At 40.4% G+C, this 288,358-nt stretch overlaps 3 protein-coding genes across 10 annotated transcripts; 2 read left to right on the top strand and 1 right to left on the bottom strand.

The window, feature by feature from the left end:
• The first annotated feature begins 59,551 nt into the window (after nucleotides 1–59,551).
• On the top strand, nucleotides 59,552–97,524 carry VSTM4 (V-set and transmembrane domain containing 4). 3 transcript variants are annotated; one of them, XR_009819185.1, is made up of 9 exons: nucleotides 59,552–59,703; nucleotides 64,111–64,509; nucleotides 71,447–71,515; nucleotides 73,039–73,146; nucleotides 76,774–76,807; nucleotides 80,633–80,745; nucleotides 81,565–81,626; nucleotides 85,760–85,833; nucleotides 95,002–95,081. XR_009819185.1 is itself a non-coding variant. In XM_062001297.1 (8 exons), the coding sequence occupies exons 1-8, from the start codon at nucleotides 59,649–59,651 to the stop codon at nucleotides 95,125–95,127; spliced, it is 966 nt and encodes a 321-aa protein (XP_061857281.1). In that variant the 5' UTR covers nucleotides 59,552–59,648; the 3' UTR covers nucleotides 95,128–97,524. The 3 variants fall into 3 exon arrangements, 2 of the variants coding, with proteins under 2 accessions (XP_061857281.1, XP_061857282.1); XM_062001297.1 differs by lacking the exon at nucleotides 85,760–85,833 and having other exon boundaries at nucleotides 95,002–97,524; XM_062001298.1 differs by lacking the exon at nucleotides 95,002–95,081 and having other exon boundaries at nucleotides 85,703–85,776.
• A 12,399-nt stretch (nucleotides 97,525–109,923) lies between these two features.
• Nucleotides 109,924–256,960, bottom strand: WDFY4 (WDFY family member 4). 6 transcript variants are annotated; one of them, XM_062001401.1, is made up of 62 exons: nucleotides 256,863–256,960; nucleotides 251,263–251,536; nucleotides 245,067–245,181; nucleotides 244,320–244,423; nucleotides 242,951–243,097; nucleotides 242,435–242,624; nucleotides 241,442–241,631; nucleotides 239,243–239,403; nucleotides 238,430–238,882; nucleotides 236,751–236,855; nucleotides 235,418–235,608; nucleotides 232,250–232,860; nucleotides 227,926–228,019; nucleotides 221,551–221,765; nucleotides 220,626–220,738; nucleotides 219,452–219,659; nucleotides 219,119–219,195; nucleotides 218,202–218,420; nucleotides 217,085–217,269; nucleotides 212,935–213,166; nucleotides 210,765–210,916; nucleotides 210,205–210,316; nucleotides 209,936–210,126; nucleotides 208,434–208,586; nucleotides 207,927–208,000; nucleotides 206,964–207,125; nucleotides 203,789–203,880; nucleotides 202,690–202,789; nucleotides 201,686–201,891; nucleotides 200,893–201,062; nucleotides 200,270–200,395; nucleotides 199,636–199,797; nucleotides 199,332–199,529; nucleotides 197,802–197,919; nucleotides 197,072–197,229; nucleotides 195,855–196,093; nucleotides 193,343–193,452; nucleotides 192,185–192,376; nucleotides 190,747–190,886; nucleotides 176,602–176,679; nucleotides 175,498–175,686; nucleotides 174,645–174,696; nucleotides 173,186–173,337; nucleotides 161,681–161,829; nucleotides 160,569–160,689; nucleotides 158,147–158,232; nucleotides 156,656–156,718; nucleotides 141,457–141,499; nucleotides 140,535–140,654; nucleotides 140,058–140,175; nucleotides 139,262–139,371; nucleotides 133,833–133,986; nucleotides 129,746–129,837; nucleotides 124,625–124,837; nucleotides 123,935–124,082; nucleotides 123,296–123,453; nucleotides 122,463–122,621; nucleotides 117,367–117,546; nucleotides 114,421–114,603; nucleotides 113,723–113,810; nucleotides 111,461–111,572; nucleotides 109,924–110,397 (listed from the first exon to the last, which is right to left on the bottom strand). In XM_062001401.1, the coding sequence occupies exons 2-62, from the start codon at nucleotides 251,521–251,523 to the stop codon at nucleotides 110,331–110,333; spliced, it is 9,561 nt and encodes a 3,186-aa protein (XP_061857385.1). In that variant the 5' UTR covers nucleotides 251,524–251,536; nucleotides 256,863–256,960; the 3' UTR covers nucleotides 109,924–110,330. The 6 variants fall into 6 exon arrangements, 5 of the variants coding, with proteins under 5 accessions (XP_061857385.1, XP_061857386.1, XP_061857387.1 ...); XM_062001402.1 differs by having other exon boundaries at nucleotides 197,826–197,919; XM_062001403.1 differs by having other exon boundaries at nucleotides 242,951–243,013.
• Nucleotides 152,113–152,877, top strand: LRRC18 (leucine rich repeat containing 18). Its single transcript, XM_010201688.1, has one exon. It carries the CDS (start codon nucleotides 152,113–152,115, stop codon nucleotides 152,875–152,877), a length of 765 nt encoding a protein of 254 aa, XP_010199990.1.
• Nucleotides 256,961–288,358: the final 31,398 nt, after the last annotated feature.

The raw sequence follows: 288,358 nt of genomic DNA, 5'->3' as shown, positions 1-288,358 counted from the left end.
GAAAACTTGGGGTAGTCGTCTCCCTCTTGCTACCATGTTCCTTTATTGATGGTGCCCTTCTCAACTGGGCCATGACTCAGCAATAAGCTGTATTTCTAAATGAGGGAAAGGATCCTCCATCACACCACACGTACCTGTGGGTGGAGGCTGCATAACCCTGTTAAACTGTAATTTTGATACTGCTTTCAGTTCACGTGAGGTTTACCTCAATTTTGTGCAGATGATCAAAGAGATAGAATCCTTGCCTTCACTGTCTCCTCTCCCCACTTCTGCTCTCAAAATTTCTGAAGTGATAACATGCTCTTGCATGTGAAGTGATAATATGCTCTTGCTTTTTCCCACTTCCCACTTTCCCACCTGCTTTTTTCCTGCTTCCCAGCAGGAGCACTTTGGACAAATGTATTTCAACTTGTTGACAATGTGTTTTTATAGTTATATTCCAGTGCAACAAATACATGGCAAACTCTTGTGAACATGAAGGAAAGCAGCACAAGAGTGTTACCAAAACCAGCTCACTAACATAAATCTTCAAGAAAATTCTGCTACGGAGAAACGTTCTGGAAAAAAAATGCATATGTTGAAGTCTTTCCCCTGTGAGTTCACAAAAGATAAGAAAATAGTACATAGAATCATAGAATGGTAGGGTTGGAAGGGACCTTTAGAGATCATCCAGTCTAAAACCCCTGCAGAAGCAGGTCCACCTAGATCAGGTCGCATAGAAATGTGTCCAGGTGGGTCTTGAAGACCTCCAGAGAAGCAGACTCCACATCCTTCCTGGGCAGCCTGTGCCAGGGCTCCGTCACCCTCACAGTGAAATAGCTTTTTCTTCTGTTTAAATGGAACTTTTTGTATTCTAGCTTCATCCCACTACCCCTTGTCCTGTCACTACATACAATAGAAAAAAGGGATGCCCCAACCTCCTGACATTCATTATTTATACACTTATAAATACTAATGAGATCCCCCCACAGTCTCTTCCAGACTAAACAGCCCCAGTTCCTGCAGTCTTTCCTCATAAGGAAGATGTTCCAGTCCCCTGATCATCTTGGTGGCCCTGTGCTGGACTCTCTCCAGCACTTCCCTGTCCCTCTTGAGCTGGGGAGCCCAGAACTGGACACAGGACTCCTCACCAGGGCAGAGTAGAGGGGGAGTAGAACCTCCCTTGACCTGCTGGCCACACTCTTCTTGATGCATCTCAGGATGCCATTGGCCACCTGTGCCACGGGGGCACATTGCTGGCTCATGGTTAGTTTATTGTCAACTACGACTCCCAGATCTCTCTCTGCAGAGCTGCTCTGCAGCAGGTCAATTCCAGCCTGTACTGGTGCATGGGGTTGTTCCTCTTCCAGATGCAGGACTCTGCACTTGTCCTTGTTGAACCTCATGAGGTTCCTCTCTGCCCAACTCTCAAGCCGGTCAAGATCCTGCTGAATGGCAGCACAGCCTTCTGGGGAATCAGCCAGTCCTCCCAGTTTGGTGTCATCAGCAAACTTGCTGAGGGTACACTCTGTCCCCTCATCAAGGTCACTGATGAAGATGTTGAACAAGACTGGCCCCAAAACATGAATCCCATCAGTCAAGATATTCATCCACTAAAGGACTCTATCTAGATAGGTAGACAGAAAAAAATCTTTAAACCAGGTAGATGGAGGTGGAGAGTTGAATTTTTACAATCTTACAGAGCTGGAGAGAGCCCTGGGACCACTGAATGAAGTCACGAAGTCAGTACCCCATGTACATCCTGGATGATTCTCCCAACACCAACAGCAGCCAGATTAGCCCTTGTTAATGCAACTTCTTTCCTTCACTTACTGAATTGCTTTGGTTTTCAAGCAAGTCTATGGTACTGTAAATGCTTAATTTAGGTATAGCAGCATGTATTTAGCTCTTCTATGGCTTGACATCTTCAAAAGGCAGAGCACACTGTGAGTACATGCCTCTTTGAGAAGGCGTAAGTTGGGGCTGTGTGACGAAAGACTGTCTACATTAGGCTTCCAGAGCAGGGTCTCTAAGTGAGGCTCTTCTAGCTCTCCACTGCCTGGACCATGGGGCTGACACTCTGCAATCAAGTCACTCATTGCTCTCTTGAACTTAGACCCTGCAGGCAGTGTTAAAGGAAGCAATCAGAATTTACCTCACACTCCAAAGTCTGATTTTTCAAAACAACGTGAGCACTTAGGAGAGTAGGTCCCAATGAAGACGACTGTTTGCAAGTGCCACTAAATCTCTTTGGCACTTTCAGAGATGTATCTTGACCTCTGCATGTGCAGTATGACTGGAAAACCCTTTCATGCATCTGCTGACAGCCTATCTACAGAGCACAGCTCCTCAGGCTCCTAGAGAATATTCATTTCTAAACAAGACAAAGCCAAAACTGAACAGATCTAGTGTTAGTAATAAACAAGGTGTGAGAAAAAGGTTGGGCAAGAAACCCTAGAGTTTCCTTGCTACCAACTTTCACATGATTTCTAGATCTCATTTCTCAGGTGCTGGCAACACTCCACTCCCTCAGCATAGGAGAGTACAGTCTTCTCTAGCATCCTTCAACACGAAGATCCTCAGATTATCTACAACACAATTTCACTCTCTGCAAATCATGAGTCCAGTAGCTGAAACACATCAGAAGGTGACAAAAAAACCTCTCTGCTAGGTCTTCCCTGCCATGGATTTCAGAGGGAAACGTGAGATATGCTTGTTTTTCCATTGTGGTGGAAGATAGCTTTGAGATGTGCAATCTTCACACTTATGCTGGGAAAGGAAGGGCATGCCCTTCTCCTGAGAGAAAAAAAAAGATAAAAAAAGCAGTTTTGTTGAGGGCTAACAGATTAGATCTTTCTGCTGTAATACCACAGAGTTCAAGTGAGATTGCGTATGTGCTCAGAGGAGCGAACAAATCTTTGTAAATGCTGATAGACTGTAAATAAACAAATGAAGTATTAATCATCACTGCCATCAGTCTCTGGGAGAAATCTATCTTTGTATTATTTGGATGAGGCTTTGTCATTAGTTCAACCTTGCAATTTTTAGAAATTATTAGAGTTTTATAGCAGATCTGAAACTCTATGCCAATGAGACTGTGATTTTAATGCATATTAATGGGACAAATGGGGGAGGGGAAAGGAAGTTGGTGTGATTCCCTTATAGAGTAGAATGCTAAATAAGAAGATTCCAGCTGTGCAACAGGAAAGTTAAAATGGTTTGTTTGGATCATTAATATTGCAGTGAAAACTAATTAAACCTAGAGCTACAAGGAGGAGCTCATTAGAGATTTGAATAGAGGCAGCACAGCACTCAACAGCCTCCAGTTTTAGCAGCTTCTTTTATCACACCAAGTGGGATAGCAAGAGTTCACTGAAGAGAGGATAATCTGAAGAGCCAAAGGGATATGGATGCCCAATCCAGGCAATGCAACTGCAATCGATATCTGAGTGCTACAAGCCTTCTTTGGAAGACACTGTGTAAGCTTCGTAGCTCTGCAGAATGAGCCAAGCTCTTTTACTGGCAGAGCTCGGACTAACATAACTGTGCTCTCTCCTGTCGCTTTCAATGCTGGCCTGCCTTCCTGCAATGTTATGACTTTGTCCCCTTATCTGACCTGTCATTTGATACTTACTAAAGAGCCCCAAAGCTGCTTTACAAAATATAACTACATGTGTATCATTGGTCCTTCGATGCCTGCCCAAGACCATGGCACTTCACAGTCTGTAGCTTTACCATGATATTCAGTTTTGCATTTCCTTTATTTTTTACCATGCCATGTCATGTCATGCCAGTCTTGCTATAGTCAGAGGTGTTTCTGCCTCCTCTCTGTGAACATCAGCGTTCTCCTAACAACCATTTAACTCTTCTCACCTCTCACACTGCCTTTCCCTCCCCCGTGGCCTCCCTATATTCCAACCCCCACAAATGTCTGCTCACAGCTCCACACAGAATCTCAGTGGTACAGGACTATACCAACCTCTTCCATAGACATTTGTCTCAGGCACGAATAATGATCAGATTGGACCTCACTAAGTCTCACATCCTTGCAATCTCAAGTAAATAATGCAGCCCCAACTAAGCTGATGTTTATCCATGCTAAGTGCTGGTAATAGTGCTTGCATTTCACCCCAATAAAGGCTGCAGGGATGAAGGAATGATCTCTTAATTGCAGTCATAAAGGACTTTTTCAGGAGAGGGTCCTCACAGATGAAAGACACTTTGTAATTTTAGTAATGTTGCCTAAATGTTGCTGCATTGGGATCTTGCTGGTGACCTGGGAAACTGAAAAAACCTCTAGTCGTGAGGGAAAAAAAAGATACTAAATCAGTGATACAGTAAAATCTACACATGTAACTCAGATAAGAACTTTCCTTGGTGGGTTAGATAACAAAATGCCAAAGAAACGTGATAGGAAATGAACCCTTGCCTCCATGTCAGACCATTTGAACAAGGGAACCACTGAAAATTCCCCCATTTACAAGTCAGAAATTTCCCTCCACTATAGGATGTGCTGACTCGAGTTTTTATTGATCTTCCCTATCTTTGGGTATCAGGAAAATATTTTTTGAACAAAACCTTCTGTTTTCTTGCTGTTAGGAGATACTACAGCTGAAAGTGTTGGAAGGAAATGAAAAAAAGCTTAGAAAAGAAGAAAATAATACCGAAAAGGATTAACAATACAGAAAATGATAATAAAGAAAATAATGACACAGAAAAGGAGGAGAGATAACACTGAAGATCCCAAGAAATGAGAAGAGAGTCAGCAAGGCATCAGCTCCAGCCCAGCTTGCATTTCCAGGCAGGTGTTTTCAAGGCATGGGCTTCCCTCGGTAGCCAAGGAGAAGAAAAACAGAAAAATGCTGTAAGAATAAAAAGAAACCATTACAGATCCAAGATTTATTTTCAAATATGATATCTGGATATCAGTCTACCCACTCTGTTCCAGTGAAGACCCTCAGAAATGCCTCTGCTACAGCATTTCATGGTGGGAGGCACAGAGGCTGTTGGACAATGAAGAGTACTGCATACCCTGCAGAGTCAGACCTGTTGGACACCCCCAGTCAGTGCCAGCAGCCACAGGGTGCAAGAACTTCTGCATAGGCACTGAAGAGATGACAGATGCTTCCTGTCTGTTTAGCACTGTGTAACAAATCAAGCTGAAATGCTTTACAGAAAGGCTATTAGGCAGAACCCAGAGCTCTGTGCTGTAGGCAGAGGCTGGAGGAATGGCATCTCTCCCCCTGGCATCACAGTGGTGGATGGTGGCATTTAAGGAGACTTACTACTAAAGAGGAATTATTTTGATTTTTTGTGGCCAACATATGCATATGCAGATGAAATGTCTCCCTCACCCCTCACCCTGCAAACTCTTGCTTTGCTGAACACATGAAGAGACTTGGTATCTATAGGTAGGCTTAGGCTACAGCAAGCCCACAGAGAGAATAAGAGCCTTAGTGAGGCAACTTGAAAACAGAAGTCCCAACCTCAAATTACATGCATGGATCTAGTCTGGTCCAGATTTATACAAAACCAACAAAATTCACACCAAGAGACCTGAGGTAACATTATCTGTACTGTTTGCACCTTTTCCCTAGGGGACAAATAAGTGAGTTGGTGTTGATGACACTTCTTAATAGACCGGAATCTTGAGAATCATAGAATTCTAGAATAATTTTGGTTGGACAAGACTTTTAAGATCATCAAGTCCAACCATTAACCTAACACTGCGAAGTCCACCACTAAACCTCAGCACCTCATCTATGTGTCTTTTGAATATCTCTAGGGATGATGACTCCACCACCTCTCTGGGCAGCCCCTTCCACCTTCTCAGTGAAAAAGTTCTTCCTGATGTCCAATTTAAACCTTCCCTAGTGCAACTTGAACCTATTTCCTTGTGTCCTATCATTCATTATTGGAGAGAAAGGACTGACTCCCGCCTTACTATAACTTCATTTTCAGGTAGTTGTAGAGAGTGATCATGTTTCCCCTCAGCCTCTCCAGTTTAAACAATCTCAGTTCCCTCAGCCGCTCCTCAGAAGACTTGTGCTCTGGACCCTTCACCAGCTTCATTTTGTGTGTCTGGACACGCTCCAGCACCTCAGTGTCCTTCTTATAGTGAGGAGCCCAGACATGGACACAGTATTTGAGGTGCAGCCTCACCAGTGCTGAGTACAGGGGGACAATCACTTCCCCAGTCCTGCTGGTCACACTATTTCTGATACAGGCCAGGATGCCATTGGTCTTCTTGGCCACCTGGGCACCCTGCTGGCTCATATTCAGCTGCTGTCGATTAACACCCCCAGGTCCTTTTCTGCTGGACAGCTTTCTAGCCACTCTGCCCTAATCTTGTAGCGTTGCATGGGGTTGTTGTGGCCCAAGTGCAGGACCCAGCACTTGGCCTTGTTGAACCTCATGCAGTTGGCCTCAGCCCATTACTCCAGCCTGGCCAAGTCCCTCTGAAGAGCCTTCCTGCCTTCAAACAGATCTACACACCCACCCAGCTTGGTGTCATCAGCAAACTTGCTGAGGGTGCACTTGATCCCCTCATCCAGATCATTGATAAAGACATTAAACAGAACAGGCTCCAGCACTGAACCCTGGGAAACACCACTGATGGCCAGCTGCCAACTGGATTTAACTCCATTCACCACCACTCTCTGTGCCGGGCCATCCAGTCAATTTTCCACCCATGTCAGAGTAGGTCCATTCACGCCATGGGCAGCCAGTTTCTCCAGGAGGATGCTGTGGGAAACTGTGTCAAAGGCCTTACTAAAGTCCAGGCAGACCACATCCACAGCCTTTCCCTCATCCACTAAGTGGGTCATGTGATTGTAGAAGCAGATCAGATTGGTCAAACAGGACCTACCCTTCATAAAGCCATGTTGACTGGGCCTGAACTCTTGACTGTCCTGCATGTGTCTCACAATGGAACTCAGGATAATCTGCTCCATAACCTTCCCTAGCACTGAGGTCGGGATGACAGACCTGTAGTTCCTAGGATCCTCTTTCTGGCCTTTCTTGTAGATGGGTGTCGTATTTGTCAACCTCCAGTCCACTGAGATCTCCCAAGTGAGCCAGGTCTGCTGGTAGATGATGGAGAGTCACTTGGTGAGCACTTCTGCCAGCTCCCTCAGCACCCTCAGGTGGATCCCATCTGCCCATCCCTCAGCTTTTCCTCATCTTTTGTCACTATGCCTCCCCCTGTGTCTATTAAAAGATGAAGACTCTCCTTAGGTCTCATTTTGTTACTTATAAATTCATAGAAATTTTTCCTGTTGTCTTGTACAGCAGTGGCCCGTTTAAGTTCTAATTCTACCTTGGCTCTTCTAATTTTCACACCGCCTAACCTCTCAAAATCCTTGTCCTCCTGAGCTGCCTGATTCTTCTTCCAAAGACCATAAATTCCACTTTCTATTTTCTCCTCTCTGTTGCTCTCCCTCAACCAAAGCCCTCAACAGCAGAGTTTTGGAATGGCAAATATCTGACCAGGCCTGAGTGACTTCAGTAACCTCACATTCCCTTTTCTGATGCAGCTTGCATAGTATGAATTCACATAGTTCAAAGTCAGCACTTGAATACTTCACATGCTGGTTCTGCTCCTTTTGTCCCAGACATCAACACCTTTAAGCAACACTGTATTGCCCCTGACACGGTCTGTCTTATATACTTTTGATTGACAAACAAGGACAGTGACAAACAAGGGGGAAGGAAATCAAGAAACGTGTTATGGCCAAGGGCCTGATTTCCACAGACCAATGAAGACCAGACAACACATTAACTTCATATAAGGTGTGATCAATGGCCACCTCACATTTGCTGCCCACCCTTTAAGGATATCTTCAAATGAATATAATTCACAAGGTACTCTGTATGAGGGGAAGCAGGGGAGTGGGAAGCTCAAGAGATGGACAAGGCAGGGGATTGTCATCTACCCGAGTGTGCTGCTTCAAGGATGTAATGGGAAAGGCAGTCTTGTTTCAGATCCCTCCCATAAGATTAATTTCTGTTGTGATGCAGGCAGATGTTAGTAACCTAGTCAAAGTTCAATACTTTGACCGTCATTTGACCACTGATAGTAATTATTTTACTAGCAAAGTGACTATGCACTGAAATGCTGCTTCTGCTAATTGCCCATTTTCTCCATAGGAAAGACCTCAGGCCTGATCCATCAGAAAGACAGCATTCATTAGAGAACCTAACCTAGTTTAAGTATCTTACACCATAATATAGGTGCCTAAATTCCTGTTGAAGGATGTTTATATACCTAAATCTACATATAAGGGCTTAAAGAAAGCAGGGAGGTAACCTGAAACATACTCAAGTCTCTCAGATTTGGATTTTGGTGCCCTTCTTTCTCATTGGTCCATAAATATCTCCCCAGTCACTCTGCTTAGCATACCAGACCAAGGCAGGCACAGCCTCACCATGCAGGGACTGAGGTTTTTGAGAAGCATCTGTGAAGGGCTGAAAAATTTTAGGTTTCCATAGCATCATTCACAAGAGCAAAATGTCTGTATTCACAGGCAGATAATGTATTTGGGAGAATCTGCATGGAAATGATTGATTAAAGGTTGTTTTATTTTAACTTGGTGTAAAAAAAGATTGTCTAATGGCTTTCAGTGCTTTTCAGTCTTGGTTAAATTTAGAAGGAGAAAAATAACATAATTCTAATCCCAAAATAGGACAATTGGCTTGTTTATGCCTATTATGTTCTATTAAAGATGCAATATCTACTTTATCTCCAGAAAAGTCCCAGCTATTTTATGCCTAGTGTAAGGGCAAATGTTAGTTAGCACTAAAATGGGATGAAGTTAAGTCTAATGTCATGCCACCACCATTGCTCATACTATAAACAAAGTGACAATTACTTTGAAGCAAGTGGCTTAGCTATATGTACATTTAAAAACTGCTTCCAACAACAGGATTTCAAGAGTAATATAAACATATTCATAGATTTGAAGAGTAATATAAACATGCTGTAGGAGCCCATTTATCCACTATTCACTAATTACTGTTGCCCTTGACTAGCATTCTGAAATCAAATGATTCCCTTATTATTAAAACAATTCAACAAACAAACACACACCAAAAAAGCCCCAAACCAAGCTGAACATTTCTACTTAGAGACGTACCAGGCTTTCTTGTGGAAGTTTCATATCTGACATTTCATGTCCCCTCTTTTGATGGCTGAATTGACTCAGTAAAAAAACCTACACATCCCTGGACACAACAATTTTTTTCTGTGCCAGTGCAATGGATCATTCTGTCCTCTGGTTACAGCACATCATGAGAATGCAATTCAGTGGGTGCCCCAGCCAATAGAGGATAACAGGGATGTGAACTACCATATTTGCTGTGACCACTTACACTTATTCACATCTTAATGAAGTTTGAGATTTGAGATGAGGTAGGCAAATAATGGACACTTTTCTTCCCGTTAAACTAGAGAGAAGAAAAAGAGTTATGCTTTCTGGGAAGTACCTAAGTACTAACTAAAAGGAACTGCAGTCAGCACAATTTCTATGAGAGAAAACAACAATATTTCATTGAAAGACACATTCTCTCCCAAAATCCTCTATCTTCAGAGACAGATGCCATGCCTTTGACACTATTATTCTTGAAATACTAACAAACTGCTTAAATCACCACACAGTGAAGAGCTGCTTCCCACACATTCAACACCTAGCACAACAAGTAACTTTTTTGCTACCTGCAGAGTCTGGCAAATGTAGATTCTCCTGGACCAATGGGAGAAGAAGCCAGAGAAGAACTCCTGGTGTCTTGCCCTTCCTCTGTGAAACAATGAGACTGTTCATTCAAATGCCTCCCCACTGCACTTGTTGCATGGAAAGAAGTGGTCTCTGCGGCTGTATTAACAAAAACGGTTAAACCAAAAATTAGGTTTCTCAGATCTCCCGCCACCTCCAAAACTGCTTCCTGTCCTAAGCATGACTCAGGAGATGAATTTCACTTTCCTGACACCAGCATAATTAAAACAGGACAACACAAATTTACAGACAAGAGTGAAATACCAGATCACCTTCACTACACCAACTGAAAGAACAATTCTGTCAGCTCTGTCATCTTCTCATCCCTGCCACATCCCTTGATTCTTCCCTTCAAGCCTAATTGATTCATTAAAAGTAAGTGTTATTACACATGGGCAATTTATTTTTGCCATCTTCTTACTGTTCATCCTTAAAAAAAAGATACTTAGTACCTCTAAAAACTCTTGATATACCAAATACCTTAAGACACTGTAAAATTACAAGGGAAACACATCAACAAAAGGCAGAGTTAAAAAACAGGAACTGTAACTACATTAGGTGTCCTGACTTGCCCATTTCACATCCTGCTTTAAATTTGGTAACTACTAATACATAAATAAAATAACACATAATTACACAATAAATAAATACATAAACGTTTCAGCAAAACAACTATACAAACATGGCTATGGTGCCATTACATACATATTTGAATTCCTCATTTCCTTCCTGGGCACCCTTATGTTTACTATTAGCATAGCTATTTATGTTCATATTCTTACAAACACTGGCTAAAGATGGTGCTCTGAGTTAGATCTAGAATAGATGAATCTGAGTTAGATGTAGAATATAGAGATCGATTTTCAGTAGTCCAGAGCTTCTCTCACAGAGCAGAAAATGGTGCTGCTCTGTACCATGATAGCAGCAGCAGAAGTAGGGATTTAAGGTAAGCAGGATACAACCTGAGAGTGGCTGGGAGGCAGATCCTGAACCTCTGTGAATTGCAAGACTCTAAACATCATGTACAAAAAACAAAGCCAAATTTTCCTTTCCATTAGAATCACATTCTGGCTGAAGATTGCTCAGGGAAACCTTATGCCTTTGTAGTTACTTTAAAATTTCTGGTGGTTTAACTTCATCCATGGTACAACTATAGCTTCAGATTTTCAGAAGACACGCTAGTGTCTGTTTGTTTGTGGGTTTTTTTCAAATAACGATCATGATTTTGAATGTATTTACCCCATTTTACTGATATAAATTACTCACAGTGGCTTCACTTTAACAAAGTTCAACATGCTTACACAGAGTACAGATAGATAGGATATGCAAGATTATTGGATGGGAATCAGACATTATCCTTTCTTTCTCTGGCTCTGAATTTTCCTGCTGTATTTTTCTCTAATACCACACATGCCACCTTCAAAGAGTAAACACCCAGTCATTTTCAGAGGCTGCTTAGGAACTTTCTAAGTTATCATCACACACTTCAAAGGTATTTTAAGACACAGCTGAGTGTATCAGAATGTGCAACAACAAGAAAGCTGGGCTGCCTGGGATGCTTTGTTCATGTCGTATGAAAACCTACATAGTAAAAAATCCAACAGTGCTGGCTCAGTAAGGGAACTTTATCAACACAGAGCCCCCCAGCGACTAAGAAGCTTGATAATTAGAGGAGCAGACAATATCATCTAGTGAGTACTGGAGCCTTCATTTAGAGTCATCCAGTCCTAAACTCATTGCTCAGAAAGCCAATTATCTCCCTAAGGACATTTTGATTCAGCTTGGTGGGAGCCTGCCACAGCCTCCCAGCTCCTCTAGCAACTTTCCAAAAGCTACTGTATCTCCACTGTGACTTACAGTGCTTCAGAGAATACATGGTATGCAGAGGAATCTCCTCCTCCAGTAGCTCGCTCAGATTTGAGCAATGAGACAAATGCAAAACAGAGAGGTTTTCCTACAAGACGCTGAATACACTGAAATTCACATGGTCTGTGAAGAAGGTCCCTTCTCTTCCCAAGCAGGCTCTTAACTCCAGTCTGGAGCTGATCTGTACAGAAAGGAACTGTTAGGTATGGCCAGCCAAGGAAAGCAAGCAGAGACCTCCTTCCCCAGCCAAACCTACCTTTCTGATGGAGTTAGACCAAGTGGTGAAACACACCTGCTGATGCACATTGAGCAGCTTTGCTGGGATGAGTACAAGTTTGTTTTGTATTTGGCTCAGAGGGTAGGGAATAAATAAGGCCTGTTAGTTTCATTGGATTATGGAAATAAAGAGATATGTTGAACAACTGCTTCCTTCACTCTGCCTCATTCGTTATCCATTTCAGATGAGGTGAGGATTTGTTCCTGAAGTCAGGTGGAGATGGGACAGAGAGGACTGTGTACTGTAGGAGTGAGTAACCAATGTCCATACTAGCATGGAAATGTGAATTAATTGAATTAATATATCTTATATCTGAAACTGTACATGGTTGCACAGGACAGAACTTCCAAAAAGCTTGTCTTAGTGTAATGCAGTTGTTTTAATGTTATTTTGGTAGTTACTTAGGTGTATATTTGTGTTTTGGCTGCAAACAAATAAATAAACATCCAGATTTGGCCTTTGTAATAGCATCTGTTCAGGCATTATCCACAGAGTTAAGCTATTGAATTTTACATATTGAATTAGATTTTTTTGGCTCAACACAAGAAATCCATCTATGCAATAAAGGACATGCAGTCAAAAAAACCAATGGGTTATCCACGTGGCACTATACATACTCTTTAGACTACCAAGACAAAATATTGCAGGATACTTCCAAGAAGCAGTGCAGGTGAGAGGGAACCATAAGTTCTCTATGGCATATTTCTCTATGGCAACAAGACTTATATGATGACCCACCTGGACATGTTCCTATGCGACCTCATCTAGGTGAACCTGCTTCTGCAGGGGAGTTGGACTAGATGATCTCTAAAGGTCCCTTCCATCCCCTACCATTCTGTGATTCTATGATCACAAAGTCTATGTGTGCATTCCTCAATCCTCCCAAAGTTATCGGACTTCCATGGAAAAAAACAAGTCAAATGGTATAAAATTGCTGTTTAAAGGTGACTTGGTTCTATTGAAAAAAAAAATTACTCAAGCTACAAAACAAAACAGAGCCTCTGTCTGTATTGACTATTATCTGCAACCTTGCTTTTGGAGGAACACAGGCCTAATTCTCAGTCTTTTCAGTTCTTTTGACTTGTTAAACTTTGCTCCATGTGTTCCCACACCCATCCTTCCCAGTGACTCATGGACTACGGTGTCTAAGACAGAATCCTGACCTCTTTCCTGTTTCCTTAGCTAACTGAAACACTTCCCAGTCATCTCAAGCATGACCACATAATCCTGCTCTAGACTCTCTCAGCTAACTGACAGGCCAGCTGGTTATTTTGTGAGAAGCCTGGAAGAGTCTTTATTATTAATCTTTTTAACCTAAATAAACTATTTTGTACTAGACAATTTGTCTCCAACTTTTATAAACATTTTATACAACAGATTACAAGTTGAACTATGGCTGTCTAAGACAAGACAAGTAAGATTACAAGTTTTTGTAAAATCATTCTTCTGAGCTGTGGTTTACAAATACATCTGAGGCTGTGGACTATGTTTCAGAGTCAGTGAAGGTTATCCTGAGAATGTACCTATAGGCTTGAATGTACTAGCTGGAGATTGATATATCTATATATCCTAGAAAATTTTTAGCTGAAATCAGAAAGGAATTTAAATCCTCTGGACCAAAGCGGAGGAAGATGGGAAAAAATGCTCATTGCTGATGCTTTCTCTATGCTACCATTTTCTAGAAATGAAGAGATACAAGGAAAATACTAGAGAGTTGCTGCAGTGGCCATGTATCACAAAGTCGAGACAGGAAAGAAATGTTTCCAGTGGCTTATAACATGTCTAGCTCTAAGCAGCTTTCTGTCCTCTCGCGAAACGTGCACACAGAGGAACACTGAAAAAAACACACCACCCTGACCGTAAGATCACCTCACTGAAAGCCCTGCTACACTGCCTGGAGGTGCCAAAGCTCTCCAGCTGAAGAGTATCAGCACAGGCAAACACACTGGAGAAAAGGAACCATGAATTCTCCCATTGTCTGTAATCAAGTCTGAGCTATAAACTGTGTCATCAGGAAATGGTATCACTAGTTTCTCTAGGATCCCAGAGCATGCCTATGACACAGTGGCAAGAATCTGAAACTTGTCCTAGAATGAATTTGACTGTTTTCATGCAAATATCAGATATGTACCTTTCAAGCATGCAGATTAGCCATGTTTTCTACAGAGATTTATTTTTCAAGCTGAATTTATGTCTGCTTACCTGTGTTTTACATCAGCACATAGTATACTTGTTGTTATGTGTTAATCCAAAAGATATACTACTTCCCAAAGTGATATGCAGGCACTTTCCTTCATCATGGAAGAAATTGTCTTCTTTTGCAATATTTCTTTTCCCTACTGCAGCACAACACAGAATCAGTCTGGCTTAGAAATACAACAAATCCTCTTTACTGGGAAAGAAGGAATAATATCACATAAAAGCAGACCATCTGAATTAATAATCTACACTCAGTCTAGAAGAAATTAAGTTCAGCAAAAGTTGCAACTTCCATGAGGGACACCACATAGCTTTACAAATCTAAGAACAGAAAGATCTGGGGCAGGACATCTGCAAATGCACAGACTGCTCAGCCGAACCATGGATTACTTTGGCATTTTCTTGATGTTGCACAAAGGAGACTTGATTACACATCCTTTTGCCTCCTTGCACTTCTCTGAATCAGCAAGAGAACTGAGCTATAGTGTCCCTTGAGCAAAACCAAGAAAATATCTTTAAAAAATGCACCAGCATCTCTGTAACATAACATAATCCTGAAGGAAATAGACATTGAGGGGGGAATAAAAAGAGCAAGATGGCAGTGTTGAACAGTTTGCCACAGTGTTCCTTAATGTTAAAAGAGGGAGGCATTAAATAACTGCTACAAGCGTGTTTCCTTTTGTTAACACACCCAACATCTGTGATTATGCTGCTTGCTGAGACGTGGAATCCTTCCCAGTTGTCCCAGCAGCTCAAGGTCTTGACAGAGGAGGAGATGGAGAAAATAGCAAAGGAAGAGCAGCTGTGAGTTTACAAACATAGCTTCCATTTGTTCTGGATGCCCATAGCAAAGGCACTTTGATTTTTGTCAGTGACCAGCCCAAATAAGTTTTCTTCAGTTTGTTCCATGACGAGACATGACGCATTAATGGAAGGCAGTATGTCCATGCACAGCAGACTACCCTGAGGCTGCCTAATCTCCATTGATATTCATTAAGTCAAGAGCACAACATTTCCAATATTTTTGCAAGAATCTTTTCCAATCAGACTTCAAGACTTTCTTGGCCACACTTTTAAAGCATATATTTGAGCCTGAGGCTGGAATTATATAATGATGAGCTCTCATCAGGAGCTGTTAATGAAGAAAAGTAAATGAATCCTTGGATCTGACCAAAGAATCATTTCATTCCATGTCTGTCTTCAGTGGCAAATACAGAGGATGGGACTGGTTACAAATACAATGATTACAAAGGTCAGTCAGTAACAGAACATCCTGGAGATTTCCTTTTGACTTCTCACTTTGGGACTGACATGCATCCCATTACATTGCAGTTTTCTCTTTCTTTTCCAGATAGATTGGATTGCCATAATTGAAAAAGCTTTTGGTTTGCTTGATTGATTGCATTGTCCTGATGAAATTCTTCATTTAATAACATTTGTTGTCTCTCTACTTGCTCATTTCTGTTAGATTGTGTTAGATTCATGCTATCTATAGCCCTGTTATGGTTCTTTGTATTGTTAATATGTTGAAAGTAATCTGAATTTCCTCTGCTCTACCTAACTTCCCACTTTGTAAGACGTCACTAGTCCTGTTTCAAGCAACTAAATCAAATGACGGTAACTGCTACTGAGTAAAGGCTTTGGAGAATGGGCTTCTAAATGCCCAAATCCCTTTTTTTCAGTTAAGCACAATAAATCAGACCATCTCCACAAACACAAAACATGTTAAACCAAAAAGTAAATATGAGCCTGCATATCTAGTCCCTCAGAATCTTTTAAGAGGATCTCCTTTCTGAACCTACCACAACTCTCTTGGCACCCCACACAATCACTAGCTGCTGCACCAGTCCTGTTTGTTAAGTGCAGTTTGACTCCATCTTTTGCACATGGAACAAATTCCACAGAGGGTTCCATTTTGCAGGAAGGACAGATTTCTTTTGAAGCTCAGATGGAAGAGAAGAAATAGCTTTTTAGTGTGCCTCTAATTACAGCCACCATGACAGTTCATATGTGTAGCAATAAAAATAACCATAAACCTACCTTATCATTAAAGTAAAGCAAACAACTCCTCTCTGTATCATCATACACAGGTACTGGAGTTGCTAATAAACCAGGAAGAGCACTGAGGCACCGGAGGAGTATCTTTCCTATCTCCACAGTTCCTTAAACAACTTTAGAGTCATATTTTTATTAAGTATATGCAAGGCAGATGATCTTAAACCTCAAAAAGAGTCTGTATAATAATTGTATGCTCCTCTAATGCTCTCCAAAGACCTATTCAGAGTCCATTCTGAAAGACAATAATATATCAAGAACTTCTGCAAACTTCCTCCTAATGAACACATGCCAATTTGAGACCAAGAATTCTGGCCTCAGAGGAAAAAATAACCACTGCTCTTAGTCTCTGGGTGCTTTGCTACTTTATTTCAGAGTGATTCAAAATCTAATTAAATTTCTAAACTCTAATGAAATTACAGAAGAAAAATCATTTTGGATTATATTATATACAATTACTCACAGCTGAAAATTACAGTTAGCCTCTTTCACCAGGATAGGGTCTCATGAGAAATCCTTGTTATTCATATAACATAGAAATCTGACACTACTCCCACTATTTACAGGTCGAAGGTAAAAGCAGAATTAATTAAACATATATATCCTGCCCAGTGGCCGGATGATGGTGAGTGGATAATAGAGGGAAGGTTGATAATGATGACTATACTTGAAAATGTAGTTGCTAGTTTAGTCAAGAATCAGAATAAACCTACAACAAAGCAGGGTTTTATTAAGCCTGGCTTATTCTGATCAGCACTCTTCCTCACTGGAGGTATACTGTGAATGAGAATAGTGAAGCACACATCATCATCAGTGCACAGTCAGCTGACTGAGCTATCTGAAACATTTTGTGGAGAAGTAGCAACAGAATCAACCAAGGAGCTTTAGGGAGTTCATATAAATACTCAGATATTTAGTTGCATCTCTGAAATATGAGGGGTTTCTGAGACCACTGACTTGGGGCAAAAAACGATAACAACAAAAAAAAAAAGAGAGATAGGAAGAAAAAAAAGGAAAAATAAAAGAAAGTTGACATTCATGTTATTCTTTTCATAAGAGGTTCTCAGGAACCTTGGAACATGGGAATATTTACAGATTAAACACATCAAGTATTAAAACATTGGTGATTTCTTACAGGGATTCTGTTCTTTTTTGTCCAGCTAGTGCAGAGATTTTTGTTTGGTTGTTTTGGTGTTTCCAACTGTGATCCAGAAGCAGGAACAGTGTATCAATAACACACACAAGCCTGTGTGCACACCAATACTCAAAATAGCTCAAAGTATTAACAAATACTTTCTATCACATCTACCACACTCATTCAGTTCTACCTATACTTCATACAGGAATTAAGGCCACCTCAGGGGGCACATAGGTCATCTTTATTTATGTGTAGTGCCTCAAGAGTCTTATTTATTGGCTAACATCATGTTAGCCACAAACACCTGGAAGTCTTAAACATGATTTCTCACTCAGCTTGTCAGAACAACTAGACGTATATTAACATCCTGATCATTTGCAGTCATTTTTCCATCCATATCACCAGCATTCCTTATGGACTGCAATGGTCCCATTGAAAAAAGGCTTCTGGAAGGAGAGCTTTACAACTGTAACTTATTCAGCATGACATGTTTCATTCAGCCTTAAGATGTGAGATTCTGCTGAGAGCATATTGCTCAGACATTCCGTCACCAACAGGAGGAAAAAGGAAAACAACATGAAAAGGTTTATCTTAAAGTTTCGTACTTATGTTGTGTTTCAGATTATTTTGATTGCATTTACATGAGATGAAGACTTCAGACATTAAAAGATTAGTCTAAAGTAAAAAGGTACATCAAGAGGCAAGAGGTAAAAGCAATACAGAGACCCTCCAGAGACCTCTGCTGAAAGAAAATGAGGCCCACGTTCTTGTACCCTCTACCTCTGGAGGACGGATCTAAAATGAGTTGGGAGGAATTAGCAAAAAACATTAACATTTACTTGCATATTTTCCTGTTATTCAGTTTTGGAACAAGTTAACCTGTCTGAAAAGATGAATTTTCCTAAAGAACAGATTTTTTTTAAGCTATGGTTCAAAAAAATAATCCTGACTCTTTTCAGAAGCATCATTTGTCAGTAAGTTCCTGATTTTTAGCTTTCAGTCGTAATGATTGTCTCCCACTCTGCTCCTGAAAAATTTCATGATAAAAGGGAAAAGTTCAGCCATGATGGCCTTCAAGTTGAGTTCAAAAAACAGCTGACAACATTGAGAGACTGTCTCAGAAGGCTGTTATCCTCTTCAGACAGAAAATCAACTTACATCTCCATGGATTTTTAAGACCTCAGCAGAGACCAGTTCACTGTGGTAAGATTTTTACATTTTAAAAAGTACATATTAGCATTTAAAGGTCCTTTAGAGAGCAAAATAACTGAACTAGGCTGACACTTTCTCCATAGAATATTTTCAAGCAAGAAGTTTATTTATATGTTGAACTTAAACCCAAAAAAGGGAACTTCTGTTTGCAAATGTAACTACTCAGGATGTGACTGTAGTTTCCGAATGCAGTCATGTGATCTTTAGCTTTTTTTTTTTTTAAAAAAAAAGGACAAGAGCTAAATTCAGAAAATTTGAGTGAAACTACTCTGTTGTCTAAGCTTCACAATGACGTTACTAACAAGCTGGATTTCAGTCCTAAAGGCATTTCTTCTTTTCTTACGTAAGTGGTGTGTTCTATTTCTTTTCAATCCTTTTTTAGAGGCTTTTTCTTCCCCTTGAGCTCAGTGGGTTTATTTATTCCCCAATCTAATTGCATGTATGTTGCTTAAAACTTTGTTTAGAGCTCTTTTCTAGAGTTTTTTAGAGCATTTGTTGAGACAGTGCGGTATTTTGCTAAGATAACATTTCTTAAACTGAGTGCTAAGGGTTCAGCTGTGTGCAATCCAGAAGACAACATGAAGTTAAATACCTGCATCTTTGCATAGCTGCTGAGCATCTTGTTTGGCACTATATGCAAAATGTTGCTTCAGTAGAGTATAAGGAAAAAGTTGATCTTTGTGCATGCTGTCTGCAAGCCACTTTTGGTCTCTGCAAGTCTCACTTACGGGACTTTGATGTTCTTGACTCAGGCTGCTTCTAATGCTTCCTGCAAGCCCAAAGTAGGGCTTTCTCATTCTCACAACTTGCCTCTTGCTTCACAGTTACTCACCTCAACTTTGTGCAGGAAAAATGTGGGGCTTATCGATAGGATGTATCATTACAGGGGTCACATTGGGACTAATGTGAACTAAGGAGGATGGGTCTGGTAGCAGTTAAAAGACAGAAGTTTGCTCGAGCTCCCAGACATGAGGACAGGCACCCTCTGGTGGCAAAAGTCACCTCCCACACTACCCTACTTCATGTAGAAATTCATAGACATCATTATCTATCCTTGAGGAACCCCATTAGGTCAGTTTGCCCCAACAGAGGCACGCAGACCAGCTGCTCCAGCTTGCATCCACTGGATATCTGCAAGTAAAGTTCTATCCTCTTATAGTCCTTAGTGTACAAGTAGGAATTTGTTGCACTCACTGTCTTTTTTTTTGGCTCTTCAAACCCTCCGCACCTTTCTGTAGACATCTCCAAGAGTCCAGATGAATGGAGACTGTTCACTGCACAGGACGTGGATAACCATCCATTCCTGCAGAGGTGAAGTCAGCAACGACTGCTCTCTAGTTACTGTCTAGTTATTGCTTAACAAGCAACTGGCACAAGTCCCATTAATATAGTAGCAATTGCTTGGGGCAAAGAGATGCAAACTCAGGAGAAGCAAGACATTTTCTACAGTAAAAGGCACTTTACAGTAGATACAAGAGAAATGCATTAACATGCTTTCAAGTGTCACACGGATAGGTGCAGGCAATAGCAAACCCATAGGCCTTGGATGGAAGGGGTGCCTAGCAAGGACTAGAGTCCAAAAAATTCCTATCTTCTTGCAAGAATGACTCCTGTCCTTATCTACTGCTACAAAGAGTATTGCCTCTAATTTGAGGACTGCGGAAGGACCCATTTGCCTGGACCCATGTGTCTATCTTATGAAATTTACATGTAGATGGTAATTCTGCTACACTGAATACCAGTCAAAATACCTTTCATTTTTTAATGTCAACTTTCAGGAGCATTTTCCAGCAGGATCACTGTCTGTAACCTCTTTGTTGTCAGGGACATTCCTTACTTGACTGGAGTTGCTCAGACTCCCACTGTGAACTACCCCTTCTTCCCACCCTACCTTTGAGTTTCCCTGATACTTGCTTCTTTTCCCATTTGCTGCCCCAAAGATGGATGGTACCGATCTGATAGCAACTGCAACACCACAGAACCACAATCTGCCACAATGAGGAGAAACCTGAGATAGGGGAGGAAGGGAGAAGAAAGTTTCATGGAAGCAGGAGGCAACAGAAGCAAAGGGACTAAGGCAAGTGCTATGCAGTGAGAAAAACAAGGCATGTGTTACTGTTTATCAGTTCACAATGTCTCACAAACTGGGAAAAGTGAGCTATTCCCTCTCCCTGATCTTATGCCCAAATTGCATGCTGCAGCACTTTCCTCACTGCACTGACCTATGGGTCGGGCACCTCCTGAGCACAGTTTGTTCATGGAGAGCACTCGCAGACCAGGACACCCCTCAGTGTGACTCAGAAGTTGCTTTCAGTTTAGCCCAGCCTGACATGCAGGAGGTCTGAGGATGACTAAGCCCAACCAGGGTTTCACCAAGATCACAGACCAGGGGCTCCCAGCCTGTTGTTATTTATTTGTGAATCCATAACCTGCTCAGCAGATGTACCTTGAGGGATGTAAGCGTACTGGCAGAGAGTTGCAGTGGACAGTCAGAAGCAAAAGCTTCCTTACCAGCACACCTGGCTCCTGAGTGAGCCCAGCTCCTTAGGCAGGCTGCTGCAGCAGAATCACACTTTCTGTCCTCTTAGCTCTAACATAAGACCTGTTTCATTTGCAGCCTCATCTCCAGACTCACTGCCAACAACACATGCACAAAAACTTTCCCTCACCAGTTGTAGACACAGCTCTTACTGGCCTCCTGGTGCTGCTAGGGCCCAGGGGGAACACTCCTCTGTCCAGTTGCATGCTGTGCCTGAGCCAGGTAAGGAGGCACTACCAGTTGCATTGAGATCCTTTGAAAAATGATCCACAAGTCCCTCAAGTATAGACATCAAGGCTTTTCCACCCAGAAGCAAATATCCTCCAAGCCCAGAGGGTTTGTTCAAGGGAGTTAGTCTAAACTCAGCATACAGAGACAAGAGGTCAGAAAACCAGCTCTAGGACTGAAGTGCTGCAGAGTTTGAGGCATCATTTCTAACCCCTCTATAATGCAAGGTATGTTTACACCCACAAAAGGTCTAACAGCAACACCTATGTATTTAACTTAGCCAGTCCACTTCATTCCATCTAAGAAGAAACTGAAACAAACAGAAGCTGGCTATCTAACACAGTCCTCAAAAGCAAACAGTACTTGAGCAGCATACAGTAAATGATATTAAACCTTAATTAAAACCATAATGAAAGTATGTATTGAAAGTGTTCTTTCTAGTCCTGTGGGTTTTCAGAGGTTTCCCTCCCTTTTTAAAAAGAAACTAATAATTTAATCTCAATATATTAAATTGACCTACATAAAATATTCCGTGTAAAATATTATTTCTGCCATAAACCACATAATCTGTCACTGGTTTAATTCCATTAGAAAGCATACATTAAGATCTATGTATTATGATCATTAGGATAATAAAAGTAATACAATATCACTTTTATTATGTTTGAATTTAAAACATTCTTCATATGAGCACAAAGAATAATCAAGGGGATGGAAGAAAGGGCTTTTTAAAATTTATAATGAAATAAATTCACAGGCAAGAGCAGAGGCTGGTTTTTAATCTGGACATTCTGGAGGTGTGCTTTCCACACCTTGTATAGACTTCTCTCTTCTAGTGATCACACCTGCAGTCAGATTCCCCACCCCTCCCAACTCCTGTCTCTGAGTATCATGGGGGTTTTGGAGAGAAAAGCTTTCTGCTTATACCAAAAAAGTTTCTAGACATTTTAATTATGAAGAAAAGTTTGGCAAAAAAAGGACTTTATTATAGTTCCCAAAAAACATTTGCTTTAAAACTAGATTTTTTTTTGTGTTCATCTACAGACTCTCAAAGTTTCATTCATAATTTGTGAAATTTTGAGATTGGAAATGTTATTAAGACCAGGAAATAAGACCAAATCTGTTGCGAGCCACCCAGTGTATCAGATTTTTCTGACAAAAAAGTGGAAGCCTCAAAGCCTGTGCTCAGCTCAAGAGAGCATTTCAGCAGTCCGAAAAACAGGCACAAGATGTATTTCTGTAAAGGTACCACAATGGCTGGTTTTGGAGTGAAAGTACTACGTTTCGAGTTTAAAACCAATCATATTTCTAGTATTCATCTTACTGGACAAGAAATAAAAGCATAGCCTTCAAAATCTCAAGGAGATAGTTATTTCTCCACAAGAAGTAGTCAAGAGGAAGGAGAGGTGAGATAGGACTTACAGCGTTGAATGCCTTAGCGGTAGGAAAACTGGATGCATTTAAGTCCTTAAATCCAGCTTGAGTTTCAGTCAGACAGTACTCCCTCACAATTCCCCTCTACAGTGGTGAATGGCTCTGAAAAGACAATACTGGGCATGAAACATCTATCTTCCCACCTTGTCCCATCTGTACTGTTATCCAGGCGGTGCATTGACAGAGAGCAGCAGATGTAGGAGGGGACTTCATGTTCTACCTGAGACATGTACAGGAGACAGAAATTTCATAGTAAGTTGTTTTAAAATACAAGACTTGTGTCTTCCTTTACAGCTTTCTCATGGTCCAGGAACCTTATGTAGCTACACATCAGATATGTCATTTAGAGCTACTTGAAAAAACTGATGGAAATATGGCTGCATACCTATCACTGAAACAAACCATCTAAGTGTACATTTTGGCAATATCCTGACTTTCTTTTTTTAAACATGATGAATCTGTTTCCTTCAGAAAGTATGTGGAAATGAATTGATTTTTTCCAAGCCACTCCATTCTGACAGCCTGCACACTCTGAACATCAGGCAGCACAGCTCAGCATCTTAATGGAGAAGGAAAAGGCCAGGAGGATGTCCTTTTGATGAACAGGAAATTTGACATGGGAGTCTCTGAAAAGGTTGCTTCCAGCTCGTAACACGTTCTTGCAGGAAGAAAAGACTTCCTCTCTTTGCCAGTAATAAATCACATTTGAAGACTGGAACTACAGACAGGATTGAGACTCATGTTTTCTGGAGAGGTGTGCTGCGGTGTGCCACATCCTCTCTTGTTAGTATACCCTATTAGCTTTACTGCATCTGCAATCTTTTTCTTGATTTATAGCAACTTTTCTTGCATGCAGCTCTCAGGTTTGCAAAGGGGAAACTCTGGATTGAAAACAATGCTAAGACAACATAACATTTTAAAATTTTATTTTCTATTCTGTCCAAAAACTGGCATATGGTGGCCACATTCCTAGGATGTCCGCATTAACTTGGCTGATAACACTTCACTAGTCCAGGAAGCCTCAAATCCTTTCTTAAGCCTTACCAGGATCAATCATCCCTTTGAATATAGAGCATTCTCATTGCTGTACTAACAGGCTAAAATATTTCCATTTCAGATTTTTGGAGAGCAAAGGCATATGCTTCTGGAAACTCAGAGGAGGAAGTAGGTGAGTTCATGGTGAGATTTTTTGCTTCCAAACAGAAAGTTAAGGACAATGTAAATAGAACAAAAATTAATATGCTTAGAAGACTTCATGTATTTTTATATGTAGAAGATAATAATTTGATTGCATGTTTATACTTTGCCTAGCACAGAAGAGTCTTTCTGAGTGAGCATAGGGAGGACAAAGCCTGGTATAGGGATCCTGAACACAGGCACCCTCCTATCTGACAGAGGAAGATCCACCGTGATGTACACTTAGTGATGCAAAGTCACAATATAGTTCATAGTTTACACTTAAAATTTCTCCTGCTTCCTCCTGGCAAAGACTTACAGAGGCATAACAGTTGGGCAAGGCAAGAGGCTGGGGACTGGGAGGTGGAGATAAAGCTCTGTATGTGCAGCTATGGAAAGCAGGAATGAGAGCTTGGCAAGCATACAGAGTGCCAAAGAAATGGAGATGAGGAATTTCACTTTGAGGCAAAAAGTAGAGCTCTAGCTCTAAAACTCAGTTGAGACCTGCATGCACCAAAAGCTAGATGTTCATTATCATAAAATGACACTGAACACCTTAGCCAAAGGTTCATCTGGTTTCATGACGTGCAAAGGCTTGAAAGAGTAGAGTCTTCTGAACTACCTAGTCTGGCTCAGTATTATCAGGCCCTTCTAAAGAATAAATATTAACTTTTCTTTTTTAGGAGTGCATTTAAACTTTGGAAACTTTGTGTCACATCTGAAACAGAAAGACTGTATTTATTACTCAATGTTGTGTACTCACTGACTTGTTTTGAATTGTTGCAGATTTGACATATGTTATTATAGGAGTTACTCTAGGAGCATTTCTAGCTGTCGGCTTTGTAGCAATAATAATCTGCATGATCAAAACCCAAATGATTGACAATGTCTTTGAAGGTAAGAAAGAATATTCCTGATTTCTTATCCAGACACATAGACAACATTATATTCTGATACTACAGATCTGAGCTTCAGCGTTAGGGATCATGCATGTACTATGGCTCTGGTTTCCCTTTGAAGAACTACTTTAAAAATATCTGAAGTACTACAACTGCAGATTCACATTTGAGTATAACCAACTCTGCTCTTTAGACTTACAAGAGAAATAGAATTCATTTCAGCATATGATGGCCTGGGTACCTTTTGGAGTGATTAATTTTTAACACAAATTTCTGTCTATTCAACATAAGTTAAAGAGACTGTTGGATTTATGAGATAGACAAGAGGCTTGCACATACTTTCTAACCAAAACTTCTATTTATTTCACTGATTCCAGATCTTTCCTTCAAATGCAGTCTGACTGAGAAATCCAGTTTCCATCAGAGTACACAGAAAAACTCCCTATATCTTTTCCATTGTGACTGATTTTCAAGCTATCACAGGAAAGCACGTTTTTAATCTGAAACAGGCAAAAAAGTCTTTGATTTAACATCATAATTGCTGGTAGCAACAGCTCCTGTTGAATTTGGACCATCAGTTTACAACCCATGGTTTCGGATTCAAATCCAAAGTTAAACTGAATACTGTGACACAGACCTATTGCCACTCTGCTTCTGGTTTGCTAACTAACCACATTTTCTTGTTCTCTTTTTAGAGTCAGATGGCAAAATGGATAGAAGGTAAGAATCATTGCCCCCTGTGTTTTCTGAGGAGTGTGATACACAAACTGTAATGTCATTCTCTCTCTCTTTATGCATGATACTTCCTGACAACTGAGACTTAAATGACAACAGATAACACCCAAGTGGTCCTCTAGAGCATCACAAAACACAGTGTATCTAGCGGATCTGTATGGAAAAAGGAAATTCCTTGTAATAGGATTTTCATGTTTCAGAACTAGGAAAGAAATCCCATCCAATTGAGATTTTTTTTAAAAAATAAAATCCTCCAAATGCTTTTCTTTGATAGTTTTTGGGTTTTTTTAGTTCATACTATGTATTATAATATCAAAAGACATTTTTTAATGGGATGAAAGCCCAAGGCCTTGTTTCAAAAGTGCTAAAGTTGGATGTTTTCTGACATTGCTAGAATTTTCCCACATTTTTTCTAGTACGAAGTTTTTACTGTATTGTCACATATTCATAAAACCTGTTTAGGCAATGGCCACTCCTCATGACCTCCAAGGACAGGGTATAGGCTGGAGAGGGGACTCTGGGCTGTAAGTTGCCTGGTGGGCCTTTGTGACATTTAAGTGTGACTAAAAAAGCCCAAACATTAATTAATCAGCATTCTCATGAACTGAAGGCAACAGCTGTACTCAATGATGTAAGAAATGTATTTTGGCCTCTCTCATAGAGCTGGATAGAAGGGTGTCCCTATCACAGTCATTCCTAATAAAGAGAGCACGGTATATGTAAACACTCAATTGAAGATCAAAGCAAGTGCAGCAAGTACTTCAATGTTTTGCCTGTCCAAGAGAGAAGTACCCCAGCTGTGAAGCATCTGTTGTTTTCCCTGAGAGACACTTCCTCAGTCTAACACAGCTAAACTGTCACAAAATGTTTCCTTTCTAGTGACACACCATTCTCTTACAAGACACTGACAATTTGTGTGTATTAACTGAAAATAGATTAGGACTTTATTTTGGCCAGAAGAACAAACATAGAATATCTAATAAACTTTCTGGTGTATTAAAGGTAGTAGAGAACAATGAATGGGAAGAATATGAAAAAGAACTAATTCAAAACACAAAATCCACAAATGAGAATCAAGTGAAAAGGGAATAAAAGGAGGAGAGTGACAAAGACAAGAAGAGACACAGAAGGCAGTAGATTTACTGCCTGGATGAAATGCAGATGGTATGACCTGTGAACTGCTTCACATTAGACTTTTCTATCCTCTCTTTCTGTTTACTATGTGTGATATTTTCTTTCAGAGATAGTTTGAACAGATATGACACCATCCTCTGATATTTTTAGGGGAAGTGACAGACTTAGTCATGGCAGCAAAACTTAGCATCTTTAATGTTGGCCTTATGTTGACCCCTTTGATGATTCCCCATCCCAGTCTACCAGACTTTGCTAAAAGGTACAGTGAATTTTCCAGTTTCATGCCAAAATTCTGCTCTTAAGGCTGGAAACATCCCTGGCAGGATTAGTGAAATGCAGATATCCTCAGGATAGCATCATTTTTTAGCAGGGAAGTATGGATGTTTTATTTTACAAACAAAGGCATACTTTTCTACATCTCAGGTAGGTGATGCAGAACTACCTTAGCTGGTTTTGCACCATCATTCTGCAATCCAAGCAATCTACTCATAGGAAATATAAAGGAAATACAGCATATGGGATTCAATGTACTCTTCAATCTGTCTTCCTAACCTTCTTCACAGTAGGGTCTTTCCAGATGGTAGTGCTCTTGTTGACATGTTCAACTGGCCTATACTTAATGGGAATATCTTGGACCTTTATAGCATAAGAGCTAACTAACTATGCATAAGCCTTCCATAGGGCTCTCACCCATGTTGGCATCTCTTCAGTGTAGGACCAAACTTGGCCCAAAGAATGGGTTATTTGCCAGGTTTCACATTACAGCATTCTTCATCTAATTGGTTGAGGTTGTATATATCTGAAAGGAGATGTAGACATTCTTAACAACAGTAACCATAAAAGCCCCAAACAAGTCCAAAGCTCCACAAACAAAAAGCCACTACAATCCCCCTCCCAGTTTATTTCCTGAAAAGAACATTGAAATGTTACTTATGCTGAATACTTCTACTGTAAATTCTACAGCATTATAAATACTGAGAAAACTCCTCAAGAAAATCCAAGGTGTATGTTCATTTTCATCTAATTTAGTTTTCCTCATAGGTATTAGAGAGAGTTTCCCATTTAGTCAGGTCACCAGAGACACATGTGATAATTAAGTCTAAATTGATTTTAGCTACTTGCTTCAGTTCCCTGGGGATTCTAATTCATGGCATTTTCAGGACATGGCACTAGGCCAGTGCCTAGTCCTGGAAAACTTTTTGATAGAGCAAAGTTCACTATCTGAAATTATCTGGTTTTAGGTTTACTCCAGCCAACTTCCAATTTACACCATGTACCAGTTAACGTCTTTGACACAGACACTCTTTCATACTAGAACCCTGAGGAGCTAGTAGTGAGCGTAACCAACACATTGCAGGAACCAACACATTGCAATAACAGGTTTCCACTAAAATAAGGAAGCATTCTGATGTGTGTACCTTTCCCAAATACTTAAAACAGTGGTGTTCCTACACACACATTACATACGTGTCATATGACACTCACAGCTCATTGTGAAATAATTAACAGCATTTACCACTTTATTTAGTCAGGTATATAACATTGAAATTTAAACAGTCAATTCATAATCGGATGCCCTTAAACTCAATGGGATATTTACTAACACTTGAGAAGAGAAAGAGGCTTGAGGCAAGATCCTGTCAGCTAACAAAACACTAATTTACATGTCAACTGACAATTATTTAATGTCCTCTTTTTTAATTAATAGCTCGTGTCAGTTTCAAATGCCATCTTGGTGTAAGCTTATAATGCCTAAAAATTTCATGCAAGTTTAATGTATTAATAAAAATGTCTGGGCACGTTTAATGCTAGCAATATTTTGAGTTAACTACAGTGCATGGAAGCCAGATTTATTTTGACAAAAAGAGACAAAGAAAGAGGCATACAGAGACAAGAAGGATGGAGGGACAAAGAATGTTTACTCAAAAGGATAAGATACATATTTTAAACCTGCTGAATAGAATCTGTTCCTTGAACACATCCGAGGCAACAGCACACACCAAAACTCCCCATGGCTCTACAGACTCCCATGTAAATTGACAAGAGGTCATGTTTTAAATGCAACACATAAGTCATTCTGATGTTTGATGGAGAAGAGGAGGTCTGGGAGCTGCACTGCCCAAGTGCCAAGTGTATCAGTGGTGCTCTTCTGCTACTCAAAGCAGTATCAATATGTTCTCTTTTATTTTCCCACTTCTTCTAAGGGACTAAATTCTCTTTCCGTTGCTAGACTATGCTGAAGAATCCCAAGCTACTCTTGAGAATCAAATAATTCTTTAGGTGAATGGAGGAGGGCTTGGAATGTTGTTGCACTTTGAATGTCTCCAGTATCCTCATTGACAAACTCTATAAGCACTGCCATGGATTAGGTAGGAGGTGAGGTGAAATCATCCACTTGGAAAATATAAACATCAGAGATAGGTGGCATGACATAGACTAGGTTTGGGCAATCATATGCAAGTTTGAATGCTGAGCTGCAGTTTCTTCCAACTATCAGAACTGTCTCAGCCTAAACATGTTAGCCAAGAACATTTTCCCTGTCATTTTGTCATATTCAGATCTGTGGCCAGTTGTACTGATAGGCAAAGATAGTGAACAGCATCTGATCTAACAATTTCATGTCCTTCAAACAGGTTTAAAGTCAGACAGAAAGAAAAAGGTCCTATTTTGGAAAGGAGAATGTTCTTTCCTGTTACCAAACAGGAAACCAAACAAGTAGGCAAGAGTCATATCACTGATACTATCAGCTGTGAATGAGAGACACAACCTGTGTTAACACCAGAGTCTGAGCTCACAAATAAACTTAACTGGAGACTTAGTTGTGATGCGAGAGTACTTGAGAATGCCACAAGTGGGAACTATTTGGAAAATGGGCCCAAAAACTGCAAACCCATAAGTAAATACACATTGAAAGAAGGGAGACTTTTGCTTTGTCTGAATATTTCACTGGAAGAGCAGTGCACAAGAAAAAAGAATCTAGATCTAGAGCTCAGCTTGTACAGGATGCTGGGCATTGAAATGCATTGCAACAAATCAGATATTGCATCAGCTTTTCACATATAACACTATACATTCAGTCTGCAGCCAGGGAGTGATACTGTCTCAGTTACTCTACAACCCATTGGAAATATAACTGCTTAAGAAGCAAGCACATACTACTGCTCTACCATAGCCAAGTTCAATGGCAAAAGTACTTGAAATAATATGATGCCAAAAATACATTTGCAGAGGAATTAGCTTTATCTAGTTCCTAATGAGAGTAACCAAGATGTCTTCTCCACAGATTTTTATAAAAAGAGAACAGGAAACAGTGACTGATATTGGTTGTTTTAGGCCATGCTGCAGCAACTTTTCTGAATTTTAATTACTTTTTAGTGAAGTAATTCATTTCTGTGGAAATACATGGATTTGGAGACAGATATCTTCTTTGCACTGACTCAACTTTAAGAGGACATTTTTCCCAGCAGTGAGGCATCTAAATTTTTAGCCTGGAGATACCTAGAATGAAGCTAGTTCATTCTCCACATTTCTTTCAAGCTGAGCTTCCTGCTGAGACCCCCATTAAAGGGATTTATTTGGACACCTTTGCAGAGGGAGGTGAAATCAAAGACTCATTACACGAAACGTGATTGTCTGTCTTCTTCACTGTGAGTGTGACAGAGCACTGGAATAGGCTTCCCAGATGGGTTGTTGAGTCTCCTTCTCTGGTGACATTCAAAATCCATCTGGACAAGTTCCTGTGTGACCTTCTCTAGGTGATCCTGCTCTGGCAGGGGGGTTGAACTAGATGGTCTCTTGAGGTCCCTGCCAACCCTTAAGATTCTGTGATCATATGCCCCAAGGATATGGGCACTATAGCATCCCATCTTTTACCTGCAAAATAACAGTCTCTACCTTCTAAATTTCCTATTGCTCAAACATGTTCCCTTAGTTCTGTCCAGTTGTCTTTTACCTTTTGATTCACCTTTTCCAATATATGTTATGCAAATAAGAAATATGGGCATAGGAAAAGAATTTGTTATGCAAATCTGCTTGGGATCATTACTCTAGCTGATGAAAATAGCAAAGCTCTGTTGCCTTCTAGTCCATCCATTCTCCCATCTCCATCCTGGCTACCTTTCACAGTGCCCACTGGGTGTTCTTCACCCCTCACCTGTAGCCTGCAGGTGTCTGTTGCTTCCCACGTGGAGGACTAGGCATGGTGATGTTTATACAACAGAATGTATGCCCCAACTTCCCCCATTCCTTGCAGACCACTGCTCTTGGACAAACTGGCTGCATCTGTCATTTTTCTATGCTGAGTGCACTCTTCAGCCTTGAGTCTTCATCTTCCACAGTTCCATTCCTGTATGCCCTAAGGGTCTTCTGGACTTGTGGAGGAGACAAAATTGAGTTTCAGTGTTGTTGTTCCTCCTTACAGGAGTTGTGACCAGTTAAAAGTAGCCTTCTCATGCATGGTTGCAAAGCATCTCGCAACCACAGAGGTGAAGCATCAAAGGGAAAAAAAAATAGCCACATCCTACACGTGCCCCTCTTCTCTCTAAATCCCCAGCAATCCAGATAACTTCCTGGATTTCTTCAGTACTCTTCAACTTCCTTAGAGCCTCTTAGTTGCCTGCATCTCTCTTGGTTCTCCTAAAACAACCTTTTTAAACTTTTTTCCTCTCGGGAAAATTCCATTTGAGCTGTGATGGTCAATATCACCTTCTTGGATCTGGAGAAAATCAGTCATGTAGAATCTTCGACACCTCTGGGTTCAAAGGCTTGAATTTCTTCTCTCATATCTCTCTGATATTACCTAAGCTGTTCTTCCACTTGCCAGTCTTTTTTTTTTTTGTCTTTTTTTTTGCCAAGCAGCCCTTTCATTCTTCCAACTAATATGTTCTATAAACAACTCTATTATCAAGTCAACACAAAGTTTTCATAATTTTTTTGAGAGAGGTAGCAAAGACACTTAGCCTTCTACGTGATCTAAATAAGTCTACTTTGGCAGCAGAGTCTCCCTTCACAGTGCCACCATAGTCAATTTTCAGTTGTGAACAATTATTGGGAGAATGGGAGTGGAAGACAATTGGGAAGGCTGTAGTCCTCTTAGGCAGAAATGCATTTGCACTTCACTAAGGAGCAGACATCACCTGTACAAGTACTCTGCTGATGTACCAGAGAAGGCCTGATTCCTTTTTCAACACTGTAGGGATTAGTCGGTGGCTGGTAGACTGAAGGCTGTATTCATTACCTTAGGTTTTCCTCAGTATGCATTCTGGGAATTGAGTTTTATGAAAAAATATTTAAAAGCTGCACAAATGCCATAATAATGAATGCTATTGGAAATATACATAAGTATGAACAGAGACAGTCTAAACAACTCCAAGTGTAGTTGTATAAATATTCAAAAATTAAGAAAATGATCTTAGTAGCTCTCAACTGCTTGCATAAATATATTTGCAGAAACAAAATGTAAATATCCATTCTGTGTTGAGCCAATGATCACTAATGGCTAGAGCAATAAACTGCATTTTCTATCTGGTTCTGTCACTGTCCTGTCTGGCTAAACTTGTTCTTCTGAACAACTTTGGACAAGTTACTTTGAGTCAGGTTACTCTTTCCATAAAATGAAATTGATCACACACTTCAAAACCAAGGACACTAAGCTTTGCACTGTGCTCGGGGCACCAGGTTTTAAAAAGACAGCAGTATGACACTCTGTAGTCACTTTCAGGCTTCCAGTCCCTCTTAGTACCATTCCTAAACAGAGGGAATACTTTGTATCAGACATATAGGCACATAGAGAGATTTTTACACATACATATGTACATATGTATAGCCCAGACTGTTAGGTTGACATTAATTCATTAAACCTGTTTCCAGGATACAGCAAACTTCACTGATACCAGCTACCAGCCTGACAAGCAGAGCCATCCTTCTGGCTGTTTTTTGCTGTTCCTTGGCCACCCTCCACATTCTCTGAGAGAGCATCTAGCCCAGGATGCCTGTGCTCCCTTCAGATCTGGGGGCTGCATTTGCAGTTGACCTTTTCGCAGCTGCCAAAAAGGGAGGAATCCCTACTGCTTCCTACCCCTCTGCATAACTGTTTGAGGCTAGTCTTGAATAGCTCTAAATATTTTGATTGTAAGAGTTGGTCTGAACCCTGCTGAGTCAGAAGAATGCTTTCCTGTTAACATTCAGACACCTGTTGAAGGCAATTCCTTCCACAGCTATCGTGGTCTCTGCTGGCAAACTTGCTGGTGCTACTGATTCCAGCAATAAATGAGCAACTCTGCCTTTCCCTGGAGCTGCTGCAAGGCTGGATTACTACATCAGAAATGTTTCTAGAAGAGTACCCTCTTCACTCCTGTCAACAGACACCCAGGATAACTCAGATACTAGATGCCACCGTGCAGAGAGCCTCCTGCTCCCAGGCAGTGCCTGTGTTATCCAGACTGAGTAGCTTTATATTGACTAGGGCTTGCAGAGAGGTAACAGCATAGGATTAGCTAGGAATGAAATCTGCTATCAGAGCTAAAGGACAGCTTAAAAACAAAACAAGTCCTCCTGACACAAGAGACTCAGAGTGCCACAGATCTGAGCCAGAAAAGAGCATTATAAAATCAAAGCTCCTGCATATTCCATCTCACAAAATTTCCTATATCCCATTGAATTTCTGGACAACTTCACATTAAATACATGAAAAAGGAATCCCTAACTTCAGATGGACTCCTAGGATCCATTTTTCAGTACCTTATCAGAAAATAAGGTTATTTATAGATCCTTTTTAAAAAATCACGTATATAGTCCATCAGATCATTTTATTTCCATTTCCAGAATGCTCCAAGAGTTCTGCCTTGAAGAACTCTTATGTATCAGCAAACTTAAGTTTGTTTTTCTTCTAGTCATTACATATAACCACCGACCTTCATATTCCATGTACAGTTTACAGCCTGGTATCAGAGGGCAAATAGCAAGGTGAAAGAAATGTGCAAGTGTCATGGAAAGTGATGCTGACTTCTGCCTTGTAGGCTGCAAATACTTGATGATCCATGGAGTATTCTTATGAGTTCACGGAAGTTTATATAAAACTTTCCATATGGATTTAAATCCGGCTTAAAGAGGCTTCACAGAGATCTACAGCTTTAATGGAAAATTTGTATGGACTTGTAAATGAAAAAAGACAGAAAATGACTGGCTGAAAAGTAACTAGGTTATTTTTTTGTGCATTAAAAACAATGCCTGGCCCACTCTCAAATCTAATTTACTACATAGATATTGAAATGCTTGTGCTGGCACAAGAGAGGTGGAGAGAGAGCTAGGAGTTGGACACAAGTGCTGAAGTATACTTAGATGGAAACATTGTTTTTAAAGTGTTTGTGAGGTGGTTCCTCTGAGTGAGCCTCCATTACTCCCTAGAAGAGAGCAAAGCGTGGGACCAGTGGAGTGTCTCATCTCCACAGAAAGTCCTACTCCACTTCCCCCTCATTCCCAGCACAGTCCCATATCCTAGTCGGACAGTCACACTTCTCTGCTTCCTCAGGGAACTGGCCATGCCAAAAATCTGTGCAGTATGACATAAAAATGATTTTTCAGAGAGATCGGCCTATTCAAGGACATGTGGCATAAGGAAAATAGTAAAATATTACAGCTGATGCGCTAGAGAAGGCTGGACCATCCTTTCCTGCAGGAAGTGGCATTATGGAAAATGGAAAGGCCCCTTGAGAGCATCAGCAAGAAAGCTACTCTCTTTAAGTGACCTACCAATTCTGCTGGGCTACGTGGGGAACTGAGTTACTTAGGATTAGGCCACAGACAAGCAGTTAGGAACAGCACTGAAAGACAAAGCCTTTCCCAGCAGTTCCCTGCCACCTTCTTGCCCTCCAATACAGGTAGGGACAGTGATCAAGTAAGTGAGCATCCCTAAACTGAACCTATTGCTGATTCACCCTGCCATTAGCTCAGATAATTTTGCACTGGCCTTGTTCTACATGAATGTCTTGTCATAGCCAGAAGAAGAGGGAAGAATCATGGGGGGTTGCTGATGGCTACAGTTCCAGATAGGCAGAAACTTGTGTAACTTAGTTCACATGCTTCAATCTATGTTACTTTGTGTGAAGAAATTTTGGCAAGTTCATGAGTACAACCCGTATCAGCTTTTGAAGCTGTGTTTCAAAACGCTTCTCCTTTCTGGGAAAGAGCTGCCACAAACTGTTTGGAATGAGCTGAAAAGTATTGTGACATCCTGAGTAACATCAGAGCTCTGTCACTACAAGAAATTTCTTGTGTCTACAAAGTGCCAGATCTGTGCAGAAAAAGAAGGGCTGAGGTTACCAAGCCCCTGGTATCTCCAGCACAGTTACCAGGCTGTAGGCAAGCAGACTGGCAGGCAGGTGCTGTCTAAGTGCTGGTGAGTTTCCCTCCTTGCACTTCAGCAAACAGTTTCTCTGGATGCAGAGCTGGCCAAAGGAGACAGTATGGGAACTTAGCTGTGAAAGCACTGAAGGACAGTGCAGGCACTGAGAGCATAGCAGGGATAGCTATGCTGTCTCAACCAAGTCCCAAAATGGAGAAAGAAATAAGGGAGGAATTGGAGCAGAGTAGAAGAAAATCCTCTGATTCCAGCCTATATATGCCTCACCATATGGTCTCTTATGGACTGCATGCCCAATTCAAACTAGAAAGATAAGAATCAGGTCTTAACTCTTTTTTACAGGCACTAATGGTTAATGCAATCAATTTAACATAAAAAGAATATTTCAGCACAGCTGTCTAAAGGTTCTCTCAGAGAAGGAGAAAAGACTGGTGCAAATTACAAGAAGCATGTCCCTGCCCACCAAATCTTCTGTGAGTAATTTTTCTTTAGGAAAGTCACCAGAAAATGCTTAAGTAGTATTGAAGGAGAGGAACTATGATGAATGCCATTTCCCAGTGGAGTCATGAGATATAATATAAACAAGTTGAGGGCTGCAATGCAAGGAAAGATCTTATTTCCAACCACTGACGCTAGATGGAGTAAAACAGAATAAAAGATTAAGAGCCAGGAAAAAAAGAGAAAGGAAGAAAAATTTCTGCACTTCCCCGATTCTTAAGGTGTTGCTTCTTTGAATGCTCATATTGGATTACTGCTTTGAAATTAATATCTTACTATTCTTTGCAGGTCAAACATGGGATCCAGCCAAAACAGGTATGCTGTGGGGGAAGGATGAGCATGGTGGAGCAGGGAAGTGGAGTTACAGTACTATGCAGGCAGCCAGAAGTTGTAAAGGTCACAACAATACAGCCTTGGGGCTACTCTGAGTTCCAACTGACAGCCCTAATCTGACAGACACTTTGCATAACTTTAGACAAGTAATTTATCAGCCTTGTCCTCCATCTGCCCAGTTGTATACCTGGAATACCCTATACATGAAGCCCAGGCATGCTGCAAGGCCTGTCTGCCCTAAGCTGCTGCAATGTATCTGCCCTGACTTTAGCAGGTACTCCTGTTGTAGGCTCTTGGGAAGATGCAGCCACAATAAGGATCCAGAAGCTGCTTAGACATTCTCCACTCATGTGACCATACATGGCAATACAGGGAAGCAGTCCAAATGACAACAATCTAGAGTCTGCAACACAAGGAGCAGCTCTCATAGTAGGATGCTGGCCTGAAACACATTGCTTGCTGCTAGTGGATTCCTGCCTAGCAGTGAAGAGGGCATCTGGAAGTCACAACAGTCAGAATCATACATTTGTTCTATTAATTCACCTAGGAAAATAAACACCTCTACAGATACGAAGAAACGTCTAGGAAAATAGAAGTGGGAGGAACTTTATGCATGTCATTCCTGCAGCCCCATTAGTAATTTCCTAGAATTTCTGTAATTTTTATCTAGGTATCCCCCAGTTCAGCTTTTACAATGATGCCATGGATCATCCCAGGTAAAAGCCCAGGTTATTGTTAACCTGTGATATTTCTTTCTTTTCAGAGATAACACCAATGAAGTAGGAAGACAAAGTGCAAATGATCAATAATCCTTTTGCAATTGACCTGGTCTGAGGATCAATAGAAGTCTCTTGTGCACAGGCAGGGTTCTTGCCAACACCAATTCCTTTCTTTGTTCTTTAATTGAAAGATCAATGGACTGATTGATTGATTATAGTAAGAGTTTATAGTGCACGCTAACTTCCACATACGAAAAGCTGGCAATCCCCAACAGCACGTATATGAAGGAAATATGTGAAGAAAATAAAACAGATGAGCTGTGCTCATTAATAGGTCATGATTAGACTGTGATAAGTATATGATTGAGTTCTAAATCCAATTAAATACAGGGTAATCCAAAAAGAGGAAATACATTTCAGCAGCAGAATTCATGGTCACACCCATATTTCAAGTTAGGTAAATAATGAATGAAGTAACTTTAAAAATCATTAATTTGAGTTTCAAATGGAACCAGGCTTCCCAAGTTTTTCAGGAAATATATGTTTTGTGTTAGTATGAAAACATTTCATTCACACTGAAGTAATTTTTCTTCTTTTAATATTAGGACTGACATCTTTTGTCAGTGGTAAAACTAACTTCAGCCGTTTAAAATGCATTATGGTAATTTAAAATGAAAAATTCTGTTTTGAAATAAAGTTTTTCATGTTTTATTTTCAGAACATTGGAATGAAAAGAGTTTTGTATACTCTAAAAATTAGGTTTTTGACATCTGAAATAAAACATTTCATGTCAACATTCTTTAAATAAGCTAATCTGTCATTTCCAAACTTCACTCATCCCAATATTTTTAGTATAAAATGATGGGCTAACTTCAATCAGAATTTGAGAATAATTTCAGTTTCCCAGACCATTTAGTCTTGTTCTAGCCTTATATATTTTGTTGAATTTGATGTCATCACTATTTCTCTGCCTGGCTCCAATTACAAGCTCCTTAGAGTGGCAGTGACAACAATAAAAAATAGAGCTTTGTCTCAGAACATTTAGAATAGTTTAAATAACTTCAGATGGCTTAAACAAAAGTTATTTTGTAAATGTATCTCAGCTTTTACCAAAGCTGTGAGCTCTTGGCTTTGGACTCAGTTGAGAAAATAATGCTATAGGTGCTGTTCTGATTGTTTAAATCCACTTCTTTCAAGAATGCTTTATTATAACAGGCAATCATCTTGTCCTCACAAGGTGCAAAAAACGCAGGAAGACTTTTGTATTTCAAGACAGGCTTTCCTTTCAGCTTATGAAGACAGGGCAGCAAATATCAGCCATGGGAGCTCTAGGAGCACTTGGCTAGCAGTAATGCCATGCTGGACATCCTCTGCCATTCATACAGCTCCTCTTAGGAAACCCAGCAGGACTCAAAGGCTTAAGAACCTCAGGTAGATGTCATGCACAACATTAAGTAATGTCACAATATTGCACAGTCATGCTTGTAATATCTTAGCATTACAGGATGACTCTAAGTAGGATGCTACATTACTTTACTGCAGCCTACAAATAACTACGAGCCAGAACTAAAGATCACAAACTGTAAACAGAATACATCTCCCTAAACTTTCAGGTCAGACAATGGCTCTCATCTAACATGCATTCCTAAAGTTAACTTTCAAACCAATGTCTGCTCTTAAGCTTAAGTGGCTCTTAAGCCAGTGTCTGTTTTTCTTATTATTAGGAAATATCACTTGAAAAAAATCATGGAAGCTAGAACCTACCATCCAGTAATTTTCAGACTGTGAAAAATTGCAATTAACCTCCACACATTAAAGACATAGCTGATGTGCTGAGTCAGGGGCTTAATGTCAACACATTGTCAGAGCATAAGAGCAGACATATAAGAATTTTGTTTCTATGAAGAATAAGTTACTATACTACTTGTAACTGTGTCTGAAAGGATTTAAATAGGTGAAAATTGTCTTAACAAAGGACAGAATCTTCCAAATGTGCAAAGGAAACTGGATGGTATTTTTTCTACACATTTTAACAACAAAATGTAAGGTTTATTTTCAGAGAAAATTGATATATTGGAATAATTTCCCTGGATTCCTAGGTGTTTGTTACCCAGTTCAGCAACACTGCAGTTCACTAGCAGCATTTGTGAATAGATAAGCTAAAGCAGTAATGTGATACTTGTAAGTAATTGTGTGTGTACATGTGTAAGTGAATAAACTGTCTTGTAAGGTGTCTGTTAATTGATTTGTTTCCTTTAGTACCATTTTAATTAAGACTTGGAACAGAAGAGAGCATGTGGTCAGGGAGGGAAGCTATTACCTTCTCTTATTTGTGTGAACAAATGTTTCTGTTGCATCATTTCAGTACACTATGGGAAATAAAGTCGAAAATAAACAAAAAAATGGTAAGGATCAAGCAGTAGGGGAGAAAGGGCTGGAGAATTAAAATTAGTAATCTTGATCTGGCAAATGCACTGGGCTGGTGAATACACTCAGTTTCTGAAACCTTTTGGTTCATGTCTTGCCTCCCTGGGTATGGGCAAAAAGTGGGCAGTCCTGAGAGACAGCTGGGGACAGGGAACCTCCAGAGCTGCTGCTTCTGCTGTAATTGAAAGGTCTGGGCACACTTAAATTGCCACCACTGCATGTGGCTGCTCTGGCAGCAGCAACCAGGGCTCCATCAAGCCTAACCCTCTTGCCCCACAACTGTAGCAGCCAGCACAGTTCTCCACAGACAATTCAGGCTGCCACAACCATTTTGCCACCCCAAGGAGCTGCTGGTTTTTCCCACAGTCAGCTTTGCCAGCACCGCTTGCAGCATCAGGAGCTCCTGAATTTGGTCCAAAGTGCACTGCACTGCCTGGAAATAATCAGTGAAGAAAAACAAGATGAAAGGGAAGCATTTTGGAGACACTCAGTCAAAAGACAAAAGGCACCGTTAGTTCCACTAGTTCTTGGTCAAGGATGTAGCCCAGGCAGCCCACAAGCAGCACAAGAGGCATCTGCGCTCGCATAATTGCCTATGCAGCACAGGCTACACCTGCCTGTGCTGAGCACTCTGAACTCTCCCTGAGATCACTGGCATTTCCCTGAATAGATAACAGTGGGAAGAATTTCAGAGTTAGGGTTTAGACACTTGCCCTAGTGATGTCATGTTAGACTTGCAGTCTTCTCGTGGCAGATGCACAGCAACATAATGATGCTTGTGAATAGAGTTATTCAGAAGAGGAGTCAGTTGTAGACACAAGAAGTGAGCTAAGAGCATACACAACATACATTTCTAAAGAGATAATGATACAGCGTTGGCTCTAGTTACAATGCATGTGCCACAGCAACAGTGGGATCATTCAGGTCAATTCCTCCTGTCAGCTGCATCAGTGTGAATTGGGACTAACTGGAGGAGCCCCACAGCCTGGTGCAGCACACACTCACACAGTATTAAATCAGGCAAAAGTCCACTGGATGCAGTAGAACCACATGGGTAGAAAAACAGTGTCTGTGGGAACAATCCTGTAAACCAGAACTCACTGACACAACTCTGCTCTTAGTAGTGTGCAGGAGAGTCTGATCCAGTTCCTCTCAGGCAAAAAGGAGGGCAAATTTTGTAATAGTCAAAACAATTGCAGCCTGGATCTTTCTTGGCCTCTCATGCTTGTAAATGAAAAATCAGATCATTTTAATCTGGTATTATTTTTCCTGTTTCTTATAACTATACTTAATCAAATGCAAAACACAGAGACTGTTTAAAATACTTTGACTCAGCAATCAAAAAAAAGGAAAATGTAAGCAAGGTACCTACTTAGCAAATCTGATAAAGAATGCTTAACAGATGTTTATACTCACTTCAAAAGAGAAAATAAATGGAGTGTGAGATAAAGAAAGGACAATGAAGTATGACACTATATGTTGGCATAGACCAGTTCTGAAATACAGAGTGCCTGTAAATGCAGAAGAAAAAAAGAGCAGCTATGAAGGCTTCAGACCTATGAAAATCCCACTAGTTAAATACAGGGAATATTAGAACAGCCAACCTGGGCCTCACTAAAGCCCATCTTCTCCTATAGTCTCTTTGCCACAGTGGCTAATAGCAAACATCTGCATGAAGTCTAAATACACTGCAAGTGTGTGCCAATGCTTTCCTAGAAGAGCATGCTGCCCTACAGCAAACTTCAGCTTAGTGTCACTAAGCCAAAAGTGGTCCTGTTGCATTTAATATATTCTGATGTACCTTCCTTCCAGAGTCAGAAGCAGTTGATTACATAGAAACTATGTATTCATACATACCCCCCAATCCCCCCTCATCCCCTCCAAAGGTTCTCCCTCAACTATATCAGTGAATTTGCATGACCACTACTAACACAGCATGAGAGCAATTCACATACACTTAAGAAGGTATGTCCAGGCTTTACAGAGAGGGGAAATGAGAGATGGAGCAGTCCAAGAGCCATGCCAAAGGCCAGTGCAGGACCAGCAGAGCGGAGAATACAAATAATGCTTTCCAAGTTCAACGTGGGTGACCTAATTACTAGACCATCATTCTTCTTTACTACTGCTTCCAAGAAAAATGCTGATTTTGGAATGGTTAGGTGTTAAGAATTTCCCCTTACTGAATATTTTATAGTCTCAATTCTCATATTTGAGACTTTAAGCCCTAAAAGAAACCTGTGCTTTAACTCATAACTGCATCAAATGGGAGACTCGGCAAAGCCAGTGACATTGCACTGGAGTTGAAAACTATGTGCACTAATAACAAGCCCAAATGCTTCACAGGCAAACTGTCACAGTTCATGGATTCTGTCTTCTGCATTCAGTTGAAAAAATGTGTTTCCTCCTGTCATCCACACAGTGCTGGCAGGAGGCTTGTGATGTTTCATTTGCGTCCCTCATACACTGCTGATGGCAATCTATCCTGATACAGATAACACACAAGGCCTTTCCTTCACAGATCAGATTCTACTCAGTGCTAACAGAAATCTTTTTGAGTCAATAGACAATTAAAATAATTAGCTTTAATAATATTTTTCAACTACTCCACAGTACTGATGGAGGGCTCACAGGGCTGGGACCAGATGCAAACATATTCTGTTGTAATTAAAACTGGCTGAAATGCTCCAATGAATATAAAACACTGACTATTCATCCATTTTGGGAACAATTCCTGTATGTTTTAAGTTGCTTGATATTATTAGAAGGCCACCAAGGAAGAAACAGAAACCTGTTGTGACTGCACAAGGGCTCCTGCAGGGAGTTCTTCAAATAAGCTGTCACCTTGAAATGCATAAAATCCCAAAATAACTACTTAGAAGTAAAGGCTGATATGTCTTTGCAGGATGAGCAGTTCTAACAGAATCTAGCAAAGCAACAGTGAAAGCTGGGCAGGCTGGTTGGTGAATCTGCCCCTCATACTCTGGATATCTCTGACAGCTCTAGGACCTTGCTATTCCAAACCAGACCCCCGTTTGGGAGGCTGTTGACATTTTTGACCTGAGGGAAGGCCCTTGGCCTCAGGTCTCGAAGGCTACAGGTACCTGGCTGTTTCATTTGTGACTGTTTCTGATGGAGGCTTTTTCTCCTTCCTGCCAAAGGGATGCAGTACCCCAAGTAGCACTGTAGAGGCTCTGAGGTACCTCAGGGGATCCTGGTGTGAGAAGCTGATGGAATTAATTTGGTAAGAGGCTGAGGACAGTGGTAGATTCACAGGGATTTGGCTTGGGGTCCCATTGAAATTGCTTTTCAGATAGGCAAAGTGGTGATGTAAAGGAGAATTAGATATAAGAGAGAACTAACTGATGATGTGAAGGAAGAAAAAGTAATTGCATGGGAAAAGGCAGGATATGTGAAAATAGAATCTCTGCAAATCACTGCTTTAGCAAAGTCAGGAACAACAGAACGGAGTGCTGCTGATAGTCATTTAACTTGAGGTTTTGTGCTATGAAACACTCACTTGTGACAGCAGGTCTTCATGTGGCTGTGCAATGCTCACTTTAATTTAAAATGTACCTTGCTCTAGAGGCCGTCGAGAACAGTTAGAAGCTCTGTTATCTGCTACATCAGAAAGGATCAGAAATCAGGAGATCGATAATACTAATTAAAAAAATCCCCAAACCTCTAAACCGTCACGATTATTTTGAACATACTTATGGATGTTACGAACACAAGCTCAGCAAACAACCTCCTGGCTACCAGAGAGGAGGCTCCTTTCACGTGACACACATCAGGTCCAAGAAGTTCCTGGCTTGCAAAGGGCAAAAGCTTAGCCCTGTATCCCCTCTCAAAATTGCTCCAAGATGTAGTGCAGCAAAAGTCCACTGTGTCTTGCTGGGAGCCACTAGAGACTGGCAGAGGTCACTTAGAAGAGTAGAGTAAATGAAAAGTGTGCATTGGCATTTAAATGTAAATCATATAGTAAAATAGAAATTATATAATAAATGTAAAAAATATCACAAAATATAAAGGCGTAATCATACTAATCATACTAATGCCAAATGCCAATAGCAATGAGTTTGCTCCTGTTTCCTTTCCCCCTACTATATTGAGACCACTCTTACGCTTACCCAACAAGATCACTTAGTCCTGCATCCCCTGAGTACTCTCATCCAGATGACAGTGCAGTACATTAAGAAACAATTTACACCTAATTCACAGCATTTTCCAAATAATGTTAATGCCACAACTCAAATCTAGTTCCTCTTTATTAGCACATATAAGGGGATGCAAACAGAAAATTATTCTCAAGCCCACATGATATAACATTGACAAAATCAATACACTTTTCATTCAGTTCTACCAACTGTTAGACTTTTCAAAGAGGATTAAAGCAGGTACTATCATACACAGAGTTCAAACATTAAGATCAGATTGTGACACCTATACCAATCAAATACTCATGAGAGGAAGCACATAAAACCCTAATTTGTCACCTTAACATCATCTTGTGTCTAGATGTAGCAGCCTGCAGCTTGGTGCACCAGCACATGTCCCAGCCTTGGCTCTCCTCTGCTCATTGCAGGAGCTTGAAGCTTGAGCTACAGTTCAGCAACATGGACTGAAATTGAGCAGTCTTGGTACATATGCTGAATCCTTTTCCTAAAAGAGTGCAGACTTCTGCAGTTTAGTCCCTTAAGTATACCACATAGAAGGGCTTAGACACACTATGCATTTAGAATTGAGCACAGCTACATTTGATTTTAATTTCTCCATTGAGTTTTATGGGAACAAGATGAAGCTGTGACTGCACCGTCTGTGTTAGCTATACATGCTTAGAGCATGTCAGGGAAAGGAGCAAAGGGTGGTTGTGACTGCTGTGTGGCTTGTCTGCAGCAGGAGAAAGGAAACCACATAAGGGTCAGGGTGAATCCTGAAGGGCTACCAAGCCTCAAACCAAATAACAGCTGCTAGCTCTCTGCTCCCAAACCTTCCTACTAACTTATTTATTATCTCCTCCTGCATAATTTGTCATAATCTCTGACTCATCAGGCCAATTAATCATGCTTCAGAAAAAATGAGATTTCTCACAAGGAGATTATCTGTCTCTGACAAACAAGGGATAATTCAATTAGCTTCCTTTTCTAAACATTTATTAACTGGTTTTGGTAAATTAGTCCTTTTTGTAATTTAGCTATAATTTAAGAAGATTTAATATGTCATTAGGCACACTGAATCCTGTGTTGATATAACATTACGGCTGAGATTTTAATTGCCCTAGAGTCAGGTATTGTATACATAAATGGCTTGATTTCCACAAGGAAGCAGCTGATAGGAGATACACAGGACTCTTCTTAAAATCCCTTCTTCCATGAGTTAAGCACATCCTTAAGGACTCTGGAGAACAGGAGGCTTTCTCTGACTTGGGTAAGAATTCAATGAGAAAGAGAAATATTTCTATATTTACTTGGAGAATTTTGACATACTACAGAAATGTATAGTACACATGGATTTAACTCTCCTATTTTCCATACTGCAATTTTCTGGGAAAATCCTAGTATCTAAGAGTAGTACCTGCCTGTGACGTGTCAGATAAGAATTTGTTCTCAGTTTCATTCTGGATTGTGCCTATTAATCTTGTTGGACACTGCCAATTGATACTAATACAACAACATTAAAGCCATTGGTGCAGCCTCATACTGAGAATAAAAATCAGCCTCTTTCATGCTGAGGCGAAATCAAGAGAAAATCAAAGCAGCTAAGTTGTGTGGATGTTAAAAGGCATAGAAGATTATCAGACCCAGTTATAAAGCAATGTTAATTACTTTGCCATAGCAAGGTCATGTAGATTGCCTAAACTGAAAGTGTAAAGTCAGATTAAGCAGACTAATCCCTACAAACTGCTGGCTGCAGCTTGACTGTGACGTGGATTCAAAGCATTGTAACTGGTCACTGGAACAACCGAACTCAAGGGATTTCCTTGTACATCTTTAGTAAGCTGCCTATGACAGATCCTTTCAGAGTTCATGTTTGACAGCATGGATCCACCATAAAGTGCTATGATTTGGGGAATCATTTTGTTCAGAGGATTTTGGAGCTCAGGTCCAGGCGGCCTCCTCCCCATCAACATTTGAATAGATGGCCAGTTTCTATCAGAACGAGCTAGAAGAGCAGAAGTCTCCAACACAGTTACATCCCAGTACGTTTCATAAAGACAAGCAACTAGAGAAAGACCTTATTAGTCTTCCCTGCAGTATGGATCCTACTACCTAAGAAGACACAAAACCTCATTTGAAGCTTTTCCCAAGGCTAGATTTCTCTTTACAGATCACCTGACACCTAATAACACCCATAGCCTGATTTAGCTAGTATCACCCAAGCACATAACACAAATCTGTTGGGAAGCAACCTTCGTTAGTTCTGCTGCTCACAAGGTATATCCGCTTACACTTGAAATACAAATCTCCCAGCAGAAGTGGTAGGAAAATGGCCACAGTTTAAGATAAGTCACTTCAGCCCCTCAGAGCGGCACAGCCAATACATGCCAACTCTGTGGTAAACCACATTTAAGAAAACAGAATGGTTTTTATCAGAGGATCTGCTTTTCTGACTCTCAGTTGAATTACTGGTACCCGTTTACAGCTGAACTAACCAACAAAAGCCTCAAAGCAGCAAGATCTGATGGAAAGACTGATTTTCAAGACTTGTCTTTAAGACACTCATCACTAGCATGACAAGGGAGCTTATACCTCTGGCAAAAAGCCAGATGTTGTAACCACTCTGACATCACACCTTCATTTAGGGAAAGTAAAAACTGTCCTTCATTTTATTTTATGGTTAAGATACTCCAGGACTCATTAGATGCCATACTGCTCACTATTTTAAAGCCATATATTCATATTTGAAATAAATAGTATAAAACTGAGGCTTTTGCATCAGCTATTTCAAGTGGTAAGAAGAGGCATGATTCTGCACTCAGCTAAACACCAACAAGGACTGGGAGCAACTTAATGGAACTACTTCAGGAAAGAATAGTGCAGACAGGAGAAAAGAACAGCCCATTTTTTAATTTAAAATATTCCTCTATTTAAGTACATTGCCAAATTCAATAATTATTAACATTAAGGGATTTATTAGGCAAGGATTGCTCTGGAGAAAGCCCAGCTGACCTTAATGGGAGTTTTGCCCAAGTAAACTTCCCATTGGAGTATGCAGCACTATTTGTATACTCACATTCATGAGCACAGGCAGAGCCAGACCCATAGCTGAAAACTATTTCGTTAGCTCTCAAAGGTGCCATTAGCAATGTAGGTGAAGCTTAAAAAACTATTGAGACAGATTCCCTCTGTCTCTTTTTGGTCTGTACTGTGTCCATTATCACTCTGCAAGCAGCTGGGAGGAATTCATAGCCCTGGTCTGCAGGGTACATTAAGCTCTTTTAATTTTCCTCCTCCTCAATGTCATCTTGGGGGATAGAAAAGAGGGGTAGGAAGGTAAATGTCTTGGGGAAAAACGGGAGTTCACAGCATGTCTGAGGCTATGCCTTTAAAAAGTCCTGGAAAAAAAGAAGGAAACGTTCAGTTCAATGGATGTTTGTGCAGAGCAATGCTGACACATTCAGGTATCACATTTACAGTGTGTCAGACTCCCAGACTTGGTGTTTTCTCAGGACAAAGTATAGTATCAGGGGAGACTCAGACTATTCTGTAGGAAAGAATAATGGAGTGAGTAAGCTCTCTACTAGTAAAAAAAACCTTAGAGAAAACCTGAACAGTTTCTACATCTACAAACAACGAACACTATCAGAAAGATACTGGGCACAAGGTAAATGTATTTCTGAGAAAAGCTGGATCTCAAATGCTTGAGGTTTTAATAGTTTTCAACTGAGACAGCTAAGAGCCTCACAATGGAAATGGATTGCAGAATCTTAAGGAGGACTGCAATCCATGCAAAAATTGAACAAGATTTGTTAATGCAAAGGGAATGGAAAGTAGAAAAGGAGTTTGTAACAAATCTAAGACTTGAACAATGATTTTTCTGGAGTGGGGAGAAGGGAGCTGGGGAGGATAGGAGTTGAACTGCCAGCTTGCTGATAAGGGAACAGTTCTTCATTGGTGTTAAGACACATGCACAGAGGGGAGTCAGAGATAGGCTCATGAAAGACCCAGAAATAAACTCTGGCAAAACATCTGGAATCTGCCAAGCAAAGAAAGTCATCCAGACTCAACTGAAGCTTACAGAGTGCAGGCTGCCCTGATACTGTGGACACAACAGCATACAAAGAACATCATAAGTAAAGAAATCAAGACAGAACCCAACCGTGGAGATCAGAGACCAAAACAACAGCATGTGACTCAGTACAGAAGTCAAAACCATGCCCGAAGTTTAAAACTATGCAAAAGCCATTATTCTGGCAAGTTCAACAGCGGTGACATCAACGCTGCTACTTCTCAGGAAGTGTGGACAGCATGGCTACAAAACATTATTTGCCTGCCAGCTGTGGGCTGCTTACTAATTTTGTCTCCAATGTACAAGTCCATGTAATGCCAGGAACAGTAATATTAGCACTATACTGAGGATAAAATAGGTCAAAGTCAAAGCTCATTAAAGCAAGATAAGAATTACATGAATGAAGGGTTAATAAAATGGAAATGTCTGTTCTGGTTGCTGTAGGAGGCAAACCAGACAATTCATGGAAAGCCAGAAAGTCCCTGACAATAAATGCTGATATAAGCAAAATCAAAGGATGATTCAGGGTATTATCATTTCTAAATTTTCATTTTAAATGTGCCTTTGCACATGTTATTCATCTACAGAATATGCAGCCTTTAAAAACTGAAATATCATTGCTAGCAAAAACTACAGATGTTAGTAATTAGTGGCCCATTACATCTCATTGTAAAACAGATGTGTGGATTATTTTAATTATAATGACTAATATGACATGTGTCTTTGACATAGAAGTTTTCTGTGAGTCAGTGCTTTAAGTATGGTTTTGATTTTATTTACTTTCCTCAGTTCAGTGTCAGAGAAGGAAAGTATATTTGTTACATGCTATCTGATCAAAAGAAGCAGAGAAAGTCTCTGTGTATTATAGGAAACCTGTGTTTTGATGGTATGCATTTGCAATTGGTAAGTGAAATGTTAAAATCTCCAGCTTCACTTAAATTTCTTCTTCTTAATGATAATATTTCCTTATCCTTAGGCTATACCAGAAAAAATTATGGAACATCTCTAAGCCTGCATTGTGTGCTATTACTTTTAAAAGATAGTATCCAGCTTCCCTTTTTCCCTTAGAATCTTTTCTTTCTTTAATGTCCAAATACACTCCTTTTGTAAAATTACTTGCATATGCCATGATTTGCATTATGTTCATTCAACACTGTGACCATTTACTGTATGTCTAGCTTTTCACAGAATCACAGAATCTTAAGGGTTGGAAGGGACCTCAAGAGATCATCTAGTCCAACCCCGCTGCCAGAGCAGGACCACTTAGAGAAAGTCACACGGGAACTCGTCCAGGTGGGTTTTGAATGTCTCCAGAAGAGACTCCACAACCCAACCGAGCAGTCTGTTCCAGTGCTCCCTCACCTTCACAGTGAAGTTTTTCCTTATGTTTTTTTGGAACCTCTTATATTTCAGTTTGTACCCATTGTCCCTTGTCCTATCATTGGACATCACTGAGAGGAGCCTGGCTCCATCCTCCTTTACATATTTATCAGCATTAATGAGGTCACCCCTCAGTCTCCTCTTCTCCAAGCTTAAGAGCCCCAGCTCCCTCAGTCCTTCATCATACAGGAGATGCTCCACTTAATCATCTTTGTGGCTTGCACTGAACTCTCTCCAGCAGCTCCCTGTCCTTCTTGAACTGAGGGGCCTAGCACTGGACATAAGATTCCAGATGTGGTCTCACACGGGCAGAGTAGAGGGGCAGGAGAACCTCTCTCAACCTACTGCCCACAGCCCTTCTAATACACCCCAGGATGCCTTTGGCCTTCTTGGCCATGAGGGCACATTGCTGGCTCACGGTCATCCTGATGTCAACCAAGACCCCCAGGTCCCTTTCCCTTATACTATTCTGTAAGAATTCATTCCCCAACCTGTACTGGTAAGTGGGTTGATTCTTTCCCACATGCAACACTCTACACTTGCCCTTGTTGAATTTCATTACATTTCTCCCTCCAGCCTGTCCAGGTCTCATTGAATGGCAGTACAGCCTTCTGGTGTGTCAGCCACTCCCCCCAGTTTAGTATCATCAGCAAACTTGCTGACAGTGCCCTCTGATCCCTCATCAAGGTTATTAATGAAGACATTGAACACTACTGGTCCCTGAGGGACTCCACTAGATACAGGCCTCCAACTAGGCCCTGCCCCATTGGTCACAACTCTCTGCCTTCTTCCCTTCAACCAGTTAACAATCCACCTCACTCCCTGATCATCCAGCCCATACTGTCTCAGTTTTGCTGTGAGGATGCTGTGGGAGATGGTGTCAAATGCTTTACTGAAATCAAGATAAACCACATCCACTGCACTACCACCATCTATTGTCCTAGTAACATCTTCATAAAAGGCCATTAGGTTGGTCAAACATAACTTCCCCTTGGTAAAATCGTGTTGAATGCTCCTAATGACCCTCTTGTCCTTTAAATGCCTGTAGACAGCACCCAGGATAAGTTGTTCCATCACCTTTCCAGCGATAGGCGTGAAGATGACGGGTCTGTAGTTACCTGGGTACTCTTTCTTGCCCTTTTTGAAGACTGGAGTGACATTTGCTTCAGTAACATTGTTACTGCCTTTGCACTGACAGAGAGAATTCTGTATTAAAAAAGTAATAAATCAGACTTCAAGTGCAGAATCATCAGCAGATAGTCACTAAGGTTCTTATATACTTTATTTTCTATTCAGGTGGATTTAGATATTTTCACCTACCTATTCTATTTAATTTTAGAGGTTACCTAGGTTCAGATACAGATTTCCCTAAAAGATTGACCATTGGGAGTCCCAGGGAAGACACTGGGTCCTCTTGCTTTCCATTTGTGTCTCTCCACAGCCACTCAGGCACATACAGACCTTTGAGTCCCTCCATTAACCTGGTGAGGCCAACCTCAAATGTGAGACACAGTTTATACCCAATAACTTTCCCAAATGGGAGGCCTTTGCTCAATGTCTGATGTGGACAACACACGTTTTGATAAAATGCTGCTATAAGGAACAGCATTGTTTGTCTATATATAATCCCATAGACCCATAACATGCAACTGATAGCTATTGACTATGCCTGTGGAGTGATTCTTCCCGTGTCCAAGGAAGGATTGTTTTGGAGAACCTGAAGTGCTTCACCTAAAAGTGATGTACTGATCTTTGTACTACAAGTCTCAACCTCTGGCACTCTTCTTCCCCTTTTTCCATTTTCCACTGCCAGATAAAAAGTGGATGAAGTACTGTCACTGACCATCTTCTCAAGGATGTAGTAAATCACCATGGTGGCAAATTAGTAAATGACACTCTTATTTCCCAGCTAATGCTTAACAAATCCAAAAGATCCAAAAGTCCGCAACCTGCTGCAGCTACTGAGTCTCAGCAGAGACATAAAGCCATGGCTACTGGTCTATTGCAAACTTTGCTGTCAATTTCCCCAAAGTTTCTAATATATGACCATTTTAAAATTGCAAATTTTAATGTTCACATTGCTGTACTGCCTCTGCCATTACACTCAGCCACTGCTTACTGGCACTCTCCATCATCAATCCCCATCATAACCCTCCACTCCTGTTATTAATGATTTTTGACAAAGTTTAATCATCAGAGGAGAAATGTTCTATGCATAAGCTTTCCACTAGGAGATGTGGGTTTTATTTTTGTTTTCAAACTCAGCAAATGTTAGTAATCTGTTTGAAAAAAAACCCACCAAACCAAAATATATCAGGGAGCTTTGCCAATATCTGACTTAAAGTCAACACGACAATTTTTTACTACCTTCATAGGTGAGAAAAATCATTTGTCATGCTTCCAGGTGACAATCCTGAGTTCAAAGCTGTCTTGCTCAAGTCATAGAGAATAATTCATAGAGATTTTCAATCATTTTGAAGGCTCAGAGGAAAAACCCTTTTTGTATTCACACAGAGGAATTTGATGGATGCTCACTTGTAATTCTGCCCATGTCCCTGCTGCCCTGCACAGACTATTGTTCCACGTAGCCATGGAGCCAGCAAATCAGGCCAGACACAGTCAAAAGGGATCTGGCTGCTACTTCACCACATCAAAATCACTGATTTTCATGGGTCAGGACCTCCTCTCTTCCATTAAACAGTGCAAATAATTTTGTGCCTTTCTAAGGCCTGCTCTTGAAGCAGCTGTCTTCTCTTGGCTCTAGGAGATAAAGGAGGAACTTTGTTGCCTTGTCATGAAAGGAGAAGAACATAGGAAAAAAAAAAATTCCTTTTTTTTTAAGAAGTAGTGCAAATTGGAGAGTTTCTATAAGGTAACTTTTCAGATAGAAGAAATACAAGCTGATTTTGTGATATGGCAACCCTACATCTTATCCATGTGGTCACAACACTGCTAAGAAAAATGTCTATGTTTGGCTAAAGGATGCATCCAAGCATACGGTATGTTTGGCATGCAAGGTATGGCTTCTCATATTTTCTGCAAAGAATCATTTAACAAATGGCACCTGAACTTCTGTACTTTAAAAAAGAACAGATAAAGCATTTCTCTTGCTATTTATTTTTACCTTTAAAGGCAAGAAGATGAAGAACACAGAATATTCAGAACCTCACAGCTACATGAAGGAGAAACCTTTAGCTTGCTACAGTATCAGTCTATTTTTCACTTAAAAGAAGATATTATATGACCTTATCTACAACAGTAAAGAGAATCTACACTAAAATATTTAGTATTTGAAGGACATGAAAGTCAAATACTTTGTCTATTCAAAGCTATGCTAAAAATTCTTCAGAGAGATAATCTTAGAAACACGAGTGAGGTAAGTTTTTAAGCAATTCATGGACCTGCTGAATATTTGGATGGCTGTTACTTCATTATTTCACTGCTCAGCAGGAAACGTAACCACTTGCTTTGTCCGTAACTCCTTCTGAAGCTCTGAGGTGAAAGTTTGACCAATACTCAACCCTACATAGCATACAAAGCTTGATTGGAGCTTGCTGTCTTACCAATTAAGCCGTCTCTGGTAAAGATTTTTAGTAAAAGAATTCCTTAAGAAATATTCAACTTCTGGTTTTAAGTTTAAAGAATCTGTTCTAAAGTTAGTGTCTGCCAAAGTGTAGTGACACCGTTCCTCACAACAGAGCAGAAGGCAAGCACATCTTCCAGGGACATTCCTGAGGTTAGGGAAGGATTCCCTGCTTTGCTGACAACAAACTCTGTGCTGTGGTTATGTGTGAGGGTACTTTGTTTCCAGTCTGGAATATTTTAAAAGATGCAAACCACAGAGGGGTAGGATTTATTATCTCAACTTAAGAAAAGCAAAAATATAAGAAAATCTTGGGGAGATATGGTAGAAAATGGCAATAAGAAGGCAAGATGCTATATATGTCCAAGAAGGACAAAGTAGGTCAGAGACAAAATGTTGTTATTCCTTGGGATGTGAAGAGATTAAAACTCTTTTCTGTGGCATGTTCAAGGACTTAGTATTTCTACTAGAGGAGACAACATACAGAAAGCATAAAACAGTATCAAAGAAAATAAGGCTGGAAATGGTCTTCAGATCTCATTTATCCAAACATCCTTCTAAAAAGTTGACCAGGTATATTTAGGACATTTATGACAAATATTTCACAGAATCACAGAATGGTAGGGGTTCGAAGGGACCTCTAAAGATCATCTAGTCCAACTCTCTGCTAAAGCAGGACCACCTTGATCAGGTTGCACAGGAACACATCCAGGAGGGTTCTGAAAACCTCCAGAGGAGATTCCACAGCCTTCCTGGGCAGTCTGTGCCAGGACTCCCTCATCTGATCAGAAAATAAGTTTTTCCTTAAGTGGAACATTTTGTGTCCTAGCTTTTGTCCATTATGCCTTGTCCTATCACTGGACATTACAGAAAAAAAAGTGTCACTCCATCCTCCTGACATACACCTATTAAATACTTGAAAATATTGATGAGTTATCCCCTCAATCTCCTCTTTTGCAGACTGAACAGCCTCAGTTCATGCAGCCTTTCCTCATAAGAAAAACACTTCAGTACCCTGATCATCCTGGTGGCCTTGTGCTGAACTCTCTCCAGAAGTTCCTTGCATATTTGTCTAATCTATATTTAAAAACTTCTCATAATAAGGGCCCCTCACCTCCCCATCCCAGTCCTTAACTAACCTCATGGTTAGAAGGCATTTTCTAAAATCTAATATTTCTTTCTACAATTTAGACTAACAGTTTCTTATTCTACTGTCAGTTGGCATGGATAATTGTATATTCATTCTTTTTGCAAAAGTCTTAAAATACCTGGAGATTTATTACGTTTCCTCATAACTTTTCAGCGTTTCCTCACAGGTCATGTTTTCTAGAGCTGGGATCTTCCTTTCTGGGCTGTCCTCTGTGGTCTCTTTAGTTGGTGTATATTTTTTTTCAAGACTGCAGTTGCTTTCCAGCTGTGAACTTCAGCTCTTTCCAAATGTATGTTATCAATTTTAAAAGTTCATATAGTAATTTAGATAACTTGTTAGATAACACAAATAGTACCAGCTTTGCAGTCAACTTTCCAAACAGGTTTCCTGGAGAAGGTAGGTTCTACATGTGTCATAGCTCTGCAGGTAAGGATAACTAATGCATTGGAGTAAAGCATGTTGTTAGGAGTAGTACCTGAGCAGTTTTGGTTCATATTTCATCCATATCTACACCTTAGTTCACTTTCATCCAAATCCTGCATTCCACAACCATCCTTTTCTCTGCTTGGACACTACTACTGTCTTTCTCCTCAAACTATGTGGCTGGGTAAGGGTAGATATGAAATATTAGGTGCAGGCAAGGGGTTTATTTGTTGTAATATTTCTGGCCTGAGCAGACACCGGTAGGTCCAAGGAATTCATGTGGAAACCTTTAAGATACATCCAGGCTGAATTTGCTAATTTGGAAAATTTGTTGAAAAAATATTTGAAACTATAACCAGACAAATGCTAAACAAGTACACTATATCTTCTGATATTAGTTCATTGCTTTTGTAGTGTAGCTTCATAAGCCATGTAGCACCAAGAACAGTGGCTCTTTGAGTGTCTCTGTGCAGGTCTAGTGATCATTTCATAAGCAGTTTCACCTCAGAAAGTTCTCCCTCTGTAATCACCAAGCTCCAGTCTCATCAGGGCCACATCCAGTAGTGTGGGAGCCATGGAGCCACCCTGACCAAGGAGGAGGAATAGGCTGGCAAACATCTGTCTCCTCATCCCAGAACAAAATGATGAAAGATCCCCTTGTGTGGTTGGGGCTGATCAGTGAAGGTCTGAGATGCAATGTCTTGCTGAGACAGTGAGTACTGCAAACTATACGAAGCCGAAAAAGCCTTCTGAGTCTTGTGTGTTTGTCATGCCCATACTGCACTTCTTGAAGTATTTGCTATCATTCACTGATATCACTTCTTAGACTGAAGATCCAGAGACAAGTATGGGCACAAATATGTTGCCAGCAGAGGCTGTTTAGAAAGCACAGGCCAAATTGCATGATACAGGAGACTTCACAGGTAAACTATGTCCCTGCAGTCTTCAGGACAGCCTTGCACTTCCCCAAATCAATCTGCAACACTAATTTGGGGAGATTGACAAGTCAAAAACAGGGGATAGCATGATGCATTCTCAGTACAGCTCTTGCTGGCCGTGTGATTCTGGAGTCAATGCCCTCTCTGAGGTGGGTAGAGGTTGATCAGCAGGTTCAAAATGGGTAGCCCAGAGCAATGTATTGTCAGTAACTGGGACAGGTGCCTAATGAGAATGTACAGCCAGAACACACTAATGCACTGAAAAGGCTTTGAAATTCATCTTAGTATGACATTTGCTCACCTACTGCCAGCAATAAGGACAGCTAAAAGCAACATTTTAATAACTTTGGAGAACAAAATTGAAACTGCAATGGACATTTTAGTGGTCCACAAAAGACATTACTATGTACTACTATGTATGGCTGAGACTGTGCCCTCGTTCATGACAATGCACAATAAGAATCAGGTTTTGACTCTTGTACATACCTAAGGATGCAGAAAGTACGTGACAAAGGCTCTAAACACTCTTGCAAAACATCCACAAATCTCATTTGGAAAATAGGAATGATCAAACTTGAAGCAAGAGCTAAGAAAAACATAATAAAATCCCTTTGCTTTTATGCAGTCCCAAATATAATCATGAAAGTACTAACAAAAGCAAGTTTCCTGAACTAAAAAAAAGGTTCTCATTTCAAGAAAGAGAACACAGAAAAATACATCACAGTAAGGATTCCATCTATCCCAGAAAGTACAGTTGCACCACACAAAGTATCAGATCCCACCCAGGTATCACGGTACCATGCATAACAGTGAAAGAAAAAGGAAAAGAGAAAGGAGGAAGGATGCATTACAGGGGGAAAGGAAAACAGCAACATCACCCTACCTAGCAACTTGCCAATCAATCAGAAATAAATGGCAACAAATGAATTATCATCAAAGCCCCAAACACAGTGTAAACATTGCATGACATGCAGAGATCGAAAAAGAATGCTGCTTACATTTTGGAAGCTCTTACGTAGTGTCTTTCCCACTGATGTGGAGACAGATCCACAAAACTGTTTCCCATGCATCGGTCCACAAAATAGCCATGGCAAAATACCAGGGTAGAGTTTTTAATCCTAAACTGTATTGTTCAGAATCTCTGGACTGCTACAGTTCAAAGTTAATTTGGCCCATTAAAGAGATGGGAAAGTTTGATACCAATCCAAACTCCCTCTATCCTTGGCAACACTGAATTGGTTTGGATTTTACTCATCTCTAATCATTGAGCATTCATTTGTAATTAGGATTCCTTGGGCCATGGGAGCTACCAGCTCCTGGATTCTGAAGATGACTTGGCCATAATTCATGTCTCTATGATAAGGTTCAGACAGGCCAGTAGTACCTTTCTATGCTGCCTAGATGAGGGAGTACGTGCTGCTGATCAGCCCAGGTAAAGAGAAGTTCAGAGAGACAGTTTGTTGCTGCAGGTGGGTGGCAAACATACATCACTCTGAACAAACATAACTCTCCTAGACAACATATCAGGCAATCAGTCCATCTACACACAGTGAGAGTTGCAGCCTCCCACAGATATTTTCTGCAGCTCTGTGGGAGTTGCAGGGGATGCTACGGTATCCCTCTGCCACACTGCAATATTACTGTAAGGGCAAGCCACAGCTCTGTTCATAGGAATCCTGAAGGAGTTTTTGCAGACAGGTTTGCAGGTGCTAGTAAGACCTTTCAATAGAAGAAGGCAGGTTAAGAATAGCAGCCAGGGAGGGAGGACTGAACAGTGAAAGCCAAGAGGCTGTGGTTACCTATCCTACTAGACGTGACTTTGCAGAAAGGCAAAGGGGGTTTGCACAGCTGGTCTCACCCAGAGTGACTGAGGCTGTTGATTCCAACAACACTGCCTCCAGAGAGACAGGAGCTCCAAGCTCTGCACGAACTGGCAGCCTGAGCTATGTCAGCTGCACCAGAGTGCTGAGTAGGTAGTTTCCTTGTCAGAGCAGATCCGTTTCGGCAGGAAACAAGACCACATAGGTACTGCCTAAGCCAAGAAAGCTGTGTCCTGAGGGTCAGAGGCTCCACTGACGTGCATCAGCACACTGCCAGAGAAGCTAAGGGAGGTGGCTCACAGAGCTGTATGCCTGGCCTGGGAATGGAACAGAAATAGGGAATTGTGCTGTATGTTCATTCGGCCTCTGGATTTTTGGTGCATGTGTAAACTGTGTTGGGATCAGTTAAGAGTCATCAACCAGCTCAAATAAACATTTTGCAAAAACAGAAACATCTCAGCGGCTACAAAGGGGTTCAAGTGATGAAAGACTTTAACAGTGAAATAATGTAAGCCACATAATTGCAGTTTTTCATGGAGGTTGCCTCAGTTTCATTAGCAAACCCTTCCAATTCAGGCACAAAGGAAAAGGAAAGGAAAAGGAAGGTTAAAGATCACCTAGCTGCAGCCCAGAAGTTGGAGCCACCATCCAACAGGTTAGGACCGAATCTGAGAAGATGGGAAGTCAGCAGTCTATGTTTTTCCATAGCTCACTAGCCTGGCTAATGCTGTCTGGCCTATGAGATTGACAAAACTTTTATTTATTGAGGTATGTTAGGTGCTAGGTTGCCTAACTAATGATGCTGGTGGTACACCTTAGTGGCAAGAGAGAGACTGCTGCCCAGAAGCTTATGAGTCTTGTTCCTAGCTGTGCAAAGAAAGTCCTCACTTAGTAAAATACCTAAAAGGGCAACATCACTTGAGCTTATTTATGCAATGACAAATATAAAAGACTTTCAGCCTAAAACACTTTTAAAAGTACCTTCTGAAAATAAAAAGATATATCCCTTTAATAATAAGGTAACACTTTTCATGATCTTGTGTTAATGAGGAACTTTCAGTGCGGGGGGGAAAATTAACTAACTAATTCTACACAAAGGAGAACACACAGCACATGGGAACTGTCAAAGGTACAAAGATCACAATTTACAAAGTGGAAAGAATAAGTTTTTAGTAAACTGGCAGGTATGTGAGCTTGGAGAAGCCCAGATGTGCCTCTGATTCTTCTTCTATCTGTCTTGTATCACAGGCAAATACATCACATGAAGTCTTCTCACCAACTGACTATCTCTGTGCCAAATCTCATTATGGTTCTTGAGGTTCAAAGGAACTGTTAGTGCCATCCATAACTGGGATGACTGACAAACAAAGTCAAGCATCAATACAGATTCTGGTAGTGTGACCTTTGACCCTTTGACACTGTAAGGCCCAGGCACTCACGTGAGACCTTAGGCAGTTATCAATACTTTACATCAGTATGGTGTGCACACCATTAAAAGATCAGTAGACTGAAGAAATTAAGGAAAGACAGGGAGTGAGGCATGACCGAGCCTAACAGAATTATATGAGAAGGTTTAATATGTCCATCCAGCCTAATACCTTTTCTCCAACAATGGCAAGTAGTAAATGCTTTGGAATGGAATATGCAAAATCAGTCATCCCTGGTTTCCTCCACAATCAGCACACCAGGGACTTTCTGAGATGGAGCTTCCATCAGGATCAAGTTAAATAATTACTGGTATATTTCTTTATGAAATTGTCTGTTTTCTTTTTTGAATTGGTTTATCTCTTTTGCTATGTTAAAAGAGCAGACTCGAATCTACAAATCTTAATTAGCCCCCAGGCAGTACAACCTTCAACAACTCAGTTTCCTCAGGTCTGCTGGTTGTTCTGCCTATAATCCAGACCTGTAATTCTCTTGGCAGGAGCGTTTGCTGTTTGGCCAGAAAAGTCTGTCCCTGTGACACAATATTAAAGGCAGTGTTCGGTCTCATAAGGATCAGATGAAGCACATACTAAATTTTCTGTGACACTTAAAAGCAGACATGTATTATCTTGCCTAAGTGATTACTAGGGGAGGGGTGGAGTAGCTAAATCAGTACTAATTGCCTGTGTAAGGGAGCAGGAATGTAAAAGTGTTTGTATCATCCACACTTCACGCGTGAATATTAAAATCAGGCATAACCCATCATACCTGCTGACAGAAGGGTTAAGCCCACATATCTGGATATTTATGGGCTTTCAAATGATAAACACTTTCAAATGAGCAAAGGGACAGGAACAGACTGCCAGGTGCCACTTTCCCTTGTCCTTTCTGCCCTAGAAGTTACTATACTATACTATCTGTTTGTCAAAACAAGCAGTGTAACCTTGGGGTGATGCACCTTATGCTGCTTTACCAATTAATTTAGGACTTTTTTAGAGAGTGAATGTCAGTGGTTAGTAGTTGTGCTGCCACAACAGAGGGCAAAATCCTCCCAGCATCAAAGCCCTGAGTGTAATGCCCTAGCATAGGTGTGCAAACAGCCTAGAGCATCCATCCCTTTGCCTCTTTAAGGGCCACTCCTGCCAGACCTCCTTGTACCCTGGCTGCCACCAACACAGGCCATCAAAAGGGAGACAGTCATCAACTGGAACTGCATGGAAACGAGTCTTGTTGCATTTAAGGAGTGGGATAAGGAGAATGGGCAATGAGAGCCTGCAAAATTTCAAACATGTCCAGGGAAGCCAAGAGGATGCATATGACAGCCTTCCCATCCCCCTACTCCACAGGTGGCTGTGCTCAGACAGGGGAGCTTCCAGCTTCCCACTTGCCATCCACAGATGGTCCTTTGGGCAGGATCACAGACATTGCAGACGCAGCAGCCTTATCTAGCACTAGAGCCACCCCACAGGCCTCAGCTCGGTGGGGAAAAACAGAGAAAGAAGGCGAGAAAAAGAGGAGGAGAGCTGAATAGGGGGCAGGACGGTGGGAAGCGCAGAGAAGTAGGGAGGGAAGGAAGAAAGCGGAAAAAAAAGGAGGAGAAAGGGGAGGAGAAGAAAGGCAAGGGGCGAAGCGAGGACCGAGCGAGGAGGAGGCGAGAGGCCGGGGAGGAGACGAGGGTGGCAGCTCGTCAGAGAGCGAAGGGACGGGACTCGGCGCCCCGCGGGCCATGCACCTCCTGGCCACGGCGCTGGCCGCGCTACTGGCCACCGCCCCGGCCCCAGGTAAGCGGCGCGGCGGGCGCGCAGCGGCCCCAGGGGCGGGACCGGCTGCGGCAGCCCCCGCGGGCGGGCTGGGACAGGGGCAGCGGCAGCCCCCGCGGGCGGGCTGGGACAGGGGCAGCGGCAGCCCTCGCGGGCGGGCTGGGACAGGGGCAGCGGCAGCCCCCGCGGGCGGGCTGGGACAGGGGCGGGCTGGGACAGGGGCAGCGGCAGCCCCCGCGGCCGCCTGCAGGAGCCCAGGCTCCACCTCGGGCTGCCGCTGCCCCTTCGCACCGCGGAGCAGGGTCGGCGGCGCCCATGGCTCGGGCCCCGGGCTTAGCGAGAGGCGGGGACCGCCGCCCCTCGCCCCCCGGTGCCGCCGGGCCCTTCCCCGCCGCCCCCCGCACCCCTCTCTGCTGCCGCCTCTCCGGGCTCCCGGCAGCAGCGTTTCTGCACCGCCATCTGATCCACAACTGCCTTGAAAGAAAGCCCTTCCCACGCAGAAGTTTATGACAATGCGTCCGCCGCCACCGTCTCTGCCAGGCGGGACGGCGTGGAGCTGCACCGTGTAACTGCAGGCAGAGCTCCGGGAAAGGGGGATCGGGCATTGGTGTTTGTACAGGTGTCTCCATCCCACAGGCATTCGGTGGAAACGGAACCTCTTTCATTGAAGACCTTTGTACTCTAAATCAAAGGTGCATTGGCCAGCGTCGTGTCCTAAAGCTGCAAAATGGGCACAGTCAACGGATTTGAACTTCATGGTGCAGGGAGGACTAGAGAGGTGGGGAAGCCCTGCTCCTTCTAATTATAGAGTTGAATTTGAATGTTCAACCCAAAAGGGCAGGAGATGGTGGAGGCAGGGATTTGGTTCAAGTCCATTTCTAGTCAATGCAAAAGCTCTTTGAGAAGGAGTGCCTGGCTTGTGAAACTTGCAGACAGATCTGTTCAAGTAAAAACAGCTGGTTGCTTTTGGTGCTCTTGCTAGCCAGCTCCTAATTATTTTCATTTAAAGAAAGCGCCCTGCTTCTTTCTAGCTCATCTGCTATTCTTACTTTATAATTGTAGAGAAGTCAAAATAAAGCAGGCTTTGACAGTAACATTGTTTCTCAGAACAAACTACAACACATAAAAGCCATCCCATATGCTTCTGGTCATGCAAGTTTGAGACCAGAAGGTAGCTACTCTGGTGTAGTCTCTCTAGCCCCTTAGCTAACAGCTAATACTTGGAACTGAACTGGTGTAAGCAGAAATTTTAGTTTAGGATTCTTCAAAGCAGAGTTCAGTCAGCAGTAACCTTCCTTGACTCCTAACAGGCCAGTGAGACATGCAGGTGGAGGGTACCAAAGAAACAAAGAGCTAAAACATAGGGATGTGGGCAACTAAGTGATCTGGTTGGAAATAGCAGAGAGGCATTTAATGATTAAGCACACTGCAGGAGAATCCTCAAGTCTTTGACTCGCTCTCCTCACTTTTTCTATAAAGCAGAAAGCAAGACTAAGACTCTTGTGGTGAGCTCCACCTGGGCTGCTACAAGAGCTGCACCTCAGCAGGAGAAGAAAAACAGTGATTCCTCACTTGAAGCATCAATCTGAAGTCTAGAAGTTCAGTGCTCTGTTGACATACAAGTTGTGGAGGAATCTCCTGCCTTGGCAAGAAGCCCATTACAAGGGTAAACCTGATGTTGGGGTGAATCCAGTGCCTGCTAAAGACAGGAGGAACATTTCCACTGGTGACTGGGAACCCTGAATGAGGTTTTTTACTTTTCACTTAAGAGGTAAATGACCTCTTTCCTCCAAAATCCACCACTGTTCCTACTGCAATGGCAGTGGGAGGATAACATTAAATGGACACTTTTGTTTGTTTGTTTTATATAAAGCATTACCCGACTCTGTTCAATGTAAGATCAGGTGATAGAAAAAGCATCACGAAATTTCCAAAACTCTTATATAATCATACAGATAGGAGCCATGAAAGTAAGACAGGTTCCCACTGATCAGACAACACAAAGGTTACAAAATTTGATATTTCCTTACAAAAATGCATGTCCCCAGAGGAAAAGTATGAGCCTTGGCTATAAAATAGCAATGTTTATATGGGTGTAAACAGACAGAAAGAGATCAGAGACTCCACATACAATGCTTCTTTATCTTCTTGCAGAGGCTTCCATCATCACCATATCTGAGTTCTCTGTATTTTCTCTTGGGTACTTTTTGGCACTGTGTTCCACCTAGTTTTGAATAAAGCAATGATTCTTTTGCCTTTTCTTTTGTGACTCTATTCCACAATTAATCCTAGCCAGCTTCAAACAGGAAGTTCACATGTCAGGAAAATGACATAATTGTTTTTCTTTGGAGTTTTCATGGTGTTCATAATTTCAGTAGAAAAATGTAGAGGTTTTCATTTACCAAACCACATTTTTATAAATGATTTATTAAACATTTATAGCCTAAGTAATTATTAGAATCACCAAAAGTGCTGAAATTCTTAAACTTTATTTACTGAGAAGCACAACCTTCAAAATTTAACCTTTGATGGCAGAGGCAGCCATCTTATCTTCACATCAGCCTGTAGAGCACCAAGGTCAGCTAACTCCAGCAAATAATAAAGTTTAATTCCTGGAAAGCTTTTGGTGTTATTCAGCCTTAATTTTAAAATTTAACATCTTGTTCTAGTTGTGTGCTTTCTACGATCCAAAATAATCTCTTGCTTTGGCACTTACATGAATTACACACACAAACATCATGCACAGAAAATTATATCAACAATCAAGGCTGTGCTTAGCTGTTGTTTCTTAAAGAAAATTTTTAAACCTACTTTTGTTATACAACTTATTTTCTTCTTCACAAAGAAAATATAATGTTTACTTGGGGAAAAAAGACATAATTCAACAGAGCTTTCTGTTGAAATGGCCCAAAATAATTATTATACTATTAATTTTCAGCTGCAATATAACTTCTTTAATTTAGTGTATTTACTTGAAGAAGGTGATAAAATTCACCATCTATCTCATGGCTTCACTGGGACTGTAAAAACAGTGTCTTTTGCCTCCATTACTCCTTCAGAAATAGAATGGAAATACTTTACTTGCTAATTTTGAAGATAAATACATGTTTGTGTTTCAGAAGCTGATGTCAGACAAGAGTCTGCCAAATGCTCATTCTCTTTGTTAAAATGTTCCTAGCTGATGTGCTGGAAAAGTGTCCAGAAGTGAAAAAATCATTCTCCCAGAGTTGCAATTCTCATTAGTATTTGAGTACAGTATATTCACATAACAGGAAGCTCAACATTCAGATTTTAGATAACATTTCATGCCTTGCAGAATGCATTGTAAGCAGTGCTTGCTCACTGTTGATATACAGTTCCTTCTCTAGTGGATGCTGTCAGACCAGTAGGTTACACATTACAAGTCATTTAGGGAACATATTACCACGATATACCATTGGTTAAAAATAGATCAGTCTCTGGCACGACTAAGAATAGTCTTAATGTAGGAAAACAAGAAGGAAACAAAATGAATGTTGATTCCCATGCCTCAGAAAATCAATTCAGCATAAATCAGGTCAGGAAAGAAAAATCTTCCTCTAATGAGCTGCTATGGACTTCTTTCAGTCTTCATCTATACTGTAGTTAGACAGTAGTTAGAACTAAAGCAGAGACAAACAGCTGGTCATGATAAAGAACAGAAAAACAATAGTCAGAAATGAATAGAACAATGGAATAATCATTTGTCCCAATATAATCTCATGTCAAATTTTGTCATGCAAATTATATCAGATTAAAATAAATTCGTAGTCAGAAGAACTAACCAGACAGATTTAATCCAGGCTTGAGATGACCATTTGATTATGACAAAGAGAATATTACTTAAAGCAGAAGACATGGGGAACTTTAAAGTGAGGAGCTGGTTATGGGTATGTAGAGAGCTCAGCAGTCTTTCACTGATCATGCGGAATGGTATCATGTAGGTTTGGTATCATGTAAGGTTGACGTCTAAAAGAAGTAGAAAGAAGTATGCATGTTGAAATTATCTGTCTGTGTCAAGTTGTCATAAGACTGGGTTTGCTTAAAGGAAAAGCTGAGGAGCAAGTTACAAAAGTGGAGCAGAACTTAGTGAAGCAAAGTCACATACTTGGAGACTTGTGAGAATTTCTTTGATACACTAGAAACTGAATCACAAATGACAAAGAAGGATAAATGCCCAAGGATGTTATTTAATTATAAACTGACACATAATCATGTGTGAAAATACCATGAAAAAGAGCAACATAATTCTGGGATGTACCAGGCAGTGTGTATCCCTGTCAAATCATGGGAGTACCATGACTATTGCACAGGATATCGGAGAGCTTCTTTCTACTTACATGCTGGGAAAGGTTATGGTGCTGTTGTGTCCGTATGGAGAATTCTTATGATCTTTTCTTTCTTTTGCAGATGTTTGCAAGGCTTTAAATGTGACAGTCGCTCCAGGACCAACAGTGCAATACTTTCAGGGTGATAATGCTACCCTTTACTGCCACATTTCTCAAAAGAGAAAGACAGACAATTTGCTGGCTGTACGGTGGGTCTTCGCTGCATCACCTACCCAGGAGTATCTGATGATCAAAATGACAAAGTTTGGGTCTGTCCAGTATTATGGAAATTATACTCATCATTACCATAAGCAAAGACTTCATCTTCTTAAAGAGAAAAATGGAACTATGTACAAATTTCTTATTCTAAGCCTCCAGCAAACAGATCAAGGACATTATATATGCAAAGTCCAGGAAATTGGCAAACATAGGAATAAGTGGACAGCATGGTCAAATGGCACAGCAGCTACTGAAATAAGAGGTGGGGAACTACTAATTTCAATTTTAGCATCTTTCTAGTTCCATGATCTCTTTTTCCTTTTCTTGCAAGTTCAAAAATAAGACGTTTGAAGTTATTTTAGATGTTATTTGTGGATATGAGAAGAAAACCTAATATTCAACTTCTCTACTTATACGTTACAAGTGTAACATTGTTAGGCCCATAATAAAATGTAGGCAAGTGAGAAGACTGAAGGTTTGTAGAAGATAGCCTATTTATTTTGTCTTTCACCAGAATGTTAGCAATTAAAACTCCTTTACATTCAGCTACAGGTCTACAACTTTGCTAGTGGGAATAAACAAATGCCATTATTATTTAAGTACAAAGAGACAGAAACAGGGAGAACTTATTTGCTGAAGAATATCCAATGGGTCAGCCAGAAATAGAAGCATTATATTTTAGATCTATGTTTTCTCTCAGTGTTTTCATTGCTTTTAGTTCTAGTCTAGCAGCAGTTGGTAAGTATCATTTCTAGCATCACTTCTGTGCTTTTGTTTATGTCACTTGTAGCCAGGAAGCAGAGCTAGAAAAACAGTGACCATCCTGCTGGTAGTGAACTTCAGATAAAGAAATAACCAGCAACAAGTGAGGGTTTTGAATGAAGTTGGAAATGAGCCTTCTCTCTGGGATGAGTCAGCTCAAGTGTACCACCACCATGCTCACACTTTCAGAGACGGGTGAAACTGGATTTAGAGAACCTACTCCTTTGAAGAGGTGGTTGAGCTGAGCAGTTGTGCCATTAGCATCAGCTGACAAAACAACGTGTGGCTTGATAAACAGAAAAGTTGATTTCCCACAGAGCCAACTCTAAAGATAATGTGAAAAATCAAGGGTGACTGTTTGGTCTGTGAGTCTGGAAATTCAAGAGGCTCAGACAGCAATCACAGATAAAACTTGCTGGAGGAAACTGTACTTTATCAAGTTTCTGCCATTCTTGTTCGTGCTGAATTTATGCTTAGACCTCAAAGGTTTTTCCTGTAGCTGGGAAACCCTAATCACACTTATCTACCTTATCTCAGAATCACAGAATCTTAAGGGCTGGAAGGGACCTTGGAAGATCGTCCAGTCCAATACCCCTGCCAGAGCACGACCACCTAGAGTAGGTGACACAGGAACTTGTCCAGCTGGGTTTTGAATGTCTTCAGAGAAGTAGACTCCACAACCCATCTAGGCAGTCCGTTCCAGTCACTCTCACAGTGAAGAAGTTTTTCCTTATGTTTTTTTTGAACCTCTTATGTTCCAGCCCCTTTACCCTGTGTCATTGTACATCACTGAGAACAGCCTGGCTCCATCCTCCTGACACCCACCCTTTACATATTTGTAAACACTAATGAGGTCACCCCTCTGCCTCCTCCAAGCTGAAGAGCCCCAGCTCCCTCAACCTTTCATCATAAGGGAGATGCTCCACTTCCTTAATCATCTTTGTGGCCCTGCTCTGAACTCTCTCCAGCAGCTTCCTGTCCTGAAACAGAACTGGATACAATATTCCAGATGTGGTGTCATTAGGGCTGAGTAGAGGGGGAGGTGAACCTCTCTTGACCTACTGCTCACAGCCATTCTAATACATCCCAGGACGCCTTTGCCTTTCTTGGCCACAAGGGCCATTGCTTATGTTTTGGTGAATCCTGTCCCTCCTTTGAAATCAATTTTGGTGTGAGGGGATGCCACTTGTTACAGACCTTTTTAAATGGATTTGAACATGTTTATGTAGTCTTAAACTAGAGCACATTCCCTCAATGCCGGCTTCATTGGTGTCATTCAGGTTTCTATATTACTTTTAGATTTTAAATACATCAGAGAGAGAAATATGACAGTAAAAAAATAATCTTTAACTATATGATCTCACAGGTATCACAAGCTTTCACTTTGATCTACCAGTAGTTTGAGAAAAAAGATTGGAAAAATGCAGTATAACAAGAGATAAGAGCAGTTTCATATTGTCCAGTAATGTTTAAATCCTTGAGAAATTAACATGGCATTAGCATAATGGAATTAGCTGATTATTACTAGCAATGATGAAAGACACGATCCAAAGCTGAAGTTCTGTTTGGATTAATAGCTAAGACCATGGATCAATTTTAAACAAGCAAGAAAATCCTAGTCTAGACTCTTTGGTCTTATTGAGCATGCAAATTTCATAATTAATGTGAGGTTTCCTCTGCTTCCTGGTTGTAAAGAGTCAGAAATATAAATAATGACAGAGCAGAACCCAAGCCAACACAGGAACCCTCACCTATCTCCAATATAGAATTGCTCACCCCTCCAAAACTCAGACCCCAGCTTTGTACGCTAATCACATTTCTTGTGCACAGAAAAGCACAGAACCTGCACTTAAAGGAAAACTTTGGATTTCATTAGACCCCTACATACAAATCACGAGAGCAATCAGTACCATGGGTCAGAAATATAATCCTGAAGTCAAATGTCATCTGTAACCCATAACCTGGTATCCTAAAGAAATCAAAGCCTACGTGATCACACCATCAACTAGTCTGCATGATTTTAGTAACAGTCTTAAAGGTCATAGAATTGTTTTGGTTGGAAAAGACCTTTGAGTCCAACTGTTAACCCAGAACTGCCACTTCCACCACTAAACCATGCCCCTAAGTGCCACCATCTGTGTGTCTTGTGAATGTGTCAGCAGCTGAAAGAGTGTTTTCTCATTCAGTGAATGACTGAATTTCTTAAATGCCCATAGTGAAACGTGGATTTGTCAGGAGTGCTTGGAAGGGGAATGACATGTTCCAGCTAAATGGCAGCAGAAAAAAAGCACTATGAAATATTGTTAGACCTACTGTCATACCACTTGACATAAAAACTCACTCTGCATCTTTCATAGCTGCTCAAGCTAACCATAACACAGAAACCTCTCATTGCTCTTCCTAGCTAAAGCGTGGACTTCAGATCAACTTCGTTATTGCAAAGAAGGAAAACTGTAACTCTTCTATTCAGCTCTTAAGTACTATTTTTTGCCTTGATTTTTAGTGTGATTTATGAATGTATAATCAGGATTGGGAACTGAGACTCGTGACTTCATCTTTCTCACGCTGTCTGTATTGCTTCTCTCTGCATCAAATGTAACCCAAAGCAGAGCAGGAAACCAGAGACAAGGGAGGAAGGCAGGCCCACCTGTAGACTAAACATACCCACAGTACGCCCTGTGGGGATTTGATGTAGACATCATCATTGCCCCAGCCCACCAAAAAACTATTTATTTCAATTCTATATCCAGATTAAAGATACTAAAAGACATCTGAAAAGTGGCATATCTTTAAATGCCATAGAATTTGTTTTACTTGTAAAAGCCTCTTTTCTGGAAACAAAGTACTGCCTTAGCTAGCATTCAATTAATGCACTGTGAGTGTACAGGACATGCTACAAATGAGAGGGAAGGCAACTTACTTCAGAGTGGTGATAACGTCTCCAGTTTCCCCAAAGGTATTTTGAAATTGTGCATTTCAAGAATATTTTTTCCAAATACATTTTGTAATTTATATTATGAACACTTACACTTTTTATTGCAAAGGGATTTACTTATGTTACAGTTAAATCCAGAATGCAACAAAAGGAGTAATACAGATTGCATGGAACAGTTGGATACTTAAATTGTACTGCTTGTGCTTTATCAAATATGGTAACAATGTTCCAACACAATACAGTTGCTGTCTTGTCTAACATTTGTTCCAGTTAATATGTCTGCAGTTATGCCCAAAGTACTGGGCACTTTTCATATATCACACATCAACTGATTACAGAAGTGGCCTTTAGGTCCCTTTTTCTGTTCATACAGGAAAAGGACGTCACTGTGTAAGACAAATTTCCAGAGGGAATGGAAAAGGATCATTCTACTACATCAAAATCTGACTTGCCCTTGAGGCAGAAAAATACCCGGAGCAGTTCAGTACATAGCCTTGGTCAGCCACCAAGCATAGAACTATTCAAAGCAAAAGACTGTAGCAGATTATGGCTGGGTCTGTAGTGTCTACTACTTTTACTTTTTATTCAGATTTTGTGATTTCCTAGCAAGTTTGCAGGTATGAATTTGTGTAATCAATTAAGAAGTTGCAAATGCATTTTTATGTAACACATAAATTTATACAGATACACTTATCTGAGTTGTGGAAAAACAACAAAGTTCCAAGCTATAGTTCCTTGATGTGTAATGATGTGAGTTAAAAATTTAGCTCATATCTGGCTTCTTCTTTAGGGACAGGTTACATTTCTTCAGAAAAGGAGCCTCATCTGATGAAGATGATGGACTCGTGTCAACTACAGCAACTTTGTAGTCTTTTCAGAAGGTGCAGCGAAAATGTGACCTATTACAGTTTGCCTCTTTAGGTGTAGTGAACAGAAGACATCAAATATGATTTATAAAAGGGCTACTGTTAATCTTGGTAATCAAACCAAAAGAAATCCATGTCCTTATGTTGCCAAGAAGCATCTGCTACTGCAGACATGCAATGTTTTCCCTCTAAGCTAAGGTGAACCTTTTCCCCTTTCCCTTATCTTGTCAAAGGTACGTGTTCTTTTCCTGGGCTTGTATGATCAATGTCAGCCAAAAACCAAGTTAGCTATCTTCATTGTAGTACAGAATACACCAGAAAACAGTTTATTTGAGGAAAAAAACCCATCAGAATGATGGTTCTCAGAACAATATGTAGCCCCTCTAAGCCATCACTTACATCTGGGTAAACCCTGAAGCCTGCTATGCGAGGTACTACACAACTATTAAGAAGAGCAATGCATGTTACACATGGTTACCTGTTGTATGTTACAAATGGACTGAATGTAGGAGGACAAATGTAGAGAATTAGGCAGTCCAACTGTAATACTGTTGGCATGGACAACACAAACAAGTAGAGATGATTGTAACAATCTGTTTTGTTGGGAAGTTTGTGTCAGAGTTTCCCATAGAATAGAATGAGTTCTATTAAGTATTAGTGGCATGTGGTGTTTTCTAACAGTAAAAATGACACAGGAATGCAAGATTTTTTTTTTCCCCTCAAAAATGAACAAAAGCCCTTTTTTGTTTTTCAGAGGAGATATTCTAAAATACTTGCCAAAATCTATCTGTGATGTTTTCTTGTGACAAATGAGTAGATTTGTTAAAATACTCAGGATAACCTTCCCATCACAAATAAACGGAAGATTGAATTAGTTCTGAAAGCAGGTCTGTGTCCATTGAGTTAGCCCCACACCTCACAACCCTACAGGATACTCCTTAATGAATTTGCTTTCCAGTAAGATACTTGTTCTTTAATAATTTGCCATATTAATCTCTCTTGGAGGTTCAGATGTCATTAGCAATCTGGAGGACATCATGAGCTTCCTGTACCTTTGTACCTTTTCTGCTAGCAGAAAGAAAAGAATGGATTAACATAAATGACATAATCTAATCTTACGTTATCCAAAAAATCATCATGCATAAACAGTCTGGCTGAGGAGAACAGAGGGTTTTGAATAGCAATCCATCAGTCAGAGCATTTGATTTCTAGTGCTAAGTTGTACAGCTGTTATGATACTGACATTCATACATTTCCCCAGAGCTCTATAGTCTGCTCCTCCTTCTGAAACAGGACTATACCATGCAAACTCTGCAGCTATCTTTCCTCTTGAGTTGGAACATAGTCATTCAGTCAGCCCCTTTTCTAGGCTATAAAGGTGAGCTGGTACAGCCTGTGGTCGTGCAGTCTTTCTTCAAAGGAAAAAAGTCCCACCCATAAGCAAGGAAATTATGCTATCTGAGAACTTAAGCTGCTACAGCACTCAGCAGTCAATGGCCATTGGTACAGCAGTGTCAGAGAAGTTCACATTAGTTAAGAAGTTCAGCCTAATCTGTTCCCACATCCAAGCCAAGATACTGAGGGTAAGCAAATGCATTCTGCTTTCCAGCTTAGACATGCAATTTCTGATGTGTTTGGACATGCTTCAGAAAGTCCATGAATGCCTGGATGGTTTGTTTTTTTTTCATATAGGCAGGTATCATATCCATATATCTTCAAAAGGCAGAGCATAGGAGAAAACTTTTGAGGGAAGTAAGAGGGAAAATAACTCACAAGCTCAATGTGTTATTTGGGTGCTGTTGTAGGAACTGATAGTTCAGTCTGCCAAGGGACGTCTACAAGATTTTTAGAAGGAATGCAAGTTAGACAAAAACAGGGGCCTACAGAGTCAGTGCTTAATCTAAGGCAACACTATCGTGTTGGCAGAGCTAACTTCAGTGCCAAGCATTGCAAGAACGACGTTCTTGTTTTTTAAAAACAAGATGTGTCTAATGTGGCTGTCTCCAAGTCAGTTCTCAGGACACCTTCAGAGCTGTGTCCATCAGTAAAGCGACTGCTCTTCCAGTTTAATAAATTGGGAAAATAAATTCTCATCTCTTAAGCAAAAGTTGTTCACCTTCCCTCTCAGAAGTAGCCTGTTTTGGGACAGAAATGCAGCCCTAAAGGTGTAAGTCCTGGGTAACTGAGAACACAGAGTTGGAGAAAAACCAGCTACATACAGCATTAACAGCAGCTTTTTTTTTTCCTGGGACACTCAGACCACCACAAAGCCATTACAGACCTTACAAGCACATGGCCACCCTTTTCTAAGGCCTAGGTTCTTCACCTCATTTAACTTTCAATTGAAGTGCCACACGTGCTGCACATTGCATCTTACCAGAATAAGATGACAATAGGGATGCATTCTCAAGCCATATAGCACTTCTGGAGGATACCAATCCAGATAAGATTTGCTGTAAGACATTTTTGTAATACTGTTTTATAACTGAAGTGTTTCATTGAAAGGTAATTATCTTGTGAGATGAAGCAAGATCTTGGTGCACTGAAGTCTAAGGCAGAACTATACTTCAGGAGGTCTCAACTTTTTATGCTATACATTTTCACTTCTTATCATTTCATCTTTGTTTTTTTTTCAGTGATTTCATCAAAATCTTCTGATGATCCCACTTTTAAGAAAACCCATGAAACTTGGAAGTTTTTTGAAGGTAAAGATACATCTAACTGCTACTGGTTCTATACAAGATGTTTATTTAGTCCAGTGCTACAGAACAACTAAAGTGCCCTAATCTGGATGAATTTTTGTAGTTCGTGTGCAAACTCAGGCCTTCCCTGAGAAACCATCCCCCAGAGTACAAGGTGTGCTGGGGAAAAGAGAATGGAAAGCTCCAGCTTGAATTTCTCATCTGTTTGTTATGGTCAATGGGAAAATAACCTATGCTTGGCTCATCACACAATGCAAATGCAGCCCCTTATCCAGGAAGGTGCTGAGCATGTCTGAAGAGGCACCAAGCACTCTGCACTCCCACTAGCCTTAGAAACTGCTCACTGAACATGCTCTGCACTGCAAGAGCAACTTAAAGCTCCCTTGATTTTCAAGGTAATCAGTTTTTTATCTGTAGGTTAGTGGGCAGCTCTTTGAGGAGACTGGAATCCAGAATGTACAGGCAGTTGGGATTCCCTCCTCCCACCCCAATGCAAAGTGCCAGTGAAGAACCAGCATAGCATTTGCAGCTGCTGCTGCCTGCCAGGCAGGAAGGCTGCTTGCAGGATGGCCTTGATTCTGTGGAGAGCCTTGCTGTTTAAACCACAGCTTACAAACTATATTGTTGTACTGTGTAAGGGGAATGAAGCAGAGAACTGCAGGTCAGGGGTCTAGGTCCAGCAACGCTATTTTCTACAAGAATACTTGACCTCTGAGGCTTAATTTCCTCTCTGTGAAGCAGGAAAGAAGCCAAAATATCCACCTAAAGATACTTCTGGATATTAATGGGTAGAGCATCCTTAAAGTACTCTAAATAGAGTTGTAGTAAAAGGAGAAATAAGTCATTAAAGATTTCTTTTCCTTCAGAAAAAAATATTCTGTCTTGATCTGCAATGGTACAACTCATGTCAGCTCCACTGTTATGGCACCTGAATGAGAGTCATAAAGGGAGACTTAGGCTGGAGAATGGAAAAAAACTCAAACAAACAAAAAATCCATCATGAATATTGAAAGCCAGCACTGTCACCAGAAGAAGCAGTCACAGACTTTCTTCCTTCTTCCTCAACCACTCAGCACTCTCCCCACTGGCACTTTTCTTTTTTGTGTTGATTTTTCTTTTTTTTTTTCCCTGTTTTGATTTGGAGGCTTTTTAGGAGAGAGATTGTTTCAAAGAAAAATAAAAGTACAGCTGTTTAAACTGGAAAATAAACCAACTGAAGTTATTTTGGTTTTTGGTTGCTGCAAAAAGAAAAGAAGAAAATGAAAAACCACAAACTAACCCTTTCCTCCCTCCTGAATGTAAGTCTTCTTAGGTGTAGTTACACCTGTTTGCACTTATGGAGACCTGAACCAAATTTTAAACCGAGCAAGATACTATATGAATATTTCAAGAGGGTTGAATTACTCTGAACTGTTAACCTAAAAATTTTGGCCTGGGATCTTTTTAGATCTTATCACTTTTTTCTATCCTGTAAGCACAAAGCGTTACAGCTGCAACACTGACCATCATCTGTGCTTGGCTTTCAGATCTGTATATGTATGCAGTGTTCGTGTGTTCAATAGGAATCATCAGCGTCCTCCTTTTTACACTTGTCATTCTCTGTAAGTCACTTCTGAAAAAGAGGAGATCTACAGGTGAGTGGAATGTCATTCCTGCTGCCTGCAAAGCCCTTACCAAAGAGGGGGAGGTGAGAAGGAGACCTCAGGAAAAGCAGGAAAGAGAAATATCTCCTTGCCTTGATTTTAATAAAAACAAACAAGCAAAAATATTGGTAGAAAAAAGCTTTTCTGCCAACAAAACTAGAACTGAGGCATTTTGCTCCCTTTGAATAGCTATTTCCCTTCAAGTTTGCTTTGGTGTTTTCAAAATCTTTCAGCTTTGCTTAAACATAAATTGAAAGAAGTTCCTACAACCTCCAAAGGTGACCAAGTACTGTAACATTAAATTGCATTCCAAAGAAACTTAGCTAACATTTCACTAGTGACATTTCTGCAGACATTTAGAGGAATTTCAATGCAGTCTTATTCTGTTCTGTTTTCTTTTCCCTTCCTGACTAGCTATCAATATTCTTGTGAGAATGGTGGTTGTAATCTGCACTCTCTCATTTGTAGCACTCTTTGAAATTAACATATCATTTTATCCTTCAGATCTGCCTTTTCATAATAATCTTTCAAGATCAAGTATTACTGTTTTGTTCTTCTCTTCCTCAGAAAGATTTTCTCAAAGTGGTTATACTACATGAAAGCAACCCTTTTGTAATCCAAAATGCTATTTCAGGTCTGTGGAGTAGCCAGTGCAGGCTCTGCCTTCGTTTGGGTTTCAGAATGGTTTGTTTGGAGACACTGTACAACCTGTGAGGATGAGATGCTAGCATGCTTAGTGGCCACCATGTTAGGAAAGAGTGTAAGGACTAAGTATGAAGGTTTCAAAAAAGTTTGGTTAGTGATTTGTCCTGTTGATGACAGGAGAGAATTGTGACTTTTGCCTCTTCAGCACTATGCACACAGCATGAATGAATGACTCAGATACACAAGGGAGAAGACATGTAAACCAAAAATAGACCTATACAAAAGTCCTTGCCTGACCACAAGCACATTTCAGGCCGTGTCTCTGTCTTCCCGGTAGTGCTCTCAGTGGATTGACTCTGATTCTAGCTGAACCCAACAGCTCTGCTTGCTAAGAGGAAGGAGCAAGACTGTTATTCTTCCTGCCTTGTTAAGCAATCACAAAGGTTTTGTGCCAAGGGAGTACCCATACTTAAGTGTATGGGTCATGGCGAGTCATCCTGAAGCCACAAGCACTACACACGCTGATGTATCCTGTTTTTTCTTGAGCAGACATGGGGCTAGATTTTGCTTCTGTTTTTGTTGATTTACACTGGTGTAAGCATAGAAGAAGTTTGGAGAAAAGGTCTCTGTAAGTTGAACCAACACTCATTAAATATTGAGATAGTGTAGAATATGATATAGAATAAGTGTATATAACATAGAAAAAAATAATTTCTTCTGAGTTGCTAAATCCCTTCTTCACTGCTCGAGTATCTGAATAATTGCAGGCTTCACCAAATTTTTATTTAGATTTTGAGCATTATCCAGTAAACACTCACAGCATTAAACTTATGAATTCAATGGAAATATAACAGAATAAAGCTTGGCAGACAGGCAATCAGTATAGAAGAATAAGATTCCCAAGCAAGTCTTCAAGCTAGGACTGCCTGCTTGGAGTATTTTCCCAGAATCACATCAATTGACTTAGCATCCAGTCAAGCGCCAGGGCATTAAAATTTCTGAAGCAGTAGTGGAAGAAGTATCAGTGACAGACACAGTCTCCATCAGCCCTATATAACTTTTTCTTCCCACAGCCTCTGGGCCATGGCAGCGAGCTCAGCTCAGAACCTCAGCCCCAGGGAGCAGTAGTTCCCTGGGAGAAGCTGTTTCCACTCAGCCATAAGGGCATGGAGAGAAAAACAGCCCCCCTCTTTCCTCAAACCTCTTCAGCTCCCTCCAGAGTTACCTTCTAGGGGTTAGGATCTCATCCTGTGAGCCAACAGCAGTGCTCTCTCATTCGGACTGTTAATAATGATGCATCACTCTTCAAAAAGCATTATCTTACCTCCTCTCCATCCTCAACACTTCCTGTCTCCATCCTGGGCTGGAGTAGGCAGATGCTAGTACTCATGTGAAAAGAGCCTGCAGTGAAATCATGAAGTCTATCCTTCCTTAAAAAAAAAGAGAGGGACAGCAAATCAATCTCCCTCTGAATCACTCCAAGCCTCCAGGCAGGTTACATGCACGGGCTTTGCCCATTTTCAGTGAATTGGTTGCTACACTGTCTTCCTCAGATGTGGCGTCATCTGATTCTGCTCTTCCACTTGAAAACAGGTCAAGGGCCCAAGACAAACACAACTATCTTCTTACCTCATCTTGCTGTGCAAATTGCCATCAGAACTTCTCCCTGAATCTCTCTAGTTACCCCACTCCTGTCACAGAGCCACCACCAACTACCCCTTCTCTCCCACCACTCCAGCTTTCTCCCCCAGCTCCTCAGCCCTAGCACCACAAGGAGAATGACATGACATGCCATACCCCACCCCACTGCCACATACAGGGAGTGGAGGCAGACACTCAAGTAAGCATAGGGAGAACTCTGCCCAGTTCTCTACAAAAACAGCCCAGCCTGAGACAAAGAATAGCTCAAATCTGCAAGCTGGGATTTGCAGTAGATGAAGCTGGAGATGATCCCACTGTCTGTGAAACCTGAACAGATCTTGGCTCACCTCTGACACGAGGAGGATAATACTGAATCCAGATCCTCACCAAAGGAGCTCCCTTGGTTTGGTTGGATGGCACTGCAGCTGAGGCTGGCACAGGGCACCTATAGAATGCAGTGGGAAGCAGCACTGGTTGCAGCTGGCAGCTCCTCTGGTTCTGGTAGAAGCCTATGCCTGTTTGTTACAGGAGAACATGAAAGGAGAGGGATGTCTGTGTTGTATTTAACTTCATGTCATGGCCAAAGGATGTATCTTCTTCTCCTTCTGGGAAGTAAGTTGGCATTAGCTTGACCAGAGGAGACAGAGCCTCTCTTCCTGCCTGTATGTCCCCACACCCAGCATGTGGCACAGCTTAGGCAGAGCACAGAAGCCACCAAGCCACAAAAGAGCATCCCAATAACCCTGGCTCCTAAAAGGCTGCAGAGTGAGGAGCTGGCCTTGTTTTGGACTACTGGTTCAAAGGAATATGAAGTAGAAGGATTTAAACAGCTCACATAAACAGCTGTCAGAGGCAGGATAGTGGCTAAACTGGACCTCTGATCCAATCCCAGGAGGCAATTGTTTTATGCTTGAGGCTACAATCTAGCTTACATTAGAAACAGCAGTGGCTCCTGTGGGTGAATGGTTTATTTCAGGCTTTTGGAAATAAATAGAGGCACCACAAGGGAAATAAAAGTCTTCAAAGTAAAATTACTGGCCTGCTGTGCTATTCCTTAGCAAGCTGTCTTTTGGCTGGGCTGACCACTGTAATGTGTGTATCCCAGCACTTCCACAGCAGATTTTTAGTGTTGTTTAATACATTCCCCTCTCTCAAGCCTAGCTATGTCTTTGAGTCAGACTACATTTTAGTGCACAATGTAATGTATAGTGACGATTAGCTCTTCCAGTGTAACAGTCTGGCAACTCTACAATCTCAGCAGTGCCCATTTGTAACTCATAAATTGTGTAGGTGTGAAGCCACATTTTCTTTCTTTTATTTTTTCTTTAACAGTGAAGCATTACCTGGTGAAATGCCCCCAGAACAGGTAGGAGATTACACTTCTCTTTGCTATAACCCAAGGCACAAGTTCTGTTTTTGTTTTGCTATGTATGCTTAAGAAGATGAGTAATGTGTTACAAAATGCCTACAGGAGGACAAAGAAGCCTGTGTTCACAAATCATGATCTGCTCTGCATAAGAGAGATATACTCATGCTAGCTAGCTGTAGGTCCTGTAGGTGCTTCAATGACAAGCCTCTTCCTGAAGCTCTGAAGTACTTTCTAGAAAAGTCTACTTTCATCCCATGTGGCTTTCATCCCAAGTTTCCCAGATGGTAATGACTTAAACCATCCATGTATGTGGAATGAACCACAATGTTTCCCACACTCAGGAATAGGGAATGGGTCTCGAAAGCAGATTTTCAAGGCCCACGGTCCATTCCTAGCTGAAGAATCCAATTGATAGGAAAAATTCTACTTCTGCTGCGGTCATTAGTTACTGTCCCTTTAAATACCACTGACTGCCAAAAGGTTTGGATTGTGTGGTGCTATAAAACTGATTTCTGTTGCATGATTTTCCTGAGATATAAATTTTTCTGTGACTGCAGTAAAAAAGAAAGATGTCAGAAGTATTTTACAAACAAACAAGATTAAAGAGAGGTGCCTTGTAACAACTTAAAACAGCTGCTTCTCAGATTTCAGTGACATAAAACATGTGGTTTTAGCCTTGTAGTTTAATTCTAGTATCACTTGGCATCACAGATACTATTTCTCATGCTATCTTTTTAGATACTGTGATAAATACTTTTTAGATACTATGAGTATCTTTTAAAGATACTACAAGATTCAATGCCAAGTGTAGCATACCCTAGATCCTCAAATAGTGTCATTTTTAGTTCATTCTCCTAGGATTATCCCTACATTCAATTTAACCAACACTTGGATGTACGTGAAATCAGAACAAAGCAACAGAGAGTTCAGGAGAGGCCAGTACAAACTGAAATGTTCATGTTATTCATGGACAGATTTTTGTTCTGTGACCCTGACCAGCCATTGCACCACACTAGGAGATAGCTCAGCAATTTTCATTTTTCCACGGATGTTTTCTGTCTCTGCTTCTTTGTTAGCTGCTGGGACAAAGTTGGGATTACAAAAACAAAACAAAAAAAGAAGGGGGAGGGAGAGGAAGTCAAAGCAGTAGAGAGCACAAGAAGATGAGGAAAATGAGACCTGACTGAAAACATGACTGAAAAAATGGAGCATGTCAGTCAGATAAAAAGATTAATATTACAGAATCTACCTCTCTGGGAGCAGACAATGTGGTGATGCTACTACTGTAAACACTAAACTCAAGAGACTGAATATCAGAGGAGAATCAAGCCAACATGATTTCTTCACTGTAGAATGGAATCTCTAGGAGCAAATGAAATGCATGACTCTGTATGGATGAAAATACATTTTTGTGTGTTTCCATGTGACGAGATATGCTAAAGAAAGCTCCAATCTAACAAATGTATGTCTAAAGTACACTGACTTCAGGGCTTTAAAATTAAATAGCTATGAAAGTGTTACCAGTATAATAATTTTTGTTATGTGTCACACTTCATACCACTTATTTTCTATCCTTCCTTCCATTCTTTTGAATTAATTTCTCTTCACCTGTGCATTCCTTGTCTTGGAACTTAATTTGATTAGACCCAAACCCCAGTGTCTAATTATCCATCAGGACAAACTGATGAACTAATTTGCATGAGATTCCTGCCAGTCAAAATGACTACGTTGTGTAAAATCCAGCCTTGATTAGAGAGTCTCAGCTCCAGCTCCCTCAGTGATATTTCAAATCTCAGAGCAGAATCCAGTTTCAAAATTACATGAACAGTCCAGTGTCTTAGAAATGTCTGTACTCCCACCACAGTAATACCTAAGCGTCTTAAAATATTTCACGTCCTGACATTGTAATGGTGTATTTAATTGGAATGTAAAGCACAAAGGGTTAAGTGATTTACTCCAGGTTTCACAAAATGGCCTTGGTAGAAAAGAAAATTAAATCCAGATTTCCTGAGTTGAACAAAGCAAATGTTTAGGTTTTGGTTTGCTACTTGACCAATAACAAATTAAGGAAAAAATGGAGTTAACCAAAACCCATTTCTTTCCCACATTTTAAAAATAAATACCTAAATAAAAAGTACAGTTATTTTGGGTTTTCCAAACCACCTAATTCCATATTCTGGTGTTTTCTTTAAATATTCTCCTTCTTATTATCTTCCTCGTTACTAGAATGTTTTGTCAGTTTTCAGATGAAAAAATCCCCTGGGGGTGTAGCTATAAAAGAGGATATTTTTTTAAAATTTATTTTTTAAAAAAATTATTTTATCCTGTATTGTCCAGGCCTTCAGTGACTACTCTTCTGGAAACAAATAATTTGAGGTGAAAAAAGTGTTCGCCTTAGAAAGCTGTCTGTCTCATCACCTTGGTTCCATAGTTCCAACAATCTAATGTCATAGCAGCAAATTCTGCCAGACAGAACCAGAACCAAGTATCTGGCACCTTTTCACACAATTCCCCTGTTTGGACAATATCAAAACAGCTCCCAGTTCACTCAGGTGAAATTTTGTCATCCCTCTGTAGACTTTTGACAAGAGGAAATAGATGACAACAGGAAAAGTCACACATCCTTCACTCTAATTAAAGAATAGTAAAGCCAAACGGTAGCAGTTTGCTAGTTCTTGGGACAGCCATGACCTCCAGGGAAACTGCTGTCCTGGTGCCATGATTACTAGACACCTTACACAGTTTTTTTTTTACCTAACTCTTGTATTTTTCTTGCTCTCTAAAAAACTCATTAGATCCTTCAAGAACTGCACGATTTGACACTGTTGAAATAGAAGCCAGGAGGTTGGAGGAGGAGCTGAAGATAAAAAAGTAACTTTCCTTTTAAACTTAGAACAAGACAAGCTCACAAAGAGGCAGTGTTCTGGAGCCAAGGCATCTTTTCTGAGCCTTCTTGTTTGATTTGAGGAGCTCAGTTCTAAGACAGCAAGCACAGTTATTTTAACTCCCAGAATTCATTAACTCTTTGTGGCCCTGGTATTTAAAAGAAAAGCGTAAGCCACAAATACATTTCTCTGTACCTTCACTTTCTCCATGGCAAAGCAGGAATAGAAACTAAAGCAATGAATGATACTGAGCATTTTCATATATTGTGCTTAAAGTATCTATATGAGAATAGTAGTATCTTTAAACGATACACCTGCCTTAATGACCTTGGATTATTAAAACCCAAAACATGATAAAAAATCATTCTTGTCCTTTTTTTTGTGTTCTTTGTGTTTTGCAGTTTGCTGTGTTTGGACAATGGAGCTAGGCAGGACAGTTTCATTTTCTGCTAATTTTAAACGATTCCATGTTTCAATTTTAATATAGAAACAAATGGTTGTTGTGGGATAGGTTCACAGTACTGCAAGCAGACTTTGAATATTTTTTTTAATGCAACACTCAGTTTACATAATTGATGTGATTTATTTATACATCCTCAAAATATTTTACCTTTTAAACATTTAAAAAACTAACATTGGCAGTGAACCTATGTTTTGGACTGAGTGTATGGAACAGAATTTCCATGCATTTTCTGCTCCAGGACAGAATAGACTCCACAGTTTCTCAGACAGGCTGTATAGTTGAAAAAATGCAAGGCCTGAAGCATTTCTAACCCCTTTAAGAGGTTTTTCAACATTTCCCCAGGTGAAAATCCAAGTTGTTCTGTAAGGACTCTGAAAAGTGGAAGATGATGTGTTTGCATGAACTCACTGGGACAAACTGTTTTTCCCTCTAATGCCTTCACTTTTCCCTCACATATGGGCCTCTGATTTGCAGCTCTGGGGAGACAGTTACCAGTGTAACAAGCATGTGCCCTTTACAGCCCAAGAAGGTGAAGAAAAAGAAAGAGAAAGAGAAATTTGAGCAGCCACCAGCCATCCCAGCAAAAGGTATGAAAACAGAGATGCAGAGGTATTTCCAATCATGGAGGAACAGCAGAGTGTGGGATGTCAGGACTTCTGAATTCTGCCACTGACTGACTTTGAAGTGATCTGTGCTTGCTGCCATCAGCGGAGAAGAAACGTCCCGTGCCTGCTTGCTGGGAGCTGGCTCTCACTTCCCTGCAGCTTTAGCTATTGAACTACTAGTCACTGAATCCAAGCTAGAGATCTTGGCTCCTTCCAATCAGAGGGAAAGGAAGCTTTGTAGCAGTATTCATTCTACTCAGAGATTAACATTAGGCAAGATGAAATTTCATGTTGGGGGTAGACTGAGGGAAACCAGCACATTGCACTCTTTAAATTGCAGGTGCACTTCAGAAGTCAAGCAAGCTGAGCAGGTAAAAATCAAGCTCTTGGGGACCTCACTTTCAAAGAGGATTTTGTATTGCTTCTGAGATCAGTCTCACAAACTCTTTGAGCACTACTGTCAGTGCAGAGCCACTGGGAGAGGAGGGAAAGGACCTGAAGGTTTACTGTGGATTAGATCACAAGTGACTGGTTCTGAAGGGTTATATTTGCTCTGCCTTCTGCACATAAACAGCATGTTTTGCACATAAGATCCTTTAATCTTATAAATCTTTATAATTCACAAGCCCAATGCTTCATTGTAAAGTATGTTATGTGAAATAATTAAATTCTAGTATAAGTATATGTATTTGCTCCTAATCCATTGTGAATTTGTAATTTATAAATTGCTAATGCATGTACTAAAAATAACAGTGAATGATGACAATGATGAAAATGATATCTAAATATTTATCTCCATAGCTCCAATAGCCAATAATCTTCCTAAGCCCAAGCTCTTGAAACCTCAAAGGAAACTGAACCCGGTAAGTAATTTTCTGTGACATTATTTTCTCCATATTCTTCTTTCTCAAAACAATTGCTGTAATGTTGCCAGAACTCTAGGTTCAGAAACTATAAATTGGCTTAAAAAATGTACAGCTCTATTTTTTTAAAAAGTAATACTTTTTCAAGTAACAAATTTTCTTGGCTGTTTTCATTTTGAGCGTTAGGTTACACTGAATTACGTTTTCCAGCTCTCTAGCAGTCGTGTTTACAAATTTAGCCTGTTCTTGAATGAAACCTGCTATTGATTCTCACATGCTCCTGCATTGGAAGTAATACGTTACTGGCAGAATCACAACCATACAGTCACACTTTTCAAGTCAGAAATGAGGAGTCTGATTCTGCCCTACAGTGGTGTAAGTCAGGAAGGACTGAATTGTAGGAATAATATGTATGTATATAGCTCATATTAAGGAAAAAACTCTCTCATATGACAGTTTCTGTTGGATATGAGATTTTTGTTTGAAAAAAATCTCTGCAGATATATGCCAGATAAGAGATGGAGAGATATTCCTCTGCTTTAGTAACAAAGTAGTACCTGGAAAAGACATCCAGAGGTAATAGAGACAGTTTTATACCAACTGTTTATACCAACCAAACTAAACCATCTTCCTATACAGAGACTGTGCTCTCTGGAAGCCTACCCTATATAGTCAATAGAAAGAGAAATGAGTTAAAGAAGGAGCTTGATGTTGCTACTAATTCAGACTAGATTCCTTGAATTGCCTTTAAGGGATACTTGCTCCCTTCCCTGGCAATAGAGACAACCCAGAGTGACTAACTCCCTACCTTAGGTGACAGTGGGCACCTAAAGTTAGGCCATGTGGATAACCTGAATGCTTCCGTGATTGCTTCACTTTCAGATGAGGGTTAGAATTGGGAACCTTCCCACTAATTGTAAGTAAATAACCTCTGCCTTTTTAAACATGGTCAAAGTACAACCCAGGCTACCTGGGTGTAATGCCAGGTGACTTCAGAACAGCTCAGCTAGAATGTAGTGATATTGCTGCTTTGGGTATGGACCTCACTTCTCTCTTGAGTCTACAGGGATTGCACCTTGGCCAGGCTTTGGTCATATGAGTAAGGTTTCAGTACAGGAAGAGGTAGAGTTTTAAAAGTCCATGAGAAAAAAATCCTTATATGTATATAGGTAATTGTGTCAGGCCAAAGCTATGCTCAGAGGACAAAGACAGATGAGAGTACTTGACATCAGGGGATGACAGCCACCCTTTGGTGCGTGCACACTGAGCTCATCACTGTGCCCAAGCACATGCCTACATCAGAAATCAGTTAGTGTTCAGGCCTCCTAGGAAAAACTCTCATCAGTTAAGCACTCAGACTCTTCCTGTAGGTCAATAGAGCATATCAAGACATGCTGAACTTGAGGTAAATCTGTTTCCAGATGCTTTTTCTTTCTGGAATAGATCCAAGGATATGGGCCACAAATAGCTGTTGGCTCTTCTCTTCTGGCTGTGCAACCTCAGTCAAGGTTCAAACTCTTTGGAGGTGAGTAAGAACAAAGCATTTTCAAACAATGAAATCAGCTTTATCTTCACTAGTGTTAACATCTATGCTTTAGTCATCTCAGGAAAAAAAACCAACAGTTTTTCTGCTTTTAAATGATTTTTTTTCAGTGAAGAAATGAAACTAATTACAGTAAAAGTTTCAACAAAGATACAAAGTAGTAATAATTACAGAGAAAAAGACATATCAAATTCATATAAACAAAACACTATTGATTATCAGTGAGCTTGCCTCCCAATTTTTTAATTCTCAAATGATTCTCAGATTTTGAAGTTTCAGTCTGCTTTGGGGCAAAAAAAAATATTAACAGCATCCTGCCCCATCTCTGCAGAATAAAATAATGCAGAATATTCTTTTTTTCTTTCCAACTGTAATTATTGCACAGCTGATGTCTGCACTGAGTTTTCTGTCACTGGTGGCACATAGTTACTAGGTATTCATCACTGCAAAGGCAGACTCAAACTGCTGAGTAGCTGGACTCCTTCTGCAGCTTCCCTTGGCAACCTAAGGAAGGTGCCACACTGAATCACCAGGAGAATATTCTAGAAAACTTAATCAAACAAGCTAGAGTTTAAGGGAACATTGCAAAATAATTCCAGTGTTTGGGGAAATTTTTTGTAATAAAGTAAATACCAGCAAAATTATTTCCAGAGGACATGTGCTTCTGGTTTCTTGAAAGATGTTTATAATAAGCTAGAGAATTTCTTTTGCTGTTAACGTACTAGAGTGGGTTGCAGTATAATTTTACAAGAATACAATAACCTGGATAAAATATGGACATAATCTCAATGAAAATTAAAAAAAAAAGGGAGAAAACCTAATAACATGTTCAATTGCACAGCCTTGAGTAAAGCCTTTTAAAAACCCTGCTTAAGTCATATTGCTTTTGCTTTAGCCAGAATAACAATTCTATGGTCCCCGTGTTGCAAAAATATTCCCCATCAGTGTCATTCTCTATTAGCATCAATGAGAAATGTGTACAGATCAAAGGAAATAGAAATGCTGAAATGCAAAAAAGGGATGTTTTTTATAGTGTGCAAGAAGCAGAGAGAGTCATTAAGAAGAAGAAAATTCTGGGAGCCCATGAATTCTGCTCTCTAAGGACTGCTCTGCTGTAGCCTTAAGTACTTAGCCCTTTGAGTCGGTAGAGATAAATCTTATACTTCCTCAACCAAATTTTCTGGTAAGCCTTTCATTGCCTCCTAGAGATTAGCTGTCATAGCCCAAGAGTGTCAGTTATAGAACAACATCTAAATGAATAGGTTTCAGTGTATTTTCGTGGTTTGCACCACCAAGCTTAGGAGCTCCTGTGTGATTCACTAGAGCCAATGGAGAGGGCATGACTTCAGCTTAGACCAAATTGGGCAATCTTTACTTATGCAAAATTTTTTTGTTAACTTCATCATTTTTATATGAAATTTTAAGTGGGAGAGTGGAATACTCGCAAAGATAAGGCAGGCTACGGGGACCCTTACTCATTCTGCTGCTAACTTATACGGCCTCTTCTAAGTCATATAATCATGCCACTTTGAAATCAGGTAAATATATCCTGCATTAGAAGTTATCCCCTTGGGCTTAGTTCTTTAAACACATTGTACATGTAAAGCATACAGTACATGAGACTTCTGCTGTTCCTACACTAACTTCTTGAATGACCTCTTTAACTGGAGTGTATCTGTCTTCTCTTGTTCCCCAGCATAGAATATACAGTGGGCCTGTGTGGCTTCTGAAGCAGAGAGCTTTCAGATATTATAGCTGAGCTATTTAAGAGCAGCATCCTTCAGCTTATACAGTGTAGACAACATTGTTTATCTCAGTGTGCATTGGATCCACCAGTGGCCCAGCACTACATGATTGCTGGGATTTTCTTTTGATGATGATGATAATGTAAAAGCTACTTGAGAACAGGAAGGGATTACAGTTATCTAAGACTGAGGGAAATTTCTGGAAGTTGTTTCATAAACTTTAAGTGAAAGCATAACCTTTGGCACTCATTCTGGCTGCCTGCCTTTTTCAGGCACCACTTGTGGATTTTACGCTGAGATTTGCAAAACCAGCTCAGAGATCAGGATTCCTAGGTTTTACAGACGTAACAGAAATGGGAAGCTCAGGTGTCTTTCTGCAGCTTTGAATATCCCACCCTTATTTATTGTCATAGGCTAAGTGCTGACAATGTGCTGAGTGCCGGCCAGTGCAGGTCAGGACAGTCCCTGCACTGAAAGTGCTTACTCTGTAATGAGTAGTATGTCTGAAAGCCTAGAATTTGCAAGTATTCACTCCTGCCACATCCATTAAGCAGAAGGGTATTGTTTTGAGCAGGAATCTGACATAGATTTGACACCTGTGGAACTGAGAAGGCTGTAACTTGGTTTCATCATCTGCACATACTCAGCAAAATCAAGCTTTCAGCATCACACATTTAGCTCGCTGTTCTACATCACTGTATACCTCTGAATCAAGCAATGATGACAAGAGCTCCTAAAGCTGCTCAGAAGCTTGTTTCCTTCACCTGAAAGATACTTTTGTCTTTTAGGCTTCAGGAGTGCATTTCCTATTGTTCAGCAAAATAACCAGGTCTACTGTATTTCAGAACCAATGACCTCAGAGACCTTTTGGGAAAGGAGTCTAGATCCGTGAGTGAATTATCTGCAGTCTGATTACTACGTAAGAGATGTGAAATGTAAAGAGCTGCTATTGGTTATTAATTGCTGGGAACTTTGTGCCTTCTAAGCTGTGCTCTAGCCTGCTGTCCTGCAGCTTCAGCCTCTCAGCAGTTTGGGAGCAATTTTACACTTTGTGATATTGTACTTGATGGACAAATGATTTTTTTTTCCATGTCTTCTTTTTCATCTTACAATTAAACACTACATCATTCAAACCAGTCTTACACCACGTACATCCAGTTAGCTAGGAAAGGCTGGCTAGTCAGCTTTCTGCACAACTGGTGGTAGGGTTTCTCATTAGTCTTAACCTGTAGGTTAATCTGTAGATACCATTGGCCCTTTCCTTGAGAAAGAAAAAAGAAAGTGAAATACATCTATTCAATAATTTGTGGATTCTGGATCTGGGAACAATCAAGTCTTCCTTTCTCCTGGATGATTTTAAATTAAAAGCTATGCCACCCTCTATCAGGTTGGTGAAACAGGACTTCCCCTTTGTGAATCCATGTTGACTCCCCCCTGATACCCATCATCTTCTTCATGTGTTTAGTGATAACATTCAGGATGAGTTGTTCCATCACCTTTCCAGGGATGGAGTGAGGCTGACCGGCCTGTAGTTTCCTGGGTCATCCTTCTTGCTATTTCTGAAGACTGGTGTGACATTGGCCTTTCTCCAGTCCTCAGACACCTCGCCTGGCCAGGTTTAATTATAAAAAGGTCTTCCTGATTTCACCCCTGCATGTTCTGGCAATGTTTCTATTTCAAAGAAACCAGGCCCTTTTTCCACCTCTCATAGATGTCTGCTTTCTCTCTGAGTTGTCCCAGCAGATCTTTGCTCATCTATTGAGGCCTCCTGCCTCCTTTCCTGCTTTTCTGCATGTGGGGACACAGTGACCCAGGGGTTGGAGGAAATGACGTGTGAAGGTTGACCAGCTCTCTTGGGCACCTCTACCATCTAGGATCTTATCCCATGAGATCCCTCCAAGCAAGTTTTTGAAGAGGCCAAAGTCAGCTCGACTATGTAAATTATGTTAATTTAGAGTGACACTCAGAACACAACATATTCAAAACTACAGGGTTATACTTGTTTTGCCATTTAGATCACAGGTTGCTGTCTTTACCTCTAAGAAGAAAGAGGTAAAGAAAGAAGAAAAAATCAGACTAATTTCTAGCAACACTGGTGTAGAATCCAGGAATATCTCTGCAGCTGTAAAAAGAGTAAAGCATTAACACAGGTGAGGATGCTCTTCCTTAAAAGCTGTTAAAACAGGCTGGACAAGTCTCTGCCAGGTATATTTAATTCTATTAATAAAGAAAGATAGATTGTCTTACCCTTAGAGTCAATACCTGCCCTACATTTTTGTGATTTTCCTTTCTTTAAAATAAAATCATTCAATGGGACTTAGTAAATAATCTTCTGTCACTGTTTTGCCAAATGATGGGTGGTGGCAGAAAGGACACAGACAGCAATGGAAAAATTAATTTTACTGTCTACTTTAAAATGTTACAGAAAATAAGATAAAGCATTCAGTTAGAACAATAAGCTTATGACACTCTTATTTCTAAGCAGCAAAGAGCATAAGCAAGGTAATGCATTACTAATCATTACTACAGGAGAATAGTGACAGTGATTAAGAAAGATACATCACTAATTACCCTAATACTTTTACCATCATCCAGATCCGCAGTCTCCAGGGAGCCCTGGTTGCATCGAGGATTTAGAGAACGTCCCAGCACTTGGGACATCCTACGCAGTGTATGCACTCGTAGGTGAGGTCTCCAAAGTCTCTGCAAGAGGGTCCAGTATTTTATATTGTTGAATAAACAGTCTTCCATAAGTTAATCGATGGAACATCTGGTTTCACTCTCCATTGAGATACCACCTGAAGCTTTGCCAAGGCTCCAGGAGGAACCAAAGGAGTTTCCTCATCTTGTTTTTTCTTCACATATTTCCAACTAAGGCTGAACATCTGGTTTCTCAGCCTTCAACACCAGCCCCCATACACACAGAAACTGATCAAGGTGATAAATGCATTCTCATAGACATTTTTAGCTATACCTTTCACTAACCATCTAAGCTATATCTTTCTCTAATGATCGTGCATATTTACTAATGACCGGCTACTACTTCTGTTTGGTTGGGAGGTTCATCTAGAGGTCAACTTTGGTTTGAGGCCTGTTGCTCAGGCCTCAGCACTTCCTGACTTTGTTATCATAAATTCTGTGGGGTTCAATGGCAAAATTTAGATATAATGCTGAAAGGGGCTTCACAAGTTGTTGTAGACACTATTCCCAGGAAGTCTGAGAAGTATTTTTTACTCTATGGAGTAAAGAATAGGCATCTGAATGGAAAGAACCTGTTGGGTTTTTTTTAACTCTTAGTGACACTAGAAGTCATACTCACTACTCCCTGTATTTTCTGGTCTGGGAGGACTGGCTGATTTCCCAGAAGGCTGTGAATCTCAACCAGCTTGAGAGTTGGGCAGAGAGGAACCTCATGAGGTTCAACAAGGACAAGTGCAGAGTCCTGCACCTGGGGAGGAACAATCCCATGCACCAGTACAGGCTGGGGGTCAAACTGGTGAAGAGCAGCTCTGCAGAGAGAGACCTAGGAGTCCTGATTGATAATAAACTGAATGTGAGCCAGCAATGTGCCCTCGTGGCCAAGAAGGTCAATGGCATCCTGGGATGCATCAAGAAGAGTGTGGCCAGCAGGTCGAGGGAGGTTCTACTCCCCCTCTACTCTGCCCTGGTGAGGCCTCATCTGGAGTCTTGTGTTCAGTTCTGGGCTCCCCAGCTCAAGAGGGGCAGGGAACTTCTGGAGAAAGTTTAGTGCAGGGCCATCAAGATGATCAGGACACTGGAGCATCTTCCTTATGAGGAAAGGCTGCAGGAAGTGGGGCTGTTTAGTCTAGAGAAGAGGAGATTGCGGGGGTATCTTATAAATATCTAAATGGTGGATGTCAGGAGGTTGGGGCATCCCTTTTTTCTGTTGCATGTAGTGACATGACAAGGAGTAATGGGATAAAGCTGGAACATAAAAAGTTCCATTTAAACATAAGGAAAAACTATTTCACTGTTGAGGTGAGGGAGCCCTGGCACAGGCTGCCCAGGGAGGGTGTGGAGTGTCCTCTGGAGGTCTTCAAGACCCGCCTGGACACGTTCCTGTGTGACCTGATCTAGATGGGCCTGCTTTGGCAGGGGTGTTGGACTGGATGATATCTAAAGGTCCTTTCCAACCCTACCATTCTATGATTTGATGATTCCTCCGATTTGGCACTGAGAGGACAATGGTTTCTTTGATATTTCAATGCTTTTACTGGCCAGCAGTTGCATTTTTAGAGGATAACTCATGTCACAGATCTAGCTTCAGATTTTCATAAAGATCTGCAGAAGTAATTTTTGACGCTTTTCTTCCAGAGGAATCTCTGGCTTTTTTGCCTGCAATTGTGACACTGACATTGGTAAACACCCAAAGCTCTAAAGAGGAAAAAACCAAGAAAAATATTTCCAGCTCCTAACTGACTACTTTGATGAAAGAGGCATCCCACTGAAGTTCATAGAGTTTGAGCATAAAGTGTATCTATGGCCCTGAGCAGCACTACTGATTTCAGCACAAGAAAGACCACACATTCAAGAGAGAATGGTTTTCCAATCCATGTTAAAAAATGAGTTTGTCAAAGTCTCTCTTTTCTCTCTGAAGCTACAGTGAGTTTTCTCACAATTAGCTTTTCAAAATCTTCACTAACCTCACTGCTAGCATGTCCTGTCTTCCCCTGTTCTGGCCCAGACGAGTTGCAGCCTGTCCACGAAACATGCTGAATCTTCGTTTCAGCACACTCTTGCCTTCACCTCTTGCCTTAGCCCTCTGATGAGGGCTAAGCTGGCAGCCATATGGCACCCATCTCAGAGCTTCAACATGGAGATGCTTCTGAAAAGGAGATATACAGAGGAGAAGATGGGCTAGCCCCTTTTCCTTCAGCTGCATGACAGTATGCAGTGTCCTCCCATCTGGGCATTCATGCAGAGAGAAGCAGCAATCTGTTTCTGTGGCCAAAGCCCATGCAGTTGGCCTTGACAGTTCTCTCTAGGTACTTTCTGACTGAGTGTGCTCAGGTGGTGACACAGGATGTACCTAAGCTCTGCCATCTGGACAGTATCTGCATTTTTCCTGTGGACCTCTTTAGTGAGTGTGACTACAAAACCAGGTGTTTCTCAAAAATGAATGGAAAAATGCCAAAGATTCAAGTTTGGCCTTTGCAAGAGACAGAGAGAGAAAAAAATGGTAGTTTCAGCATGTGCTTGCTAAGAAAGAGCTACTTCATGGTGCTGAGGCAGGGCTGCTCTCTTTTTGTAGTGGAGTAACAGAGACAGAAGTGTGATTTGTAGACTGGATTAAACAAACTTCACTAGCTCTTAATTCTATATCTTTTCCATTTGCATTTCCTACAGCATCTTTTTGGCACCACAGTGAGCACCCAACAGCACGGCATAGCCAGGCAGCCAGACCATAGATGGCAATTTGCCATTTATTGGCAATCAAACCAGCAAACATGCATAATTGTCAAGGTGACCCTTGCTGACCTAATCCATTCACCCACAAGTGCAAGGCATGCCAGTAAGGGTGGGGTTTCTTTTTCAAGTGTGACCACAAGAAATTGGAATTACTAAAAATATTGTGAAGTTCTGACTGGAACTTAGGACGTATGCTTGTGAAATCCAGAAAACTCCAAGGTGAAAATTAAATTTGATCTATAAACATAATTTTCTTGCCCTGGTCCCACATTAAAGTAATTCTGCATCATATCCTAAACAAAAATTCCATTACCTGTGATCACACAAACAAGGCAAATGTTTATAGCAATAGTCACTAAAATATTTAAAATTGAGATGAACAGGGAAGTGAGCCCTTTTCTGCTTATTTTTGATCGTAAACTATAATCAGGGGAATTGGTTTTTTATTTTTTTAAATTCTAAATTCACCTTTATTTTTTCATCTTCATGGTAGATAGTGTGGCCAGGGAACAGTGAGATTATGGCAGTCTGTAAGTGCAAAGTTGACATCAGATGTGTTTCCAGATAAGTTAAATTTATGAGGTTACTATCTGCTTCTTCATACCTAATTACAAATTTGAATAAAAGTAGTCTTAGTTAAAACTTAGAGAACTTGGAGACTGATAATGCACACAATATGTATCCTTGAGGCTGCTGAGAAACAAACCAGCTAAGCCTATGAAAAACAAAATTAACATTCCTGGTAATTATGATGTAAAAATCAGAGTAATTTTCATTAAAAACCCAACTCTTCTAGGTTATTTCTAACACATTTATGTACTGGGCAAACCTAATGAAACCAAAACTATGAATATACACATTTAAGTTCTTTTAAGTATTCCCATGATAGACTTTTCAGGTTGTTTATTATGAAAAATGTTCCTATAATCGAACTCTTTTGAATGGTTGCCCTTGAGAAGCTCTGTGACTGAATAAACTACAATTAAAGTGGAAGAAATCTGGAAGAGGAATACTTTTGCATTTGCCTGGAGATACACTGGAAAATGATGACTCCTCCTAATTTATGTCTCTGCAAAGTGATGAGAAAATAGACATACAAGATAGAGACTGTATCTAGAAATGGCACATTGGAATAGAATTCTGCTTGAAATAATAATGTCGGCGTTATTTTAGAGCAATGGTGCAGTTTTTCAGGAAAGGCTGTTGTAGCCATAGAAAACCCAATGACCTCCTAAGAGAAGAGCTAGGATGAAAAGAGAGAGGTCAGTGGCCAGTCATTCATTGTCTCTTCTTATGCCCTAGTATCAGTCCCACCTATAACATCAGTTATTAAAGTCACACTACTGTTGCAAGAAGGAGGTGGTGGCAGGTTTCCAGGTTTACACTGCCAAAACATATCCAATCCAAATGAGAGATGAAATCGTAGAATTAGTTTTCTTTCCCTGCCTGTTCAAAAAAATTGGTTTTGGACAAACCATCCAGCAAAATTAGATTAAACATGTGGTTGATAAATGAAGTACAGAAGAGTGTATGGAATAAAACCCTGGATACCATAGGTGCTTTAAAGTAGTGTTGGCTTCCATGCACTGTTATTGCACATCCTTTGCTGAAAACTGTGTACCCTTCACAATTTTGAACCTCTTGTGTGTTTCCTCATATTTTCAATAAAATTATTACATACTAGAAATATGCATAAGGGAAATTATTCTACACATTTTATGGTGTGCTGTTGCTTGTAGCAGTAATTGAAGTACCTTTTCCACTTATGAAAGTACTAATTTTATTTGGTTTTATTGCTTTTCCAGATGCAATTATTTATTTAGTGTGTTTTGGCTTTATTAAATTATGTTTACTATAGGAACATCATAAAAATGTATGAAAGCAACACATCAGCCACTACTGCCCAATGACTTGTTTTGGGGAATCTAGTGTTATTTTTCATATCCAAACATAATAGAATAAAGTAAGAATAAAGAGATAATCTACACTGGAAAACAATGCAATTTTGAGATAATATAATAAAACACCTGGACAATATGATTTCATAAATCTTAGTTCTAAAATTTACATGAGCTGGGCGTTGTGGTGGCTATTTTAGAACACGCAGCATTTTCTAAATGGAAACACAACATGAAATACAATTAAACAGCAAAGGGGAAAGCATAGACAAATTTAGCTTGCCCTGAGCAACTGATTTCTACAGTACAATGAAAATATTTCTGCTTCAGAAGACACAGTGGGTCAGTCTTAGGAAATGTAGAGCTTTACTCTGTCATCCTGTCTGTAAAGTTTTATCATATTCATTTTTTAGGAGGCTTTTCATATGCAGTATCAGCCTGCATGATCGGAGGTGACACCCACTAAAATTGGCTGCAAAACTCCCAATACCTTCAAATAAAGACTAGATATGCTATCATACTCTGACAATAAAATCTTCAACATTTGTGGGCTATTGTAATGTTCAGCCTCAACCCCTGCATTTAGCCTCTGTACTACTTACTGAATAGATGGGCACATACAGTTTTGAAATCTCTAAAGGAATCTTTGACATATCATAAAAAGGCAAAACCAACAAAAATGCCCAGAAATTGAGGTTAATACTCTCAGGCTAGAAAGAAGAGGGGAATATAAAAATTAATTAAGTATGACAGTGGTTGACCAAGAGATTTTTCTAACCCTTTAAGCCAAAGCCAGGACAGGACAGATGTCTTTCTAGGCATTGTGGTTCATTTCGGTCCAGTCCCAATACATGAACAAAGAAAATAAATGTCATTTCTGTTACATGCAAGATCAGTCTGGGGTCCACATTAAATCCTTTTATACCAATTACACCAGAGAATTCAACAAAAGCAGGAATTTTTCTGTGTAACCAGCAGTGGAGTATTTGATAGTGAATGCGGATCAGAAGCTGAGACCAAATAGGTCTACCCAGGCAAGAGTGGGAGGGAGGGAAGACCATGTGAATAACCAAATGCAAAGATTACAGTCCTACAGATGGTTAGCCCTGCAAATGGCCTTTACTTACATGCACAGATTAACTGACATCAGTGACACCGCTTGCAGCAGCAGCTGCACAAAGTATTTCAGTATCAGATCTGCAGAGAAGAATAAGATTAAGTTAGTGCTAGAAAATTGTAAATTGATCCATCCAGAAGGAAACAGGCTGAAATGCAGAGAGTGAGCAATTGTCAAGGCAAAATGAGAGGACTCCAGAGCAGTGTAAAAGACAGGAAATAGGGGACCACAGGGTCAGATTTCAGAGGATATTAGATGCTTATCCTTTTAGCCAGAAAACAATATAATAATTATTCAAACACATTTCAAGTAAACAGGAATAATTTATGTTAAATCTGAAATAAATAATTTAATAGCAGTAAATAAAACATAAAAGAAACTCTTAGTGTTGGAAAATATTTTCAATTTCTTCATTAAATCAATTTAAGTACTGTATGGAAAATCTTAGTTATTGAACTTGAGTCAGTTTTCACTTTCCAACTGTCAAAGCCTTTCTTGGTCTGAGAGGTGAAAACTTTTCTGTAAGCTATGGTCTTGCAATTGCAAAAATTTACATGTCTGAAACAGTTTTTATGTTGTTTTAATTGTCCTTTTTAAAAGCTTAGAGTCAAGGACACGAGTAGTATTTGAGTAGAACACAGTCCCAAAGAAGGTGAAAGAACAAATTCTGCACAAGGCCTTAGTACTTGACCCTTCTTCAGGAAGCACAGACTTCAGTCTTCTGTAGATCAACTGAAATCCATTTCCAGTACTAGGGCCTCATTTAAAATTCCATAGCAACACTTTTGCTTATTGCCACATTTTGTGAGACGAATTTGATACGAACAACACATCGATGAGCCAAGATACACAAAGGAAAACAAGACAAGACTTTCCTCCTCTAGGCCACCACTCTGAGTCTGGATGAAGTCCCCAGTAGCAATAGGCAGGTCTTCTGTCACCCACTTGAAATTTGCTTAGTACATTTTCTTGATAATGTCTCTCTTAACTAGGTTTTACAGTCTTAACTTAGACTTAAGTCTAAAACTCAGCCCCTGCAAAACATCAGACAGCTTTGGTGGTACAGCCTTTGTTTTAAACTCTGAACTCGTCTATCAGTTGGCAAAAGAGGTGCAATCTATTGGAATGACAGCAACCCAACTCTATCTGGTTTTGCTGCCTTCTGCATATTTTTACATGTTTTTAAAATTCCGTTAAGAAATTAATTCTGTTAAGAGGTACTGTGAGTGGCTGTGATTAGAGGCATAACTGGTCCAAGGTTTACAGCTGGGAAGGAAATCTGGCATATATATTTCATATTATGAAATCTGCAATAACTAAAATTAAATTGGGTAATTTAGGATTAAAGAGGCTGAACATTTTGCTAACATACGTCTTTCAAATTTTCAGTACTTGAGTTATCAAATTAATACGTTCAGTGTTTGAAAAACAAGGAGAAAGTGGGAATGAAGCTGAAAATCCTATTTCCTGTTTCTTATTTTTAATGTTATTTTTATTTTGTCTTCTGTTAAACAATTCTAGTACAGACTAAACTGATTAACATAGAATTGGCATATTTGAAAGAAATATAGCCCATTGTATAGAATATTTACATTGAATAGTAATGACATTATAACTGTAATTTGTTGGTTCTGTTTCCTAGCCAAAAATCACAGAGGAGAATTTAACATACGCTGAACTTGAACTTATGAAGCCAATTCAGGAAGCCAAAGGCATTCCCAGTACGACAGTGTATGCACAGATACTCTTTGAGGAGAACAAGCTGTAAAAGTTCACGCCTGTATAAATGTCCTTTGTCTGTGTTCTATTTAATTCTTGCTGTGCTGTTTATTTATAAAAATCATATAAATGTCCTTATTTTTTTATTTCCATTCAAGAACTTCTATTTTTCTATGAGACTTTTAAACAAAATGTAGTTGAAAGTAATCATAGAAAAAGCAGCTGGTCTACAAGTGACATCTCAGAGACACTGTTTGTGGTGTTAAGCTCCCCTGTTTTACATGGACTGAAGTTTCACCTGGGGCACTTCCAATACTAAACTTTATTCCGTCTTGGATACTAATGTGATGAGTCTATCTGCAAACATCAACATCTTAGCAAGCCTTAGAAGGACTAGTGGCAGGATCCATGCACATCAGCCTGTTCCTGAAGACAAAGACCACTGATCAGGAATTTCTTCAATCTAATACTGTTTTTACCATCGGAAAAATATTGACTCAGTAAAGAGAAGACTTCTTTTCTATAGGAAAAGAAAAGTTAAAATTACTTTTTCTGCTTTTTCCCCTTCTAGAAATAGTTATAAAAAGCTTTGGTTTCTGTATTTTCAAATTCCCTTTCTAAATGACATTGGCTTTAAAAACTTACATTACTTTTAGTAAAGTTCTTAAGTGCTTGCAATTAAACATTTAAAAGTAATCCAAAGGAAACATTCACAGGTAAACCCCAATGATTTAAGGATAGTTATAGCTTGGGAACATTTTCCATGATTTGATATTCTTGATAAGATAGGAAAAACTTGAGAGTGAGTTTGACAAAACCAGGACACTTATTTTGGCTTTGATTTAGATTGCTGCTCCCAAACCAGCAAAAGTTTCCTCCTGTGGTCTACATTACTGAGCTTCTGATCTAGGGGAAAAAAAAAAATCACACAGCTACTCCTTTAATATGGAGCAGACTCCATTAATGCCCTGCTCACTTACTTTGGAGTTACTTCTTTGGAAAGACCAAGACTCAGGAGACAGGGAAATGAGCTTAATACAAAAGCACAAAAGCTGTCTTTCTTTACCTCTTGATAACTGAGAGGGGATTCTTCTTTTTACTTTGACACATATCCATGGAAAAATGGGCTATTCTGTGGCATCCTGGGCATTTTAGTCATGAAAGACAGCTGGACAGGTGTTTTCAATCTACAATGCCCGAATTCTGCCAGAGCTCAGAGTTTCAGCCCTTAGGAAGCTTTAGCTCTTGAGCAACTGCAGAGTTAATGGAGATGTACAAGCACAGGGATTTTAGCTCACCATCAGGCCATGGAGATCTGATACTCCACATGTGCCAGGTCCTCTCCAGGTCTGGGAGGGAGCCCCTTGATGGGACACTCATTCAGCCGTATTTAATGTGAATTTTGGGGTAACACTTGCAGGCCTTGGGTTTGGAATCCTAACCAAGGTGATCCAAGTTGCTTCCTCCTTTACAGATCAGGTGTTTTTTGTGACACAGCAACTTATCACAAGGGCTCAGAGCACAGCTGAGAACCATTGCAGGTATACTCACACCCATATTCCTTTTACTGCAGGAGAGGAAGGCAGGAGTTATCATGCAGGGAGGGGGGCTCACGACAAAGGGAGAGAGCACATCCGTGCCTTTTGGAGGATCTCACCAGAATAAGCAAGTCTGTATAAACAGCTTTTTAACTTTTTTGAATGGGGGTAGAGATTAGGCAGCATAAATAATATGTTACTGTATAGCCAGGATGTGTAAATCTAAAATGCAGTCACCTGCTTTCGTGTTGGGTGAAAATCTCTTGTATAAAAAAAAAAATAGTTTTAGAAAAGCCACAGATTGGCCATTAGGTACAGTACTAATTCCAACTCTAGTCTGTCATCAAAAAAGCTCTTTCCTAACTAAGCCCAACTTTTGTCAATGGTTTGCTAGTAATTATTTGCTTTTTTACTGTTTGAATTTGTGAGCTATCAAGAAAACTTTGTTTTACCTTTCCATTATTGCACCCACCAAAAGAGCACAATATCTTTCCTTGTTCTCTGATGAAGTGATGGACTTCCAATGACAGCAGCAATCAACTCATTGACCAAATAGAAATTGGTGCTAAAGAATTATCAGGGATCAATTTTGGAACAGCCAGAGTTTGACTGACTATTCAGAGGATATGTCTTATGCAGACAGCTGTAAGGAAGGCCTTAGAAAAGTATAGAACTCATTAGTGATTCCCTTGCATTTAAAAATAAAACCCTAACACATTGATGAGTTGCTCACTAGTTGTGAAAACTTTCTAAAGTTTGGTATATAAGCATTCCTTTTACATACAGCTGGCCATTGTGCCTATTGTTCAGAAAAATCCTCTACTGTATGTTTATGCCCAATATTTCATTGAATACTGTTCTTTGTGTATTAATATTCTATATATTATTGTTTATGTTTGATATCTAATTCCCCACACTAATACTTAATTGAGCAAAATAAATGACCTTTTTTGGTGAGATAAGTTCTCTCAGTCTGTGTAGGCTTTATTATTTGCTGGAGAACAATTTGAGGTACATGTTCATCTCATACTCAGCATTTAGACAATACCATTAGGCAAGAATTGAATTTTTCATTCTGAAGAAAATGGTATGATTTTAAAATGTTTTCCATTTGTCACCAACTTCAGATGACAGCAGAATTCTGAAAGGCAACAGACCAGCTGAGTGAAAGGAGGCTGGAAATACTACCTAGGAGGACACTGCTCTTCCCTAGCAGACATTTCCTATCACAGATTTAATAATGTCAGATTATACTACTGGAGAAACTAAAACATCATCCTTTACCTTGCAATGAATTGTACCTCTTTAAGTATCAAAGCAATTCACTTGAAAGACTATGGAGAAGAAATTTTCACAGAGTGTAATGTGCTTTAGCGAGAGAAATGTAGAGTTGGATTTATCTCCCTCTAACAGGAGCTGCAAGACTGAATGAGTCCCTGGCCTAACTTCCTCTGACCAACAGAAGAGCAGCAGAGCTGAATGTGGTCTGCTGTTCTTTTATGACAGGAGCTTAATAACTTACTCTTACTCTTCATAACTTACTGAGTAGCAGTTGGAGTCTGCTGAGTCATACTGTTTTGGTTACTCCTTCTGTTGTCATTGGTAAAGCATGGCCCAGTGCTGAAATTTTAACAAATACAGCTCTATTAGCTTCACACCAATTTAATATCAGATTGTTAAATGTTAATGTACTGCACCCTATAGCTTTAAATAGAATTAGAGATGTTTACAGCTTTGGTTAAATGCACCTTGTTCCTCCACATTAAATTTTATTGCTAGAATCCTCCATCAGCAAATAGGAGTGAATCATATTAGTGTCACAGGCTGTGTGGGGGTTGATTCTGCAGCCCAAGGAAAAGGTGTTTTATTACTCTTTATTATAACTTTCTAAGTGGTAGGTGTGGTCAGAATGTCATTATCTCTGTAATTACAAGCAAATTATTTGTTTTAGAATAACTGTAACATAACTGTGCAGTTCTCTACATTAAGAAGATCAACAAACTTATGTCCTTAGCCAGGGTTTGGCCAAGTTCTGCTGGCATAGCAGGACTCAGACTAGACGAGGTCTCATTTGTTGTTTGACTTGTAGGTCAAATGGTGCTTTTTGAGAGTTTCTCCAAACCACATCTGGTGAGTGATATCAAAGTGCAAAGATCCTTTTTGGTTTCAATATAACCTGTCAGGCTAAAATATAAAGTTCCTAAATTCCACGGCATAAAATTTGCTCTTCTGAGTTTCCAAAACTGATCGGAAATATATCCATTTCACAGAAATGAAATGAAATTTCATCGGAAATATACCCATCTAGTCCAACCACTCTACCAGAGCAGGACTGCCTAGAGTAGTCCAGCACCTGGTTTGACTCTGTTTTACTACTGTGGTTGGGAGGCAAGGCAGATCAAATGACTTCACATCAATAAAAGACTCCAAGCCTGTGTTATTCCCCTCAGGAAAAAAACCACAACCAAACCCACAAAAAAGCCCAACCAAAAACCCAACAAAGCAAACAGAAAATGGAGATAGAACAGATTTTTCAGATGTCAGCAAGTCTATCTCAAGGTTGGACCAACTCAGCCTGACTTAATCTGGTAGAGATTGGCCTAATCTCTCAGAGATGTATAGTGATAAAATTCCATAATCTCCTCATCATCTCTTTCCACAGCCCTAATAATTAATGTTTCCTGGCATATAGGCTATATCCTCTTGCCTTTTCCTCAGTAGACATAATCTTAACAGCCTTCTCCGTATTTCAAGACTACTGAAGAGAAGGTTGCTAAGAGGGTGTGGAGTCTCCTTCCTTTGAGGTCTTCAAGACCCACCTGGACACGTTTCTGTGTGACCTGGTCTAGATGGACCTGCTTCTGCAGGGGGGTTGGACTAGATGATCTCTAAAAGTCCCTTCCAACCCTACCATTCTATGATTACTTGCAAACCCCACAAGAGGCTTTTCAGCCTTTGACCACCTCAGTTAGCAATGCTCCGGTAGCCCTTTTCAAGCCTTCAGCTAAATCCTGCTCAAGTTTTCCTTTTAAGTATATCACACAGCTAGTCTCTGTAATTGCAACCCTCTCTGCTGTGACAAGGTCTCCCTGATAACTTGGACTTTCCTGCATCTCATACCAGGGGAGCAGAGGGTCAAATGCACAGAGTACCCAGGCAGGCTCACTTGGGTTATGCTCCTGGCTAGGGAAAAACTTTGGGGAAAGGGATGACTTATCTCTTTCCCTCTTGGATTTGAGTTGTTACACCATGTTAAAGAGCTATCTATCTTGTCTGCAGCAATGTGTTACCTTAAGGAAGTTAATGAGAACACAACAGTGTATTAGGGCTCTGTAAATAGAGCTTCACAAGATAATATTACCTTTGGAGGCTTTTGCCTTCCTGTTCTGGGCTGGAGCGGTCTTAGGCACAGTTCATGGCACCTACTGTACATAGCTACCCATAGCCCCACATCTTTCCATAAGAAACTAGCCTTTGATCCTTTTGGATTATCCTCTGGAATGAGGAGGCCTGCAGGAAACCCCCCTGACTGCTAACAGTTCTCTCCTGACACTAGGAGGGCCAAGGAGGAGTACAAGATAGAACCAAGATATTACATAAATCATACAGGGCAAAAACCAAATGAGGATGGGCCACAATTATTACTTGCTAACATGGTAACTGGACACATGTCTTTTCCTAACTATGAAAGCAAACAAGGAATCATTGGATACCTGCTCAGTGGTGCTAAACTTCCTCCATCTCTGATTCTGCCTTCTGTGCATAGGAACTAGAAGGGAAACTGCTCAGCACCATCTGCAGATTTTCCAGGCAGCCAATTAAGCAGCTTTACAAATCTCATTCCTCTGTACTAGTCCTCTAGGAGACAAGTAGAATGGAGAATCCTGGCCTAAGTACTCAGGTCACAGAGGATCAACAAGATTGACAGCCAGCCGTTATTCCATGTGGCACCTCTGTGCCTTAGCTCTGCTCTCATGGGAACACATGCCCTTCATACCCTTCAGGCAAACATAGATATGCTTGCTTCTGCCTCTACTTCCTCATTGCTTGCTCTCAAAGAGCAACCAGAGGATAGAAGAGCTCTGTCCTGCCAGGGAGCTAATTCAAAAGCGAAAATTACTAAATCACTGTGCACATGATAACGGCAAATGGCAAAGGTCACTCCTATGTATCACTATAAAAAATAACATTAATTGGGATGCTTTGCAATTTCCTGTACAACCCATAATTAGGTTAGATAAGAAACTAGCAGTGTCTAAGTGCTATAAATGTCTAAATTAAGTTATTTTGAAAGTGCTCGGCATTTTGACATTTGAAACTTCAGAGTAATTGGGGTATTGAAATAAAACTGCTTGTGTTATTTAAAAGGTCATTATCTTCTTTGAGTAGATATATAAAGACTATTTTCCACTCTATTGAGCTGTTCTATTTGGTACAATTAGACCTGCTTGAATAGATTTCTAGAGGGCCTACTCCCACATATCATAGTCCAGCACTGACACAGGGAAAGGCCTGTAAATATACAGCCCAAATATGGAGTATATATTCAGCTCATAAGATTCAAGAGCTGCCCAGAGCTTCAAGCAGACACTCATCATGAACACCACAGGCTGCTATACCCAGCAAGGTGGCAAATGAGGCTGTATACAATCAAAGACAACAAATGCCAGGTTACAAGCAGAAGCCACCCTGCCCGGCAGATGAAGGCTTCGGAGCAAATCAGGATTTTGCCTTCCTAACCAAATTACCTCACAGTCTGGCAGCAACTCTGGTTATTTCAGTAAAACTACTGGAATCCCCCGTTTACAACATTCATAATGCCCTTATTCCCCATAATCGCAGAATGGTAGGGATTGAAAGGGACCTCTAGAGATCATCCATTCCAACCCCCCTGCTAAATCAGGTCCACCTAGGTCAGGTCACACAGGAATGTGTCCAGGCAAGATTTGAAAACCTCCCGAGAAGGAGAAACCACATTCACTCTGGGCAGCCTGTGCCAGGGCTCCCTCACCCTCACAGCAAAGTTCTCCCTCATGTTCAAGAACTTCCTGTATTCCAGCTTGTACCTGTTATCCCTTGTCCTATCACTGCAGAAAAAAGGCACACCCTATCCTTTCAACACCTGCCCTTTAGGTAAGTGTTGATAAGGTCTCCTTTCTCCAGAATAAACAGCCCCAGGTCCCACAGCCTTTCCTCATCAGAGATGCCCTAGTTCACTCATCATCTTGGAAGCCCTCCACTGGACTCACTCTAGCAGTTCTCTGTCTTTCTTGAACTAGGGAGCCCAAAACAGGATTCAGTACTCCAGATGTGGACTTACAGGAGTAAAGGTAAGTCTTTTGCTTGCTTACCAGATTTGATGCTCTGCATCTGTGATAGTCAAAGATGGGAACTGAAATGACTACACCTTGATACCATTTTATTTCAGTTAGTCCAGTAAAATAGAAGGATACAAAGTACATAGACACTGTAAGAGGAGATTTAACTTGTTACCACCTCTCCAGTGGAGACTGCCACAGCCAGGAGACTGGGTAATCGACTGAGCACAGGAATGGCCAAAGAGCACTCACTGTTCATTCCAGTGGTTTAATCCCTATGCTCCCACCATGGAAGCTGAGCATTCCACCAAAGCTGGAGTAGCTATGGAAGCATGACCTTGGCCCTTCTGCCCAGGAACAAATATATGAGGATGTAACAAAGTCCGTAGAGCTTCCTGTCCAAACTTAACAAGGAGACAATTTCTGACCTGAAATAAGGAAAGTTGCCATGCTGCTTTTGCAGTCACTGCCACAGACACAGCCTCTTCCTATCAGTAAGAGCTCATGATGTTCTTTCCACCAGAAGATTTACCACACATCCTCAGTTCCAGCCACTCACCCAGCACACTGTTCCCTCACTGATTGCCCACCACTAACAACCCTCCACATGCATAGGGTTGCAACACTTGAGTATGAAACACATGGAGCAATCACTGAACACAGACCCAGCTGTCCCCATCACATGGCCTACATTTGCTCAGTACTCAGTAAATATTACTCATGGTCATCCAATGTACTGCTGAAAGCTGCCTGGTTCTGGATACCAGGTTTCCACAAGACATTTAATTCCAGGAATGAAAGGGTTCCCTTTCAAAACCTTCATGCAGCAAATTTCCAGGAGCATCCTGACACTTGAGAGGAGCTCTGATGACAACAAAAAGCGCAGGGAAAGCTGGAAGAATCATCAACCTCTCCCAGCTCCCCATCAGCCAGGCTGACTTCAATGGCAGTCAGCGGGAAACATGGCAGCAGCAAGGCTCAGTTTTTGCATCTGAGCAGTCGAGTTTACTGGAACAGGGAGAGTTAAGGAGCAGCAAGGAGAACCCCTGGGAGCCTGCAGCTCTCGAAAGCAGATGGCCCTGCCAGGGAGTGGAGCTGAGGTGACCACAAGGGGGTTTAAACAGCCCCTAGGGAGCAGGAGCTGCAGTTTGTCAGGCAGGGAACAGCCCAGAGGTGCACTCCAGGTCACAGGCTGCCAAGATGGTGAGCACTCTCCTGAGAGCTAAAGCCAGAGTCCACAAGGAGAATACCCTGGAGAGGACTGATGCTTTGACCCCGATGGTGCTGGGTAGTAAGGATGCTTCAGTGCAGGCAGGCTGAAGGAGGTGTTTAGACATATCTCCTATAAAGGTGACAAGTGCCTACAAGTCCAGGAGCTGCAGCGTCAGGTGAAAGAGCTGCAAAAAAACATGAGTAGACCCTGTAGTATTAGAGTAGACACGAAGATTGATACACAATCACATACCAGCCACCACTGAAAAAGAACCACTTTAGACTCTGGTGACACAAAAAACCAAGGCTTTACTTCATAATTCTCCCTCTAGCATCCCTATCAAAAAGAAATATGAAGTATTAACAACTGTGGATGTAGGTAAGCAAGATCCAAAAGGGGAAACCTCACCATAGACACCTGTCATAGACAGCTGACCACCTTGAGGGAGTGTCTAACTGTGTTGATGGATCCACAATCGCACATGAACTTATCTATACAGAGATACAGATAAGCAGGCACTTCTTTATTATGCAGCACTGGGAAACAGGGAGGATATCTTCTCTAATCATGCTTCAGCATTAGTTACAATTTTCAATGTTTTTATACACCTCAAACAAAAAAGCTGCATTTGCCAACAAAAGTATGCATAAAATGTCCATCTCTTAATTTGCCCTTTACTGTGATTGGTTCCTAACTACTACAAAATTTCTCAATATCATAGTGGTTGGTTAAACACTAGCAAGATGATATCAGTCTATTCGTTTTGTCTATTTGTTTTAGTAACAGCTAAGGTAACCTAACAAATACATGTGCTAGGGTCTTGTCTTAACAGGTCCTTATCATGTGTCTTATGCAACTCTTGCAGTTTGGCCCTTATGTAATTTAAAGGAGTACTTACTTAATTATTAGGTGATTGAGCTATTTGCAAGCGCTTAGCTAATTAGACTATTGGCAAGAGCTTAACAAGTGCTTAGCTAGTTCTTGTGGTATTAGGTTGCTAACTAAAAGAGTTTGTATTTGCAACAACTGTGGAGGATCCTCTTGCACACATCCAGGGAAAACTGTGTGTTTGAGTAAGCCCCTATGGTTGCCTCTACACCAATATACGCAGCCTGGGGAATAAGCAGGAGGAACTGGATTGGTGGGTGAGGAGGCAGGGCCATGACCTCATTGCACCTATAGAGACATGGTGAGACAGTTCACATGACTGGAGCACAGCCATGAATGGCAATATGCTGTTCACGAAAGACAGGCAAATGAGGCAAAGGCGTGGAGTGAGAGCGCAATTAGAGTGTGTTGAGCTCTGTCTGGGTGGGGATGAGGGATGGGTTGAGTGCTTGTGGGTGAAAATTAAGGGGCAGTGTGGGTGATACTACTGTGGGAGTTTACAATAGGTCACCTGATGAGGAAGGAGGATGAGGCCTTCTACAAACAGCTAAGAGTTGCCTCACAATCTCATGGGGGACTTCAACCATCCTGATATTTGCTCGCAAAGCCACTCAGCAAAGCACACACAGTCCAGGAGGTTCCTACAGATTGTTGATGACAACTTCCTATCACCAGTGGTCAAGGAGCCAACAAGAATGGGTGTGTTACTCGACCTTGTGTTGACAAATAAGGAAGGTCTGGTTGGGGATGTGAGGATTGGAAGCAACCTTGGCTGCAGTGACCATGAGGTGGTGGAGTTCAAGATCCTGTGTGGAAGAAGCAGGATGCCAATCAGGATTGGGGTCCTGGACATCAGAAGAGCTTTGGCCTCTTCAAACTCCTGAAGTACCCAAGAAAGCTGGTCAATCTTCAAGCACCATTTCCTGTAAGCCCCAGATTCGTGTGTCCCCACAATTAGAAAATCAGGAAAAGGAGGCAAGAGACCTGCATGGATGAACAACGAGCTACTGGAGTGACTCGAGGAGAAGAAAGAAGTCTATGGAAGATGGAAACAGGGCCTGGTCACCTAATGAGGAGGGTGCCCTGGTGACAGAGGATGCAGAGAAGGAGGAACTACTGAACGCTGCATTTTGTAGAATCACTGAATGGTAGGGGTTCGAAGGGACCTTTAGAGATCTTCTAGTCCAACTCCCCTGCAGAAGCAGGTTCACCCAGATTAGGTTGCACGGAAATGTGTCCAGGCGGGTTTTGAAAATCTCCAGAGAAGGAGACTCCAAGCCCTCCCTGGGCAGCCTGTGCCAGGGCTCCCTCACCTGAACAGTGAAATAGTTTTTTCTTATGTTTAAATGGAACTTTTTGTGTTCCATCTTCATCCTATTACCACCTGTCTTGTTGCTAGATACAAGAGGAAAAAGGGATGCCCCAACCTCCTGACACCCACCATTTAGATATTTGTAAATATTAATGAGATCCCCAATCAGTCTTTGCCTCAGTCTTTACCACCAATGCTGACCCTTGGGAAGCCGAGTCACTGGATGATAGTAGAATAGTTTGGAGAGTAGAAGGCCTTCTGTTTAGGAACGAGGATGGGGTTAGAGACCTGTTGGGCAAGCTGGATACCCACAAATCCATGGGTCCTGATGGGATGCACCCAAAAGTGCTGAGGGAACTTGCTGATGTTATTGCTAAGCCATACTCCATCATTTTTTAATTACTGTGGAGGACTGGTGAGGTGCCTGAGGGCTGGAGGAAGGTAAATGTCACTCCAGTCTTCAAAAAAGGCAAGAAGGAGGACCTTGGAAATGACAGGCTAGCCAGCATCACCTCCAACCCTGGAAGGGTGATGGAACAGCTCACCCTGGATGCCATTTCAAAACACAACAGGAAATCCTGCTTGACTAACCTGGTAGCCTTTTATGATGACATGACTAGCTGGCTAGATGAGGGGAGAACAGCAGATGTCTTCTACTTTGACTTCAGCAAAGCTTTTGACACTGTCTCCCATAACATCCTCATAGGAAAACTCAGGCAGTGTGGCTTGGATGAGTGGATGGTGAGATGGATCAAGCCCAGAGGGTGATGATCAACAGGGATGAGTTGGAGCCCTGTGGCCAGTGGGGTTCCACAGGGATTGATTCTGGGGCCAATCTTATTCAACATCTTCATCAACAACCTGGATGAGGGGACAGAGTGTACCCTCAGCAAATTCGCTGATGACCCCAAACTGGGAGGACTGGCTGATTCCCCAGGAGGCTGTGCTGCCATTCAGCGGGATCTCGACCAGCTGAGGGTTGGGCAGAGAACCTCAGGAGGTTCAACGAGAACACGTGCAGTGTCCTGCACCTGGGAAGGAACAACCCCATGCACCAGTACAGGCTGGGGATTGACCTGCTGAGGAGCAGCTCTGCAGAGAGATACCTGGGAGCCCTGATTGATAATACACTAACCATGAGCCAGCAATGTGCCCTTATGGACAAGAAGAATTTATGATTATTAATTGCTATGCACACATCTGAAGTGTTACACCAGTAATACAACAACTAGTCTGATCCCTTAATGATGTGTGTGACCGTAAGCAAACAGACCACTCCAGCTACTTGGCTCAGAGGTGCTTGGTTCCAAGCAGGAGGAGATAAGACATCAAGTATCAGGTCCAGAGTTTTTCTGGGCTTCTTTTTCAACTTCCTTAGGATGTCTCCCCTGAAAGATGAGACACAAGCATGATAAAGCTGCATTGGCCTGCAGAAGGGAGCATATTCCTGCAAATTATTTTAGCTTGTATGGCTTGCCTTGTGACAGCCAGAGGCAATCATGAATGAGATGATCTCCTTACCAATACACTCTGTAACAAGCTTTGAGATCCCCGTAGGAAAAGGACTTGGAAACAGTAGAACATGGTGACAATCACAAGAGGAACTTTCCTGAGAGAGCTACAGATCAGTTTGCATAGATTTCTCAAAAAAGGTTTGAGCAAATGATTTTTATGAGGATGCTACGGACCTGCAGTGTACAGGCGGCTCTGCAAATATTGCTTCTCAACTGTTTATTAGTCAACCGAAAGATATAGAAATCAGACAACATTTAATGCTCACTGTAACATTTATAAGACTTCTGTTGACAAATAAGAAAGCAATATGGTCTGTGCAATAACCAAATAAGTGTAATTAAGGCATTTTAGGGTTTATGGTCCTCTATTAGATTAAACTGATTTTTAAAGTCACATGAAGATTGCACTTTTCCACACTTCTCTCCTTCCCTACAGGGCAGAGTTAAGATTGTGCCTTATTTCTGCATTTCTTATCCTAATGGGATTGGATTTCTTTTAAGAGTAATTCTCACCCTGAGCTACTCATCCCTTGCAAAAGTTGATTCTGATGTAATTACAACATTCTGTTGAGGTTCACACTGTACCACTTACAGTAACAATGGAATTGTAATGAAAGTATTTGCTGTAGAATTACCCTACTAGCTTAACTTTTCAAAAGTGTATTCTAGATCAGCTAGCCCTACTGTCCCTGAGGCAGCACCAAGTCTTGTCTATGTGTCAGTGAAAGCTACATCCACAACTAGAGCTGACAGAACTTCATGGCATTCATCATTTACCAAAAACACAGGACACGAACACAAGTGTAAAAGTAGGTGCTGGTAAGGGGGTGGGTTTCAATTAGTCACTCAAACACATTACAGATTTCTAGCAAAATCTTAATGTGACAAAGACATGCCTGCAAAAGAATGATCAGGGAGTACTCTACCACTGTTTCACACATAGGCTGTGTCACACATAGGAAATTTGATGACTGCAACATGCATACATTTAGGCCTTAACTCTGCAAGCAAGGACTGGTGCTTTTGGTACTCACAGTATGCATTTTTCTCCATGACTTATGGCTCTGGGGAAAAAATCCTCTAGAGCTTAAGAAGAAACCCAAACTTCCTCAATCAAGACCTGTTGTACAATAAATCACTTAGGAGGAAACTGCAAACCATTTCTATCCATTTGCCTTTTATATTCTCCCTAATTATAACTCCCTGAACATTAGAACTAGTTTGACTCAGGAAGGGCATTCATTCTTAACCTGCTGATTTCCATTCACACATGCACATTCTGGGTTTGTTCTCTGTGATCCAAAACAACAGCTGATGCACCTTGAAGATGTAAGAGAAGTGATGTTAGGCACAAGGAGATGGACTTGTCAAATTCATGCATGGCTAGCCTAAAGTTGGCCTCTTCTTACACCAAAGTCAGGTTGAAATCTAGAGCATTGGAGCCATTACTGACTGTCCAGGCTGAAAAGGAGGTGCCAGTGCCAGCTCTAAGAAAGTATCTTCCATTGGCAAGGACAGGCTGCATGAAAAAGCTAAAGGAGGAGACACAGTTAGCAAGCTATCAAGATACCTACTAGGTAAATGAAAATACAGATAGTGAGCTTCTTTCATGGCTCTTAATCAGTTTTATCATAGTTAGTAAAGCTGTATGCACTGTTGATAGGAGTCCAAGTCTTGCCATCCCTGTATACAAATCATAGCTTATTTTTAAGGAATATGCAGAGGGAAGAAGACAGAGTAGCATACTTAATTTTGTTGAATCCTGTGACAATTGACATTTTCCCAGTCCTCGGGAAAAGAAAAGATGGGCATGGTCCAGCTTTACTCTATAGGAGTGCTTTGGGTTGCAAAAGAAGTGCTTTGATTGCAAAAACATTGGTGTGTGTTGGCCTGTTTTCAGTGTATGTTTCACTGAGCACAGAAGGGATAGCACTTGACTCATCAAGTCACACACTTGGAGGTTAGAAAGGATAACCAGATAGGTCATCTGTGTAGACATAATGCAGCCTTCCCTGTATGTCTGTATCACGAGTTAGCCTCTAATTACTACATTTTCCACAGGCAATTACCTCACTCACTGTGGAGGTTAGACCAAGCTGTGGAGTGGGCTGAGGCAGGGACATGTCTCAGCAGTCTGTAAGGAAGGAAGCTGTCATAAGAAGTCTTGCTCATTCAGCAACATAATTCAAAAGAAAAGTCAAGAACAAAGTGCCCTACAGGAAGAAGAAAGTTGAAGGTCTAATTAGACAAGTAAAAACCCATCTTCTACTCCAGATTCTTCCAAATGATGCAGCAAGATTTTGGCATGTTCCTCATGTTCCTGAATGTCTGGATGTCCAGTGCAGCACACACTGGGCTTCATTCCTGCAGTACTAACTAGTCCCAGTGCAGTGGAAATCAGGGAACTCTCCTGACCCTGACTGTTCAGGGGGGTGTTTGGTTGTATGAATACAAGGGCCTTCATGGCCATAATGTCCCTTATGTTCTTCTTGGGTCTGCCCTGACCAAGTTCATGCTATTCAAGAAGCTGCTCTGAGTAGGTGGCTATTCAGCACTTCTGTGTGTAAGGTAAGATAATAAATTTCTTTACCAGGTCAAGAAGGGGAAGAGGAGAGAGGGAGTTACCAGTTTAGCTCTTTCAAATTCTGATAAAATGTTAATGAGTTTGATTTTTCAAAATTTTTCCTTCTCCACTAGGGACACAAATTGCACCTAAATTTATTACACTATGGCCTCAGCCTTCTTAAACTACAAATAACCACTTCTACCATGCAGGGTGATTGTGAAGGTAAATCCTGAAGCATGTCTCATATACTGATATTCCTCAGAACATAGAGATAAGGCTAGGAAAGAAGGCAGTGAAGGAGGAGAACTAAAGAATATGTTGACCAGCTGTGTCAGATCTTCATCCTCACTCATTCTGTCATTTTTCCTGCCTTGGTCACTAGGAAAAAAAAGTCAGAGATTAGGAAACTAAAAATTGCCCCATAACACATGTTCACAATGAGGCTGAATAATGGCATCACTATCAACCTGTGAATTCCTACCTTCATTTGAAGCATCAGTTTTTTTCTCATCTCATGGTATTAAAATAGGATGTGTTAATTTTATTAAGCTACATTGGTCTTTGGCTTAATCAAGGCACTTTTATTTGCTAGCTATTATTTGTGAAATACAATGTATCCTCCCAAATTCAGTATCTAAAATAACATTTAAAATACAAAAGTTTTCCTGGGATAAAAACTGCAAAATCTCATTTTCTGTGTGAATATCTGTCAGTGTCTCTCCACAACTTTGGAGTCCATTCTCTAATTTTAATCAGATTTGACTGCAGGGTCAGTCCAACAACTCCTTTGGCATTCAGTCCCCAACCACAGGATTCCAGTTTCTCTGATTCTTTCATGCTCTGAAAGGTAATTTTCTCTCCATCCAAAAGGCTGAAAAAGCAAGAGATCTTGGCTATTTCTTCCTACCCATCCACAGACCAGCAGTAGACTCTTCCCCAGTCATCACCAACTAGGAGCTTGGAGGAATTTCTTGAGAAGGAAAGAAAAAGAGAAAAATGTTTAAGAACAAGAAACAAATAGGATCAAGGCTTTATCCTGTATGTGGAATAATTAGGAGGATAGAACATTTAGGGCAGTAGATTCTTTTTAAAGTTAAATTTGAAGAACAGAGTAGACAAAGATTGGTATTTCAAGTACAGAACTTAGAATTAGATCCAAACTTTCCTGGAGTTCATTAGGTTGTGGACAATCTAGCCAGATCAGAAGCTCTTACCCTTCTCCAAGATTACGAATGCTAAATAATTTGCTGTCCAGATTCAGAATTTAGACTTGTTAGCACATAATGTCGTGTCTTCAGCCACTGAAATCTGCTGCATGCAGTGCCACCAACACTAATAAAACTACCTCTCCTCCCTAAATGTTCCCACTTTCAATGTATATAAACCACATTCACTAAGTACTCTAAATCTGTGCATGCAGAATATAGGAATCATCTTAGCAACTACATAAAAGCCAACACTTTTGGAGAGAAAGACAACAACAGTTTTACAGTGTATCATAACACCCTGAAGTAGGAGATAACAAATATTACTGCCAGATGAAACTGCAGGAGGTGGATTGAGTAAACTAAGATATTGCTGGCTGTGCAAACTGAGCCCAGTTTAACAACAAAGATGTCCTTTCTTACCATTTACATTTTGAGCAGATAGTATTGCCGGAAACTCCTACTGTTTTTTCCTGTGGTGCAGAGACAGTGTAGCAGCTACTTATCTCTGCAGTTATTCTGGCCAAAACCTGCTATTTCTCCTGGGTTGTCTCCTATCGGACCACTGACTACACCAATATCCTTCCCTTAATACAATTAGTCAGGCCAGCTCCCAGAGTGACTGCATTTGGATATGTGGTTTGACGAAAAAAATCATAAATGCCAACAAAAAACTCAACAGCAAACCCCAAACCCTCAGCAACAATACAGACTCCACGATAAGATAAAAGCCCTGTGGATTTGGGGCAGTGCAGTGGAGGCCCCAAGGCCAGGCCAGGACAGACCCTCTGCCAGACACTGGCTGTGATGCAAAGGGAAGGGCAGTACCTGGAGACGGCCAGTGCTGTCACTGCTGGGCTGGTCCTACTTGGCTTTCCAGTCAAGGCAAGGCTGGGATTCAGTTCCCGACAGAGAACAAGATGTTTTCCACACTTGTTACCTGTTGTGTGGTTGGAAAATAAATATTTAGAAAGTATCTGGGGGCAGGATGGATGGGATTGTTATTATTTACGGTCAGCAAGTTGTTAAGTTGAGAACAAATATATTTAATCTCAGCCTGTGCTGTTGCAAAAAAGGCCCATCCCAATTTAATTTGTGGCTATGATAGTTACATGTGCTGACGTGCGGCTGTATCAATTGTGTGCTAAATTGGATTTGTGTATTATTGCTTTCTAAATTGCATGCCTAGTTCAGCAAAATTGTTCATCAGTTTTCACTGGCTCTGTGCTTAATAAGATGCCCCACAATACTTTGCTGCCAGGATATAATACAGCCCATAATTGCCTAGTAAAAAGAAATTACATAAAGCTCTGGTATTATCAACTTATCTAAATCTGCTCATAACTGAACCAATAATTAAATGCTCAGAACATTTCACATACACATACATACACACACATCCTCCTACCACTGTAACTCAATTGTAGTTACTTTGGTCTTTTTAATGACCATGTTTTGTATTAATTTAATTTTCCTTAATGTGTAGAATGAGATGTGGGAATACTTGGCCATTTAAAATAATTCTAAAGGCATCTGAATAGTTTAAGGGAGCAGGTTACTGCTTTGATTACACCTCTCAACTCTTATTAAAGAGCGTTGTTGCTGTAAGCATCCTTATGCTCATGTGCAAACAGGTGTGTGTGTCTACACAGCATCAGATGCCTGGGGTTGGTGCATGTCTTCTAGAAGCCTCTCCACAAAGGCACAAACAGGACTATTATGCTGGGCTCTCATGGGCAACTTTTAAGTCCTTGTTTAGAAAACTGTTTAAGATAAGGATTTTAAAAATAGCAAAAATCTCAGTTTGTTCAGAGATGCCCATGCAATTGTACTTGAGTAAGTAGGACATGGAAATATCTGCCACAAGAAGTTATGGACAAGGACTTGGGAAATTCTTAAAACAAATTGTGTGTTTCTACATGTAAAAAGAATAGGCAAAATATCTACAGAATACTACAGGAGTTTTGAAAGCAACGTTAAGTCTTCTGCTTTGACTTACAGCAATCTCTTGTTAAGACACCACACAGAAACCAAATACATAGCCACCACACACAACCTCACATCTGCATCTCTGCTGTTCTTGCACCTTCCCTAGAAGCACCTGGCTTTAGCTATTTTTAGTCATGACAAAAGGTAGGGTGGGCATATGGTTTGGCATTTCCAATATGCCTCTGTGTGTATAAATATTTTCACATAGCAATTTAAGTAATGTAGATACATTTCCATCAACAGCACTTCAGAAGACCTCAGTGGTAATGCCCAGTTACTATATAATATCTTTTTATGCAGATGTTACATCTATAACTATATTTACACAAATTGGATTCTGCCTAAAATTGAAGTAATAGAGAATAGCTGTAATGAGAATCACAGCATATAAGTGATGTAAATTACACATACTAACACCACAATTTCTTTCTCTTATAAAATGGGCTGTGAAGAGAAGCAAGCTCTGCTATTTAGGATGTGTCTTTAAAGCTCCTCCTGGTTTCAGCTCCTGTATTTGTTAGACCAGAGAAGTGAGCTTGAGATGGTTTTAATACCATGCAGCACTGTAGCCCCATCATCTTATTAACCTCAGCTCTGTGAGAACTCCAGGGTATCAGCTTCAGCTTGGCACAATCTTGGACAAACAGCTCCATGCACTGGGGCCTGCTGCTGGCCTCCCACCAGTCTGAAGGGCCTCTGAACTGATTTAAAGTGCCAAAGACAATAAATTTCCCTGTTCCGTCCCAGGGCAGGTTCTGGCACTGCCCACTCTGACATTATCCCAAGATAACTTTAGTACAGGCCATCAGCAGCAGTGCCAATGGGTTTTCTGGAGCCAGAATATTTCAGTTATTTCCTAGGTTTATCCAGAAAGGCAGTATGTGCCCATGAGACTGGTGGCTCAGGGGTGCTCTCTCCCTCTAAGACAGAGCAGTGGCTACCCACCACTTCTGCTGCTGGTTCCAGGAAGATTACACCAGTTGCCTGCACCTTCTGTTGTTCACACCATTGTGATCACACACACACTCTTCTTCCTCACAACCAAAGAAGGTCTGCAGCATACAGTCACACAGCAGTTCCCAGCCCACCCTGTGGTCATACCTGGGTTGCCCGTCTCTTCTATTGTGCCTCTCTGTGGCCCTAGTTCAGCAGCTTCCCTTAGGCTATTGGTGTATTCAGTCTTCCACAGCTGTGCCAGCAAAGAGGTAAAAATGGAAAAGCGTGGATTATACAATGCAACAAGAGAGAGATGTGGTTACTTGCTTCCCAGACAGGGGTTGAAATTGGATTTGTAACATCAGAACAGGATTTAACAGTTGTGTCTCCCTCTTCTGCTGAGCTGCAGGGTGTCACATTGGAGAAATATAAGTAGGGAGCTGACAGGACTGCAAAGCTGACACCTTAACAAGGGCCCCAGTAACTCAGGAAGCTCTTCCACCAGGCTGGTAGCAGAACCAGCAGTGAACACCTGCTTCTGAGAAAGTATGACTTAATAAACTGAGCTGTGAACCAACTCTCAGAACCAGACTGAAACATATTTCTGATAAGCAATAAAATTTTTGCTTTCAAAACCACACAAGAATGAAAAACATGTTTTCAAAACTCTTCCTGAATGGAAAAGAGTCTTCCATTCAGGAGAATAAAAATTTGATAAGCAGCAAACATTTCACTCTGATTTTCAGATTCTGCCTTGTGCTGCTCTTTTAAGAAAGTGGCTCTGTCTTTCTATGTAGGATACAAAATTCTGCCTGAAACCCACAATGAATCAGGATTCTCTTTCCTCTTTCACATCCACCTACCCTCACCACTCCATCTGTGCTTCCTGTGATGATGATACTGCGTGTATCCCAGTCCATCACTTCAGCAAAGCAGCAGCAAATAATATGGCACTCAGGGCTGCAGGCAGTGTTAATGCTTGCAAGAAGCTGGCCATTGACTGTCCACAAACATAGGTAAGATCCAGCACAAGAGATAATATCACCCTGTAACAAAGCAAGAAGCAATGTTTCAAAATTTCACACTCATCCTCCTCACAACACTTAAGTGCTGATTATAAATGACAGAGTTGCTCTGGCTTAAATTCTGACCTTTGTTTTGCTTCCAGGCAGATGACGTAAACCAGAGAAAATAATTTTCTTCATGAAAAATTATGTCATTTTTACATGGTAAAAACCTAAATCAACTGTCTCAGATTTAGCAAGATGATGCAGAAACAAAAATGCAAACATTTCTTTAAATGTTCTATATTTTTCAGAAAAACCAGGCTTTTAGTAAAAACAATCAGCCTGATGGAATGACCCAGCTACTGCTAGGGACAGGGACTGTGCACAGGCAATGCATAGCACTAGTTGTGGGCCAGGACTAGTGCTCTGAAATGAGCACTCTTTTAAAAAAACACTGGTATGGTGTTCACCTGCTTAGCTGTGAAGCCTTTGGTGATTTCACAACCCTCCTCTGCCCCTCACAGGGTGCTTAATGTCATCGCATTTTTAGACTGTTTTGTGTTTGACCAACAACCAGCTTGGCATTCAGTGACCTGCACTTCTGATTCAGAAAACATCCTCTGCAGCTCGGACTCTCCTCTCCCTTCCATGAGAACATATATTCTTACCACAGACTGCATGCAAGGAGCAGATCCCTCACGGGCATGAAACACAGACCAAGAGCCAGAGCTGCAATTTTAAATGATCTTGTCAAAAGTGCGTTTTGACAAAACTACTGATTGAAATCCCAGCTAACCCTTCCACCTTTTACACATGTTAAGAACCAGCTAAATAGAATACCATCAGGAAAGCCATTTGATTCTGGCAAAGGCCAGTGTGCCCTTATATTAGCAGCATGCATCTGGTTTAAATCAACAAACACAATACTTCACCCCTGCCTGAAGGGCCAGGGCTCTTCACACCACAGGGCAGAATTCTGAAGATGAAACAGCGATAGTGCATTTGAAACAGAGTTGCCAATAATGAAAGAGATTAAATGTTAGTTACCTTATCTGCATGACAGTACATCATGTCAATCTACAGTGTTTTTTAGGTTTAGACCAGTGATTTAAAACTAATTGAAATAATTGGTTACAGCTAGCTTTTACAATCCTCTTTGCCTTACAAACTTTTTGGGACAGCTCTTTTATTTTGTGTCTACCTGCATGATACAAATCTAGATGCTCAAGCAAATATAAAACCAGCAATGACATAACAAAGCTGTATAGGCTTCTTATTTCACAGAAAAGCATGCTGTTCAGAAGGCTGTTTCCTTCAAAACTTTGCTTGAAATCATGCTGATTTTTCCAGAAAAAAAAGCCTTGTTACCAAACATTTTATGTCCAACAAAATATTTAATTTAGCACAGTGGAAACATTTTGTTTCTACCTTCATGTCACAATACATAAATAGAAAATTTAAACAAAACCACACTTCAGAATTAAGCATCCTGTTCTGCTAATGTCAAAAGGAATTTTTTCGCCCACAACATATAGACGGACACTTTTATCCTTTTTCCTTGAAGTTTCAGTCATACTTTCCTAAAGTTTTTCCTCTTTTAAATGAACCTTTCTGCAGACTAATGTACAAACAGTTTAACTATTTTCACTCCAGCATGCTGGAGAACTGCGTTTGGCTCTATCACCAAACTATTCCTGGCACACACCATCTCTGTTTCAGACAGCTCCAGGAGTTATTAACTAAAAAAGCTACTGTCACTAGTAAGCTGGTCCATACAAAGCATAGGACTCAATCCTCTTGAGTTCTCAAGCCCATGGTCTGTGCTAGCCCACCCATCCATTTCTGAATGTTTGGCACTGCTTCAGCTGACTTCATAAGGGACCACCAGGGTTTTCTGAATGGGTATGCTGAAGTCACTGGCCGTTTTCCACTAACCAGGCCACCTGGGGCTGGAAGCTGAGCTGGGATTGAACAGACTACTTAGTTCCAACTCTGACCATCAGGCTGAATAGTTAATGAAGCTCTAATATGAGATAGTGGTTTTTTTTGGCACAGACTAAGTAGAGAATGTCTACCTGGTTTCTTACTGTTATGAACTCAGTTTTGCCTCTTTTACTAGAAGCTGCAGTACTGGATTGTCTGAGCATCTGGAACCCTGCTCTAGTATATTAACAGAGACAGAAAACATAAATGTGCAAGCAATATTTTTGGGATGTAGAAAGTTGGAAAAAAATTCATCCAGTGTGTTTACAGTAAATCCAATGCAGAATATCAACAAGCATTTAACTCTGGCCAGGCACAGGCCACAACAGGCTTATATCTACAGCTATCAAGAGCTGCCCTTACACCTGAGAGTAGAAGGGAAAGCAAAGAGTCAACATTGTCACCATATGTAAGGCAAGTTGTCAGCCAAGGTGGCAGACTGAGGTCTAGTACATCTCAGCTGGCATAGCTCTGCTTCATCAGTGTCAGGAGAAATCAGTAAAATAAGGCAATAAGGTTATGGGTGTGACAAATTCAGGAGCTACAAGGGTAATACTTCATGCTCCATAACAACTAAAGGTTGTTTAATTCTGCTATCTACCCATCCAAAGATACTTCTACTTATCTACTCAGTCTAAGATGTTGCTTTTAGTGCTTGCCTCTCATCATTAAGAAAACTATTAGCAATCTCTGTAGAAAGAAAAAAAAAATCAATGTATAAGACTCTCAGGATGTTTTTATGTTGGGAAGAGCACCCATTAAATTATCATGAAATGTTCATGGATACATCAGAAGAAGGATGATGAATTAAGATCTTACCGTTGAATTGTTGATGGCAACAGAACAGAGGCTTGTCCTGTGGGCAGGAAGCTGGTTTATGTATGTCAGCTCATTCAGATCCCAAATGATGCAGGTTCTGTCATTGGATCCACTCACAAAGATGCTGTAGGTCACAGATGCAGCAAGGCAGGTCACTGCCTGAGTGTGCCCATATAAAGCCTGGTGAGAGAAAAAACAACCCATAAACCACAGCAGAGGGTGGCTGATTTAGTAGGGAACCACACTCCTATTGTCATTTGCTTATTAAGAACAAGCAGTATAGTTCTTCGGAGAACTGAATCGGGTATGAGGAGGAACCTCATACCAAACGACCTTAGAAAAGCATCTTCATTCTCAGCTCATGGTTGTAGAAAGTTGAGGCTCCAAGAGTCTGTGACTTGACCGAAGTTGTATAGTAACTGAGGGTTGTTGGCATACATTTCAGACTTTACCACAGTACTTTGTGTTCAGCAACAAAACATCATTTTTCACTTCAGTCCATGCAGTTTTAAGTAAAAGTTATGCTTAGAGATCACTATTTCTCATATTTAAAAAGCATTTTAAAATAAAACTTATCAGGATGTATTTCAGTGACTTTCTCAGCCTTATCCTTCTATTTTCCTGAACAAGTAGTAACATTTTTCCAATTTTAATTAAGAAGCAAAACAGCATTTGGGGAGAAATTTTTCTTTAAAACAACATATGAATTTCATTCTCTTTCATCACTACACACTATATTTTTGTTGTTGTTGTTCTATAGGCTCCAGAGACATAAGTGCCTGCCTCCCTGGGGCCTTCCCTGCCCTCAGGTGCACCTCACTAGTCTCCTGCCCTGCAGCCTTCTGGAAGAAGACCCAGGGCTGTTTAGCCTGGAGAAGACTGCGAGGAGACTTTATCAATGCTTATAAATACTTCAAGGGCGGATGTTGAGAGGATGGGGTGAGTCTTTTTTTCTGCAGCGCCCAGTGACAGGACAAGGGGTAACGGCCTTTAACAAACTGGAACACAAGAAGTTCCACTTGAACATGAGGAGAAAATTCTTTGCTGCCCAGGGAGGGTGTGCAGTCTCCTCCTCTGGAGGTCTTCAAATCCTGCCTGGACACGTTCCTGTATGATCTGATGGAGATCAACCTGCTTTAGCAGGAGGTTGGAATGGATGATTTCTAGAAGTCCCTTCCAACCCCCACCACTCTGTGATTCTGTGATAAGGAGTGTTCAGTTTAATATAGCCTTATTTAAATAGTTTAATAAAAAAACTTTAGGCAATTTTATAGTACAGATAGAAGTTATGAATTGAAGTATACTGCTGACAATTATTTAATGCAGCATTCTCAAGTGACAGCATTATGTATTTCTGCTGCATAACCACCAATGACAGTAAAGCCTATAGGGCAACAGAAAAAAACTCCTTTATAGTTTTCCTAAAAAACCTTTCAGGTTTCATTTTTTAGTTGCCTCACTGAAAAATCAGACCCACCAGTTTCAACGTTGGTTTTAACAGTAAATGCATATTTCCTGCTGGCTTTCTCTACATGATATAATTAGCACACATTAGAGTCTGTCTCAGTGCAGCATGGAGCAGAAGAGCCACACGTCCTGGCTGACTTTTGCAAACACATCCATACTATTTTCCAGTGTGTGACTGCAAAACTGAATATTTGCTAGCTAACATGTGCTGCCACTTGCCAAGGTTACTCGGACAACAGTATTCAAACATTAATCCACTGGTGAGGAAGCTGAGCTGCGGCAGACTATGTGAAGGTGACCTGCAACTGCAAGGGTTGAATTTCAACTTGTGGTTTATTTAATTTGAAAGAATTGTTGACTAAAATTACTGACACAAAATGGGGTCTCCAACAGCGGTTTTCAAAGGTTAGAAACACTCTTAAATTGTTGTCGCTACCGGCAACATCACCAGGCCGCCTGCATGGATCACTCAGCTCACCGACCACTGAAGGGACAACACCACTGCATACTCAGTATGGATGATGCTTTATTCCAGCTTTATTGCTTGCACCATGTGCTTTTGTCTGCTAACCCAAGCACCTCCTTTCACTGCACCCCGTGCCGGCCTCTTCTGTACTCTCTACCTCTCGCGTCACAGCCCGAGATCTTCCAGGCACCTACAACATTAAATGAGCATAGAAAAGGAGACTTGGCAGTAGCTTTGGACTGGCTGTGAAATAGTCTCTTTACAAAAGAGTGGGCATAACCCAATGACTGTGCTTGAGAACTGCACAAGAAGTCTGTGAAAAGGGCTGGTCCAAGGCAGGTTCAAGGGCTTCCAAATTTCCTCTCCTTCCTCCAAAGCATGAAAGAAAACATACCTACTGTGACAAAATCTAAACTGCCAAGTCAAGGTAAGCTAAGCTCTGCACAACTTTTAATAACACTTTTTTTTTTAACCCCAGAAAGATCCTACCTGTCAGTGAAGTGCTTCAAAAACAAGCTGTGTGAATAAGAGAGGGCTAGACCTGAGTGCAGTTATAATCACAGCTTCAGTCCACCAGTGTCTCAGTAGATATTCGTGTGAAAAGTTACATGCATTTAGCTATCTATCATCTTCTCATTATTACTCTGTAAACTGACACGTTCACAAAATTGTTTCAGCTGGAAGGTCATCAAGTCCAGCCTTTGTCCCAGCCCTATCAACCACTAGACCATTTCCCTAGGTATAATATCCAAGTTGTGTACGATGATACCACCACCTCCCTGGGCAGACCATTCCAATGCCTGACAACTCTTTCAGTAAATAAATTCCTCCTAATTTTCAGCCTGAACCTCCCCTGGCACAGCTTGAGGCCATTTCCTCTTGTTGCTTGTTACTAGGGGGAACAGACCAACCCCTGCCTCCCTACCGCTTCCTTTCAGGTAGTTGTAGAGAGCGATAAGGTCTCCCCTGAGCCACCTTTTCTCCAGGCTAAACAGCACCAGATCCCTCAGCTGTTCCTCATATGAGACGTGCTCCAAATCCTTTACTATCTTGGTAGCCTGCCTCTGGATCCTCTGCAGCACCTCAATGTCCTTGTAGAGAGGGGCCCTGGGGCCCTGTAACTGCTTTGCCTGGACACAGTATTTGAGGTGCAGACCCACCAAAGCCAAGTACAGGGGAATGATCACCACTCTCCTCCTGCTGACAATGTCCTGCAGCATATCTGCAGAAAGAACATATCAAAAGACAAAAAAGGACAACCACCTTCACTGCAAGAATGGCCAGTCCACGAAAACCTAAACTAAGTTTGACTGTACAACTTGACTGGCTGACATAGACACAGACGCTTCACAGCTACTCTCAACGCCTCCCTGAGAGGTCTGTGGCAGACAGCAGCTTGCCTTGGAGCTTCTTCCAATCTATTGAGTTTCACCTGCCCCAGAAATTCCAGGGGCTGAAACACATGGATCAGTTCGCTCATGAATATTGAGGGAATTGGTAAATTGCATGGATCAATACTGAGGCTATTATGCTTAATCTTTAGTTTTCCACAAAACTGGAAGCAGCTGCTGCTGGAGAGGGAAAAGTGACTTTTTCTGCTGAAATGTAGTTTCTGTTCTTTACTACATTCCAAACCAGAATGTCTCAGTCTCATGGGACAGCTGGTAAGTGAATATCATCCACTTAATAGCACATCAGCTTTACTTAAGCAATGCTTGCTCTCTCAGGACAGATGATAACATTTTTTTGTTCAGCAGAAAAAGCAGCCACCATGAAACAGTGAATTACATGAAAGCAGCAAGTAATTCACTGGAAGACATTTAGAACCATAGTTCAAATTTAAATCTATGACAGACAGTCATCAAGAAAAAAAAAAGTCCCTGCTAGCAAAGAGGAGGAAAAAACAGAGTTTGTCATTCATGATCTCATACCACTTTGTGGACTTTTGAGTAATACCAGATTAATCACAGTGGAACACATCAGCAAAGTTTATTTTAGATTGTTAAAGAGAAAGCCATTATATTGGAGATAAAAGACAGCCTCTTCAAACAGTTGTCTGAAATTCAAGATGAGCCCCTGACTGGTATAATTTTGATGTTGATGAAGATTACGGCCCATGGTTTTCTTTGCTTCTATTTTGTCCATTTCTGTGTCCATGTCCTGGTTTGGAATAATAACCAGACTGATTAAACAGTCATCAATGAAAATCTTGTCGCATCTTTCTGTCTTCTTCTCAGGCAGGAAACAACATAAACCTCAGAAAAGACACTGCTCTAGACACACTTTCCCTGCTAATTTCAACACATAAGAATTCCAGAGAAATGAAAATCTAAATATTTTTCCTTCATCCTAACAGACACTGAAGTTTTCACATCATTAATGACAAATAAAATACGGTTTTGCTCAGGTTATGGACAGCACTGAAATATTATCTGAATATCCCTCCAGAACAAATTAATAGAAGAAGATTCTAACACTTGGAGACTTTGCTGATCAGTGAACCCTTTATTAGTTTGCCTAAAAGATGAGGAGTGTTTTCTGCCTCTTGATTTCTTAGGTCCCATGCTACCTTTCAGGTGTCACAGAAGTGTACTCTAGCTTTACTTGTAATCTGGAGAACTCATCATAGCTGAACCACATGAATCTTTAATTCACTTTTTGTAAAAGAAATAGCATTTATACAGCTGTTTGATGACTACAGATGTTCTGAATTTAGTTTGAGAGAAAATAATCTAGCTGAGCCTTCATCTCCATCAGCTAAGTTTGCAGGGAGTTTCATAGATCTTATCCCTTGCTGTAACAGGCCCAAAAGCCTACATGCATCTCCAAGCCATGCTGGTTTTTGAAAATAATCCAAGGATTGGCTGCACTTCAAGTGAGGAGTTCATGTGTCTTATCTTTACGGTTTTTTGGTCATGATAAACTTTGGAAATGTTACCAAGGGGAAAAAACAGCAGAGTTCATAACTATAAGCTGTGGATACAAGGCATATTATCACCTCCTGACCTGATAACAGGCTGTCACGTGATGCTGCTGATTACTTGGGTTTTTTCCTGATTTCTTGATTCACCCAAAGGTGTTTCCTCTGCCAGTCTTCAGCGAGAAATAAACTAATCTTCTGGTTTTCATTAAATTTCTACAGTGAAAGAAGCACAGTACTGACCTGTCTCAAGTTTAGACATTTCACTTTGTCCTTGACCAAGGAAAGCTCCCAGACACACACAACCGAACTTGTTCCAGATGTGATTACGGTAGTTGCTGAAGGACACACAGCGCAAAGGCACTTTCCCCAGTCTGCCATGCACTCAAATGTAGTCATCTTCTGTACAAGAAAGCAGCTTTTAAGTCAAATGCTCAGCTGGTAATACTATGCATTTACTAATTCCAAATGGCAGATTCCATTTTCAGAACTGAGCCTCCATTTCTTCAAATCCAGGAAGAAAAGCTCATTTTAGCTAGTCTCTATGCTCACAGCACAGCTACATACTATGTATATGCACAGACTGTGGCTGCATGTAGTTGTGCCACCCTCCAGGGGCCAAACAGGAAGGTTGGACAAAGGTGAATGCACCAGGCTAAGCTTGGGAGCCAGAAGAGAACTGACAGATGGTCCTATCTTAATTCTAGCACAAATTTCTGCACAATGAAACTTCTAATTAGTCATGAGAAGACCTTGTTGTTGTTAGGATGCTGTTAGGATGTTAGGTTGTATTCCTTACAACCTATGAAATGGGGTTTCTCCTCCACTTCGATGGACAACACAGTACGGGAAGGAAAACTTGAGATAATTTAGGGGGAAATACTTCACTTTTGAGCAGTGTAGAATGATTTTGTACTCTCTTGGAATATTCTCAGGAAGGTTGAATGTGAGAAAGTCCTGTACAGCATCCTGTAAAATTAGCTCTCAAACAGTCTCTGATTTCAGAGGTCCCCATACCAGACAAAGGCTACAACATATCATTCATTTCTGGAGCACTTAGGCTTTTTCTTACTTACCTTCTCAGACCCATAGTTGCCAAAGCAGCAGGTGAAGTCCTCAAATCCCCAGCAGAATGTTTTGTTCCAAAGAGGAGGAATCAAAACTTTATTTTTTTCAACAGCGAGAATGCCTTTCTCGGTATGAACAATGTGCCCAATGGGTCCCTTGGGATAGTCTGACAAGACAGAGAACATACTTAATTCTGTTGTTTTTAGAGCACTTATGTTAACTTTCCTCCTTGCACACACTCCTGAAAATAGTAAGACTAAGAAAAAGATGAAGAAAAAGACAAGATCTTAAGACTAAAAAGTGGGAAAAGACACAGTATTTGCTGTTGAATATAAAATGAATGGAAAACAGTGAGTTTTGTGTTTCAATATAACATATTCAGAAAGTAGAAGAGAGAGAAGATTTTGATGTCTTATAAAGAAAACACATTCAATGGAAGTTTCAAGATTTCTCCTGAGTATTTGAATGTTTTCAATGCCCACTCACAATACACACATACACAAATAACAATCGGCAGAAGAAATCTTGGTTGTATGAACTTGTACAAAGCTGTGTGACTACTTTTGTGCTCTTGAAAATCCAGATTCACCCCGTCCAAGAATTCTGTACTTATTAGCTCAGATAATGGAGCACAGTTCCTGCAGCACCTTTAATCGTAACCGGTGAGAGCTTCAGATTTTGAAGGCTGCTCATAAAAGGAGGAAGAATTCCACTTGCATGAAGAGAAAGCACAGGCTCTCTTCCTGATGAGCTTTTCCCTTGGGCATTCCTGGATGGATGTGATTTTGTGAAGAGCTAGAAAAAGAGAATGGCATTGAAAAATTAATCTCAGTTTGTCAGATCATGCAAGAAAGACATCTGCTTAAATCTTTAACCATGGACTGCAGGACTATCATATGTGAACCTCTTCACTAAAATAAAATCTTATTCTTCTTACATTTTTATCAGAGAACATCCCTTCCTCACAGAGAATGGAAGCTAATCCCAGCAACTCAGGAGAAGAGAGAAAACTATAGGTAAGGCTTTGATCTGCTTTTATTTGACTGTACCCATTCCCAGACTAGTGGTTCCTTGTGTGACTGTACTGAAGGAGTAGAACCCAGGTTTGATAGCATAGCTGTACGGCATACAACAGGAACAGCATGATTAGAAAGTGTAACCATACACACATATGTGGGTGCATACTGATGTAGTACATAGACAAGATTCTGTAGTCCATCTTTCAGCAGATTTAAGTAAGAAAGTGTCTCTGATTTTAGCTTCTGTTCTTGCTTTCCAGTTGAAATACTACAAGTTCAAAAAAACCTATGCTTTCTACTGTCACAGTAAAGTGGTACCTGCTTTGGTATCTGTCCAAAGTTGCTGATAAAACCCAAGATTGTGCTCTTAATGAGAGGATCTTTAATGTTGTTGAGGTCCATCTTGTCTCCATAGAAGTAAGGATGATAGGTATTAACTGCATCCACCGCAGCTGAGCCATGTTGCTTGTGGCCAAAAATCAGATCTATCCAGTGATGGAGGTGTGCACTGACATATTCACTTTCCAGTGCCTGAAACCAAAAGATTAGTTAATACAGTAGAATGTATCTGTTAAAAATGCATTGCCACTTTCTAGTCCCTGCTAGAGACTTTAATTCTCTGCAAGTGAATCTTCATACTTTCCATTCCTCCAGTAGTACCATTCTCAGCACATCCCCACAAAATGTGACTGAAGAGACGAAAGGTGAATCCCCAGGGGGACAGGAAGGATGGAGTGCAGTATCCTAACAGTTACCAGAAGCAATATCCTCAGAGACATCAGGCAGGTTCCACAAAGTGCAAGCATACCACACATCTGTGCACATCTTCCAGCTTCTAGCACATATTAAAGCTTGTGTTATCATGGCTTCACTAATACTATTACTGACATAAGATGGTTTAAATGAGCAAAGCATTTGTTAGCATTTGGTGCCATCACTTTACTCTATAGAACAACCACGGGTGAATTTCTATTTGTAGAAATATATCTTAGTTATGAATAACACTGAGTAGCTCAGACTTTATTTGAGAAGATATATGTAAACATCAATTGGAAAGGGAGATGACTAGCAGAAGAGCTCTAAGTTGGGTCTGAAGGATACAGTAGGAGAAGCTGCATGCTATGAACCAATGAAGAGAATGCAGAGCTTTCAGGGAAACGGCAAGGGTGCTGCAAGCCAAGAGAGGGAAGGGCTTTTGCAATAGCAGAGTTCAGGTACAGTGGAGCAGACAAACTGGTTTTGATCAACAAACATTTTGCTACCCTCATAGAGCTTTATGAGCATAGATGGTTGTAGCACCAGCTGTCCTCATCCTGGAAAAACTTGGGCTCTGAACTTTTCTTTCCTCAAAATAAGAAATGGTTAACTTGGATTACATTTGCCATACATAGTGACAGGTGTGGGCATTAACATGATCAGAAGAAACAGCTACTACTAGAGAAGACTGGAAAAGGTACTTCAAGGCAATACATACAACCCAAAGTGGGCTCTCTAGAAAGCTCAATGTAATCACAGCAGAAAACTTGTACTTGGAAGACAGAGAACAAGTTCTTAAGCAGTGGACCCAAGTTTGAGTTGAATCTTTGCTCATCTCCAGATTAGCCAGCCTTATCCATGAGGCTTCACTAAATGCTCCTGCCCCTGCCATCACCTGCCTCATCACATTTTTGTTCATTCCCAAACAGCCTTGCCCAATGATTCAAGCAGCAGTATTAAGCATTATTAAAAATACTTTCCTATCTCCAAATCATTTGACTCTGCAATACTCCCTGATGCCCAGTTAAAGGTCTCCCAAGCAGACCATCCCACCCAAAATATAGCAGAAATAAACAAGCTAATGGATCCAGAACAATGGCTCATTTCACTGAGCAGACAGTTAGCCCAGTGCAGCTGGTTTAAATGACCCTGCCCACAGCTATAACAATCACAGGGCAGCTCAGAGAACAAGCACGGCATACAATCTGTCCCCTGCAAACAACACGAAAATACTTATGAACAGACTGAGAACTCATCCTCATTAATAAAAGCAGTTAGTCCATGAATTAGAAACCGTAAATTTTGCCTGGCATCACTGCTAGAGCAAAACAAAGCAACCAACAGAGCTGCAACTGTGCAGCCTCTTAGTATTTCACTGAGCACTATGACAAACCCAGTCAGGGAGGCAGAACTTGTGGTCTAAGGAGGAAGTAAATACATTTCTTTAGTAGACTAGATTCCTAACCTCTTAAACATGAAACAGAGAGCTACTCAGTGTATTACATCAAGAACAATTATTTTGCTCCGTATGTTAGATAGGTGATAGGTGTTGGAGATAGGTAATAGGAGATAGGTGGTGACTTGGATCTGTTTAAGGCATCAAACTCACTGTGAAGCCTCCTAAAGATGACCACGATACCAGTACAAGTACATCCAGTCTTGTGGACTATTTCAGAAGAGACAGAAACCCTCATGTTTCAGAGTTCAAGATCTCTAACTCTTCGCTTCAGGATTAGATGAACTTAACTAATCAACTTTCTTTCCACAGCAAGATTTCTTGCACCCTCCTGTGTAACTGACTGTACTGACTGTACATGAGGTCTGATCAGGCCTGGCAAATTATTAAGAAATGCTGAATCTATAAACATGATCAAAAAACATTTTCACTTTATGCCCTCAAAGTTACAGGCTGCAAAAAGGCAGGGGACAGAGTCTGACAAAAATGGAAACGAGGCTCTGGGGAAAATTTAGACACTGAATAGTGTCTTTCCAAAGTTTTTTACTTTTTCCAATAGTTTTCTTTCCAAATCAGAACAAAAAGCCCAACTTTCAAGTTTTCTCAATTATTAAAATCCACCCTCTACCCCATCTAATTCTAAATTTGGAAAAATTACATGCTTCTGTTTTACTAATAATGAAGCCATATACCATACAATATTAGTTATACAGCTACAGCATAAAATCTTTTCAGCTCAGTCTGTGATCTAATATAAATAATTTAATGAAAAGATCATTCTGAAACATTTTGATAACAAAGTTGAAATGATTTATTGAGATATTTTCTTGATACTACTGACACCCACTTCAACCTGACTAGTTGTCTGGTGGAAAGCTCTTTTATGCATTTTTTCCCAGGAACATCTACTCACTGTGCAGTAATTCTGGGCTGTGATCTGAGTTGCATAAGTAACTGCTACAAAAATACAAGGTAATAAAAGAATAATGTAATTTCTGTAGAGGGACTGATTAGTTACTGAACATGCTGTAAATCAGTGTATTGACTTATGTTACTAAACTGTGTGGCAGCACACTACTGAGTCAAGATAAGGCACGAAGACACTTGAGACCTGCTAATAATAGTAAGCAGCTTTTCTCCACATCACATAACTTGGAATATCATTATTTCACAAGCTTTTATGTATTGAGGCAGGATTCTGGAGCAAGAAATAGCAGATGACTACTTTCAATCACATTTGAAAGATGACTGAAAACATTTTTAGTAAGCACATACAAAAGTTGTCATTTCAAAATAGGTAAAATGACAAGGCAGAAATGTAACTTACTCTCTTAATCAATTAAAAAAAAGGAAATATCTTACTATATACTCCTAAAAATGAAACATCTTACTATATACTCCTAAAAATGAAACAAAGGCAGGATTACTGTGCAAAAAAGTAGGCAAGCACAGGCTCAGATCATATCCATGTTCACTCACAGGAGTAACCTGAGCACATGTGAATGAATTCAGAGCTGAACAGGCTCTCTCATACTCAGAGCTGTTCACAAGCCAAAGTATTTGCATCATCAGGAACCCATAAAGACAGCATGGGATGCAGTTGCTACAAAGCTCTGACTTGTCTTTGGAATATCATGTTTTAACAACAATTAAGTATTTGCAAGACAAGCAGATGATGCACGCTGTCTGTTCTCTTAAAACTGGTTTACAGAAGAAAATTTTATTCAGGATGGATTCATAGCCCATAGACCAGCTTATAAAGGACTTTTTCTTTTCAAACATGCATAAATGGCATTGCCAAACATAGGACTAAAACAACACTCAGGTGGCTGCAGGGAGAGGATATGTATGAGGAAGCCAGAATACATAAATTTTAAAAATGCATAAAGTGTCAAGAGCGAAAGGAGAGACACTTTAGATATTAGGAGTGGAGCCATACAGAAATTCTAAATATAAGGGCATGGGAAAGATATTTGTACATAATGACAGAGAATGAAGATGATCACCTTCCAGTTATCTCTGTACTGACTTGAAAGAAAGTATAAAGACATCAGAAAGTGAGCTGAAGATTCAAGAGAATGCCCAAGAAAAGTATGTAAATGGTATAGTAGTATGGACAATCACAAAAACTATGGACTATGAATGCAGCACAGAAGTGCAAAGCAAGGGACATGAAAGTAATGGTAACTTCATGGGAGCATGGTGGTTGCTGTCAATGGTTAAGTGAACAGTGGAGAAAAGTATATTTACAAGACAAGAGTATGACTCTGGTTTTGTTCAAAGCAGGAGGAAAAAGTTAAGGCAGGCAGGAGGTCAGAAATAGAATTTAAAACAGCATTTGGAGAGGTCAATTGAGCAAAGATTTATTTGCAGGGCAGGACTTGCGTGGCATAGAAGAGGTGAGAAGAACTCACTGAGGCAGAAACTGAAGGTACATATGACAAACCAAGATGATGCAATACCTTTGAAATCATGGGCTATTTGTTTAGTCCCACCAATGCTAACACATATAACTGGCACACCTCTACAGAACAACAATTTTCATGCACTCACAAATACAGATTGACTCTTTTTACTAGAGGAAATCTGATGAGGTAATGTAGGGGCACTATAGTACAGCCCATTCTCTTCTTAGCTCTAACAAAGAAAGAAACCTGCACCAAAATATTCTGCTGCAAAGCCTGTATGCAGTGCAAGAAGCTTCATACAAAATTGCCTTTGCACTCTACTACTTCATACAGAAGTTAAGACTTTCTAACTATTAATAGATAGCACTAATTGCAGTAAGTCTCAGGACCTTAAAGCTATTTGCTTTCAAATTGCCAAGGCTGACTCCATTAAAGGCAGGAAATCACATTAGGTTTTTCCCCCCAAAATAAAAAAAATAATTGTAGCCTTGACATGACTCAGAGATGGAGGTAGATAGCTTAAATCAACACACAGCTGATTCACAACAACACAGAAATCTATCCATATAAATGATATGATTATGCAGTACACTATGTTCACATACACTTTCCTGCCGAGATGGGTCTGGAAAGTGGGCCTTGATTCAGGGTGAATTGATAAGCAGACAAGTAGACATGCAAAGTTCAGAACCCACAGGAATTCCACAAAGGCAGGATGCATTTGGATCTAACAGTTTGTACCATGACTCTGGCCTTTAGAGTTTCGTTTACAGTTGGGCCCAGTTCAGCATTTTATCACAAATCTCAATATTCACTGACCTGTCTGTGCAGGAGAATGAATTTATGAGGGTCTCCATCTGCCCAAGGAGGAAGCTGCACATCTCCCAGGACTGTTCCATCCTGCATGCAGCCTACAGGAATTACAAAGGGAGAATTACAACCACATCACATATAGGAACGGCTTCGCAAAAACACTAAAGTCAAACGAAACAGAGGTGATTTTCACACATGCATTTTCAGGTTTGTCATCAAATACACAGCCATAGAACACTGCAGAATCATTTTCTCCTGGGATTTCTGATCCAGTAATAAAGCACAGAGAAGACAGCCTAGTAACTGTTGCTAACACAGTAAAAATATACATATCCTTCAGCACAGGCTGTACTCAGACAAAAGAAACCTGTTGGTGCAACTTTCTTTTTATACCTAATACTCTGGGACTAGCTGCCAGATATTCCTACTAAATCAGACACTGAGAGGGATTTTGTTCTCAAGTCCTTTGCAATCTGATTCCTTTCAGAATGTGAGCATATGTTTTTCAATCAGTGCACAGTGTTATGCAACTGGATGAGCTGAAATTTAATTTGAGGCTTGGATCTGGGACTGCAAGTTTTGTTACGATATAGCAGTGATCAGATTCAGGTTCTTGGCTTTGCCTACTGTAAAATCTTCCTTTACATTTCTTCCCTATTGGCAATATTCTGGTGTCTTTTGAAGGTGCCTTCATTTCATTCTACTCAGGTCAGTCTCTAGATGTTGATTTCAGCCACGCTCTCTTTCCCAGACTCCTCTCAGGGTGAAATTACTCCAATTGTTTCTTATATTTTCAATAATTTTCTAACATTTTTTTCTCATTCTGCTCTTTTTTAGTATGCCTCATTCTACTGAGGTCTTAAATATAATAATAGGTAGACCTCAATACCCTGGGTTAAGTTGCTTTTGGCATCACCATTTTGATGATTAAGGATGATTCTTAAGATATTTCTCCTCTGCCCTAATTGTTAACCAACCCACATCCACTACAAAAAGTAGCTTTATACTGCAAAATATGTGAATTTCCTGTAAAGTTAAGTGGATCAGGACTGACATGCATATATCTGAATACTATATTTTCTGGATACTTTCTAACCCTCTGTCACTGATGTAGAAAGGTCTAGAGATGGTGTACATTCAGAAGGGACTAGATGCTGCTTGAGGCCAGGGACAATATCATAGAATCATAGAATGGTAGGGTTGGAAGGGAACTTTAGAGATCACCTAGTCCAACCTCCCTGCAGAAGCAGGTTCACCTAGTTCAGGTCACACAGGAACGTGTCCCAGGGGGGTCTTGAAGACCTCCAAGGAAGGACACTCCACATCCTCCCTGGGCAGCCTGTGCCAGTGCTCCTTCACCCTCACAGTAAGAGTTTCTTCTTGTGTTTAAATGGAACTTTTTGTGTTGCAGCTTCTTTCCATTACCTCTTGTCCTGTTGTTAGATACAACAGAAAAAAGGGATATCCCAGCCTCCTGATATCCACCATTTATACGAGGTCCCCCCTCAGTCTCCCCTTCTCCACACTAAACAGCCCCAGTTCCTGCAGCCTTTCCTCATAAGGAAGATGTTCCAGTCCCCTGATCATCTTGGTGGGCCTGCACTGGACTCTCTCTAGAAGTTCCCCGTCCCTCAAGCTGTGTAATCCAAAACTGGACACAGGACTCCAGATGAGGCCTCATCAGGGCAGAGTAGAGGGGGAGCAGAACCTCCCTCAACCTGCTGGCCACACTCTTCTTGATGCATCTCAGGATGCCATTGGCCTTCTTGGCCATGAGGGCACATTGGTGGCTCATGTTCAGTTTATTATCAATCAGGACACCCAGGTCTCTCTCTGCAGAGCTGCTCTGCAGCAGGTCAATCCCCAGCCTGTACTGGTGCATGGGGTTGTTCCTCCCCAGGTGCAGGACTCTGCACTTGTCCTTGTTGAGTCTCCTGAGGTTCTTCTCTGCCCAACTCTCAAGATGGTCGAGATCCCGCTGAATGACAGCACAGACTTCTGGGGAATCAGTCAGTCCTCCCAGTTTGGTGTCATCAGCCAACTTGCTGAGGGTACACTCTGTCCCCTCATCCAGGTCGTTGATGAAGATGTTGAACAACACTGGCCCCAGAAACTGATTCCTGTAGAACTCCACTGGTCACAGGCCTCCAACTCGATTCTGTGCCATTGATAACAACCCTCTGGGTTCTGCCTCTCAACCAGTTCTCGATCCACCTCACCGTCCCCTTATTCAAGCCACACTGCTTGAGCTTTCTCATGAGCATGTTGTGGGACATAGTGTCAAAAGCTTTGCTGAAGTCAAGGTAGCTGACATCTGCTGCTCTCCCCTCATCTAGCCAGCCAGCTATGCACTCATAGAAGGCCATCAGGTTGGTCCAACAGGATTTCCCCTTGGTGAATCCATGTTGACTCCCCCTGATAACTATTTTCTCCTTCATATGTTTAGTGATGACATTCAGGATGAGTTGTTCCATCACCTTTCCAGGGACAGAGGTGAGGCTGACTGGCCTGTAGTTTCCCAGGTACTATTTCTTGCCCTTTTTGAAGACTGGCATGACATTGGCCTTTCTCTGGTCCTCAGGCACCTCACCTGTCCTCCATGATTCTTCAAAAATGATGGAGAGTGGCTTAGCAACCACATCAGCCAGCTCCCTCAGCACTCTTGGATGCATCTGATCACATCCCATCCCATTGGCTTATGAGCCTTAAGCTTGGCCAACAAGTCTTTAACCTCTTCCTCTTCCGCCAAGGGCAAGTCTTCTGCTGTCCAGGCCATCCTACTATCCTTGCTCAACTGGGCTTCCTGAGGGCCAGCCTTGGCTTTAAAGACCAAAGCAAAGAAGGCATTCAGTAGTTCAGCCTTCTCTGTATCCTCTGTCACCAGGGCATCCTCTGTGTTAAGCAGCAGGCCCATACTCTCCCTTATCTTCCTTTTGCTGCTGATGTACTTGAAAACCCCCTCTTGGTTTTTTCCTTAACTTTCCTGCCTAGGTTTAATTCTAGAATGGCTTTAGCCTTCCTGGTTGCACTCCTGCATGCTCTGGCAATGTTCCTATACTCTTCCTACCTTACCCTGCCCCTTAATTCTCACCCACAACGCACACCCTTCACTTCTTTTTACGGTGCCCACTGCCTGTTTCTGGTGGAGCAGCTGGTGGTGAATTGTTTGCTGGGATTTCCCCTTCTGGAGCTTGCTCATCTAAGTCCCCTATCATCAATGCCTCATATTTGTATTGGCACTCTAGAAGGGGGGTTATGAAGATGAGCCCTGCTTTTTGTTGTTACCAGGGTCCAAGGCATATTGGATTCACTGGAGGCCTGTACCTGACTGTGGAAGCCTCTGTCAATCTCCACCTTCGCTCCTCTAATACTATACAGTCTACTAACAGTTTCCTGCAGCTTTCACATGACACTGCAGCTCCTGAACTTGAGAGCACCTATGACACATACTTCAGAAGCATATGTGCCTAAACATCCTAAACACCCCCTGCACTCCATCTGGACTGAAGCATCCTTGCTGAACGGCTCTGTCTGGGTGAATACATATATATATATCTCTCTATATGTGTATATATATATAACACTCATTTGACTTGTACAGAACCTTTCAAGATAATAGTGAGGTCATTTGGCAACTTCAATTATCAGGGACATGAGATTTTTAAAAACACCTTTCACCAACATAATTTATCAATTGATTCATCTCCTAAAGTAAAATACAAATATTGCTTATAGCCCCACAGATGTGATGATATAAACCAAATTTCTAAAGCAGTCAACTAGATTGCTTATATCAAAATCCACCTTTGTCTGATGAAAAGTCTAATTACTTTGCACAGTAACTAACAGCAATTACAATTCCTTCTAGGCTGCAAATTTCATCCTTCTGATAATATTTAGGTATCAGCAGCTTGTACTCTTGTAGCCTTATTTTAACAAAAATTAATCTCCCATTACTAGAGAGTCTCAACAGTCTGCATAGTCCAGGTCAACACTTCTCAGTGCAGTCCATCTCTCAACATGTGATCTGGACCCTTTTCCTTGACAGGATGCTGGGGAACGGAAGGGGAGCACTGAAGTGCTTTGAACTTACCAAATTCAAAGTGATTTGCATTGGTTAGAAACTCTGGCAAGTAGAAGAATTCAGGGATGAGTTCCCTGACATCACTCATGTTGTCCCTTGATGCTGATTCCCATGTACTCTTGACACTGTGAAACATCCTGTCTGCAACATCAAAACTCCCACCCTATGAAATGGAGACAGAAAAGAAACCTGCAGTGTGAATATTCTGTTAAATTTTAAAAAGCAGATACAGAATCTTAGCCAATTCTGCAATAATCACCTTTTCACATGTTTGATTAGGTGAAATCTCAAGATCTCTCCCAGTTCTATTTACTATTTATCTTATATTAAGGGCTCTCTTAGTCCTGATTTGTAGATATATGGGTTGAGAATAACATAAAACTTGGAGTTTTAGCATAGCTTGCGATAAACAGAGGCAAGCAGAAATAACCATGGGCAGCTTGAGAGTATCAGCGTACCCACACTGAATGCTTCTGAAGGCAATTTACTCTTTTCATCCCAAAGTGATTTGCAAGCAGTGGACAGAACCTCAGTGTTTCAACCTCATTTGTGACCCAAATAGTTGTGAACAATTTTATGTACAGTTCTCCTGAGAAAAAACACCTTTGTGGAATGGGGGTACCAGTGAAATAAGTTTCAACAAATCCAGGCAAACAAGAAAGGTCCAATGGGAAGGAACCTGCAAGGACTGTTCATTCTATAAGCAACAGGGGGACAACATAAAGAGGAGAGGAAATGAAGGATTTCTGGGTCCCCAGCTGAATTGAAGTGTGAGGAAGTAGAAACAAATGACTTCACGTCCTGACAGCATTTAAATCTGTTTAGTTTAATGAGAGTCAAACACTAGCCTTAGTATCCCAGGACATCATTCAGAACTAAAGTCTCAAGAAAAAAGGGAAAAAAAACCCAAAACCCACTCCTGAATGAAGGGTTAGTGACTTATGTTAGAATCATAGTTCCTACACGATTTTCTAATGGGATTTAATATACAGTATGCCAAGTTCACCTTTACATTGAGCATCAAAAACCTGGGCAAGTTCCTGTGTGATGTACTCTAGGAGGTCCTGCTCTGGCAGGGCGTTGGACTAGGTGATCTTTTGAGGTCCCTTCCAATTCTTAAGATTCTGTGATTTTAACATAAATGTTTTACAGTACTAGAAATAAATAGAAACCAGGTTTGGGAGATCATCTGAATGAGTTTGTCAGAAAGAACAAAGTGCTTCAGAAGAAAGATGACTTTTTAACTGTATAAAGTGACATATCCAAATTGTTTCTTAATACCTAGTTCAGATGCCGGCAGCAGTGTAACTGTCTAACTGCAGGCTAGTATAGGTATTTCTCATTGGGGTTAATTCATTTGGGTTATATGTCATGGAACATAACACTACAGTCCACTGCCAGGGCTCAAGAGAGATTGTGAGACACAGAACAAGTATCCTTAAATAGTTCTGCAGTGCAGTGACTATGCAGGAATGATTGCTCATCCTCAACCATTCAGTCCTCAAAGCTGCTTCACTAGGCAAATAATAACCCAGGAGGACTGCAGACTGAAGACTAAAACTGTGAGATGGTGGAAGATCTGTTAATGAATATGAAATGCAATCAGGTTCTGTTTATGGCTGACCTCTTGAGAAAACCTGATAGCTTTTGGCTATTTTTCTTTCTGCCAGTAGACTGTTGCATGTACCAAGTGAAAAGGATTCTGTCCTTGTGCATGATAAGAATCAGTTGAAGCTTTGACTTGCTATCTATTAAATGAGAAAATAACATCTCAGCATACTCATGTGGTAACGATGGGATCTCATTCCCATGGACCAGATGAACCCTGTACAGCAGTTCCCACACTGGCTTCTGACAGTAAGAACTGCTGTCCTTTTGATTCCCCAAGTACCTGCATACACTTAGGACGTAACACATTTGGATCTACAAACTGCTAAGTTTGGAAACTGCAAGTCAAGGAATAACTTTTGCCATATCTTTTGTTAAGGAGAAACTATCCTTACGGATAAGGACTCAGAACACAGAAGTCAATAAACCCTAAGTTCTGCAGCCATGTCTCCTTCCTTTTCTTTTCAGACAGATTTCCACCAAAAGCCAACACATAGTTCAGAGGGAAAGACCCCATCCCTGTTTCCCCTGAGGTGAATTCAGACCAGGCTTTTGGTCCAGTCTCATTTCTAAATGACAGCAGAATTCTGCTTTACCTCCTTGTCCTTCTTCCTTACATCACTGACAACTGTGAAGTCTTCCCACAACCACTCAAGGGACTGAGTGAAAAAGTGTCTAATCACATGAGTAAGCCTGGTTGAAGTTAATCTGATGCACAAGGTCATCTTGTTCTTTATCATTATTAGGCAAGGACCCTTGGAGTCAAATTCAAATTGAAATTAAAACAGAGTAGAAGGAGGACTATAAATAAATCAACAGCTAACAAGTATCTCATTGAAGCATATTAAAGGGCTTTGTATATTTAATCTGCACACAGCACACTGTATCTGGTGGTGATTGATGCTTTTTCATCTTTTTTTGCAGCTTTTATGAGAGCTGATGGTAATCTCTCGAGAAACAATATGATTTGTAATAAAAAGATTACCTGTATTAAATAAAAATAATATATACATAGGAAATGCTGTTAGCGCGACAAATCTGGTTAAAGATATTACCACCACGAAAAAATGTGATTTTTTCCCTGGCTGTCTAATTCATTTTAGGGAAAAGTAATATCTTTAAAACTTAAGCCTGTATTATTTATAAAGGAAGCAATAACTGATTTTCCCATTTCCTATATTAATAAATTTATTTGCATGTATTTATATCAGAATTAATGAGTTTTCTCTCTCTATGAATGCAAGGACTGCAATGAAAGGGAAAAAGAGAATCAAGAATTGCTTTATGCCTTTAGATTGCAAGTTGACATAAACTCTTATGGCTTTTCTATAGCTAGACACAGTAAATCTCTGTTTCCTTTCCTATCAGTAGAGGCCTTACACTGTCATCAGGAAGACTAGAATAATATGCTTTTAAAACTAAAATTCATCAGGGTATATCCAATGCAACTAGTCAAAGTGATCTCTAGAGAACTTCCCTTGTTTATAAAACTAAGCATCCTTGCTTCTTTAAACCCAAAGACTTCAAAAGGTTTCTAAGAGATGTTTATGAAGGCATAAAGACTTATGACATGGCAAGAAGAAGCTAAGAAGTAATTGCCTGTAGACAGTGCTTAAATAACTGCTCAAGAGTCATTGACACAATGAAAAGAAAGAATCCTATTCTCTGTAAGTACCTAAGAGGTAAAGGCCAGGCAGGGAGATCAGCCTGTTAGCTGAGATATAGCAGTGGGATAAGAACAAAGGGCATAAAAGCTGAGTTTAGTCAAAAGCAAGTCTCACTAATTATTGAGGGCATGGGGTCCTAGAATGCCTTTCCAAGAAACCACTAAATTCAGAAATCTTTGCTGGTTTTTTTTGTTGGTTTTTTTTTTTTTTATGGGGCTGAGGACAGTTTCTGAAAGAAATTGAAGGGGGTACTTGGCTAAGGTGGAAGGTACTATTCAACACCTGTCTGATAAGCCAGTTTTTTTACTCATTCCAGTACAATATGCAAAACACATACACACTTTTCTCCACTCAGATCTCAATACACTTAAATGAAATGTGAAATAATAAGGTTTTGTAAACTTCTGTACAGTTCTATTACTAGATGCAATGCTTCCTCACTGTCTTCTTCTGTGGTCCATGGCAAATCAATTATTTGACTTGAGAAACAGAATGTTACATCAACATCATTTTTTCACAAGGAGTTCACTCAAGTTGTTGAATTTCCTTGACATGCATTCATATTGGCAGTTTGCATTTATAAACATAGGTTTTCCGCTTTTTTAGTTGCTGAGAGGTTTTCACAGCTCCCAATTCAGCACCCTTCAAATGTCTTAAGTGTGGGAATACTCCTTTTCCAACCTGCTTGTGACTTGATCATACAGTTCTCATGTCTGCTGTTTGCCTGACTGCATCTCACAGTTAATTTCTAAGCCACTATAGCACCAGTCATATGAGGGAAATAACAGCAACTAGCTCAGATGCAGCAACATAAGAGCAAAGAAACAAGAACTGTAAGAACTTCAACAGCTTCAGTGGATCTACATCTAGACAAAATTGTGATTCAGATCTCAGCAGCCTTTGAAGATAACTATTACTGCAAAAAAGCTGGGTTCCTGATTAAACATCAACACAGAGCAAAGCAGCTACTTAGACTGGGAACTTGTTACGCATGAGAAGTGTGCCAGTGAGATACAATAGTCTTGTTTACAACATGAAATAACTGCTCCACAGTCATTCATGACTGCAGCTAACATATGGCTCACAGAGTGCAACGGTAACCATTGCCTCAGGTGGTTCACTAACCCATCAGCTACTGCTGGTAACAGCTGATATCATAGGGCTCATTACTTAATTAGCACAGTGCTTTATTTGTATTAGTTCATTTAAAAAAAGAAAAAAAAAAAAAAGACCAGCACAACAGCAAAGGCCTTGGAAAGCTGCAGGGACTCATGACCAGCCCTCACCATACATACAGCACTCTCTGAGTGTGGAGTATTCTGGCCTAGCTGCCTCCCTTGCATTGCTCCATCAGGACAGGTAGATTTCAGCAAGATACTCCTTAAAAAATACACTTTTGAGGACCTGTCTTCCCAGCAGACTCTGATATAACACAACAAATAATACAAAAATATGTAGGTAATGACTGCCTGCTGAAGCCCAGTGTCTCTGCTTGTGCTACACTAACTGCTTGCTGAAGAGATTAGCCAGAAAATTTGGTGCCCCAGTATGCTGAGTAGTTGTGAAAGGTAAGCATAGGATTCATTTTCCATGAAATTCAGTTCCATGGTGAGGACTTTTGACACCATAAAACAGTGCCAAGTTCAGAACAAACTAAACCAGAATATTACACCTGGAGCACAGGATTCAGTGTCACCCCACAATCCGTATCATTTCCCACACATCAGATTCTGTGCATCCTCATCTAATCCAGGAATACTCTGTGCCACCAAAGCAAGCTCCAAGTGCTTGCTCGTAGCTGCATTACTGTATGGGAACCTGGGCTTAGAATACCTGCCATTAAAGTTTTATCATCTTCTGTTCAGACAGGGAGCAAAACATTGTCTAAGTCTTCACATGCCTCACAAAAAGCACCACAGGAACAAAACTAAAGAATCTTTCTCCCTCAGATAAAAACCTAGATCATCAGGCATCAATCATGCTCTCAATAAGATGTTTTCACTGAATTCAACAGACACAGCACAGAGTCCTTAGTGAGCCCAGAGTCCACATAGAGTATACAGAAAATGTGTAAAAAATCAATCCTTCTTCATTACACCATCACTATAATGTGCTCTATGGTTTATAATGAGGTATAGGAGAGAAACTATCTTGCTCCCTTACCTGCAGAGAACAGAAGGTCTGGGTAAACGGCTCCATTCGGACCAGGTAAGATGCCACTATAATGGCTGATGAATAGTGAGTACAGTAGTGGCACTGGGCTGACAGATCTCCTGGAAATTTGACACAAATCAGATTTCAGTGCAAAACATATCACCATTTCAAGCCAACAGCATTCAGTTATCACAGCACAGCTAAATAAGGAGTGGATCTTTAAAGCAGGTTTGTTCAAAGATCTACGAGTAAAAGCACAGCTTGCATATTTGCTTGGAATATGCAGTTACTACCATCTCTATACGTTCTGTTTTTTTGCCTTACACATTTAATTTCCCAAAGAATAAGGCCCTTAACTTTCCAGACCCTCCTTTTCACCATTAGTACCAGAGAAGATCTTGATCTCAAAATGTCAATAGTCTCAGAGCCCTGTTTCTTTTTCTTAAAGTAGCTGTTAGCTAAGCTGCGTGCACCAGTGCTCTACATGCAGCTTAACTAACAAACAAGACAAACTAACAAACAAGCTTAGTTAACATTTTTTCTAGGGAGCATTGTTTTTGCTGTAGCATCTCTTCCTGCCCAAGTGAAGGGAACAGAATGCAGCAGTACAAGGCAGTGCTTGCAGGAGTCATCACTTTTTGAATCCTCAAACAGTTTGTATCTAGGAGCAAGAGAATCTCCTTAGCATGGTGCTTCCATAGGCCTGGAAGATTTTTGGGTGACCTTTACCAAGGGATTAATCAGCATTTCCAAAGGCCTGAGGGGACTCAAGCCTCTGCCGTCTGTTAGTCTCCTAAATACTCACCCTCACTCTTCTCCACCTCATTGTAACGCTGGATGAACTTGCGTTTCCTCTCCACAGTCTGTGCTCCCATAGGCTTTGATAGGTCCCGAAACGTATATGGATTAGTAAGGTTTAGAGTCTGAAAAGTAAAACCAGCAAAGATGTAAATTTTTAGATCCCTGAGTCATCATGACTAGCTCAATGACAATGAATTGCAGCAAGCCTGTGTTGGAAGTTTCACTTATACAAGGTCATAGACTCAGTACTAGACTACCCATCTCCACTACTGGGATGGGATCTGGAAAGAGTTGCAACATGCACCACTGAAAGGATAGCACGTACAAGGAGCTTCACAAATAAAGGACCTGGCAGCTTACTATTAACTATCTCAAATTTTGAAGCCTTGGTCTAGACCCCTTTGCTTCAACGGCACCCCTGAAAAAACCTTTGTATGGTTTCTGTCATAGAAAGTAGATAATGCCGTACGCAAGCACTGACCTCAGAGTGATAGTCAGCAAGGACCCATGGAAACACAGGATATTGCATGTAATCATTGTAGCTGCGGCCAGCCAATGTATTCAAGTATATGAGGTAATCGAAGTTGCTGATCTCTCTCTTCTGCCAGGGAAAGGAAACAAGCATTAGAGTGTCCTAACTTCACTTACGAAAACCATGCCTCAAAGGCACCCTCAGAGCCCTCTGGTTCCCAGATCCACCAGGACAAGAATTATAAATAGTTTAATCAATCATTCATTGCCATTTAGAGCAGCATAATATCTCTTATACAACAATCCATTCAATGGAATCTGTCTCCATTCTGCCTCTTAGATGGGCCATTTGCATTTGTCTCCAATTACACAGAGCTTTTATGCTGTATTTGTGTAACAGAGCACTTTTTTTTGCAATTTAAAAGTGAGTAAAACGCATACAAACTGTATATTGGAAAATCCTGGAATATTGCCTGTACAGAAAAGGCTGCACAAAATGCTACATATAAACAAGAAGGTATAGATTTCTTTAATGTGTCTTGTGTCACCAAGATCAGGGCTACAGGAAAGTAAATGTATCTCTCAGCTCAGTAAAACATCTGAGAAAACAAGAGATGCATTGATTTAGATGTACAGATGACCTGTGATCAGTCATTCAACTAGATGGCTCACTTTGGTTTCAATTTAAAAATGTGCATAAAATCACACTTAATCTGTCAGACAGTAGCACCATGTGTTTCACAGCAGGAGGAGCAAAAGCTCTGCAATAACCACATGTAAATACTCTGCTCTTCTTGCCAACAACCTCACCTCCAGCAGTGAGAGAACAGCTTAGGCCTTGAAGTACATACGTACACACACGTCTGTGTGTGGATACACAGGCAGGTGCTGAAATTCTTCGCTTAACCATGTGCAGCCAAGACATAGCTTACCTGCCACTTCTGGAGCATTGTCTTTTCGCCTCCTGAGTGTTTCCTGTATAAAACAGTATGAGAAAGCTAACACATTAACATCTGTGCTTCCTGTGCCCCTGGCTCTCCTCCCATAGACATGAGAGAACAGCAAGACTAGAAGAATTATGAGGTTTCATCATTGACCAAATAATTCCAAAATCAGAGTATCATTGGTTAGGTTAGCGCTGCACAATACAAAAGTCATTAATGCTTTCTTTAGGAAGGAAGACTCTGTCCGATTAATAGGGATGACCTAGCTTCAGATGTCTAATGAATTTATCACTGCCATTCACTCTTCCTGGGACATACTGACTTTCCCTAAACTACTTGTCAGTCTGCTCCTGAATGAAATGCCACGTCAAGTGTGGTATTTAATAAAGAAAAAAAGAAGGAAATAGGATGGTGATGCTAAGGATGGATTCTGTTTGCCTTAAGATATCACTGCAAACTGTGGCAGTGATGCCACAAGGCAAACTCCAAGAATTCAAAAGCTGACTCACAAGCAGAAAAGGTGCCCCTGCAGCAGAGGCAGATGGAGAGCTGGAGACAGCAACATCCTCAGCTGTTCTGAGCTCAGCCACTCTGCTAACCAGTCTATCATCCTGAACTCATTCCACTGTAGAGCTAGAGTTCTAGTGACAGGTATCATTAATGCTATTTCTATTCTGAAACTTTATTCTCAAAGGCTCATGCCTTTCTGAAGCATTCTGAAATACTAGCTTCAAAACAGAGGTGTCTCAGTCTCCATATCAAAGATAGCGTTTTGCACAAAGCACTTAGAGAATAATGTGATCCTTAAAATGTGAGGTGCCATTTTTATAAGTTTTTTTAAAAAGTAACAGAGTAAATATTGTTTTCCCACTTTGTTCTCAAAATTCAACTTTTACTGAAACTTTAAATAAAAACCAATCCAGGTGAACATAGAGTCTAAAAAGAAGAATTCACTTGAAAATGTAAAATGGTCAAAGGATCTGAATAAAAGCCACATTTCAACTATGCTAAACTAGAAGGTGTATCAGTATCTGAAGGCTCTTATCAATTCCTAGAGACCAAAGTGGAACAAGTAACAGCTTATGGATTAAATAAACTTTTGCTCTGCCAAGGTAAATGGGGTTAGTGACACAATATGAAATAACTAGTGGTAGGAGATGCTTCTCCCTTTGATTGTACAACTTAAACTAATCCTAAAGTGTCATCTCAGGCACAGGATTGCTAACTTCCCAAAGTGTAAGGAAATCAGATGAGACCTAGATTCTAAAACTGCCACAAGAATAACTAGCTGCTATTTTGTACTCTTGTGCCCTGTATTAGGCTACATTAGAAATCCACAAAGCTAGGCTTGAAGAAGCCTCAAAGATCTAAATAAAACATCCGACTGGTCTATGATCATTACTGTTCAATTGAATTTGCAGTTATAAATTCTTGTAAACTACCTCTCAGGATTAAGAATCATTATTGTACTGTCTGTTGTAGTGATTTTGCCTGGGCCAGGTTTTTGTAGCAGAGGAATACAGGGGTAGCTTCTTTAAAAAGAGCTGCCAGAAGCTTCTCCTGTAGCTGATAGGGCCAGTGCCAGTTGGCTCTAAGATGGAACTGCCACTGACCAAGATTGAGCCAATTAGTGATTGAGGTATCATCTCTGTGATTAACATATTAGAAGAGGGGAAGAAGTTGCTGCACAGATACAAAACTGCAGCAGCAGAACGGAGTGAGAATATCAGAACAATATCTCCACAGACACGGTCAGTGGAGAAGGAGGGGGAGGAGGTGCTCAGGCACTAGAGAAGAGATTCCCCTGCAACCTGTGGTGCAGCTCACTGGAGGCCATAGGGGAGCAGAGATCCACCTGCAGCCCATGGAGGACCTCATGCATGAGCAGGTGGATGCCTGAAGAAGACTGTGACCATGTGGGAAGCAGAGTGTCACCTTCATAGTGAAGAATTTTTTCATTGTGTTTCTTTGGAACAACTTATGTTCTAACTTTTACCCATTGCCCCTTGTCCTATCATTGGACATCACTGAGAACATCCTGGCTCCATCCTCCTGACACCTACCCTTTACATACTTGTAAACATTGATGAGATCATCCCTCTGTCTCCTCTTGTCCAAGCTGAAGAGCCCCAGCTCCCTCAGCCTTTAATTATAAGGGAGATGCTCCACTCCCTTCATTATCTTTGTGGCCCTGCACTGAACTCTTTCCAGCAGCTCTCTGTCCTTCTTGAACTAAGGGGCCCAAAACTGGACACAAGATACCAGATGCAGTCTCACAAGGGCAGAGTAGAGGGGGAGGAGAAACTCTCTTGACCTAGTGCCCACACCCCAGGATGCCATTGGCCTTCTTGGCTACGAGAGCACATTGCTGGCTCATGGTCATCCTGCTGCCCACCAGGACCCCTAGGTCCCTTTCCCTACACTACCCTCTAAGAGTTCATTCCCCAACCTATACTGGTACATGGGGTTCTTCTTTCCCAGAGACAAGACTCTACACTTGCCCTTGTTGAATTTCATTAGATTTCTCCCAGCCCAACTCTCCAGCCTGTCCAGGTCTCATTGAATGGCAGCACAGCCTTCTGGTGTGTCAGCCACTCCTCCCAGTTTAGAATCATCAGCAAACTTGCTGGTGGTCCCTCTATTCCCTCATCAAGATCATTAATGAATACATTGAACAGTACTGGTCCCAGCACTGACCCCTGAGGGACTCCACTAGACACAGGCTTCCAACTAGACCCTGCCCCATTGATCACAACTCTCTGTCTTCTTCCCTTCAAACAGTTAACAATCCACCTCATTCCCTGATCATCCAGCCCACACTTTCTGCTGTGAGGATGCTGTGGGAGACAGTGTCAAATGCTTTACTGAAATCAAGATAAACCACATCCACTGCACTGCCACCATCTATCCACCTGGTTACGTCTTCATAAAAGGCTATCAGGTTGGTCAAACGTAACTTCCCCTTGGTGAAACCATATTGACTGCTCCAAATGACCCTCTTGTCCTTAAAGAGACAATGCTTGGAGACAGCATCCAGGATAAGTCATTCCAACACCTTTCCAGGGAAGGAGGTGAGGCTGACTGGTCTGTAGTTACCTGGCTCCTCCTCCTTGACCTTTTTCAAGAGTGGAGTGACATTTGCTTTCCTCCCCTCCTCAGGCACTGCTACTGTTCTCCACGACTTACTGACAATGATGGAGAGTGGTTTAGCAATGACTTCCACCAGCTCCCTTAGCACCCGTGGGTGCATTCCATCAGGGCCCATGGGTTTGTGTACATCCAGATTCCTCAACTGATCCTTAACCCAGTCCTCAGCAACCAAACAAAACCTCTCCTTTAATCTGACTTCCTCTGGAGTCTGGGGCTCCTGAGGACAGTCTCCAGCAGTATAGATAGAGGCAAAGAAGGCATTCAGGAACTCTGCCTTCTCTGTATCCTCTGTCACCAGGGCACCTACCTCACTCAACAGTGGGCCGACGTTGCCTCTAGCATTAATTTTAGGACTAATTAGGACAAGCCTTTTTTCTTGTCCTTGACCTCCCTTGCAAGGTTTCAATCCAGTGTGGCTTTAGATTTCCTAGCTGTCTCCCTGCATCCTCTAACAACAGTCTTATATTCATCTCAAGTACCCATCCCTTCCTCCCATGATCTATAGACCCTCACTCTGGAGCAGTACGTAAGGAACTGCAGTCCATGGAAAGGACCCACATTGGACCCTAATGAAGGACAGTCTGCTGTGGGAGTGACCCCACACTGTAGCAGTGAGAAGTGAGAGAAGGCCTCCTTCTGAGAGGAAGCAGCAGCGAAGTCCATCTGTGATGAACTGAACCCAACCCCCCTTCCACCATTCCCCTGTGCTGCTGGATGGGAGGAAGTAGAAACCTGAGAAAAAAGGAGAGCTGGGGGGGAAGTGTTTTAAGATTCAGCTTTTATTTGTCAGTTCCCTAATCTGTTTTGATTGATTGTTAATAAATCAAACTAATTCTCCACAAGATGAGTCTGCTTTGTGATGGTAATTGCTGAGTGATCTCCCTGTCCTTACCTGAGCCTGTGAGACCTTTATTATATTTCCCTCTCCCCTGTCTAGTTTAGGAAAGCAAGTGATAGAAAGGCTTTAGTGGGCACCTGGCACTCACCCAGGGTTAAACCACCGCACCTGCTCACTCCTGGACCAGTTAATAGTGTGCATAGAGGAATAACACTGCAGTTTATACTCAACAAAGTATTTAATTCCCTGCTTATGCACTCTATGCAGAGAAAAGTGTGTATTGAAGGGAAGGATTTTACATAGCCTAAGTAATAACCAATTCCATGAACAAACTTGAAACCCAGGATCGGTTCTAGCATATGGTATGCTACTCCTAAGAGATGTTTAGTTCTCCTGCTAAGCATATAAAATCTAACAATGAGAGGCTATGTTGACAAATCCCCAGAGATCTGGAATTCTGTATTCTCCCTTGTCAGCTAGTAGGGGGTCAGAACCCAAATTCCAGTGCAAGCAGTTCAAGCCTATTCCTCTCTTCCTCCAGCCAATACATGTCTAGTCAGCATAGCAAAAGCTCAAACTAGATCCACTTCAGCTATCCAACCACAGTAAATGCATTTAAAAATAAATGAATAACCAAAGGCTAGTTTGAAAAATAAATGGGAGAAGTGCTTTATAAATGTAAATAACTGAACTTCAAGAGGGAGTGAAGCTATGTGAAGTCAAGAGAAGTACCTACTTATCTATCTATATCAAAATCTATAAGGTATTTGTAGGACACTAGCCACACAGAATCTAAGCACAATGTGTACTAATGATGATCCACCTTTGGCTACACTATACATAAGTGATTTATTAATCCCTCTTCCATTAACATCAGACTATGATCTCACTGTTGTGATAGCTGGGGCTCTCCATTTGCTAGAGACAGGTGGACCTCAATCCATTTGAAGATTCATTGCAGATGAGATAATCTCAAAGGATAAGATATTGCCCTCACTGAAATTAATACTAAAATTCTAATAAACTTAATGGGTTCTTTGACTTCACAAAACTGCTTTTATTCTCTTTTTGTTTTCCATCCCCCAGACTTCTTGTCTACACATCTGTACCAAGGCTCTCCTAAATCCACTGTTTTTAAAGAATCTTTGCACTTATCAAAAATATAATAAGAAAAGTTCTCTTCCTGGAAAGCTGCAACCTAGGTCAATGTCCTACTATTAAAAGAGGAAAGAAGATGCAAGAGTAACGTCAGCTTTCCCTGTGAAAAAGTTAAATCTCTCTCTCATACTCAGGAAAGTTTTAGGTTACATTACTTTAGATTAAAGGTAGAGCATCCTCCTTATTTGATTGTACCAGTCTTCCTTCTGGGTATTCTTACTCTATGCGCAAAGAATAGATATATAACACAAAATGTATAATAAGAGCTACTGAATGCCTTCTTTACTTCAGTTTTTACTGTGAAGGTCAGCCCTCAGGAAGCCCAGTCCCTGCAAGATAAAGTCTGGAGAAAAGAATACCTTCCCTACACTGAGGAGGATTGGCTTAGGGATCTACTAGGCAAGATGGACACTCACAAATTCATGGGTCCTGATGGGATGCATCCATGACTGCTGAGGGAGCTGGCTGATGTTACTGCTGAGCCACTCTCTATCATTTTTGAATGATCATGGAGCACAGGTGAGATGCTTGAGGACTGGAGGAAGGCAAATATCACTCCAGACTTCAAAAAGGGCAAGAAGGAGTACCTGGGAAACTACAGGCCAGTTAGCCTCACCTCCATCCATGGAAAGGTGATGGAACAACTCATTCTGGATGTCATCTCTAAGCACATTAAGAAAAAGATGGCTATCAGAGGCAATCAACATGGATTCACCAAGGGGTAATCTTGCTTGTCCAACCTGATAGCCTTCTATGATGGCATGACTAGCTGGCTAGATGAGAGGAGGGCAGCAGATGTCATCTACCTTGACTTCAGCAAGGCTTTTGACACTGTCTCACATAACACCCTCATCAGAAAGCTCAGGCAATGTGGCTTGGATGAGGGGACATTAAGGTGGATTGAGAACTGGTTGAATGACAGAGCCCAGAGGGTGGTGAACAACGGCACAGAGTCGAGTTGGAGGCCTGTGGCCAGTGCAGTTCCATAGGAATCAGTTCTGGGGCCAGTCTTGTTCAACATCTTCATCAATGACCCGGATGAGGGGACAGAGTGTACCCTCAGCAAGTTCACTGATGACACCAAACTGGGAGGACCAGCTGATACTATATTGAAATTTTTGCAATCACTTACTAAAAACTTGAGCTTGGTAGTCCCAGTCATAGGGATCAATTCCAGTAAATTCACATGCTATACAAGGAAATTGTTGTACCAATTGCGCTTTTGAAGGATCACAAAGAGATTAATATAAATTGTACTTCATATCCTCTCTGCTGCAGTACTGAATGAGCCTTCCTTCCTGTATCCACATCCAACTGATTTGGCATGTGCTAAGGATGGCATCACTAATGCTCTGAATTTTAAAACACATACACATCTCACTTTGTGTTACAGCCAAGTAAAATGAAATAGCCAAATGACTAAACCGGACAGTTAAGGCAACATTAGAAGCTGACAAACAGCCTTTAATGAGGTCCAGATGCTTTTTCTTTCTGCATAATTTGAAGTCTAACATTTCCAGGCATTGCATGCCATTCAATTCTTTTCCCTCCAGCTCAAACCTGCATGCTGGAACCAAACATTATGCTAATGATCTCCAAGGACTAGCATTGGTGTTGCTTAGCAACAAAAGTTTCACAGTCTGTGTAAGAGAATTGAGTAGAGAGACCCCGGAGCTGAGGAAGTCCTTTTTGCCACTCCTCCCCACTCTGCATGCTCACATACACAAGTTTCTTGAAGGGCTGCCATTCTCTGTCAAGTAAGTAAGATTCAGAATTTACAGGGCTGTGAAAAGCAAGCTGTCTTGTGCTCTCTGCCCATTGGTTTATTTACAGGCTGAAAGCTAATTCATTACTTAAAGAAGAGTAGACTGAAGACAACTGCACAGCAACAGACCAGGAAGACTCACTCCACACTACTGAAAAAAATCAAGCTCGTTTTTAAGTCTTCCTAGCTTCTAGCCGGTAAGATTTTTATGCAGGGGGGCAGCCTGGTAGAATTGTTAAGATGAAATAATATATTTGTTTATTCTTGGTGAGCCTTGGTAACCTTGCACCGTGTCATAGTACAGCAACTCTGAAGTGATCTAGAAAACTAAGAAAATTAGGGAAGGAAACCTATCTCTATCTAATTGCTCATGGCAGGATTTAATCTAAACTTGCCTGTTAGCAAGAGATAAAGTTTAAGATAACCAAAGAATTAATCTCTCTTCCACAACAGGTTGTATCTAATGACAAAGAAATGGTAACAGGCTCGTAAGCAAGGAAATAAAAACCTACTCTAGCTGGAACTGTTTGGCTTCATGTAAAACCATTTGCTGTATGAATGTTGGTTTCAAGTTTTATATAAAAGTATTTACATACAGCTGTTCTACAGGTGAATTATATCACCTCACTCCAGAGAGAGTCTACAGTATGCAAACTTCCAGGAGGAAAGACAGAGGAAACTTTTCTCTCAGACTAGTTCAATATGGGTTCTGTGTAGCTTTGGGTGCAGTGAAGTAGGAAGCAGCAACCTGTTCTGTTCCTGACAGCCCTATGCTGAGAAAGGAAGAAGAAAGGTTCAGGTAGAAGAAGCTGTAACACTAGGGTTCAAATTTGTATTCTTCTAGGGTTGGACCTACTTCTCAGAACTAGGCCTTTTGCAATTGCTTAAATGCAGATGAGAAAAAAACTTCAATCCTTGCTTGCCTCACAGACACTGACAGTCCTGATACTCAATGTCTGTTCTATCCCTGCAGCTTCCAGCAACACAAAGCACCACAGGCAGCATGATGCCCTTGATACACATTTTTTACTCATGTCTGTATTAGGTCAGTCTCAAAGCTCTGGGCCTATGAAAATTCCTAAAGCTCTGGGGTTAGCCCTGTATTTTCAAAAGTCCGATCCAGACCAAAGAGTTTGACAAGTATTGATAAAAAAGGGGAAAAAAAATCAAGTCAAGATCCTCTTTTGTGAGACTTTATCACATGGAAATGTAGCACCACCACTCCCTGAGCAAAGACTTGCCAACAACTCAGAGCGCCAACATAGCAGTGGGGTGAGGGTTTAGAGAAAAATAATGAAGGGGGTTCCCTCTTGTTGTCATAATTTCTTAGGTAGTAGGGCAATGCACATACCTCTTCCTCTGCTATTGCAGGAGATGCACTGCAAGCATGGGATCGAACAGGTATACTTAACATTTACAGCAAGGAGGGCTCCTGTGATTATTAATTTTTTAATATCAGTGGCTACACAACTGGAGCCCTCTTATCCAGAGCTAAAGAAAATGAGACATGGCTAAGTAAGCTCCATTATCTCCAGCTATGGCCCTGTGAAATACTGGTAATTAGTTTATAAGCATGCAGAGACAAGAGAGCTATTCATCCTCTTCAAGTTGTCTGGTGTGCTGCTGCAATGTTTCTGTAGACCTCTAATGTTAATCCTTGCCTTTGTGATTGCAAATCACTTTTTTGTAAGTATGAAACATGGCTCCAACTTCTAACCCAAAAGAAAATAGAACTTGGAAAGAGTGAGCATTCCCTAGCAACTCATATTTTCCTGATCATCTGAGAGGTCCACAATAGGACTGTGAAAACTCTGACTTAAAGGGGTCTAAATCTCTCTGAAGTCTGGGTATCACCCAGCACATCATCCAGCGAGATCCATCTTCAGGGAAAATTACACTGATCTGTTTATTTGAACCTAAAAATCTCAAAGGTCCAAGTTCAAACTTTGTAACAAGTTAGCCAAGGGTTATTGCCACAGGAGCATCCAAACCCAAAAGGCTATGCATGCTGTTATCGCAGCGCTCAGCCTCTGCCAACATGCTCCCTCTAGTGCTCCCCGGCTCGCACAGCACAGAGAGACCCCAGCACCGGGGACCAGCGCTGACGGGCTGCTGCAGAACACCCGATCTTTTGGCCAGCTCATTTATATCAATGTTTCCTCCTTGGATTTTAAATAAAAAGTAATAGGAAAAAATTACTAGGAACTGAACAAAATTATTTCTGAGATTTTAAAAGATGCTTTAAAAGGCATTTTTAAAAAGTTATCACTTTGAATTTAGAAGAAATTAATACATTTTTTCTGGAGGCTCCATTTCATTGTTTTAAAGGTATACTTGGCTGGAAAGCCTCACTGATCAAAATGCAGTGAATTTTTTGGTAAACTCATTGAAGTCAAAATTCAAAAAGAGAATGCTGGACACAAAAGTCACAAGGTTCACATTAATTTCATGAGGCAGAAAGCCTCTTTCCATCCTGTCAAGGCATAAGGAAGATGCCCTGCAGATATTTTACTGAAGCATTGTAGCCATTGTCTGTGCATGAGTAAGGGACTTGGGGTGTTCTGTACCAGCAGTAGAGCTCTGGCATTTCCCATGCAGCTGAATCTTACTTCTTACTCACTCCTGGACAAATTGTTTAAGCTAACATCAACACAAGTGGAAAAAGTACTTAATTTTCCACTGTAGAGTTCTTTGCTTCAGTTACTATTCCATACTACAGAAAGAATAGCATTGACATTGTCCCTTGGACACTGTAAGGTTAAATACAGCAAAGAGTGGGAGGCCTTCAGATATAATGGTATATGGTCCTACAAGTACAGGTGAGAGACAGAAATGTGGGAGCAGCAAACACAGCAAGATTTAACTGTGTTTAAATATTTTTACATAAAATAACAAAGATTCCAGTTTGGAACATACTCTCAGGGCAAGACTGACCCCACGGTGCTGCTTCCAGGATTTTCTGGAGCATCTGTCTCATTACAGACCTCCTGGGACAGTGGGTGGTAACTAGCAGAGTTCCACCTTGCATTTGCATTATTTTTGGCTATAGCATGTAATTGAAAAGGAGCTGAAGCACCTTAGTTGTTGACTGAGCTTCCCCTTCATGTATTTGCACATGATTAATGAGTAGCCAAAAAGCCTGAAGGGTTTGTAAAATGAGCCTTTGTAATAGGGAAATGTATTGTAGACAAATCCATATTTTGTCTCAAACAATCATTCATCAAAGCTGTGATTTGACTTTTCACAATTAAATGCCAGAACACTCAGACCATCCTGAGATAAGCCAGCTGTAGCCCACATTCCTCTCTGCACTCTGGCTGAGAGGGACACTGTCATACATTTCCAGGGAATCAGCCTATTTCCTTTGTCTCTAGTGACAATAAGCAGCTGTATTTTATGACCTTCAATTACAGATACAGTTCACCAAACCTGAGACTACAGTGGACTACTATGCATGCAAGTCTCAGCACACAGCAAATGGCTGAGCATCAGTGTGAATGAAAAGTCTGACTAGAACTTTTCTGGTCATTTTCTGAGGGGAGGGCACCTTCACAGTGGGAATCCACCTGTCCCACAGCATGGATTGAAAGACAACATTGGAGTATCCAGAGTATGTTCTTGAAAGAGAGGAGACAGCAAGACCTGGGGTTTGACACACTATTTAGCAGCACTTTCACAGACTCCCTGTTGCGGTCTGCCTTGCAGGTGTTCCTATCTGTCTCTCAGTGTAGAGATGGCCAAGGTGAAAGCAAAAGATAAAAAAGGGAGGAAGATCACCTTGAAAACTGCAAAAAATTCCATCCGGATATCTTTTGATGGAGGGCGTCGTCTTGATTTAAGCAAGATGGGTATCACCACCTTCCCCACATGCATTCTGAAACTGGCTGATGTGGATGAACTTGATTTGAGCAGAAACATGTTAAAAAAGATTCCAAGCAGCATCGAGAAGTTCCAGAAACTGCGCTGGCTGGACTTGCATAGTAATCAGCTAGAGGAGCTGCCTGCAGCGATAGGTACACTCCAGAGCCTTTTCTACTTGAACATATGCAACAACAAGCTCACCACCAAAGGTCTGCCAGAAGAGTTGAAGCTTCTGAAGAACCTGTGTATTCTCAACCTTGGCTTGAACTGTCTTGACAGTATTCCCACCACACTTGGTGAAATGAAAGAACTTCAGGAAATAGGTGTTTTTGACAATGCCTTGACGACCATTCCAGACAGTGTGAAAAAGCTCCCCAAGCTCAAGAAACTGAATGCAAAAAGAAACCCTTTTCCAGATTCGACAAAGCCAGAAGAGCATGTTGACTCCATTAAACGCATAGAAACACTTTACATAGTAGAAGAGAAAGACCTGTGCTGTCAGGATGAGAGGGACAAGGTAAACAAGTTAAAGAATGTGATATCTAGCCCCTCAAACGATCCAAGTTTCTCTTCACTCCTTACACCCAATTCCTCTGCAAAGAATAACCAAGAAGAATGGAGATTAAAAGACAAATAAGCTTGAAATATATCGAGGCACTCAACAGAGCATGTCCCATGAAATCCAATCCAAGCTAATAAAAAGATGATCTCTTTCCCCCTCCCTTTTCCTACAGTCCTCTTCCTTTAAAGATCTACTCAGTTCTGGAAACATCAGATCTTTGTGGTCTCTAAAACAAAATCGAGGTCAACTAAAACAGATGTTATTTAGGAAAAGGTGCATTTGGGAAAGGAAGGGCTACTTCCATCTGGGCGTGATCTTACAATATGTTCTGCATGTTTGGGGTTTTTTTTTTGTTTTTTGGGGGTCTTGTGTGTGTGCATATGTCCAGTCAAGGAATCTTCAAAACAATGTTTTTTCTAGTTACTCCACTTCCAACACTGAGCCCCAAACATTAGTTCTGTTAATTTTCACAGGGTGAAACACAGTTAAACTACTTTAAGTAAATACCATTTCTAGGAAAAGGAACAGACCTGGTAATCTGCTGCTGATGGCTGCCACTAACTCCTCAGAGAATCTCAGGCACCTCTTCCAGTTCAGCAGAGGCAGCAGATAGAAATTTCACGCTCAGGAGTAACTAAGCAGTATCAAAACAATATTTAGAGATAAACAACCAGTGATCCTTTTTGTCATCAAGGGGTCAGACTCTGTATTAGCAAGTTCTCTGGGACTTTGGGTGCTGTACCTGGGTGCAGTGATCTCTAACCTGCATGACACAGTCAGCGCTTCTACATATACTCATTGTGTTTTGTCTGCCTCTGAGTACCCTTCCAAGGAAGGTACAGAAGGGTTAGGGGACAAATTGTTCTTTTTCAAGGTGTTGGGCATGTCACTTATGCAGTGACATGAGAGAAGAGTAACCCTTTTCCATGATCCAATAGTCAGATGGTGAATTGATGAAATCAGGTCTGATGTCCTTCATGATACTTTTAGCTTTCTGTTCACAACTGCACCTGAGCACACACATTCACTTGCTCAACTCACATTCCTGGAGCAGAGAGTGCTGACAGCCTGCAGACAGCGATACACGGGTAGAAGCAGTGAGCATAGTATAAAAGCAATCAAGCAAGACATGATAAAAGGCACTGACTGTTGCCATCATAACATATGGTGATGCCAAATATTTAAATATATTTAAATGAAGAATAAAGTGCCAAGGGCAAAGTACTCAGTTGTCTACTAATAGCTTATTATAATTTTTTTAATGGCTACAGTAGAACCTGGAAGTCAGAACCCCCGTGCATTATTCCTATGGACTAGGTAGAAAAACTTAGATAAGTTTTCCCTGAAATGCTACTATCTTGATGTCATTTGATACATCAAACTAGTAAATTCTTATTTCCATGCCTCAGTTGTGCAATTATTAATAATGTGTCTGGGCAAAGAGTTTAGTCTGGTCTGCCTCCGTCTCAGGTAGGGCAGGTAAAGCAGAGATGCTATGGAAAATGGACATTGCATCTTACTAGGTGAGGAAGAAGCCCTTTGTGCTGCTCTTGAATTTTTCAAACTCAGAAGCAGATCTGGAATTCAAACGAGGGAAAAGTAAACTCATCAAATCCTCAGCCCGCCAGTTCCCAGACTGGAGCTTGGTAAAGGAGAGTGTATCTACTGGGTAATTTGCTTTAATTTTCCACTTAAGCACAACTTTTCTGGGATCATTATTTAAGAAGTGGCACTATCTTACGTTTATTTTATTTCAGCTAATGTGGCCCAGTCAAAACTATGCCAAAGGCTCATTAAATTCTCAGAGTGAATAAGGTGCACAGGGTACTTTCTCAGCCAATGGAATATAGCAGTCTTGTGACTCAGGACAGCCTACTTTAGACCTAAATTTACAGCCTGTATCAATCTGTGACACCAAATACAAGTCAAGAGTTTCTCACAATAAGAACAGACTCAACTAAAGCCCACACCCTCTGCAGACATAGTGCATCTCAAAACGTTCTTGCCTGTTGAATACTCAGCAAGCACAGACAAAGGAAACCCTAAGGTGAGTTACTGGTTATTCCACACAGTATACATCATGCTCCACAGAGTCAGCCATCACCTCTGGCATAGATTAGGTTCTGCCTACTACCTGCATACTGCACTGATACTTTTTGCAAACAGATGACTGGTACTCAGGGGCGCAAATGCTCACTTACAAGACAGGTAATGATCCACAACAAGTAGACTGAAGATTAAAAAATACAGTTTACACAGACCACAGCAACTCATATGGGCAATTTGCCTCTCAGGCCAACAACAGTATTCCAGCCTCCAAGTTGCAGAGTTGTCATGGTTTAGCAAGGAGCAGCTTTTGCTTGGTAACAGGGGGAGCGGGTTGTAGTGAAGACTCAGTAAAGAGTTTTTGACTTTTCCCCAGCTCCTGGGTTCAGACCCACCTCCGGCCCAGCTGGGCCAGTCTGGCACCTCTGCCATCACTATTTAGGGGATGGGAATTTGAAGTGCTGGCAGGAGGTGTAAGAGTGATACAAGATGGAGGCGACCACACAGATCCCAGAGTCAGAGAAGGAGGAAGGAAGGAGGAGCACCAGAACAGAGATCCCTCTGAAAGCCATGGTGAGAATGCAGGCTGTATCCTTGCAACCCATGCAGAGCCATGGCAGGACTGAGAGCCACCAGCAGCTCCTTGTGAGTGCACCTGGATGGTAGAGGGACTGTGTGGGAGGCAGCCATGGCACAGGTCGTGCTGGAGAGCCTGGGCGTGGCAGAGCAGCCCCACACGAGAGGCAGAGGGGAGCTGCAGCCTTTGGAATAAATGCACATCGGAGCCGCCTGTGCAGGGCTGCTGTGTGTGTGAGGTACCCCATGGACTTGCAGGGAGGACTGGTGCAGAGCCCACCTGCCCTGAGGAGGGACAAATGGCAGAAGCCATCAGGAATAGACTGACTGAAACCCCCACTCCCTGCCCCCCTGAGCCATTCAGGGGGAGAGGAGGTAAAAATACTGGGATCAGGACTCTGAGCCCAGGAAGAGGGGAGGAGTGGGGAGATGGTGGTCTTAAAGGGCAGGTCAGACTTTTCATCATTGTGCTACTCTGTGTTGTTTTATTTTGGTTATGTTTTGGGGTTTTATGGTTATGCGTTAGTTGGTGCTGCCTGGTCTGTATTGTCCTGGACCTTAAGCGGCAATTAAGCTCTCCCTGCCCTTTGGCAGCCCTCAGGTCTTTGGTACTTGAGGCTAATCATGGTCTTTTATTCCCTGATAGGCCTAAACCAGGACAAGAGTATACCAATTAGGCACTTTGGATTGTGTTCTTCAGATACTCAAATTGAGAAGTATTACAGCTGTGCAAGTTACTTAAGGTCATACTCTCAGTCACCTCCACCAAGGAGTATACTTTTATTTATTCCTGCAGTGGTATATCTGAGGGATGACAAGTTCAATCTCCACTGTATAGTTACTATAACATGTCAAAACATTCATGTGTAAATCTATCATAGTTTACCCTAACTGTGCAATTAAGAGGCCATTATGCAAAAGTATTATGGATTAGCTCTAACCTCACCTCACTGACTGTCTCTTTCCCACACTAACCATCTGTATAGAGTTTACCAATAAAGTCATATTAAGGAGGTAATAATTATCAACTATGCACAGTCAACTACTGAACACATTCTTCATTTCTTCATACTGCAGATGCTGTACACTAGAACGATTTTTAGAGTTCTAGGAACACCTTTGAATCTTTAAAATGGGAGTACTAGTAGGTAAGTGTTTATATGGTTTTTTTTAAGATGTAGCTTACACAATTGCACTTATCTATAGTTATCCAATGTTTCCTATGTTTTACCTTATATTCAGGGACTCTTCTGTTATCCCCTTTGACTTCAAAGCAGGTTGAAAAGTGCAAAATCTATAGGAGACATGAAAGGTCACATTATAATAATTTGAATAATTATGTGTATACACTACGTATGTACAAAGTCTATATCATGTCTTGACAGCAACTTTCTTCCTGAAGGGTGCGACAGTATTTCACTGAGATGCTAACCTAAGACAAAGCTGCAAGGAAACACAGCAAAAGCATACATCTAAAATTAGGGAGTTACCTATGGGCTACATAAAAGCTGTTTACATTCCAAACAGGACCTTGAATTGATATAGAGGGTTATGGACTTATGATCAGGTCATTTAAGGTGTTAGTAATGAAAGCAAGAGAATGAGAACCCACTCAGACATTTATGTAGCAAAAATGGCAGAAATTAATACCAATGCATGTCTCAGTCATTCCTATTTACTTTCACTGGGGGTTTATGATGTCAGATGTACTAAACCCTTGAAATATATAAGTTTGGTGACCTTCAGCTGAGTGGCAATATAGGCAGATTAGGATAAAATCTTGTTTTGAACCACCTCTGTAAGATTTCCCCCAAGAGATATTTGTTAGAAGTGAGAGACAGCAAAGATAAGGGCTAAACAAAGCAGCTGTCTCTGATGCAGAACCTGGTGATGCTAAGTAGCTACACTATGCAGCCAGCTTAGAAAGGAAGACTAAAAAGTCAATGCAGATTTAGCTAAGCAATACTCCTCTAGAAACTGCTCAGAGACTTCAGGAGCAGAAGGAATGGCTACTACTGTTTAGAAATTAACAGTACCAATCCTCAGTCCAGGCTGTAGAATTTACCACAGGAAGTACTAGGTCTTGATGCATTTTTCCTGTGTAAAGGACAGTGAAAATAAATCTGATAGACAGAACTACAGTGAGGAAAAAAAAAATCCAAGAAAACAAAGTGACAATTAATAACTTCATAGTCTTATATTCAAATTCTTTCAAACAAGATAAGCACATACAAAGAAATATTTTTAAACAAAATTTCTATGTTAAAAATTCACTCGTCATCGAAGATAAAAACGGAGTCAGAGAGTCAAAAACATTTTATTACTAGGGAATCTAATGACACTTCATATGTTGGAAGAAAGCACAAAGAAGCATTCTCAGTCAGCATTCTGAGGTGAGATGAAGGTGGCTTTCTTCTCAGTGAAAGGAAGCAACACAGCTGCAATTGCACAGACATATAACACCCCATCGCATGCTAGTCCTACACATGCATTATCTCCCTTGATAAATCAATGGCTATATAATGCTCCAAAGACTTCATAGGTCAGCAAAAGGAAAATTTCATAGTTTTGCTTAAGTGCAGCCAGTCAAAGACCAAAGAGCTGCACTGAAGAAAAAGCCTCTGGGACAGCACATGACAGATGTCCAAAGCCAGGATAAATAGGAGTCATAGACCAAGAGTATTACCTGTGTGTTCACATGTTATTATGAAGTAGTCATTACCTCTTAAATATCTTATTTCTGTCGCTGTCATGGAAGACAAGAAATCTGGAGTAACCATTTCTGAAGAATATTTCCAAGGCGATCTCCTGGAAAAGATAAATCATTTACAATGTGAAGAGCTGTAGAGCAAAACCTAGTTCTGCAAAGAATCCATCATGGACTGTCCCATTCTTCAGGGCTTTAAAAAAAAAGGGCATTGACTTTGTATCAAGTGTGAAGAAGTATAGCAAAATATGGCTAGTATTCCAACTTTCTCTAACTGTAGGAATGGTTGACTAGTAGTTCAAAGGCTTCTCTGAAGCAAAAACGAACTTCCATTACCCACCTTCTGCTGCGTCCTCCTGCTGGTTCTGAAGTATTTTTATCTTGACATATCAGTGTGATTAACTAGACACTAGTAGCATTGAATTCTAATTAGGTGAGAAAGATAAGATGAAGAGGGGATGTTAAATAAGAGTTTCTTTGAGAAAGCAATCATATGGCTTTCTAAATGCAAAGTGAGCTGAAAAGGAAGGGCAAAATAATTTTTCCTGACCACGTGCAGCAGAGGAAGAAAAGTTCCTATAGTATGATTTCTCACTAAAACTTTAAATAACCAAAGATGAAAACTTTGTCCCCTTTTTTTCTGTAATATCTGCACACATTGTTATGTTGGGCATTTGCATAAAATCCTTATTTACTTAGTGAGCGCTTCTTTTTTCCCCACGGTCAATCAAGTAAAACTATGAATAATGTTTAGTGTCTGGGAGCACAGACATGCTTTTCAATCCAAGGTGCTAACCTCGAAAAACACTACAATGGTGACTGTGCCATATATGATTCATAAATGAAGTATAAAACAGAAAGGTAATAGGAGAGCAGCTATGACAATAAACAGCTTGCAGCATTTACTCTGAAGCTCAGCTTGCTAAACTAAGTATGCTCAAGTGTTGCCATTACAGAATTGGAACACGTGGTTTCACAGTGCTTTGCTCTGAGCTGGGCATGAATAGGACATTGTCTCTCTCTAGGCACTGTCTAAACAGCTGATTCATCTGTCCCACAAGGAAAGCACAAGGAATAAGTTTTCTTCTTTGTCTGCAGTATTTTTGCAAAGCAGTTTGAGGCATGGAGTCTCAGCGTAAGAATTTGAGAACCTGATATAGATACCTGAGTTTTCAGTTCATTAACTGAAACATGGCAAAAATAAACAAACTTAAAACCCCATAATCCAAAAACCCACAAAATTCCCTCAAACCAGCAAGCCTCGCCTTTGCTCCAGGCCCATTCAAAGACTGTTTTCACTCATCTCAATTATTCCCTTTGGGTCACAGAAAACATTTCCATTCCACAAGTTTAAAAAAAGTCCATGCATATGCAGACATGTGAATATATGAGAAGGCAGCAAGATTACACTAGCAACTTTGATGCTATTCACAAAACAGAAGAGGTGGCAGAACTGTTGCTCATGTTGCTCACCAGGGATCTAACAAAACAAGTTTCATACAGATTCAAAGAACAAGACTTAACATTCCTACACATGCCTGGAGAGTGACCTAACCACTGAGATATGCTACATCCTGAAGCAAGACTTGCCTATTAAAATTGGCCATTTTGCATACACCATTAAATATAAAATAAATCAAGTCTGAGTCATGGATGAGTGCCTTATTACTTGACATGAGTATATTATCAGCCCCACTTTATCCAACTTTTGAATTTTCTGAATAATTTCTTAAATCTCTGTTGACTCTCCATCTTCCAAAAATTAGAATCATAGAATCATAGAATGGTAGGAGCTGGAAGGGACCTTTACAGATCGTCTAGTCCAACTCCCCTGCAGAAGCAGGTTCTCAGAATAACAGGTAACTAGTCATGGCTGCTTCAAACTCGACTTTTTTGTCAAATGAACTCTGTGAAATACTCTTTAGACTACTAAAACCCTCTAGAGCAAATGCAGGCTTTGATGCCATATGAAGCTTCAGCTATAACTCTTCTGCGATTCCCATTACAGGGTCATCTAAACCAGACAAAATGAAAAGGGTACCAAGGACACTGGTGACGAGTAGTTTCTGGATAGTGCATCCAAAGGCACAAAGGATTAAAGCTCTCTGCTCCAACTTATGACTCATTTATTGACTCACATGCAGAACTTGAAAGTTATTCCGAGAGATCCAGGGGAATAAACTATGAAGAACATTGCTAGCCTGACAACTAATAAGCTAGCCACTCCAATGAGGGTGCTTAAACACTCTGGTGAATACAGGAGGAAGTTTGTATTACCAAAGGTTAATGAAGCAATGATGAGAGCAAAGGCATCTTGGGACTTAGGCAAAGAAATCTCAGCAGTCTTAGTAGAAACTCTGTAAGTAGTTTTCAGTTATGCCTTTACTGCTCATGTCATTGAGCTTTCCCTCAAATGACTGAATATGTTATTTCCTACCTGCAGAAGAAAACGCATCAGATGAATCTCTTTTATATCGTTATATGAATATCGGAAACACATTTGGTCTCCCACAGCATGATCTTTATGACACAAGTTGAAAATAAATGGATCACTGATGCTAGAAGAGAAAAATATAAGAAAGAAAAATTATTTTGAAAGAAAAAAGATCAAAAAAGTGCTCATGATCATAAAAGAGGCTAAGGGTAGGTTTGGAATTATTTTAGTGCTTGAATATAGACTCACAGCAATGTTTTGCACACACTGAAGTCTGAGAAATAGCAAGGAAAGGAGCTGGGTGGGACAACCTGAAAGCCTGGGTCAAGGTTAAGTATCATATGGACACACATTTATTATAAACAGCAATTAATTTGAACTAATAATTAAGAAATTAATTCATTATTACTTTAGTTGTGTACACGTACTGCAACTGCAATCTACAGTCTAGCCCATAGCAAATCCCTCAGGAGAACAAACTTAGCTTTTATCAGAGAAGTCCGATTGATATTTAAGTCACCTGATCAGATTGACTGATATTGGACTTACTAAGAATCGGATGCAGAGCAGACAGTCAGGGAGTAAAAACATTGAGTTACTCACTGTCCCACTGGGCTTTGCACATGAGCACACAGTATGCACAAAGTAAGAGCTAAGTCTAACAGACTCATTTTCAGTATTGATCAGTTTCAATAAATCATGAGTCAAAGATGATAGCAGTGTGCCAAATATTAATTACGATTCCATCTTGGAGAAACAAACAATAAACTTATGAGACAATGAAGCTAAAGGCTCTTGTAATGTCTGCTCCATATGAATAAAAGATGGAAGTCAAGCAGAAAGAAACATTAATGACACTTTAAAAGAATTTAAAAACTGCAATGCATGTGTTAGAGTGCCTACCATCTCCTTCTGTTGGAGCTGGTTGTCCTTGTGTCTCCAAAACCTGTGTAGCACCACCTATCTTAGTTATGCTAAACAATTATTTGAACAGATGGAAAGGATAGCAAACTTCTTGCTGTGCTGATATCCAACTTGAAATCCCCTCTGTGCAAATTCTAGGTATCCATATGCCAATACTGAAGTGGATCTCTTAAGAGGAAAGAATGACTCACCTGGACAAGCAGTGACGTGTACAGTAGACTTCTTCTAGAGGGGATAACACAAAGCACTCACAGATGTAAAAGTGGTCTTTGCCAAAAAGTAGCACTCCTTCCAATGCTGTATGGCCCTGAACAACTGCCACAGAGCACTTGAATGTGACCTGTACAGAAGCAAGTATAACGAAGCCAGGAGTGGGTAACACAGAAGACAAAGACAGCAGGGAGCAAGACCAAATGATGTGGAAAGATATGCGTTTGTACCAAAACAGCTGCCACCTTGAATGGCAGGTCCACAGGGATGTAGCCACAAAATCACCATATGACTGACAGCGCATGCCTCTGTGGTACTAGTAGTGGGAAGATCTGATCTCCTTTTCCCCCAGTAAATCTGTTCCTTTCTGTGGCTATACTTAGCAACATCACTACAGAACATGAAGAGCTTGCTAATATTGCAGAAATTAGCACCACAAAACTTTATTAGACAGAAATACTTACTATACAGGCAGGGGGTTGAAACACTGAGGAAAGAAGTGACATGCACAGAATCACACAGAATAATAGTGTTCTTATAAATATATTTTGAATACAGAGAAAAGACAAATAATTTTGTTTAGATACCAATGAAATCTATACTTGAAAAAATCCTGCAAATAGATCGCAGGGAGCAATGAGCAAAGAAAGGATCTAATACTCTAGGTGTATAGTTATCTAGGTATCTAGCCAGCTCAGTCAGCATACAATGGTTTTGAAATCTCACTAACACAAAACATCTTGCATTGGCATTTTTCATTCTATATCACACAGAAGGCTAAAGAAAATATATGAACCTATTATTCTAGTTGTCTTAAAGATTTAATTAAACATTCTGGAATAATTTAAAAAAAGCTCCCTTGGCATTCTAAAACTCACTTGCTTTTTCTTTCTCCTGAGCAAATTAACTTGGCTCTTAAAACAGAGGAATTTTTAAACTGCAGTTTAGAAGCACTGGAAATTTTTCAACAAAATAGTTCTTCAGTCATATATATCAGTTCATAGAAAGTTTTCTCAATAATTGATCCATTTTGATAAAGGAAAAAAACCCCACCTTTCTTTATGGAAGAGATTCTATGGCTGAGATGTTGTAGAAAGGGAACACACCACCTGTCATGGGTTTGTGTGGAGCTACTGTTTGCTTGGTAACAAGGGAAAGGAGCTTCAGTGCTGGTCCCTGTAAGCAGTTCTCAAAACATCCCTCGGCTCTGAGGTGGACCCACCTTCAGCCCAGCCAGGCCAATCTAGTACCTCTGCCATCATTATTTAAGAGGAAAAATCTGAGCTAGAAGAGGAAGAGTAGGAGTGGTACAAGATGGAGGCAACTGTATGGGCTCCACAGTTAGAGAAGGAGGAGCACCAGACCAGAGACCTCTCTGCAACCCATGGTGAGAACACAGCTGTGCCCCTGCAACCCATGGAGGGCAATGGCAGGACTGAGAGCCACCAGCAGCTCCGGGTGAGTGTGCTCAGATGGGCGAGAGACTGCATGAAGAGGCAGCCATGGCGCAGGCCATGCTCGAGAGCCTGTGGGCTGCAGAGACACACACAGGAGGCAGAGAGGAGCTACAGCTCTTGGGATGAAGGCACATGGGAGCAGTCTATGACAGGCTGCCTGACCCAGAGCTGGAGCAGGGACAACCAGCGAGGAGCCCCTCTGCTTTGAGGCAAGACAAATTACAGTAGCTGTTGGGAACAGACTGGCAGCCCCATTCCCTGCCCCCCTGAGCCATTTGGGTGGGGAGGAGATAAAGACATCGGGATCATGGCTCTGAGCTCAGGAAGAGGGAAGGGGTGGGGGGCAGATGGTCTTAAAGGGCTGGTTGTACTCTTCTCCATTGTACCACTCTGGTGTTTTGTTTGTTGTGTTTTAGAGTTTTTTGGTTTTGGTTGGTAGTGGATTCAATTAATTCCTGTTTACTTCCCCAAGTTGAGTAGTCTTGTCTGTTTTGCCTGGGACTATAAATGGCAATTGAGCCTTCCCTGTCCTTAGGTTGTTCCAAAGTCTCTTTGTACTTATGACTAACTGTGGTCCTTTGTTCCTAAATATGCCTAAAGCACAACACCATTACGGAGACTAGAAAAGCTCAAAGATCCACAAAATTGTGTAGCTGTGGGAAACTCAAAGTGCTGATTTTAAATCAAGAGGTAATCCATTGCAAAGAATTTCCCTAACATTGAGGGGCATAGAATTTCCTTATTTTTCTTATCTGTTGATTCAGTCTTCTATGTATACTCTTCTCCACTGGTTAGTGAAGTCAATAGGGAAGATCAAGGTCAATTCACTTCTATGCCCAGTTTGGACCAGAACTTTGAACCAGTATCTCCTGCACTTCCAGGGAAGGAGGCGGGAGCTAATCACCAGCCTATTAACTCAGTCTCAGACAAATTCTTTCAAATATTCATGCCACAACACAATACTAATGCCCACAAAATCTTAAAACACTAATACTACCTTACAAATGAGTAAAACTGTTCACTGCTGAGCTCCCTCTCTAAATCAACACAACCTTGAACTACACACAATCCAGAAATAAGTATAAAATTTTTCATACTGAATCCATCTGAAACTGCAAGGACCAGAGAGTTGCACATAGAGGGATTAGATCTGAGAGGTATTTAAGTAACAGGAGAACTTTGATGCTTCAGAATTCTAGTGCAATGTTCTTGAGAGAACTAACTGACAAATATCAGAGTATCACAAAGTCTGCTTTTTCTCTTAAGCCCTCCATGACCTCAGCTCTACCAAACTTTATAAGAACAAAGGTCCTCTATTATTTTTTTTTTTTGTGAGTGCAAAGATGACCCAGAAATAGCACTGGTTCTACTAGATTATGTAAAGTCTACATGATGATATGCAGAGTAAGTATGGTTCTCCTTCACCTTTTGCCTTTATTCCTACCTCACTCTTTCTGAAACCAATTCCACAACCTTCCTTGCTTTCATTGCAAAATATACATAGGCCACCTCAGGTGAGCTGAAACAGATCTGCACTGCTACACAAGCCTTCAGTCTGGGATGCCAGCAGAATATAAACAATAAATTCATAAGTAATTGAAATAAAAATCTTACTTCTACGTTTATTTTAATTGAAAAGCAACTATTTTAACAACAAAATGAGGGGTTACATTTTGAAACAATCTAGTGGGCACAAAAGGCTGTTTGCATTCTGGGTTTAAAAAAAAAAACAAAACAGCCCTGGAAGATTTTTGGGCATAATTTTTGATGAAAATCCCTCCAATCTCTTTCCCCTCTAAATTATTTCTAAGAGGAAGCTAACATTTTTCAATCACTTCTCCTGCAGGTTCCACAGTAATGCCTGTCTCTGCAGGCATATGCCAACCATAGAACTCTCTGAACTGGAGTGCCTGCTCATGTGTATGTCATTATGTGGTTAGAGGCATGTATGGTTGCACTGAGAATAATGGAGAATTCTGCTCACATTAGCAAACCACAGGGTTTCCCAAAGTAATTAAATAGCAGAAAGATCATTTCTTCCCAAAAGGAAGGTAACTGAATAGTGAAACATCACGCAGCTGTGTAAAAATAGCTAAATGGACACAAAGTTGAAATCTAGACTTCTAAGAAAACCACCTCAGCAAACCCAACCTATATGCTGGAGACCCTATGTGTGGTTTTAGGAGGCATGTGGATTGTGAAGGGGCCCTGTTCATGATCTGCCACAAATAATCACTTTGTTATTATATCTAAGGCAGGACTGATGCATGTTAGCAGGCTTGAGAGGGGAGAGAGCATTTACTTCTCCTTCTCAAACCTTAAACTTTAAGGTCCAGTAAGTTCTGTCTTCTGTATTATCCAACCAGTAACAGTCACCAGTGCCAAATCCATTACTTCAATTCTGTTATCACCCCCAACAGAATTAAATACATCTGCACTATTAGAAACACTAAGGCACTTGGTCTGCAAGTTGTTCTCATTTGGAGAATGGGGCTCATTTTATTCCAGGTGAGTAACAAAGATGTGACAAAGAGGTGTACTAGAGAACCCCTACGACGACAGTCTTGTATGTACAGTCTTGCAGTGAAACACCAGGCAGCCTGAAATCATCATAGATTGAATAAAACCCTTCCCTTTCTGGCAAAACAGAACAGAATCCAGTTCACCAGACACTAGAATCATTAATCAATGAAGCAAACATGACATAAAATAATTGAATAATTACTTTCTAAGGAATTGCCTAAAGCCCTGCATCTCTTGATTGCCCCGTTCATTCACATGTAGGAGGGAATTAAAGCTAAAGGCATGGCTTTTTTTCTTTTCCTTGTTTTTCAGAAGAGCTGTTTGTAAACATTCCAGTTGCATTTAAACAAATAGCCACAAAAGCATATCCACTCTGGAATTCAAGAGATGGATTTCCAAAGGGACTATATGCCTGAAGATGCAAACAATCTTTACAGTTTTCAGAAACATTGGAGGAGGTTAGCCATCTATTCCTGCAGACTCTAGTTTTTCCTCTCCAGGGAATAAAATAATAATACAAGGAAATGAAAGTCAGTAAACTGATGTCACAGGAACAGACCCACACCACACAATCTCCTGAGCATGACATTTTTACAGAATAAGAACAAAAGAATGTCTACTCCAAGTCAGTTCAGAGGTGCATCTGAACTACACCATGTCTTAGTAACAGAAACTTATGGAAAGAGTATAAACGTGCTAGGTATGGAGTGATTCTTGATCTTCTTTATGTTCTCAGCAATCAGTAGCTTGGGGACTTCCTGAAAACCCTTCCTCCTCCTCATTGACATATCTCATGTTTCCCTATAAACACACACAGCTGTCTCTAATCATTGGCTCAGTGAAAGCTACAAAAACTTTGTATGATACATATAAAAACAACTGTATCGAATCACAGAGATGAAACCAGTGTTATATATTCTGCCCTTTCTTTTGTATATTGAGGAATCCCACGATGTAGCAGTTCTGAAGGACCTGCCAGTAAAGCAGGGTCAAGGTTATTTACAGCCACAGAGTTTAAAATTACTAGGAGTATACAAAATAAAATAGGGTCCTTTCACAATTTTTACTAGGGAAATAGATATGTGTTCTCATGATGAGAGCAATACCAGTCCACCTCTCTGTGCTGCTCACAAGACCTTTCCTGCAATGATTGTTAGTTTGCTGGTTGTTGAAGTCTCATCTTACTTTGAAACCGTCACACACGTGCCTCATTAATCACAACTTAAGAATACATGACAGGTTGCTTAATTCTCTCCAGCTGCTCAGTGACCAAAGGAAACTAAATCCACCTGACCTAGTTGTTAGCAGTAGGGGCTCTAGGCTCAAGTTTGGTCACATCTGAACTGTTAACAAACATTGGATCAAATTTCCTCTACTCAAATTTGAGAGAAAACATTGCAATCACTAAAAAGCCTTGTGGTCACAGCTTTGCTTTAGAAAACCCAGGGCACATTATTTCAGGTAGTCTCCACTCACCCTCCCTTCTTTACTCCCCTGGTGCAAAAATATCATGTGGGTGGTATTTCTTCTGGGTGCTCTTCTCAGATTTTAACAACTTCCCAAAAGCTACAAGGAAAGAGTATCAGATATTTGGGAGAATGGGAGAGTGCCAGAAAAAGCTTCTTGTCTTGCCCACGGCTATGGGTACTGTGACTGCTCTTGTACTTGCTTTCTGTGATGAAAGCTGCCATCTGTCTCAACCCATCACTAGACTGAGACGCTGGCATCCCTTAGCTGTTGATAGCATCTGGAAGACAGTTCTAACACGATAGCTCTCATACCTCTTACACACCCAGACATCTCTGTCGCACTCCAGGCTCCTCTCAAAAAGAAAATGCTGCCAAAAACTAATATGAGCCCTTAAATTTCTCCTTAGGTAGTTCACTTAAGTTCATGCCCTTCCCACTGTTCCCATGACTCTCTTAGGAATAACCAGAGCAAAATTTGCCTCTTTTTCCCTGCTGCATCGTTTTACAGAAAGCAACTGTTAGGGGACCAGCCTGAGGAGGCAGTTAGGGCCCTGAGGTTTGTTAGGAATTCTGAAGAGATCCAGTGAGCAGATACAGCCTTACAATTGAAAGACATTTTTCATCAGAGTGAACATTAAAAAGCACCAGCAGCAGATGAGAATACTAGGAGGTATTCATGGAGCACAAAGAAGTATGGTGAAGAACATCCAGAAGAGCAGAGATCTGGCTACAGATGTTCTGTGAGTTTTTTGTGACCTTATAACATAAATCAGGCCCTGTCTTGGCTCTTAGTAGTAAAATTGTTCACTGAGCTGGGGTAGCAGTGGAGGAACATGGGCTGGGGAAGGAGCTCCCAGCAGCCTCTCCACTGCAGCAGAGACCCAGACAGGGCAACAGAGAAGAGTCTTTGTCTTTCTTCAGACACTCCCACGTGAACACAGGCAGATTCACACTGAAAACCCTTATCCCTGATTAGCAGCCCTTCCTGCAGTGGGGTGGCCATTACTCTTTGCTCCTGCAGCAGGGAGGGAAGGGAAGGAACTGAGAGGCAGAAAATGGAAATGGCTTGTGCCAAAGATGTGGCTTCCCAGTGCTCCGCTTTGACCACAACAGCTAGTCCCTGTTCCCTCTTTCACATCAGCACATGTAATGAACTTTAGTGCTACATGGTTGCACTGGGATGAAGTATAACTGTGCTCCCATGAAAACAGCTTGCCTTGGGGTTTTTCATTTCGCTCTGTACAACTTTCTGAGGAGAAGTGGAGAGGGAGATGCTGATCTCTTCTCTCTGGAATTCAGTGATGGGGCACATGGGAATGCTTCAACGTTGCACCAGGGAAGGTTTTGACTGGAGATGAGGAAGCATTTCTTTGATAAAAGGGTGATCAAACACTGGAGCAGGCTTCCTAGAGAGGTGGACATTGTGTCAAGCCCATCAGTAAGCTTAATGCTGATGCCCTTAATAGCATGCTTTAGCTTTTTGTCAGAAGTGGACAGACAGCTGGATTGGATGATCATTGTTAGGGCCTTTACAACTGAAATTTTCTGTTCAATTCATAGTTGTGAAGTGCAATGCCTCCACTGGCTCCACCAAGTGGATGCAGAGCTCTGTCAGCATTCTGTCAGCTATGGATGTTAAATTTTACAGCTGTTTTCTCTTTCAACTGAGCCTGTTCTTTAGTTAGCTTTCTCCCAACCATGGATCCCACTCCCCCTGATTTATGCTAGTCTCTTCTATTACTGTTCTTGGCATCTCTTGTGTTCTCTCCAGCCCTTCCTTCAAGGAAAGGCATTGTGCCCAGATTTCTGCTAGGTTGTGCCTTCTTGTTAACTTCAGATTCATTACCCCAGCTCCTTGGATTTCTTATCGTCTCAAGTAACTTGCTGGCACACAGAGGTTTACTACCTCCAAAATTCAGAGTTTCTGCCTCAAAACCATTCTCCAAACCTTGCAAATACTTGCTTCATCTATTACATGCTAACTGGACATTAAAAACCTGGTAGGACTTTTCAGGTTTGTTAAGACCGGGAAGGCAAACCTGTGGTTGGAGGCTCCAGTTGCAGACAGAGGAATCCAATCTCCCTGTCTCTGCTGGTAAACCAGGGCTATTTAAAGGGCTGGCTCTGGCTTTTGTTTGGCAAGTTGATAGATTATGTCAGGACAGGTTCCTATTAGCATTTCTCTTGCAAAATTCTGCAGCAGCACTTTTATGTAACATCTCCCACATCACATATAATTTTCCATGCCTATGCTGTGTACAGTCTCAGTATACTAAACATACACACAAAATATATCTTCACCTGTACACATTATAATCACAATGGAGCTTCAACAAAATGTATAATCAAACACCCAGACTATGACAGTTCAGTAACTTCTGAGACAAATGCCCCGAAAACAACATGTGTAAATCTGCACCTGCAGTCTGATATAGTGAAATACACATGTTGTGTGCAGGAAAAAAACCCCACATAGTGCTTTGGGAATATGCATATAGAATACTACTTTACACTACTGCAACCAGAGCACCAATTCCAAGCATTCAGCAAAGTCCTCAACTCCCAGTTTTGAATTCAAAGCCACATTTGTTCCAAGCACAAGAGCAGTCCTTTTGCTTGCCTTTCACAAGTGGTCCCTGCTGGGGCCATGTGTAGGGGTGGAGGTCAAGCAACAAAATATCTCAGCTACCAGCCCACCATTCTCCTTCAGTCTGCAAACAGCTGACCCTCCGTTCTTAGTGCCCAGACTTAAGTGTGTCGGTGAGCCATGAGCATCTACACTTGGCTCCTTACATACAACCATAGAGCCAAATCACAGCAATGGCCCTATGTGTCTTACATTTTACTAGCGCTGCATACAAGATTTTTGGCTTTTAGATCTGCCTCTAGCAGATCACAAAAATCTGATTGGTACAAAGGGAAACTGGTGAAGGGTATAGAAAGATAACAGGGAAAGAATGGAAATGAGCTTCATAAAACTGGAAGTGACACTACATCTAGGGTAGAGCAACTGCAGAGGACAGACTAGGACTCTGGACAAGGGAAATAGGATGAGATTCAAGAATCCTGAGAACTAGAGGCTGTATTATGTTGGTGAGGAGAATGGGACACATAGGTCAAACAACAGGAATGGAGGCACAGCTGAGAGAGGCAAAACGGCTGAAGCTAAACTTCAAATAATCAGGAAAGAAACTGTGCTCACTACAACATGCTCTCTCTTCCAAAGGCTGGACTGGGACACATGGTGGAGGAGATTCATGATTGTTTTTCAATTTCCTCCCTTTACAGAACAGGCTCATTTCCAGGGTCATAGCATACTTCTATCATCCTCTCCAGCTGCCACTTCAGACGAGGACATTATACAGGCCTGGAAGGCTCTAAAGATGCTTCCTCCAGCAGATGACAATGTGACACCTGCAATTTCCAGCAATTCTCCTGTTGGCCTGCCAGTCTCAGGAGGTCTAACAGAGGCTTCCATTTTCAAGCTTGAATTCAACACCTTTGCATATGCATTATGTGACCATATAACTATGGGATTAAATACTACTTCTTTTTCCCCATAGAGGCTGCTCAGAATAGACATATTCTAGTGATAAAGTAACAGCGTAAGGAAGATGGTTGGAGTCTGTAACATTCCTGCTATCTACATAACACAGAAGGTACAGCTGTATGTACTACAAGGATTCTGGCTGTAAGAAACAGGCTTACAGTCAATACTACTAAATACTCCACTTTGTACTGGTAAAGCAGGAGGGATAGTCTTATGGTAAAACCAGTAAGTTATTATGTCATTAAGGGTTGGAATTTCACAGATCTGGCCCTAATTTCTTGACTTCTGGCATTGCCTAATTTCGTTATGTTTAGCTTTGAAAGCGGGAAACTCATTCCTCTGTGGGCAGTTTATTGCATGAAAGAAGCAACAGAAAAAGACATATCTAGAGGCTGAGCATTGCATGGTCTGTGTGTTGCTTAAACACAGAGATGATGATTGGTCCCTCATATGATTAGCCTCCACTCTTTCAGGGCCTAACCACTCAGTAGCTTCCTTTAGCCTGTACTCAAAACTATATCCTTTTACTTTGTTTTTATAGTTCCTTTGTCTTGCAGCCCAAATCATAAACTTTTCTTGTTTAAATGCTTAAAAATATTTTCAAGGGAATGTCTAGAAATGTTTTCTACTCTATTTTTTCAAGAGAAAACAAAAGACTAGATGAAATTAGCATAATAATACTACATCTGCACCCATATTTGTCTGACAACTTGCTGAGGAACAGACTCTGATCCAACAGACAGTATCAACAGCATTTGATCTGCTGCTTCTTGAAAAAGCCATTTCACATATCTGAATACATAAGAAAGTGTTCATTTAAAGGCAATGCAAAAAACCAGCACTGGGTGACATTATATAACAATGACCACTTTCCAGGCAAGGGCTACCCCTGTATTCCAGAAATCAATCTAGTATCTGCCAAAGCAACACAACGACTTTTCTGTGCAGTGCAGTAGGTAAGACGGTTCCAGTTGCCTGCTTGAAGTGCAAACAGCTCACGAGGCAGCCATTTACAAGGCAGGACCACGGCGCACTAAGTGAGCGCAGGACAGCTAATGTCACCCCCCGCTGCTTTTTTTAATGCTTCTGTCAGCTTGGCAACATGGTGACTGCTGCTGGAAAAAAACATGCCTGGCATTTCAGACAGCTTCCTGTGGAGTTACATGGAGGAGAGACAGACAGCCTGAAGGCTCAGAATGAGATCAGTGCACAGAAAACATGTTTCACATTTTCATGCCTGTCTCCTTCTGCTGGGGTGGGGGGAACAGGGAAATGAATCGTGTTGCATAGACAGACAGTGTACCAACAGCTCTAATAGCATGAAGAAACCATAGTGTTAGAGAGTGCAAATGGGACCTCCAGCCACTGCCAAAGTTCATCAAGAGAACTCAGCAATGGTATTGAGACACAAAAACAAAATAATGATTTCTATGTCTACGTACAACTACTACAGCACTGTGATGGCTGAGTTTAAATCCTTGGCTTCCACTATGGGATGCTAACTCCTGGGCCAACAGGGGGAATGATGCCACTGGAAGAAATGGGTACACTGCAAGAGATCAGAGAATGACGAGAGACTGACACCTCATGATAATATCTTTTACAGTTCTATGGAAAATGGCTATAAGCACTGCATATCCAACAACAAGGTTATTTGGAGTCACCATTGTGGGGACCACACTGAAAGCAAAGGCCAGGTTTCTGGCTTTTAAGCAATGGAATTAAACTGAGAAGATGTGACCAAAGTTACTATCCTCGTATTTACTTCACAGCTCATGTCCTCCCCAAGTTGTTCCTGAACCCGCTTCTTCCTTATGCTGGAAACCTGGGAAAAGAACATCCAGTCCAGTACAAGAATAAAGAAGGAACAGCACTGTTTTGACTAGATGACACACAATGGAAGCATCAAACATGAAGCAGGGGAAGCAGGGAAAGTCCCTACATCCTTAGAGGGAATACTCTGTCCAGTATTCATGGAGAAGCAGAGAAGAAATGGCATATGGTAGTGGGGAAGAGAAGATTTCTTGGTATTCAGAAGGAAGAGATTTAAACATCACTGAAGTAGCAACCTAGACCAAATTGGCACACTCTTCCAAACGTAATAAATGAATTTAATCCAGATGCTGCTCTGAGCATGACTAAAGGTAGAGAAGCAGGACAGGCATTCTGAGTCTCATAATTTGCCATGTCTTAGGCAAATTAAGACAATACTGTCTCACAGGTATATGAAGACTTTGGTTGCATGCCCAGTTTTGATTTTTTTCTGTTACTTCAAAGAGTTAACATTAAATGCTCTTCAAGAATATATCTCTATAGGAATTCATATAGAGCCTAAACAGTTGTAATTGCTCTAAGGAAAGCCATAATATTTGCTGAAGCCTGAATCCACTTGAACGTGAAACTGAAAGGAACAGACAGGCTTCCACATCCAATTCACCTTCTAAAATACCATCTTCCCAGAGAAAATTTTCTAGCTCATTTTCCTACCTTTTCACTCTCTTCAAACTCCTGCAATATAATATGTCTCTCCACACACAGTTCCAAGAAATCTTCTGAATGGAAACTTTCATGTAGAGCAGGGAAGAACGTTAGCTGGTTACAATCCATCTCCCTTTCCCCTCCATTAAACATCAGCACTCCTGTATCAGTACAAAAGAGATTTCAGTTTTAGTGGCAGCTGAATGACATGAAAAGCATTTGCAATTTAGACTTCCACTCAGTCTGTTCTATCTTGGGAAACAGAATTATTTATCTGCAAAAAACAGGCAATAGAGAAGTCAAATCTGACTGCTAAAGAAGGATCTTTAGTTCAGGGAACTAAAACCAGGTAGTCACACTCACTTATAATTCAAACTAAATTCCTATAATCTGAAGTTTAGGAAATTAGGAAAAATAAAAAATAGTAGTCTTTTGGGGACATAAACTGAGCAGGATCTTAACAGAATCCAAGGAGAGACATCCCACTCATATCTTGCCCAAGCTATGTGCCAAGCTTTGCAAGTTCACACAGTGTGTGCAGTTAGGGAAGGCATGATCAGCCTTCTTATTGAAGTAGGCTGTAACCACTTCCACGCAGAAACTGTGTAGTATTTCTGTCTTGTTTGGAGTCTAGGACAAGCTCCACTCTCGCTTGCTAGGCCCTATCACACTAAAAGTATAAAACAATGCTCCCTACTTCCAACAGCATACACTAGGAATTTGTCTTCAAACAGACACACAGGTGGCTGACATCCACAGCCTTAGAGTTGGTGACATTTCCAAACTATAGTTCTTTCATAGTGTTTTTCCCCCTCTGAACTATTGACCATGTGAATACCATATTTGACCTCCCCTCACCTCTGCCCCCAACCCCCACCTTTCTTCTTTTAATGTCTCACATAACAGAAAACTTGGTCTTGGAAAACAAAATTGATGACATATATGATAATATTTTGAACAATCTAGTTCTATTTTAAATGCTAACAAATAATTTGACAAGTGAATATTCTTAGTGACTTTCTTCCACTTTCCATTATTTTGTCCACATTCTTGAAAAGTTAGAATTCCTATTACTACTTCTCTGAGCCTTCTATCACCCAGTTTTAAATGTAATTTCAGAGGTAGAACGGGCAAGTCTACTAAAAACAAGGGAAAAGTCTGCACTTTTCTTCCGAAGTTGAAGCAGTTGGGAGCTTTCCAGGTGCCCATGAAAGCCCATAGCTTTCATTTAAAGACAATCTTTTCACTTTCAGATCTTTCTGGTGACAACAAGAGAGCAACAAATTCCGAAGATAACAGCTGCATCTGTCTTTTCACAGATAGTACAAGATGTTTTTAGCTCAGAGCACCAACATTTTTTTTTTTCACTAGAGAAAATTCTGACCTTGAACCCCATATACTAATTCCCATTCTCTTTGGCTGTTTGTCTTCACCCTCTTAATGATGTAATATAGTCCTGAAAGGTTACCTGGATTCACTTCAGCAGCGGGGGTTGTTTCATTTCTGTTTGCTAGGTAAACCTGAAAAGAGATTAAGTATGAATAGAGTGGAATATGCAGACAGGTAAATATAACTCAGAACCTTGTTGCAGAAAACCCCACAGATTTAGAACTATATAGCAAATAAATGCCTTGGAAATTCAAATAAACTCATTTAAAAGGACCCAAAGAGACAATTAAATGTAGGAACAAATGGCAACAATTACGTAAAAGGACTATTGCTTTTTCAAAGAAGACCCTGCATGAGTCCAGTTACAGTATAAAAAATGTACTACCCAGCTTATAGAAAGCTGCCAGAATCCAGGCTTCACATAGCAGCTGAGATTGTCCTAGAAATGGTAACCTCCTGATATGCTAAAGTGTTTCAGCTTCTGGTTGAAAAGATTTGGCACTGAGACACTATGGAAACAGACAGTAGTGAAAACACCACATATACACTCTAATTTCCCTTTTCATCATCCCTCAGTTCTAACAGCCTTAATAAGCATAAGACTAACAGGGCAGTGCAGCCTTTTAACTGAACTCTCTTGCACACACTTGGAAGCACTATCTCTGTGAGATATTACATGCAGAAAATATGGTCATGTTATACTCTCATTTATCTGGGGAGATCTTACACCAGAAAAGAAGGAAAATCATTCTGTTGCTGCTAAACACATTACAGCCCCGCTTACTCTGACAAAACCAGATCCATTCTGCGGGTTTCTTGTGCGTGGCACAGCATAGTGATGAGTCAAGTGATGGGAACCAGAGGAAAGAGATGAGTATAAAGTCACCAGAAACCATTACAGAAATTGTACACCTCTTGCAAAAGATTTCTACCTTGTTCTTCATTCGCATCATTGCTGCTCGGGTGTTGGCCTGTTGAATCCTCCTCCTCATGCGTGAAGGCCCTTCATAGCAATCAAGAATCCATCGCTGCTGTAAGGATTGTGATGCATCTCTATAGAAAAGCTGCTCCTCAAGAATCATCCAGTCCTTAGCTGCTTTGCTGTAACCACATTGCAGCATCTGTGGGACAGAACTACTTTGTTCTACCTTTTACACACTTCCGTCTTTCTCTCCAGCAGCGGCACCACTCCAGTTATTCAGAGGGATCTATCCAACCTGCTGGCTGGGACCACTGCAGAGGGAGCACTGGAGGCCCAGCAGACACAGGTCTGACTGATCACTGAAAGTGTGCTGTGGGAGATGCTACTAGTTAAACTAAGATATAGTAACAAATGTAAGCATGTCACAAACTTCAATCTACTTGAAAATGGCTGCTTTCATAAGATTTCCAACTCTAAAAGTAGTGAGTCAGGAGAACAGCATCACAGGTGTTTTATTCACTCCATTTTTTCCTGGCAAATGTTTGTTTCAAATGGCAAGAACCACGGTTGTTGAAAACACCATTTAAAAGTCTCAGTCTGAAGTGTACTGTGCTCCCTCCAAGCAAGGCATGAATTGAATTATTTCTACTGTGGATGTGTGTGCAGGGAGTGAGGGAAGATCAAATATCAATTCAAAGAAGAGAAGAGAGAATGTCAGAGAATTAAAAGCTTGCTGGTTTCTGATGGCCAATCCTGAAACAGAAACATACCTTTCAGATTTTCCTGCCTATGAACATGAGACCTCTTGAAAAGTTTTACTTGCTCTTAAGAAAAAAAGGTAAAGGTCTTCACTTTTATTTCTGCTGCTATGAGAGTGGAATAATTCACTGAAATAAAGAAAAAAGGCTCCTGAGTATAAAGTGAGGAATCTGACTGGTGAGTGATGCTGTATCACACTTCAGGGGTGCCATCAGGAACAGAGTATTGATTCATCAACTCAGTATTTTTTTGGGCATACTACTCATTTCACTTCTGAAATGCCTGATTTTGCAGAGTATTCCAGGAGCATCTTTTCAACAGTAGAAAGTTGTTGCACGACATTCCTGTTCTTTACCTGTACGTGGTTCTTGTACAAAGAGGCATACAGCTCTTGCCCAGTTCTTCGGTACTGTTCCATACATGACACAAATCCCTGGAAGAAACATCAGAGCACATTACACCAAGGTGATGCATGTGTAACTTCTGCAAGGGGCAGAAGCAGACAGTTGCTCTGTCTTTTACAAGAATAATTTGGGATATGGCCTATGTCTGCAAGTTGATGGCTCTCTGGACAGCACAAAGGTGAAATAACATCTGAGAGCAAGCTGCACACTTACACCAGAAAAAGAAACATATTCAGGACCTTAACAAGAGTCATTAATGGAACTATTCAGAAAGATTTAGAAAACAGAAAATAAAATTCAAGACTCCTCTGTTTGGAGCTGAATTAAAAACCAATTATCTGTTGTAGAGACCCTGACTGAGGGTCCTTAACAATATACCTGCTCCCTGCTGCATAAGCAGAAAACAAAGAAGTAGTCCACATCTCCTTTTGCAGACAGGAAAATAGCTGTTTTCAAAAACATTTTTGAGATTTATGAACCTAAGACCTCTATCAACAAGTGGCTTGGAGTATAAATGCACTCTTTAATGGGATTGTAATGCAGAGATGTCTGAGCTAGCTCTAGAGCTGGAAACTTGCAGAGCTGTGCCAGTGCAAGACAGCTCTCTGCCTCTGCTCCACTACACAGCATAGACATGCTTTATAAACCCTGGTGTTACTCAGGTGTTTCTTGAAATACATGTTTTCCAAAACAGCCTGACAGACCTTCATGGACACCTTTCCCTCCAGAATGCATTGCTTACAGAACAGTGAACCCACATTAACAGTCATACTTTTCATCTGCTGTGTTGTTGAAATAACCTTCTCAACCTAAGGGTCTTTGTGTTAAGACTAACAAGACTAACTGCTGTCAACAGATTACAAGTTGCACTCCCTACTCTACAGATTGTTACCTGATCTTCAGCAAGACATGCAATTGCTCTAAACCACTACTTCTCTAATCACAAAACAGAGACTAGAATACTAACCTCAAAGTTATACAGGCAAAGATCATGAACAAAGGTCTACTGTGGTAGGATCCTTAAAGTCATGGAGCAGGAAAATGAAATGTGTTTCATTTTCTTCTTACCTACTCTACCAAAACCCACAGGTTTTGTGGTCCATGGCCAAGACCTATATAAAGCACCAACCAGAGAATTTCAAACAATGCTCCTATCTGATCCTTCCTTTTGAAAAAATCAGTAGAAACATCATTAAACTTGATGAAATCTCTCAGATGCCCAACTAGCATAATGAAAATAGCAACAAAATACAATGCAAGATATTCACTATCATACTAATTCCTCAAATTAATCTATTAAACTTTAGTCAAAGAGAAGTTTCCAGCTCTGAAAATGCTAAGTTTGTTCTCCCCTTTCTCCTGGCCATCTACAAAATTATGTCCCCAAGAGATTTGAAGTATTTTTTCCTGATGAGAGGAACAAAATGTACAGAAATGCTGTGTGTATAGCTGAAGCACTGAACAGCTGCTGAGTAAGCCACTAGCTTGTTTTATCTTATTGCATGAAGGTAAATGAGGAACCACCACAGAACTCTGCTTTAACAGGTTGTCCAACACTCATGGGACTGTTCTACACACTTGTAACTCAGAGTTTTCTATGCAAACACAGGATAGTTGCCCCATTTCTGTCTCTCCTTGCTTGGTACCTCTTTTTATGACCGCTGAAAAGTAGCTACTGGGTGGAGTTCAGGTTCACGTTCTTCTTATTAACAGCCACAGATAAAAATTCTCCTGTTTGGCAGTGTACTTCCTGGAAAACAGATTCTAGCTATCATATTATACCTACATGATGCCACATTTGCTCTTCTGGACATACTTGCTTTAAAATGTTCTGATCCAAAAGCATCATCCTCAGTCAGTTCCCAAAGTGCTACACTTCCTTCTGAAAGAGCAACTTTTTTGCCCTGAAATCAGTGGTATAGCACTTTGAGACCTGACTCAGGATGATGCTCTTAATCATTACTGAAAGAAACAGAATCAAAATAATGCATAACTATCTATTCCATGTGCCAGCCAAATATGTAGGAAGGATGGAGGATTACTTGAACATGACTTTGAAGTTAAAATAAGATTGCTTTCCCTTCCTAAGAACTTACAAAAGATGCACCAATGCCATTAAAAGACAAAAAAAAAAAAAAAAGAATCAGAGTGGCTGACCATTAACTGCATTACAGAGAGTTGCCAAATTATCTGTTCCTTTGAGAAATTCCTGAGGATTCCTAGAGGTAGAAGCTGTCTGAAGATTATACAGAAGAGGTGGAAGTGTCCCTGGTGCTATTCAAAGGCTCTCCTGTCCACCAGAGCTTCCCTGACAAAGGCGAGGTTGCTGCGAGTTACAGCATGCAGCTAAACTGGCTGTGAAAGCCCCAGACTCTCACTACCTAAAGCCATGGATCAGCTGGGTAACTTTTAAATGCATGGACTCTGTGCCACTCTGGCAGTGATTCCTCACAGCAAACTATCTAGCTGCTGCTTGCACTGTGCTATAATTAAGTTAACACACAAGGTCTATGTGGTGTGCCGATTACTGCTGGCTGCCAGCCAGGGCTGTACCCCCACCGTGAAGTCACATTTATTGGTGTTTCCCTGCAGGAAGCTCCTGTTTTACACTGATGAAAGTCATCACATTTTTGTTTGTTTAAAGCATCATTAAACCTGTAATCACAGTTGTGGCCTCACAGAACTATTTCATAATTCATATAAAACTCCCACAAAAGCTGACCTAGAAAGCAACAGCACTCTCTGTACTGTTGAGCGGGGCTCAGTACAGGACAAGAGTTGAGATCCCAGCTCTATGTGGACATAGAGTAAAAGACATTCAGAACAGATAACAAATTCCTACAAGTATTAACAACCATTTCAGATACCCATAGGCTATTCAAGCCAAGTCAGTGCTCTTGTGGCAGCTGTTTCAAAGTTGCTTATAGTCTGTATTTCACTCATGGCCACAGACCAGACCCTTAAGGTCAAAGCCCATATTGCAAAGATTCTCACTGACTTTACTGACTGAGTGCCTAGTCTTTGAAATGGATGTAAGGTCCTAAGAAGAAAAAATTCTGCTAGACACATCTGGTGACCTGAAGACTAACAATTTTGCCTTCCAAATGAGCAATAGCTAGCAATAGCTAGATGAACGTAGTCCCTGATGATCATCCCCAAAGGAAAACCATCTGGTTGTAAAATGAAATGAAGAGTTAATAAAATTGTAGATTACTGTGATGAAAAAAAACCCTCCAAAACAAACAAAAAAACAAACACAAAAACTGAAAAATTATCCAAGAAACATGGATGATATAGACTAGGCTATGAATTATTAACATATTTATTATTGTAAGTGTCAGAACAATTCCACTGTAATGTTTACTGAAAAATAATGCAAACAAGTTTCTAACAAAATTCCATTAAAAAATATAGTTTCTTGTCTTTTAAAATGGCAACTCCTTATGCAATAGGTTAAACACAACAGTGTCACAGTGCTGAACAAAAACAAAATGACAGCTTCGACAATTATGATTAATTAATTATAGGGTAACATAATACAAAGTTTGAGTTTCATATGCAGAAAAGCAGGTGTAAATGCAAGAAATACAACCTGCCTTTTAGGTAAGAGCAGACTAAAAAGTTATATTGATCCATCTTGGCCTAAAAAATCTGAGTATGATACCATCCTTTAAGTCTTTTTTATACAGGCTACTTTACTTTGCAGCCTTAGACAATCACATTTTAAGTAGAATCAGGCCATTTTGCTGCCTCAGATTCCCCAGCCAGTATTTAGGCCTTGGAAAGGTGAAGGAATTTACAAGATATTTCTCTATTAAAAAAAAAAAATAATCCACTAAATCCAAACCAGTTTCTCCTCTTGCTGCATGGAGACCTCATGCAAATAGGAGGAAAAATGATTAGCGTTGGGGAAAGGTAAAGCTAACAAGAGCAAAGTACTGGCAAACAGAGAAATCAGCATGCCAAATAAACCCCCAGAGAGTGGATTTTCTGTCATTTCTTTCAACTAAAGCAATTGAAAGGTTGATTGTAATGAGAAATGATTGACCAAAAAAAAAAAAAAGAAAAAAGAAAAAAGAAATAAGGGCTGAGGTGTGACTTCTAAGTTAACAATTCTCTCCTGGGCTCTGGAATGTTTTCTGGCAGATTTTTTAATTTTTTTTTCATATATATATACACATAGAACACTAACTTAAAATATTCCACCCCAAAAATATTCCGACTTGCCACAACAAACCCAGATTGCATGATACAGACAGCACTTATGCCTCAGTTCTTTCCTAAAGAAACATGATGTCATTGGAGCTCTGCACTTTGAGTCTTTCACTGGGGAACTAAAGGTTAAGTGTTGTATTATAAAATACACACACACACAAAAGTAAGTGCCAAAACCCAATAAATGAAAATAAACTTCAAAACCAAAATGACTTTGGACTTGTAAGAGCCAAAAGGAAAGCCCAAACATCCCGATTCCTTACTGTGACAATAGTCCCATGGATGATAATGAGAATACTCACACACTTGTTTTGAAGCATGTGTTTCAGTCATCTGTTGGTGAAGACTAGAACTAACAGTTATCTAATACTTTAGCTCTTCTGAATAAACTAAATATTATAAATAGATAAGCATATCTAGCAAGAGCACTCACAGCATCACAGCTGTAACAAAAATATCTAGACCTTTACTGTATTTTATCACCAGTACATCTCAAAGGCCTATATGAAGAAAGAGGGCAAAGCTTTTAGTTTACAGATGGAAATTAGCATCACTAGATGAGAACAATGACATGCTGCTAATGTGATACACTCTGTCTTGTATCAAACAGAAAAGCTGTATTTTTTTTATGAAACAGAACATTAAGAAAATGCCATTTTATAAGGGGCAAATTCTTCAGTTTTACTTCAGAAAAAATTCCCAGCAGCTCACATTAAATGGCATCCACCTGTGGTGCAACACTGTTCCCCTCAGCAGCCCCATTTCCCAGCTTTGTCTGCTGGTCTGCATGGAATCAGCATGGAACTCCGGTCACTGATGATGTGACTTAAGTAGCAGACACTTCCTCAAAAAAAGATTGATTTTTACAATCACCATCTAAAGCCAATAATTGTTTAAATGGAAAAATCATGAGCCACTGTGGCCTAGATAGCTACAGAGCCAGACTTTCAGTAGTTAAGAGTTCCTAGTACAAACCCTTCCGAGGTATGAAAACTATTTTCTTGTGTCCACATTCTTTCTCATGCTCCTCCTTTTTCCACACACCTAACCAGAGTTTCCCTTCTTGATGTACACAATTAAGGCCCAATACTTCTGGTCCTTTTCTGTCAAATTGCAGAAAATAAATCAATCTCTTCTTCATCAGCCTCACAAGAAGAGGATAGGATTAGAGCTAGCATAGCAGTTTTACAGAGAAGAAACCAAGTGCAATAGTAAATTACTGGATATGGGTGATGTCTCCAATTCACCGGCCCTGTTGTATTCAGATACAGGGACAAAGGATATAACATCTTGAAGCCTACTACTGCTACAAAATCTAACATGGTGAATGAGAGACCAAGTACACTGCTACACTGTGCAAATATCGAGCCACTTGCGATCAGAATACTTTTCAAGGAATTGACTATGCACTGTGAAGCAAGTAGGTTCATTGCATAAGAGGAAAACCTGTTTCATTAGTCACCAGGTAACAAGCCTTAAACTAAGGCAGATAATGTTTTCCTTAGCAGATTAAATAGCAGTTTATCCCAGTCCTTCGCATACACTCCTCACACTGAGGGCTGTTTTCAGGCTCTTATGAATCACAAAATTGTTATTGCCATGTGAATTTTATTGTTGCTTTGCCAAAATTCATTTAGCTTTTTCAACAGACTGTAGTTCCAGCAGTTAAGTGTTGCATGGAAGCTTCATGCCTCAACCCTCTAGGAGGCTAATGCATAGTGCCAACTGCTCCTAAGGATCATGGATGGATTCCTGGCATCACCCGTTGGTTGGGGAATAGCAAACTTAATGAGAAAAACCTCCATATTTCAGTGCATCATAAAAGTACCCACACACAGGGGTGGGTTTCACGAGGATAAACCCAAAATATGGTGTACTTTGAGACTTCCACAGGGTATTTATCAGCTAAATTCAGGAAGCACAGAAACAGTTCTACTTCTATAGCAACTATGTGTATGTATGTATGTACATGTGCATGCACATCCCCTACTTCAACAGATGACATTGAAGCGATGAATTCCTGGGAGAACACACAATTTGTCTCCCAATAGTAAAAAAAGCATAATGGGACATGAGACATGTTTGTTCTTTAATCCCATCTCTGAGAACGACTTCTGTGACTTTGGGGTAATTCACTCAGCCTCCTGTTATAGCAGAGGTATTAGCTTTTACCTCTAGTGAAAGGTGAAGGTCAAACTGGAATTATGGGTAACAGAAACAGGGTCTCTTGCCTTCACGTGTTGTTACTCAACACTTTCCTATTTCAAATGGTGACTTTCTACTAAGTCCTACAGGTATAGCCTCATGCACTGGTGTTTTCTGATTACACTTGAATGATGGCTTTTATTTAAGAAAAATATGCACTTCTAATTCCTCAGCTGAAGAAAGAATTCTGTAAACATTAGCATATTCTTAGAGCTCAGATTATAGAATACGAAGATACTCCTAAAATTATCAGTTTTCCTAAAATGACATACATTTAAAAGTGACAAAATTATTTCCAGAGTTTTTTAGTGCCTGTAGAACAATCCTGGACTCTACAGCAGAAACCATGAATGGAAAAGAGACAGACACAACCAAGCTTTATCTTTAATTTGGCTAGCAAGGATGAGAAAAACAAGAAAGGGATGGTCACAGATTCAAGTACAGGTAAGCAACCTATACCTTCACTTAGGAGAAACATTAAAGTTAATCTTGCAGAGATTTCTAGGACCTCTTCTGGTTTCCTGTTCTCTGCTTGCACATATCACTGTCCAGCTAACTCACGTTTTCTAGGTATCCAGACTCTTATGTGTATGACACCATACGTAAACTCACAATAATTCTTCTCCTTATAAAGATTTCTAAAAAAAAAATAGCATAATTGAAAAAAAATGCATTATTTGTCTTTAAAAATAGAAACTAGAACTTAAAAAACAATGAATGATGAAAAATTATTTTATTGTGGGAAGCTGTGGATAAGGATACTAATTTCATCTGAAGTTTTAAACCAGAAATTTAACTTTCATTCAGCTTAAATTGCTGCTTCAGGCTTTTGAATCAAGCAATCAATATGAAGTAACTAATTAAAACAATTTCTCTCTGAAATTTTTAGAAATAAAAAGTTGTATCAATATTCTGGAGGAAAATGTACAAATTTTAAGCAATAAATATGAAAAAAGTTTGTTTTTCTATATAAAAAAAGTGTTTCGGTAGCTAGCATTTGTTTCTAGGGTCCCTCTACAACCAAATAAATATGCTTTCATCCACATTAACATCATTCAACTCATTTGGCATCATCTCTGTTATGTGAAAATAAAACTCTGCAACCGGCACATCGTAAAGATGAAATTGAAAGATGAGATTTCAGTGCCAACAACTTAAACATTAAACTCCATTTGCTGACATCCTATATCCAAGCTTAAACCTGAGCAAAACACAAGCTCTAGCTCTAAAGGCAAAAATTTTATTTTTTTTTTAAATGCAGGAAACATAAAAGAAAACATCTTTTCATACAATGTAATTAAATGAAGGAACTTCACTGACACAGGACAACAGTGAGTTTAAAAACACAGAAAAATTCCCTCTGAATAGCTACCTGCAGAAAAAGTTTGGAAGGGATTTCAGGTTTTAAGATGAAAATGATACAAATCAAGAGAGGAAGAATTTTGCTAGATTTCTACTGTGTGCTGTGCTGGCACACACGTCTCCTGTAGCAACTGATACTGGATTTTTAAGGGACAGACTGTAGGTGAGTTGTCTCTGGATCCGAGTCACCCTAATAATTTGTATTCATCACCACACAAGCTTTACATTCTAACTTCTCAGTTAAACAGCTATCTTCAATGTATTTGGAAATCATTCCCACACATTTCACAAAGTTTAGTGATTTGTAGTACATTAAATTAGCTCTGCATTTTCTGTTTTCATCTAACTTATTGACCTGTTGAATTATTTCTTGATGACCTTGTAAACGATCTGAAAATGATAAATTAGCAGTGTGTCATATCTGCTTAAGAGGACATAAAATTTCTCTTCAAAGTTAAGGAAACTTTTTCCAGCTTGCTGCAGCATAGTGTAATTTAGCTTTGAGTTGGTTATTAAACAAGACAATAATATTGTAATGGAAATTGTTTAATATACATCATTAATAGTAAAGTGCCTGCTTTCATTCAAGTAAAAAAAAATGTGTGCTATGAGCAGTTTTGAAATGAATATTTGATTCAAAACTTCCCTTGTGCATTTAATGGCATGCTAATTTACATTTTAATTACTTCCTAAGAAATCAAAGCATTTGTTGACAGAAGAACATAATGTCAACTTCACGGTGCACTGTTGGTGGATAGTTAATGAGCTTAATTAGATAATTAGTGATGTTAATTATCCTTCTATTATGAAGATAAAGATGTTACACAAATGATGCACTTTGCAAAGAAATATCTTTACATGATTGCTTGTTTAAAATCAGTTAACTTGAAAAGCTGATAAAAGACCAACTGAGTGACTGGTAAAAACTATTTATTTTATATAGTAAGTAATAATTATGACAATGTTTCAAATATCTCTGTCTTCTTCATTTCACTTACTGTGAACTGCTAAATTGAGCTTGGCCTCCTTCATCCCAAGCAAGCTCTTTTTGTTCAACCCCAGGGTCCTTTTCATTGCCTTGCATACCTTCCCACCTTAAATAGCCCTCTCTGATGCAGTAGCTCTCCTATTGTTTGAAGATCCAGACTGATCAGCATCAACCTTGACTTTACAGTCAGTTATTGAAAGATGCTATAACAATGCAGGAAAGAGGTAGTATTTCAAGGCACCAGTCCATTATTTAGGTCTCAGTTCAGCTGCTAGTGTTGCCTTTGACATCTTGGGTGATAATGGCCAAATCTCTGTAAATTCATATCTATCAGGTTAAGATAAAACCTCTTTCTTACTGCAGTCAATAGTCACTGACACAGCTTTGAGCTAATGCTGATTTTTGTCCTCAGTCTGAGTCCCGACAAGAGCCTAGGGATCCACCATCAGCTTCCATTCTAACATCAAACACTTCTGCTTGAAAAAAGCCTTGTTTAAAATCACCCTTCAAAACACAGACTTTTGCACACACACATCTCACACAAGAACTTGTATTATCTGCATTAATTTAAAAGAAGTAATTTCTTCATCTTTCCCAATCCTAATGCAAAATCAGTAAAGATGGCTGCATGTAGTATGAAGACTGACAGCCAGGAATAAATGACACCCCAGCACTCTTTCCTGATGGAATCGTGTGGTGAGGGCCCTGCCCTAGACAGAATTAATTCTGTATCTGTGATGCAGATGTAGTAGGTAAGTAAATCCTAGCACTGAACTGGATGCATTAAAAAAACCTTCCTATGAAGTATTCATGCAGAGATTCAAATTCTGAGCATGGAAGAAATCTAAGCCTGTAGTTCAAACTCCCACTGAAGACAAAGGAAGTTTTATTCAAATACTTATCAAAATACAATAATGCATTGCCACTTCAGGTGAATCACTAGAGATACTAGGTGTACTAGCCACAGAATGAGTGTTATATGTGAAACAAGTCTTAATTTTTTTTTCTGGATGTGAAAATTGAAAAGATTTGCTGTCTTGGTGTAAAAAACAATTTCCTTTTGCAACACTTATAGCTGCTGGCCTGGTGAATAAACACATAAGCCTGGTGAATAAACACAGAAGCCTGGTGAATAAAGAAGCCACAGAAGCCTGGTGAATAAACACATAAGAAAACTACAAAAACACACTTCCTGTAAGTCTAAAACAAAAGAAAGTCTTAAAAACTCTGTCTTTAAGACATGTTGTTTGAAACATGCCTCAGTCTTTTTAGGACTTCGAAAGAAACATTACTTCCTAGCAGAGATCAGAGGTTGTCTATATTTCTCTTGGGAATCTAACTATAGAGGCAGGACTCAAAATGCAACCTTCATTGGAGCTTGCCCAAGAGACATCTGCTATTACTTCAACCAAGGGTACCTGTTGTTAGGAAACTATGCAGAAGTGATCCTTGGTAACATCACTGCCTTCTTGCTCAGTAATAAGATAAGGACATACAACTCGCTTTTCTAAATGAGTTAATGAACTTACAGTTTCTTTTCAGCAGGTACATCAGGATTGCTTAGCCATCAGTGTTAAGTAAATAAAATACTTCATTGTAAAAAATTAAAAGGAAGAATTTCTAAAAGGAATTTAAGTAGATTCAGTTGCTGAGTCTGACAGTGACTTAAGTCTCAGCCAAGAGATCTTTTCTTGGGGTTCTTGACTTCAGAAAGTTACCTACAGAGACAAAGGAGGCTCTCACTGACACATTGATAAAATTATCTTTTACACATTTGCTGTGGGTTTAACAATCTGCCTGTTGCTTACACAGCACAAGATACAGGCTGCTTCAACAAAGCCAACTGAAGAAAAAATTAATCACTCCCATTCAAGCCAAACTTAGCATCTAGTACTTTCTGATTTGTAGAGATATGACATTAAATGCTTTTTTTTTTGCCATTAGCTTTGCAGTGACCTTGCATACACTAAGGGCAGGCTCTCCATCAAATGGCTCAAAAATTCTTAGAGTTGAAAGGCTGCATTCTCCCATCATTTAACTAGAAGGAATTCTCTTGCAATGGACAGTGTGACACAACTGGCACAGAGTGGGACAGATGCTGACTCTTTACCTATAGCTCTCTTCACCAGTGTACGTTTGGCAACCAATATGCTACTGTGAAGATTCTGGTATTGCAATTACAAGTTAGGTGGTCTCTGCTAACCTCTTCATTCTGAAGACTGAGACTAAAAAGACCTTTTCTATTTCATTCTCTCAAGGTATATTGATCTCTGGCATAGAGGAATGTAATTAACAAAACAAAACAGGAGAGGACAAGCATGATCAGGCCTGCTGCAAAACTCGGAAGGCTCTGCATTTCTTTTAAAGAATCACAACTACATCTACAGCCATGAGACAGTGTGTCTTACCCCAGTTAGAATGACGCTGCTTGTAACCTTACTCAGGCACTGAAGCTTGAAAATGAAATATATATCCTAGATTCCAACAACAAAATTGCGAGAAGGGCAAGGAGAGGAAGGGAAGAGAAAGAGCAAGAGATCAAAAAGATCACATTGAAACTGGAAAGATGATGGTTTGGAAACCTTTGGCACTGTATTCAGAGTCAGAAAGATCCTCCTGGTGGCAAATGTACCCGAGTCTGTCATCTGTAAACATTAAATAAATAAATAAATAAATAAACCCCCTGATTTTGTACAGTGCTCCTCTTGCTTCTGCATGGCTATTCAGATTTCCAAGAATGCACAAAATACATTACCAGGGCATATCATTGCCATTCTACTACCAGAAATGTGATCACATTCTCCTTTCTGAATGATCATGCCTTCTACACAAAGCCCACACCAGAGTACAAGATAGCAATATAGATTCAGAGATATGGGGAAAACACAGCTGCATTTGATTGCTAATTCTGACAATTGCCACCAAATAATTAGGAGTTTCTGAGTCAAACTACAGCAGTCTGAGTTTTGTTGTTTTTTCCAGATTGGGAATTGGGTCTCAAAAGCACTCTTGCTATTTTGTAAATGAAAAGGGAAAAATGGATAGTTTCAAGGGAAGTGTTGAGGTTGTTGGGTTTTTGGTTTGGGTTTTTTTTGTTTTTATCTGCAGCAAATGCTAATACTGCTTCAATTTCTTTGTTTATTTTCAGTCAATAAAGAATTCAAATTAATAACCCAGTAACAAAAAAACTTCCTCTTTCTACTGGGTAAAGCTTTGAAAGAGTGTCTGAATTTCTGCATTTTTCTCAAATTTAAAAAGTTTCGTTAGGAACAACAACATTTAGGTGTCAGTGAATACAAAGATTTTTATTTTACTGTGGGATTTAAAGGCTTTGTCATTCACTATGTAGTTCATACTGCTACTTTTCCTTCTATCTCCATGTTTCAACCAGGTGCCTATTGCTGTAGGACTTAAATCCATAATTAACGGCAGTGAAGAGAGAGGCCAGTATCTGAAGATTTTTCCCAAGGAAATACAGAAGACACCTGAGATACAGAAAATTATACAAAATCACATTACAGCATTATCTTTGATTTTCACAAGAACTGTGCTGTATCAACTATCAAAGTGAGGTAAAAAAATATGAATTAGAAGTTCAAATACCACTGAATGTAACTTGTGGGCTCTACTTCCTCCAATACTGAATATCATACCTATACCTTATGAATTATATGAAGGAAGAGAGCTGTTAAGGAACAATAGAAATTAATTTTTTTCATCTTAGAATTCATCTATCTGAAAACTGCACCAAACTCTTTCAAAGATAGGTTGGAGGGAGAAACAGGAAGAGGGAAAGTAGAGAAGAACATTTGGAACTGTTGCTTTACATCTCATTGAGAGGAATAATTTATCAGAGCTGTGGAGCTGTCAGTCCTTGACATGATAAGGAATAACACCAAATGAGTAATGTTTCCTCCAAACCCAGCTCCTTTAATTACAAGCCGCTTCCTTGCAGAAGAGAGACAGAAGATGCAGAAACACCAATTTCATGCACTTGTGCCTGAATAATGTCTCCGTGCTGCCTTTTCCAGATGGCAACCTTTTCACTGGAGGAACTAATGATGTGGGCATATTTAGGGAAAAACCAATAACGGAGTCTTTAACCTTCAACAGCAAAAAGCATGTTGTACAAAATGTTCCTTGGGATACATTTACAAATATCAATTACATTGCTCACTGAGGTGTAATCAACTGTAATAATCAAAATTAATTTTAAAAAATAATTAAACAGACCCCAGGGCAAATAGTCGATGCTCTTGTAGTATGACATCACAGTCTACATATGTACCTGGGAAGAACTTGCTCACTCTGTAAGCAACAAAGTGATTTTAAGGAATGAGAAGGATGCTCTGGCACGCTGAGAAAAAACTTGCAGCTCAGTAGGGTACCATCAGACATATTACTTGGGTGTCACAGCCTTCCTCATCAACACACCTGCAAGTGAACCAGTCACTACTGGGGAAAAAACTGTAATCTGCTATAGCTTGAGCTATAGGGTTAAGGCTGCCTTAAATGAATGCTGTAGCAGAGTCACTGTGTCCTCGACAGCAGGAAAAAGAGACATTAATGTATTCAGCACTACAATAACACAAGCTCAGTCCAAAGCTCTTAGTATTCTGTCAATATGCTGCCCTGTCCTATAGCTACTTACTCTAGCACTAAAGTAATATCTTACTAGTACTTTTATTTATTTGTATTCTCAAACAATGCCCTGCAAAATCATTGAAATGTCCCTCTCTCAACAAAGGAGGAGCTTACATATGGAAAGATAGTTCAGATGCACTGCTAGCAGTAGGAACGCTGCATATCCTCCAGACCTGTTCCTGGTTTATATAAGCATTTTTCTCCTTATCTCTTGATGCTAAACTAAAATTTGGACTGAGTAGAAAAATGAAAGGACAATACTATGGTAATAGCTGATCCTTTCTACTAAATCAATATGCAAAGGACAAGGTTTGCATAAGTAATGTAAGTCAAAAGGAATAGCAAATCCAGCATCTCCTCATCTTGCTTTGACCCAAGTAAAGCCTTGTGATCACAAACACACGAGTTGCTTAGGTTATTCCTTTCATTGCAATAATTAGGCAAAAGGTATACATTAATTACAATTATATATTAAGAATCTGAATTTCTTCAGATCAATGACTATTTCTTAGTGATTATTTATAGCAGTCTAGAAGAGAAACCTTAACTGCTATAGTTGTTTAGTTTCCAATGGAGCATGGCAACAGACACTCAGAAGCCTCCCAAGTCCAAACAAACTCTCCAGAGCCATATCGAAGGCAGACTGGTGACAGAGCCAGAAAAGACAAAAAGCAGAAGTTACCTCAGATTTGCACATAATTTCCTTTGTGCTTCGGCCAGGGATCAACCTAATAGCTGAAGAGAGGCTTTCACTCCAGGAATTGTGCTTACTCTGTGACAAGCCTGGCCCTGCTTTATTCTGGAGAAGCTTCTTTTCAGACGCTGTGGGCCAGAACAAACAAAAAAACTTGTAAGACTTCAAGTTGAGCCTGTCAGAAGTTAGAGTCTGTTGCACAAGACACAAAAGCATGGCAGTGCCTCACTCCATCTGAATTGTCCTATCTATAAGAGATGCAGTGAATTAACATGTACTTCATAGAATCATAGAATCATAGAATCACAGAATGGTGGGGGTCGGAAGGGACTTTCAGAGATCTTCTAGTCCACCCTCCCCCTGCCCAAACAGGTCCACCTAGATCAGGTCACACAGGAACGTGTCCAGGTGGGTCTTGAAGACCTCCAAGGAAGTAGACTCCACACCCTCGCTGGGCAGCCTGTGCCAGGGCTCCATCACCCTCACAGTGAAATAGTTTTTTCTTATGTTTAAATGGAACTTTTTGTGCTCCAGCTTCATCCCATTACCCCTTGTCCTGTCACTACATACAACAGAACAAAAAAAAAAAAAAAAAAAAAGGATGCTCCAACCTCCTGACACTCCTCATTTAGATATTTGTAAATATTAATGAGATCTCCTTTGCAGTTTCCTCTTCTCTAGACTGAACAGCATCAGGTCCAGCAGCCTTTCCTCATAAGGAAGATGTTCCAGTCCCCTCATCATCTTGGTGGCCCTGTGCTGGACTCTCTCCAGAAGTTCTCTATCCCTCTTGAGCTGAGGAGCCCAGAACCGGACACAGTACTCCAGATGGGGCCTCACCAGGGCAGAGTAGAGGGGCAGGAGAACCTCCCTCAACTTGCTAGCCATACTCTTCTTGATGCATCCCAGGATACTGTTGGCCTTGGCCACGAGGGCACATTTCTGGCTCATGTTTAGTTTATTATTGACCAGGACTCCCAGGTATCTCTCTGCAGAGCTGCTCTGCAGCAGGTCAATCCCCAGCCTGTACTTCTCAAGTCTTCATTTAGAAGCCTCAGAGATCTGCCATAGATCACTTTCAGTATACAGACATGAATTTTGAACCCTGCAACACTATACACGTTGGATGCCCTTCTCCCTTCTCCTTCTTCCTTTTAAATCATCCTATAGGATGTGATTGTCCAAGGAGATTTCTTTTTTCTGCAGTACAGTACAAGCCCTCCAACATCACCAGGTAATTACAGAAGGGCTGGGGCATGACACAGAAAGCAATCACAATTTTGGATGAGACAAAGTGAGGATTTCCTTTATCTAGCAGGTGATGTGCAGAGAAAAATCTAAACCCAAGGAATCAGAGGCATTAAGTGCATCATTTACTGCAGTGTCTTTGCTTACTACAATGAGTATTCCATAAAAGAACAGAGACCTATCAAGTGTTGCCAAGTTTTTGTCATAATTTCTTCCCATAAAGGAGTGATCTCTGTTATCTTCATGTCCCTTTCTTTGTCATTTCCTTTTACAGAAAGATCCATCCTGTAAATGTCCTCCAGAGTCTGTTGCTTCTGAGAAATTAGCTGCTTCCAGATGATTTCTACAGTTCTCAAAATCTCCTGATGGACTAGAAGACAAAAGAAACTACAAATGAAGAGTTGTGTTTTTTTAATATAAAAAGTCAAGCAGCAGGTAAAGCAAAAACGTTTCATTTGGAACAGCACTGGGCCAGGAAAACTGCTGGAGTCTGTAGGGTTGCTCCATTTTGTCTACTGTCTCCATAGGTTCTAAGCCAGACTAGTTGGCTAATACAGAAAACAGTGGGACATTTATTTTGATATTTCAATTCCCTTAAAAGAAATGGGTAGCAAATTATTCTAACTGGTTTCTGCTTTGGAAAAACATATCACTAGAATTTTGATGATCTTATTATCATACAAGGAATGCTAAAGCTCATAAAGGACAACCCTTTATGTTGACAAACATCATAAGAGCTGGTGAGCAGAAGGTAACCAACTCATGAAACAAGTTGACACAGCAACAGAATGCTGTACAATGAAGTGCTGAACTGTTTTGCTGTACTTCCCTGCAAATCAGACTTATTTGGTTGCATCATATTCAAGCCAATGTTTAAATAAAGGCCCAAATCGCATCACTGTGCTGTAGGGTTCAGCTGACAGCCTCTACACTGAATCCAGCCCCATTTTTCTCCCAGTATTTCTCTTAAAAAAGCAAAATGTTTCTTCCTGTGTACAACAGATAGACACAAGCCCCGTATAGGCCTTGAAAAAAGTAGTATGTAGCTACAAATAGTATGTATCTGGGCACTGATACTGGTAACCATATGGCAAAAACATTTCCAAACTGATAGATATCCATTACTCCTGACAATGTGAGGTACGAATTTTGAATAAAAAGGTATGATGCAAACTCAAGTCAGTTTTAGCACAACTTTCCTTTCTCTATACTGTGCCTGCAGTGCCTATACCCTAAAGAGACAATTCAGTAGCACTTGTTCAAGCTGTTCCGATACTGTTTAGGGCCAGATGCCTTCCTGCTCATTTAGCAGAAGTCAACTTGTGCCATAAATTACCATCATCTGGTGTAGGCAGGCTGCCCTTTTCCTCTTCACTGGGTGCAAGGAAAATTTGGTGATGTGAAGCCAGTTTTGGTTTTGCATCCACCCCAAAACCTTCTGGATAGCTATGATGAAGAAAATAAAAACCAAGAAAGGCACGTGAGAAAATCAGACTTTAAACAAACAGGATAGTGAAAAAAGCTCAAGGTATTTTTACGCATCAACCTCTATTTGATTCATTTAGTAGATTAATATTCACACGTTCGAGAGCTTACACCAACCACATGGTACTGCAGGATTTAGAGGAAGTGAGAACTAAACCTCTGCCACTCTGGTTTTCAAAGTGCAATCATCAACATGCTATGGGTCATACTGTTGTACATGTCTTATTCCTGTACTACTTAGTGTGCTTGTATCTACCAATCATCTCAATGAGTTGGAACACAGGCCTGTACTGATGTAGCCAGATTGCATCTATTCTTCTTGCATCTGACATGGGCATCTTGCATGCTGTCTTTTTGCTCTGAATTTCTTCACTAGAGGTATCTCGTTATGTGCAAAAATGTTGCCTTTTTATACCTAACACCTGAATCTCTTACTTAGTCCAAGTTCTTCCACCAATGACTGTTCATTCAGTTTATAAAACACACACATGAAAAGAAAACTTTAGCATTATGGTATTAGTAAAATGTAGATGTGATTGTAATTGAGAATCAAATTGAATGCCAAAAACATTAGTGCTGCTTTGTGAGTGGGATGAGGTGTATGTCAGATTTTAACCTACTGACTAGTAAATTGACTTGAGTAGTAATACCTGGAATATATGCAACAGGCTCAGTTAAGGCATCCAGATAACCTGGAATTGGTCACAGAAGTGCTGCCAATAATATGTATCTATATCTATATCTACATTATATATAGCCACTAGTAACATACTACATTTTTGAAATTATAAACAGGAACATCTACATGGGCTATGCAAAGCTGTCATTTTTATTTCTTATTTTCTTTTAAATACCACAGCTCTGATTCCCTGGATTTTCTATGTTTGGATTTTGGATTACACAGCACTTCTGTAATTTATTATTTTTAAAATGTTTCTACTCTTGCTACATACACCAAACCCTTACCCCATGTCAATGGTTTTGGCCTGGAAATTATTATCCAACTGGAAAAAGAACAATCAAGAAAAGACCTCAGGAAGAACAGTTCATTTCTGATGGGGTACTGTATTAATGGATACAACTCAGATAATCTCTGCAGCACAGAAGGTTTTAAACAACAATTGAAACAACAAACAGCATCATAGTGAATAAAGCACTAGCCAGTGTTTGTTTCTTTTCACAAAACAGTTTCCAAAATAACTCACCAGCTTACAATAGTACGAGTACCTCAGATACATTACCTGTAAGAAAACCAAACAGAGCAGGTGTAGATGCTCTAGCTCTATCCAAGTCAATGGAAACCTCCCAACTTTAGTACAACCAGGACTTTGCATAGGACTTTGTTACTTGGATCTGAGCTACACAGTTTTATATATGTTTTAAATGTAACTAAACAAGAATAGCTGCTGGATCAGAAAAAAAACATGTCCCTAAATTAGCCCATTGAGATGTCTTGGTGTATGGCCACCTGGATGCTTGTGGAGTGATTCTAGGCCACATTGCAGGAAGACTTCTGTATTCCCATTTTAATGAAGGGCTTGTGAGCCAACTGCACTGAAATCAGTTCAAGCTTGTTAACTGCAGTTACTACTCCAAAGTGAGTAAGCTGCTAGAAATGTTATATGAGTAAAACAGATACAGAACAGATGTTTTGGTTAATAAAGAGAAGCAATTAAACCATGTGCAAATTTAAGGGTTCTGCTTAGACAAACAGGCAAGCTTGTCTTGGTGTCTCTGAAATGAAACACCCTTTTCAAAATGAAAAATAGAATTGTTATGTTATTACCATCCACTGTGCCTTGCTTATTACACCCATAAACACACATATCAGCCTGCCTCTAAGCAAGAGAGGTGTTGTTTTCTGCTCACCAGTGTTTCAAGGGAAAAATAGCCTTCTGATTGAAGAATAGTTTATCCCTTCCATTTTCTTGCTGAAAGACCATCTATTGCCTCCAGAATACTGAACACATTAGTAACCTGTCTCTCCTCCAAATTAAATGATGAAAAAATATATCACAACATTTCTGTTGTTTTTTCATTTCTAATCCAGCATACGAGGAAAATAACCATCTTTCCTCAAGTGGCTTTACTCTGACACTTCAACAGACACCAGAGCACAAGATTTACCCTATTTAAAGTAGAACGGTGCTTTAGACCCCTAGAGTACCACACACCAATCTCTTGCTAGGATGTAGTACACACGCTACATCCTAAATCCTGAGTCTAGCTGAATCCAGCTCAAGCCCACCTTCTCGTGATTCTCAGAAATGGATATTGCCTAAATCTGGTGAAATTTCCACCCACTTCTATAGAAAACAGCAGAGAGATGTAACCAAACATTATACACAGACAAACACTCGTACCTGCCCATATTCAGTTGGCAGAGGCAGTACATTAAGCAGACAACAAAATTATTATTTGAGTTATAAGATGCAAAAATTATGTTCCACTGCTCCTGCAGGACATTGAGAGTGTTCAGGACATTAAACAGTTCAGGCAGTGATTGTTGTGGTCTGGATAGGCAGTATAGGATGGCTCTGTTTAGGCAGCTGTAGAGGGGACTGAGGAAAACTTCCTTTTGAGAAATGGAGCCTTCTAAGACCTGTGAAAACACAAAACACCAGAGTACTTGGCTTGCTCAAAGAATTCTCTCCCCAAGGATCCATTTCTCTCACTTCATTTAAGCTGTTGCAAACAGCAAAATTTCCCTCAACTACCTGTTAGATACAAATTCTTTTTTTTTTTTTCTGTATTTCTACTGAAGCCTCAGAATTGTGGAAGATATTACCTTATTCCTGTTCAGTAACAAGTACAGAGGCAACAGATAGTGGCACAAAAGAGATAACTATCCCTTCATTGCACCATCTAACTCTGATTGGCATTTAGAGCCATTATGTGCTCATGCAAGAAAACAAGGATAATCACAATCACCAAATGGATTATAGCCATCTTCTTGAGAATTGTGGTATCACAATCTCAGTGTGAAACGTTTTAGAATCAGAATCACAGAATAGTAGGAGTTGGAAAGGACCTTTAGAGATCATCCAGTCCAACTCCCCTGCTAAAGCAGGTCACTCAGAAACAAGTCCAGGAGGATTCTGAAAACCTCCAGAGAAGGAGACTCCACATCCTCCCTGGGCAGCCTGTGCCAGGGCTCATTCATCCTCACAGTAAAAAAAGAAAAGGTCTTCTGTTTAAGAGGAACTTTTTATGTTCCAGCTTATGTCCATTAACCCTTGTCCTGTCACTTGAAACAATAACAACAACAAAAAAATGCTCTCTCATCCTCTTGACATACACCTTTTAAATACTTGTGTTAATGAGGTCCCTTTCAGTCTCCTCCAGGCTGAACAGTCCCAGATTCCACAGCCTTTCCTCATAGGAAAGATATTCCAGTCCCTTAATCATCTTGGTGGCTCTGCACTGGACTCTACAAAAATTCTCTGTCCCTATTGAGCTGGGGAGCCCAGAACTGGAGACAGTACTCCAGATGAAGCTTCACCAGGACAGAATATTACACGACAGTTGTAATTATATTACATGTTGATAATAGTCAGAAAAAATGTCATGGGTGACTCACCCTCATAATCTGTTTGGCAGTGAAGATCAGGATTTGCTTGGGGTCAGCAGCAAACATTTTACTGTTCAGCTTCTCAACCAGTTTCTGAGCAAAATAAGCAATATTCATCATGGATACAGGTGGAGTTGATTCTGAAGTACCATGAGTATCACTGGTCCCTGGAGAAGATACAAGAGGGTTGAATATTCCAAAAAAAGCTGAAATATATTAAAAAAATTATGTGAGATGTGAGGTTACCAGAGCTGAGAAGGAACAGTCTCATGCCATAATGGCTCAGAGTTGTGACTTGTCTAAGAAAACTCTAGGTCTAGCAGAAATACCTTACTCAGACTGGAAATGAAGGCTCATTCCTAAGGACAGAACAAGTTTTGCTAAAATACTATAATGAAGGATTGAGTCATTAGTTACTCAGAAAAGAGAGCAGCAACAACTAAGTCAATCAGGGTTATTTTCAGACCTATTCAAAGATAAACCTAGGTTTCCTTCTACATACTCCCTTTTTAATATCAAAATATGTTCTCAAAATGGGAGGAAAAAAGTGAAGAATCTCTCTAGAAAAATGCTAAAACTTATGCAAACTTATGCAACTTATGCAAACTGGCCTACAGCAGGAGTGAACTAATAGTCTAGTCTGCTGAGCTGGGCTGTCTTTTTAGCTACTATTTCCAAACTTTTCTAGCAATTACAGCTACACTAAATAACAGCTAATGATCTAATTCTCCTCACTCACCTCTTGGTCTTGTTTTCCCCTCACCTTGGCTGGTAACATAGAAGACATCCATAGCAGACAGTAAAACTTTTGTTTGAAAATGTCTCTTCTGGTCACTGGTGGCATCCTCTGGAGAAGCCTACAGAGTGACCACATACATACATACATACATAACAATAACATTCAAAATTAACTTAGCCTTTATTCAAAGGCCTTCGATTTCATTGGATCTTTGGCAGATTATGCTTGTCAAAGATTTATATTCAGTAAAAGTTTTGCTAAAAGAAGCAAGCAGAAATTCCAAGGGACACTCAGTACTCTTTGGGACAATTCAAAATGCCCAACATTTCTCTTAAACACCTAGGCACCATGTTAGGAAGAGGAATGAAAAAATAGCACAAGAAGAGCGAGGACAACTACTCCATCTCACTTGCATACTTTAGCTGTTGGTGTGGAAATATAAAACATCTGCTGCAAGCTGAGAGTCTATCTGTGACAGTTAATCCACAGTAACGTGTAAATGCAGAGATCCAGTGTACTGCTCTGTGCAAAAGGAACATGCTATCTCTCAAAGTATTCAGAAAGAGTACTTGTGTGGATAATTCTGGGCAGCAGACAAGGTGGCAGAAACTCATACCCTAGCTAGGAAAACTTGTACAAGTCTACAGTCTGTAGCTGAGAATCAGAACAGTTGCCCTCTGCACACTGAACACAAACAACAATTTGCACAGGGCCAGAACCTAGATTCACAAGTGCTTCCCAAGGGATCTTGCCCTCAAAGAAGTTCAGCCTCATTTAGTGGGCTCAAGATTCAGATAGTCAGGAGAACCATCTTCTATTTAAAATAATTCCAAACCTTGGGATGTTACTGTATAAACATTTAGGGAACTGCTGCTCTGCAAGATGATTTAACTCATGACAGTTGCAGTCAAGCTTACGTTCATTACTAAGCTAAATCTGTATCAGAACTCACATCTGTGACACCTGAACTATTGACAATTTGGAGTGGAAGCCTAAATTTTCCATTCTCCCTTTCTTCAGGCTGCTCTAAATGGTTGAAGTCGACAATCCAGACTCAGCTGCTACAGTTTGTACTAATCTGTACTAAAAGTGAAGAGAGTTTGTTTTGGTTTATTTGAGCACTGAAAAGAAATTGTCTCAAAAATCAGCACACAAGAATGCTCTATGTGAAATCTGTTCTCAACAAATTCAAGGGCTGCTCTAATGACAACCAGGTATTACCAAGGGAAAGAGAAACTTTTATGCCTTACTTCAATATTAAATGATGCCCAAAAACGCCTCTGTTGCTGTCAAGGGGCAGCATTTTTGTAATTCACATGAATGCAGAGGAGGCAGAAGGCTGTCCAGATTTGCCAAGATGTAGTGAATGCTTTCTAAGAGCTGTGATCCCAGCTTTACCCTAGATTGCTGAAAATGATGACTGAATAAACCTCTGTCACTGTTACTGTGTTTTTTATTAGCAGGATACCTCCCATCCTTCCACCCCCACTGCAAAGTAGAGCAGCAAAGCCTGATGACTACAAGAGAGACCTCAAGAAGCAGCTCAAGTGGATGCCCTTGTTTGTTTGCTGGAATGTTGAGAAGACTGTCCATCAGGAGGACTTGCACAAAATCCCACACTTGTTTCTTGGCAGGGTGTGGTAGGAGTGGGAGAGAGGAGGGATCAGCACAGCCTTTCCCTTCAGCAATGGCTGGACCATCAGGGTTCAAAAGGCCTTCGGAGCCTCCCTGTGGAAGCAGACAACAATTCATTTTAATTAATAATCTTTAAAATGATTTTTCCTCTTAGCAACCCATATCTGGATGGGACTCATGCTGGCTAAGATGCACATACCTTGGGTGGTCCAGAATGGAAAGCAACCAGAGCCAAAGTTTTCAAGAAGTCAGGACAGTGCCACACAGGGTCCTGAGCATAACTGTGATAGATCAAGCCCAGAAACTGGATAACGTTCCCTGGATAGGCAATCTCCCAGGAAGCGTCTGCATCTGCAATAGGCTGAACACAGAAAAATGTGCAACTAGGAAAGGCAGCATCCCTCTCACTCAAATAGGCTCATCTTTGCTCCTCTTTAGGAGGAGCGAAGCAACTAATAAAACATGACCACAGAGAAGTCAGGCATGGCACAAGCAGCCACCTCCCAGCTCGTAGACTGAAGATACACCTAGTCAGAAAGGTGGCATATCCTCATCGGCAACAATGAACAAAACGAGTAACGCTATGGGTAAGATCCATCTCTGTGTTCAGAAGTTCCTAAACATGAGCCCATCATATCATCTGCTATGTAACATAAGCGGGTCAACAGCTCTGCTGATGCTTTGAAATCCCTGCTCCCTGTTAGGCATCAGTATTCTCCTGTCAGGGCAGAAGAAGGCTAGAGGTTATGGATAAAGATTGCTATCAACAACAGACACTCTCAGGAAGTTTATTCTGTCATTTATAGTGCACTGTGCTTGCACAAAATGCTCACCTTGTCCACAGTGACTCTGACCATTTCCAGCAGTAAAGCAGCTGCTTCCGCACACAACCCAACTTTGAGGACATTCTCCGTAAGATGGTTCTGCAAGATCCACTGCAACATGGACTCAAGATCCTTCTGTAACAGAGGAGAGATATTTCAAGCACAGATGGAAATCACACATGACAGATCAAGAACAATTTATGCTCTCTCCACAGCAAAAAAATCCCCCAAGCATTTTCACTTCTAGCATCATCTCTCCCTTACGTTAAATGTGTTTCCCCAGCATAGCACTCCTCTTCTGAAATATATCTTTACCACTGCTGGGGTGAAAATAGCTTCTCAGGACACTACCCATATTCACTAAACCTGAGATTTTCACGAGTCTTGACAATGTAAGAACAGATAGAAGCTAATCTGAATTACCTTAGTTACAGCAGTTAAATAGCATTTAACATCTTCATGAATATAAATTTACTTAAACTTAACTTACTTTATTTTTTAAGTACAGAGAGACTAATTTTAACTATCATAAAAATCGAGTAGAGTTAACATCCCTGACACTCCTCACAGAAAAGGCCACAATATGCTGAAGTAATGGCAGCTTCATGCTTGTTCATTATTTTTTTTCTTACCTTGACTGCTTCAGGTGGCTCAGACTGTGGAGTTGCCAAAAAGAGTCCTGACACAAGCAAGTAGATCTCAGGGATGTGGACATGATCGGTTAGACATCTTTGTAATACAGAAAGCCCAAAAATCAAGAAGGAGCCATTGTCAGGCACTGGAGGATGAGTTTTTAAATTATCTTTAAAGAAAAAGAGAAGGAAAACATTTTGAGGAAGTGCCTAAAAATGAATGCCACGATGGAAGAAGGATTACTGACGCAACTTTATCCTCATTGTGTCCCAGGCCACTCAGCACTCTACTGAGGAAGCTTTGCAAACAAGGGTTTACAAAACTTCCTCAAACTACAGATAACAGCTTTTCCCACTATCACTTGTGTTACAGAAGATTCTTTCTGAACTCATTCTCTCTTTTCTATCTCCCTTTTCTCTCTCTCTTTTTCTCAGAATCACAGGTCTAGTTATCAAGTAAGATGAACAAATCTTAAGAAAAGAGAAGGTTTGAAGACACAAGCTGACATCTGAACAACTCACAGGTTTGTCAACTGGCCTGATTTTATGCAAGACACAAAGGCCTGTCCACCTAAGAATGCCAACCTGAAATGCCAACTATCATACAGTGGAGAGGCAATGCTTTCCATTCTTCAGTACAGAAAAGCTGAAGTACTAGGATAAACTTGCCAAAGAAATTAATATCAATTCTTAGTCTACCGAGATGAGTGGGAATGCTCCTATGGCCTTCTTCAGTGATCTTCTATCAGTGAGCTAGACTAAACTGTTTTGGGAGCATTAAACCAACACATACCCATTAGAATATTCAACCCCATAGAGCTGTTTTCCAGCCAGCGACCAGCCACTATCCCCTCCTTGAATTTGTTCAGCAGTAAACGATTGTGCAGGAAGAACAGAAGTAGCTTGATTCCTAACACAACTGTACTAGAGTGCAGATAGCTCTGTGTGAACAGCAGAAACCAGTCTGGCCCCAGCGCCAAAAATATCTCTTCTTGTTCCCTAGGACAAACAGGGAATGAAAGTAAATGAAAGCAGACATGGCATAAAACAGAAAGGAGACTTTATTTAAAATTATCTTTAAGTGATTTAGAAGCTCAAGTTTGTTTCTAGAGAAAGCTCATTAAAGGCATACCACAACACAAAATTACAAAGATCTAACAATAGACTCATCCACATAGTTCACTTAATTTCCAGTAAATCCAACCTTATACAAAAAATCTTCCTAGCAGGAATCTTCTTCTTAGACTATGTGTCAATAACTCAGGTTAACTACATCACAGACTAGATCTTTCAAATTATGAAATTCAAAATTCTGTTTTAAATTTTGAAGTCCAACATATATCAAGTAATGAACATGCACTTTCCCGGGATCCAGTACTATAAACTCTGCTTTCCAGTTATACAAGATAGAACTATAGTAACTGCATGTTCATGGTTATGATAGAGGTGTACCAGTAATCCCACATTAGAGTGAATTGATTTTCAAAGACAGATGGGTTTTTCCAGCCCTTGCAATGTAGAGGAAATAACAACATTCAAGTTCCTCCTTTGAGACATTTTCTGAAAACATTAAACCTTTTTCAAAATAGGTAGCAGATGTATGACCTGATCACACATCTGTATGAATGCCAGATAAACCATTGACAAAAAATAACTCTGAATCCAGTCTGCTCTTACTTAATATTTTGTAGAGACTCAAAAATTAGCAGTATGTTTAGTCCCGGTCAAGTATCAGCAAAGAGGAAATCTAGAAGATCAAGACACTTACCTATGCCTTCCTAAATTATTTCTACTTACTCAGAGGACAGATGAAGTTTATCTGAACGCATTACATCTAACAACATCTTCAGTAGCTGGTTTCGAAGCCAGATTGTCTTTCCAGATGTTTGGCTTAAGGCTACAAATATCAGAAATTAATAAAGAGTAATGAAGAGTCAAAATACACATTCCATTGCTTTGATGAACAACCTTGTTTGCAGCAGATTAGCCCAGTGGAAGAACTTCTATCAGTCTTTTGTAGAGTAAAAAGATGCAGATATCATACTTTAGATGTATGAAATCCTGCTAAGATCAGAAGACCAGTGCTTACATTGTCAAAGTCCTCTCTTTAGAGTGATTAAGAAGTCATCCAGACTACATGTTGAATAGCAAGCAATCTCAGATTATCTAGAGAGGGAAATATAAGCAGGCAATCTGACTTGTATTACCCACCTGTGATGTCTACATATATAAACTACAGTTATTAATGTGTCCTTAATAAAATATATTGTTTAAAGGTGCAATAACTAACATAGTCTCAAGTGACAATCATAATGAAAGAGACAGCTAACTAGAAGTCCACACACAAAATTCACATAAATACACAGACACTTTAAAAGGTGCACATTATTATTTGATACAATCTTAAGTGTAGCAAGGTTTTCACAGAAAATCCAGGATGCCAGGTGTAATTTTATTCCTCATAGCAGTCCAGTACACTAGTTTTGGTGCAATTTCAATTTAATGGCCTTCATTCTCTACGCATATCTGCAAAACTATGTAGGTTATGGACAATGGAGCTAAAGTACTGATGGCTTATTAGCAGAAGAAGACAAAAGGTGATTTCCCTTAGCAGTAGAAGGATCTTGCAATAAATCAAGCCCTCCTGTATATACACACAGTGAATGTTCCTTCATACTCTTCATATCAGGCCTTTGTAGAAATATAAGATCTCCCCACCATTTCAGGGCACCTCAATGCATCCTGTCCCTTTCCAGATGAAGTCATTTGAACTATGTCTCTTTCTGCCACTGGAGGCAGAAATTCTATGTTGCATTTAGGGTTCATCATGCCCTGGGGAAGAAGGAAAGTACTTTAGCTATCTATCAGAACATATACACCAAATGTAGCTCCTCACCTTCATTGGCCATCTCAGCCACATCATCTAGGCAAATCTGATTTTCATCCACAGAAGAAGGTTTCAAAGTGTAAACAAGGAACAATCCAATCCTTGCAGAGAAAGAGGGAAGCAGTTTTGGTCAGCAAAAAGACAGACATTAATTTCATTGTGTTGAGATTAAATGCAAATCTCAGTACTTGTTAACAATGACTATGAATGACAACTGTTGGAAATTCTAATCATAGAGCTGAAATAGGAATGCAAAAGTTCATAAACTAGAGAGCAGATAAAAAGGGCATCTATCTACAAATGCAAAATCTATTCTACTATGGAAACATTTTTTTATCACCCAATTTTAAAAGTCTTTCACCATGATGAAAACAGTACCGAGTTAAGCACTCCATATGAAAGATTCTGAACTATCTGTGACATTCAGATGTCACTGTTAACATTACTTGGTTTCCAAGCAGACAGAGGAGAGCAGAGAAACCTTAGCAGATACTATGGTAAGACTCCTGTGGGGAGTTTATGTGGCTAAGTTTTGGTAGCAAAGGGGGATTTCTGTGAAAAGCTGCTAGAAGCTTCCATTGTATCTGACCGTGCCAGTGGCAGTCAGTTCTAAGATAGACCCACTGCTGACAATGAGCCAACTGGTGATGGAGGTAACACATCTGGGATTTACTTATTGGAGAAGGGGACGAAGTTGCTGTGCAGATGAAAAACTGCAGCAGAAGAATCACAGAATCATGGAATCTTAAGGATTGGAAGGGACCTTGGACAATCATCTAGTTCAACCCCCCTGCCAGAGCAGGACCCCCTAGAGTAGGTCACACAGGAACTTGTCCATGTGAGTTTTGAATGTTCCCAGAGAAGGAGACTCCACAAACCATCTGAGCAGCCCGTTTCAGTGTTCTGTCACCCTCAGTGAAGAAGTTTTTCCTTGTGTTTCTCTGGAACCTCTTATGTCCTAGCTTGTCCCCGGTGCCCCTTATCCTATCATTGGACATCACTGAGAACAGATTGGCCCCATCATCCTACCCTTTACATATTTGTAAACAATGAGATCAACCCTCAGTCTCCTCTTCTCCAAGCTAAAAAGCCCTATCTCTGCAGACATGAAGGCCAGTGAAGGAGGTGAAAGAAGTACCCAGGCACTGGAGAAGACATTCTCCTGCGATGTGTCATGCAGCCCATGGTGAGGCCCTGCCCCTGCAGCCATGAAGGCCACAGGGGAGCAGAGATCCACCCACAGTCTAGGAAAGACCACACAGCAGAGCAGGTGGGTGCCCGAAGGAGACTGTGACCATGTGGGAAGCCTATACTGGAGCAAGTTCCTGGCAGGACTTGGGAACCTGTGGAGAGAGAAGCCTACACAAGACCAGGTTTGCTGTCAGGACTTGTGACCCTGTGGGGGACCCATTCTGGAGCAGTTTGCTCCTGAAGGACTGTTTTCCCCATGGATGAGACCCACATTGGAACAGTTCATGAAGAACCATACCCCATGAGAAGGGCTAATGTTGGAGAACTTCATGGAGAATTGTCTTCTGTGGAAGGGACCCCACACTATAGCAGTGTGAAGAGTGAGGAGTCATTCCCTAATGCAAAACCAACAGCAAAGACCATCCATGATGAACTGATAGTAACTGCCATTCCCCATCCCCCTGCCCTACTGGGATGGAGGAGACAGAAACCTGGGAAGAAGGAAGGGGTATGGGGAGATGTTTTAAGATTAAATTTTTATTTCTCATTTCCCTAATCTGTTTTGATTGATTTTTAATAAATCAAACTAATTCTCCCTGAGTTGAGTCTATTTTGCCCATGATAATTGCTGAGTGATTTCCCTGTCCTTATCTTGACTCGTGAGCCCTTTGATATATTTCTCTCTCCCCTGTCCAGTTTAGGAGGGTGAGTGATAGAATGGCTTTGATGGGCACCTGGCACCCACCCAGGGTTAAACTGCCACAACTGGCAATTTTTCACTTGTAGTTTGCTTTAACACATTACCTGATTCTAAGGATATATAGATTAATGTCAGACATACATTTAGTGAAAGTAAATAAAATTCTCCTGCCCACAAGAAAGGCATTTCTTAAGGGACAGTACAGCACTAGTTCTGCAGGAACAGATCACACAGCAATTTCCACTGAATGTGTCAAAAGTCTGGGAACAGCATAAACCCAAGCACCTCTCAGTGCTACTGAGAGTCTACTATAGGCTCTACTGTCCAGGAGCTGGAAGGATATCCACTCACTCAGCACTCATGGACATGACAACCAGCTGAATTACTATGGAATAAGAAATCATGGTATTTTAAGAAAAATGCTCATTTACACTTCTTACCAAGAGGCAAATTTGCTATACTAAATCTACTACTCACAACTGTATGGAAAAAGAAAAGGCTAATTCATACAACCCCAACATAGGAACATACATACAGGTAATTCCACAAAACAGCTGGGAAGCTGTATTCCAGAGCAACTATTTGAGGTGCTCATAGTCTCCAAGAGCTAAAAGTTGACTGCAGTGATCATGTTTGACATGCAACTCTGTTTTTACATTTTGTTTGAATGAAGTGTTATAAGAATAGAGTTTTCTCTCATATTAGGTGGCTGTAGACAGTACTATTTGGACCTTTCTCAGTTCATAGGCTACAGGCTGATGCAAATTGTCTGGGAATAGAAAATGGAACATTGCTTACACTCAGTGGAAAGCAAAAATGGATTTTATTGCTTTGCTTCATGAATTTCTGACTAACATATCCTAACTGATAGAAATTCAGGAACAAAAAGGATAGTGGGTTATAAACTAAACCAAGAGAATTAAGTACGTAGTTGATTGGGGCCAAATTGCAATACTAAGCAATTGCTCTAGGGGTAGGCTTTCATGAAACCAAATATTAAGCACAGACTTTGAGTAGTTCCAGTCACACCAGCAGAATTGTTTGTGCCATCACTGTAAGGGTCATCACCCAACATATCTACACACAAATACAAGGTTGGACTGAACTCTGTTTCAAAGGCATAAAAGTTTTTCTGTGAGTGAGGATCCTAGAGTTGCCAGACATCTGGGGGCTCATACCAAAGATGAAGTGAGGTGAGAGTAGTTCTACTACAGAGTTCTCTCCAACACTAGAAGGGGTACAGCTCATCTGCAAACTAAAAAAAACCCCAAAAACTATAGACTTGAAGGTTACCTGATAACATCCCTTGTGTTAAAGTATCCTTGTAATAAATGGCAGAGAATTGTGCAGGCCACAGTGATCCGGGAGTTACTGATTTCAGGATCATTGAAGAGGAAAATGAGCTTGGGCACCGTTTGCACCTGGTAGGCAACTGCAGCATTCTGACATCCATCTCTGTAAGAAAAAAGCACAGTGACTATTAAAAGTTTTACTGGAAAGAACGAAATTTGCTGGGTTTCAGATAAAAGGATTCTCAGATTGCACTATCACTTTGCACCTTCGCCTTCCAATGTTGCCTTGGCAACATTTCAAGCATTGTCAGACAAATTGAATATGTGTCAGCAATGGACATCTGAAGATTTCTTTGTGTGTTCTTGACCCTTCCCATCTACTCCCTCCTCCAGAAACTGCTGCATTTCAACTAGTTCAAAGAAGACAACATTATTGAATTTTCAAGCAGTGAGTTGGTGGTAACAAATGCTATTCCTGTAAAACTCAGCTGGAGATATCAAAGAGAGCTTTCTGGTACCAAAACCAAGGTATCTAGCATCCTGCTTTACTCAGCCGCTCTGCCATGCTAAGTCTTTTCAGATATATTTAGCTGTACTATAGCTGATTAAGAAAGTATACTGTTATAAAAAAGTCTTCCTAGGTTGTGTTTTGGTTTTAAACACAAATGATAATTATAAAATAATATTTCATACTCATTCAATCATTCGTATTACCCCCTTCCCCCCAGCAGACAAACTTTCATTGTTCCATGTGAACCAAGTCACCCAATAGCTTTTCCCAGCCTGACTCCACAGTCACTAGTGATAAAAATCACTAACTCAGACCTTGAAAGAGTAATACAGGAATGATTCACTGCCAAATTTCAACTAGGATTGGACCCTTCATATCCACCTCACAATTCCAGCTACAAGTTACAGATGAGCTTGTCCAGCATGCTTCTGATTCAAACACTAGCTTGTATACCTGGAGGATTGCAAGATCTCCACAAGATGTGAAAAAAGAGCAAGGTCAAGATTTTCTGGTGCTTTCATCCAAAGCTGAAAGGCAAAGGAAAGAAAAGCTTTTATTGCTCTGTTGAGAGCACAGAACAGTAATGTGTGGCAGAGAAACAGTTACAAGTAGTTCAGGGACGGTAACATCAGAAACTCTCAGCTGTTTCTGTAATCACAACCTGCCAGGCACTGGGAAATCCTTGCCCATGTGAGGAGCTGCTGGTCCTGAGCTAGCCCTGATTGCTTCACAGGGTCTGCAAGAATACTCCAGAAACTGCACTGGAGCACAGTGGGGAGCCACGGTGACAGAGGACCTGCCATTCCAGGAGCTACCACCTTCCCAGGTGAGCTACAGTGTGGAGAATCACCACATGCCACCCCAATATTGTATCCAGGAGGTGCTGTGACAAACCAAACCTCGTACTATAAAGCCATCTTAAATACAAGCAAACCCACAAAGTAACATCACCAGTTTTACCTCAAAGTTGCAGAGTACATACTGGAATGCACTACAATTCTTGATGACTGAAGACTCAAAGCCAAGCTCAGCTGTGCCAACTAGGGAGAACATTAACTGTAAAATCCTGTTGTTTAACAGCTGTGTCTTCCTCTTCAACAGATAGGTCAGCAACTGAAGAAAAAAGAAAAGAAAAGAAAAGAGACTTAAGTATCTGCTGAGTATAAATCTGTATTTATAAACTAACATAACCTTATTTTTAAATCAAAGACAAATGCACAAGTTACTTGTCTATAGTAGTTACGCATGCACACAATTACATAAGCATCATGAAGTGAAGATTTCAGTCCAGCATAAATTTTTTTTTTGCAGTAAGTGAAAGGGTAAGATTTTTAAGGAGTTTCACAACTCCTTGGCATTGAACAGGAGCAAAACACATGCCATTTTCTTTTAAATGGAATTTACCAAAAGCAATATAACAAACATAATTGTAAATAACTGCAGTTGGTTTTCTACACTGTTTTTCATGGATGTCATTTTAGTTGCTTGAAAAAGGTGTTAGTTTTAAAAAAATACAGTATGTTGACCTTTCCAAACAAAAGATATTGTATGAAACATTGCTAGTTTGTCAACTAAGTTTACCTTTGATTATTCAATGAATAAGTTGAGAGGAATAGACATTCATTTCAAAATACATATCAAGCCACATTTTTTTTAGTTGGCTATTCAGAAAAAACAAGTTTCAGATTTCCAAACAGAGCAAAACCAGTCTGTTGAAACATGATAATCAGTCACATGGAGAGAATGCTATTTAGCACAAAGTCTAAAGAACAGCTCATACACAATTTAAAGTCTGACATTTACCAACAAGAAAGGACTGGGCAAGCAATATTTAAGTGTGCTAAATATATTCATATGAACTAGGATCAATTTATGAATGATTCAAAAATTGGGGAAATTGAAAGTTTATAATAAATCATTCATGAAGTTCTAATGTTAAGAGTATTGTTTAGAACCATCTCTGTTTAAGAGTTATTTCTGTTCCATAAGGCTCTGCTTAGTCTACACAGTATAAAGTAAGATAGACTCTATGACACTCAGCTGAAAATTTGTTGTTAGTCCTGCACTGGACAGTATGTAAAGAGGAATCTTAGATCAAATAAGACAAGGGAAGGAAGCAGATCTGTCTAAGAAGTGGTCCCTTTTTGGAGGGATGAAGTGTGTTGGGGGTTACTCACAAATCTGCTGTACTGGCTTATTTAGTTTATTAGATAACATCTGACCAAGAGGTATGTTTCCTCACCTTCCCATCAGCAGATATACTCTTATAGAGGTTCTCAAACATTCTAAGCACAGGATTTAGAGCACTATGCTACACCTCCCTCTCAAAGATCTTGTAACTTACAAAGTTCCAAACATAGGTGCTAATAGCCAGGATACATTTGGTTCATTGTTATTGATAGGTTTGGAAGTTCTCCAAGGGAAAGACTATAACAAGAATGAGTGAACAAAGGAGTATCTACCTGGTATCCATGCATGTGCCTCATCAATTTCTCACTCATTGGACTACTGTTCAGGACAGAATTCAGGACTTTTACAGCTGCATACATAGTGTGATCATCATGGGCCATAGCAATGAGTCTCAGGAGAATGGCAGGGCCTCCAATAAAATTCAGGCTAGTAGCTGCTGGAAAGGACTGGAACACTCTTACTCCTAGGAAATTGCAGGAAATTAACATGGACTATTCTTAGACAGCGAAAGACCTGAATCTTAAAAAAATATGAAACTTACCATATTGTCCCACAGCAACTGACCCAATAGTCCGCAAAGAACCTGAGAGGTGTCCAGCAATATTTTTAGCCAGGAATATTGGAGTTGAACTGTCCCGGGAGTTAATACCAACCTAAAACAGATTAAAAACATCCTAAGAAAAACACTCCAACAATTTAGATAATTACTTTCAGACTAGGAAAACCATCTTTTTTTTTTCTTCAAAGTTGATTATTAGGACAAACATTCACTCACCTAAAGTATCCCACAACCCCATTACTTTCACCTATCCTTATGCTGGAATAGCATTAAGAAATCACAGACTTCAGCAAATTGTCATTAGACTTGAGAACTATGGTGTCTGTTGCTGTTTCAAGAAATGCTTGTTCATACTGTCCAATTTATTCCTCTTCACGGATGGAAACAAAACCATGAATAGAATGGAGTTAAGTAATGGGAAGAAGAGCTGGGAAAAAAAAGTCACTGAAGGTATGCAACTAAGACAAAATTACAAACTTTGCTCTAGGAAACCAGTCAGAAAAAAGAGGAAATGTTTAAGACAAATGAGGGACATATGTGACCTCTTTGGCAATCAGCCGGCCATCCACTTCATTGTAGGAGCTCTTTACATCTTGGACTGTGGTAAGAGAGGAACATGTGGCATTGATTCCAAAAGAAATCTTCTCTTCTGCCACCAGAGGTATAGGATTATGATCGCTGTACTGGTTCTCACCTAAAACGAGACTATGAACCTCTGAGGAACTTGGCATGCTCAACATGTGAGACAGTGGAGAGGCAGATGAAAAATAACTGGAGGAAAACAACAGTTCAGATAGGAATTTGATTTTGACTCAACTATAATCAGAAAAAATCCCTCACCCTTTGCCACACATTCCCTGGTAGCTCGCCAGTGTAAGCACCAACAGGAGATGTGCTTGGCTTGTCTCTAGTTACTGCTTTGTGTACATCCTCTCCCAGTATCTCATGAAGCTCAGAGAAGTCCAGAATAAACCTTTCTCTGTCCACACAATATAAACAAATTTTCTGGGCAGAGAAAACATTTCAGAGATCTTCGATGTTACTGGGAGTTATCTCAGGGGCACTAGGAGCAAGGATTCATGTGGAAGAATAAAGAGAGAGGCAAAAGCTCAGAACTGCCAACTCACAACATATGGGAAGCTTCTAAAAAGTACCAGGTTCAGCAGTTGCTGAAATTGCATGAAATTCTCACATGCTTTTCTTTAAAGAATTTTCTATTCCTGCTCACACTTAGATGTGTACGTTTTTAAAAAAAACACTTGTATTTTTGACAATTTTACGGACTGGGAAAACAGGTGATTTATGAAACTGTTTACTTGTGCCGCTGACACAGTCCTTTTAGGCAAAAAGGACTAGCACACATTTAATACAAAGATGAAATAGAAGTAAATGCCCCAAGACTGTATCACCTACTCTAAGTCCATATCCTACTCATTCCAGTAGGATATGGACTTACGGTTAAGTCTCCATACAGCTGTTGGAAATCAGCAAGGAGCAATGAGATACTGGTTAGATGGGACACAACACTGCTGAAACTATTCAAAGTGTTGTTCCCAACAAGGTCATAAATCCTTTTTAAATCCACAATATTTGGGGGTTTTGTACTGAAACATTTTTTTTTTAAAGTCAAAATTTCCACCAGAAAAATTTTTTGGGTGTTTTGATGGAATAGAAAGATTTTAGGCACCACCTCTCATGCCTGCCCTCACTCTACCCTCCTCCGAAAAGAGAGAGGTGAGGAAGCAGGAAACGAGATTTCATATTACAACTATGAGATCACATCTTGTATAGTTCCTTGTAATTTCCCTGCATCAGGGCATCACTGTAGGCAGATGGCCACAATCCATGATTAGCATCGAAGTCCAGCGAGGAATATCAGCATGCAGAAAACAGGCACCTCAGACCTCATAAAGACTCAACACTTCAAACTGAATCTTTCTGACTTCTATTGTTAATATTTCTGTTTCAGAGTTATATTTTGATATCACTTCTCCTTCAACAACCCCTTCCTATGTTTGACTTGGAGATTTCTTTTTGCGTAGGTAGACAGTACTTTCAGCCAGTCTTTTCACTTTGCTTTAGACTCAAGCGTCACTAGGTGAGATTATTCTGTTCCTTTCAAATGGAAAATGATCACCCCATTCTATCCTGAGCTCTAATACAGAGGTGAATACAGTACTTGTTGAATAAACAGTAATCAATAACTGAAATGTTTTGTCTGCCTGTTTAATAATTGAAACTAACAGTATACTTTAGTTAAAAAGCCTCTTCATTAAATGGAATGTAACTTACTCCCCTATTCCTCTCTCCTGTGTGCTCTCTCCTACTCCACAGGCATTTGCAATTAAAGACAATGCTGCTTTTTCTGCTGTGTTTTTTCTGAGGCACAATAAATGCAGAACGTGTCAGTTTAAGCTGCTGCTTTAATGTTTGTCCAGAAGAAATTGCAATCTTACATCTCCTCAAGGACACGTTGTCCATCTTTACTCTCCAACTCTCTCTGCTGTTTGATTCCTGCACTCCTATTTTTCCCCAGCTTACAGTATGTTACAAGATCCTCACAGTATCTTACTACCACCTTGTACAACACTTTGTAACAGTGTTCTAGACTTTTAGAGCAAGCTCTAGGCATAGCTGCAATACTAACACAGATTATAGGAATAAAAAGAGCATAATCCTGACAAACAAAGAGTGGTGGATATTATCACTTACCTTGAAGCTGTACTGCTTGGAAATTGCTACAATACTGTGGGCCAAGCTTATTAATCACTTCTATGGTTTCTATGGAGATGGCTTCTTCAAACAAATAGGTAGGGCCAAGTCGCCAGGTCAAGGAGGACTTTTGTTTCCAAATTCGAGGTGTAGATATGTACCCATAGACATCAACAAAGGAAGATGGTTCCATGGAAATACAGCTACCTGGTAAGGACTGGAGATACTGCATCTGCAACAGAGGAATAATTCACTGAGAGGATCTTAAGGTCTTTCTCATGGTTTAGCAAGGAGCTGTTTTTGATTGGTAACAGGGGGAGCAGGTGGCAGTGAAGACCCAGTAAAGAGTTTTTGGACTCTCCCCCAGCTCTTGGGTTCAGACCCACCTCCAGCCCAGCTGGTCCAATCTGGTGCCTCTGTGATCACTATTTAGGGACGGGAATTTGAAGTTCTGGCAGGAGGTGTAAGAGTGACACAAGATGGAGGCGACCACGCGGACCCCACAGTCAGAGAAGGAGGAAGAAAGGAGGATCACTAGACCAGAGACCCCTCTGCAACCCATGCAGGGCCATGGCAGGACTGAGAGCCACCAGCAACCCGGACGGGCAAGAGACTGTGTGGGGAGACGGCCATGGCACAGGGCATGCTGGAGCCTGCGCGCCGCAGAGCAGCCCCACACGAGAGGCAGAGAGGAGCTGCAGCCTCTGGGATAAATGCACGTCGGGGCAGCCCGTGCAGGGCTGCCGTGTGTGTGAGGTACCCCAGAGACTTTCAGGGAGGACTGGTGCTGAGTCCACCTGCCCTGAGGAGAGACAAAAGGCAGAAGCCATCAGGAATAGACTGACTGAAACCCCCATTCCCTGCCTCCCTGGGCCGTTCAGGCGGAGAGGAGGTAAAAACACCGGGATCTGGGCTCTGAGCCCAGGAAGAGGGGAGGAGTAGGGAGGTGGTCTTAAAAGGCTGGTTGGACTCTCAATCGCTGTACTACTCTGTGTTGTTTTATTTTGGTTATGTTTTGGGGTTTTATGGTTATATTTTAGTTGGTGTTGCATTAAATTATTTTCTGTTTTCTTCCCCAATCCGAGTAGCCTGGTCTGTTTTGTCCTGGACATTAAGGAGCAATTAAGCTCTCCCTGCCCTGTGACAATCTTCAGTTCTTTAGTACTTGAGGCTAATCGTGGTCTTTTTATTCCCTGATGGGCCTAAACCGGAACAATCTTGTCCCTGGAAGTGAGTGCCTGATGTCTCCTTCCTCAATAAAGTCTCAGTCAGTGCAACACAAATATCAATTACTATTTAGAAATTGACTTTCAGAAGTAACACAAACGTAAGCTTTTTGGAAAGTCCAAGCCTCTTTTTTTTTTTGTTCAAATATCACAGTCTAAATAATGTCAAGTTTTAGTAAAGAAAAACCCTATAATGACCTCTTGATCTTCTTCTAAGCTGCGTAACTGAGACTAACTTTCAACACAGATAACAAGTTCCAGATTGCACCTAGTACTAGGCACCTAAAGAAAAAACAGTTTTTAGAGAGGGTAGAGTGTCTCTCAGAGCATCAGTTAGCTTCAGTGAAATTGACATAGTTTGCAAAACCAGTTATTTTTGGTATCTAAATAAAGATTCAGTGTCCTAATTTGAGTCTCTTAAATTGTTTAAACATGGATAGCTCTAGTAAGAAACAGTTGGAATTTTTTGGTCAAGAGAAACTATATTGTACTTCAAGGCTTAGCCTTGCCTTTAACAATTTGTGTTAGGATGAGAGACTCCTTGCATTTACTCATCTCAGACTACTGAGATGTAGAAGATGATGCAGGTCAATACTGGGAGGTGGGGCTTGAGCGAACAAATATTAGGCTTGATGCAACGTAGTAATCCCTACTCCCACTCCTCAGCTCCATGATCCAAAGATAGATTGTGGTGTTGTTAACAACCTTTGCACAATTCTAATTTCTTACACAATCATTCCTTCACCATATACATCAAGATAAAGACTTGCATCACGTCAGAGACCTCAGCACTGGGGCAATCTTTTATTTACTGAAGCCTTGTTTTATTTATTATGAGCTGTTTCACTGTATGTTAAACACATTTGCTGTGAATTCTTTAATCAAATGCAATGCTTAGGCCTAGTTTTATTGATGACTTTCAGTCTTATTTGAGGGAAGGCAAATTAAATTAAATTTTCATTCTTGAAATGGATATAGGTCCCAAAGGGCATTTAGAAGACAGATCATTTTTCTCAAGTATAGGAAAGAGAATATTTGGAATTAAACAGGTTGCTTTTACAATGAAGGTATAAAATACACAAGAGAGCTTTGCATGTGTTGAGATTGATTTAAAATATGTGAACAAGAAGGAAGAGACCAAGGTTATAAGTTTCAATTAATAAAAAGATTTCATTCAAAAACAAACCAAAAAAACCAGCAACCACAACTGCAACAAAAATAGGCTGCATTTTTAACATCATCAGCATGGGGCTTTACACTCCAAAAAAATCAATTCTCAGAAATAATATGAGATAAGCTTCAAAGCCAAGAGCATGATGACAATATAAACCAGAGGTTTTTTTTCATTTATCCTGTAGGTTTAAGTTCTTCAGGTGCATTTGAATTGCTTTCATGTGATCTCATGCAACTTAAGAAATTCACCATTTGAGAACCAATTCCTATGCAACAAGATCATAAGAAATGATACACTAGTGTGTACTAGCTACACCAACATTTGCAATGAACTCATGATTGACATATTTGAAATTTACAAAGTTCTCCTAATTGAAACTTTAATTTCTATCAATTAAAAAATGAAGTACCATTTCAATTCAAGAACTATCTCACACACTAAACAACTAACCTAGAGAAACGTCTATCTGTTCCTGAATGCTTTGACTGCCAGTGGGGAAAAGGACCACTGACTCAGCTGATTATTCAATGCGAGAAACAGAAAGAAGACAGCTTGAAACAGGCTGGTGCAAGATGCTTGAGGAAATTCTATTCACCTTGGAATTCTAAGAACTGCCCAGTCACAGAAGCTAATTTCTCAGTGACCCTTCCACTTTTCCAGGCCTTTCTTCAATATGCAGGCTTCCTAAATAACTCATCACCTTTGCAGGTATTGGCCTAACTACAAAGCACTTTCAGTTTACGTTTCTCTGGTCACACCTTAATGTGACACATCTTTTACTGCTGACAGCTTCTGAAGATCTTGAGTTATAGTGAGTCTGGGATGGTAGTGATTTTCCACAGCAGCTCTTGCAGTGCTTACTTACTGCTTACTGCTGGTATCAATGTTATGACTACTGCTCGCATAGCATCAGGGCTGTCCCTCCAGCATTCCTTCCCCCACCTTCACCAATAGCTGTGGGTGGGCACAATCTTGGGAGGGACCACGGCCAGAACAGCTGACCAAGGAGATATTCCATGCTATATGACGTCAGCTCAGTAATATAAGCTGGGGGAGAGGAGCAGGAAGGGGAGGCAAGATTCATATTTGGCCTTCCAAAAGCAACCGCTATGCGTACTGCAGCCCTGCTTCTCGGGAGGTGGCCGGACATCACTGCTGATGGGAAGTAGAGAGTAACAGCTTTATCTGCTTTTGCTTTGCTTCCCGCACGCAGCTTTGCTGTTTCTTTATTAAACTGCTTTTATCTCAACCCACGAGACTCATCTTATTTTCTTCCCTCTCTGGCTTGCCGAGGAGATGGGTGATAAAGCGGTGTGGTGGGGATCCAGCCAGGGTCAGACTACCATATGAGTGTAAACAGAGATTCTCAAAATCACTAGTCAACTAAAATTTTGTTCTAAATATACAGCTGAATTTCATCACCATAACACTGAGCCACCTGAAAATTATGTAACCCAAACTCTCAGATGAGTGTGATCACTCAAGTTTCCCTGGTTATCCATGTGTGAAGGGAGGAGAGGGGAACTAGTTCATAGCATCAATATAAGATTAGAGAATTCCAAAGAGCAGAATACACCCTGTTTTGTATGTATTTCTGACTCCACTCATGGAATGTGTTACATATGAAAATCACTATGCTTTCAATCTCTCAGATTAATAACGCAAACTCATGGTATGTGCATGGGAAGATAAAAATTAAAAGCAATGAGAGGCAAATTTCAGGCATAAGATATGTGCAGAGAGCCTTTACCTTTGCAGACCCAAGCATCTGGCCATTTATATAAGCTGACACAATGCAGCTCTTCTTTGATTCCTTATCAGCTGTCACTGTGAGATGATGCCACTGGCCAGTGACCAGCAGCTTGCCACAACCGAATTGGACTTGCCCCGGAAATGAGGAGGGATTTAGGATCTCACCCTCAGGTTCCATGATATCTGTAACAGCAAAAACAGAGGGCAGTCAACAGAAAGTCTCTCTTACCTTCCTCTGTCTCTGGAACACAATTATCAAACGTTGCACAAAGAACATGACTCACCGAGTATAGAGTGATTGGGTGCTAATCCATTCAAAGTCTTTAAAATATTCCCTGAAGTTCTACTATCAGGACCTGAGACTTTCACAACTCTAAAGATTCCTCTAGCACAGTGTGCTGTACACTCAAATAACATGTGCTAGTTGACTCAATGCTGCAAAACTACACTGAACTAGGGCAAACTCAACACCTTATCTATTTCAATGATATTCACCGAGTTAGCTGACACAGAAAAAAAATTCCTAGAAAATTCTATAGATGATAAAACTGTGCATTAATTTGTAGTGTTTAAGAAAAGAGACACATGGGGATTTTTAACATCATCTAAGGGAATCAGTGCACTCCCACAATGTCAGCTGTGCATGAAAAATCCCAGCTACTATTCTCACTCCACTCCCAACTTTCTTTGAAATGTTCAAAACACATTGATTTTTGAAGTACATGCTGTACTCAATAAGGAGAAAGTGATAAATATCAACAAGGGAAAAATATTAATAGGTTGTCATGATAGAAGACACTCTAAAAGGAAGGAAAGGAAATGAGACTTTTGATTAGGAAGCTAGATTATTCCCAAAATCTTTAGTCATATTCTCCAAATCTGCCTACTGCCACACAGAACGGTAAGGAACCAACTGGTTCAATCTAGTCCCTACAACTGCATACAACCATATAAAGGACATTTGAAAGTTTTCCTCCTACAGCAAACTTCACACTGAAATATGACCAAAAATTGCAATCACAACAGACTGCCAGAAGAAAATCGAAGAGAAAAAAGACTCAGTGTTCTGGGTACTTTTAAGAAAAAGAAATTGCAGTTTGATGAAAGAGGCTTACCGAGTGGCTGAAATTCCACTTCTTCAGTGGAGATAACCAAAGAAAGGTCCTGTGGGAAAAAGCTTACTGAAAAGCAAACAAATTCTTGCTCTGTTCTTGACATGTGCCTCACAATCGTCAGGAAACGGAGTGGGTGACTGTTGTGCACCAATCCAAATCTGGTAACCAGAAACCAGCAGGAGAGCGTCAGGCCACTTGGGGGAGGGAATATTCTGGTGCCTACAGACAGGAAATAAAAAGGTAGTAAGGAAGATGGTTTCCCTGTGCATACATTAGCAAACTGCTTTCTGTTTCACTTGTAGCTCAGACCATGTAAGAATCAACATTAGAATATGAGGTTTCATTTCCATTCTGTTGCATTAGATTTCACTGTCTATCTTCAATATCATAGAGATTCCATATAAGAGTGAGTGCATATTTACAAACAACCTAAAATTCTTTACTGAGATATTACTACTAGATCTCCATGCCACATTGCTCATCAGTTGGGAAACACTGAGCTAAAAACAAGTTTTCCCAAAATCCAGGAAGCAAAACTTACATTCATTTCCCAGTTCACCCAATAGAGGACTTTGATCTACAGAAGTACCCATTTCATGTAAGTTACAGTTTCTATTCCTTCCTGGGAGATTACTCTAAAATTTGGTGGCTGTTGTTTAGGCTCTTTTCTTAGCAGCTGGTTTAAATTTGTGTTGCTAACATTAATGCTAATGCACCACACTATTAAATTTCATGTGATACCACTTTTTGGTGAGCAGCCTTGAGTTATACAGCTCAAAGCTGTCCTGGGACACAAAGATGGAAATGCATCAAAGTACATGACTTATTTGCTGCCATTTCTTACAAATGTTGAATGCCTTCAGTGAGGATGAAAAGCCTGTGCTTTCAGGAAGCTATAGGTGAGCCAAAATGCTTACCCATGCCAATTCCTCCGGAGACAGATTGCTCTACACTGGGTCCCATGACAGTGGCCAAGGTAGGGAGGTACAAACACCTACAAAAGCAGGCAAACATCCATTCATCAGAAGTATAAAATCATCCCCAAAGGTCATCAGTGAGCTAATATTGCAGAATTATGGTAGAAACGCAAAGCCTAGGCTCTCAGTGATAAGACAATAACAAAATTGGTGGGCAAGGAAGGCAGTGATAGGTCACAAGAATTGGCTAAGATGAGAGAGAAGTGACTACTTGCTGTGCACAGAATAAAGGCTTGGAGACTGCAGAGCTAAGGATAAGAACAGCAGCAATACCCATATCCTTCCATGGACATGTCAAACTCCACAAATGAAGGAGCCAAAGCACTGCCGCGGAGCTGGAAGTTTCGAGGTGATGTCATGGAAATGAGACTCATTGCAGTCTGGAGTGCTAATGTAGAATGCTTAGACACCCAAGGAGAGCTGCTGACAGATACAACTGTCCGAGGATCACTTTTATTATCTACTACGTCCTCTTCTGAACCTATAAAATCAACATAGTGCTTAACCAGATCAGACTCTGCAATACTTTCTCCGATCATAGGCTTTTCCTGTATTCATTACTGCTAAGAACAGCATTGCATGCTCTTCAAAGAACACATCCTCAGCAACCTGTAGAAATCCTCAGCAATGCACAAAAATATTGCTCTGAAGGAATTTTGAAATGAGAGGCTAGCAGGAGAGATGAGCTTACGAAAGTGATAGCCATGTTTTCCCCTCAGCTATCTTCAGACAGTTCCAAAATTTGCCTGCAGTAAAAAAAGTTCCTGACCCACTGATTCCATTTTTCTTATACACACACCATTTAATTCTGCCATAGCAGAACAGTTACAGCCAATATGTGGAAAAGGATCTGAACAATTACTGCAAAAAATATAAGACTCAAGTTTTTACCATGTTGTATTAGGTGTCTCAGGCACGTGGACAGTTTAAGTGTCAAATACTACTACTATTGCCTTTCACTTGCAAAATGTGCTATAACAGAGAAAGGGCTTGGATGGAAAATGGCCTATATGAGCACAACAGACTACTAGGATATCCTAGAGGTTAAAAAAAAAAAAATCAGTGTTTTTTATTCTATTCCTAGCTATAAACCCCAGGGAAAACATACTGCAAATGTGGGAGACACTCCACTTTGTTTGCAGAATATGATTAGTATTTTTACAGATCATTTCCATGTCTGATCCAGCAAAGTCTGAGTTTATATCAGCATCTGGCTCAATCATACATATGTTTTTATTTCTGCTGGTCATTACATCAGCTCTCGGAGTTGGTTCAATACCACCAAGCCTGGGAAACACCCAGTCTAAAACATTCAGGCATAATCCACCCTCCACGGTCACTCCTGTGACTGCCTTGGAGCAATCTACCCCAACAGCAGTTTTCTGCCATTACAGACATCTATCACACAGCCACCATACCAGCAAGAGGCTGATCATTGTGTGCTTACCTTCATTCCAAGCTGTGTTAGCTGAATCACTCCCCTGACATGAAAGGACCTTGGTCTTTTCCGTGCTGGGCCTGGAAGGTAATGGCAGAGAACCTCCCAACCAAAGAAACTGCCTAACATGATAAAAAAGAAGAAACCAACCAACAAAAGTGAAATGATTAAGTCAGATACTACAGAGTCATAGTAACCATACAAATACAGCTCAGCCCTCTGAAAGAAAACTTTCTTATTGGATACCATATCTTAAAGACATCTCAAATAAAACAGAAGGGATGTATCATCACAAATATTTATTTTGCTTTACATTTCCCCTTTCAAGGTTTTCCTATTGAAAAAAAAAATCCAAGATTTCTTTTCTTCAGCAGTACTTTTGAATAGTACTAGATTTTCACAAGTAAATCAATGGGGTTTTTCAAGTAAAAGAAATATAATCTTTCACTTTATATCTGATCACTATTAGATGCCCTCATGCCTAGCATTTATTAGAATCAAAGAGAGTACATCCTCAAAGTACCAAAACCAGAGACTGAGAAACGAGACTTTAGTTTTTATTTCTGCATCTATCATTGACATGGATCCAAGCTACGAGAAAATAACTTTTCAGGAAACAGCTTTTCCAAGTAAATACCAGGAGAGAATAATCCTAGGTGCTTTGGAATTACTTAATTAGTTACCACTCATAAATGGTTTTACAACCTCTGCAGAGATGATGCAGCAGAATACTACAGACTCATATCAGCTTCAGCAAATCACTTAAACATAGATCTTATGATCAATATGTAAGTAGCATTAACTGGGAATTGAAACAAAAAGCTTAGAGTCTTGATGAATTAGAGCATTAAATGAACTATCTAATTATAACACAAACTTTGCAAGAAATTTGCACTACTAAAGCAAATTGATTCTTTTAGATACAATCTGATACCTTAATACATCTGGCTCAATAGCCTGTGATGCAAGCTTCTCAAACACTCTTGTGAGTGGCAGATGCAGTGGGTGGCTCTCATTGAGGAAGGCATCCTGACAGGAACTTATGATGGTTCTCAGCAACCCAGATCCACACATCACCTGGCGACTCTTCTCTGATTTCACCAGAGATTGAATATGACTAACCACAGCACATTGGATTTCCTGTGAAAGCTGAAATGCATGTAGAACTGAAGTCAGTGAGTTGGAACTAAATCTGTACATGGTGACCTATTTATTTATTTTTCTATTGTCAGACCTCTGGGTACAAAAATCTGCCCCAGAAAAGAAGTCTGTAAGGCCAGATGCTCAAGTGCAACTGCATGGCTGTTCCATAAAGCTCTCCACTTGAACAGTTTGCATATATCTATCCAAGTAGCCGCTCAGCCATCCACAGTTCCAGTTTCCTGGCGTTAACACGAGGAAGTGAAGGATGAGAGTAGTTGGCTGTCATTCAAAAGAAGGGACCACCACCAAGACCAACACAGTACCTGAGAATATATCTAACATTAAGCATGTGGAGAGTCATATTGACATGATCCATTCTTCATCATAAAAGCATTGTTCTTAAACAAAATTGTATCTAGCAATATCATGAAATCACTTGATTTTAAATACTTCTCTCCTTGTTTTGGTGAATTGTAGAATTACATCATTATTGCTTCTTAATGGTCTTAAAGTATCTCAGTTCTCATAAATTCTCTTTAGAACAAATTGTTTGAAGTAGAAACAGAGCCTATCCCCCTGACCTAACTAAATTTTACAAAATAGTAACTATGTATCAAATATTTAAACAGAAATCTTACAAAGATGAAGTACTCCCAACCTTCAGTAGCTCTTTAGCTTTCATATATGCTTGCCTAGGAAATCTCTATGCAAATTTTTAAAGAAAAAGCCAACAATGGTGGCAGACATGCAGATTGGGACACTGGGATTTGATTTTATAACATGAAAAAGAATAACTTTACCAAATTCAGAATAAACTAGTTTATTAAATTTAAAGAGGAATTTGTCTTTTTCTCATCAAGACCAAACAAAATCAGTACAGGGCCAATTTCAAAGCCATGAAACAATTTGTCTTCAATGGGTTCAGCAACCAAAAGTCCCAGTTGCAACACTTAGACAATAACACTAGCACATCCAATGCAACATACATTTCAGTTTTGTAAACTCAGCTGCTACTTTTGATATCTGAAGGGTTAGTTCTTTGGATGGTATTTTCTTCTCTCTGAATGACTTTCAATTCCCAGTGGCACAAGTTTCACTCTGCATCTCATTATGTACAGAAATCACCCACCAGACTAAACTACACCAGTCTTCAGAGAGGCACAGTATATCAAAGCCTCACTTCCAACATTTTGGATCTTTGAATTACTGCTTTACTCCAATTTTAACTGGATGTAGGAAAGTATCTATAAGTATAAAATCATGAGAAAACAGTCAAGACCTCTGTCCTCCTCTAAATGAAACTATTGGTTTACTCCAAAATAAATCCAATAAAAGCATAATGGCATACAAAAAAATTGATTGTTTTCATTAGCTTCACAGCTTTGTCAATATGAATATTGTGTTGTTTTGAATTAAATGTATTGTTTTCATGGATCTTATTTCCAGTAAAATAAGATTTCAGTGGAAATATTAATGGTGGCCAGGAAACCAGGCTGTGTGTTTCTGTACACTGGGATTGATTTTCCTAACACAAATTACTTGTACCATGCATCAGGATATTGAAGGTATAGTTAGAATGTAGATGGGCTCACAGCTCTGCCTCAGATTAGAGTCTAGAGAGCAAAATCTTACCTAGTAATTTGCTCAATCTGCTTAACTAGTTCCCAGATTGTTGCTCCTAAGAGCCTATAGTTCCAAAACTTTCTATCTGAGTTTAATTCATTGTTGTTAATCTTCAAAATCATTATATTATGTTCAAAATGAGTAAGAATTTTGGACTTTTGGCAGTTCACTTCAAAAGGATATAATTTCATTAGGTTTAAGGATGATACAGGAATAATTTTGTGCAATTGCACAAAGTAAACTAATTTTTAACCTCTCATTTGAAAAGCTAGCAGCCCTTCATAGAAAATTAGAATCAACTTCCTAACATACCACAGAGACTTTAGTGTTACTAATACAGAAATCAAGACATCAAAAGTAGTGCTTGAAAAAACTTTCAAAGTAACCTAGGGTTTTAAACCATGTTTTCAAAAGAAAAGGTAGGTATCCATCAGCTTAAAACCCATTAGAGAGTTTGAATCACTTCTGAAAAAAATCTGAGCTTTTTTCCTTAAAAAGTTACTAAAAATAAATAATTCATAAATTTATCACAGCTCAAACTCCTGATGCACAGTTCCCAGCTGCAAGTACATTCTTATTCTATCACAATATTTTGCCTATAAACTCTCACCCACTGACCTTAATAAACAAAACTTACTGTGCTTACAGTGTATTACAAGGGTTTTACAAAGTTATATCGCTTGCGTTCATGTATTCCTTGCAAGTAGACAGGGAAAATGCACTATTAACTGTGTGAACTGTTTCTGCTTTTCAAAAAACACGGATCTAGGCAAGACCTAGTTAAATGGTCTAAATTAATTATATCACCTCCATCATAATTTTCACATTTCCCTATGGTACACCTTATGTGTAAGAGAAGCTATTGAACTTCCTTAATATTAGGGTTACCATTGCCTTCTGGAGAAAATACGCTAGCAAGTGTTGACCATCTGAAAGAAGGTAACAAAATCTCTTTGTAATACTCTTTTGTTAATTCTGGTGGTCTGACAGACTTCTTGCTTATCGAAATATATTTAGTTGCAGTATTTTTATCTCCCATGGGATTAGCTGAATCCAGTGCCACCTTCTCTTTTTTTTTAAGCTACTTGCAGTGCTGTAATATAGACACCTTAGAAGAAGGCAAAGCTGTCTCTGTGTGCCATTTTACAAATTATATGACTGCATGACAAACAAGACAAATCAAGAAAGCTTCTTTGGTACACAGTCAGGATTCTTGACAGAATACCCATCTCTTCAATCCAGGATACACTACCAAGATTTTAGTGCAATTTTAGAGACACTGGCTGCTTTTTGAGGAGAAAGTGAATAGCAAGAGAAATGGGAGAAATAATAAAGGCAGGGTTAGAAGCACAGGAAGAAAATTGCTTAGTCTGTATAAACAGCACAAGCTTCAGAAATTGGTTCATCAATGAACAAACAAATTTCTTCCTAGAAGCCCCAAAATAACTTTGGGGAAGAACATTCAGGCAAGGTGTGCCATTTCTTAAAAAAAAAAAAAGAAAAAAAGTTGTGCTGTAATCAGGCTTAGCAAAGAAAAATCTCCCAGGAGACATGGCTGAAGCAAAGTCTGCAGGAAAGTGCTCAGGGGAAAAAGCTGACCTTCAACTACCAGTCCAGGCTGGAGGACCCACTACTAGAGTGTTCCTAGTCTCCTTCCTCCTACCCAAGTTCTGGTTCACTCCAAAGCCTTGGTTGCACAACCCAAGGGGAATGAAGCTCTGTCCAAATTCCCAAAGAATTTCTCTGTGCAGATAGAGCAGCACAGTAATTTAGGAATTCACTGTGATGTTAACAGTTGTATTAGCAATGACATCAGGAGTATAAGTCTTATGACAAACAAAACTCAAATGTCACACTATCTTCTGTCAGCCATTTCTGATTGTGTCAGAGACCATTACAGTTTAGAAAGGACTGAGAAGTATAAATTCTTGAGAATTGTTATGCTGTTACTGTCCACAGTGAGAACAACTAGTTTAGGCTAAATTTAAAACAAGTCTTTTTAAAAGTTGCAAAGTCCTTACGCTTATGTTTTAGTTTTACAACAATGAACATGACAGCAGTTTATCATAGGAGAGACACGGATAAAAATCAAGAGGACAAATCCAGCTGTGGAAGTAATAATATTATTTAACAAAACTCCAGGGTTTACACAATGAATCATGAAATCTGCCAGGAAGATGACACAGAATTGAATAATGCTTTGATTCCCTTCTCAAAAGCTTTTTTCTTTCCCTTACCCAGCCTTGTCAGATCTAGGAGATCTCCTTATCTGACATTGCAAAAGGCAAAGATCTGGCATGGCACTCTGGAGTCTTAAAAGCCACAACTTCAAAGTGCCAGATAAGGATATGACTGAGGGGAAACTTCTTTCTTTTTAAGGCAGAAAAAAAAATCTGTTAATATACTGAGCCACATACCTGAGTAGATGTTAATCTGTCTCACTTTAGTTTTTGAAACACGTGACAATGCTATCTCTCATCATTGAACAGGCGGCATTTATTAACAAAAGGAAAATCTACCTTGTACTTGGTCAAACTATGCAATCTGATGGGAATTGGCTTGGTACAACATAAGCAATATAATTTATATACAGTTTACTGGCTCAAAGACTGTCTCTTGGAGTGGGGGAGGAGCGGCAGGAGGGTTAAGGCAAATTTTTACACCCATATGACACTTAAATGACTTTAGGAATGGCAATCATATACAACCACAAATCTGTTCTCCTCAGTTTTTCGTTGTCATTCTAGACAGGCAGAAGAAATGGCTAACATGAAAGACCACCTGTTTTTCTGTCTGCTACTGCTTTTTCTATGCTGATTACTTTGGCCCAGCATTGCTTGGGTCTGACAAACATCACAGAGAAGCCGTAAATTTGTCAGGAAATAGAGATTATCTCTACGGGTCAGAATCAAAGTACATTAATTTTATCGAGTTCCATTAATATGAAGGCAAAGGATTTGCACCATGATCTAAATTGATTCTGAAGATTTTCCCAGATTACTCTTAAATAGATGGGCCTAAAAGATCTATCACAGCATTAAAACAAGCAGAAAGAGTCACTGTCCATTCTTCAGTATTGCTCCTAAAAAAATGTACTATTTGACTCAGTCAAAGGCAGAGCAAAAAAACTCTTCAGATATTTCAAAGAAAGTCTACAGTAAAAGAGCTCCATCCACAAAGAAATTATCATCTCTCATATAGCTATCAAGCACTGTTGCACTAAAAGAAAAAATAGTACCCTGTTTGGGACAGACTGTATTTATTCAAAGAGAAATTCCTTAATTTATTATCCTTTTACCAAGTAGCTCCCCATCACTAGCTTCTGAGGTCCACATTTTGCATCAGATCTTTGACTCTTGTGTTCTCAGTAGCATGTCAATGGACACGGGGTGATGCTGTGGAATATGTTATGATTAAAGTTACTAAAGTCCAGTCTTTTGCATCACGAGAAGCATCAGTGAGCTGCCCAAGCTATGTGACATGAGGTTCCACCCATTCTCTCATCCACTTTTAAATAAAATTAGCCTTAAAAAGGATATTTTCCCTCTAACCTTTTTGCAGGTCATTTGATGAAGAACTCTTCAGGACTCATGTTAGACCCTTAGGTGGAGCCTGACTCAGGAGCCTGCATAAGAGTGGGCCCATTTTGCCCAAGGCAATCATATTTACAGCAGCAATATTAAACAAATACTATCAGTAACAATTTCTCGTTGACTAAAAGAAAAAGGAGTGAGAAAGGAAAATAAGATGAATCCACTTAAATATATAACTGAAATTGCTTGAATTTCTGCTCTAGTTCTTCATATTTTTAAGAACACTGCCATCTACTGAGATTCTCAGAGGCTTTCTCTCTCATACAACTCAGTCCTACAGTCACCTCTGATAGTTTCTTGATGATTCTCTTTCATGCAATTAATCATTCTACTTGTTTTTCAGAAATTAATCATTGCAATTAACAAAATTTTACTATCTGTTGGCTTATTTCTGCTATGCAGAGTTGAGATATGCTAGCATGTAGTTGCACTCCCACTTCCATAGCTCTGGATGAACAACCTGGTTTTATTTCAACCCTTGCATATGTACTTTAACTGTATTCAAGTATTTCAGACCAGAAAGCAGAGGAAATGTGCTTGTTCAGAGTGGGTACTGAAAGTTTGACAAAGCAAAGCGGGATGTAAGCTGCACAGAAAGTTTATGGACTGTTAGGCCTAAAGAGCTAAACTGTTCTGGTTGTTAGGTCCACTAGCAATATTTTAAACAATTTTCAAAGGACTTCTATGCTTATGCCTTTGCAGTAAATACTCTGGGACCAAGACCCATGCATGCAATGCATAACACAGGCATACAAACAGTCAAACTGAGAGCCAAGAGCCTTTGTTTCTTATATCGGTTGACTCAGTGAAATTTGCACTGCTCCTCCTGCCAGTGTTCTAGGTAAATTTTAGTACTTCCACATCCAAAAAGAGTAAAAAATTATTGTAAATGAAGCTACAGAAAAGTAGCAGATACTGTTTAGATGGCACTTTGATATGCTCAGACTCACCTGAGAGTGTCCCTCTTTGTACAGCTTTGGCAGCAACCTCACCATAACACAGACAGCACCTGGATGTACAATGGCACAGTCTTCCATTTCCCATCTGCAGCAAAAAGAGGCACAAGAGTTAACATCATAGTTACTAATAACAACAACAAAGAGGGTCCAACAACATTCCAGCAGAGTACAACATTAAATCCTCTCAGAAGTAATCAAATTCAGCATTTTAAACTAAGCAAAAAATACAGAAGACCTGGAACAGTTGGAAGCCCTCTTCAAGGTAACAAAGACTGGACACAACCTGCTCATGAGCTCACACCTCAGGTACCTGCACATTAAAAGATGTGCAGCAGCCTCTTCAAACAAACTTTGCCATTGAAGGTACTTGCAGTACACAGAACAGACAACCAGAGGGATCTCTCAGATATATCAGACCAGAACTAGTGTTCTATTTTCTGTTTGCAAGCTGTTTTAACTTTGGTCAGACAGTTAATTCAGTACTTTGAAACCACAATAGCAATAAGCAATGACAAGACAGTTTTGATGAAATCAGTATGTCACCCTTCCAACATCAGAATCTACCTAAAATAATAAAAGAAAGTTAAATGTCTGTGCTTGCCCACCACTTTTCAATTTTTTTGCCATGTATCACCTTTGGACATTAAGGCACAGGAGTGAACTGAGGCATCAGATTTACCACAGAGAATCTTCCTGTGTGATGATGCAGGCTAGAGGTCAGATATATCTCAAAGATGAAGCCATAGCATAGCAGAAACTCTAGTTTAGGTGCTGCAGGCTTGTCCTGTTCAGAGTATCATCAGCATTTCTAGGTGCAGCTCTGAATGAGAGTTGTGACGTGCACTGTCAGAAACATTTGTCCCAAACATAATCTCTTGAGAAAAGCAAAAGATGGTATCTAACAGCCATAATTAGACTGAAAATCTAAAGCACAACATGTTTTATAACCTATATAAGAGTACAAGCAAAAGAGTGAGCACAAAACCTCCTTTTTACAAGGGACCTAAAGAAAGGTAAAAATGTTGTAACTAGCCTGTTAGCCACTTCCAAACAGGCTCATCTGATACATCAGAGCAGCGAGTAATGTGTAACACACTGCCACGCAGTGACAAATAGTTCTTACTGCACTCTCAAGAAAGAAAGAATTAAAAATGTGCAAATTGTTTGAGTTTATGTAAAGAATCCTAATCAGATCTAGTATAAATACTGTAGTGGTGGCTCAACAACATATATTACTGTACTTGGCATGAATGTGGATGAGTTTTTAAGTACCAAACAAGAAAAAAGTACACACTGAAAAGACGTTCTCTTCCAATTTCCCCCAAAAAACATTAACCAACTTTAAAGAGAAAAACCCAGGCCCACTAGAATGAACAGGTTCGAAATTTCAGCCTATTTTGCTGCTACAGCTATGCTCTCCAGAGCAAGCTCATTTTTTACTTATGCCTATGTACTCAACGACTGACTTTGCAAACTTTTAATTCCAACTTTTATCTCTGGTACTGTAAAAATACATTGCCAGGCAGTGTGTCCACTTCTCCTAACAGACAGCAGTCTTCCTAAAGACTTAGGCACTGAAGAAATATGGTTACCTCAACCTCAGTTTTTTTCTTTTATATAGAAATTGGGGTCTTTTTATAACCCATATGATGTGTAGTAAAGGTAAAATGTGAATATCAAAAGTCAATAGTAGAAAGTGATCCTTTAAAAAATAAAATCATGAAGTAGTTAAGTCATTAAGTAATTTTCTTCTTTTTGATCACTGTCTGGCAGGTTTAGCTCTCTCCAAAGCTGTTAAGGAGGAAGAACAAAGATGGAAAATCCTGACCAGTATCAAACTGCACCTCAACTTCCCTATCAGCACTGCACACTCACTCCCCTCTAAGAATATTAGATAAGCCTTATCTCCAGCCTTCTCTGTGTTTTCCAAAAGGGCCTCATTTTCTATTTTGTCTTAGTACAAAAGCCATCTCCATGTACCAATTCCTCACTCCTGCAAATATCCCATATCTAACACTTCTGCCTCAGGGCTATCTAGTCAGCCTTATGATTCCACTCCATTTACCCCACCAGTATCATGGTGTGAATCCTAAATCTGCTCTGCATTGGCTGCTACTTAAAAATAAGACAAATAAGAGGGTCTGGGGACAAAATGAGATGCCACAAAGAACCTGAAGAGCCATTAGCGCAGCAGGTCTACAGTAACAGCAGCTGCAGCAGCCATTCTGCCAAGATGGGCATGAAGAGGGGCTTCTCTCCCAAAGTGAGATCAGCCTGAGTTAACACAGCTTGCAGTAAGTTATCTCTAATCACCAGGAGTAAAAGGAAAAACAGAGATCCCATCTGTCACAGAAGGTGTCTCAAACATTATTACAGGAGCAGAAACACAGAAAGCTACTTTTCAGATGGGAATGAAAGGGATGATTCACTTGTGGACCAAGAGCTTGCAGCATCATTGACCACAGGACAGTGTAAGGGGCTGGAATATTACCCAGTTAAAAAGCTGATTTTTCCTGTGTCTCAGTCACAGGCTCCCATAGAATCATCTCCTTTCCCTCTCTTCAGGGATGTTAAATACACACTGCAAGGATGGGGCATCATTGGCCACCTATGCTCTCAAGTTCCTCCTTTCAGGCTGCATAGACCCAGAATGAAGCCTTTTTCAGGAGGAAGTGTAAGTGTGGAGTGCAGCTAAGTGGAAGTTGCAGCAGGGGAATCACAGCTTGCAGGAACTCTGCAAACTTCATTTCTTATTTTTATTTTCAGAAAATTTACTGCTGAAGAAAGATACAGGCTGTGTTCCCTGCAGATTGACAGCTTGCCAGTACATGTTCCTCTGTGGTGTCTGCATATGCTTGTCCTGGACACACTTCAGCAACCTCTAGCTAATCTGGCTTCCTTCAAATCTCAGAACCAAAGCCAAACCATCCCAGACCAGACACTGTGGACTGAATAGATCCCAATTTAGACGATTAATTTCTCCACAAGTGGTATTCATTCAATTACTGCACAGCCTCACTGCTCAGCAGGCAAAGGAACACAAGGACCTAGGAAGCCTTGCTTTATGTTTCAGATCTAGTAACTTAAGACAAGCAGAAGACAGAGCTATACCATTCTCAGCATTGCCACTGATTTACTCTTTCTCCCTTATCTTTCCTGAGCCTCCCCTATACGCACACTTAAGCTACAGGCTGTGGGCTTTTCACAACAATTACTATCCACACAAGCTTCACACATTGATCTACATTCTCCCAAATGGAGCTAGGAAGATGTACTTTGAAAATTGTATTCCTTTCTCCTGAGCCACCAAGTCCTCTCCCCAGCAGGAAGCTTACAGTGTAATTCAAAGAGTGGGGATAGTGAGAAAAAGTCTCATAACTATTTTAAAATCAGTTGCACAAGGAGCAAAGAAATCTACTGCAGGTTTTTCTAGTTGCTTCAAGCAAGTACAAATATGACCAGAAATACTCAGCCTGTGTCAGTACTCTGGGAAAAAAAGTGACTGATAGCTACAAGTCATAGGCCTAATGACTTTGTCTTTAAACTTGGGATATGGTTGCAGAATAACGGCTGAAGGAATCTCACAGTTATAAGGTTAGCCCTTTTAAGCATAATTCCAACTAGAAACATATTTGAGAAAGGGTCAAGAGATCCAAGATAAAGCTACAAACACATGAAGAGGCAGAAGATCTTGTAAGTTACAAAGTAAAAGTTATTCAGAATTGATTCACAGCTGACAGCTACATTGATTTCCAGTGTCTTTTCTTCCTGCAAAGGATAAATATTTTTGGTGTAATTCTTCATTATGTGAGGCAGGCAGCATTACTATTCCTTTTCCAATAGTCTTGATTTCAGCTGTATCAATAAATGAGAGTATGCATGCCTGTACACACGTGTCTGGACACACATGCATGGTGGAGCTTTTGAAATAACTGGAAACAGCTTTTCACATAATTGAAAACATCAAAAGTAATTGAGACGGATTCAAGTATATATTAAACATAAGCTTTAAGTCCCAGCAATCTTTTCTTTAGCTCCTATTCCTGCTCTCACACTGCATGTGTCAGACCCTTCAGCATAAGCTGCAACTTTAGGAGTTGTGTCCCACTGCTCTGCTGAACACTTATGTCTCAGTGTTTACCATCATTTACCTTTCAAAAAGAGCCAATTTCTCCTCTCTGGAAGCTTGGGAATTGGGACTGTGGCACTGATTTGTTTTATTCTACGCAAATTACATCACACCTTATCTCAATATATCACCACATAAAATATAGATACCAGTCTTACTATTATATTTTCTGTAGTAAATACTTACTTCTCTTCAGGTTTTCCCCATAACCTATAGGCAGAGGCAGGTAATTTGTTGTCTAGTCTTTTGAAAGCAAAAGGATGCTCTTCTTGAGTTTGGGGTCCTTCCTGATAATCTCTTGATGCTTCTCCCATCTCAGCCTTTCTATCCTTGCAGTAGCTCTCCAGATGGAGAGTTCCTTTGATCATGTGATCAAGAAAATTCAGAATCCATATGCAATTCTTTAGCCATGTTGGGAAGGGTTCTGAAGAGCAGAAAGCTGCATCCAAGAATTCTGCAAATGTCCTTGTCTTCGCAAGGCTCAGAGGGATTTGCCATTTCTCTTGTGTCCAGAAGCATCCAAGTGACCCGAGATCCTCTGCCATCTTCTCAAACAGACCATTCCTCTGGAAGAAATTGCTGTTGACAGGGTCCAGGTGCAGGGCTGCTGTTATCCCCTGAAGAGTGTAGAAAACAAGCTCCAATATGCAATTCTGTCCAACTGCTGTCCACAGCCCAGAAGGAGGGTCCTGTAATGCACCTTCCAGATCCGAGAGAAGGGACAGGAGTCCATTGAATCCACAGCAGGTTCTGAAAGCTAAATGGCTCTTGGGGCTCTCCAGTATCCTCAGGAGTGACTAAAGACATTGGGAAGAAAGGAAACAAAAGTACTTAAACCAAGGGACAATAAAGCTTCAGAATATTTTAAAAGTACAAGTTTGTACTGCAATTCTTTCACTGAAATTTCACTCTTGGAAGAAAACAGCGTTGGTCAGCATAAAGGTCACTGCACAACTTTTCTGCCTCTCCCTTCCTCCATATACTTAATGAGTCAAACAACTAAGACTTGAATGTGTCCCCAGGAGCAAACCACAGAGTCAGCCTGACAGGTAGGGAGTAGTGCTCCCAAGAATAAGCAAAGAAATAAAATTTCTTGCATTACATATCCTAGTCACTTTAGCCAGAGGTAGTTTCAGACCTCTGGCTACTCTGTCATTGGTCTTTTCAGACTCTCTCAAGAAATCTGCCTTAAATAAATGAAAGCAGAGATCCAATTGTAAATAACTTCTTATAGAAATTGAGAGGGCAGGGCAAGTCTCTCTAGGCAGGTCTCTATAAGCCTTCCTACATCTCTGAATACACATGAGAAGCCACACTAGGCTTTTGCTCATATGATTATGCAGATCCTTTCCAGAAAAGCAGTGACACAGGACAGCCCAAAGAATACTGCAAGCAGTAGATTTCCCTCATTATGAAAGGCAATAATTCCCATTCTAATCAGAGGTGGCACTAATCAAAGTTGGCACTACACTTTGGAGGAAAAAAAACTATAAAGGGTCAGATCTCAAGATTCTTAGATCTTCTCTAATGTCATTAGATTTTCTAACTTCAATGGGCTTAAAGCAGGTTATAAGTGAATGCCACTTGACAATACTAGATATGCATAAAAAACAACCTATATCAGCTGTAAATTTCTAATTCAATAGGCTTGCCATTTAAAAATATATCTAGAAAAGTTATAAGGAGTTGTAGTGGTGGAAGTAAAATAAGTGAGAAAAAAAGAACTTTCAAAGAAACAGTCCACTATATTTGAATGTAATCCATCCCAGGTTTTGGGGATGTTATACAATTCATTTAGTAAACATGACGCTCTTTCAGGCACCAGGGACCTTTCAAATTTGAGGCTGTATCCTTTTCACATTATATGTAAAATTGGCCCTTTCCAAAGTTTCCCAACAGATATCCAATGACAGAGGTTCACTTCACAGTCTGCTGAAGAGGAACAGCTTCTAACATAAATATGTCTCCCTGTAACAGGATCTACGACTGTGAGAAAGGACTGCCAGAATTGGAGAGGGAACTCTATTACTGTCATTCAATTTTGCATGATAATGTATCAAAACAGGCAGAGACTTCTGAACAGGGAATAAATTTAATTACTCAGAGTTGAAGTTACCAGGATGGCTTTAACACATTTCAGAGAAAGTCAACAGTAACCACATTTGCCCCAGCTCTAACTCAGTTAGAATTTAATCGCCTATGAGTTAGTATTCCTCTGTCTTGAATCTATAAAACTGATGTCTCCTGGAAGCCCCTAACTCAGTTAACGTTAACAGAATTTATTTCACATTCCATTATTTGTTATTCCTCATAATTGTCCACGTGCCATGCTGGAATATGGCAGTGCTAATTGCATTTGGGCTCAGGCTTTAACAGCTAAATATATATTAGCAAATCAATCTGAATTTGTGTGTAACACAATCACAGTCCCAATAGATGTAGATAATAAATTCATTTGCTTACATTATGCTTTAATATAGTTATCATTTGTCAAAATTAGACACTGAAGCTGCATTTATTTTCATATTAGTTTGGACACTGTACTTAACTTTTCCACAAATATTGTTAGAGTTTACTGTTTCAAAAGAGAGTTATAAACTTTGTCACATTTTTGGTTTTCTGAAGTAATATGGTTCTTTTATCACAGAAGCAGCTGCGATATTGAACTGAAAGGTAAATTCAGTTCACATTTGGTAGAGAAGGTAGAAGGCAGTGCTTACATACTGATGCTTTTACAATTTGATTCCTATGACCTATATGAAAATAAAGCACACTATCTCTCCTGCTTTATTGCTTATAGATCAAACTCTCTACAAACACAATGGAGGCTTTGAATAGTGATAAATCCTTTCTCTAAACATTCATAAGACTCCTCCTTTCAATTACGTAACATCTCTTTTTCCATGACACTGGTGTATGTGAGAGATGACAAAAATACGGACTGCAAAGTTTCAACCCTGTAAATTTATCAGAATCAAGCTGTTCATCTCATACCAACCCTACCAACGTTACTCTTTTAACCTCTTCTCACATCTTCCCTCCACATCTCCTCCCCTTTGATTCACATTTGATTCTCCTTTCTCTGTCATGCTACAAAGAGCTACTTATACAACTGTGTCCTTTGCCATTTCCATTTCTCTGTCCTGTGTTACCATTTAAGTCTTCAAAATACTTCACAATCTGATACTGAATGAAGGTATTGACCACACACATTGCTAAAAATTAAAGCATCCATTTTACCAGAGTGGAAAACTGGCCCACTGCTCTTTCGTCTTCTGTGAGGGGTGAGATTATTACCACAAGTCAAGCAGTTGCCAAGAAAACAACAACTAAATGGGAAGCTACATTAATTACCTTCAGTAGATCTAGTTTCAGATGTAGTTCCCCCTGAGTAGAAGAACAGAGGGCCCCAATAATAATGCTCATATATTCTTCATAGTTGATGACTGACAGCTGCTCCAAGATACTGAGAGTAGCACTCCTGTAGCACTCATCATCCAAAAATATCTTGATATATGGCACCATTCCATAGTCCTTCAGGACAACTGGGGACAAATACAGTATCATTTGTTAGTTAAACTATCCTTCATTTTAGTTTTCACAGGCATATTTTCAGTGTTTGTGTAAAAGGTCCCATTTTTACAAATACAGGAGGAGCTAAAGACAATTCTAACTGAATAGCACAAGATCAACTAGTGATAAAGTAACTGGATGACCCTGGTTTCTAACCAGAGATGACAGCTTTCCAGTACAATAATGAATGAAAAAGAAAAGATGTTTTATTAGTTTTCAGCTTAAACATCACCTTAGTTTGTGAAGGAGACGGGTAATTTGTGATAATACATTTTCACTGTGGAAGATGCTGCAAACACGATGATTCTAGGATTCTAGAACGAATTAAGTGGGTGGATTCCAATATTCAGAAGACATAATTTCTGTGTTACTACAATTCCACAAGATTCCTCACATGTACACCTCCTAGGTATGCCAATACTAAATGTATGAGTGCTACTCAGCCTGCATCTGATCCCCTCAAGATTTCAAACAATAGACCCTGAAGAAAATCTGGATGAACAAGGAATACACAAAATTTAAAGAGTCTTGTATTTCCACAATGTTAATATTGTGGTTTAATAGTTGAGTATCTACACAGATGAGGGAAGCGGGGTTGATTACTGAGATGACTCTATGCAGGATGAGGATATGTTTGCCACTTTCTTCCTGGTGTAACACTGTTATCCCTATATTTCTATATTTCTATCTTTTGTCCTCCACTTCTCTAGTTCACTTCTTCCACTGTATCTAGCAACAGGACAAGGGGTAATGGGATGAAGCTGGAATGCAAAAAGTTCCACATACATTTAAGAAAACAAAACTATTTCACTGTGAGGGTGAGGGAGCCCTGGCACAGGCTGCCCAGGGAGGGTGTGGAGTCTCCTTCCTTGGAGAGGTCTTCAAGACCCACCTGGACGCATTCCTGTGCCTTCTGATCTAAGTGGACCTGCTTTGGCAGGGATATTGGACTAGATGATCTTTAAAGGTCCCTTCTTCCAACCCCTACCATCCTATGACTCTATGATTCTCACTGAGACACAGGCCAGAAAAAACGTCAGTGCTCCGAAAGAGCCATTGTGGCCACTTACCACCAAATACAATAAAGGTAATGAAGTCATATATTATTTCTTACCAGTGTTCCTCACAGATGTGACTGTAAGGGCAGCCACCATCTTCAGCATCACAGCATTTAATTCCCTCTCAGTGCCCTCTTCCAGACCAGGTAGGTGAGTTCCAGCTGTTAGTACGTTAAAAGTCATAACACAATTTATGCAAGACATGGTGAACTGTAGCAAAAATATATTAAATAAAAAAGGAAAACCAGTTCTCCAGCAAATTCTAGTTTTCTGAAATTTTACTTACTTGAGGCTACTTGAACCCTACAACAAGCAACAAAATACAGACAGGGCATTCTCTAGTCATCAGAGTCTAGTCTGGAATTGGGAAACACATGTCCGATTATAGAATCTGGAGCCCAGATCTCTGTATAACTATAGGCAATACTGCTAATAGTGATGTTTCCACATCCCAACTGATGTAGATACTTGTTTAGTGATACATGGTAAGAACACACACAAATAAAAGAACATTATGGATTGTGAGCTATGAAATGGTAAAATATAGCAACAGGGAGTACCTAAACATCAACTAAAAGTGAAGAGCAGTAACCCCCTGCATGTTCAAAGGCAAACACATCCAGAATCAGATGGTCTAAGAGAGATTATCTTTAGACCATAAAAGTCTTGAAGTTTGCAGGCTAAATTTCTGGAAATCAGAAGAGGGAATTAGTGATCACTTCACAGTGTCTTCCTATCTGCCTCTCTTCATCTGTGTATCTAAATTCACAAATTACACAGTCATTTAATTATTCACTCTCTAAAATTTAAATGAAGTTATCTAAAGCAGTGAAATTAATGCAAAGACAAAAGAAAATCTGTATGTACCAGCTCATAAGCAGAAGGTAAGTTTCCAAGAATCATCTTAACAATCTAAGTACTCTTGTACAAAACTTTAGTTCTCTGATATCAAAAGCACAAATCTAAGTTCAAGTAATGAATGTGTGCACTCCACATCATCTATTGAAATTCATATTCCTTCTTTTGCTTGAAATAAATGGGTACAAATAGCTCTTTTTGTGCTTACCACGTCAGAAGTTATACTTAGTGCTTTGGGTTGCTCCTCCTTTACTAAACAACAATTGTACTGACATTTAAAGGCACTTCCCAATTTAAACAGCACCGAATGTGTTATCATGCATTTTTCTTCCTTTAAAATAGCAGTTATAAACTCTTAAATATATGTGTCTGTCCCCTAAGTCACCTGCACACCACAGTTACTGCACCAGAACTATTAACTTCCTATTTTCATAATCAGATGACAATGGGTGGTAGCAAATGTGGGTGACACATGGCCAAAATTCAAGAAACTGCTTCCCATCATCAGTCCTCAGGATTGTTATTTTCAGAGGAACTGAGCACCGTGGAAAACTCTTTCTTCCTCTACGCTCAAGCTGGTATCTTAGAGAATCCCAAATTGAGATCTTGGTTAAAGGCTGGGCTGAATGATACCCTCCAGAAAAAATCCATTGTACACTGACGAAGAGTAGCACGGAATGGTTTAGGCTAGTGAACAGAATGATAAACAGCTAAGACTTCAGAGAGGTCTCAGCTTAGTATGTCATAAACTTAGACCAGCTGCCTTGCAGACCAAATCTAGGTAGATAAAATTTATAAATTGCCTCTAGAAAGACATTCATTCACTTCCATTGATCTGCCTACTTCCATATTTACTATGAATGACATTAAGTTGTACCTGACTTCCTCAGGATCTTGGCCTGTTTCCTCAAAAGTGCTAACAGTAGGCCTAAGAGCCCAGAGTCACGGAATATGTCACTGAATAACAAGTCCTTCTTGGTCATGCTGAGAAGGCACCGGAGAGCTGTTAAGGTGCAGAATGGCACCATGTTTTCCTTTATTAAATACTGAACCTTCTTCAGAATTTCATGAGGGACATAGGACATGTCTAGCACTATGGATTCCACTAGTCTGAAGAACTGGACTTGGACTGGTTGTGGTTTGAAATGGATTATGTCTGTAAACTGGTTGATAGGTTGCAGTGTCCATTCCAGAAGAAAGAAGTTCACTGTGTTCCAGGCCCATATGGTACCAATTGCTGACAAGATTCTTCCACAGAGGTGCTGATCATTACTTTTCTGAAAAATGGACTGCAAGACCTGAAAAGCCTGGAGGTTTTTCACTGTCATTCCTGTGGGATGAAACCAGGTGAGATTATTTTTACATCACTGCTATTTAGGACTGCAAGCATCATAATGTTAAATCATCTCTGAGAGTGAAAATAGGAGTCACAGACATGAGGGATGTGATTGAGAGGAATGTTCTCAACCTTGGGTCAGTCCCTACAGGTGATAGATTCAGTTCAGTTTGATGTAGGTACATTTGGGCTCCTGTAGTGTTAAGTACATAGATGGAAAGAGGTCATCTCATGCTGCTTCCTCTATCTTAAGACACACAATGAAAAGAGCTTCATCTTAATATGGTCCACCTACATAGCCACAGATGTGTATATATAAGTGTGTATATATATATATATATATATATACTGTACCAGAAGACCGCATCTGATCAAAATCAAAGTGAGGTAATTGTGGGTAAACAATATTCCCAGAAACTTTCAGTTCAGTTTTTCCACAGGTTGTAAGGCAAGTCAGCATGTCCAAGATCTCATCCAGATAGGGATCTTCTTTGTTTTGCTGAAACCCCTCACACCTAGGAACAAAACTTGGTACAGTCACATGTTCATGCCCTAGTAATACAAACATTTTGGATATATCACCAGATATATACAGCACACAAGTATATATATATAGCACATAGGACCTACCTGTTTTACTCCTCACTCCTCTCTAGTCTATTTTATAGCCTTTTTGTCTTATTTCTGTGAATTGTTTAACTGTCTTACAAACACTAATTCCACACTACTGGCATATTTGGAACCAAACCAAAAGTTACAAACTGAAGAAGAAAATTGAAGTGACACTGTCACTCTTCTGAAGAAAAGGATGACTAAAGTCAGAATTTAGTTCAGTTATGGGTGCTTTATAAAAAGGTCTCTCTAAAAGAATGCCTGTTTTGAGCAGTAAAAATCTATATTTTGTGAGAGATCAAAAAATGAAACCAGATATTTCACATTAAAAATTAGGCAGATGGCTGACAAAGTAAGGGACTTGCTAACTGAGATCAAGAAGAGAAAAAGCTCAGCACTTGTGAAGGGAAAAGTTTGTATTGTCTGAGCTTTGTGAAGCAGACATGAAGATGGAACGTCTCTCCTATGCAAGGAAACAGTTTGAACTCTAACACAAAATTTGCCATAGTTCAGATTGAAGTGAGTTTGTCTACAAGCAGAGAGCGGCTTATCGTGTCATTTTATTCTGTAGCAGCAGAGCAATAGACTGATACTAGAAGTTAAGGAAATCTCAGAAGAGAACAAAAGAAATATATTCTGTTTAAATACAAACAAAACAAAAACCCAAAAAAGTCAGGGCAAATGCTAGTATCTGTTTTGGCAAGAAAGAATATGATCAGCCAATTGTTTTTTACATGAAAAGGAAATCACAAACATCAGAGAAGGAGGAAAACTGGTCACATAAGATGTTCAGGAAAGAAACTATCTATCCTCTTCAGTCAGTATATGCTCAGAATGGAGACTAATCTGGAGCCCTGAGCACCTATATGCTACTTCTATGTCTCCAGCCTAGTGACATAAGTTGAAAAGGATGGGAGCAGTCATAGCCCTTACTGATAAAGGTCAGGCATTTCTGCCCTTCTGTGCATAAAATTAATCAGAAATACACATCTCAACACAGCTGATTTTAAGAGAAAGCTAGACAATCTATGGTAATTAAAAAAATGCTGCCAGGGAAAAAAAAAGGACAAAACTTGTTCCTATTGCACTTTAATAATTTTGTGCCTTCCAAAACTCGCCAGAAATCACTCTCCTATGGATATCTTTAGATTCATGATTCAAAGTACATTTCTCTAGGTCCAAATGACAGACACCACTGCTGCTCCCCACCCCCTCAATCTAATATACTGGTCAGGGACTGAAGTTCTGCAGGTATTGGAGAAGACAAAGCCAGAATGGAAACAACAATAGATTGAGAAGATTTGGAGATTCTCTCTTCATATGAATAAGAAAAACAGAACAAAGCCCATAAGTGCTTAAGAGGAAATGGTAAAATTTTCTGTTTTGATATAGCAAACTCTGAGACTGGTTAGGTAATGAGAGGAGACAAGGAGAGTAAATATTCTACCTTGTATTTGTTATTAGGATAACAAGTGAGGATTTGTCCTGATATGATCATATCAATCTCAGTTCTAAAGAATGTAACCATTTTAGATATAAGTTGGGAGTGAGGGAGGAGGGGGAGGATATAGATAAAGTGAGACCAGGTTTCCCTCCCTAGCTGACTGCATTATTGGATCCAGTTTACCCAAGACATGCTTCTAACCTACATCCCCTTTAATAGTAACTGATGAAGAACCTTAGTCTTGCATGCAGTAAGTCCCCATCCCACCTGTAACCTAACTTCTCCTACTGTTAATTTCCATTATGGCTTCAGTAGAAGTCATGTATTGCTTCCCTTCCCAAAACAACAACGAAAGACCCAATATTAGAGTCTTTATTACTGGCTTTGCATCCATACATGATAATCTCCATGGTTTATGTTTTAAAACAGACTACCATGTGTTCTGAAAATGGAGTTTTACCATCCTCTAGAAGCCTGATGAAAACCTCTGTACTTACCTGAGTAAAATTTTTAGCAGGAGTTGGTAGCCATCATTATTTTCAAACTCCATTAATAAAGCTGATGATATGGGATAGGAATCTTTCACAAAGCATAAGACAATACTAGCAGCTTCACACATATCACAAGCAGGTAAGGTATCGGCCAGTTTAAAGAGATTCTGAATAGCTATTTTTATGCAGTCCACAGCTGTTGGGAAAAAAATAATATAGCAAGTATTTCAGAACTGACAGTCAAACAAGTCCAAGTTACTAACAAAAACAGAACAAGTTTAAAAACTTATTTCTCAGTAAAATAGGAGTCAGATAGCTTTTTCTAAAAAGAAAACACAAGTAGATATATGAACATCCCACTCATTTCAGAGGCTACATGAAGAACATTTCTGGTTTTACAGCACACATTTATTTCTTTGCTTAACCCCCAGAAGCTGATTCAGTGTCAGGATTATAAACTTTCAACCCCTACACTCATCAAAATTCATATACAGTGAATCCAGTCATCTGAGTACAAAGTATGAGGAGACTGATAGTATAATAATAATTGTAATGTTCTAATAATGTTCTTAATAACAAGAACAAAAAAAATTGTTTACTCTAATTAAGCCTAGGAAGAAATAAGGATGTAGCTCAACCAATCATGATATTGACCCAAAAGATATTGCTTCTCTAGCAGTGATTTCAACCTTATATTTAAATGTGCATGAGCCTTAGTCTCACACATTGAGTCACATAACTTAAAAGAACCCCATCATACATCTTGTCCTTGCCTACAGTAGTGTGATGCAATTGGCTCCTGCCTGTAAAAAAATTCTGCTTCCAGACAGCTATCTGGAAAAAAAAAACCTAAATAAAAAATGTACTAAAAGTTCCAGCCTAGAAAGCCAAGTTCATGCTTTGCAGTCTACCGGGTAATGTAGAGATAAAAATCTATCCCAGGTAGACTCTTGTTGAGAACTTTTAACAGTGGACCTATGAGGAAAGGAGAAGCCAAACCTTGTAGGTACAGAATGCTGTTTTTTGTCTGAGCCTTTGAAATTGTTCTCAGCACACGGCCTGTAGGTACTTTCCATGAGTGGTTACACTGGTCCCAGAGGGAAGCAGTTGCTATAATTAATGACTGAAGTTTATCAGCTGCCAGAAGTTCCTCTACACCTTGTTCCTCTCTGTACATGTTAAGCATTATCTGAAAATGCAAACAAACATCAGCTACAGTAAACACTTCTACAAATATCTGGAAGATGCTAATACTAGGAAGATACTAATCCCAGGAGAAATTAACAACTCTCACTAGGTTATTCTCAATGGAGTTTTCCCCATGTAGTTTTGTTTAAAAAAATAAGAGATACAATAGCACTGCCTCAGATTGTTTTATACCATTCCCCGTGCTTTTTCAATGCTTTTCAGTCCAAATTTACTCTTTTTTTTGTCAGTTTGAATCAATCATCTGCTAAAAGCCTAAGTGAACATCTGAGTACCCCAGGCAAATGAACTCCCAGAGGCACATCTCACCTTAACAAGCATTTCCTGAGTTTCAGTCTCATCCTCACTTGTTTCTCCATCACCACTGTTTTTCTTCAGAGGAAAAGTAAAGAAAAGGTATAGGCACTGCATTAGAGCAGCTGGAAGGCCAGATCCAATGATGTTCCACATAGTACTCTAAGTAAGGAAAATAAAAATAAGCCCATCCATAACCTAATCACAGCATCTTTCTCTTTTTATATGTTGAGTGTAGTCATGGTGAATGAAAGAGCTACTTGAGCATTTTAACCTTACAAGTGCTGTAGGGCACACAAGCAAGGAAATCATAGTATGGCTGTACAAATCCACGAGCCAGAAGCAAAACACTGAGTGTATATTGTGATAGCTGTTCCCAGGATTTCTCACTACAGCTTTGACAGTGATACTTACTATGTCCTGCACAAGGGGATCTATGGTTGATAAAGCACATAACCTATAAACTAGACGCTAAAATAGCAGTAAGTCTAGGAGCAGACAGTGCTTTTATAAATGCAAGAGACACTGTTTCTCTACAATGTATCTCAACACTTAGTTCCTTCCCATCTTCACTACAGCATTGTACAACTTACAGAGCAGTCCCAGTGTGCTCGCATGGCACACAATAATCACAACAGAAATCAGCAGGAAGTTAAACAGAGGAGTGAAGTTTGTTATATGGAGGTCTGTGGGTGTGTGTGCTACAAAAATTAGCAATGTCTTAAATCTGTGAAAAACAGAAATGTCATCATGAACTCCATGCTATGACTAACTAGATCTAGTTTTATAGAGTTCCTTTTGGCGCAGAACATGTCCACTAGAACCTGACAGAGAGATTTTTATTTTCATGTGTCTGAGTAAGGATGAGACAAGCTGCTCAGCTCTATGTCACAGATAAACACACCCTCGATTCCGTCAGCAGGCTGTACTGCTGATGCTAGTGTGCATTCAGCATGGCTGTAGAAGTAGTATTTGTGAAATACTTTGAAATACTTCAAAGAGAGAGGCTATCAGGATCAAAATTTCAACCACTGCCTTACCAGACAGACAGATTCTTACCAATCATCTATTCAATATCTAAGCTGGAGTGACAAAGAAAGATTGAAGGGTAGAAATACACAATTAGGGGGCAGAAATCAGAGAAACATGAGAATAGACAGCTGCCAGATGATTAAAAAAAAATTAAGAATCCTAAAGCATTGAGTTTACTTCCCTCCTGGTGGTGTGTCTGACTGTACACCCTAAGGAAGCTGAAACACAAAGCATTGGAGATAACACAAATGTTAAAGGACAGGTGGGCACCCAGCTTCTCTGAAATAGAAAGTAAAAACCAAAATAATACAAAACAACATGAAAAATAACCCTTTGTAGTAATTTCTCTTACCAAGTCAGTCTGTGAGAGCAGATACACTGATTTCAGGAGCAAATGGCCATCATCTACTTTGCCTTTCTGTTGTAGCAATTGCTCCAAAGCCATACGAGCTTCTTCTGTTATCACAAAAACATGAAACTTGAATTCCTTAATGAAACATGAAAATGCTACATTGATCCTTTTTTAACAGATCTGACAAACATAACAAAATTAGTGTAGCAGGAGTCCACCGAAGTGAATAGAGTAACATAAAAGGATTTTGATACAGAATCAGGCTCATACCAGTTCATGTGAACTACATGTTTCAAACTGAGAAGCTTCACATCTCAGTTCATGAAGTCTGTCCCCTCATCAGGGCAACGAATGTACAACAGGAACCAGCAGGGCAAAGAATGTACAACAGCAACCAGCAGGGCAAAGAATGTACAACAGCAACCAGGAAAGCCATATATGGCTAGCAGTATTTTTCTCAAAGAAACCTCCTCAGAACTGTGCATAGCTTACTCTTTTACTACATAGCTGAAATAGTATACATTTCTAACTACAAAAGTTCCAAAATCAAGGTCAGCATGGCATACAAGGTCAGATCTTCAGTGCAGTCATCCAGTACCAGTTCACATCTACTAAAAGATCTGTGTTGCTACTCTTTGCACTTGCCTATTTTGCCTTTATTTCTTTCATGGCAAGCACAGAGGACAAATGAATGACATCACATTCCTAGAGTAAGTGGACCTAGTGGGTATGGTATGGGATCATTACCTGCAGATTTGCCATTGAGATTCCTCTTAATTTCTTTTGTCAGAAGCTTGGAAACTTCACTGGCTAACAGCTGAATGTTGGGGAATACGATTACACCAGCAGACTGTTCCCAGGCCTGAAATTCAAGTGTAACTGTTAAATCTTCCTGATACAGTATGTCTTTCGTATATTGAAAAGTACTAATAAATATAAATAAACAAACATTAAGCTAACATTCCCCTGCAAAATTCCCTCCCTAGCCACTGTAGTCCATTAAGCAGTATTTGTCAGAGAGGCAGGAACCTGAAATTATAGATACAAGAAGTCAACCTGGAACTAAATTTTGAATCCCATAATGCACCTACTAGAGAGCATTTACATTATTTTCTCCATTGAATACAATCAGAACAATATACATGTTTGCCATATCCCCTGTGTCACTCATTATTTGTATGAAAAAGCATGCTAGTCCCTTTTGGAATACAACAAACATACTGAACCCTGAAGAGGTTACAGCTACAGTTGTCCAAGAACTTTTTCCATAAAGGTATGTCTTTCTCCAAAAACCACTCTCCCCAGAACTAAAGTTAGTCATAAAAAAGACCTGAGATTTCAATGGAATAAAAATTAAAAATAAAACCTGTATTGTCTCTGCTCAGCAAGTCACTGCACAATCTCAGCTACTTAGAAACTGAAATTGATTTAACTGCTGCTCTCGGAGCATTTGCAACAGACCTGTTAAAAGTAAACCATGGTAATACAGGACTACTGCTCCCAGATAGCAGTATACTAGCCAAGACTTACCTGAAACTTAACTATTTCTTTCAAGTGAATAAATTTATAAAAACCACAGAACAAAGAAGCAAAATCCTTTGGTTTATATTTGTTTTGTGTTGCTCTTCTTTGATGTGGCAAGTGGTTTTTTTGTTGGGTTGTTGGGATTTTTTTAAAACCATTCATAAAGTTTCTGCCTTTCAATTCTACTCTTTTTATAAATTAAGGCTCATAAAATCAGCATTTCTTTCCAGACAGAACTAATCTTTGTTACAAAGTAAGGAAAAAAAAAAAGAAAACATGAGGGAAAGAGCTGAAAATAAAACCCAGCAATTATTCTAGTTCTACCAGCACTGAATGTGATTTTGCAGCAATATGAATTGCCCAGCTCATCCACCTAAGATGTTAACATGTATGTTGCCAGGACTGGAGTGACAAACCCTGCTTGTCTAGGAATGTACATTACAAGCCATCTAATGTCATGAGTACAAATCAGTGCTATTATAGAAAAAGACACACTTCTACAATGCTGAGATCTTGACAGTAAGTGTTTGCCAGGTGAGGATTTCTAAACAGTTCTTATTGCTATATAACAAGCACCCCTAAATAGAAAGGTATGGTCCTAAATGCATAGCTAGCCAAGGGGGCAAGCTAGACAAGTATATAAATAATTTATAAATAAGTCTATAAATTATCTGTCCAAGAATGGACAAAAAATTCAATGCAAAACTGCCAAGAGGAACAATAGGAGGAACAACCTTTCAAATGCCCTTTAGGTATTTATAAGCATTGATAAGGTCTCAGTCTTCTCCAGGTCCTCAGTCTCTCAGCTTTTACTTGTTAGAGAGATGCTCCTGTCTCCTGATCATCTTGATGGCTCTGCGCTGGACTCTCTCTAGAAATTCCCTGTCTCTCTTGAGCTGGGGAGCCCAGAATTGCCTGACGTTTAATCTGTTGTCCACTAAATCTCTCGGGTCTTTCTCCATGGAGCTGGCTTTCCAGCAGGTTGACCCTCAGCCTGTATTGGTGCATGGAGTTGCTCACCCCCAGGTGCAGGACTCTGCATTTGCCATTGTTGAATCTCAAGACTTTCCTCTCTGCCCAGTCCTCAAGACAGTCTCACCAAATTGTGGCACAGTCCTCCGATGTATGAGCTACTCCTTTCAGTTTTGTGTCATCAGCAAATTTACTGAGGATACACTCTTTGTCCAGGTTATTCACAAATATGTTGAACATAGAACATCTCACACTACACACATCAATGTATTAGCAATAGTGCAGCATTCACCTGAAAATACCGGGCTGAGACAGCTCGGTCTCCAGCAACCTTGAACGGTTTCTTTATAGAAGTCTTCTAAAAGCTCAGAAAAATCAAGTTGTAAGACCAGATGAAGAAATTATTTTCCTAAAATAATTTGAAGCAGACACCATACCATACTGTCTGCCAAGAAGCCAGTGCAGCTCTGTGAAAGAAAATCCTCTAAAATAATTATTACCTTCCCTACCATTGTTTTCAAGTACTTGTTTTTTCTTTGTTGATGGCAGCTTGTGAACAAGCTCACTCTTTCCCCACAAAGTGCCAGTCTGTCAGCAATCAGGCAAACACCTACTTTTTACTTTTATTTTACTGCATTGACCCCTGGAACTGCACTCAACTATTTTTTTTTCTGGGCTACAGAAGAGTGAGATGACATCACAGTGTGCCTATCAATTAATTTTCAATCCATCAACAATATTAAAATATCAAGTTATTTCTGCAGATTATGATGATAAAAAATTCTCAGAGATCCTCAGTTGCAGGAGCAAGATCCACCAATTACTCCACTTCTGATGGAGAAGCGAGGGAAGATCTCTAAAGAACAAAAGTAAGCTGGACACACACAATGACAAGAAGTCCACACCCACTTAAGAATATACAATGTTGGTCACCAAGGTATACCATTTTTCAGAAGAAAGCAATAACAGATTCCTGCCCCTCTGCCTCAAAGAGGCACATCCTCTGAACATTTCAGAAAGGACTTTCTGTAGTCACTCCTCTGCTAACAGAAAGAGCAGGATAAATTTTATAACTTCAGACCATACTCAACAGAGAGCAGTAATCAGAGGTTTATAACACCACTACCATTTTGCATATATTTAGCTAGCCCATTGCACTACAGCCCAGGCCACTAATGTTCTGATTTGTTCCCATGGGTCAGACACCAACTTCTAGAATATGCTTTCCTTTAAGAATAGGCCTAATCAGTTCCATATTCATAGTTGAGCCTACAAAAGATCTGTATCTGGAAGAATATCAACCTGACTCCATTCCAGGATGTCTGCCTTCAGGGGAAAATCAAATAATCTGTTATTAATGTAAATTGATTTTCTTTCTTCCTCTAAAACCTGTTTCTATATGTTTAAGATTCTGCCACAAGTTCTCTGTGTCTGCTACTGCCATCTGTCCTTCCTACTCCATGCTTCACGGAGAGCTCAGGAGCCAGACACATAATAGAACATTCTGATAGTTTCTGAAGCACCAAGAGGGAAGATACAAAGGGCACATTAAAATAGCTCCCAGCCTAGGCCTGAATCACAGACAGATGGCTAACATTTTCCTCCTACACTTTTTCCTTCTATATCAAGGAGTACCAGTGTGTAATGAGCCCTTACACCCCAGGTGGCTCCTGGTTGTGCCTGTTCTCTCCAGCTGACCGCGTAAGAGCCAAAGCACTCTGAGACAAAAAGACAGAGATGCACTGGCATCTGCTTGATCAAACAAGGAAAGGAAAAGCAAGAAGTTAAAGTCCTCCAAGAATGGAGAGCACTTATGCAGAGCTCCCCATTGAACAGGAGGAAGTGAGGTAATTTCTGTAAAAGCTTCCTGGCTTGTAAAACTTAAACTGAGATGCACTTCCTCAAGCAAGCCCAGGGGCTTAGCACAAAGCACCATCACCAATACAAAGCTGGCACATGAAGGAAGTAAAAGTCATATTGTGAAGAACATGATGACTCAAAGCTAAAGGGCCAGATGCTCTACAATGTTCTCCTAAATCAATGACACAAGGCCAAAATGCTCTAGCCACACATCTGCAAACAAATGCCTACAAAGCGCTGCAAATCTCCACTGATACATCTTAGAAAAAGATATAGGGAAAGCAAAGGGAAAGAATCTCTTAGGGCACAAAATCAAGCGTTAAGCTAATGAGAAATATATAACTCCATTCTGAATATATTCTGTAGCCAAAATATCCTTGAGGAATTTAAAGTCTCCTCTTTGCAAGCATTACTTCAATTCAGGAAATCACTTTCTACAACTCTAAAGTATGTGAAGTTCAGCCCTACAGAAGGTAAACACCTGATATAGGGTACACACATACACAACATTGCCAGTCCCTTAGCAATACTCAGCTTGCCTCTTTGGTAACAGCTGTCTTTTAAATCTTTGTTACTAAAGTTTATTTCATATGTGTCATGATAAATAAGCAGTTTCCTGCTTTGCTGTCCAATTTTTAATTCCTAAGAGTTCTAGATTTTATAGAATTTAACTCCTTTAACAATCACCTTCTCAGTCCTTTGAAATTTTCACTCCAAAGAATGACCTTTGCAAGGAAGGCATTCTCACTACTCATGATCAATCAATTAATGATTAGCAAACTTGAAGTTTTTCTGTATAATCTCATCTTGCCAAGACTTACTTATGTTCACTATATGGTATTCAAATGTTAAAGTTTCAATAGAGCTCCAAAGCTTTGTGATCTGAGATTTTCAATTTCATTGTAAATTTGAGGCAGGAAAACCTCTGCAGTAGAATTTTAAAAAATGTCTGAAATACATTGCCTGTAAGAGCTGAGGGGAGCAGTTTGGGGAGACACCACAGCAAAGCTTGTCTTTGACAGGATGAATTTGTACCCTCAAAGCATTAAGGATAAATGCTTTCCACGGATTTTCAAGAGTAAGGATGACAGCTCTAGGAAAATCAGAATAGATGGCTCTTGCTCAAAGCAAAAAGGTTCTGTTTAGTTGCTGTGTGATCTCAGAAAAACAACAGTGTAATTTTCAGCATGCCATTTAAAAAAGCAGATCCATGGAATAAGGTGATCCTCTACAGAAAACAGACAGAATTTTCTACAGATAACTGACTGATTTGACTTTGAAAAGCATTCTTTGAAGGCTGAGGAGGGAACTTTGTCTCTTTACAAAGCCAGAATTTTTGTGACCTGATAAATTGGCAGCGAGCTCCCAAGAGATTCAAGCCTGCCCCAGCACATGCAGTACCAAATGCAGAGAGAGATTTGATCCTAGTGACAGGCATGTACACAAAGCAACAGCTCTTCTGCTCAAATACAGCCTTGGTTCAGGAGGGACACTCTTCTATACAAACAAATGCAGAAGTTGAGAGGAAATGATCTGACTTCTTTTTACAAAACCAGCTGAGCTAGGCATGGAATAGATAAATCTTGAGTTTGGTCACCCAAGAACATTGAAAACTCACAAGAATAGATGGATGAGATATGCCACCATTACAATACAGTTTCACCAAAGAGAAACTTCCATTTTCTTTCTGACTTACATAATGAGAGAGTGTAAAAACACAGATTAAAAACCTATAAATACCCAAGATAATTCAAGAGAAAAAAGAATCTGCTATACTAAGACATGGCAACACTACATTTAAAGACAAGCCAGATTTTCTGCTTCTCTCAGTATAAGCTCAGCCATTCTGTTGCTATATAATCCACTCACAGTTCCCTGTATGTTTCACAGGAACCAGCAAACAAAACCAACACATAAAGCACTCAGTCATTACAGAGCTCTTTCCATTTCACCTTTCAATATGGCCATCTCCGAAACTGCTGGCTGATGGAAGCTCTAGGACATGGGGTAGGGCAGTTTGCTATCTAAAATGTTCTAGTTCTCAGCTGTGTCACTCATTTTCAGTATGACCTGTTTTTCCTCATGCCACAGTTGGCCTGGTTATAACACAAATCTTCTCTCAAGCACTAAAATTATGCATCAGCACTCTCATTAACCCCAAAATTCCATTTTAAGACTGTAACCCTGCATTTTCCCTAGCCAGCTCCATGTCACAGCCACATCTCCTCAGACTGACACTGTGCTCCACCCTCACTAAAAAGATGAGGCAGACATGAAGTGATTTCTTCACAGGGTACTCACTTTTCCTGTCCCAACAACATATCCCTTGACTCTAGAAGTAGTCATTCATGAAAGCAAAGCAGTGCTTCCCCTTATACTTTAGTCATGCTAACATAGCAAGTTAATTAGATGAAAGGAGAACAAGAAAATTTTTCCTGAGGCTCCCAATGGAATCAAAGCAATCACCTAGGCAAAGGTACTCCAATTAACTCCACTGGCTGTTATGTTGACCACAGAACTGACAGAGCAATGGTAACTCATATTTATATCACTCACGTTTGTACCAAAGGCAACAGGAAGAACAAACCTTTAAGAAGAGAGGGAGAAAGTTCACCAGCCTTCTCTGTTGCTCCTCTGGGATAAGGAATGGAGCCACCTGCTCATACTCTACAAACTGTCTTCCTAGAGTCTCCCACTGGAGGGTATGGCTCTTCAGTAGCTTGTCCTTGTCATCTGCAGGCTGTCCTGGCACTTTTGCTTTGTCTCCATCATCAGAGCTTTGCTCTTGCTGTCCCACTTCACGAGGAGAATCCTCCAGCTGCCACATTGGTTCAGCTGTTTTGTCCATGCTGAAATGAGACCTGAAAATAAAGATATATGTTATTTACAGTTAGCATCATCTCTTAATAGTCAACTGTCCCATGAAATCAGACACTGACAATTTTAACTCTTGGGAAGTTAAGTATAGAAGTGTTGGCAGACACAGACTCTCTTTCAATTCGAATGGCAAAGCACTGTGCTTCTGGACAAAAGTATTACCACCTTGCAACCATATGAACAAGCTCTCTCTCCCATGAGACACATGTGCACGTGCTACACAACTCATTCAGGTTTAGGCAGGCCAAACTGGTGAACTGTGCAGGAAATCTGGATTCCAGCCCCAGCTTTGCCACTGAGCCAGATCCTTTCCCTATACTTCAGTCACTCCAATTGTTAAACAAGTTGTAACTAATATGATCGCCAGATCTGCAACAGAAGAGCACTACCCAAAAGCCAGGTTACACATTTCATTGAGTATAGATGCTAAATGAAGCCGCATGTCTCTGATGCATTCCCCACCTAAAGAGAGGTTGAAGCAGTGGCTGGAATAGGAACTGTGTGGAAAAGCCAAGGATTCCCTGCTTGGGTGTGTTGGGCCAAACAGGCAGTAACATTCAGCTCTTCTATATTGCAGATGCAAAGCTCTATACAAGATGTAGGAATTTTCACTATATTACTTGTTTTGCTGATCCTGCAAATGGAAATGGGTATCACTGAATGAAGAAGCAAGGTGCTTCTAACAGCCTTATTTGCATCAAATTGAAATTACAATGGTTCCCACTGCACCATATGTAGAGAAATCTTTCTTGTACTCTCATCTCAATCCGAAGTCCTCTCTCTTACTTTACAGACCTATTTTCATCCATAGTTTTCTGGGAGGTCACTGACATAACCTTGAATCTAGATCAACCCTACTCCTTTGCCAGAGCTGTTTGTGAGTGTAATGGTTTAGCAAGGAGCCACTTTGGCTTGGTAACAGGGGGAGGGGGTTACAGTGAAGACCCAGTAAAGAGTTTTTGGACTCTCCCAGCTCTTGGGTTCAGACCCACCTGCGGCCCAGCTGGGCCAATCTGGCGCCTCTGCCATCACTATTTAGGGACGGGAATCTGAAGTGCTTTCAGGAGGTGTAGGAGTGATACAAGACGGAGGCGACCACGCGGACCCCACAGTCAGAGAAAGAGGAAGGAAGGAGGAGCACTAGACCAGAGACTCCTCTGCAAGCTGTGGTGAGAACGCAGCTGTACCCCTGCAACCCAGGCAGGGCCATGGCAGCCCGTGCAGGGCTGCCGTGTGTGTGTGAGGGACCCCATGTACATGCAGGGAGGACTGGTACAGAGCCCACCTGCCCTGTGAAGAGATAGTCTGTTCCATCAGGAACAGACTGAATGAAACCCCAACTCCCTGCCCCCCTGGGCCGTTTGGGGGGGAGGAGGTAAAAACACTGGGATCAGGATTCTGAGCCTGGAAAGAAGGGAGGAGGGGGGACAAAGGTGGTCTTTAAGGGTTGGTTGGACTCTTCATTATTGTACCACTCTGCGTTGTTTTATTTTGGTTATGTTTTGGGGTTTTATGGTTTTTCTTTAGTTGGTGTTGCATTAAATTATTTTCTGTTTTCTTCCCAAGCCCAGTAGCCTGGTCTGTTTTGTCCTGGACCATAAGTGGCAATTAAGCCCTCCCTGCCCTTTGACCATCCTCAGGTCTTTAGTACTTGAGGCTAATGGTGGTCTTTGGTTCCCTGATGGGCCTAAACCAGAACAGTGAGCTCACTCTGCTACTCAGAGCCTACTTAATGACACAACAATGGATATATAGCTTCTCCATTTTCTGTCAAAATCAGCCACACTCTTATTGGTGTCTAGGACATCATCTGACTGCTTAAAACATGACACACATTATCATAGTCTGGGCAGGCAGCTGGGGAGTTATCACCAACATGAACATAGCTTACTTTACTTACCAAATATATTGTTTTTTATGAGCTTAGAAGAATATTTAACACATTAAACCCCCTCAAAAAACAGTGCAGGGTATCTCCATTTCTAGGAAATAGTTCTCTCTCTGATTGCCATTCTAGTTTGTCAATAAAAATTCGAAAAAGCAAATGTAACTAAAAAATGGAGTCAGATCTGCACTACCAATACAAAGGCACCTTCAAAGTAATTTTTTAAAAGAGTATTATGAGCCTGTCTCAGAAATTATGAGTCAACAATAATACTATATTTGGGATTCACTTCCTTCACCATCAACCAGTTATTCAGCTTGCTTACTGCTTGCATCCTGCCCACTCCAAGCCAGATGAACCAGTTTCACTTCCACACTCACACAAAAGCTCCAGATTGCAGAGATGAAAAGGGTGACATTATCTTGTCACTGTGCACTACACCACCTATAGCAAGCTGATGAGCCCTGCAGACATCTACACTTGGATGTAAATTCTGATCCTTCACATGATAGCAAAGGGTAACTTACTCTACCACAGCCCGTACTCCAACCTTTGCTAGGAGATGGAGAGCTACGAAATTTTGATCAGTTTACAGTGATATTATTCTGGAGCTTCCTACCTCAACAACATTTTGTTTTGCTGTTGTTTCCCTTAATTATCTGTGTTAAGACAACACACCCTTGTGAGCAGAAAAAGTGTGATGACTGCACAGAGTAAACAGGAAGACTCTGTTCCTCATGACTGTGTGGGAGTTATATTTGTCATAGGTTATACTTCACTCTAGTATGGTATTTCAGTCCACTTGAGTCATCCTGACACTGTACAGCATGTTGAGAAAGCCTGGATACTGTTCTAGGGTCTTCAGTGAGCATAGTTCAGAGTTACTTTTCAATGAGGCTGCTCTCATATACCAAAATGGCACCCTTCTCTTCCTAAAGGAAAACTCTGCTAAGCCTATATCAATGCTAAGGAATAAGCAACTCACTCTCCCAGTGCCTATCTTGGTTACTTACATATTGAAGCCCAGGATCCTTTACAGGCATTTTACAGCTGGCAAAACTGAGGCATGGAGAGGTGAAATGAAGTACTTTGTCTGGCCTCGAAAGGTCAGTGACTGGCCAGTCAATGGCACTGCTTGAACAGCACTGCACTGAATGGCACCACAAATGCCTTTATTGATTTTCTCGCTTTCTACTCATAATTTACTAACCAGGCCTTTCTTGCTGGTGGCACAGCTAAGGCAAGCAGGGCTGGTCACTCGAAAAACTTTCACTGTATGAATCTCTAATGAAAGAATTCTTTCCCTCTCTACAGAAACTGGTAAAACCAGTTATGCACACACAACTTTACTAATCAAGACCTAACTGTAACAAACCATGTAACACGTTTGAGGGTACATGGAAGTCTTTAATCTTCAGAAGTACATGAATATAAAATGAGGACTATGATTTGCCTCCATATTTACTCCAACTCCCTAGACTACAAGAGGTGTATTAGACTAAATATCCATCCTCTAGTGTTAGTCTGTTGCCTCTACTTGCACTATCTCCTTTAAATATATTTCTCCTAATAGCCTTTTCTTGTGTCTACAGTTTCATTTGGACTTCTATGGCACTTTCCATTCCACTCCTTTTTTGGCATTTTCTATTCCACTTGGAGGATAATTATTCTTCTAGACCAATCATAATATCATGAGGTCAAGTATTCAAGTATCTCTTCTACTCATCACAGCTTTGATGTTTTGAAAAGATTTTATATGTCAGATCACATCTACATTCCACCATTTACACTGATCCTCCATGTAATTTACCGCTTTATTTCAGTTTTGATAAGTTATAAATCTCAATTATACAAAAAGTAAAGTCTAAATAATAAAGTTTTTAAAAGATACAAAAGGAAAAATACATCAATGAAACCTGATGCTATCACTCAGAAAGTCAGGTAGCAGACGGGAAGTGGAACTTACTCATGTATTTTCCCTTTTTTTCCAAGCGAAGCTCGTGTGAAATCACACTGCAATGTGGCTATGCCTTTCAGACTGATAAGACCAAAGGCCTTACCAAAGCTGGCAGAAGGACAAGCAGAACACTGATACTAAAAGATTACTGGCTGAACAAACATCACTTTTAAAATGACATTTTAGTTATATTTATCTGGGATTAACTTCCCCAGCAGTCCAAAGAATGATCCCATACAGCTACAAAATCCCAGTTTGCACCAAGATGAAGAAGTTTGCTAATACATTTTAAATCATTTTTTATCAGAGGGGTCTCGTGGCAAGATAGTGGACAAAAATGCAATCAAGTCTCATACCAAATTTCAGACTTTGGTCCACTTTTTATTGTACAAAACAAAAAATTCATTATCCCACCCAGCCTTGCCAGATCCATTTGATTAATTCTATGGGGAACATATTCTCTCTTTCTAAGTTCTGGCACAGCACTTCACACGACTCTAGCCTGACCTGGCTGACACCTTGAAATACAAATAGCTGACAAAATACAAACAACAGAGTGGTCTTAAAACACCTGTTGGCTTAGAGAATGTAGAATACTGTTCAAAGAATATGTCCCATTTCAGTAGGACATAACTCCTACTTTATCAGCAATATAAATATCATTTCATCTTGTTTCAGGAAGTTACAACACTGTTACTGCCAAAGGAGTTGCATTCATTCACATTAGGATTTTGTTTGTGGAAGCATATTTTTACTTTTTGAGTACATTCTAGATACACAAGGAATTTCTGCAGTAAAAACAACTTCACAAATCGTTCATTCAGTTTCAAACACTTACTGCATTTCTCTATTTTTGTTTGAAGAACATCTCCACGCATTCCAAAAGTAGCTATAAAAGTGACTGAGGCTCTCCCTCATGTACATACTTACTTTTTTTTTTTTTCTGTGTTAAAAAGTAGCCTCTAAATATTTAATTGAGAATAGCTTCTTCTCTAACTTGTATCCCTACTACAGCCAACAGAAAAGCAGATATATTGGGTATACTGGCTTTTGAGATGTAGTCCTCCTGAAAGTGATGTCCCAACCTCAAGAGAAAACAGAATGCTTCTGATCAGTCACAGACAATATAGTTGCAACAAACTCAAAGGAACAAGACCAGGGCAATTCTGGTCATCTCAAAACAACAGCTCATTAGATAAGGACATACAGCTAAACAAAATCTAACACATCTCCACTAGCAGCAGCAACAGATGTATCTGCAATTCTACTTCACCCGTAGATTAAAGAATAAAAGCAAAGCACTGATCCTTTTTCTTCCTTATACTGCAATTTAGGACGGACTTTGACTAAAATCTTTGCTATTTGAAAATGATCCTACCACAACAAACCAATTGCAGACAATACTGCAGTTTACTTCAATATGTAACAGTGTTCCTTTTTTGGTCTCACAAGAAATTTCATGACCTACCTGGGCTCCTAGATTCGGCAACTCCTATTGCAGTCAATAACTACACCCAGAGAAATGAGCATAACTGCTTCAGTTCTAGTAGGCATCTTGGTGTATGCAGCAGCTCCCACTTGGCTCTTTAAACTTTCCACTGTGAATCACCTGATTAGCTGCTGCACTTACTTCCTGAGGAAAGCAGAAGTGAAGAGCAAGTCAACCACACGCTCAGGACCCATCAAGCTCCCAAAGTAACTTAGAACAATTCAGCTTATGCACAAAGCTGGCAAACAATGCATGCTTCTCCCTGGGTTAAGAGTAACTCGGTATTTCTCTCCATATAATTTTCTCAAAGAAGGGAAGGGGCAAGGGGAGGGGAGGTGTTGCTTCAATTTTTGAGATTACCCTGACCAACGTGCAGGACCTTGCATTTGGCCTTGTTGAACTTCATGAGGTTTACATAGGCCCACCTCTTAATGCTGTCATGGTCCCTCTGGATGGCATCCCTTCCCTTCACCAGATCAACCAAGCCGCACAGCTTGGTGTCATCATCAGACTTACTGAGAGTGCACTCAGTCCCACTGTTCATGTCACTGATAAAGGTGTTAAGCAGCAGTAGTCCCAACACCATTCCCTGAGGAGCTCCACTAGGCATTGATCTCCACTTGGACATCAAGACACTGACCACAACTCTTTGAGTGCAATCATCCACTAGTTGCTTTTTTGTTCTACCTAATAACATATATGAAAAGCTTCATGTTTTTTAATGGAGTTGGAGTTCAAACATTTTTACACAGGAAATTCAACTGTTTCCTAAGCTGCTTCTCCCTGACAATGTCACGGTGACCTTGAGAATCGGTGAGATCATGGCCTTACAATGGTTGAAACCTGAGGGGATTTTACTCTAGGTTAAAGTTGTCTGTTTTCTGTGAACATCTATTTAATTCAAATTCCTGAAAAAGCATTCAAGATGAAAACTAACATTCTCTTCCAGCTAAGCTAGGGCACTATGCAGAGGGGAGACTCCTGATGTTTCTGAAGGTAGAAGCAGCAAGTCTTGAAGGGATGGATTTCACTGTTTGATAGGAGTAAGTAACAGTGGTCGCCTACACACTGCAGGGACCTTTCTCAATGCAGCAATGTTTCTGGCACAGAACACTTCCAGAGGATTGTTTATGTCCCTTACTGTGGAAATGTATTTATTGAAAGAAAGATCAACGATAGAGACAAAATCTTGGGTTTAGTTAATCCCTTTACAGATTATACAAGGAATAAAAAAGCTCAGTAGCTTTGCTGCGAACATAAATATACCTTAGAATCTAAGGAAAATACTCTCCTCCAGTTTGTACAAACTTAAGTTGATGTTTTGAACAGCATTAGCTAAACTAAGTATCATTAACAGGGTGTTTTCCAAGCAGATGCAAGGTCACTCTGAGTTACCCACACCCAAGGCAGCTCCAATGAATGTCACATTTGGCCACTTCAGTGAGCCTCACAGACACGTACAGGTCTGGCTGAGCTCAGTGCTGCACCAACATGACTGCAAGGCCTCTGAGCACAGGCCAAGCAAGTTCACACAGCCTGCGAAACACTGTGCCAATGCAGCCACTACTTTTGTCTTAGGCTGTTCACATATTAGCTGATACTTTCCCAGTTGCAATATAGCCAAAACCACATTGGTGAGACGAATGGCAGAAGCGCAGAGACACAGAAGACAATATTAATAGCAATCCAGAGAAAACATCATTGTTTTCCCTTGCCTAACTCAGAAATAAGCCTAAATCTGCTCTATTTTTGCCCTTTTAGTGTAAGTTTAAAACCACAAAACATGTCATTTGCAGCAGACCCACCATGCTCTTTGATCAGAGAGGTTTATTTCCCAGGAGCCTTCCCTATCTAGTGTTGCCCCCTGCACTAGATGCTATCAGAACTAAAGCTGCCACAGTCATTAGATTTCTAACCCACACAGCAGAGGAAGCACCATTTCTCTTTTTCATTCTGCACCAACTGCTCATGGTGCTGAAAGTACAGAGTTTCAACACACCCTCCCACTTAATCTCTGCTTCACTGGAGCAAAACAGCTGTAACCAAATTATCTGTGGTAAAAATAACTTAAGGGGTAAAAACAAGTTAATAGCTAATATAGTAGTAGACAGTGCCACAATGCCTTTTGACAGCTTGGACTATTTATACTAACCCCTTGCACTATGCCTCCACCTACAAAAATTGAGAAAAAAAAAAATCTTCCTTTTTCTCCCCAATCTCGCAGAAAACTAAACGAAAAAAAAGCATGCATCCCACATACTTGCATTTGTATCTATGTGCAAGGCATTTCATTCAAAGGAACTCTCATCTTCATTTAAAGTTCCTAGAAAGGGCACTAATAACCTCCTGGTCCCAGGACCTAACTCTGTCAACACTGACTGGAAACTGCCATCTGATTGATAGGAGCAACACCCTTAAGTAGATCATGCGTGGCTCAGAGGAGATGAGATGTTCTGCTGGAGCCTGACTTACAGTGGGCTTCCAGAGGCAAGGATCAAGAGATAACTACAGTCCATCTGTCTCACAGCATCAAATAACATCCCTTATGTTGATTAAACTTCTCCTTTGTCACTCCAACTTCCACTCACAAGTGGAAAAAGACTTGTTTCATGCCTTTACATTAGTGATACCACCCACATCAAGGTACCTTAGTTATCTTAGTGGTCCAGAATGGCTAGAAGAACAGCATTTCTCCAGCTTGAGGTCAGCAACCTCAGGTTTCTCCAAAAACACAGCTTGCAATATATTTCAGTTACATTGGGTTGACCAAATGGTCTGACTGGTTACAGCAAGAGCAAATGTGTCCTCTAGCAATTGCTATGCAGTTGCTTATGCCTGAAAACCTGGTAGTTCAGCTCAACTGCAAACCCAAATGGGATGGACCTTTGCTGAAGAGCCTATATTTTTCCCTTCAGCAACTTTCTTTCCTTGTAGACATAAGGATTAAAATGCAGCTGATTTTGCTGAGACAATACATTTTTCTGATGCACATTTATAACCTTCAATCTAGACAAAAAGACAGTTAAATGGACTTCCCTTTCAACATTGCAGCATTCAAAAGCTGAGTTAGCTGCACCTTTTTTTCCGCTCTTCACATTTCCTGCTAAAACCTAGCTATCTTCTTTCTTTTTTTCTTGATAAAAATAATGTTGATTAAAAAATGTTCAATGAATCATTTTTCATTTCTTTATATCATAAAGAGAAGTGGCTGTGTTTCATTTTCCTTCCCTCTTTTCCATGGCAGAACAGAAGCTGACAGACCGCAGAGAAAGGCAATGCAGTAATTTAAACCATCTGCTTAACCATCATTTCACTCTTAGTTTTTCTCAGCAAACCTTGAAATCTGCAATGACAGAGGCGTTCAGCTCCTTCAGCAAATCTTCCCAAAGAAACAAAAGCAGCAGGCTACAATGCAAAAAAATCACAGGACTGTGAGTTTGAGCAGCTCACTCCTTTCACTCTGGCACACACACACAGGAGAGGCCTGGGGCAGCAGGGAAGGCCACTTCACCTCTTTGGTTGGATTCTCTGAGGAGAGCACAGCTATGGGGATGTGGGAAGCAAAAACCAGCCATGGTGATGCTGCCAGCCAAGCCCATGCTGGGTCAGTATTTGTATTTGGCTTAGTATTTGGCTAAGGCAGAGAGTATTGATGCATAGCCACCCTATACAGATCATAGGGTAACGTTTATATTTGTACACCTATGCAGATAACTCAGCTTTAGCTTTAAACCAAATGGAGCTCATGCTGATGGTACTGGTAGAGATGTACAGCATATCTGTAAGGCAATGTTTCTCTGCCTATTGCCTATCAGCATCCCTTGGACCTGAGCACTCAGCCTGTATTAGGAGGCCTAGTTACACCACTGACTACTCTGGCACCATGGAAAGTTTGCAGTCTTGGTGCTGGAGTCAAGCTCCTTATGTGTTTCAGGAAAGGCATCCATTTGCTTCCCCAGTGTTTCCACCTGAGCAAGGCCAGGCAGTCTGCAATCTGCCCTGTGTGCCTCCCGGCATCCAGCCTGTACCTTGCTCCCGGTTAAGGTTTGATCAGTAGTAGCAGTGTTACATGATAAGGATAATTTGTGACATGAAATTCTGCCATTTCAGAACATTTAGTTGGAAATTGGAAAAAATTCCCTCTATCAACAAAAACCTGTAAATCAAAACGGGATTTTTTTCCTATGCTTTTGGTGTATAAAAAGAAATGAACCACAGCGTTTCCAATAGCCTGCATCTTAGAGGTCAGGCTGGAGCAGTGCTTTTTCAGCCTTTTCCTATCTGTGCAACCCTGAAATAGTTTCTGATGAACTCCTATATAGCAAGAGTTAAGTCTGCTGCTTGAGAGTTCCCATACCTTTGGTCATCTTTTTTAGCCTCTTTAAAAGTAGTCAGAGAGCAAGGATCACTGGACTATATAATCACAGAAATATCCCAAATAATTTAAAACGATATTTTAGAAAAATTCTGTGCATAAATCAATGCCATCAAAATTATTGCAGAGTTAGTAAAACAATATCAACTTCAACTTTAAAAAAAACCACAAGAAAAAAATAAGTCACAGTTAAAAACCAAATAACAAAAGTAACAAAAGAAAAACGTTCTTGTTTGAAAGTGTCAGGTCCAAACATCTTGATCAAATGAACAGATTTTTTTTTTCAGAACAAAAAAAAAAAGATAGTAAATATGAACTTCCTCTGAGAAGCTGCTATTTTGATTAAATGCCACCTACTGACTAGAAACATGTTGTGCAGGGAAATTTTTAAGGCAGCTTGACTGAACACATGATCTCCACACTGGAGGCATGTTAGTCTAATGAGATTAAGGAGGTTGAAAGGCTAAAGCAAAACATAGTGGCATACCGTTTCTCCCTCCTGTACCTCAGATTAACTTTACTACAGGATAAACAGGAATTCACTGTTTTCATGATTAGTTCAAAAGTTGTCAAATAAAAGGATCATGATACAGAATTTCCTCAGGAAAAAAATCCAAAAGCAAATATTATAAAACAGACAGGTAGACTTTAACATATAGCACTTAACAGCAGATCCCACTCTCAGACACAGCCTCAGACAAAAGCACAAGATACTGACCAAGGGCTATTTTATTGGAGGATTTCCTCATCTCACTCTTTTTGCAGAAGAAATACCAAAGCCTCTGCATACAACATCACTTTCTTAAGTCTCAAAAATTGGTCCTAGTTCCACTCTTTGTTCTCTACAAGGATCTTGCTTAGCTTACACAGCCTACAGAAACTTCCATCATCATCACCGAAGAAATAGGGAGCCTGAAGTTCAGGCTAAAAATATTAAGGAAAATCCTTGCAACACAAGTATAAAAGCAAACGTTTTTCTCTCTCTGATGTAACCTCTGCTAACTCTGATTATTTTCCCTTTTGCAGCTCCCAAGTCTATCTGTAAATTCATGCTCATGTCACTTTGCCCTCTTATAAGCTGCTCTACAGGAGAGTCTCTGTATGCATCCAGAAAGGCTGCTTTGGCACAGTGATAACTACTCAGGTGCCTCCAAATAGCTGATGAGCATGCTTAACGAGCTGTCATACCCTATTCTTGGACAGGCCTGGCTTTTCTGCAAGTACTGTTCTAGCTCTCTAAACTAGACTCAAGTGTCCTTGCCTCTCTTTAATTTCTTATTTACAAAACTAATACTGCAATTACATTTTTGTTGCTAGCTTTGACTATATCATACAAAATTCTGAGCAGAAGGAACACCGACAAACTAGTCAAAGCAGTAGTTTTTCTACCTGCTATGCTCTGGTTTTAAAAAATCTTGAAGCTGAGTAGCTTCCCTGAGGACTGGTTTCATTTTTTCTTAGGAAAGTACTGCTTTTAGGGTGTTCAGAAGACTCTGTACTAGCTGGTAAATAAGAGCAATCTGCTTAAACTCTATTTAATTTATAGTCAGTTTCTGTCTTAGTGTTTTTTGTGTTAGGAAATTGACCTATAAGGATACACAAAATTGCTGCTGCTGTTCAATGGAGAGGTAATATAGATATAAAGTTAACCCTTAGGGCTAAAGACAAAGAAATACTTTGTTAAAGAAGCAAAGTAGAGGAACAAGAACCTAGTTATTGGCTGCATGACCATTTGCAAGCAGAACTTGAAAGCACAGTTTCACATTTGAAGTGGAGGCTGCTACCACATGGAGTAAAGGAGGAACTGGTAAAAGAACGCAGTAGTTACCTTGAGGAGAGGCACACCACAAGAGGGAAGTGCAACAGGCTGCACAGCAGCTCAGTGTCAGATAGGAGCCCTTTTGGTGTAATACCTTTCCAGGGCTGGAGAGCAGTGGCTCAGAGATGACCAACTGGCAAATACCTTCTGCAGGGCTACAGGTTATGACGCCACTTCAGACACAAGGTCTCCAGGGCTGTCTCTGCCTGCAAGAACCGCCTTTCTATAAGCAGTGAAATATGAATGACAGGCTTCATATGGAGGCCTAAGAAGGCTTAATCAATAGTAAGAGTTGTTAAGCTGTCAAAAAAGCGACTGTAGTCATGAGGTAAAACTTTAAAAACTGTTTTGTATCTTTGTACATCAGCCACTACACAATACTAAGAGAATGGGCAGATGTCTGTAACTTGAAGGAGGCAGAAGTCTGTCCTGTAAAAGTCTGGGTCCAACATACATTCACAAGGTAATGTGAACAGCTTGTCCCCTTCATGCCAACTACATAACAACAAACTAGTACCCGAACTTCTGTCTGTACCATTGACAGAGTTACCAGGGGGGAAAAAAAAAGTCAAAGTCCCAAGGCTTGTGTTTTATTCTGCACAACTGGAGGAGTCACAAAGAGATAGGACCCATCTTAAAAACTGTTCTAAATGCACAGACATATGTATGTCTAAATGCTTAACGCAGACATGCCAGGCTATAGCAGTATTTTTATTTAAGTTCTTATATTTTTTAATTTCCCTTAAACATTTCTTTTTTCTCTCAAATGAGATGAGAATAAAGATGAAAATTTAAACAGCTTGCCTTTGCCCAATACAGGCAGAGAAATATTCAGAGCTCTTTCTTTCCCAAGCACCTATTTTTTTTCCATGCAGACCATAAATATAAAACTATCTCTTACAGCCTTTTAGCCTCTGCCTGAATTCCAGATATTACCTGGTTTGTGTGTCTCAGCATTAACATGAGCAGTTTTAATTCTGAGCATCTTTTGTGTAGGCACCTTCCTCTCCAAGCGTCACCAGGTGGCAGTACAAGAGAAGGACTGTCAAAGTCTGCTCTTAAGTGCAGAAATCATGTACAGCTGCAGACACTCAGTTAATTGTCATGTTATAATTGCAGCTTCCATGTATTTCTTCACTCCATCTTAAATAATGAGACAGGAGAGTATCATAGTACCAAATATAACGACTTACTTTCCTGTTTGTCTATTATCAACAATTTGAGCATTTGTAGGATTATATTTTCATACCCCACGAGTCTCAGGAATAGACAGGTTTCATATAGGCTCCAGCAAAGAAAACATTTAGAGAACAGTGTCAGCATTATAAAGGTGTCAGCATGTAACAAAGTAGATAAAAAATATGAATCAAGAAAGGACCTTTAGGGGAAGAAATTACTTGTAAATCAGGTCAGCTTTAGCAAAGGAGAAAAAAAAGTGGGGCTATTTAAAAGAGGGTTTTTTCAGTACTTTCAAAATTGAACTAGTTAATGTTTTGTTTTGAAAAGGCATTTTCCATCTAAACATTTAACAAAAGCATTAGTAAGGCTAAATGAAGCATAACATAAACTAGAATATCCTGAGACAAATATCATTTGTGGGGGGACATTACTTTTTAGAGTGTTACTTGTTTGTCAACAAACAAAAAAATCCAATTTGTAGAACTTTAATGAACAGTTCAGTTCTGTCTCTGTATAACCAGTAATACAGAGCTTTTCAGTAGGGTTTTTTTTCCCAACCTGTAAATTCCCTGCAGGAACACAAGCTTAGGAGCTCTCTTGTTAAGGGTTTAGAACTGTGGGGGTTTTTTGGTGCTACAAATTTATCATTTTCAAATAAAGTATCTCTATGCATACTCATTACATTGCAGCTGTTATGAGTGGACAAGCTCCATGGGAGATTGTATCTGAGAAGATGTAGTCCAAATAAGTCTGTTCCACATATTAATATGGGGATAGGGAAAGGGAAGAAGTAATTTTCATCCTCCAGGAAACAGTTATCATTGTAACTGAGATGATGATTACCAAAATTGAGACCACTTTCATTAGGATTGTATCTGCTCTAAACTGAATGCTGATTTTAAAAGGCTACGATCCATGGAAATGTTTATTTAAGAAACAAAAATGCTATTCTCATTTTTGTGACATTTTGATCCAAAAACATTTACAAGAAGAAATTTTCAGGTTTATTTTTTGTTTCAAAAGTAAATTTACTTGTTTTAAACCCGTTTTGAAGTCTGGAAACAGCAACATTAAGAACTGACTGATATACTCAGGGCCACATTGTCAGCCAGGGGAAGAACCACAGATATTACCTAGGCCTCCAAAACCCAAATCCAGAAGTCATTCATTATTACAACTCTATTATTTTCTCCCTCTGCTTAAAGTTATTTGAAATAGAAGAAAAATGGGACAGCGTTAAAATAACAACACCTTTGAAATTTTTAGCTCCCTTCTTTTTTCACCTTGCTTACAGTTTCTACCCTAGATTTATTTTGAATCAGATTTGCCTAAATGACTGTATTTTTCCTTGAGACAGCAGGACAAGATATGTTCCTGAGGATGCCAGCCTCAGTACCCAGTGTGTAAAATATGCATGCACTGCTCTTTGATTCCCCCCACTAAAAGAGAAAAAATCCAAAACCATTCTGCAGAGATAGCATTTAAGCTTTAAATAATGCATTTCTGTATCTCCTCTCAGAGTCAAGGACCTCATTTCTTCTAGGCCATAGATGACAGGTAGGATAAGCAATTGCCCAGGTTACTGTGTTTTAATGCAGCGGATTCATGAGGTCTTGCAGCTCTTGACTAAAGGGTAGATCATTGGCACTGTTCTTCAAGGTGGAGGGAAGGTATGAGGGTTTGGAGGAATGGATGAACAGGGGAAAAATCAGTAATCTCTCCAAGCTTTCACATACTGATGTCCCAGGAATGTCAGAGAAACTAAGATAAATTTTATTGGGAGATTTGAGTGAGAGCAGACTGACGTCAAGATACGGCTGGAAGCATAACTGCGTAGACATTACAATTAGAATCAGAGACCTGGGCTGGACAGCACAGTTAACTAGAACTTGGTCGTGTAGCTTCATTTAAAGCTTGAGGCTTGATGCTTTGCTTGCATAATGCAAAATCCAAACAATGTGAACTACTCCAATAAATTCTGATCCAGCAGGCCAGTTAAGCATGTATTTTGATGTGAAGCATGTGAGGAATCTCTCATGGTTTAAATTAAGCCTTTAAATGCTTTTCTGTATCAGAATCGGGAAATCAAGTTCAGGAAAAATCAGAATTGATTTCAGGCAGAATTTCTGAGAGAAGAATCATCCATTTGAAAGAGACAAGAATGAAGGGAACATCTGCAAATTTCACTGGTTTGACAGGTGTGATTGCAGTAGTGGCTGTTAGGCCTGTAATGATCTGAAGGTCATTACAGGCAAGGCAGGGGTTGGAGAGACAAGTTTTTTTGTTAGACCAACAGATACAGTGGCAGAAAACAGACTTTCAGTCACAAAAATGTTGGACAGAAGGGACCTCTGGAAGTTACTTAAGCCAGCTTTCTATTTTTGAGCAGAGCTAGCACCAAAACTAGGCTAAACTAACAATCTTGCAAACCTCTGAAGGCTGAGGTTTTACCTGCACTGCATCTACCCCAGTTCTGTGCCAGTCTCCTAGTGAGAAAGCTTTTCATAGGCTCAAATCTGAGTTTCTAAAATGAAACCCAGGACATTGCTTTTTTGTTTCAGCAGCTGCTACTATCAAGAAGTGTTTGGTTTCATAGTCCTTGAAACTGTTCTTTAAGTATTTGTGGGTTGCTATTAAGTCCCCCATTAGCCTCTTTGCCAGATTAAGCAAGTCTGTCTCCCTCAGCCATTCCTTGTAGGTGATACGCCTTAGTCCTCAACCATCTGAGTAGCCCTTTATTCAGATTTTTAGCCAAGGAAAATCTTGCAACAATTTATTTGTATTTACTTTAACTATGTTACTCAGTATTTATCTGGCTATGAGAAACAAGTTTCAGTGTCATTGCCATTTTATTTCATAGAAAATATCTATTTGATCTTGCGTGGAGCAGAAACAAATAATTCAAAGTCTCTGATCTGCCCTGGGGTGCCTCCAGTAGATATTGCACAGGTTAAAAGATATCTGTTTGCCTTATTAATAATGCTGTTACCTAGGCATAATTTTAAGATAGACACTGGTTGCCCAGTGTCTTGTGTCCATTCTATATGTAATTTATCTCCTTACTCTGTGAAAAGCAAATGAGTTGCAATACTTGGAACCACCTTATCTCAGCACCCCTGAAAAGCCCAAGATGCCAGTAGGCTTATAAATGTTTTTAATTTTCAGACAAACCTGAATAAATTGCTCCATTTCTTACCTCTTGGTCTTAGATAATTCCCAAACTAAAGTTTTTCCTGAACTAGTAATTTTTCTCAAAAGTACCTTTGAGATTCCTGCTGTAGAACATCTTCAACAGCCTTTGCCATCCTGCATCATCAGCTCACCTAATACTAGACAGATGATCTAAAAAAGAAAACAAGGGAATTCTCTTCTCATGGTATGAGTATTTCTTGCTATATCTCCCAAGATTGCCAATAAAACCACTGGTTACTGGCAGCTGAAAAAATAGTGACCTTTTTCACCGGGAAAACCAGACAGCATCAGCAAGAGGTTTGAACCAGATCACTCAGATCACCAGATCACTTAGCCTGGAAACAAAGGTCATATCAAACTGAAATTCCTTCTGCTCACTACACACTTGAAAGTTGTCAATTTATGTCCAATCTTCTTCATCATAATTCCCACAGTTCCTGTACACGTAATTATCCTATCTTGCCTTGCAAAGGCAATGCTGCTGCTCTTATTGATCTCAAAATGCATACCATGGTCCTTGTTTCTTTGGGCAACTCCATTTTGTACCATATGAGAACAGATTGTAATCAAAGATGCAATCTAAATCAACTGGATCTGATTCTCAGTGGTGCCAGAGTCTAGGGTGATTTGAACTTGGGCTTTGGTCCAGGTGCATCTTGCTGATGAGTAAAAGCAAATATATCAATCAGCTAGTTACAACAAGTCCTTGTCCTGCATATGGAAGCAGAAGATGAGGAGGAGGAAAAAAGGATATGCTGTATAATAATTAGTAGGTGATAGCATGCTGTGTGTGCAGCCTGGTGAAACAGAAATCCGTTCAATGCCCCCCACATAGATTCAGCAACTTCACTGGCCCACGCACTTTTCCATCTCAAGCACACATCATGTTTCATAGCCTCCAGCCTTCAGCCTTGGCGCCAACAGATGAATCATATCTTCTGTGAGTGTCCCTGCTACAGTAACTTATTATCATCCTCTGCATTTATATAGCACTTGCCAATCCCAGGTCTCAAAACACTATATGTTGGCGGATGGGATGTGGAACTGAGTATCTTCTTTATAGCCAGAAGAAATAAGCTGGCATTAAGGGTGGAGGCTGTGCCTCCCCACTCATAAATTTTCTAGTCCCTAGGCCACATCACTTTCCTTCCTTATGTGTGCTTTGCAATCAATGGTAAACATCTGTGATATACAGAAGAGTTTTTCCACATTCCAAACAAACAGCAGGTAACTAATAAGGACATTTATTTTTTAGATTCACATAAGAGACAGATAGTAGATAGATAGCTTCTCTAGTACTTGGTTAGTCAGCAAATTCTGTTCTTTAGCCTAGTAGAGGGTTAGTGCTCTATGATAGACTGTCATTCTGGATTTGGACAAGCAGAGAGATATAACTATAAAAGCAGCGGTTTCCAATATCTGATATACACTTTAATATTGATATCACAGGACATAATGTCCCTCTTGCCTCAGAGCAGTCAGTCATAGAAGTCTTACTGCCTACAGCCCAGTAGCTTCCTAAGCCTCTCTGAGAAGGCTGATAAATTGGACCACCTTTAACTGAGGTTTGGAATGTGATGACAAACAATAGCCATTTGCTCTGCCCCCTAAGGGAAAGGGAGGAAGAGTATGGTGCAGTAGGACGTAGTCCCCACAGCACCTGAGTGAGGTAAGCAGGAAAGACTTAGAAGTGATGGTTGGACTCAATCAAGAGTCCAGATCATCAAACACATTAATGATGATGAAGAAGGTACAGGGTCAAGCCAGGAAAACCACACATAATTCAGTGAGAATTAGTCTGAGTGAAGGTTACTGCCACAATCCTGCAATCGCTAGGTAGTTCCACAGTAACAAAGCAGGTAGAAGGTCAAGGTGAGCAAATAGTCCATAGATCACAGTTTAGACCTATACATCAGTATAGCTGAGCTGGAAATCAGCTATCCTTAAGACAGCACAGGCTGGAAGTGAAGCCTGGGCTTACATGAAGCTCCTGACCGTATGGGCAGAGAGTGTGGGTGGTGGCTGGGTGAGGCTGGTCAGGGCTGCTAAGGTTGTTTGTGCACTTCAGGGTCACAACACAGGTTTCTGTAGTCTTTCTAGAATATGCTTAGGTGTAAGATCAACTCTATTGCTTGCTGTGACTTCACTGAAACTCCTTCCACACCTCTGTGCAAAAATTTGTTATGGTATCATAACCAAAGGCTTCAATAGTAAGGACACAGATGAATTGTGTTCTGAAGCAGCAGGGTGGCATTATTCAGAATTGCTGCTGCAATTCTGTACTCTCAACCTGGGGAACATGCTCAGATGACTTTTTTGGCATTTCTGTCTAAATTCTATAATCAGTGTATTTTTAAACTCTTTTTAAGGATACTTTTGCTAGGTGAAAGGAGAGAACTGGTGTCACATAACTATCTCCATTTGTCTCAGTTCTACCACCCCTGTACTTAGAAGCTTTTATTTAGCAATGAAATATGGTGCTACTGTATCTCTAGTTAGGCTGGGCTGAACCAGTATCCCTTTTTTTCTATTACATGATTGCATAATCAGGGAGAGATCTCATGCAGATACAGTTAAAAATATACTTTCAGATTTTTCCTTTTATTCTTCACATCTTTAGAACCCTCTAGGTAAAATTACTGCAATGAAATAACTGTCCCTAGATGAACTGCCAGATGAACTTCAGTATACTTAAATTATGTCCTCTTCAGATTACTGTCCTTCACAGGCAATTAAAGTCATCAATAATGTTGCCATGTGGAAGTAGCCTCTGATGTAGATAGATGTAGGGAGAATAAGCTAAGTCAGCCATTACTCTATCTTTTTTCTCTCCTGCATCACCACAGACTACCCTGAGCTCTGTTACCTTTTACAGAGGGGCTTTTTATATAGAAGGGTATATGTTCAAAATGCCACTTGCCTCGTTTGTGAGTTGAAGGGGCAGCTGGCAGTGGTGTGGGAATGATGCAGATGAAAAGCTGAATTGGGCTACAGATAACATGCATTCCCAGTCCTGTTCTACAGGCAGGACCGCTGTGGGATAGGGTTCTGTGGAGTTGGTGTGGCTGAAGAGCACATACTCAGAGAAACCAGCTATGGGATGGAAAGGGGCTGTGAAACTCACAGGAGACTGATGGCAAGTTATCATGGTTTAGGCCCATCCAGAGACCCAGAGTCTCCAGCTCTTACCCCCTCTGTCATGGGGTCTCTATTTCTCATTGCGGGCTGCAGGGATGTCTCTGGTCCAGCATCACTTCTACTATCTTTGCCTGACTGTGAGGTCTTTGTGGTCACCCCCATCTTGCCTTTCCCTTCCACCTTCCTCTACGCACTTCAAATTCCCATCCTTAAATAATGATTGCAGAGGTGCTTGACTGGCCCAGCTGGGCCGGAGGTGGATACAAACCTCAGAGACAGGGGAAAGTCTTTACTAGGCCTGCACTGCAGCCCACCCAGCCCCCATTACCAAGCAAAAGTGAATCCTTGCAAACCCATGACACAAACACAAACCCCTGAGATGTGTTGTCCTACTTGTCTTGCTCAGTCTACCTAGTTCAGTACCAAACGTTAGGGGTTTAAGCTGGCAAAAAAAAAGCAAGAAGGAAATTTCCAACTTTTAAAACATTGTTTAAATTATATTTATCTTTTGAAAATTGTTTTAATAAAGGCTGAAAATGTTTATCTCAAAGCAAACATTTCAAACAGGATCAAACTGAATATTTCTATTTACACTCAGTATTTTTTTATTTTAAAAAAAGCCTCCAAAGTTAGTTATTTTCTTTATTTAACAACCCACCCCCACACACACATTTAAGCATTTAGTGATGAACTTGGCTGTTATTTGTTTGAGTATTTTCATTTTACCTGCGAACATGATACTTATTTATACAGGTCCCTATATGATGTCTTTTCCCAGAGGGGAAGTCAAATTTTCATGGGAAGTGACTTAACAGGATGAAGTATTCCATGAGGTTAAAAGCTTAGTTAACTTAGTTCTCTCTTGTCATGTTTTACTGCACACACTTTTTGGCTTCCTACTCAAACTGCAAAATGATGTGTATAAACAGCATCAAAGCAAAGAATGTTAAAAACATGGGGAGAAATAATTTTGTTAAATGGTTGGTAGGAACGATTTTTTGATCCAGGGATTAAGGTTGGGCAGAAAGGCAGAAGCATAAATTCCCTCTGCCAATGCTTTTGCTGGTTACCCACAGACTTGGGACACTTACTAAGCATGTTGGCTAAGGAATCACCAGTTAGCTACTCTTCCCTGTGCTGAAGCCCAGATAATACTGATGATGACTGGAGAGATGATGGCAGGAGCCTCTATCCAGAACAGAAACAACAGTTTAGATCCCACTTCTAGCCTCATTTATGAGTGGCCACCATGAACTCAAAGATTTCTAATCACTTCTACGAAGCTGGTTCCACCATCAGCTAAAGCAGCTGAAGTGCAGCCTCTGTAAAGGGCCAGAGAAGCTCTTCTACTACTGGAGACATAATCTGATGGCCATTACTCGGTATCCTAGATATGATGGAGTAAGGAGCAAGGAGTATAAATAAAAACGATGTGTGCTCAAATGGAGAGATGGCATTGCCCTGTGCCCATCCCGCCAGGCTGTTAATGCAGGCAAGTGAATTTTCTTCCTTCCTTGCAAACAGCAGTGAGTCGTTTCTCTCTCAGCATCCCGGCTCCCACCGGAATAACTCCACGGGAGGGATACAGCGCTCAGCAGGCAGCCCAACATGCCGCTGCCCTCTGGAGCATAGCACTTGGTATTTCTTCTAATGCACAACCTTACCAGATACGCAAGCTTCTCGGCGTGTGCTTTGTGCCCTTTTTTTCCTTACCCCGGCTCGGGCATGGAGAATTTCGGCTCCCGATCTGATCCTTGTCGAGTCAATGCGTCTGTTGCGCGACCGGAGGAAGATGCAGAGGGGGAGTACGGGATCAGCGCTGCTCCCTGAAAAGGGCATATTAGTAACACTGATGCACGGTCAATTAGCGGAAGGAGCCAGGGCCAGCCCTCTTTCTGCGTGCTAGTGATTTATCGACAGTAATTACTGAGGCACTTAATACCTAGTTTGGGTGGGAATTAATTGAAGGCCGGATAAATAATGCATTAATCTAGCCCCACGTGCAGCATCGCCCCCGAGCCAGCGCTGGAAGCGGCGAGCGCTGCCGTTTGGGCGGAGAGCGGCGGTGCGCGGGGCGGCGGCCGCGGCCGGGCGCTGAGGCTGGCGGCAGCGGCGCGCTGCGCCGGGAGCATGCTGAGCCCCAGGATCAGGCAGGCCAGGAGAGGTGAGTGTGCCCTGCCGTGCGCCTCGCGTCGTGGGGAGGGAGCCCGTCTGCCGGCACTAGGAAACTTCCCGGCGGAGAGCCTCCAGCGCTGCCCGCGCAGTCCCGTCCCCCCTCGGGAGCTGCAGCGACCGCTTCCCGGCAGAGACAAGCTCCTGCACCGCTGGCCGAGCCGGCCCCGGGCAGGGCAGCGAGCGGCGCTTGCGAAGGTTCGGGGAGGATGAAGAGGAGCAGGGGACCAGTGCTTGTGTTCACCAACGTCGTCTGTAATGTCAGGGCTGAGCGGCAGGGATAATTAAAAAATTGTGCTCCGTCCTGGGACCTAGAGCCTTTGCAGCCCTTTGGTGATTGCTAATGCCGTGTTTCTAATGCTGAAATTCATTATTGCAGCGGGAGACAGCTGTGACAAGCTTACCTGCAGCACCTTGGAGAGGCAGTTTGCTGTAGCACGTTATCCCTCTAGGGCTGGAAGCAGGAGGTGGGGAAGGTCGTTCTGTGTGAGCTGAAGGCAAGACAAAGGAAGGAAGGAAGGAAGGAAAGCCGGCCCTGGGTTTGCAGCAGCTGATTTGAGCACCCGTCGGACCTGCGAGGTGTAGTATGCAGTGTTTGTAAAGCGATCAGCTGAGGTTGGGCACGACCAGTGTCTCCATTCCAGCTCTCCTGGAGGAGATGCTCTGGCAGGGGATGTATTGTGTGCGTGAGCTCCTGCTGCAGCACCAGTTCAGCCTCACCCACAGTAGTCAGTTATACAATTTTGTAGAAGTTCACTTTTTGTAGGTGCTGTCTCTTTGCTGTCCCCCCTTCTAAGGGGCGTCTAATCTCTTTCCAGTCTTTAATGTATTTATTATCCAATGTTCCTGTGGGCTATTACGGCTCTGATGAGGCAAGCTAAATGAAGCAACTGGAGTGCTACAGGGTCTAGTCTGTGACAGAGCAAGGAACATTGGCTTTCACAACTGCATACTTGCCATTCTTCCACTTCAATTAATCTGGAAGAGACTAAGTATATACTTACAGTAATTATATAGTATATAATAATAATATATAAAATATATAGTAATGATATATAAGTTTAATTATGTGATAGATATTATTGTAGATCCCTGTAGGCTACTGATACTTGGGGGACAACCTGTAGCATACATTTATGATTAAAATTCAATGTCTAGCAGTATATAATTCTCTCAGAATTTCTCCTCTGATTCGTTAACTGTGCAATGGTAGGTTTATTTCTGACTGAATTTAGGACTCATGGCTGGCTTGATGGTTTTGGAAACTTTAGGAATTTCCCTACTTTTGCAATGCCATGTCGTAGCACTGTTATCTTCTTACAAATGTTACCAAGTAGGACCTAATCCTGCAATGTTTGTCTATAGCTATAAATAAGCAGTGCTGAAGATGCTTCTTGAAGGGTCTCACTTTGCAAGACTTAACTGAATGTGAAATGGTAGTTTGTGCTCCCTGGATTGTCAGTTGGTATTGCTAATGAAGGTTCAGATGGTTTATGGTGGGCAAGCAGAGTACTGAGAAGGCTGCAAGGGCAGATCTGCAAAATGATGCATGAGCTTGGCTCACTTCTCAGAGTAGTGGCTGTTGGCTCTGCCATTGAGGACTTAGCTCTTTTAAGAGAGGCAGTGTGACTTTGCTGAACAGACAGAATGAAGAGGAGAGATAGGGAAGGATACTTGATACAGCCTGTGTTTTTTCACTTGAGTGTTGTAGGAGGCAGCAATAAAGCTAAACCTAGGAATATTCATGTATTTGGTACAGATTCCTTGTGGTTGAATTACTCAAACCACCCTGTCTGCATGTCCAGCTCTTTCAGGTTCCCTGTATCTGTGCAAATAGGAATGCTTCATCAGCTCCCCTCATATTTCCAAATATCTGCTGAGATGTGTGTTTTCACTTGTGACATCTTATATTGTGCTTTTGTTTGATTTGTGGACAGGCCTTAAGAAACTTCCTGGGTTTACCAGGCTCATCAGGCTTTTGAAAGTGCTGAGTCTGGACTTAAGCCTGTCATCTAAGGGTGTAGTTCTTAATATCTGTGAAAGGTATGGTAGAGAACAAAGATAATTTACCTTACAAGAGGTAAATGTCAAGTGTAATGCAGACCTTGCTATTCCATCAGCAACCTCACACCTGTAACTCAGAAACATGCTTTCAGAGGTACATGATGTTTTTATAAGACCTGGGAAGGTGTAAAATCTCACAGACTAAAAATCTTAATATGCATAAACGTGCCTTATGGAAAATCATTCATCCTGGCTTAGGCCTGAATGGATTTTGTATTATGTTTTCATCTACAGTGTGCTGTGTACAGCAACTGGCGGAGTTCAGGATTCTGAACTAAGTAACTGCAATGGAAAAACATCTATTTTCACATTCTTTCTATTTGATGTGGCATATAAATTCTGCCTTCCAGAGTAGAGGAAAGAAAATTTTCAGCATGGAGAACAGAGAAAGCAGTTTCCAGACTACATCCTTCAGTCTCAAGGAGTAGATGTTTTGTTTCATTGTTTTTAAGGGATGAAAAAAAAATGAAACAAGGCATTTGCTCCTTGGTTTGAAAAGTCTTAAACATGTTATACATGCCCAGTTGCATTTAAATGTGCTAGGGAACAGAAGGCAGACTGACTACTACCTTATGCCTTTGTTTTATAAAAAGTGTTATGATGAGACAAGAGAGCCTGCTGTCATGATAGGTTCCCTACAGTATTCCTGTCTTCAACACAGTCTGTCTGTTGTACAGGCAGTAAGAATAAACCACCTCTCCTTACTGGGCCATTGTACTCATGGGTGTCTGACATGAATTTGTCTGCACTTCTCTAACATATTATTTCTGTTTGTGGCATGTTCATACACATGTTACAGTATGTTGAAAATTTTCTTCACAATCATGATAACTAAAATGGGAGCCATTCTGCCTAGCTAGCCTGCTGCAGATGAATTGGTTTTACCTCAGGTATTCTTCAACATGGCTGTACTAGAACAGAGTTATTTCCTTCTCTCTTTTTTCCTTCTCTGAAATTTGTCACAATTCAATTTTAGTGAAAAGTGGGCTTTAGCATACATAAAATGTTTCTAAGTATGGCGTATAGTAATACTGCCAGGAGAGACTTTAGAGGGTGAAGTACTATTATAGCCCTCTGGGAGTGTGCACATTTCCAATGTAAGCTTTTGCTTTCAGTGAGGACAGCTATGTTTTAATATTCAATGCCTTTTCCATGGTATCATTGTATTTTTAATGAAAGTGCTGTGTCTTTGATTATAGGAGCATGAATACTCTATATTTAAACTGCTTTCTTATGGTACTAAGAATACATGATTGCATGTTTTTTTGTATCAATCTCTGTCCTAACAATTTTTGAACTGCTTGGTTAAATCCAACCAGATCTGAAAGCAGAAAAGGAGCATCAAAATATATTTGACTCCTATAAACTTGACAGAGGAACAGTAACTATATCTGTACACCTAGGGAGAACTGTCACATAGTACTCAACAGAAATATATGTTGACTGACAAGCTAAAAGAAAGTTATTAGCTGTCCTGTATAAGATCACATATTTATGCAAGACAGCCAAAAACCTAAAGGGTGTGGGAATGTATCGGGTTGTCAGGGATGCGGAAAGCACTGAGTATTTGCATATGATCAAGAGACAACGTTATGCAAGTTTGAGGAGCGTGTAGAGGAACTGGGGTTGGTGTGGTAGAAAAATATAAGGCAGTAATTAGTGGAATAAAGACTTCCTCAATTCTGTAGACTGAAAGCATATTATTTATTACAAAAGCAAAATGCACTGAAGAGATTTGCAGTCTTTGGAATCCTTGAGGGTTTTCAGGTTTTACTTTGGAGTGTTTTAGGTTTAGAAGTGGACTTTTGATACAGATAGTTTCTCAGAACTTAACAATTAAAAATGTTAATTTTTACGTGTGGCACATGCCACATTTCACCGGTAACACTTACATTCTGTGAATTAGGGAAAAACCCTAGGCCACATATGAAGTTCAAGACAGAGCCAGGACTTGCAATGAGTTTTCAAAAGTTTAAAGTACATGAAAAAATACTGCATTAGCCTTCATTTTTATTCAACAGCTTTTCACTGGCCATTTTCTGTCATCAGAACACATACAATTCCATAAGAACTCACCATTTAAGAACAGCTTAGACTTATAAATGCAACACTACAACTTCATTTATTGAATAAATGGCATCAGCATAATGGGATGAACATACTGGTGGGAAATTGTGGGAGATGCCTCCAGAAACTTTTTTTCTGTACCAGAGGCGTAGGGTTATTGGGGTCATCCCTCTAGAGATTCTTGTCTAAAGGAAAGTACATTATTAATCTCTTCTTCACAACAGTCTTAATCACAGCAGAAGGCTATCCATCAGTCCTGGCTTTCAGGAGTTCTCATCTGTCCTGAGTTTGCCAGGCTGAGGAATAAGCTTTGATGATGATTAATGACATCTAAGGAAACATGAATTAGGCATTTTTAGACCAGTGAAGATGACCTCTGACTATTGGAAGATGCTGCTTGTTCAGAGTTATATTTGGCATGGCCAGTTAGTAGTTCTTCAGTAGCACCTATGCACTTAAGGTTCCAGGAGTTGGACCTCATCTAAGATGCAAACTCACAACTACATTAACTGGAATAGGTAGCAAGACAATCTGTATAATAGGCAGAGCTGAGGCCCAGCAAGGGAACAAAAAGCAGTGGTTAAAGGGTATTTTAACAAAAAAGAGAAAAAGAAACCGTGTGCAACTCAGTTTGTGAAAAGGGATGTGGCAGAGAGAAGAAATTAGGAACAGTGAAATAAATACATTTTATAGGGACCCAAAGGCAGCCAAACAGTCCTAAGTGCACCCGGACTTCTCTGTTCCAAAGCATCAACCCTCTGGTTTCTGGATGTTCTCCAAGTCCTCCATAGAGAGAAGGCAATGCTGTAGCCCTCTGCAACAAGGGTTCACTTGTCACATTTCTGTTTACCTCTAGCATTAGGAGAGAACTAATGGTGTCTTACCCTTTAACTCCTGCAGAGACCAGCACCATACTGCTGTAGCAAGTCCTGAACCTCGGCTGTGCAGACAGCTCCTCAGGTTTTATTTCCTTCAAAATCCTGCTATGTAAAGAGCTTTCCTTTTGCTGGCCAGCAAAAAGCAGAAAAGAGGAACTCTTTCTTGTGTCTAGTCCCCCTCACCAAACCACAGCTTAGCACCTGTGGCCTCTTAGCTCTGCAAAGAGGAACAGCAGTACCTCCACAACCCTACGCTGCAGCTCTGTTTTGAGGGCCTGATGTGCAGCTATCCCAGAACATGTGGGAGGCCAGCACGTTGGTACCCACAGCTTACCATGCAAATAACACCCAGCTTTCTACTTCTGGAACCAAAGTAAACAGCCCTGGAGCAGTGAACTCCTCAAAACCATTCCTTCAGCTCTGTAGAGCCCACCAACATTGCTGGGAGCTGAGAGGGGGAGGTTTAGCACCGCCTTTCCTTAAGTGTGTGATTCTTTAAGGCAGGAGAGCTATTTCAGGAGCTGTGCTCTAGAAAGGTATAGAGTCAGGATGAAGTGCTGATAAATAGAATTTGCTTTATGGCTCACAGTTTGTGAGGAGGAGGTGGCCTTTCCTGTGGTGTGGGTCTCACTTTTATCTTTTTTCTTTAGAGGAACATGAGATAAAGCTGCTGAGTTGAGCTTAAAATCCTAAGGCAATGTACAGAGGCTGGTGCGCTGCTGAATTAACTGTCTTGAAGGCAGGGGAAGAAGAAAGCACAGACTAGAGAGTAAAGTGTGGGGGAGAAGTAAACAAGAAGGAAGCTGTGTATTCCTTCATGCTGTATGTGAGGTGAGTGATGCAGGGAATTACTTCTGCATGCTATCAGGTCAGTGTGTGACAAGGAACTTCAATATCATTGGTTGACATAATTGCTTTCTCGCTGTTGTCCTGGTTCAGTAGCCATATTTATATACAGAAAGGGTCAAGAAAGCAGGACTTGTGGGATTCCCCCATAGATGGGTTCAGATTCCCACTCTTACTTTGTGCTGTGTCCAATGATGAAGGACCTGAGCTGCTCAAAATTGTAATCCTCTCGTCTCTGTAGAGATGCTTCTCTCTTTCTACATAGGATTCATGCTATGGACTGGAGTAAATGCTGCTCTTGGCAAGAGCAACCTTCTGCCCTTGCCTGAAGGCTCAGGCAGGAAATCATTCTGCTTAAGAAAAGCCCTTGAAAGTTTGCAGGCAGGTACTAACTTATTAAGCACAGGCAATCTGAACTTGAAGTAATGAGCTATGGCCTCTGCTCCTGGGGAGGAGAGAGGGCCTTGAGAAAGAGCAGTGATTCAGCTCTAAGGGTAGCTGGACTGCTGGGGAGAGAAATTGTGGGAGGGTATTAAATATTTAAAAATGGAAAAGCTGTAGGCTCTCTAATTACATGTAAAACACTCACTGAGTACAGAGCTCAGCTGGCAGGTCTGTGCAGAGCACAGTGGAAGCACTACAAATGCTAGCACCTCTCTCTTGAGAGGACAGTAACCTGCTACTTTTAGTGCCTGTATAAATGTATTCCTCTCCGTTTCAGGGTCACTACCAGAATTACTTTTTTCTTCATTAGCTTTCCCTTTACATTTGTGGTAGCTGATAGGCCAGCACAGCAGCATAAACAATCTTGTTTTCTCTGTCTCCCTGCATTATGGGCAGAGGATGCTTGAGGCAACAATGAAGGCACTTGCACATTATGGTGAGAAGAGAAAACTGCTTCATGAGTCTGCAGTATGAGCTATATGGTGAGCTGGAAGAGGAAAGATTCTATACCTAGACTCTGCCTGGGCTTGCATGTGGGCAAGTTATTTAAAACTACACATGGAGGAGGGAAGCTGCTGCTGGTAGTCCTTGTAATGTGTGTTCCTTCCACAGAGCTTATTTGTGTGTTCCTTGTGCCCAAAATACAGTAAATTGGTATATGAAAGGCTAAAGAGAGGAAATACAAGGTCTTTGCCATGTTTGAAAAAAGTTGTAATATCCTTTGTCTTAAATGCAGGTGTCAAGAATTATTTATGCTTCAGTAAGATAATCCTGTGAACTTGTATCAAATATGGTATGAAGAAGCTAAATGACAAGGAAGTTGCATATGTTGGTTCTAAGATAAGAGCTGATTCTCTTGCAGGGGGAAGGACTGTATTCTCTCTTTGGGAGAGCTGTAGGCACAGCATTAATACTTATTCCTGTGTAGACTTCCAGTTTAGGAGGAGCAACCCTTATCAAGCAGTGACATCCTGTTACAAATACCTATGGCTAAATAATTTAAGCTAGGTTCTTAGGTTCAGAGTATGAATTGGGAGGAAGAATTCCTGGATTTATTCTGGTGGTGTTCTCCAGATTAAGCCTGGTAGTAGGGCAAATCACTTAACCACCTGTTGTATAGAGAGGGAAGCAGACTTTTTTTGCACATTGAAAATAGATACAAGAAATACTGAAACAGAAACACTGCACTGTTTGCTCAATGCTATGCACTGAAAAGCAGGGTAGGAAGTAATATCTTCCTGATATTTGGATGAGAGAGGCAAAAAAAAGATAATGTTGTGGCTGAAGTTGGGGAAGTTTCTTGTTAAAAAGTGACTGAGCCATGACATTGCTTCAGTCTTGTAGACAGATGCTGGTAAAAGGCCTTGACAAAATTTTATGTACCCTTGTTTATTTTTTCAGTCCAGAATAATTTTGGGAAGTGATATCCCATAGAGTATAGCAGACAAATGTCTTTGGTACTCATAACATCAGTGTAAGATACCAGTGATGTTGGTAGCCATGAAGTGTCTGAATAATATGGAGCATGTGCTTGGCATGGCACGGGGATTAATATTTATTATGAACACATGGGTGTCTGGAGGGCCTATGACTAGCTTGAGTTGTTATGCTGCAGCACATCTATATCTGTGCTACCTGAAATGTGCATTTCAGTCATTCCATTGCTATTCAGGTCTTCCTTCAAGCACGTACAGTCCAGGAGGTTCCTACAGAATGTTGAAGACAATTTCCTGTCATAAGTGGTTGAGGAACTAACAAGGAGGGGTGTGCTGCTGGACCTTGTGCTGACAAATAAGGAAGGTCTAGTTGGGGATGTGAAGGTTGGAGGCAGCCTTGGCTGCAGTGACCATGACACAGTGCAGTTCAAGATCCTGTGTGGAAGATGCAGGACACCAAGCCAGATTGAGACCCTGGACTTCAGGTGAACTGTGTTTAGCCTTTTCCGAGACCTGCTTGGAAGAATCTCATGGGATAGGATTCTAGATGGTAGGAGTGTCAAGAAAGCTGGTTGAACTTCAAGCACCACTTCCTCCAAGCTGAAGATCGATGTGTCCCCACAAGTAGAAAATCAGGAAAAGGAGACAAGAGGCCTCCATGGATGAACAAGTTGCTACTGGAGTGACTCAACGAGAAGAAAGAAATCTATGTAAGGTAGAAAAAGGGCCTGGTTGCTTGGGAAGAGTATATGAACATCGCCAGAGTATGCAGGGACAAAACCAGGAAAGCCAAAGCCCTTTTGGAATTAAACCTGACAGGGGAAGTAAAGGAAAACAAGAAGGGCTTTTTCAAAAACATCATCAGAAAAGGAAGATTGGGGAGGACTTGAGCCCACAGATGAACAAGGAGGGTTCCCTGGTGACAGAGGATGCAGAGAAGGCGGAACTACTGAATGCCTTCTTTGCCTCAGTCTTCACTGCCAAGGCCAGCCCTTGGGAAGCCCAGTCCCTGGAGGATAGTAGGATAGACTGGAGAACGGAAGACTTTCCCTTGGTGGATGAGGATGGGGTTAGAAATCTCTTGGGCAAGCTTAACACCCATAAATCGATGGGACCTAACAGGATGTATCCAAGAGCACTGAGGGAGCTGCCTGATGTTATTGTTATGCCACTCTCCATCATTTTTGAATGATTGTGGAGGACTGTTGAGGTGCCTGAGGGCTGCAGGAAGGCCAATGTCACTCTGGTATTCAAAAAAGGCAAGAAGAATGACCCAGGAAACTACAGGCTGGTCAGCCTCATGTCCATCCCTGGAAAGGTGATGGAACAACTCATCCTGTATGTTGTCACTAAACATGTGAAGGAAGAGGCGGTTATCAGGGGGAGTGAACATGGATTCACTAAGGAGAAATGGTGCTTGACCAACCTGATGGCCTTCTGTCAGAGTATAACTGGCAGGCTAGATGAGGGGAGAGCAGTGGATGTCATCTCCTTTAACTTCAGCAAGGCTTTTGACACTGTCTCCCTTAACATCCTCATCAGAAAGCTCAAGCAGTGTGGCTTGGATGAGTGGACAGTGAGGTGGACAGCAAACTGGGAGGACTGGCTGATTCCCCAGAAGGCTGTGCTGCCATTCAGTGGGATCTCGACTGGCTTGAGACTTGGGCAGAGAAGAATCTCATGAGGTTCAACAAGGACATGTGCAGGGACGTACACCTCAGGAAGATCAACCCCATGCACCAGTACAGGCTGGGGGTTGTCCTACTGGAGAGCAACTCTGTGGAGAGAAACTTAGGAGTCCTGTTTGATAATAAACTAACCATGAACCAGCAATGTGCCCTTGTGTCCAAGAAGGCCAATGGCATCTTGGAATACATCAAGAAGAATGTGTCCAGCAGGTTGAGGGAGTTTCTTCTCCCTTTTTACTCTACTCTGGTGATGCCTCATCTGGAGTCCTGTGTCCAGTTTTAGTCTCTCCAGCTCAAGAGAGACCAGGAACTTCTAGAGAGAGTCAGGTGCGGGGCCACCAAAATAATAAGGGATCTAGAGCATCTTCCTTGTGAGGAAAGGCTGCAGGAACAGGGGCTGTTCAGCCTGGAAGAGAGGAGACTGAGGGGGGACCTCAATAATACTTAGAAGTATTTACAAGATCTGTGTCATGGGGATGGGGGCAGCCCTTTTATCTGTAGTGTCCAGTCACTGGACAAGGGGTACTGGACAAAAGCTGGAACACAAAAAGTTCCACTTAAGGAAAAACATCTTACCCGTGAGGGTGAAGGAGCCCTGGTACAGACTGCCCAGGGAGCGTCTGTAGTCATCTTCTCTGGAGGTTTTCAAAACTCACCTGGACATATTTCTGTGTGACCTGATCAAGTTGGACCTGCTTTAGCAGAGGGTTGGACTAGATGATCTTTAGAGATCCCTTCCAATCACAACCATTCTGTGATACCTTCTGGAAGTTCACAATGTCAAGATTTTGTAACAATAGTTTGAAGATGATTTTAATTTGTTCTTTAGCAGTAAAAGACTAAATTATTCCATTGATTGTGAGATTATTTTTTTATTATATAGGGTAAGTTGCATTAGTTATCAAATAGACATGAGATTACCTTGCCTTGTGTAAAGACACTGCAGTAATGTTTGTCAACATGTGCTACTGTATAGTGTTCTTTGTAATAAAGACAAACACTGTCAGGTCTTGTGTTCAAATATTTCATGGAAGGCTTGAACCTTTGTGTCATCCTAAAAGATAATTAAGAATGAAACTGATTCTGCCTTGAGCCTGATCCCATCATTGCCTTGTTTAGGTGCACTACCATGCATTCTTTTGAAAAGTAATTCTGATCAGTAAAGTGGCTTTTATGGTCACGTTGCACAGGTCACTGGAGTATAAAATTATTTTTCTGATTTAGAACATACTTTATACAGAACTGACTATACTATTTGTAAGGTGGTGAAAGGTCATGGCTGTTACCTTGAACACTGCAAAGAAGATGATTAATTTCTTCATGTCAGTCAGGAAGCAACTGCCCTCAAACTAGTGTGTCTTTGCCTCCTGGTTCTGACTATGATATGTAAATGCTGAAGTGTAGGTGGAAAATAGGGATGGTTTTTCTAGATGTTCTACAAAGGAAGTCTTTCATGGTAATTGAAGATTGAAAGATGTGAGCCAGCTCTGATGACCCTACAGTAGATTTACATGTGCGTTACTGTGCCTGAGCTTATGGCATAGCAAGGCTATAAGCTTTTGGGACTAGATGCAGTATGTATAGTAAAACAGTATTGTTTGGGTGTGCTAACCTGCTAGCTAGCAGTAAATCTTGCCTTCAGTTCTGCCAGATACTGTGAGTGTGCCTTCCCTTAAAACATACTGTTATGGAGAATGTATGCTGTTTACTTTCATTTTTCAGAACTCCTTGGTACACATGCATTTTCCCTCTCTCCCTTTTGCCTGTGAAAGAGCACTGAGTGATTTGTCAGTGCAAGAGATAAGAGGTAATGGTCTTTATAAAATAGCAGACATCTTGAAAGCAGAACTATCAGCTTTTGATCTTAGAAGTTCTGAGAGGGGATGAACCTAGGTTCCAGAAACAGGAGTATTCCTTCATTAACAAGCTTTTTCCCAGTCCATTTGGGCTCCTCCATTGGGATGTTGATGCATCTTCTGCTACAGTGTATAATTTATTTCTCTCAAAATCTTTCATACAGGCTCAAATTCTTTGGACATACTTGTGGTCTGTAGCTGAAATGTGCATTTTTAGTCACTCCATTGCTATTCAGGTCTTCCTTCATTCATCTCTGCTCTTTCCGGTCAAAAAGCTGTGTGATTGGTGTGTGTAGGTTTTGTGGGGGTGTTTTTTGGTTTGTTTTGATTTTTTTTTAGTTGTTTTAAACAACATGCATCTTACTTCTACGGAAATATCTATAACCAAAGTTTCTGCCCTTCAGATAATGACCAAAACGTATTTTACCCTGTATACATAGTCAATTTTGAACAGCAGTCATCCATAGGCTGAGAGTGAAATTATACTAGTTTAGTTTGGATTTAAGACTTATGAAGAAGCCTTTAGGAATGCAGTTGTTCTTGCAGAAACTTAGGAATATCAAATAAATACTTGTACAAATAGATCCTTCCTTCAGATGGTCAGAATCTCTTCTTATCAAGCCAACCTGCTTTGGTACTGCAGTCTGGTATCCCAACCATTGCAGAAAATAGAGGTTACTAGACAAACAAAGTTAATTGTCTTTCTACTTTTCCTTTGATTAGATGGTAAGGTTACAGAACTATTTCCAGTGTAATCCCTGTACGATTTTGCTTTTAAAAAATGTATGGATTTCTGGATGCATTTACTTTCCTTTTCTCCAGCAATATCTGATAAGTGGCCATGAAAAATTATTTTCCAGAACAAAATGTCCTTTCATATTTTTATTTTTAATAGAAGAAAAGCAAATCAAGGAAAGGAAATAGAGCACAGCACATAGACTTGGTCTATAAAATGTTCTGAATAGTCAAATGTAGCTGCACTGAATAGAAGTAATAGAGCACAACCTGCTTATATATTAGTGTTTCTAAATGTAGGAAGTCTTCTTGAGGTCCCAAAATGTGAGCAGGCACGTGACTGTATGACATCCTTTTGTTTCTATGCATATTGTTATTCTGTTTGGCTTGAGGGAACTAAAAGCCCTTGCCATTTTCTTGTAACTGATATATTTCTAGTTGCCTAAACCCATCTCGCCACCAACCACGTAAAACATTCAGCCTTTCATTTCTTTGCTTATTGTTTTTCAAGAAGCTAAATTCTCAGATTGTGTTGAGGAAGTGGTTTCATTTGTGCTCACCAGCTGTGGTATCATAGGAATCAAATCCAAACACACATGGAATCATAGAATGGTATGGTTGGAAGGGACCTTCAGAGATCATCTAGTCCAACCCCACTGCAAAATACAGATGTGTAACTGACACAGAAAAGAAATCTAAACCAAGTTTTCCCTGCAATTTGGTGAAAGAAAATGCAATATTGGGAGGTTGAACTGGATGATCTCTAAATGTCTCTTCCAACCCCTGTCATTCTGTGATCTCTTAGTAAGGCACTTGACTCTTGTTTTCAGTGTGTCTATTTTTGAGGTAAAGTTTGATTTATATAAAACATCTGAGAATATTGTTTATAAAAAGTGAAACCACTTTCCTTTGTGGCTGGTACTTTACACAAAGACTGCATCAGAAACAATATATAGTGTCACTATGTCATTAGCCTGAAGAAACACTAGGCAAAGTGCCTTCACTCTAGGACAGTTTGTTAGCCAGAATAAATTATAATAAATATATTGATTTAAGCTAATTGCCTGTAAAATTTCTAAATATTACATCTTTTATTGCTATTGAATTGCATTGACTTGATTGATTTCCTGATTTAAGTGGGTATTTATTGATTGCTGCAGTCTGTAGTGGTGTTCAGAGTTGTGAGTGGGAGAAGGAGAGCAGGAGAGATTGTATGACGTTGCCAGGCAAGATTGAGCTCAGAAAGTAGGGATGGGAAGAAGTTGTCTCTATTATGTGCATGCTTAGAGTACAAAATAGATGTGATGAGAAAAAAAGAATGTATATATTGCTTGGAGGCAGGTTTGAGTTGCAGAGAAACTCTTCTCAAAGTGTATGGTACTCTGTTACTGGGGAAAGGAAGATAGAAATGGCAATGTGGATTCATTCACTCCATGGGGTAATCAAAGTTTTCTATTAAAGACATGTCAACCAAACATGAGGTTTTAGATGGGGAGCTTTTTTAATGTAGCCCAGGCATTTATACAACAAGTATTAATCGTCATCTTTGCTTGTATTCCTCCTCCCATCTTCATGTAGATACAGGAACTTCCACATGCCAGTGTCACCTCCAGACACAGGAGTATTTTTGAGGTCTGCAGTTCTGATTCTTGCCTTATAATGATTTGCCATCCCCAAACCAGGCTTGGGTCATTGTTAGTGCCACCCGTGGGGCAGAATGGATATGGATATGCATCTGCCTGGTCTGTTGTAATCTCATTGTACTGTAGTTTCCTTGTTTACTTGCTTCTGAGTGGGTATGCCCTGTAGTGTTAATGAAGAAGTATTACTGGATCAGAGCTCTAGAGCATGTGAAGTCTTTGCTGAATTGTTGTTTTATTGATTTGTTTCATATGCTCTGCTGATACTATAATTCTGTTAAATAGGTGAGCATTAAGAATATATATCTACTATTAAGAACGAGGGATTTGATGTACTGGATCAAATTATCAGAGCAGATATTTTGATCCTAGTTTTATGAGACCTGCTGCTTTAAAGGTGGACTGTGCTCATCTATGAAATTTTTCTTCTGACCTCTATGCATTTGTTGTATTCTATGGAGCAAGCTATATAAAAATCAATGCTGTTAATAGCCATAAATAATTCCTGCTTCTAAAAATTTAAATCTGATCTGTGTAGATGTCTTACAGATGAGGTTGTGAAGTATCTCCCAAATGAAATTAACTATTTCGGTTATTAATAGAAACTGTAAAGAAGTGGAAAGCCAAAATACCATGAAGAATTAACAACCATAGCAATTGACTAAGAGGTGGTGCTGTCCAAAATAAATGTTTGGAGACATGCCTTCTCCAGCAACTGATCATAAAAGCTTTATCTCTTCTCTAGAATAAATAATTACTAGGTAGAGCTGTACAAATAACATCAAAGAGTGTGTGAGGGGAAATGAGAGATAACACACTCTGGATTATTCCCAAAGTTTGATGTCTTTTTTGAGGTCTATGTCAATGTAGATGCTGAAATGGACGTGGTAGGTTTGTAGTTAAATAAATATAAATTCTCTTTAGGAAGGGGGATGAAGTAGGAGAGGATTTATGTAATTATATGAAACTCAGGAAAGCTGGAAATTGCTGGGAGTTGCATGCTTAATTTGGAGGGTACTGAGGTGCTTCTTGAAACATGGGTTTTGCTATTATTAGACTAATTGTTTAAGTTAATAGCCAAGATGTTGCCTAAGAAACATTATAGTTCCATTTGGAATAGAAGATTCTTGGGATATTTGTTCTTGTTATGACATACGTTGTAACATGAATGTGGAAAGGAATCTGGGACAGTCTAAACAAGATTACAGATTGGTCCTTGTTTTAAATGTGGCCTGGAAAAAAGCAGAGGCAGTTCCTTCAACTAAATTCTTATGGGCCTGTGCAATAGAGATTTAAATGTGAGAAGTCTGTTTTCTTCCTACACGCATATGAAATAGGATCCTCCAATTTCTTGGCAGTGATGGGAGGTCAGGGAAGGAGACAAATGTAATTTTGGTACTTCTTGCAATCATCTGCTAGAGGGCACTATGTTGCCAGAAAGGGTTATGTTCAGTTATAAGGATCTTACCTTCGTGACGAAAAGTGATTCTATATACATTTTACTGGAATGAAAATGCCTGTCGGTGAGAGCTCAGACTACAGTGAGTAAGCTGGAATATGCCTGGATACATCAAAGCCTGATTTAAATTGAATTCCATATTAATATTTTTAAAATTATATCTGTTTAACAATAATCAGAATTAAGGAATGCAGGGTTACTTAAATCTGAATTTTGCTGGTAAACGGCACTAATGTAGGGATAATGCTATATAATAATAATGTGCAGTATATAATAATATATTATAGATAATATAATATGTATTATGTATGTGTATAATGCTCAAGTTAAAGAAGTTTGCCTGTTTTTTAGCTGCAACAGCTTACAATATTAGTGTAAGACATCAGTGATTTACTGCTACTGGCCTGTAAATTGTAGCCCTGTTTCAAGTGGGCAACTATAAATCATGCTTTAAGTTAGCTGAATGTAGAAAATGGAAAGGAATGAG

This window comes from Colius striatus, chromosome 8 (assembly GCF_028858725.1).
Source record: "Colius striatus isolate bColStr4 chromosome 8, bColStr4.1.hap1, whole genome shotgun sequence".
NCBI lineage: Eukaryota > Metazoa > Chordata > Aves > Coliiformes > Coliidae > Colius > Colius striatus.
This window is presented reverse-complemented; position numbering and strand designations above follow the sequence as displayed.

What these genes read in the sequence shown, in the direction of transcription:
- VSTM4 (XM_062001297.1), top strand. Translation starts at nt 59,649, where the DNA reads ATGCACCTCCTGGCCACGGCGCTGGCCGCGCTACTGGCCACCGCCCCG. An exon ending in AGCAGCTACTGAAATAAGAG is followed by an intron (nt 64,510 to 71,446) that starts GTGGGGAACTAC and finishes TTTTTTTTTCAG; the next exon opens with TGATTTCATCAAAATCTTCT. An exon ending in GTGAAATGCCCCCAGAACAG is followed by an intron (nt 76,808 to 80,632) that starts GTAGGAGATTAC and finishes TCTGATTTGCAG; the next exon opens with CTCTGGGGAGACAGTTACCA.
- LRRC18 (XM_010201688.1), top strand. Translation starts at nt 152,113, where the DNA reads ATGGCCAAGGTGAAAGCAAAAGATAAAAAAGGGAGGAAGATCACCTTG.
- WDFY4 (XM_062001401.1), bottom strand. Translation starts at nt 251,523, where the DNA reads ATGGACAAAACAGCTGAACCAATGTGGCAGCTGGAGGATTCTCCTCGT. An exon ending in AACACAAGGGATGTTATCAG is followed by an intron (nt 203,881 to 206,963) that starts GTAACCTTCAAG and finishes TTTCTCTGCAAG; the next exon opens with GATTGGATTGTTCCTTGTTT. An exon ending in TCATTCTCCTGCACAGACAG is followed by an intron (nt 124,838 to 129,745) that starts GTCAGTGAATAT and finishes TTTTGGTTTCAG; the next exon opens with GCACTGGAAAGTGAATATGT.